Source organism: Jaculus jaculus, chromosome 7 (genome assembly GCF_020740685.1).
Source record: "Jaculus jaculus isolate mJacJac1 chromosome 7, mJacJac1.mat.Y.cur, whole genome shotgun sequence".
NCBI lineage: Eukaryota > Metazoa > Chordata > Mammalia > Rodentia > Dipodidae > Jaculus > Jaculus jaculus.
In genome coordinates, this window is record NC_059108.1 from 50112867 (window position 1) to 50401224 (window position 288358).

At 42.3% G+C, this 288358-nt stretch overlaps 1 pseudogene; it reads right to left on the reverse strand.

Moving 5' to 3' along the window:
* Nucleotides 1–45519: 45519 nt before the first annotated feature.
* On the reverse strand, nucleotides 45520–160207 carry LOC101601139 (annotated as a pseudogene).
* Nucleotides 160208–288358: the final 128151 nt, after the last annotated feature.

Here is a 288358-nt window from a genome sequence, read left to right on the forward strand (position 1 = left end):
CACCAAATGTTAGTGGTAAGACCCTACTGTTGAAGACACCATATACTGATGGTTTAGAATATGGAGTGACCTGGCTGGAACCTCGAAGAGAGTCAGTCCCAAGACAGTTAGCTCATCTAGTGCCAGAAGGTGCTACATGAGTGACTGGGGGAAAATGACAAACATCTGTCCAAGCAGCTCATGGTCTAAGCTACTCAGCAGCAACAACCTGATGTGATGCTCATACAATTGCAGTAGTGGCACACAGCCATAGTGGGATACCAACTGTTCTTGATTTGGCTAACTGATCTGCTCAGTGGAATGGAATCCATAGCTGGAGCTGGGAAACAAGTCAGAACCATATCAAAGAAATGAGCTCACTCTCCATTATCAATTCTCTCTAAAAAAAATGGTTATCCCATTTATCTGACACTACCTTTACTCTCTGCTGGGGAATTTGCTTCTCCTTTTCAGATACACACAGATCCTAAGGAAAGAACCAGCCCATCACACCTCAAAAGGGGCCCAGCTGAAACTAAGAGTAATTGGGGAAATAAGCAAGAGTTCTGCTTTCTTGGTGAACCTGGTACCAGCACAAGGGTAAAGGAGATAGACACAGAGAACACTCAAGTCCTACCAAACCAGATATCCAGAGACACAGAGACTTCAAAGACCTTATCACTGCAGTAGACCTAAAATGAACCCAACATGGCTAAGGGAAATCTGTGGAAGAGGGGGTGGAAAGAAATGATAAGAGCCACATGTTGGTTCATTATGCACAGAGACGTTGTCCCTTCCCCATAACTGATAACTCCACAATGCATGACCCATATTCCCCAACCAGGAGTGTCCCTGCGGAAGGGAGGGCAGGGAGGAGGCTAACATTGGTACCAACATAACTGTATACACTTTGTACATAACAAATAAAAAAGTGATGAAAAATAATCATTAAAACATTGACACATATATCTATATATGTCTGTGAATACGTAAGTATGTATTATTGCTACTGAGTGCCACTCCTGTAGTATATATGTTCACTTTGAGGTCTGATGAATACTGTTAAAGCAGCCACTGTCCAGGCACACATTTGGCACCCTGTGATCAGTGTTGCATGCTCAGTACTGCAGTTCTTGTCCATTTTGGAAGTCATCAGTCTCTTAAAATATGGCCAATCTGAGCATTAAAAAATGCTCCTTTATTATTATATGAGTTTTGGTTTCTGTGGTCACTGATAGTGTGCTTGTTTGTATCACCTCATTTCATGCCTTTAGCTTTAACTCATCACTGATACTTTGTCTTCATTAATTTGCTACTTGGGGACATAGCTTGTCTCTTTTGTCATCTGTGTGGCTCATATCCTCCTTAAAGTTTCATGCTGTTTGCTTTTTTGCTTTTCACAACTTTTCCTCAGCTAGCATTTCACTGATGATCAAGGACTTTGTCTTCCTCTTCAGAGGTGTGCCTAATGTTATTTTTTATTTTTATTTATTTATTTTGAGAGAGGTGGGGGGGAGGGAGAGAATGGGAGCACCAGGGCCACCAGCCACTGCAAATGAACTCCAGATGCATGCTCCCCCTTGTGCATCTGGATAACATGGGTCCTGGGGAAATGAGCCTCAAACTGGGGTCCTTAGCCTTCACAGGCAAGCACTTAACCACTAAGCCTCCTTTCCAGCCCAGGTTATTTTTATATTTTCTTAACAAGTGACAACTTGGCTAGGTATATAATTTTAGTAATTTTGTTTTTGTCAAGTCTACCCTTTTTGGTTTAGTGTATGGAGGGGACATCTGATCTCAGACTGACTTTATTTCTCCTTTGTAGGAATTCCCCCATGTGTGGGATTTCTCCTCCTCCTTCTTAGGTAAACTTAGAAGTATTAAAAATTACAAAGAGCCGGGCGTGGTGGCGCATGCCTTTAATCCCAGCACTTGGGAGGCAGAGGTAGGAGGATCGCTGAGAGTTCGAGCCCACCCTGAGACTACAGAGTGAATTTCAGGTCAGCCTGAGCCAGAGTGAGACCCTACCTTGAAAAACCAAAAAAAAAAAAAAAAAAATTACAAAGAATAAAGAAGATTTTACTAGTTGCAGTACTTAAAATGCACACACATTTTGTCATACTTGCATCAATTTTTTCTTCCCTCCTTCTTTCTTTTCCTAACGAACATTCCAAGTATGGTTAAAGTGCTCTTAACCAGAGCTCACTTCCCATTTCACTTATGTGTCCTCTCTATGGCCACTCAAGATCAACCATTAAGAATTTGAAATTTGGGGGCTGGAGAGATGGCTTAGCGGTTAAGCACTTGCCTGTGAAGCCTAAGGATCCCAGTTCGAGGCTTGATTCCCCAGGACGCACATTAGCCAGATGCACAAGGGGGCACACACATCTGGAGTTTATTTGTGGCTGGAAGCCCTGGTGTGCCAATTCTCTCTCTGTCTCTCTCAAATAAATAAATAAAATCAAACAAAAATATTTTAGAAAAAAGAATTTGAAATTTGATTTTTAGACTGTTTGTTTATAATTTTACATATATTTATAATCCATGAATAATGTATAGTAGCATTTTGAATATGTACGTGCTTTCTTTTGTATTTAAGTGCTGCCATACTAGAGATATTATTCTGTATGTTCCTTTTTTAACATTTTCATTTTCCTTAATCCCTTAACAATTAAGTATGATGTATTGAGATACCATCTTTTTTATTTGTTTCGGGTAGTATATTTTGATCCCTTTAAATGTGTCATTCAGGTTTTTAAAAATATATTTTGTTTATTTATTTGAGACAACACACACACACACAGAGAGAGAGAGAGAGAGAGAGAGAGAGAGAGAGAGAGAGGGAGAATGGGCACATCAGCGCCTGTAGCCACTGCAAACAAACTCCAGATGCATGCGCCCCCTTGTGCATCTGGCTTGCATAGGTCCCAGGGAATCAAACTGGGGTCCTCAGGCTTCATAGGCAAATGACTTAACTGCTAAGCCATTTCCCCAGCCCTCTTTCAGGTTTTTTTTAAAATATATTTTTAGCTCTACTTTGCTTTTTGAAAAAATATTTTATTTATTTGTTTGCAAGCAGAGAGAGAAAAAGAAAAGACAGAATGGGTGCAACAGAGCCTCCAGCCACTGCAAATGAGCTCCAGACTCATGAGCCTCTTTGTGCATTTTGTTTCACATGGTTACTGGGGAATTGAACCTGGGTTGTTAGGCTTTGTAGGCAGGTGCCTTAACCTCTGAACCATTTCTCCAGCCCAGTTCAATCTTTTTTTTTTTTTTTCTTTTTTAAGTTATGTTTGTGTTTGTTGCTTCTAATAAAATTGTTTTGGCCTTCTCTTAGGTATACCTGTATTTTGTAGGGTTTATTTAATTTGTGACCATTTGATTGTTGTTTTATGTCCTTATACACATTTTAGTGAGGGGGTAGAGATTAATCTAGATTCAGTGTTTATTGACAGACAGCCTGGATTTCTGCTATTCAATGTGCACTGTTAACACTAGTGTTAGGATCACAAACACAGGGAAGTCTTATATGTTCCACTTTTAGTCTAATTTGGTTTCTATACATTTTCATCTTGGACAATCCCATGGACTCCAGAGGGACCATTTTTATTCTCCAGATTCACACTCCTGGCTGTACTGAAGAGAGGGAGTTAATGAACCAACAAATGTCTAAAACCCCCAATGTCAACTGACCCATGAGTCTACCTCTAGCATAGCCCATCACATTTTCTTACATGGAAGAAAAAAAAAAAAACACAAACAAACCTCCTATCTAATTTACATGTATGGAATAGACTCCTAAATTGGTCTGTAGGACTAGGAGAATCAACACTTCTGTTTCTTTCCAGTTCCCGTCTGGTTACTAGGTATTATTATCTTGGGATGGAAAGAAGATATATGAGAGGAATAGGTTAACATCTAAAACTCTAGGCTTGGGACTTCCAGCCAAGATGGTGACCACCTAGCTGTGCCGCACATCCCCGGGAAAGAAAGGCAAGACATTAAGGGTTCACTGGGTCTTCTAGGAGAGAGCAATCTGCAATAGATTGCCAGTGGGAGGGCACAAAGGGGGAAAAACAGGGAATTGCTGATTCCCTCACAGGTGGGTAGCCCACTTCTCCCCCTAAGCAGCCGCTGTACCCATAGACCCAGTTTCAGGAAACTCCTGCACTTATTGTAGGAAAAGTGTCCCAGGCCAACACAGTTCCACTTGCCTCACTGCACAGGGGAGATCGCCCTGCTACCCCTGCCTACAAGTGACCTTGGCCAGACTTCACCTGCTGGCCAATTGGAGCTCAGTCTCCTTTGATTAGTTTGCCTGCCAAATGGTATGGTGGTGGGTATCGATCCTTGTGTGTGGAAGCTTAGACTGCTCCGCCCACTTGCTCACTTACTGCTCTGGCTGTCACACCTTCACATGAGCTCAGGCCCATAGCAACTGACATGCAAGCTCAGACTGTGTCTGTCACTTGTGCCAGCTCAGGTGCCAACCCTTACTGTCTGTCATGCTGGCTGTCCGCCATTGTCCTGTTGCAAGGGAGTGCAGACTGCTTCCAGGTCCCAGTGTTCCCCCACCACAGTTTGGGCTGTTTCAGTGCTTGGTGCCTCAGTGTCCCTCATAGTGCGAGCACAGGCAGCTTTGGCACAGTACCATATGAGAGCTCAGGCAACTTTGGGGCCCCAGCAGGAGCTCAGGTGGCTTTGGCCAGTGAGATACAAAGCCCAGGCTGCATGGCAAAGACCTCAGGCTGCCTCAGATTCCCATTGTGCTTGAGTCCAGGCTGATCCACCCACCTACATGCCCATACACTGTGATGGGCAGACCACAGCGCAAAAGAAATAACATGGAAAATCAAATGCAAGAAAATCCAGTTAGATCACCCAGTCCTACAATGAACATCTCTAATCAACACATAGAAGAGTCATTAGGATCAGAACACCAAAATGAAGCTATGAGGACTGGAGAGATGGCTTAGTGGTTAAGGAGTTGCCTGTGAAGCCTAAGGACACTGGTTCAAGGCTTATTTCCCCAGGACCCATGTTAGCCAGATGCACAAGGGGGCACACATGTCTGGAGTTCATTTGCAGTGGCTGGAGGCCCTGGCTTGCCCATTATTCCTCTCTCTCTCTCTCTCTCTCTCTGCTTCTTTCTCTCTGTCTGTCACTCTCAAATAAGTAAAAATAAACAAAAATTTAAAAAAATGAAGCTATGAGCAGTGCAACCCTGACCAAGCTCCTGGTAGAATTTGCAGAAAAGCAACAAAGCACTGATAATCGTGTGGATGCTGCCATCACTAGAATAGAACTAATAGATAAGAAAATGGAAGGAGTTTAAAGACAGTTAAGAGATTTGAAGGAGAATGAAAAAAAAGAAGACCTCAAAAATCAGCTGTCCATGCTAAATGAAGACATAAAGAAATGCAAGGCTGAATTCCAAGAAGCATTAAGAAAATCAGAAAATGATGTGAAGAAGGAGCTTGACAGAGGGATGGAAATTATACATAGAAAAGTAGTAGAAATTGCAAACCTAATTGAACAAGTTCATAACTCTCTAGAATCTCTCAAGAATAGAGTCAGCCATGTGGAGTATAGAAACTCTGATCTGAAAGACAAGATGGAAGAAACAGATCGAGTACTCAAAAATTTCAGTAAGTTCAAAAGTTTCTGTGAACAGAAAATGAGGGAATTGTGGGATACACTTAAACGTCCTAATATCAGGATCATTGGAATACCAGAAGGAGAAGAAATTCAGACCAAAGGCATGGAGTACCTATTTAACAAAATAATTGAAGAAAACTTCCCCAGTCTCTTAAAAGAAAGGCCCATCAAGATACAAGAAGCCAACAGAACTCCAAACAGATTGGACCAAAGGAGAAACTGTCTGACACATTGTCATTAAGACTCTAAACATCGACACCAAAGAGAAAATCCTAAAAGCAGCTAGGGAAAAGCAGCACCCCACTTTTAAAGGTAACCCCATCAGAATTACCCCAGCATTCTCAATGGAAACACTGAAAGCTAGAAGGGCCTGGAATGAAACACTTCAAAGTCTAAGAACCTATGGTGTCCAACACAAACTACTCTACCCAGCAAAAGTATCCTTCATAATAGATGGTGAAAGAAAAACTTTCCATGACAAAACTCAGCTTTACAATTATATGAACACAAAACCAAACCTACAGAGAGTATTTCAGGAAATTCTCCACAGAGAAGAAACAAATAATCAAACTCAAATGCCTACAAGAAGCAGATCACAATAACCAAAATCAGAGTAGGCACAAAAAACTTCAAAGTCCCTGAAAACACCAACCCACATATACCATCACAATATGGCAGGGATCAAATAAAATCTCACAATTATTACCCTAAATATTAATGGCTTTAATTCACTCATCAAGAGATACAAGCTAACAGGATGGAACAAAAAGTTAGACCCCTCAATCTATTGTCTTCAAGAAACCCACCTCACCACTAAAGACAAACACTTCCTCAGGGTGAAAGGGTAGAAAACAATATTCCATGAAAACATGAGTAAGAAACAAGTAGGCATAGCTATATTAATATCTGATAAAACAGACTTCAATTCAAAAATAATAAAAAAAGACAAAGAAGGCCACTTCCTACTTATCAAGGGAACGATCCATCAAGAGGATATTACAATCATAAATCTGTATGCACTAAACACAGGGGCACTAAAGTTCATAAATCAAAACCTACTTGACAATAAAACAGAAATAACTGCCAACACCATCATAGCTGGGGACTTCAATACACCATTATCAGTAATAGACAGATCATCCAAACAGAAACTCAACAAGGAAGTAAGAGAGCTAAACAAAACCATAGATCACTTAGACCTAAGGACATCTACAGAACTTTCCATCCCAAATCCACAGACTACACATTCTTCTCAGCAGCCCATGGAACATCTCTAAAATAGACCATATAGTGGGTCACAAAGACTGCCTCCACATATATCCCAGCATGATATCAGATCACAGCACTATATTGCTAGAAATCAACAACAAAAGACCCACCAAGAATCCCAACGGCACCTGGAAACTGAACAGCACACTATTAAACAATAAATGGATAGTGGATGAAATTGCTCAATTTCTAGAATTGAATGACAATGAGAACACATCATACCAAAACTTATGGGACACAATGAAGGTGGTCCTCAGGGGAAATTCATAGCACTCAATGCCTTCATAAAAAGGACAGAGAGATCCCAAATCAATAACCTAACCATCCACATAAAGGCACTGGACAAAAGCTCCAGAAGGAAAAAAGCTCCAGAAAAAAAGCTCCCTAAAAGCTCCAGAAGGAAAGAAACAATTAAAATCTGAGCAGAAATTAATGAATTGGAAACTAAGAAACAATTAAGACAATTGACAAAACAAAGAGCTGGTTTTTTGTAAAAATAATCAAGATTGACAAACCTCTGGCCAATTTGATCAAGCAAAAAAAGAGAGATTCTTCAAATTAACAAAATTCAAAATGAAAAAGGAGAGATCACAACAGACATAAGTGAAATTGGGAGAATCATCAGGACTTATTTACAAAACCTGTACTTCACAAAACTGGATAATGTAGAGGAGATGGATAAATTCCTGGACACATACCATCTATCAAAGCTAAACTCAGAGCAGATTAATCTCCTCAATGAACCTATCACGCTTGTGGAGATGGAAAAAATAATAAAAGAAAAAATCCCCAAAAAGAAGAGTCCAGGACCTGATGCTTCTCAGCTGAATACTATGCTTATCAAACTGCCCAGTAAGCTCTTCTGTTAATGTTCACACCCTTTATTAATGCTACTCTAACATTTGGTTGAGAATCTTCTCTTTTCAGATGGCAGTGACCTTTGGACAACTCAGGAGGTATCATGGTGATGGAAAGAAATGACCGCAGTGCTCAGTACTGCAATATCTGTATCACACCTTCCAAGGCTCAGGGTATAATGCAGAAGTGGTGGCAGAAAGAATGTAAGAGCTAAAGGAAGGGCAGGACTCCATACAACATACTCCCTCTAGAAACAAAATGGCCTGGATATTCACGGCCTCACAGTATCTGATACTACCTGCATAAGACCATCATAAGAGAAGGAAAAATCAGGACATAAAAAGTAAAAGAGGGACTGATTGAGATGGGGAGGGGGTATGATGGAGAGTAGAGTTTCAAAGGGGTAAGTGGGGGGAGAGATGGTATCACCATGGGGTATTTTTATAATCATGGAAGTTGTTAATAAAAAAATTTAAAAATTAAAAAAAAGAAGAGTCCAGGACCAGATGTCTTCTCAGCTGATTTCTATCAAACCTTCATGGAAGAACTCAAACAATATTCCTCAAACTGTGCCACACAATTGGAGAATAGGGAAAGCTATCCAACTACTTTTATGAAGCTAGTATCACCCTACTTCCTAAACCAGGCAGAGATGCCACAAGAAAAGAAAACTACTGGCCTATTTCCCTGATAAACTTAGATGCAAAGATCTTGAACAAAATCTTCACAAACTGAATCCAACAACACATCAAAAGCATTATCCACCTTGACCAAGTGGGATTCATCCCAGGAACACAGGGGTGGTTCAACATATGGAAATCTGTCAATGTAATACAACACATAAACAAGGTTAAACACAAAAATCACATGATCATTTCAATAGATGCAGAAAAGGTCTTTGACAAGACACAATATCACTTCATGATCAAAGCATTGGAGAGAATTGGCATGGTTGGTTCATATCTTAACATAATAAAGGCAATATACAAAGCTCCTAAGGCCCAGATAATACCTAATGGAGAGAGACTGGAGAAATTCCCATTAAGATCAGGAACAAGACAGGGTTGTCCACTCTCACCTCTGCTTTTCAATATAGTACTGGAAGTCCTAGCTCAAGCAATAAGACAGGAGAAGGAAATAAAAGGGATACAATTTGGAAAGGAAGAAGTTAAGTTAGCTCTATTCACTGATGATATGATTGTATATGTAAGAGACCCGAGAGACTCCATTCCAAACTCCTGAAGGTGATTAACTCCTACAGCAAAGTAGCAGGATACAAAATCAATGCAAAAAAATCAATGGCCTTTTTATATGCAAATGACAAAGATACAGAGAGAAATAGGGGACATGGTCCCATTTTCAATAGCAACAAAGAAACTGAAATACCTTGGAATAACATTAATCAAGTAAGTGAAAGATCTATACAATGAAAACATAAAAACACTCAAAAAAGAAATTGAGGAGGACTTGAGAAAATGGGAAGACCTCCCATGCTCCTGGATAGGCAGAATTAACATTGTGAAGATGGCAATCCTACAAAAGGCAATATACAGATTTAATGGAATTCCAATTAAAATCCTTACAGTGTTCTTCATAGAGATAGAAAAAATGATTTGAAATTTCATAAAGAAAGGCAGAAGGCTTTGCATTTCCAAACATATCCTCAGCAAAAGAAATACCACTGGAGGCCTTACCATACCTGATCTAAACTATATTACCAAGCCATAGTAATAAAAACAGCATGGTACTGACATAAAACAGGAGTATAGAGCAATGGAATAGACTTGAGGACCCAAACTTTGGGCCAAACAAGTATAGATACTTGATGTTTGACAAAGGCCCTAACAATATAGGCTGGAAAACAGATAGCATGTTCAACAAATGATGCTGGACAAATTAGATAACCATATACAGGAAATTGAAACTTGATCCACACATTTCACCATGCATGACACTCAAGTCCTACTGGATCTAGGAACTCAATATAAGACGAGAAAGTTGACTACTACTGGAAGAAAATATAGGAAGTACTTTTCATGATGTAGGAATGGAAAAAGACTTCCTGAACAAAACCCCGGTAGTTTACGATCTTAAACAGGCACTCAACCCATGGGATCATATGAAGCTGAAGAGTTCCTTTACAGACAAGCATATAGTAAGCAAAGCCAAAAGATTTCCCACAGAATGGGAGAAAATATTTGCTGGTTATCCAATGAAAGAGGCCTAATCTCTAGAATCTACAAACAACTCAAAAATCTAACAGTAAAAAGCCAAATACCACACTTACAAAATGGTGCAAAGAGCTGAACAGGCAGTTCACAGAGGAAGAAATACAAATGACAAACATACACTTAAGAAAATGTTCATCATCCCTAATCATCAGAGAAATTCAAATTAAAACAACTATGAGATTCCACCTTACCCCAATAAGAACAGCAAACATCAAAAAGTCAAATGAAAATAAATACTGGTGAGGATGTGGAGAAGTAGGAACACTCGTCCACTGTTGGTGGGTTTGTAAGATGGTACAACCACTTTGGAAAGCAGTATGGAGACTCCTGTAAAAGCTGACTACAGAGATACTAAGAGACCCAGTTATTCCCTTACTGGGCATCTCCCCTAAAACCTTTAAACCACAGGCCAGATAGTTTTGCTCAACCATGTTTGTAGTGGCTCAATTTGTAATAGCTAAGAGCTGGAAACAACCCAGATGTCCATCACTAGAAGAATGGATAACTAAGTTATGGTATATCTACACAATGGAATTCTATACAGCAGTAAGAAAAAATGACACAATGAAATTTGAGGATAAATGGTGAACCTGGAACCGATAATTCTCAGTGGACTTACCCAATCACAGAAAAAAAATTGCCACATAGTCTCACTCATCTACAGTACCTAACCTGAATCTATCCAAGATGCCTTACATACCCAGCAAGCATCTCATGGACTAGACAATAGGATGGGTGGGAGGGAGGGGAGGGCAATAGAGGGGGTGGGAAACACAAATCTAGACCCAAACGGCAATGGTACCATCAAATTCTACATCCTAAAAGGCAGACCAAATGGTTGAACCTTCATCAGGCCCTTAGAGGGGACACCTGAGCCATAAGACACTGGAGAGGGTATGATGAACACAGACCTTAATCTTCTACAGCTTCCCTCTCTCTTTCTCCTCTATAACTCTTTTATATTAGTTATCTTTTTTCCCCTTTTCTTAGTGGGCACTCACCTGTAACTCCAAGTACAAGCATGTGGCTATCATCCACAATGAGCTTTTTATCAGAGAGACCTACAAGGTTTTTTAAAAGAAAGACAGATTTCTGTCCGAGTACTTGATGACCCACCAAAGTTAGTGGTAAGACCCTACTGCTGAGGACACCTTATGTGGTTGACACATAAAATGGACAGCATGGCTGGAAGCTGGAAGAGAATCAGTCCCCAGACAGTCAGCGTGTCTAGTGCCAGAAGGTGCTACATGGGCGACTGGGGGAAATGACCAATATCTGTCCAGCAACTCGTGGTCTAACCTATTTAGCAGCAAATAACCTGTTGTGATGCCCACACAAGTGCAATAGTGGTACACAGCTATGGTGGGGAACCAACTGCTCTTGATTCAGTTAACTGATCCCCTCAGTGGTATGGGACCTATAGCTGGAGCTGTGAACCAAGTTAGAACCATATCCAAACATAAGCCCACTCCCCAGTATTAAGCTACCATCAATCATGGGCTACAAGAGGGCCTACACCTATTAAATGCTCTATAAAAAAAGTAAGGATTATCTCATTTGTCCTGGTGCTAACCTACTTTCCATTGGAGAATCTGCTTCTCTTTATCAGATAGATGTAGATTCTAAGGAGAGAGCCACCCCATCATACCTCAAAAGGGCCCTGGCTGAAACTATGAAAAATTGGCGAAACAAGCAAGGATGTTGTTTTCTTAGTGAAATGGGTACCAGCACAAGGGTGAAGGAGATCGACACAGAGAAAAATCAACTCCTACCAAATCAGAGAGCCAGAGACCCAGAGGCCCCCAACACCTCATCACTGAAGCAGACCAAAAATGAACCCAACATGGCTCAAGGAAATTTTGCAGAAGAGGGGGTGGAAAGAGCCACATGTTGGGTCATGATATGTAGAGACATTTATCCTACCTATAACTGTGGGCTATCTCCACAATGCATGACCCATATATCTCAACAAGGAGGAGCCAAGGGGAGGGGTAGGTCATGAATAAGCCTAATAATGGTACTTAATAATGACTGTACTTGCTGAGTACAAAACTAATTAATAAAAAATAAAAGATTTATTAAACAAAACAAACAAAACTCTAGGTTTCTCTGTGCCCCGCAAAGAGGGGCAGCTTCTTATGTTTGAAAGGTATTACGCATTCTCTCTTCCTCTCCCTGAATCCTTCCTACCTGCTTTATTCTCTCTGCATATTCTCTTCTTTCATCCCTGCTCTCTTCTTCTTCTTTCTCTTTATTTATTTACTTTCAAAGAGAGAGGGAACTGGAGGCCTGCTCCATGGGAGGTAATACATCTCTGATACTGAAAACTTAAAACAGGGGTAGTCATGAGCCCTAGAGGGATAATATCTGTAGATGTCTGGATAAATGTATATACTAATCAAACTGCCCAGTAAGCACTTCTTTTAATATTCATACCCTTATATTAATGCTACTCTCACTTTTGGTAGATAATCTTCTCTTTTCAGATGGCAGTGACCTTGGGATGACTCAGAAGGTATCATGGTGCTGGAAAGAAGTGACTGGAGTACTGAGTAATATCTCAATCACACCTTCCAAGGCTCAGGGTCTAATGTGGAAGAGGTGGCAGAAAGAATGTAAGAGCCAAAGGAAGGGTAGGACTCCTTACAATGTGCTCCCTCTAGACATAAAATGGTCTGGATATCCATGATCTCATAGTGCCTGACACTACCTACATAAGACCATCATAAGAGGAGGAAAAGATCATGGCATCAAAATAAAAGAGAGACTGATTGAGATGGTGAGGGGATATGATGGAGAATGGAATTTCAAAGGGGAAAGTGGGGGGAGGGAGGGTATTATCATGGGATATTTTTTATAATCATGGAAGATGTTAATAAAATTTGAAAAAAAAAGGAGAGGGGAAAAAAGAGAGAGAGAGAGAGAGAGAGAGAGAGAGAGAGAGAGAGAGAGAGAGAGAGAAATGGATGTACCAGGGCCTCTTGTCCCTGCAAACAGACTCCAAACACATGCACCTGTTTATGTGGTTTTAAGTGGGTACTGGGTAATCAAACTCAGGCCATCAGTTTTCAAGCAAACACCTTTAATGGCTGAGCCATCTCTCCAGCCCCTTCTTTATTTTTGTGGTAAAGACTGATTGTCTCACATCAGCACAACTTTCAGTGTGACCAGACTCTTGGGGTTGGCTGTATACTCTTGAGTCTCTAAATTTCTCCTACTTCTCAGTTTACAGCATCCTTGAACTAGGTACTTAAAGGATCAGTTCCTTGGTAGGTAAGGGCAAAATAGTGGTACCAAAGCCACTACTTGTGATGTGGCAATCTAGGAAGAGGAAAAGACATTGCAGTGAGAAGAAAGAGCATAGTTTATGTGAGAAGTGAAGAATTGTTTATGAGATTTAAGAATCTGGGGTTCATTATTGAATTAGCTCCATTAATTACTTTTCTGTGTGAACTTTTACAAGCCACTTAATCACTCCTTTGTTTTTCCATCTGTTTTTTTGGGGACAATAAGAGTAACTCATATGATTGTGGACAATATTAAAAGATATAATGCATGCATGCGAAATGCTTAGCAAAGCATTAGGTTTTATTACTGTTATTATCACTCATGTTTAATTTTTACCCAAAATATAGTTGGAGCTGTAAATGTTGCTAGAGGATGGAGTCCCACATATGTAGATGGAGGATTTGGGACATGAACTCCCCCCCCCCAGAAAGAGTGCAGAGGGTGATATGGTCAAATTTGTATTAAAATGCCTGTTGTCTTTTGGAGAGCATCTTGAGTGTGGGGCTAGTTTTGTCTGGAGGCATATCACATGGGTACATTGCTTCCAAACAGGTTGCTGGATTTTTAGGAATTTTCTGAAGAGGTTGTTACATACAGCCATTATTAAATATCATATCATTTTAGAACCAAGAAAGAAATAAGTTTTTTAGTTCCCAGTTATCTTACTACATTTTAGCATTGTTCATGTTTCTGAGGATTATACATTTTTTTTTTTAGTTTGGTTTTTCAAGGTAGGATCTTGCTCTAGCCCAGGCTGACATGGAATTAACTGTGTAGTCTCAGGTTGGCCTTGAACTCAACAACAATCCTCCTACCTCAGTATCCCAAGTTCTTGGATTAAAGACATGTGTCACCATGCTGGGGGAGGGGTGGGGAGAGAGAGAATGGGCATATCAGGTCCTCCAGCCACTGCTAATAAACTGCAGATACATGCACCACTGTGCATCTAGCTTTATGTGGGTACTAGGGAATCGAACCGGTTGTTAGGCTTTACAGGCTGTTGGGCCTTGAGAGGCCCTGACGAGAGGCCTAGTGGAACTTCCTGAGCCTAGCTAAAGTTTGTCGACCTGTCTCTGGCCAGCTAGGACTCAGCAGGATGCATAATGGCCTCTGGCCTGCTACTTCCTGTAGGAGTTGGAGTTCCCATGCACGTTTAGAGCCAATCATTTCAAAAGTCACGGTTTGCTATTGGCCCTTACACCTTATCCCCTCCTGAGATCCCTGCCTTCGTTCTCAACACTATATAAACACCTGCTTGTTATAATAAAGTGAGTTCCTGCTTTGACAAGACTCCCGGCTCCGTGGTGTGTTCCTGGCCATCGACACTCATCCTCCTCCTCAACCCCTTGGGAGGAACCAGTGGGCCTGGTCCTTCCTCAGCACTACCTGCCAGGGGAGACCAACAACAGGCAATTACATTAACCATGGAGCCATCTCTCCAGCCCTGAGGATTCTATTTTTACCCATTCTTTTCTGTGTGGTGGAATCACAAGGTAATGGTGAGTAACTATGGTTAGTGGGTCAGTGGTTGCTTGAAATGAGTCAGGATTGGGCTTTTACACTGTGAAAATCAGCAAATTCTACAAGTCAGGTCTTTCTCCACATCTTGGCATACTACAAGGGCAGAGAGACCCCCTTAAAGAGTGACTGCAACCATATGTAGACTGAGTCTTAGCATTGGAGAGGAGAGGAGGTAGATTTGAGTGGCACCATGGTGTTGGGATTATGACTGACTGAATGCGAAGAGAAAGAAAGTGAATACTGAATCAGAGAAGAAGAAATGTGGCTTCTCAGCTCTCCTTTGCTGCTCAAATGATACAGACTGCTATATTGTGAGCTTCCCATGGCAAAGCCCACTGGGTCAGGAACTGAAGGTGACTTCTGCTGCCAGCCAGCAAAAGAACAGACCCCTAGTGCAAAAAGCCTGTGAGTGTGTGAAGCCTTCCTCAGCTCTGTGAGGTTTCAGAAGATGTGTCCTCAACTCAGCCTTGCTACAAGGCTCTAGCCATGGCTGACAGTGGATTGCCTCTTCAGTGACCTTGAACTACAGGATCCAGTTAAGTTAGGCCAGTAAGTTATGATCCTTCAAAACCATGAAGTAATCAAGGTAATATGTTGTTTGAAGCCATGAGGCTTGCATAATTTGTTCTGAAGTAATAGAGAAAAGGTCTAAGTATTTTTAATTACTTAGCTCTGGGAACTACGTTTCTGTTTTGTGTCTGAGTTGGCAAAAGTCTGTCCATCAATTCTACTGAGCAGACTTCTGCAGTGAAGCTGTAGGTGGGTCTTTTCATTTTGACAGGACAGTGAGCTCAGGGCATCTCATGCTCTGCTTTGCTTCTCTGGTGAACACTGAGTGAAGCTGTCAGGTTTTTAGAAAGTGGTCAGTGGTGCTTGTTGGGAAAACCTGGGTGAGAGTGGTGGCTGATATGGGTGAAGCTGTAGCAGGTTTTCTGTGCTAAAGGGAGGCTACAATCATATGTGTACCTCTGCTGTCTCCTTTAAAGTTAGGCTGTTTGAAGCCTTTTCAGTATGGAAGGTATGAAGCAAGTGACATACTCAGAAATATCAGTGGGAGGCAATGCTCCCTGACGAATGCATTTGTAGAAATTTATAGCAGGGCATTAGAAAAAAAGCCTGCTTTATCTGAATTATTTCCAAAGCAAATGCCATCTGAGGTTGGGATAGAGGGAAGGGGAAGAAGTACAAGAATGGAGCAGGAGAAGGGAGCAGAATGTAGTAACATATTAAGGACAAGGCAAGCCAAAAAACCCTTCCTTTGTTTATTTTGCTTAATTTGAGTAGAGAAAGTATAACATGGAGAATTAATAATGTTCAGTCGATACTACAATAATGGGATATTAGCTAATATATGAAAAGCATTAAAGATTCAGGAATAGCAGGTATGAAGGGCAGCTCACTATCCTCCCCTAACTTCCTCTGGAAGCCATTGCCCACCTTCCCCAGCCCCAGGCCTGATATCCAGACCTTGTTGGAGAGGGCATGGCTGTGACTCAGTGGGTGGAAGAGGAGTTGCTACTGTGGGGGATCCCTACAGGGAGGAGGCACAGTACCTCCAGTCTCTCTGTGGAGCTCCTGAGGGGAACCAGGGATCTGCAGGAGCTGAGCACTGCAGAAGCCTCTGTGTGTGTGTGCACTACCCCCTCTCCTGTTTTATGTTTACAAGGAGAGAACAGTAGGAATGAACTCAGTGGTTTGTAGATCTCAATTTCTCCCTTCTTAAATAATCAAGCAGCTACGTTTTGCCAGGTGAGTTTTGAGTCTGTGGGAAAAGGGCAAAAACCGTCACAAACTGTTTTCTAATGTTCTCATCTGTAGGATGCTTCTCTAGGTTGGAGGTTTTGTACTCTGTTAAAATGCAAATACCCTCCAGAAGAAATGACATTTTAAAGCTGTTATCAATCATTTATACCTTGGTGTCATGAAGGTACTCTTTCCTATAAGCGTATGATGTAATGGTTGAGGGAAGGAGGGGGAGGAGAGGACTGTGTGCAGTGAAGGTCTTTAGAAAGGGGCACTCCTAACCTGACTAGACAGTGGGGGATGCAAATCTGGGGTAGCAGCCAGGGCCCAACCTTCTGCACAGGGTGAGGAGCTGGTCCTGACTGAGTTCTGTCAAAATATCAAATGCAAAATCTACTTTCTTTGTAGGACATTTCCCTTCTGTTTCTTCTCTTTTCTTACTTGCTTCAGGGAGGTTTATGGTTTGAAAAATTAAAGTGTGGATCTATTTTCATTACCAAAAGATTTGCAAAACAGCGCTGGGCCTGCCTGAGCTCACATTTGCATTTGCCATCCCTTAAGCTGATTTTCAGTGCCGAGCAGCTATTTCAAATGTTTTGAAGAGCCTCCTTTTTAACTCTTCCTTACTTGTGTTATCTATTTCTGCACTTAAAAAAAAATTCTACTATTTCCTGGTGGAAAATCCCAGTGCCAGATAGATACCTACTGCCATCCTGGGTCAGACTACTTGCTCTGGGAATGCTGGGCAGTTCTGTCAACATCCAAGGGGTGGCCTGTTTCCACAGGCTGAGTGGAAGGGGAGGGGTGGTAGCAGATCCTCAGCCGCTGAGAGTTTAGATGATTCTGAGTTCTCCTTATGACTAGAGCAATGGTTAGTTCACAGTTGGTATTTGAAAATTATTTGTTCAGTAATGCTAGGTGACTGGCTAATTAGCTTCCCATTTTGTACAGAGTAGAATGTAAAGTTCTTTGCTTAGACTGACTTCATAATCTGGCACCTGCTTACCAGACCCCTTCCTGTTCCCTTCCCACTGTGCATTGATCAGAACTGCTGCTTCCAGAAGGGTTTTCCTGACTCCTCCCAAGAATAGCTATTCTGGACATCTGAGTAGAACGTGTACATACCCCACTGCTGAAATGTTTATTTTTTTAAAAACTGTAATTTAATTGTTTGCTTGTCTGTCTTCCTACTAGGCTAAAATGCGTTGCCTGTAGCACTGTGTATTTAGTTGTGAAGCCTTCATTGTTTGAGTCAGAATTGGGTCTGTAGGTTGGATCCTAGGTCAGTTGGTGGTGAACTTTTGAGTTGAATGGGGAACAGCACGTAGCAGGAGGCCAAGCCAATGCTTATCCTGGGATCGGTCGTTAACTTCTCAGTTTGTGTGCATCAAGGTTGACTTTGTATAATTACCTTTTACCCTTTACTTCTATAAGTTCTCTCCTTTTCTTTTTATTTGTTTATTTGCAAGGAGAGAGAGAGAGTGAGTGAGCATCAGGGCCTCCAGCCAATGCAATGAACTGCAGAAGCATGTGCTGCTCTGTGCATCTGGCTTTACGTGGGTACTGGGGGATTGCACTGGCACCTTTAGGCCTTGCAAGCAAGCACCTTAACCACTGATTAATCTGTCTAGCTCACTTTTCTCCTTTCCAAATATGTTTTTGAATTTTGCCTAACAGGGAACTTTACTCATTTTTTTTAATTTTTATTTTATTTATTTATTTTTTTATTTTACATTTCTAATTGATTTTTTTTAAATTTTTATTAACATTTTCTATGATTGTACTTGAGAACCCAACCTACAAAAAAGAGGCAAGATGAGGAGTGTGGTCAGAACAGGGACAGAGGATGTGAAGTCCTCAAAATGGTGCCTTTTCACTTCCTGGGGTTGTAGATCTCAGATTCTGAGGAGTACAGTTTGAAAGCCACTGATTTGGATTAAAGAATTACGTGAATATGTGGGAATCAGTCTTTTCCTAATATATTAAAGAGCAGTGCTATGGGAACCAGGTTACATATTTACCAAGCTTTCCATAGCACTCTGTAGCACCAAATAAGCTTTTACAGCTTCAAAATTAGTATTGAAATAGTTGCTCCAGTTTAATTTTAGAAAACTTGGGTCAATCAATATGTATGACTTTTAAGTTTAATCCTTCCTTTGGGGATCCCAGATGCTCTTTTTGGCTGTAATGCTCTTTGATTTTCTGATTGTGAAGGGCAAGGTGGGAAAGAAATCAACAAGGTGACTAGGTTTCAAGGGCTAGGTTTCTTGGTGTGAATGAGTAATTGGGAGCCAGCATAATCAAAGTAATTTCATCCATCTAGTACAGAAAGGGAAATAGAATTCAGGTTATTAAGGTTGCATGAAACTGCTTTTATAAAAAATTATTTATGAGAGTGACAGACAGACAGAGTGAAAAAGAGGCAGAGAGAAGGAGAGAGAATGGGTGCTCTAGGGCTTCCAGCCACTGCAAACGAACTCCAGATGCATGTGCCACCTTGTGTATCTGGATTATGAGGGTACTGGGGAATTGAGCCTTGGACTGGGGTCCTTAGGCTTCACAAGCAAGTGCTTAACCATTAAGCAATCTCTCCAGACCTGTGAAACTGCTTTTTCAATGTATGTACATATTTCTTCCTAGGGGCTAGATAATGTTTTTATTTCTAAAAGGAGTTATGGAAAAAAGACAACTGAAAATAAAACAGGCGCTAAGGCCTCAAAGTAAAACTGGAATAATTTATTATAGGAAAGAAAAGGGTTTAAGGCAAGCACCTTAACAGCAAAGCCATCTCGTGTGCTTTTCTCAGCCCCTCAAGTGCACCCAGGCCATGCATTAGCAGAGCACTGCAGTTTCTTTTGAGAGCAAGGCTGGGTTCCACCAGGTGAAAGAAAAGCTTAGTTCTTAGCTCTCAGACCCATGGTCTGGCTTGACTTACTTTTGGGTTTTACTGTTGCCTTTTGGAGTGTGGGGAAACAAACAAAATGTAGGGAGAAGTTGAGGAAGGCCAGCTCAAGAGCTAGGGAGGAATTGGCTTGGCAAAAGAAGGCATGAAAGGGAAACCATGGAGAATAGCTCTGCATCTACATTTGATTATAGATGGGTGAGTTTCCCTTGTGGGACAGATTTTTAAAAAATTAGGGCTGATGAGATAGCTTTGCTGTTAAGGTGCTTGCCTGAAAAGCCAAAGGACCTAGGTTTGAGTCCCCAGCACCCATGTAAAAGCCGTATGTACAAGGTGGTACATATTGTCTGGAGTTTATTTGCAGTTACTAGAGGCCCTGGTGTGCCAATTCTGTCTGTCTCTTTCTCTCTCTCTCTCTCTTTAAACTAATTAAGTAAATAAATAACAATAGACTGTAATGCTGAAGACACCATATACTGCCAGCATGGAACATGGACAAACAGGCCTGGCTGGAATCTGGAAGAGAGCTAGGCCCCAGACCCCAGACAGTTAGCCCATCTCTTGCTAGAAATTGCTGCATGAGCTACTGGGGGAAAGTGGCCAACAACTGTCTAAGCAACCCCGGGGTCTAAGCTACTCAGAAGCAAACAAGCTGACGTGATGCTCACATAAGTGCAATAGTGGCACATAGCCTTGGTGGGTAACCAAAAGCTTTCTGATTGACTAAGAGAACAACTCAGTGGAACAGAACCCATACCTAAAATTTGTAAACAAGTCAGAATCCTACACAGACAATGCTTTTGCTCTCTAATGTCAAGTTTCCACTAATCCTGAGCTAAAAGAGGGACTACATCCATTGAATTCTCTCTACATTAATAACACTTATCCTATTTAACCTGTCCTGGTTTCACTCTCCATTGGAGAATCTGCTTTTCTTTTTCAGTTGGGAGTGAGACCTGAGGAGATAAGCTACCTGACACACTTCAGCCAACTCCCAGCTGAAACCACAGAGGACTTGGGGAGATGAGCAAGAGTGCTGATTCCATGACGAACCTGGTGATCAGCACCAGGGTGAAGGAGACTGACACTGAGGCCACTCAACACCTATCACAGCAGAGATCCAGAGGCTCTTAAGAGCCCATCACTGAAGTAGACTTAAAACACAACCACCATGACTCAGAGATTTTGCAGAAGAGGGGGCAGAAAGATTGTTAGAGCCACAAGTTGAGATATCATGCTTAGAGGCACTGCCTCTCCTAATAGCTGACTGCTGTACCCATATTGCATAGCCCATAACCCCACAGGGAAAACCTGCATTGAGGAGGACCACCAGCAGAATGGGGTCAGGGACAAGGGAAAGGATGGTGCTAACACATGATGTATCCATACTAAGTATGTCTGTAATTAATAAAAACTATTTTTAAAAAAAGAAGTATCAAATATACCTGGAGATTGATTCCTGGGGTCAAACCATTGTTTGTCTTAAAATAAAAATGTTGTTTAAAGTAAAAAAAAAAAATCTAGGTTGCTCTTCACTAACTCATGGGAAATTGGAACCAATGTATATTTAAGGATTTCATCATCTCATTCTTTTTTTAAATCTAAACTGGAGAATGTTCTTTGCATTGGAGTAAAATCTCTGTAGGAACTTTGTCTCTTTTGTTCATAACTGTATCCTTAGCAACTAAAGCAGTTGTAGGTGCTCAATAAACAGTTTCTGAATAGACAAATGAATGAATGAATCAGTAACTGAATGAATACAATGACTTTTATGGCTTGCAGATTTTTTTCTTTATTTTTCTCCTACTTATTTTTAATTTGTTGGGAGAATTGAAGATTGTCTAGGAAATAATTCCTCCTATAATAATGACCATGGACAAAGGTGCTCCTCTTTTACTAGTCAATAAAGGTAAGAGGCAGGGGAAAGGCCCTGCAGGTCATTTATACACATGGAATTCCAAGTCTTAATGCCAAGCCCTTCCCTTATGTAGACACTGGAGTTTAGTTTGGTTCCATCCTTCAAAGCTCAAGTGATAGAACCCACGAAGATTTTTCTCATTGATTCTCTTGTTATTTCTTCTTCTTTTCTTTCTTTATTTTTTAATTTTATTTATTTATTTATTATTATTTTGTTTTGTTTTGTTTTTCAAGGTAGGGATTCATTCTAGCCCAGGCTGACCTGGAATTCACTATGGAGTCTCAGGGTGGCCTTGAACTCACCATGATCCTCCTACCTCTGCATCCAGAGTGCTGGGATTAAAGGCTTGTGCCACCACACCCAGCTCATGTTATTTCTTTTAATCCTTTTATTAAAAAGAATTTTATCAGAGAGAGAGAGAGAGGAAGAATTGGCTGCCAGGGTCTCCAGCCACTGCAATAGAACTGTGCATCTTGTGAGCATGTGCGACCTTGAGCACTTGTGTCACCTTGTGCGTCTGGCTTATGTGGGACCTGGAGAGTCGAACATGAGCCTTCAGGCTTCATTTGCAAGTGCCTTAACTTCTAAGCCATCTCTCCAGCCCCCATGCTATTTTTTCTATTAGTTATGGACATATTTGGTATGTAAACAGTACATGTTGGTACCATCCTTATTCTCATCCCTTCCCCTCTCCAGTGGACCCTCTTCATCGAGGATGCTGGTTATCCCAGTGGAGACTGTGGGTCATGCATTGTGGGGAAGCAGTCAGTTATGGAGGAGAGGCAGTATCTCTGTGCATAATTTCCCTAACTTGTGGCTCTAACAATCTTCTTGCCCCCTTTTCTGTGAAATTCCCTGAGCCATGTTGGATTTGTTTTAAGTCTACTTCAGTGATGGGCTTGAGCCTCTGGGTCTCTGCTTTGGTAGGTGTTGAGTGTCCTCAGTGTCTATCTCTTTCACCCTTGGGCTGATACCAGGTTCACGGAGAAAACAGCACTCTTGCTCATTTCTCCAATTCCTCTGTGGTTTCAGCTGGGGCTGTGGTGAAGTGTGATTGGTCCTTTCTCTCCTCAGGTCCTGTTTCTGTCTGAAAAAGAAAAGTGGTTTTTCCAGTGGAGAGTGAAGTCAGCACACGTTAAGTGGGATCACAATTATTAGTTTAGAGAGAATTTAGTGGGTGTGGGCCCTCTTGTAGCCCAAGAAATATTTTTTATTTATGAGAGATAGGAAAAGAGAAACATCAGGACTTCTTGCTGCTGCTGCAAATGAACTACAGATTCATGTGCCATGTTGTGCATCTGACTATATATGGGTATGGGGAATTCAAACTCAGGTTGGCAGGCTTTACAAGCAAACACCTTGACCTGCTGAGCCATCTCCCCATCCTCAATTCTCATTTTAATTTTCCGTCTATGAACAACTATGACATTAATCAATTAACCTGAATCATGACTTGATGTTTGTGATTCCTTTTCCCCAGCTAGATTTTAGTTTCGTTGATGACAAGAGCCACACTTCCGTCATGTTAGAATGCCCTCCTCTTGCAGCTCCTTACACAGTGCTCTGTGTGCAGGGGTACTTGGCCTGCCCTTTTGTTTCTTATGCCAAATGCCTAGGGGAATCTTGCACAGAGTTGATGTTAGGTAGGAAAAAGATAATACATACAAATTTCTTTGGCCTGCTGAAGACTAATATGTCATATGGGGTCATCATAATTTTCTGGGTCTTTAAGGCCCTGATGAGGAAGGAGCATTCATGTGGAACCATCTGGCCTTCTAGCTTGGAAATCAACATTTGACACTGACTCAGGTAACTCTCCCTTCACTAAGAGTAAAGTGAATCAACAACAACAACAACAACAACAACAACAACACACACACACACACACAAAACCACCACTTTGGGATCTAAGAAGTCTGATTATTGTGATTTAGCTATTGTTATTAATAGCTAAGTATTTCTCTCTGTTCCCTAGGAGCTGAAATAAACATTAGACATCTCAGTTATGTATCATATCACTTTTTCTAATACATTCATTACACACAGTCTCTATATCCCACTTAATGAGAGTATTTCTGACTTTCATATTTTTCTTCTTTCATCCTTATATTACACTATATTTGCATTTACAAAAGTAGAAACTTAATGAGAGAGAAGAGGGAGAGACATCATCATTTCCAAGTTTGACAAGCTTTATTTGATATCACAACAAAAGTTTCAGGTTCCCTGTAACTTTATTACTGTTACTCCAAAGTTTCATTCATGCTGACATAAAGATTATGTAGCCAAAATATAATTATGTTTGAAATATTTTCAGTCTAGTCTCTCATTTCTAATCTGTAGATCTCAAAGTTATGAAAGAAATCACAAAGTTAATTTCTATTGTTAATAATAATTGTCCTCATTAATTATGAGATTTAATTTTGACATGTATAATGTAGAGTTTTCACTGTGTTTGGACAGTAGTAGTTATGGAGAAATTCTTTTATTTATTTAGCATTTGATACATTCTACACAAGAATTTCAGAGCTGTAAGGGTTCTGCTTTCAGGTCAGCATCACCTGGAGAGGTTTTCAAAACTGGAGACCTGAGACCCCTCCTAGAGAATCTATCCCAGGAGGGAGCAGCAGAGCCCAAACTCTGGGATTTCCTTACAACCTGCCAACCTACAGATTGGACCCACTAGTTTAAATTTTATTTTGTAGGATTTCATATGGATAGTACAAGATTTTGGCTAGAAAGAGTCAGTAACTGCTACTACCACTGCCCTAAAATGTTACCTCTTTTAGCTTCAACACTGTTGGGGTTCACTTTAATGACTTGAGACAAATATGTACTCCCAAGTGAACAAATGCCCTCCCATCTGACTAGTGAAAACAAACATTGCAGTTATTGAAGATTTATTTTTGTTTTATATACAAGCAAAAGGTGGGTGGCCATCATACTGGGAGAATCATATTCATATTTTCTTCTTCTTTTTTTTTTTTTTTTTTTTGCTTTTCAACAAAAGCAGTTATATATTCTCAAAGAAATAGATCTGATTCTGCTGAGGGAAGTGTGCATCATTTTGGTTTTCTAAGCACCTTGATATTTTAATAAATTTTCTCTTGAAGAGCTATGGAAAGAACAGTTTGCAGAGAGATTTTTCTCTCACCTGCTGGACAGCCCACAAAGTAGAGGGTTACTCAAGACACATGCTACTATGTTCTTGCTTCTTCATGTTTTCTTGCTTGGTCCTGGCACATGGCTGCTCCACAAGAAGTATCTGGTAAGGAAGAAATGGATTAAGCTACACATCTCACTTTACTGCCATTGTGTTTTATTATTGTCTCTGCCTTTTTAGAATAAGCCAAATGTAATTTAACTTTCTTTTCTATGATGGCCTAGGCCATCACAGTGAGCTCTAGTGCCCTCAGGACATGTTGTAGGATGTAGAATGTTTTGTTCTGCACTAAATGATTCTAAGCTGTGGACACTTTTATTTCTTTTGTTTCCTGCTATAGTTATTCTAACTTTCTACCCTCTTAAGCTATCAGTAAGCCTGTTATTGGACCTGGTGGGCATCTTCTGGTCCTTTCTCCTCTCCCTTTTCCCTGGGCTGTTTATTTGTAAACTGTATCACCAGGCCTGTTAGAATCTCTGAGGAGAAAAGCCAGGCAGAAAGGAAAAGCCAGGAAATGTTATTCCATCAAGCTCATTAACAAGGGCAGGCTCTGTGCTGTAGATGTGGGCCACTCAGAGGTCTCTTTTGTTTGTTTCTTGGTTTGCAACTGTTTCACAGTAAAGCAAGTGCCAAATAAACAAGTGCCAGTGTGTCTTGAGAGAAAAATGAGGTTCTCTTTCCCTGCCTTCCAATATCTCATCCTTCTTGGTAATTAAGAATTTACGGCAAGCATTTAGTCTCCTAGTTGCTCCTCTTAGAAAGGAATTAGAGGGAGTCCTAGGAAATCTGTTTAGCTCTGGTAGGTTTGGTCTTCCTATGCCCATGAAGATGAGAAGGGTTTGTTCCCATCTATTGGAACAGTTGTGAGACAAGGTAGCGAGAAGAGGAAAGAATTCCCAATCACAGAGCAGAGCAAGGCTGCCATTTAACATTCACTTATTACTGTCATGTTATAGGTGAAGAAAGTAAAGCATTTGTTCTAATGTGGCCACTGGGACTTAGCTTCCAACTTTTGCTGAAATTAAATTCCACTACTTTAATAATCCCAGGACATTCTCAGTCCTGCTTTCATGGGATTATACTCCAGACATATGAGCATGTTGCCTGAAAATGCCCTATTTCATGAGTTTTACAGCTACATTTGCCTGTCCTCATATACCCTGTTCTTTCTTGGCCTCTTCTGAGTCTCAAGGCATTTTTCTCCTCTCTCCTCTCACTTGGGCATTGTAGCAAACAGCTTCAGGTTTGCTGAGATAAACTTCCAGGTCAAGCACAGTTATGGAGGAAGGGATTTATTGAATCTTACAGAGCCAGGGGAAGTCCCATAATGGCAGAAGAAGCTGGCCTGCATTCACAGGTCCAAACACAGAGAGAGAAGCACAAATCCAAAGCCAGAAACTGCATAGGACAGCACACTTTCCATATCTTTAGATTGAAATCCCAAACCCCACACCACACATTAAGATCCACCCAGTGAAACTGCCTCCAGCCAGATGGCTGCAGATGCAAACCTCAAACTAAAAAAATACTGAATATACTGGGGGTCATCTATTCAAACCACCCCATTCTTCCCCTGACTTCTAATAGATTTATAGCCATCACACATTGTAAATTGTACTCAGCTCAATTTCAAAGGTCCCCACAGTTTTGACCAATTTAAGATAGCTAAATTCCTACAACATATAAAGGCACAGAGTAAACATTTTCAACTGGTATAATGCATAGCAAGGAGAGTCTAAAACAATGCAAACTCAAGCACCATCAAACAAACATCAAACTTCTACAGTTCAAGTTCAATACAACCAGAGACTGATAGTCTCCAGATTTTCCAATTCGCCCCTCCAGCTGGGCAGAGCAGCCAGGGAACACTTCCATCCTAAGCCAATATTGCGCTGTATAGTAGCCCTTGCATAGTCCTGGTATATACAAAACATCTTCAGGTCTTCATGCAAACCATGGTCCATCTTCCAAAGGCTCTTTCAGCTTATCAGGGCATCAGGCCTTGCCCCATGCTGCATCTCAGCAACGGCTCCTGGAACTATGTACATTTCATGACCACCCCTTGCATTTTTCGTGCTTCTGAAACCAATACCAGGTGTGAAGGATACAGCCATATTCTTAATTCAGGGATGAAATAAATCATAACATTGAAAAGTAGGTTCCTTCTCTAGTCAACTCCTTCCCAAAGAGTTTGCATTTCTATGATAGTCTTTCCTCAGGCCTTCTTTCCATTGTTTTAATGTAAAGGAGTTGGGCCATCTTCTTTAAGATTGCTGATGTGTTTGACTATAACAGGTTCGATAACCTATGATGACTCTCAGTGCCTGTGATTTTAACTTGCTTGAGATTTTCCAGCTTAAAATTTTAAATCTCTCAGTCCAATATCTTTAGCCAAGCACATCAGTCCATTACAAATTTAACCTTGATCAAACTCTCTGGGCCTGGGTAGCAGGATGCAGCCAGCCCTTATGCTAGTGGCCTAGTTCCAACAAAGTCCTCTTCAGTCTTTCCTTTCCCTTAGAAAGCTTATAATCCAAGCCTCAAAGTTCAATACTGTCTGAACTCAGTATTCTTAAACTCATCAAAATAGTTCATAAAACTTGGCTTACCACTGCAGAAGGCATCTTCAGTTGCAAGCACCAAGTCCATGCCCATTTCTCCAAAACAAAAGTTTCAAACAATCAACATCCACATGGTCAGGTTCATCTTAGCCCATTGTCGGTACTAACTTCTGTAGCAGACAGCTTCAGGTTCACTGAGATAAATTTCCAGGTCAGGCACAGTTATGGAGGAAGGGATTTATTGAATCTTACAGAGCCAGGGGAAGTCCCATAATGGCATAAGAAGCTGGCCTGCATTCACAGGTCCAAACGGAGTGAGAAAATCACAATGCCAAAGCCAGAAGCCACACAGCACACCACACTTTGCATATCTTTAGATTTAAATCTCAAACCCCACACCACACCTTAAGATCCACCCAGTGAAACTGCCTCCAGCCAGGTGGGTGCAGATGCAAACTACAAACTAAAAAAAAAAACAAAAAAACAAAAAAACAAAAAACAAAAAAAAAACCAAACAACCCTGAATATATTGGGGGCCATCTATTCAAACCACCAAAGGCATGGATGTGTCTTTGAGCTTCAACCTTGCCCTTCTTTCCTCTGCCTTGTAATTTCTTGGGAGATCACATTCTAACTGTGGACCTATTGGTTTGATTTTCTTCTTATAAACAATACCTGAGAATAGAAGACCCTTAGGAGAGTTACACTGGATCCTGGATAAAGGGACCAAACTGATGCCATGACAGGCTTTAGTAAGGTGTTGCCCTAACTAGGCTTAAGTTTCAGTTTCCTGGAGAGGTAGGCAAGATTTCTGGGAAAAACCACGAGCAAAGAGTGGGCTGTTAATCAACGGTGACCCTGACATGTGGCCAGGGATGATAGCCTCCATTTTGTACCCTGTGGGCTGAGGCCAGGGAAGCCAACATTTTGTGCTCTGGGGGCTGAGTCAGTTCCTGGAGATGCCCAAACATGTCCCTTTTGTGTGCTTTTTCCCCAACCAATCAGAGATGTATAACTGTAACTGCTGCTTACCTAGCCAATTACATCAGAAGATTACCTAGCCCTCCTGGAATTCCCCTAGTTGTGCTTAAAAGGAGCCTGCAAGCTCCTCTTGGGGTCGCCATTTTGTATGAATGGTTGACCCCACATGCTGGCTAATTCAGCAGAATAAATGCAGTTTGTTTTTATATACTATTTGAGTCTGGGGTCTTTGTTCAGTGAACTTTGGACCCTCACATTTGGGGGCTCATTTGGGATCACTGGGGATCCCCCCAGACTCAGTGGAGCATTTCTAGGGGAACAATTGGTTCTCTGCTGATTAGTGAGTTGGGGTATTCCTCTGTTTTGTGTGTCTCTGTTCTACTCTGTCCATTATTTCTCTGGTAGATCTGATATCCAGACACAATCTGGAGACCCACAAAGGTTGGATGGATGCACCAATTAACACCTCTGGGCCAGGGGCTTCTGAGGACACTCTGGACCCCCATCTGTTGGAGTCTGAGAGCTCTAGTCTGACTCTGGTTTTGATAAATACTGATGGATCACACCCATCTGGAGGAGTCAGTTCATGGGATAGGCCACCATTAGCATCATTTTGGTTTCTTTTTCACTTCCCAGGAAATTTGTTTCTGTGTCTGTGTATTTGTGTCTTGCTCGTCCTTTTTTTCTTTCCTGTGGGACACCATGGGACAGACAGTGTGTTCCACCCCACTGGACCTAGTCCAGTCACACTTCAAGGATTTCTGATTCCTGGTGGACAATATGGGTTTAACAGTATGGTCAGGAAAACTAACCATCTTTTGCAGGAATGAATGGCTGACTTTCAGTGTGGGATGGCCAGAGGGAGGTAATTTCCACCTCCCCACCACTTATAAAGTTAAAGGTATTGTGTATTGTGAGTTCTGGGCATCCTGACTAGGTTCCATATATCACAGCCTGGCCATATCTAGTGGAAAGCACCCCTTCTTGGTTAAGCTCCTTTTTACCACCAGCCCCAGCAATCTTGTCAGTCAAGGAGTCAAGACCACTGAAGGACTGCAACCCAGTGGTCCTACCTCCTTCTGTCCCTTAGGAGCTCTCTACCCACCTCCCTATGTACCTGCCCCTGCACCAGAACCCATACCACAAGTGGTAGCTGCCAATCTGGGTCCAGGGGAAGGAAGAGAAAACATGACGAGTCCTCCCCATACATGGGCCTGGGCCATGAGACAGGCAGACTCCACAACAATTGGGCTACCTCTACAGGCATCTGCCCGCCCCCCATCAGGATGGCCAACAGTTCGTGACTCATAGCCCCTTTTCTATCAGTGATGTATATAATTGGAAGATGCAGAATCCAAAGTTTTCTGACAAGCCCTTAGGCCTCCTAGACTTGTTAGATTCCATAATGATAACCCATCAGCCCACTTGGGATGATTGTCAGCAGCTCTTACAGTTTTTTTTTTTTAAACAGGTTCTTTTTACTTCAGAGAAAAGGGAGCAAATTCTAGCCACTGCCTGCAAGCTTGTTCCTGGACCTAATGGTCAGCCCACAACTGTGCAGGCTGACATGGATGCAGCTTTTCCCTTAACCCACTCAGATTGGGATCCTAACAGCCCTGCAGCTAAGGAGGGACTGAGAGTCTACTGCCAGATACTGATGGGGGGGTCTCTGAGAGGCTGAAAGGAAGCCCAAAATTTTATCTAAGGTAGGATAGGTTATACAAGGTAAGTAGGAAAGCCCAGGGGCCTTTTTAGAGAAGCATACTGGACCTATACACCCCTGGACCCAGAAGCAAGAGAAAACCAGTCTGCTGTAAACATGGATTTTGTCAACCAGGTGGCACCAGACATCCACAGAAAACTCAAATGACTGGACGGTTTTGTGCATAAGCAGATGTCAGAACTTGTGGCAATAGCAGAAAAAGTCTACAATATAGAGAGACTCCAAAAGCTAAACAGACTTGAGGATTAGTCAAAATACTACTGGCCACAGTGGGAAAATCTGACCCAAGGGAATTAAAAAACGGCTTGTGGGAAAGACAGGAACAAACCAGCCCTACGATTGGGAGGGGAAGGATAATACTGACCCTGTCTCCAGAAGGATCAATGTGCTTATTGCAAAGAAATGGGACATTGCACACATGAATCTCCCAAAAGACAAAGGGACAAACATTCCAAAATCCTGGAAATAGGTGGAAGGGAAGCCAGTAGAATTTCTAGTCAACATAGAGGCACAACACTCTATCCTAAAACAACCTATGGGGCCCTTGTCTAACAAGAAAACATGGGTTCAAGGGGCAATTGGAACTAACCAATATTCATGGACTACCTGAAAAGAAGTGAACTTAGGAATGGGATGGGTAACCCATTTGTTCATGGTCATCCCTGGGTGCCCATACTCACTCCTAGGGGAGACCTCTTGACTAAAATGGGGGCAAAAATCCATTTAAGCCCCAAGTGACAGTCCCATACATGACTGCTTGGAGATCTTGAGCAGTTTACAAGGGACCTGACCAGATCTCAAGGATGTTCTCCTTGAAGAGGCAGAGCTGACCTGGTATACAGATGGTAGCAGCTTACTTAAAGATGGTGTCTGGTATGCAGGAGCTGCAGTGACAACTGAAGAAACAACTGTATGGTAAAGCCCTCCCTCCAGGGATGTCTGCCCAGAAAGCTGAATTGATAGCCCAAACCATGGCTTTATAACTTGGCCAAGGAAAGAGACTTAATATCTATACTGATAGCCAATATGCCCTTGCAACAGTACATGTTCTTGGGGCCATTTATAAAGAGAGGGACTATTGACAGCAAAAGGAAAAACCATTAAAAATAAACAGGAGATTTTTGAACTCCTCAAGCCATATGGCTGCCTAAGGAGGTATCAATCATGCATTGCCCTGGGCATAGAGAGGAGGTGAGCCAACCTCAAAGAGAAACAACAAGGCTGACAAGGCCAGCATGAGAGGCAGCCCTCCTGGTTGCTATTACCCTGATGGCAAAATTGCCTCCAATGGTGATGCCAACCTTGCCAAAGACACCAAGTTATACTGATTCAGAACTATGGAGGATTAATACCTGCACAGTAGTCTATAAGGAACAAGTATGGTACAAAACCCCTGACAGAAGGATCATCCTCCCATCAGACTTTGCTAGCCAACTCATTCAACAAATATACCACAGTCCTCATCTAGACCAACAGAAGACTGAGGACTTACTTAGGCAGGCCCACCTTAAAGTTTTTGACTTGAGGCAAAAGGCTGTGGAAGCCATAACCCAATGCCATGCCTGCTGCCTGGTAAATGCAAAAAGTGGAGCTTCTCGGTCAGAAATCAGGGAAAGAGGAACATGACCAGGAGTATCACAGAGATAAAACCTGGTTTATATGGATACAAGTATTTACTGGTATTTATAGACACCTTTTCAGGATGGACTGAGGCTTTTCCAATGAAGAATGAGACTGTGACAACTGTGGCTAAGAAACTATTGGATGACATCATTCCAAGGTATGGTTCACCTGTTCTTTTGACCTCAGACAGCGGACCAGCCTTCATCACACAGGTAACCCAGGCCATAGTTAAAATTGTGGGGACAAATTGGAAACTCCATTGTGTGTCTTGTCCCCAGAGTTCAGGACAGTTAGAAAGAATGAATCAGACCCTAAAGGAGACCCTAACTAAATTAACCCTTGAAACTGGTGGTGACTGAGTGTCTCTTCTTCCCTTTGCCCTTTTCTGAGTTTGAAACTCCCCCTATACCATGGGGCTGACTTCCTTTGAAATCATGTATGCAAGACCACACCCTTGTTGCCCAATATAAAAACAGAAATGTTAACTGAATTTGATGATGAGAGATTTCTCTCCTCCTTACAAAGCTTTATTTCGGGTGCAAAAATATCTCTGGCCCCAACTGTAGGCCATTTATGAAAAGACACCACCCCCTACACCCCATGAGTTCAGACCGGGAGACCTAGTACATGTCAAAAGACATTGGAAGGAGACTCTTGAACCTGGTTATATGCATCAGGAGGTGATGGGGGTTCCTCTTTCAGATCCAGAAACAGACTATCCTGGCAGCCCCCCCCCCCCCCGCCATAGCTATAGGGCCAGCAGCTCTGGCTTTGCCCATTCCAGAACCTGTGGCACCAGTCTTAGTTTCAGGCACCTTCTCTCCCATGGACCCAGTCACCCCCTGGTTAATCATGCTCCCCCTGCGGGGCCCTGATTTGGCCATTTTATTTGGATTACTCAATTTCACCTTTAATTTCCTCAATTCTACTACTAGCCTCACCAGAGAAGACTGCTGGCTCTGCTTAGACCTCAGGCCCCCATAGTATACTGGCTGGGCTACCACAGGAAATCTGTCTGTCTACTCCTTCAGAAAGCCCACCAAGATGCTCTTGGAGAAGGTCCCTGGTCCTTACCCTTCAAGCTGTAACTGGAAAAGGGCTATGTGTGATAGGAACAGGGGGAAAACTAGATGGCTTCTCTCACCTTAAGCATCTCTGTAAACATACTATCACCACAAATGCTAGTATGCCCTACCTTGTGCTCCCTAATGAAACCTGGTTTGCATGCACCACCGGCTTAACTCCTTGCATGCATCCACTGTATCAATGGTGGACCCCCACATGCTGGCTGATTTTGCAGAATAAACACTCTTTGTTTGTACATACTATTTGAGTCTGGGGTTTTTCTTCAGTGATCTTTGGACCGTTACACTGGAGTCCCTGTGAGACCTTCAGGTGACTTCCTCAGCGTGCTTTTTGCTGGCTGCTTCCCTCCTCCATATCCACTGGCCACCGTGTGTGCTTGCTCTGTCTGTTATGGCTCCACATTTAGGCCTTACTCTATGTCTTGCCCTTCAGATCTGGATACCAGGGTCTCCCAGTTCACCTTGGCTTGGACCATGGTTTTCCTTACAGCCAAGGCCTTATAGACATGTACACCTGAATGCTGTTCAGCTATAGCCAATATAGCATGTCCAAACTAAAACTGTTGATCTATCAACCCAAGCCACTTACCCCAGAGACATCCTTTTCTAAACTGAAACTGTACTTACTGTCAGTTTTCTCTCCTGAATATACTACTCATTTCCTCCTATTATCTATAAGTGTAGCTCTGTTAGCATGGGATGTTTCTTCAATGTGAGCAGGAGAATTTCTCTGCTGCTTCTAATCTCTGAGGTCTAGCTACTCTCTTATGAGTTTATCTAGTTCAGTTAGATTAATCCAGAACTACTTTAAAAAATTATTTATTTATTTGAAAGGGGGGGGAAGAGAGAGAGAGAGAGAGAGAGAGAGAGAGAGAGAGAGAGAGAGAGAGAGAGAATGGGCATGCCAGGGCCTCTAGACACTGCAAATGAACTCCAGATGTATGTGCCACATTGTGCATCTGGCTTATGTGGGTGCTGGGGAATCAAACTGTGGACTTTTGGCTTTGCAGGCAAGTGCCTTAGCCACTAAGTTATTTCTCCAGCCCTAATTTTGCTTTCAAGGATATATTTTACATACTTATTTGAGAGAGAGAAAGATAAAGAGAGAAAAAGAGTGAATATGGGTGCTCCAGGGCCTCCTGACTCTGCAAATGAACTCCAGATGCATGTGCTACTTTATGAATCTGGTTTTGTGGGCACTAGGGAACAGAACTCAGGCTGTCAGTCTTTTCAAATGAGTGCCGTTAACCATTGAACCATCTCTCCAGCCTCCAGTTTTGCTGTTGATGAACCCAAAACTTGGGGACTTCAATTATATCTGTAAAATTTCTTCACCATTGCCATATCATAAATGTGACATCTATCACGTTTATTGCCCCTACCTTCCAACATATAGTATAGGGGGATTATATAGAATATGGGCACTGGCAGCTGGAGTTTTGGAGCCACCTCATAATTCTGCTTTCTAAGTCCCTCCATTACCATCTCTTCATTCTTCCTTCCTCCACCAGCCTCATCTATCTAACTATAAATCCATTATCATTACATAGTGACCTTCTCAAGGGATGAATGTATTCAGAAAACAATCCAGTTCTTTAAAGGCCTGTCTTAAAAAATGATAAAACAAATCTTTTGTGTGCTATAAAAGCATTACATGTCGAAAGACCCCTGTTGTTTTCCATTTTGCTTCTCCTCTACCCAAGCCAGTTGTTAACTACACACTTGCCAAACAAAAAATATTTTTATGGGTGTGTATCTATGTGTGTGGTGCGTGGATTAAATTCAGAGCCTTGCACATGCTAGGCAAGTTCTCTACCACTGAGACATATTTCCATCCTTTAGTTTTATGAGACAAAGGCTCTCTGTGTAGTTCAGGTTGGCCTTGAACTCAGGATCCTCCTGCCTCAGCCTCCTGAATGCAAGGACTATAGAGGGTGCTATCATGCTCTGGCCCAAAATTTTAAAAATGGTTCTAGTACTTTGAACATACATGTTGGCTATCTGACTGCTAAGCCTCAGAGATGTTTTACAGACTCTGTATTCAGTGGGCTTCTGGCTGCACTCTTTTCTCAGCTCCAGCAGTGCTGGACTTGAGTGTGGATGAGAAAGTCACATGCACCACACAAGCTTCTGATAGGATGGTAGAGAGACTCACCCCACCAATGTGTGGGCACTGACCACCAATGTCTGGGCACTGAAGCTGAGAAGCCTCCTGGAAAAGAAGTCAAGTTATGTTTTCTTTCAGATTCTGGCAGAGTTGGGGATCCTGCATGTCTGGCAGAGTGAATGGGCTCAAGGACCTTCTAAGGAGGTCTAGGAGTCCCATGGGAGACTTGAGTATATCTCCCAGCCACACTCACAGAGCTTCATTCCTATGGGTCTGAAGTGTTTGGCTGGATAAGGAAGAATGCACGTGTTACTTCCCTAAACCCTGTCAAACCTCCTCAGGCCCCCAGATGCAGTATCCTCCTACTATGACCCTCCTGCAAGACTACAGGATGGCCTTAGTGCCAAGAAGACATTGGACCAGGGAGGATTGGGGAGTGGAGGCAACAGAGGTAAGGAGGAAAGCACGGGTTGACATGACCATGGAAGCAGCTCCCGCAGAGCCATAGGCAAAACTCTGGGTCCCAGATCAGAGGTGATTGTGGTCTGATGGAAGAGGAGATGCCAGGAGCCACCATGAAGTACAGAAAGTCCTTAGTGTGGGGAGCATTTGGAATGAAGTTCGCTGACAGGATAGCTTCTGTTACATACATACCAATTCCCATGTTGAACTCTCATGGCTGTTGCCCTGTTTTCCTGGGTACCCAATATGCTTTTAGAGGCCACGTACTGAGGTCCCTCCATTGCCATATCTGAAAATTAACAACTATTAGGAGAGAGAAATGAATGGAAGTCAACTCTCACCCATGGAAACAGTATACACATGGAACTCTGAGCACACATTGATATGACTACACTGTTAATCTTAGGTACAGGCCATTGGGAGGTTTACAGGGCAGGATTAGAAATGGTCATACAAAAGAGTGTACTCATTGGTTCTGGGTATGGAACAATAATTTACATTTGTCTGAGCATCGTCTGACATGATTGTCTTACAACTCATGAAGTTTTCCTTCCCTGCCATTCCCATAGTGCATGACTGACCACTAGAGGGAGAGGTTGGGCCACATGGGGAATAGTTCCAAAGTGGTTCATAATTTGAAAATGACTGGCACAGATAATCTCTAGGGCCTCCTGACTGCTTCATGTGTCCTCACACCTGTGTCAAATTGATCCTATTTGACCATGGAACGTGATGCACATGGACTCACCAGCTTCCTCCCCAGAGGGTACAGAGGGCTTTGCTTTATTGCTGTAAAGTTTGGCAAGTGACAGATATAAGTTCAGCTTCGGACTGGATGTATAGAGATACTGGTCAGCAAATTCACATATGATTAAGTTCCACTGTAATTCCATTTGCCTCATTTTTTTTTTCAGAAACAATTAGAAAATTCAAATGCTCTCTTAATAAATTGCATTTGGGACCTAATGGTGGTACTTTCTCCTCAATTGAAATGCCTCTGTGAGTTGCTATGTTATTCCAATTTATTTTTCCTTCATGCTTTAACCTAATTCACATGTGAGTCAGAATGAGAACACTTTGTACAATCTTTTAACTGTCAATATTGTCATCCAAGGAAGCCTTGAGATCCCAATGGAATGCCAGTCTTCTGACTCCTGATTGTAAAAAAAAGAAAGAAAGAGCTGAATTACAGAATTTGGAAAAATAGCTAAGACTTGAAAGTTGATATTTTGTTTTGTTTTTATTAAGTGCACATATTTCAACCCATCTTGTTCTATTCATGCCTGACCTTGAGTGGAATCTTTCTGTGGCTGTCATGAGGCAAATAGCCCTGATTTTTGTATGTTTATATTAAAGTCATATCACTTTCTAAGTCATAAGAATTAGGGAAAAAGACACTGGAGTACTGATTTATAAAATGGAAGATGTAACTGGACATTTAAATGCAGAGTCACTTGTCCCTTATTGTTTGTTGTATAGTCAACAAATAAAGTGGCTTTGTTTTTACAGTCAGGTTATCATAACCTTTGTGTGTTGAGATTATGTGATTTGTTATATTTCTTTGTCAGAAGGTATGGATTTAGCTGCAGTTAGCTGTGGCAATGCAGTGGGTTTTATTGGATACTTGGGGACTTCATTTCTGAAGTAGATGATGATATAACTCTTACCACACCTGGACTTGTTCCCTGACTCCCATTTAGCAAACCAGGCACACTTTCCAAAATGTAGGTCCACCTTGAGTAAACATGTGAAATAATCCAAATGAAAGTAGCAGGAAAAGCTGCTATGATCACTTGCCAATTATGTACCTATGAAAGGATATTCCAGTCCATAAGTATTCACTGAAATTCACACATCAGGAATTGAGGATATACCTAGTCGTTTCCATCAGGAATCCAGAATGTGCTGAAATTTGCCTTCATTTTTGTAAATTATTTGCTTGATATGAGTACTCTCTCTTTATGTCCTGTCCTCCACCCCACACATACATACCTGCCTGCATATGTCAATGGCAAGAAAATGGTTCTTGAACTAAACAAGTACAGGTTTGAATCCTGACTTATCTATTTATTACATGCACCCTTTAAATCATTTCATTCGCATGAAACTCTCATTGTCTCATTTGAATCATATAATGAGGACAGTAATTACCCTGTTTTGGTAAAGCATAGAGATCATGTACATAAAGTGCCTTCTATCCATATAGAATCCAAGGTGTATGCAGTTTAACAATCCATATTGGAACCTGATTTTAACATGTACATGTACTTCAAGTGGGGTCTCAGTGTTTTAAGAAGTTGTGAATAGAGCTCTCCACTGTTCATGAGATCACTGATACAGTAAAAGCCCTTGTTTCAATGGTGCACCATAAGGAAAACTTTTAGCAACCTCATTTTTACACAAGCCACTCCACCCCAGCATGCAGTGCAAATCCTCCTTTGTAGCATTCTCCAAAGAAAGACAAGAAGACTGGGAAAGACAAGTAGCTGTGGCTTCTTGAGGTGCTAAGCATTAATTTATATGTTTTCTCTGAAAATTTGTTCTCAGGAACCAGAAATCTCTGCACAACAGCCCTTGACCAGGAGGAAGCAGTGTGGTTGTTTCCTGGGAAGACCCACTGGCTGGCTCTCACTAAAGGCATCTTCCTGAGGAAGGACATTTCCCCAATCCCTTTTGTCAACACAGGGGGAGGTATCTGAATTTCATTTGGGTTATTAACTGTGAGTTTGGTTTCTCTCTGTTAGAGTAGTTGCTCTTATTGGATTAAAACCATGGTTGTAGGGAAACACTTATGAATCTGTAGGCATTTCTCCATCAACTGAGAGGGTCAGAGTTTTGTTTTTATTCTTTTCTAGTAAACCCACTCATCAAAGAGACCTGTTTTCGGGGCTGGAGAGATGGCTTAGCGGTTAAGTGCTTGCCTGTGAAGCTGAAGGACCCCAGTTCGAGGCTCAATTCCCCAGGACCCACGTTAGCCAGATGCACAAGGGGGCGCAGGCATCTGGAGTTTGTTTGCAGTGGCTGGAGGCCCTGGTGCGCCCGTTCTCTCTCTCTCTCTCTGTCTCTCTCAAATAAATAAACAACAACAAAAAAAAATTAAAAAAAAAAAAGAGACCTGTTTTCCAATAACTGTATCACTTAGCTGGAGACCAAGGAGAAGAATTTCTTATTACCGAAGTGCTGGACCAGTCAGTGTGGAGGCTATCCAAAACTTGATTTTGCTTGGAGATACTGAGCTCAGTTGTAGAGGAGAATTTCATGAACAACGAACTCCAGGTAAACCACACATGCTTATGTTTCTTGAAGGGCCATCTTATGAGCACAACTCACTTTCAGGTGCTCCTGTGGTCTAGATTCACTGTCGAGTTTTATTTTTGGACAGCCTTTGGCATCTGTGGGATTGACCAGGGTGTCACTTTCCTTTGGCTGAGAGTTGAAGGCTACCAGTGAACTTCAGAGCCAGCTTAGGTTTGGAAGAGTGGAACATACATGCTGAAATCCATGAGCTCTTTGGCTCAAGAAACTAAAAGCTAAGTCTTGATTCAAACTCCTTCTTCTTGTGCTCAACTAATATATCTTGCCAGTAAAGGAAAATGTCTTTGAGTGCCTTGAAAATTTGGCATCTGCATCGCCTTGGCTCCTGCTGCTTTAGATAACCTTCCCAAGTTTCTGCTGGATTTGGGTGAGCCAGGGATGGCATATTTTCTGTCTCTCCGACCCCACACCCAACTTTGGGAGCCTCATTTACATGCACATCGGATGCAGTCTGACTTCCTCTGCCTCGGACTGTACCTAAGCAGCTCCAACGGGAGCTGCACATGCATGAAAATGAAGCTCCCTCTGCCAGAGCCCTGCTCCACTGAGGCCGCCAGCAGGCTTTCCTGCAACTTGTTACTGCCACAGTCTCAAACCCAACGCCACAATAAGGATTTTATTTTTCCTTGCTAATGTGTATGCCATGTCACTTGGTTTTCTAGATGGAGATAATTTATTTAAACATGGATTATTTGGAGAATGGGAAGGGATAAAGGCTTGATTTTAATCCCTGCTAACACAGACAAAAGAAAGCTTGTGTCACAACTCAGTGAGTGTACAAATTAAAAAGGCTGAGACTATTGTTTGATAACAGGCAAAATAATTAAAATTATTATGGAATAATCACATATCACACAACAACCTCCACTTTTATGAGCAACAATCCAAAACAGCTCCTCCAAAGCGGGCCCAAGGGCAGAGGTTCTGTATATCATTCAAAGACCATCTGTCGAGCAATTCCTGTAGCACTTGCACTGTTCCGAGGGCGGCTGATCGCAGGCCTGGCAGCGCACTTCCATTTGCTAACAAACAGCAGCGATGGCAGATAAACGTGGTAAACAATGGGCGATTGTAATGAACTGGAAAGGGATGAGGAGCATTGGATCCAGTACTGAAATAAGAAGTTTTGGGTCCTGTGCTGGGCTCCTGAGACCTCCAGGGCCAGTCCCTGCCATGTGGCAGCTCACACAGACATCTGCAGGCCCAGAGCTGCTGTGATCTCAGCCAACCTGCTACAGGCCTGATTTAAGTAAAGTTCTTTTTTTTTCTTAAAAAAAATTAATAATCACAGAGACTCAAAGCTAAGCTTTTCTTGTTGCAGGAAACTCATACATTCAAAACAGTTCCAAAAGCTTGCCTCAAAAAACAAAACAAAACAAAACTGTAACCTTTCCTTTAATTTGGTGGCAGCGTCTTCTATCCCCAAAGCTACCCTCACCCATGTTTCTTATACACTACCTCATTTCCTGGCTCCACAGAGCCAGCTGAAGCCTGTTTCTGATAAAGTGATGTGAAATGGTGCTCATTGTCTTGTTTAAAGGAATATAGATGTGACTTAATCGTGTGATATTAAATTAGGGAGACCAAAATATTGTTACATCAACCTTAAATAATTCCAGTTTTAATTCACAACTATTCTAGATTAAAAATACATTGTAATCTAAAATTCACATCCTCTTTCAAAATCATTTTTTGATCAATTTGCTGTGATCTGTATCTGCATACACACACTCACAGGCCCCTGTAGCCAGCTCTGAGTATTCTGCTTACTCCCTCCAACTCCCAGTTCCTCTGTCTCCTCACTGTCCTCCCACTCAGCCCACCTCCCAAAGCTGCTGATTAGAAGTAGCTTCCCGAAGAGTCCAGGTCAGGTTCAGGACTGGACTACATAATAAACAGAGAATAGTATACATTTGTCTACACCCAGAAACAAGCTGTTCATAATTATGATATCTAGTTGAAGTGCAAAAATATTTTTAAAAAATTTTTCTTGCAAAATTAATACTTCACACCAAGGAGAACACTCGTCTGCATGTATAAGACCACTATACATGTGCTATATGGACTCTGGGGAGGGGTGATATTTGAGCATGTGGCCATTAACAGTGACTACAGTGGGATTGATATGAAGTTCAGAAACAGATTCACTCTTCCATTAGTGGAATTATAAGAAGGCATGGAATTATGCTGGAAGGATTGTTCAGAGGTTAAAGGTGCTTACTTGCAATGCCTGATGGCCCAGGTTTGATTCCCTGGTATGCAGATAAAATGGTTTATGCATCTGGGGTTCATTTGTGCTGGCATACCCATACTCTCTCTCTCTGTCTTTGTCATAAATAAATAAATAAATAAATAAATAAATAAATAAATAAATAAATAAATAAAATGTCTTAAATAGGCATGGAGTTGATAGATGGGGATTTTCTGAACCCCAGACCCTTACTTCTCACTGCCAGGGTAGTTGCAAGTCAGGTTCAGAAAGGCAGCTCTAATAACACTTGTGTTGTCACTCAAGCAGGTTTTTATTGCCAGCAGGACCTTGGCAAGAGCAGAATTTAAACTCAAAAAAGCTGAGGTGAGTTGTTACAAATTCCATTTAGAATTTTAGAGGTAGAAGGAAATTTAGGATTACTTATAGATAAGACAAAGGAAGGCAGGGGAGTGGCATGGCAGAAGAACTAGCACTGTATTTTTGCCTTCCCCATATCGGGTCAGTGTTGGGCTCATTTGTGACTGCACACTGTCCCATCAGATGTTGCTGGGATAGCTCATGGAATCATACTGTGTTGGTAACTTAAAATGCTGTACCCAGCTGTAGAGTCATGGAATCAGAAGTAGGAAAGTCCTGTTATTAGACCTCCAGATGGCAACATCACAGTGCGCACATTGGAGACTTCTCTTTTGTCTATGTGAAATAATGACTCAAACCTTATTATCAGTTCATTTGTCTCACATGTTGACATTTACTTATTTATCTTGTTTTGTTGGTAAGTATAATTCTTTTTATCTGGCTTCTAGAATATATTCCCCTAAACTACTACATATTTTCCTCCTACTGCATGGGGAATATCCTACCAATATAGGATAATTTGGCTACATGTGATTTCTTTCCTAACCAATGTTGGGTGAGAGTGAGTGCCAGCATCTAGCCATTCATGAGAGCCATTTGGAGGGGGTCAGGAAATTTGAAATTCATTGTTAAAATGTCAGAAGCTTTAAACTGGCTATGGTAGAGTATTTGCACCAAATAAATTGATAAATTATAGAAATCATGGCACTTTCTCCTCAAAACATCAGTTCCTCAGCATTTATCAGAGCACCAGTGTTTCCAACCTTATTTTCCCAATACAAAGAGGTGAATCCGAAGGTAGGTTAGGGGCTGTCATTTCTGCTGGGGACTTCCTGTGGTGACAAAGACAACCAACTTTGTAGTACAGCTATGCTAATCAAACAGTAGTCTAACAATATAATTGTTTTTTATTAGTCTTATAGGCAGCGGTGATTGAACTGCAGATGTGTAGAAATACTTACTTTTAGATCTTTCTAGAACTATAATATTTATATTATAGACAATATTTTATAATACCTATATTATATATAATACCTGTACAGAGATAATATTTATATTATGTAAATAAAAATACTTATATATAATATTTATAATATCTATATAACTACAATATTTACACATGCTGCCAGGAAGCAGTTTATTCCAAATTTTGTGGATTATTGCTATTTTTCTACTTTTGGATTGGTATACCTTTGTTTTTAGGGAAAGAAATGCCTAACTGCAGTATATCATTATAATTTAACAATTTAAGATATACTTACTATGTCTAAGGTACAAGACTTGTATAGCTGGCCAGAATAATACAATATTCTCACACCTCCTTTTCTTGCTTTTCAGATTTGTGCACATGCATTTACCCTGAATTAGGTCTGAGCATGCTGGCTATCACGAGCTCTCAGTTCCAAAGAGGACCTTCGAATCTGCACAGCATATGAGAGAAGATTCCATTCTCTCAAGCCAGTGGAGAGAGGATTAAACAGCAGTGAGTGGCAGCTGGTCAGCATACCAGACAGTTCTAATGTGGAGATGCTCCTAAAAAGAGTGGAGTTTCCCTCCTGTCCTGGGAGCTGGCCCCTGCTTTCTGGGCAAGTACAGCACAGTCTGCCAGGCACAAGGAAACTTGGAATGCTTGCTGAAAGCAGATGCTGTTGGAAGTCACCTGGGAATGCGATGCCCTAGACTCTCCTGCATAGGGAAGTCAAGATGCCAGAGAGCTTGAAAATCATGCCAGGTGAACTCCTAAGTCACCAAGCCAGGTTAGCAAATTTCTGGCCCTTGACAGCCTGTGTTTGTTTTACTGGGCAGTATTGTATCTCCAGATGCCTCCTTTTCCGTTCTTTCCTAGTGCAATGGAGAAGTGCACTTTCTGGCCACTACTTTTCCTTAAAAAGAATGAAAATCAGATCTTTTTCTCTGTCACAAATAGTGAAAATACTTTCTCTTAGACTGGAAGTCTCTTATCTAACTACTGGCAATTTTGTGTCTGGAAAATGTCCATTTATAATGCCCAAATGAAATGTGGTATTGTTCTATTATTGACAAAACTGCTCATGGCACTAGATAAATGAGAGCACCATTAGAGCAGCAGTTCGCCCTCTTCTAAATAAGATTCAAACTAGAGAACCTAGGCATTCCTTAGTACAACCATTCAGTGTCCCCTCGTTTCTCACCTCCTACATTTGCTCCACATAATAAATTTATTTTTGCTTCTCTGAAATAAAACTTAGTGTTATAAATGAAGGTCCCTTGGTTTATAGCTATGATTCTTAAAAAGTGGTCCCCAGACAAGCACAACCAGCTTCACAGCCATGGTTAGGATGTGGTTTATCCCCCGCAAGGAAGGGCTCATTTGCTAGAAACTTGGTCCTCTGTGCTAGTGTTGAGGTGGTAGAATCCTTAGGAGATGAAAACATGTGGGACAAGCTTAGGTCAGTGGGGGCTCTGCCATCAGAGGGGATTAAAGTCATTATTGGGGGTCCTTATTTTTTTGAGATTATATTATACAGCAAGGATGACTCCCACCCCATTCCTTCTTTCTGGCTTCTTATCAGATGATTTCTTCACTTATGAATTCTTTGACCATGAGCCATCAACCATGTGATATGTCTAAGACAATCCTCACCAGAGCTGAGCAGATGCTTGTGCCATGTCATACTCTTAAACCTCCAAACCTGTGTACTTTTTCTTTACAAAGCTCTAAGCAGCAGCTATTACATTAGAGCACTGGAACAGGAGCTTGTTAAAATGTAATTATCAGACCTGATCCTGTAGAGTTGGAATCAGAAACTTCCTAGGGGGTACCCAGCAATCTCTGTTTTCTAGGCAATTCTAGTGAACTGTTTTTGAGACACTTTTAGGTCATGGGGGAAGTATCTATTTCAAAAATCTCATAAGCTGTCAAGGTCAAAGTTCTTTTTCCCAAGTGCCTTCGGCCTTTCGGGTAGTGTCCCAAGAGCACGCCAGGCGTCAGTGACGAGAGCGAAGAGTCCTAGTAGCGGCAGTTCTCCTGACGCTTTGGATTCCCCCATATTTTCTCATTTCTGCCTTGGACCTACCTAACCTGTCGTGAGAGCCTGTGATGTTTTGCAATGTGGCTTAGCAATTTAAAGACTGATCTTCATTTGAGGAGAGATGTGATCCCCGCTCCCTGGCACATTTCCTGGAGTTTTGACTCACAGTCACAAATGCCACATATTTTGCCACTCTCTCAGAATGAGGTCAGTTATTTTTTCTGGGGAAGTCTGTATCAAGCAGACCTATAATTGCCCATTTTAACAAATGACAGACACCACAAGGGAAATAAGTTTCACATTTCAATCACCTGACTCCAGACCAAACAAGTCACAAGTGAGGATGGAAAGAGGCTTGCTTCTGCAGCTCATGGGTGAGAGAAGCCTGCTGACTGGGAAATACTCATGCTGAAAGTCTGAAGGGGGGCCACCTGTGGCCCTCAGTGCTGTGATTGGCAGGTCACACTCCCTGTTTTTTTTTTTTTTTGAATTTGAAAATTTGCATGTTTATTTAGAGCTTACATTACCCTGACAGAGTAGCCCCAATGCTATGTTCTTTTCTCAGCCATGAAGTTCTACAAAAATAAATCCAAGCTTTTACAGTGTGACTTCAATACAGAACTAAAGTCTTTTACAGCTATTTGAAGGGAATTTAGTTATCAAGGTGCTTATTTTCCACAAAAATGCCCTTTCAATCAGAGGATGCATGCTTATACTTAAAGTCAGACCCATCTTTACTCATGCAACAAATTTATATTCCTGCCCTCCCTCCATCACCTCTAAAATAAACACAGAACTATTTACAATTGAGGAAATACGGTCAAGTGACCACCCCCCGAAAAAAAAAAGACTGGCTCATTTCCAAGTGGATGAGAACCCTTGTGTTCAGTCAAACACTGAGTGCTCTGGGCTGGAGGCTGACAGGGACAGGAGAGAGGGTCAGGGGCAGGCTACCTGGCCATGGAGCTGAAGCCTTGCTGATTATGTAACCCAGGCTCCATATGACCTGACAACATTCAGGGCACTGTTCATGACTTTACCCACTGTCAGCCCTCCCCCCCAAAGTCACTGGTTCCTTACATAACATGATCCATGGGACACCCACCCCACATACCTCAGACCCACCCTTAGTAGTAGGAAGCCAGGCCAGACAGGCTAAAGAATGATGCATTTGGCCACCACATGTGCCAAATAAGCTTTGGTTCCATTTTAAAAGTCACAGCTGTCTTATAAAAAACAAGAAAAAGAAAAACAGTTATGAAGTAAGGATAGAGCCTTCCTTAAACCTTTTTGCTAAATACCAAGAACCTAAGACTTAGGCTGTGTGCAACCAAGGAAATGTAGGTCAAGACACCTCCAAGAGACTAACTACAAATGCTTTCCCAAAACAAGTGGTTCTAACTTAGACCATGTCCAAGCTCAGTTACGTCCAAAACATAAGTAGCAGTGTGGGAAATTTTCCAGATTTGGTAAACAGGACCCATGTCTCCTGTGAGTGTGGCATTCCTATGTCATCACTGCAGAGCATCACCTCTGCTGCTTCGGTAGGAGCCTAGGATGTATGTACCCTTACACACGACCAGTTCCAGCTCGGTGGGATGTCGGGTTGCGGCCGGTTGTCCCATTGCCCCTGCCTCCTCGGAATCCACCACGGGAACTATGGCCACGAAGAACCCTCCCTGATACCCCAAAGGTCTCCGTGTTAAGCTTCCTCTCTGCAGCCCATGCTGTCCGTTTGGAACTGGTTTTGAGTTCAGAAGAGATGTTGTCAAAGAAGGACTTGGATTTGTCTTAGTAGCAGTTGGGCCCCGGAAGATCTTCCTCAGCAGGAGTCTCATCATTCTGGGTCATTATAGTGGAGTCCTTTTCTTCCCCTATCCCAGCTTTGTCATCTTTAAAATACAGTTTCTTCTTAAATTATTTATCAAGCTCCTCTCGGTCGAATTGGGCATTTGCACTCTCAAAGTCAACGTCTCCTTCAAACTTAATTGTGTTTTCCTTAACATTCGTGGGACGGCTTTGCCCTCTGGATTGATTCCTTGTCTGCGGGTTCCCGCTGGCAGCCTTGCTGCTTGGGTGGGCCTGGCGACCGTTTAGCTGCGTTCCGGAAGTGCCCTTGCTGGGTAACTACTCGTTGGCATTCAAGTTAGCAACAGAACCAATCTGGACAGCCTGCTCCACCATGGGGCTCTTGCCGACTGGGGTAGATGGAAAGCCAGCTCCTAGACCTAAGGAGGCGGCTCCCTGGTCTTTTGACTAAGACTTGTCACAGTTGAGAAGACACTAGCGAGATGGTTTTCACTTCACTGAGGCTACGCCGCAGGTCGCCCAGCGCTGCCATCCTCAGTGAGATGCTGCGGCGTGTCTTGGTGAAGCACCGTGCTGAGGCTTGTTTTGCGACTGTGTGTCACTGCTGCATGAAACGGTTACCAAATGGATAAATGGAAAGAAGAGAAAGATTGTAACACACGCATATGCGTGGGAGCTGGCAAGACAATGTGTTGTGTATGAAAGTGTTTACATGGCAGTTAGAATCACAGCTTAGTAAGTCTAAGAAAAAGTGTGCCCAAAATAGTTTGTATGGGATAGGAATCAATAAACAAAGAAGAAAAATGCCTCATTAGCATCGTGAACCAGTAGAAAACTCATGAGGGATATACAGAATGTCAGGAGTGGGGAGTTGATCTGATAGTATAAAATCACTTGGCTACAATCCTCTAGAGTTTCTTTGGCTTATACAAATCACACATCAGTATATATTTATTAATGAAAATACATATTTAATTATCTTTTTTTAAATTAAATTTATTTATTTATTTATTTATTTGAGAGCGACAAACACAGAGAGAAAGACAGGTAGAGGGAGAGAGAGAGAATGGGCGCGCCAGGGCTTCCAGCTTCTGCAAACGAACTCCAGATGTGTGCGCCCCCTTGTGCATCTGGCTAACGTGGGACCTGGGGAACCGAGCCTCAAACCAGGGTCCTTAGGCTTCACAGGCAAGAGCTTAACCACTAAGCCATCTCTCCAACCCATATTTAATTATCTTTAAAATAAAGTTATATATCATTTGGAAACAAATAAATGTGTAGCCTTTGGGATGTTTGTGTGTGTGTGTGTGTGTGGGCAGGGGAGGGACCGGGTCAGAGAGAGGGAGAGGGCAGTCTTGTTCACAGAGGTGGTGGTCTTGCAGTACAGGAGAATGTGGTCTGTTTGGGCACATCTTTCAATTTCAATAACTGATAGAAGGTGGAGTGGAAGAATGGGAGGAAGCCTGGTTTCTGCCTACATTTTCCCCAAGAAACACCTCCTTCTTTCTTTTTGTTTCCTTTGTCTGTATTAAAAAGAAAGAAGGAAAGAAGAAAGAAAGAAAGAAAGAAAGAGAGAAAGAAAGAGGGCTGACACGGTGGCTTAGTGGTTAAGCACTTGCCTGTGAAGGCTAAGGATCTTGAGTGGAGGCTGGATTCCCCAGTACCCACGTAAGCCAGATGTTGCATGTGCCACCTTGTGTATGTACACATGCTGGCGCATGCATCTGGAGTTCATTTACAGTGGCTGAAGGCCCTGGAATACCCATTCTCTCTCTACCTATCTGCCTCTTTCTCTCTCTTTCACTCTCAAATAAGTAAATACATAAAAAGAGGTAAGTTAAAAAAAAAAAAGAAACTTGAATTGGCATTCAAATTCAATACAAGACACAATTAGAACAACAGGAAATAGTGTCAAATCTGATAACATTAGAGAAACATTCCTTTGAAGGGATTAAAAAATCTAAAGGCACATAAGTGTAAGTATCTAGCTTTAAAATCTTGATCTTGCCCTGTTTCAGAGGGTGCACTGATTTCCAAGTATTGCCCTTGATGCATCTGTCGAGATCAGGAGATAAGGCCTGGTGTGCTCATCATGGGAGGGAGGTGCACGGATGCTTAAATAGCAAATTGTTCCAAGACAAGTGTCTATTCTGTCACAGAGAAATAATTCTATGGAATTGTTATGTCTCCTCTTGCCTTATCTTTGTTTGGTTCTTCTTTTATATTCTTTTTCTTTTTTTCAAGTCTATCTTTTACTTTTCTTCTTTACTGGCAGAAAAATATTAAGTACTGATTCTGATTTTTTATTTTCTAGATGAGTTGATTATATATGTTATAATTAAAGACCAAATCCTGGCTAATATCCACCAGGTAAAAATGATTAGTAAATTAATTAAACAGAGTGCCTTTTATTCTAGATAATCAAAGCTAGCTAGTTGTCTCTACTTTTATTATGTCAGTGAAAATGATAATTAATTTGAATTTCCATAAGCAGCTTTAAGTCTAATACCTATTTGAGTTCACAATAGGGACACAGGCTCTTCTTTTCTAATTATTATTCCGTTTTTTACTTAAAAGTAACAAATTGATCATCTTCAGTATTAAAAGTTTAAGCAAAATTCACAATTAGTGAATGGTGGTTTTCTGACAAGGATGCTACTTAGTACTCTGAGATTTTATAGACATATGTTTGTCTCTATCTGCTGGTTTCAGGAGTTTATCACCATCTAAAATCCACAGTACCCTCTTTCCTTCTTATCCAGCTGGGTGACCTTTGCTTTGAATATCCTCTGTGTGCTCTGTGCACATCTGGCCTATGATTGCTCATTTTCCTGGTGCTCATTCTAAGCTACACTTTCTGGAGCATTTTGCTCTTGACTGTGTACACAAGAGGCCAAATGACAAAGGTTAGGATCCTACCACTTAAATAAGCAAATACCCTTGCTGGCTTATGGAACAAATTTATTTTCTTTATAAAGTAGTTGTTCACACCTGACAGTCAGAGAAAAGATGTGTCCGTACTTAAGAGACAGCTCACCTTTACCTTGAGTTCAAGGACCACCCAAGCCGTCATGAGCTCTTTTCTTTCCCCATGAAAGCATCTGTTCTCCAGAAAGGACAGACTAGAGGAGGCAGGGAGTTCTTCATCGGCCCTTCAGGTTTGCACTCAGTTGGCACCAGAGTTGAAGGTGCATTTCTACTGAGGAGCTCATAGGCAAGATTAGACACTCATTTTGGAAGGTCTTAGTGAGTTGTACTCAAAGCTGTACTGTCTTCACACTCCTTAGACAGGATGGTTCTGCATTTTTAATCAAAACTTTTGTTTTGAATAACTAGCAATAAACCCAGAATACATGCTAGTCAAGCACATTAACCACTGAACTATATTTTTAGCCAAATTCTGGACTCCTAAGTAACTAGGATAAGTTTTATACCTTTACCTAGTGGTGAATATTAAGTGAAATTGTTAGCAATCCCTGCTAACATTGATTTCAAATGTCATGTTCCCTTTACTTCCTGGTTATACTTAACCATTCTGTCTTTTTTTTTAATATTTTAATTTTATTTATTTATTTATTTGAGAGCAACAGACACAGAGAGAAAGACAGATAGAGGGAGAGAGAGAGAATGGGCGCGCCAGGGCCTCCAGCCTCTGCAAACGAACTCCAGACACGTGCGCCCCCTTGTGTATCTGGCTAACGTGGGACCTGGGGAACCGAGCCTCGAACCGGGGTCCTTAGGCTTCACAGGCAAGCGCTCAACCGCTAAGCCATCTCTCCAGCCCCATTCTGTCTTTTTTGTTTGTTTCAAGGTAGGGTCTCATTCTAGCAGAGGCTGACCTGGAATTCACTCTGTAGGCCTTGAACTCTCTGCCTCCAGAATGCTGGCATTAAAGGCGTGCACTACCACATCTGGCCCTTCTCTCTTTTGTGTGAGTAGTGCATCTGCCTGATAATTGTATCTTTTATTTCAACCAAAGTTTTTTTTGTTTTCTGGATAGCATTTATATATCTTAGAATATTTTCTTACTACAAATTAAAGTTTATTGGCAGAGACTATGCTCAAAATACATTTTATACATGTATGGAAATTGTCAAGAAAAAAGCAAAAGAAAACAATCAAAGAAGCCAAAAAATACCTTTAATTTCACCTTCTACAGATAAGCACTCTCAATATTTAAAAAAAAAACTATTTCCAGACATTTTTCCTATGCATATAAAAAGTTAATGTTATTTTCTTATAGGGGTTTAATGGTTTAAAAGGAAAAGAGAGGATTATTTCACTTCTTGCTTATATTTTCAGTTTCCTCAAGGTCCCCTCTTTAACAGACTGTCTCACAAGTGATTCAGGATGCTGAAGCATTTGACCACTGAATAAACTTTCCCTGACTCTGAAAACATTACAGTATTATGCAGTGCACAAAGTATGGGTTGCAGCTGAGCTGCTCTGTGGCCAGAAATGATATCTGGATAAAGAAATTGCTTGGAATTACCCAAGGGAGTTTGTATATCAGTAGTGAAATAGTGAGTGCAGGAATGGAACTGAGTGACTTGCTCAAGACTTTGGCCATATAAACACTAAGCAAGGGCTGGTGTGGAGTGCATGACAAAAGAAATCCCAATATTGTCTGGTTCAAGGAGGAGAAGGACATTTTATAAATGGCATTCAGAGAGCCCCAGAAATGGGCCATTTTAAATGTATCACCTAACTGCTGGCAGGATGGAATGTTCTGGAAGCCCCATTTCTCTTGGAGCCACCCTAAACAAGAAAGCCATGTAGCATGAGGTAATGTCTACTGCAGTTTCCTAGCTTCAGACGTTGGCCTGTCCTCTGTGTGTGGGTCTTGGAATATGGGAGATGGGGGAGTATTTGTTAAAGATACATTCTCCTATAGGTCTATTTCCATAGTCTTTCAGCAGCGAGCATTTCATTTTCATGCTTATATTTAAAGGGCTATTTTGATGTGATTTCTGACCATTGGAATGATTTTTGAAATATGTCTCTCCAAACTGTGAACTAGTTAGTTACTCAATTTTGAATTTGTGTGTGTGTGTGTGTGTGTGTGTGTGTTGAAACTGGTGCTGGCACATATTGGGTTCCCTATGTAATTTAGAAACAGAAAGAAAATTGGTGAAGGTATATAGTTAGCATTGATATAAGGCTATATTGACATAAGGGAAGGGTGTAGCATATCCAATAGAAAGTACTTTTCTGTGTCATTTTGACTTCATGCAGGAAAAAACAGTCAACCTGAACAGTATGATATAGGCCACCAGGGTTTCAGAATGCCAGTCTCAAGTCAGTAACATACATTTTTCCAGGGGTACAAGGTGGGCGATGGATAGCATGCATGGTTCACATAATTAAAAGATATTCTTACTGGAAAGGCCTTTGGATGGCATATTTATTGCCTCATATGTAAACTTACATTATCCTATTCAGAAGCTTTCTTGTTAATCTGTGAAGGTATTTGAACTTGAGACCCTTGGGTGGTACAAAGCCTCTTTATATCCCAGATCTTCTAGGTCTGACTGTTGGAGGGAGGCATGGATTTATTATTTCAAAAACATCTTCAGATGATCAGGTATAAGTGGCCTGTGGGCAGGCATTTGGGAACCAGTGGTACAGAGGAAAAAGCAATGTGTCTTTTTCCATTGTTCTAGAACTTACATGAATCTTTTAGTCTTAATGTCCCATCACTATGCAGCTTCATAAAAATCACCACATGCATGTTGTTACATGTGTGTCCAATTAACTTTATTATAGATTGTACCTGAGACAGCAGGAAGAGCTTCTACCTCAATTCTCTGTCTTTGGAGATTTTATGAGCAGAAGATTATAAACATTAGGAGAGAACAATTTACACCTACATTTCAGTATTGCAGCTTTTAAAGTTTTCACATGTATATCTAGGTAGAAAGTTAACCTGTGAATAATTTTTCATCATTTGAAAAATTATAGCTCCAGTCTAGTAGATAGTTGCTGTTATTTCCTTAGGATACTTGGCTTTCACTTTTTTCTGATAAGCTTGCAGAAAGGAAAGGATAATCAGTGTGAAAGTCCGCTGCAGAAGGAACATTCTTTTGTAATGGCTGTCCTCCCTGTCTGAGGATGTTGTGGATTTAGTACTAGAACGTACCAGGTACCATCCCCTGTCTCATGAATACTAGGTTTGGCCAAGAAAACTTGAACTAGAATATAATTACAAGATCCACGCCATGGACACAAGAATATTTTATTTAGGATAGACTCTGCTAATGACCAGAGGTGGCTCCTTTTTTACCTGAGACCTGTGCTATAAGGAGTTTCTAGGATCTTGTGTGGTTTCATTCAGATTTATCCCCATAAATGTTACGTGTTCTGAATGCTAGGTCCTCAGCTGGTGGCACTTTGGGAATTGGTGCCTCTTGGAGGTAAGGTATTGTTGAGGGTGGCTTATGGGTATTATAGCCAGCTTCCCCTTGCCAGTGTTTAGCATGCTCTCCTGCTGCTGTTGTACACCTGATGTTGGCCAGGAGGTGATGTCCAGCCTCTGCTCATGCCATCATGGAGCTTCCCTTCAAATCTCTAAACCAAAATAAACCCTTTCCTTCCCTAAGTTGCTCTCAGTCTGGTGTGTTTTGCCAGCAATGCAAAGCCTACTGAAACAGCAACTCATGTACCACAGGTGACCCTTCCAATGTGGTCTGCAGGTCAGTTTTAGTAAATCACCACCATTTTGTGCTATTCCAGAAAAAATAATAATAAAAGGGCATGTCAAAAGGATGGCCTGGAGAAAATTAGTATCCTATGGAGTAAACTTGGAAAGAGGACTGTTGAAGATGGTGGATGAATATGGACGGCCCTGGATGAATGTATGGGGGATAGGACGGCAGCCTGGCCCTTCTGTTTAGTTCTCAACTTACCAGGCTTCCCTTGAGTTCCACAGTCACTCTGCTGTCAGTAGGAATCTCCTGAATTTCTCAACCCCTGCCAAGTTTAGTGAAGAGCTGACTACTGACCACAAGAAACATGTCCTGCTTGTGCTTCATTTCTACCTGGAGTTGTCCCTCAGGGAGGCGATGATACTTGTTTGAGTGCTGGCTTGAGCAGTTCAGGCCCATGTGACTTTGCTAAGTTTCTGGTATGACCTTGGGCATATTGTGTAAATGTTTAGTGCCTTTGTTTCTGTGGGATGCTCCCATTGAGTGTTGTGTTGAGGATTACCTTTATGTTTATATAATGACCTGTCATATAGCCAGATAACACTAAATGGTGGCTGTTTCCTCTTGCTAGGTCCTGTGGAGCTGGCTTACAGTTGTCCTGAGGGAGATGATCCAGTGAGTCCATTTTTATGCAAAGGGACCAGTAAGGCTTTCCATGGGAGGCACTGCTCTGTAAGTCACTCCCCTTTTTTTTTGGCTGGGGGGCATTGGGCAGTTCTCTATTACTAGGGGATGTTTTCATTGAAGACTAAATCCTTCAAGGTCAGTGCTCACTAAAGGGTACGTACCACAGAGGCTTGATGCAAACTGGCGCTGAAAATATATTGCTTTCTTGGATATCCACAGTGGGAAGAAGGGTTATGAATGCCAGGAACCCCTGGAGTTCAGGATTGAGATGACTTTTGGTTCATTAGAGAACTCTATCTGTTTCCAATAATAATAATGTCAGGAGAAAGCAGAATGTGTTCCGCTACTACTGTAGTAATGTTGTCTATCTACTGCCTGCTTTCTGTGGTCTTTTCCTATCTCTCTCTTACCATTTACCTGATCCTGATCCAGCATGATCTTTTGCAAGAGGCATTTTGTGGTGCCTGCTATCCGTATTCCACCTTGCTCTTTGATGGATCCTGTAACACTTTGCCTTACTGATGCTTTGGTGAGGTTCCTTTTATTGTCTGCCAACCACTAACATATTTATTTCCTGTCTCATCTAAGAGAATATGAGCTTATGGAAGTCTGGGGAGGAATCTTCCTTGTTTTTCTTTTTTGGTCATCTTCTCTCCTAGTCTGAGGAATGTATATTTTGGTGCAAATGTTTCAAAAATCCTCATTGAATGAACCTGAATTAAAAAGTGCTCATGTTTCTAAATAGCCATGGAATATAGTCAATGAATTCTTATTATAAAGAAATGTTGGTAGGACTATAATTCAGTGGGAAGGGGATGTATGCACTGAAAAATTTCTTGGTCACATTAATTTAATGCAGAACATTGAGCATGTTGAATTAAGGAAGGGTGCCTGGAATGGAATACTGGAGTCACATAGATTAAAGTTAAGCCTGTTATTTATTTACTAATCTAAGAAGAGCTGTAACTTTGTAGCCAAATCCCTTCATTTCTCCCCTCTCTCTACCTCTCTCTCTCTCTCTCTCTCTCTCTCTCTCTCTTTCTCTCTCTGCCTGGCTTTCCTCTTCAGTTAAATGGGGTCATTAGAATAAATAGCCTCTAAATTTCTGATATTTCTAAAACTTTAATCTTTCAAATGCTCTAAGATCTAGAGCATGCCTCTGAATGCTCATTATTATATAGTCATCTTTGGAAGGTGTATAAATTGAATTTGTCACTTTTTTCACAATTGTAGCTGCAATTAACAATTTTTATGATTCTTGTTTTGAGTAAACCTTTAGAAATATATGGTAAAGTAAAATATTTGGAATAATTGAAGATTTTCATCAAAATTGAATATTAAGAAAAATAGTAATATCATAATTTTTCAAGATAGTAAAGGATACCACCTTAATAACCTTTATGCAAATATAACATTTTTTATTATGTTTTAAAATGTTGTCTTAAATTAAAAAGTCTCAGTGTTACACAGCTATAAAAGATAGAAATATTAAGAAAGAAAGTGATGCCTAGAATAAATATAGTTCTTCCCGGTAAAATTATAGATAGCATTATGAGTGTTCTGCCTGATTAACTTCTGATTATAACATTCTAATTAGAAAAGTCCTTCAGGTAAAACAGGATAATCTATGTTGTAATAGACTGAGAAGCACAGTTCTACATACATAGTCAGGCACCAAGTATTTAAGAGTACTCCTTGGGGGTAGAGTTCTGGGTTGGGGACTTATAGAGGAGCAGTAAAAGTTTAGCGTCTTCTGTCCCCCAAGCAGTTGCATTCTGGTGAAGGATCTGTAGTCAGGATAATGCTATAATATCCCTATCTCTATACATCTAGGGTATATATAGAATCAACAACTACCCCACCCCCAGATAAACCAGTAGCATTTCAAGTTCTTTTCTAAAATAATTTTCCAATTCCACTTACCCTGAAAATTTCACATTGGCTATCTGTGCCTTAAATTCAGTAATTGACATTCTAGCTTTTAGCCTGCTGACATTTCTTTTTTTTTCCTTAGCTGAAAACAATATAGTGCTTGCCTGAAGATACCTTAGAGTTACCTTGTGAATACAGATTCTGTTAAAAACAACTTAAAATACTGGAGAGATGCTCATTCAATAAGTGCTTGCTTGCTTTGTGAGCATGAGACCTGAGTTTGATCCCCAGGCCCCATATTTAAATTTTTTTTAAAAAACCTGAGCCTGGTCACAGGCTAGTAATCCCATTGCATATGACAGCCTGCCTAGTCTACTGGGTGAGCGCCAGGCCAGTGAGGGACCTTGTCTCAAAAAATGTGGATGGTGTTTTACGAACGACATCAGAAGTTGTCCTCTGGCCTTTATGTACATTGGCACACACACAAACAAGCATACACACACACACACACACACACACACACACACACACACACACACAACTGAGGAAAACATGTAGAAAGACACAAATAAAAATAAGTACTTATGGCCTGGGGAGATGGCTCAGCAGTTAAGAGCACTTGCCACTTAAGCATGAGGGCCTGGGAGAGCCTGAGACCAGAGTTTGACTCCCCCAAGCCCTTGTATAAAGCTGTGTGCTGGCTGAAATGGGCATTTTGGGGTTGAGAGAGATACCTTGCTTCAAGAAGGTACCCAACTGGACATGGTGGTATACATCTTGAATCCCTGCACTTGGGAGGCAGAGTTAGGAGGATCATTGTGAGTTCAAAGCCAGCCTGAAACTACATAGTGAATTCCAGATCAGCCTTTGCTTCAGCAAGACCCTACCTCAAAATAACAACAGCAACAACAAACAAACAAACCACCTAGATGAACATAGAGAAATGTACCCAAAGTTTGGCTTTGGCATGCACACAGTGTATGTTTATCTGTACACACACATGCATGTACCACATGTCTGCCCCCAACACATTCAAATTGTATTTATTTATGTATCTGTATCGTCATGGGAATTTGAAGCCAGAAGGCCAGGCATTGCAAGCTAGCACTTTTAACCACTGAACCCTCTCCCCAGCCCTCATTTTACTTCTTAAATTGAACTAATTTGAAGAAATCAACCAGATAGTATAAAAAGTGGATCCTATGTTGAAAATGTGGCAAGTAACAAGCTATCACTGACAACTATCACTGAGAAGTTAGAGGGATGCTGAAAAGCCCTAGGAAGCTAGATTACCACTCCCATTGATCCTTCTACTATCAGATTTCATTAAAGGCCACTTCTGGATCTTATGTGGACAGGCATTTTAACTGGGATAAGACATTATTTGGGAGAGATGCCAAATAAACTAATCTGTGTTAATGTGCTATATATCTGATTAATTCATGGTTTGTAAACACACTGTCTCAGAGGCCAGGCCATTGGCTTGTAGAAAGACTGCTAAGGACAGGAGGGTGAGCCCTATCGGGATTAGGGTCCAGATACCTGGTATAATTTTTATTAAAGATTAGTATGCTGAACATGGTGGTGCATGCCTTTAATTGCAACACTCAAGAGGCAGAGGTAGGAGGATTGCCATGAGCTTAAGGCTACCCTGAGACTCAATAATGTATTTCAGGGCAACCTGGGATAGAAGGAGACCTTACTTCAAACTCCCACCCCCCCAAAAAAAAAGAAAAAATAGAAAAGGAAATAATTTCTCTGAGAAAAGTAGTATGTGTGAATAGGAAAGTAAGGAGTGAGGATGGAGAATGAGAGGAAGAAAAATCCTGGGATGATAAAAAGGACTGACTATATATAAGACATGGAAAATAAAATTTAAGTTTAAATATATTTTAAGTTTTCTTCCACCAGTTTGTGTGGTATTTCTTGTACCATCTTTCTATGTATCTAGAGTGATAACTATACCAAGTTCCTTTTCACATTTTTCACACACTATCTATCCTTCTGCGAACAGTCTGGTCAGCTTATGCAGCAGCAGCCACCCCAACTTTTATTTTTATTTATTTGATTAAAAAAATTTATTGACAACTTCTATACTTATAGACAACAAAACATGGTATTTCCCTCCCCTCGCCCACTTTCCCTTTCATAACTCTGTTCTCCATCATATCTCCTCCCTCTTTCCATTAGTCTCTCTTTTAATTTGATGTCATCATCTTTTTCTCCTATTATGAGGGTCTTGTGTAAGTATTGCTAGGCAGTGCGAGGTCTTGGATATTGAGGCCAAGTTCTGTCTGGACAGTTGTATGGAAGGAGTGGTACCCTTCCTTTGGCTCTTACATTCTTTCTGCCACCTATTCTGCAATGGACCCTGAGCCTTAGAGAGTGTGAGATGTTTCAGTGCTGGAAACTCCTCCATCCCTTCTTCTCAGCACTATGTGGCCTTTTGGGTCATCCCAGTGGTCATCACCATATGAAAAGAGAGGCTTCTCTAACCAGAAGTGACAATAGCATTAATGTATGAGTATGAACATTAACTGTAGTGCTTTCAGGACAATTTGGTGAGACTGATATATGCAGTTATCCAGACAAGAGCAGGCTTTATACCCCTAAGGTTCATGACCTCCCCGGCCATAGGCTTTTGATTAGGTTTTCAGTACCAGACATGTATTCCCTCCCACAGAGTGTGCCTTCAGTCCAATTAGAGGGCAGTTGGTTTTCTCCAGAGCAGAAATGCCACTACTGTACTCATTCAGTCATTTGGTCTGTCTGGCCAAACTTGAATCTTCCAGTGTCCATTCTGTTGGACAGATGATTTCTGTCTCCCATAAAGCTGCACACAGTACAGTTTTTTTTTTTTCCAGGTTTCAGTTGGCTGGGCTATAGGAAGAAGGTTCTCTGCTCAGCACCAGCTTGATTTCTCAGTGACTCTTCTGCTCAGGTATGTGAAGTCTTCAGTAATAGGGTCTTACCATCTCTTTCTCATGGGAAACCAAGGGCATTGCCTGTAATGTTTTGGAGGCAACAGGGACCTCCCTGGCCAACAACTCACTGGAAGGTGTCCCATCCCTGACACTGAAAATTTTCTAGTAACAATCTATGGCTTCTGGTGTGCCATTATTCAAGGAAGTATATTTTCATATGTCTTGTGCAGAATATCTTGAATTTTGATTGACCCTCCTCTTCCCTTTCCCCCTCCCTGCCCTTCTTTTATACAATCTCTTCCCCTGGCCTCGCTTAGGCCTTTCCCTTCCTTGTAATCTGTTCTTCTACTTACATCTATACAATACCATCCCCTTAAGACCTTCCCTCTCCTACCTCCCTTATAGCCTTTTTCTAGCTTATGGGCCTCTGCTATTGATTTTTGGTTCCTGCTCACATACAAGTATATACATTTGTAGCTAGGATCCACATATGAGAGAGAACATGTAATGTTTGGCTTGCTGGACCTGGGTTACCTCACTTAGTATAATCCTTTCCAGATCCATCCATTTTCCTGAAAATTTCATAATTTCATTTTTCTTTACCACTGAATAGAACTCCACCGTGCCACATCTTTATTATCCATTCATCTGTGGATGGACATCTAGGCTGGTTCTATTTCCTAGCTATTGTGAATAGAGCAGTAATAAATATGGTTATGCAAGTATCTCTAAGGTAGAGAGAAGAGTCATTAGGATATATGCCTAGGAGTGCTATAGCTGGATCATATGGCAAATCTATTTTTAGCTGTCTCAAGAACCACCACACTAATTTCCACAATGCTTGTACCAGATTACCTTCCCACCAACAGTGTAGAAGAATTCCCCTTTTACCACATCTTCACCAGCATTTATTGTCATTTGTTTTCTTTTATTAAAATATTATTTATTTATTTATTTCAGAGAGAGAAAGAGGGGGGAAAGAGAGAAAGAGAAAGAGACAATGGGTGCATGGCCTCCAGCTACTGCAAAAGAACAGATGCATGCTCCCCCTTGTGCATCTGACTTATGTGGGTCCTGGGGAATTGAACCGGGATCCTTTGGCTTTGTAGGCAAATGCCTTAACCACTAAGCCATCTCTCCAGCCCCCAATTTTTTTTTTTTCTAGGTAGGGATTCACTCTATCCCAGGCTGACCTTGGAAGCAGCTGATGGCAGCATAAATCTGGCCAGACAGGAAAGGTGCTATGGAACTGGAGTACCCTCTGTATGCCTGATTATCACAGAGCACTTGGGAATAAAATAGGCATTCTGACCATGCAGGGAGATGTTGGCCTGTTTGTATTTTAGAGAGGTATAATCCAAGTGTGGCTTTGGCCTCAACAAGGACAATGTTAGGACTGTGGCAGTGTTCCTTAGGATGTGATTTGGGAATCTGACCTGTGGCCTCAGTACTAATTACTGCATCATAGAAGGACAATGATTTGTTTTTATTTTTCAATGTTGTTCTTTGTGTACTAAAGTCTCAGAACTACTGCCTTAGAGATCTAGACCTCTATCCTGAAAGGTAGCATGAACAGGGGGTGGGAGTGACATTGCCATTCCCTGATCTTTCAACTGCATTTTCATAGGATTCTCCAGTAAGGCTTATGAAGACATAGAGCACAGAGAGGTTAAACAAATTGTTCAAGGCCACATAGCTTGAATTCTCCTTAACTTGATCAAAAATTAGCATTCTTTTCACTAAATCATGAAAGAGAAAATTTTAATTTCCTTGTCAAAGAGTCCCCAGACATCACTTATTTATAACCAGGCATGAAAAGAGTTTATTTTCCATGTCTTAACATTTGTTAAAGCTCCTCTTTAACTCCTGAGGGGGAGCCCTCTTGCCTGCTAGATGTGGAACCAGTGCAGGCTGCCCCGTAACACTGCACATAGCCACCCTTCTTCAGCGGCACTCTGCAGCTTGGGGCGAGGAAAGTGTCATGTCCCAATGCTCTACATGTAGATTCCATGCCTAGACTTTGATTGTTTTAACCCTATCATGTTCTATTCATGTTAGAAATAAAAATCGTGTCTCATCTTATTTCAGACAACTCCAAAATTTGGCAGTATTCATTATTTTTAGACAGCTCTAGTCTATTGAGACAAGCCCTCACAGCACTCTTCTCGTGATGCCTTCTTACAGTTGAGAACATGGCCTCTAGGTCTTGGCACTGATTTTTAAAAATATTTTAATTTTATTTATTTATTAGAGAGAGAGAGAAAGAGAGAGAAAGAGAGAGGCAGCTAGAGATAGAAAGAATGGGAGAATGGGCACACCAGCCACTGCAAATGAATTGCAGATGCATGTGACACCATGTGCATCTAGCTTATGTGGGTCCTAGGGAAATGAACCGTGGTCCTTTGACTTTATAGGCGAGCGTCTTAACTGCTAAACCATTTCTCCAGCCCTTGGCACTGATTTTAAAGCACCTCCAAGTGGCTTCCTCGTGAAATCTCACCTGCAACCTTCCCTCTCAGATCAGTCAGAATCACACAGCTCAGCAAAGATTCTGAGCTCTGGGCTGCCATAGACAAAACAAGTGCCTGAACTGTTCAGTGGGAGGAGCACTGTTTCCTTAGACATTTAATGGGGATAATAAACCATCCTTCTGGGGGGCTATGGTGATTAAATGAGATACAGAGTTGTAGCACCAAGCTTAGCATCTGGTACAAAGAAAATCAAATATGGGTTTGTCCCTTGTTTCTGGAAGGAGGGAGACAGAAGCCCTCCCCATGGGGCAGGAGGCTGCAGCAAGCAGGTGCTGTAAGCAAGAGTCAGAACAGGGAAGGGGGCAGCAGACCGAGGCTGCAATGTTTCACCTTTACAAGAAGTGAGTTGAGATCATATTGGCCTCTTGGGAACCAGGCCACCCAGCTGTAGAACGACCGTCTTTAGAGTGCTTTGTATGTGGACAGCTCTGTGGAAATGTCAGGTGACTGCTCCAGGTTGCGGCTCACCCATCACTTACTATTGTGTGTGTTGGTACAAATTATTCTCTTATTATCTTTCTCTGTATAATACAAACAATAATGATACCCACTTTTACAGGTTGTGGTAAGGATTAAAACTGAAGTATTTGCACAGTGCCTGACATCCAGTAAGTGCTCAATAAATGCTATTTTGTAGCTTCCCACGATACAAAGTATCTTCTTGTTTTTCACTTTGTGGGATTGGAAAGGCTACCTTGAGAAACTGAAGTGCCTTTTCTATTCCCAGTCCTGCAAAATCAAGGAAGGCAAAAAGCACCACTCAAGTCCAGAGGAGGAAAAGAGTGAGGAAGAATGTGCCACAGCCCCAGGCTGAATAACAGACTACATGCATTTAGGTCTGCTGAGAGGTCTCGTTCTCTTCTATGTCTGTAAGACCACATCCTTCTCCTCTCTGACTCTTTCCAAAGATCTCACCAGCTAGATCCAAGTTGTTTTCTGGATGTGTTTTACGTCCTCCTTTGCTCACAGCCAGGACTAGACAGTGTCAAGAGCCTGAGAAGAGGGAGAGTTCAGGGAGGTAAAATGACATCGAAGGTCACACATTTGCTTGCTGAAAAGTGGCAGTTTTTTCTAGAGGCTAGCATCCATGTTTTCATGTTTAACTGGCCAGACAGTATGACATTTTGTTTTCTCCATACTGGATCCAGTCTAGAGTTATGCGTGACTAAGTGGTCATATTCTTAGTCTCTTTTAACTAAGAACATTTTCACTACCTTGTTATTTTTGGACATTGGCATTTTTAAAGAATATTAACTCATCTTGTTTTTCTTATTTTGGCTTTTCAAGGTAGGTCTTTCTCTACACCAGGGTGACCTGGAATTCATAATGTAGTCTCAGAGTGGCCTTGAACTCATGGCAATCTTTATACCTCTGCCTCCTGAGTTTTAATGGAATATTCTTCATCTTGTCAGATGCTCATGGTTAGATTCTGGTAAACTTGGGCACTTTTTTTTTTTTTTTTGCCAGAACATTCCACAGCTGATCTTGTAGCACAGAGGCAAACAATGGGCGTCACTCCTCACAGGTGATGCTAATTTTGATCACTTGGTCAAGATGTTGCCTGAATTGCCCTTTATACAATTACTGTTTTCCCTTATAACTAAAGTTTATTGGAGTGCTTTAAGGCTACACAAACACCTTACTCTGTATCATTATTAGCAGCCACTGAGGATACTTATCCAGTCTTCACTATATTTGGTGTTGGGCAGGAATTTAAATAGTGAGCATTAGGAGCTGGAGAGATGGCTTAGTGGTTAAGCACTGGCCTGTGAAACTTAAGGACCCCAGTCAGAGGCTTGACTCCCCAGGACCCACGTTAGCCAGATGCACAAGGGGGCGCACACATCTGGAATTCGTTTGCAGTGGCTGGAGGCCCTGGCGTGCCCATTCTCTCTCTCTCTATCTGCCTCTTTCCCTGTCTGTCGCTCTCAAATAAATAAATAAAAATAACAAAAAATACCAACAAAAATTTAAGTAGTGAGCATTAGGAAGTCATAAAGTAATAGGCTTTAGAATGTATGTAGTTAGTAGCTGGCATTCACTTGGAAAGGGTAAAATCCTTTTCCTGTTTCTTTGAAACCAGGGACACCAGAGCCTGTTGAGGTCAAGTCCTCACTCTTCATAGCTAGTGAACCCATTATGAGATATGACAAGCTGTCACCATACCCCATTGTACATGACCTATCTTTAGCTGTCTGGCTTTGGTACTAGGTAAGGGTGGCTTGGATTGTGACTCACTGGGGCTCAAAAATCAGTTTATTCTGTGGTTTTCTTCTTCTTGTCCCATCACAATGGATTGAATGATCCATAGTTGGAGTTCTCAGGATTTTCTTTACTGAACTTGTTAAATGGTTTTTCTTCTCTTGATTCCTGACCCTTGGGATAGGAAGGAAGAAACACCTACCTCTCCAATATTGACAAAACAGTGTGTATACAGAATAAATAAATAAAAGAAGGTAGGCAGCCAACTTGGAGGAGCTTGCAGCCCTGCCCCCTGCAGGATCTTGCACGTTGGGGTCCACAATTCACACATTACAACAGAAAAGCAGGGAGATCACGATGCTGTGCCTCTCTGATGGGGGGGGCGGGGGTGTTGCTTTTCCTGTGGCAGCAACTATCTGTGCTCCCCAGTAAGTCCAGGAACAATCTCCACTTATTACACCAGCTCAAAACCAAGGACTGTTTACAGCCTCATGTGGACAAGACACTAACTCTCACTCATTACTGTCTCGGTGGGGATTTATCTGCTCCACACTCTCCTTGCATGGGGCCCACATTTTCATCCAGTAAAATCACATGTTGTTAACTCAATATATACAGTGAAAACAGCATGAATAATGGAACCTTTAATCCTTATTTCTAAAAATTAGATTTCCACTTTATCCTTCTCCCCTTTCCTCTCTTAAAAAAAAAAAAAATCTTCTCAGAGCCAAGCAGAATAGATGTTGTCAAGACCTTAGTTGTAAGCAGAGTCTGTGGTATTTCCATTCCATTACCAAATACCTTTGCAAGTTCTGGATGGATTGATTACATTTCTTCCCCTGGTCACTTCTCATGTGACACACAAGAAATTAACATCACCCTTGTCATAGAGAAAGAGATGGCCCATTGACATGATATGTTTTAGAAAATGGAATGAAATTTTATGTCTGACTAAACTCACACTTACAATATCTGAACACAAAGACGCACACACATCCTTGTGTCTCTTTCTTAGTCTTTATCTATAAAGAGATTTATTGAGTTGAAATTATTTTGAGTATTAAATTAGTAACCAGGCATACTAAATCAAACTTCGAGGATGAAATTTGACCAACATTGTTGGGAGGTATTAAGACCCTTTTATTAACATGTATAGAAGTACATAGTGATAATATGCAGACAAATACATCTAAGGGCTTTACTAAGGATATTCATCTTATTAAATTTTCACTATTTCAGATACAGGCCAGCAAAGCCAAATGCACCAGATATTCATTGGCTGTTAAGGGAATCTAGATGCATAGATTAACTTTCTTTTAAAGGCTTAGAAATAAATAGTCGCCCACTATTCTTAAGTACCAAAGCTCTCTCTGTGTGTTTGGGGACACACATATGCATAGGTTTGCACATTGTTTATATATACAGTATCTTTGTGAGCCAAGACTAGATCCTGTGAGTTGCATGAAGTAATGTCTCAGGGGTTAAGAGTATAGACTTTAACGTTCACTGAATAACAGTGATAATCCTAAAATCTGTAAACTGGAAATAGACACGAACCTTCTGGCAAGGCTATCATGAGCACATACCAAGTGTTCAGGAGGTGTAACTGTCATTCAAGAGGTAGTTTAGAATGGAATAACCAAAGTGGACTGTGGCTCATATGATCCTTTTGGAAACCATGGTCTTACAGAAGTATGCAAAGTCAGTAAGATTAATCTACATTGATCATGAAGGTGGCCTAGCTGACAGATTGGTTAGAAGTGACCTATTCATTCCATGGATTTAAGCGCATCTTAGGAATTTCTGTCATAATGTTTTATAATTTTATATCTTCTTATCACTGTCACCTAAAGTAGTTTTCTCTTGCATGTTTCTTCCTTTGGATGGCTCATTATTTAGTGAATACAAGCCTTTGCTAGTGTGCTTGAAGAGATGTAAAGTCTTCATCATTAGAAACCATCATAGGAAATCACATGCAGCTCACTACTGTTTTTACCTCATAATTCTGGGCTTTGAGAAGCCCGACAAGAAAGCTCTGTTCATGCAGTAAGGTGGCCCCCGAGAAGAACTGTGGCCTTCTTTCTTTCTTCAATTTTTATTTATTTATTTTTTAAATTTATTTTTATTTTCATTTGAGAGCAACAGACAGGCAGAGAAAGAGAGAGAGAGAGAGAGAATGGGCACGCCAGGGCCTCCAGCTACTGCAAACAAACTCCAGATGCATGTGCCACCTTGTGCATCTGGCATATGTGGGTCCTGGGGAATCGAGTCTTGAACTGGGTCCTTAAGCTTCACAGGCAAGCGCTTAACTGCTAAGCCATCTCTCCAGCCCTCTTTTTTCAATTTGTTTTATTTATTTTTGAGAGATATAGAAGGAGGAAGATGGAGAGAGAGAGAGAGAGAGAGAGAGAGAGAGAGAGAGAGGAAGAAAGAACAGGCATGCCAGGGCCTTTAGCCACTACAAACAAGTTCCAGACGCATGTGCCACACTGTGCATCTGGCTTATGTGGGTCAGGGTAATCGAACCTGGGTCCTTTGGCTTTGCAGGCAAATGCCCTAACCACTAGGCAATCTCTCCATCCCTATGGCCTTATTTCTGTTGGTGATCAGCATTTGCTCATTTTAGAGAAGTTGAAGGGGATGGGATTGTATCTGGTGCTAAGGTCCAGACAATATCTGAGCGCACTTCTCGTTACTGGAAGAGCACAGCCAGCCTTGTCCAGGTTGTTTCTGCCCTCGGCACCCCACTGCAACAACATGCAACACTTCACACCATTGAAGCATTTGTTTCAGGCATTATTAGTAAAACATCTGTCAGGTAAACAGACGTTTCTGTGTTCACTTCATATAGTGAGAGGTAAAGGTGAACAAAGGAAGCCATTCTCCTATATTCCTCAAGTATGCCTGCACTGGTATTGGTGAAGAAGCCAAACTGTCCATAGTGATAGGCTCCTGAAATGTGAACATGAAAGAATGAACGCGCAGCTAGGAAACAGAAAGGCCCTGGTCCTTTTTACAGGTACCTAATTTTTCTTCCCTCTTTGTCCAGCAGGGGGTAGTCTGACATCAGAGTTGTTCATAGAAGGCACGAAAAGTCAGCAGTAATGCATGAGGAAGAGCAGGTCTTGTTACCCTGATAATCAGAACTGCCACTCAAACATAAGCGCTAAATGGTATCAGCACAAAGGCCGCTTTAAACTGCATCTTAACTACAGTTAAAAGAAATAAAAGAAAGCAATTAGTTTCTTCCAGGAGCACCTCATGCTTTGACACACGCATCTTTGTTTCTACTGTTGGGTATGCATAGGTACATAGCTTTATTTCCCCTCTTGGGAGTCTGTTCCTTAAAACTGCCATGTTGGTTCTGAGCCTCCACCGCTAAACCATTGCCTTGATGACAGATACTACCATCAATGGAAAGACTTCCCACTTCTGCTCCCTTCTTGGCAGGCCAAACTATGGATAAGAGTCCTCCTGTTGTACAGGTAAGATCATTCCTAGCATGTGAAACTGTAGATGTTAGAAGCTTACAAAAGTAAGGATCTACTGATATCAAGAAAATAAATTATTTAATTATAAACTTAAGGCATTGTCTATTATAAAGTCATTAGCCATACATAATTTTTAAAATTTTGAATTTATTAAATAAAATGCTTGATCCTTCAGTCATTGGAGACTCACTTCAGTGTTTCAAAGCCACATGTGAGAGCAGCTACTGTGTGGGATGCTGTAGACACCAAGCCTTCTATGATGTGAGAAAGTTCTGGAGGACATCACTGGTAAGTTCTTAATTCTGGGTGTGAAGCAAAACTTTCCAAAATAGCCTCCTCCATGCTGCTGTTTCCATTAGACTTCTCATCATGATGAGTGGCAAGGGGACTCTTTGTTGGGTAAGGCCATTGTCCGCCTGTCTCTTTATGGATATAAACATTTGGCAGCACTGGTATGCTGTGTCTATAGGCAGGAACATTCCCCAATACCACTTTTTTTTTTTTTTTACTTCATCAATTTTACTGTTTGCTTGCTTTTTTTCTACTCCACCATGTCCACACATTTATTTCCTCCCTTCTGTTTAGTTTTGGGTAATGACTTATTTATTATATATATATGTGTGTTTATTATATATATATATATATGTGTGTGTGTGTGTGTGTGTGTGTGTGTGTGTGTGTATTTTTATTGACAACTTCTATACTTACAGACAACAAACCATGGTATTTCCCTCCCCTCCCCCACTTTCCCCTTCATAGCTCTGCTCTCTGTCATATCCCCTCCCTCTCTCAATTAGTCTCTCTCTTAATTTGACATCATCATCTTTTTCTCCTATTATGAGGGTCTTTTATGGGTATTGTTGGCAATGTGAGATTTTAGTTATTGAGGCCATTCTGTCCAGACAGTTATATGTAAGGAGTGGTACCTTTCCTTTGGCTTTTACATTCTTTCTGCCACCTCTTCTGCCATGGACTCTGAGCCTTGGAGGGTGTGAGATGTTTCAGTGCTGGACACTCCTCCATCCCTTCTTCTCAGCACTATGTTGCCTTTTGGGTCATCCCAGTGGTCATCACCATCTGAAAAGAGAAGCTTCTGTAACCAGAAGTGAGAGTAGCATCAATATATGAGTATGAGCATTAAGTATAGTGCTTTCAGGGAAATTTGGTGAAAGTAATATATACATTTATCCAGACAAGAGAAGGCTTTATACCCCTAAGGCTCATGACCTCCCCTGCCATAGGCTTTTGATTAGGCATGTGTTCCCTCACATAGAATAGGCCTTCAGAGCAGACATGCCACTATTGCACTCATTCAGTCATTTGGCCTATCTGGCCAAACTTGAGGTTTCCAGTGTCTACTGTTTCATTGCTGATGACTTCTGTCTCCCATAAGACTGCATACAGTGCAGCAACTTTTTCCAGCTTTCAGTTGGCTGGGCTACAGTTGGATGGGAGAAGGTTTTATGCTCAGCACCACCTTGATTTCTCAGTGACTTTGCCGAATGTGAAGTCTTCAGCAATAGGGTGTTACCATTTCTTTCTCATGGGGAACCAAGAGCCTTGGCAATAGTCTATAATGTTTTGGAGGCATCAGGAACCTCCCTGGCCAACAACTCACAGGAAAATATCCCATTCTAGATACTGAAAATTTTCTAGTAACAATCTATGGCTTCTGGACGTGCCATTATTTAAGAAAGTAGATTTTTATATGTCTTATTCGGAATATCCTGGATTTTGATTGATCCTCCCCCACCTTTCTTTTATACAATCTCTTCCCCTGACCTCACTTAGGCCTTTTCCCTCCCTGTAATCTGTTCTTCTTCTTACATATGTACAATACCACCCTCTTAAGACCTTCCCTCTCTTCTCTCCCTTATAGCCTTTCTCTAGTTTATGGGCCTCTGCTACTGATTTTTAGTTCCAGATTACACATAAGTCTATACATTTGTTGCTAGGGTCCACATATAAGAGAGAACATATGACATTTGGCTTTCTGTGCCTGGGTTACCTCACTTAGTATAATCCTTTCCAGATCCATCCATTTCCCTGCAAATTTCATAATTATATTTTTCTGTAGCACTGAATATAACTCCATTGTGTAGATGTACCACACCTTTCTTATCCATTTATCTGTGGATGGGCATCTAGGCTGGTTCCATTTTCTAGCTATTGTGAATAGAGCAGCAATAAACATGGTTGTGCAAGTATCTCTAAGGTAGTGAGAAGAGTCATTAGGATATATGCCTAGGAGTGCTATAGCTGGATCATATGGTATATCTATTTTTAGCTGTCTAAAGAACCTCCAAACTGATTTCCACAATGGTTGTACCAGATTACATTCCCACTAACAGTGCAGAAGGGTTCCCCTTTTACTACATCCTTACCAACATTTATTGTCATTTGTTTTCTTGATGGCAGCCATTCTAAAGGGAGAGAAATGGAATCTCAAGGTAGTTTTAATTTGAATTTCCCTAATGGCTAAGGATGTAGAACACTTTTTTATATGTTTATATGCCATCTGCATTTCTTCTGGTAAGAGATCTCTATTTAGTTCCATAGTCCATTTTCTTTTATTGGGTTGTTTGAATTCTTATTGTTCTGTTTTTTCGAGTTCTTTGTATATTCTGGATATTAATCCTTTGTCAGATGTGTAGCTGGCAAAGCTTTTATCCCATTCTGTAGGTTGTCTATTTGCTCTACTCACAGTGACAGTGTCCTTTGCTATACAAAAGCTTTGTAATTTCATGAGAACCCAGTAGTTGATCAGTGGTTTTATTTTCTGAGCAATTGGGGTTATTATATTCAGAAGGTCATTACCTATGCTAATAGGTTGAAGGGTTTCCCCTACCTTTTCCTCTACCAATTTCAGAGTTTCAGGTCTGATACTAAGGTCCCTGATCCACTTGGATTTGATTCTTGTGCATGGGGAAAGACAAGGATCTATTTTCATCTTTCTACATATAGATATTGAGTTTTTCCAGCAATCACTTGTTGAAGAGGCTGTCTTTTCTCCAATGAATATTTTGGGCATTTTTGTCAAAATTCAGATGGCTGTAGCTGCCTGGATTAATATCTGCATCTTCTATTCTGTTCCATTGATCTACATGTCTGTCTTTGTGCCAGTACCATTCTGTTTTTTTACTATGACTTTGTAAGATAGCTTAAAATTAGGTATGGTGATGCCACCAGCCTTATCTTTGCTACTCAAAATAATTGTGGCTATTTGAGTTTTTTTTTTTGTGCTTCCAAATGAATTTTAGGATTGTTTTTCTCTATCCCTGAGAAGAATGCCATTGGAATTTTAACGTGGATTGCATTAAATGTGTAGATTGTTTTTGGTAAGATTGACATTTTCACAATATTGATTCTTCCAGTCCAAGAACATGGAATGTCTTTCCATTTCCTTGTGTCTTCTGCAATTTCTCTTGTTTTGTTCCTGAATTTAGTGGAAAAGCTTTGGGTTTTTGCCATTTAGTATTATGTTGGTTGTAGGTTTGTCATAAATAGCTTTTATTATGTTGAGATATGTTCCTTCTAGTCCCAGTTTCTGTAATACTTTTACTATCAAAGGATGTTTGATTTTGTCAAATGCCTTTTCTGCATCTATTGGAAATGATCATGTGATTTTTGTCCTTAAGACCATTTATATGATATATTACATTTATTGATTTGTGTATGTTGAACCATCCCTGCATCCCTGGGACAAAGCCAACTTGGTCAGGGTAAATAATCTTTTTGATATGTTCTTGTATTCTGTTTGTCAATATTCTGTTCAGAATTTTTGCATCTATGTTCATGAGGGATATTGGTCTGTAATTTTCTATTTTTTTGTTCTGTCTTTGTCTGGTTTTGGTATGAGGGTGATATGGGCTTCATAGAAGGATTTCAGTAAAATTCCTTCCTTTTCTATTTTATGGAAAAGTTTGAGAAGTATTGGTGTTACTCCTTCTATGAAGCTCTGGTAAAATTTACCAGTGAATCCATCTGGGCCTGGGCTTTTTTTAGTTGGGAGATTTTTGATAAGTGCTTGGATCTCTGTGCTTGTTATAGGTCTATTTAAATGGTTTATCTCAGCTTGATTTAGTTTTGGTAGGTCATATGAATCAAGGAAATAATCCATTTCTTTCAGATTTTCAAATTTAGAGGCATATATATTCTTAAAGTATGTTGTTATAATTGTCTGAATTTCTTTGGTATCTGTTGTAATGGTGCCTTTTTCATCTCTAATTTTATTAATTTTGTCTCTTCTTTCTTTCTTCTGGTCAAATTTGTTAAGGGTTTATCAATTTTGTTTATCCTTTCAAAGAACCAACTCTTTGTTTTGTTGATTCTTGGGATTGTTATTTTGGCTTCTATTTTATTAATTTCTGCCCTAATATTTATGATTTCTTCTCATCTACTGCTTTTTGGTTTGCCTTGTTCTTCTTTTTACAAGGCCTTAAGGAGGAGCATTAAATTGTTTATTTGTGAATGCTCTAATTTCTTAACATAGGCACTTAGAGCTATAAATTTCCTTCTTAGGACTGCCTTCATTGTGTCCCAAAGGTTTTGGTATGTTGTATTATCATCATCATTTGTTTCTATGAATTTATTGATTTCCTTTTTGGTTTCTTCAGTGATCCATTGATCATTCAATAGTGTACTGTTTAGTCTCCATGAATTTCTGTATGCTCTGTAGCTTTCTTGTTGCTGATTTGCAGTTTAATCCCATTGTGGTCAGATAGAGTACAAGGGATTATTTCAACTTTCCTATGTTTGTAGAGATTTGCTCTGTCCCCTAGTATATGGTCTATTTTAGAGAATGTTCCATGTACTGCTGAGAAAAATGTATATTCTGCAGCATATGGATGGAATATTCTGAGATATCTGTTAGGTCCATTTGTTCCATGACATCGTTTAATCCAGATGTCTCTTTGTATTTTTTGCCGGGATGACCTGTCAATTGATGAGAGTGGGGTATTGAAGTCTCCCACTACAATTGTGTTTGAAGTTATCTGTGACCTTATGTCTAATAGTGTTTGTTTGAGCCCCCATGTTAGGTGCATATATGTTTAGGCTTGTACTGTCCTCCTGCGGGTGTGTTCCTTTAATCAGTATAAAATGACCTTCTTTATCTTTCCTCACTAATGTTGATTTGAAATCTATCCTGTCAGATATTAGGATAGCAAGCCCTGCTTGTTTCCTAGGCCCACTTGGTTGAACTACTGTTTTCGTTTCTTTCACCTTAAGGTGGTGTCTATCTTTTATTGAGAGATGAATTTCCTGGAGGCAACAAATGGCAGGATCCTGCCTGTTAATCCAGTCTGCAAACCTGTGTCTTTTGGATGGTGCATTGAGGCCATTGATATTATGAGTTATTATTGAAAGGTATGCATTTATTCTCACCATTCTCATTTTGTAGTGTTTCCTGTTTTCCCTTTACTCATTTTTATTTTAACTGTTATTTGAGTATGGTTTAATTTTTCCTATTTCCTCCTGTGTGTGTTTTGTTTTCTCTTTGGCATTAAGAACTCCTTCAAATATTTTCTGTAGAGCTGGTTTAATTGTCATAAATTCCTTTAGCCTGTTTTTGTTGTAGAATGTCCTTATTTCTCAATCAGGGTAAAGTAATCTTGGTTGACAGTTGTTATCTTTCAGAACTTGGAATATCATTCCAAGCCCTTCTGGATTTTAAAGTTTGTCTTGAGTAATCTGAAGTTATTCTTTTTTTTTTTTTTTTTTAAAGCAACAGGTTTCTTTATTGCAAGCCTAGGCCTGGGCTCCGTCCCCACAGTCCGGCACTGCCGTAGTGAGGGAGAGAGCCAATCTGAAGTTATTCTGATGGGCTTTGTTTTGTAGATGACTTGCTTTTTCTCTCTAACTTCTTTCAATATATATTTTTTGGTTTGTGTGTTCAGTAGTTTAATTATAACATGATGAGGAGAGCTTCTTTCCAGATTTTTCTGTTTGGTGTTCTAAGAGCTTCTTGTATCTGCATTGGCATTTCTTTCACAATTTGGGGAAAAATTTCTTCTATGATTTTGTTGAAAATGCCTACTAAGCCTCTGGATTGAAATTCTTCTCCTGTTATACCCTGAATTCTTATGTTTGATCTTTTCATAGTGTCCCAGATATCTTGAAATTTCCATTCATACCTTGCTATTAGCTTGTCTTTGTCTTTGTTGGACTGTATTAGATTTGCTACCTGGTCTTCTAGTTTAGATATTCTGTTCTCTCCTTCATCCATTCTACTGGTGAGCCTTTCCACAGAGTTTTTCATTTTATTTACTGTATTCTTCAGAGCCAGATTTCAGCCTGTTTTTTCTTCAGTATTTCTATTTCCTTACTCATGTCTTATAATGACCTCTTTATTTCATTAAGTTGGTTTCTTGCATTCTCTTTCAGAAATTTGTTTTCTTCTTTAATTTCTTTGTTTTCTTCTTTGATTCCCTTCCTTTCTTCTCTGATTTCTTTTTTTTTTTTAATTTAATTTATTAGTTTTCTTTTCAGTAAATACAGGCAGTTTGGTACCATTATTTAGGCTCATCTGTGATCTACCCCCTCCCATTAGACCCTCCTTGTTATTGAAAATGGGTCGTGCATTGTGGAGTTAGCCCCCAGTTATTAGTATGATAAATGTCTCTGAAAATCATGACCCAACATGTAACTCTGACATTCTTTCCGCCCCCTCTTCCGCAAGATTTCCCTGAGCCATGTTGGGTTCATTTTTGGTCTGCTTCAGTGCTGAGGTGTTGGGGGCCTCTGAGGCTCTGGCTCTCTGATTTGGTAGGAGTTGATTTTTCTCTGCATTGATCTCCTTCCCCTTTGTGCTGGTATCCAGTTCACAGGAAAACATCACCCTTGCTTATTTCGCCAGTTGTCCTTAGTTTCAGTTGGGCCCCTTCTGAGGTATGTTGGGGCAGCTCTCTTCTTAGGATCTGCATCTATCTGGAAAAGAGAAGCAGATTCTCCAACGGAGAGTAAGTTAGCACCCAGAAAATTGAGATAACACTTACTTTTTTGATAGACAGTTTGATAGGTGTAGGCCCTCTTATACCCCGTGATTGATGGTAGCTTGTAGAGTATGTATTGTAGAGTGGGCTTGTGTTTGGGTATGGTTCTGACTTGTTTCCCAGCTCCAGCTAAGGGTCTAGTACCACTGAGTGGATCAGTTAGCCAAATCAAGAGCAATTGATTCCTCACCATGGCTGTGTACCACTATTGCACTTGTGTGGGTATCACATCCGGTTAATTGTTGCTACTTAGGTTAAACAATGTGTTGCTTGGACAGATCTTGGTCACTTCCCCCAGTCGCCTATGTAGCGCCTTCTGGCACTAGACACGCTGACTGTCTGGGGACTGACTCTCTCCTGGCTTCCAGCCATGTCATTCCATTTTGCGTGTGTCAGCTGCGTATGGAGTCTTCAGCAATAGGGTCTTACCACTGGCCTTTGGTGGGTCATCAATTACTCTGACAGAAGTCTGTCATTGTTTTGGGAAACCTTGTAGGTTTCTCTGATCAAAAGCTCATTGTGGATTGTAGGCCCAAGCTGGAAGTGGGGGTTACAGGTCAGTGTCCACTAAGAAATTGAGGAAAAAGATAACTAATATACAAGAGTTAGAGAGGAGAGAGATAGAGGGGAGAGGGGGAGAGGGAGGGAAGGAAGATGTAGGAGATTTAGGTCAGTCTTGATCCTACCCTCTCCAGTGTCTTGTGGTTCAGGTGTTTCCTGTAAGGGACTAGTGAAGGTTCAGTCATTTGGTCTGTCTTTTAGGAAGTAGAATTTTATGGTACCATTGCCGTTTGGGTCCGGATTACTGTTTTCCACCCTTTGATTCCCTCCCCGCCCTCCCATCCATCTTATTGTCTAGTTCATGAGGTACTTGCTGGGTATGTAAGGCATCTTGGGCAAATTCAGGTTAGGTGTTGCAGATGAGTGAGACTATGTGTCGATTTTTTTTCTGTGATTGGGTAAGTTCGCTGAGAATGATCTGTTCCAGGTTCAACCATTTTTCCTCAAATTTCTTTATGTCGTTTTTTCTTACTGCTGTATAGAATTCCATTGTGTAGATATACCACATCTTTGTTACCCATTCTTCTAATGATGGACATCTGGGTTGATTCCAGCTTTTAGCTATTACGAATTGAGCTGCTACAAACATGGTTGAGCAAATCTCTCTGGCTTTTGGTTTGAAGGTTTTAGGGTACATGCCCAGTAATGGTATAACTGGGTCTGTTGGTATTTCTATAGTCAGCTTCTTCAGGAGTCTCCATATTGCTTTCCAAAGTGGTTGTACCATCCTGCATTCCCACCAACAGTGAATGAGTGTCCCTGCTTCTCCACATCCTCGCCAGCATTTATTTTCATTTGACCTTTTGAAGTTGGCTATCCTTATTGGGGTAAGGTGGAATCTCATAGTTGTTTTAATTTGCATTTCTCTGATGATTAGGGATGATGAACATTTTCTTAGGTGTGTGTTTGCCATTTGTATCTCTTCCTCTGTGAATTGCCTGTTTAACTCTGTGCCCCATTTTGTGAGTGGGGTATTTGTCTTCTTATTGTTTAGACTTTTGAGTTCTTTGTAAATTCTAGAGATAAGGCCTCTATCAGTTGGATAACCTGCAAATATTTTCTCCCACTCTGTGGGTATTCTATTGGCTTTGTTTATTATATGCTTATCTGTAAAGAAACTCTTCAGCTTCATATGATCCCAATGGTTGAGTGACTGTTTAAGAACTTGAGCCACTGGGGTTTTATTCAGGAAGTCTTTTTCCATTCCTATATCATGGAAAGTACTTCCTAAATTTTCTTCCAGTAGTTTTCGAGTTTCTGGTCTTATGTTGAGGTCTTTGATCCATTTGGATTTGAGTGTTGTGCATGGTGAAATGTGTGGATCAACTTTTAGTTTCCTGCATGTGGTTATCCAGTTTGTCCAGCACCATTTGTTGAAGATGCTATCTTTTTTCCAGTCTATATTGTTTGGGCCTTTGTCAAATATCAAGTAGCTATAGTTGCTTGGCCCAAAATCCGGGTCCTCACGTCTATTCCATTGGTCTATACTCCTGTTTTTATGCCAGTACCATGCTGTTTTTATTACTATGGCTTTGTAGTATAACTTTATATCGGGTATGGTGATGCCACCAGAGGTATTTCTTTTGCTGAGGATGTGTTTGGATATGCGAGGCCTTCTGCCTTTCCATATGAAATTTGAGATCATTTTTTCTATGTCTGTGAAGAACATTGTAGGGATTTTAATTGGAATTGCGTTAAATCTATATATTGCCTTTGGTAGGATTGTCATCTTCACAATGTTAATTCTGCCTATCCAGGAGCACGGGAGGTCTTTCCATCATTTCAAGTCCTCCTCAATTTCTTTTTTGAGAGTTTTTATATTTTCGTTGTATAGATCTTTTACTTCCTTGGTTAACGTTATTCCAAGGTATTTTATTTTATTTTTTGCTATTGAAAATGGGACTATGTCCTTAATTTCTTTTTCTGTGTCTTTGTCATTTGCATACAGAAATGCTTCTGATTTTTGTGCATTGATTTTGTATCTTGCTACTTTGCTATAGGAGTTAATCACCTTCAGGAGTTTTGGGATGGAGTCTCTCGGGTCTCTTACATATACAATCATGTCATCAGCGAATAGAGCTAACTTAACTTCTTCCTTTCCAAATTGTATCCCTTTTATTTCCTTCTCCTGCCTTATTGCTTGGGCTAGGACTTCCAGAACTATATTGAAAAGCAGAGGTGAGAGAGGACATCCCTGTCTTGTTCCTGATCTCAATGGGAATTCCTCCAGTCTCTCTCCATTAAGAATTATTTGGGCCTTTGGAGCTTTGTATATTGCCTTTATTATATTAAGATGTGAACCAGCCATGCCGATTCTCTCCAATGTTTTGATCATGAAGTGATGTTGTATCTTGTCAAAGGCCTTTTCTGCATCTATCGAAATGATCATGTGATTTTTATGTTTAAGCTTGTTTATGTGGTGTATTACATTGACAGATTTTCGTATGTTGAACCACCCTTGTGTTCCTGGGATAAATCCCACTTGGTCAAGGTGGATAATGCTTTTGATGTGTTGTTGGATTCGGTTTGCGAGAATTTTGTTGAGAATCTTTGCGTCTATGTTCATTAGGGAAATAGGCCGATAGTTTTCTTTTCTTGTGGCGTCTCTGCCTGGTTTTGGGATTAGGGTGATACTAGCTTCATAGAAGGAGTTGGGTAGTTTTCCCTGTTCTTCAATTGTGTGGCACAGTTTTAGGAAGATTGGTTTGAGTTCTTCCATGAAGGTTTGATAAAATTCGGCTGGGAATCCATCTGGTCCTGGACTCTTCTTTTTTGGGAGGTTTTTTATTACTTTTTCAATCTCCATGAGCATGATGGGTTCATTGAGGTGGTTGATCTGCTCTGAGTTTAGCTTTGGTAGATGATATGCATCCAGGAATTTATCCATCTCCTCCACATTTTCCAGTTTTGTGGAGTAGAGGTTTTTGAAATAAGTCCTGATGATTCTGCCGATTTCACTGATGTCTGTTGTAATCTCTCCTTTTTCATTTTGAATTTTGTTAATTTGGAGTCTCTCCTTTTTTTGCTTGATCAAATTGGCCAGAGGTTTGTCAATCTTGTTTATTTTTTCAAAGAACCAGCTCTTTGTTTTGTCAATTGCCTTAATTGTTTCCTTGGTTTCCAATTGATTAATTTCTGCTCTGATTTTAATTATTTCCTTCCTTCTGGAGCTCTTTGGGTTGGATTTTTCTTGTTTTTCCAATGTCTTTAGGTGGAAGGTTAAGGTATTGATTTGGGATTTTTCTGTCTTTTTTATGAAGGCATTGAGTGCTATGAATTTTCCCCTGAGGACTGCCTTCATTGTGTCCCACAAGTTTTGGTATGATGTGTTCTCATTGTCATTCAATTCCAGGAATTTTGCAATTTCATTTTTTATTTCATCCACTATCCATTTATTGTTTAAGAGTGTGCTATTCAGTTTCCAGTTGCCGTTGGGGTTCTTGTTCGTTTTTTTGTTGTTGATTTCTAGGAATATAGCATTATGATCTGATATCATGCAGGGAATTATGTCGATTTTCCTAAATATGTGGAGGCTATCTTTGTGACCCAGTATATGGTCTATTTTAGAGAATGTTCCATGGGCTGCTGAGAAGAATGTGTAGTCTGTGGATTTGGGGTGGAAAGTTCTGTAGATGTCTGTTAGGTCTAAGTGCTCTATGGTTTTGTTGAGCTCTCTTACTTCCCTGTTGAGCTTCTGTTTGGATGATCTGTCTATTACTGATAATGGTGTGTTAAAGTCCCCAGCTATGATGGTGTTGGCAGTTATTTCTGTTTTATTGTCAAGTAGGTTTTGATTTATGAACTTTATTGCACCTGCTTGTTTCTTATTCCCATTTGCTTGGAATATTGTTTTCCACCCTTTCACCCTGAGGAGGTTTCTGTCTTTAGTGGTAAGGTGGGTTTCTTGAAGGCAGCATATTGAGGGGTCTAATTTTTTGATCCACCCTGTTAGCCTGTGTCTCTTGATGGGTGAATTAAGGCCATTAATGTTTAGGGTGATGACTGTGAGATTTGATTTGATCCCTGTCATTTTGTGGTGGTAGAGGTGTGTTGGCATTTCCATGGAATTTTTTTTTTTTTTGTATCTATTCTGGGTTTGATTGCTGTGATCTTCTTCTTGTAGGCATTTGTGTTTGGTTATTTGTTTCTTCTCTGTGGAGAATTTCCTGGAGTACTTTCTGTAGGTTTGGTTTTGTGTTCATATAATTGTAAAGCTGAGTTTTATCATGGAAAGTTTTCCTTTCACCATCTATTATAAGGGAGACTTTTGCTGGGTAGAGTAGTTTAGGTTGAAAGCCATAGTTTCTTAGAGTTTGAAGAGTATCATTCCAGGCCCTTCTAGCTTTCAGGGTTTCCATTGAGAAGTCTGAAGTAATTCTGATGGGGTTTCCTTTGAAAGTGGTGTGCTGTTTTTCCCTAGCTGCTTTTAGGATTTTTTCCTTGGTGTCAATGTTTAGAGTCTTAATGATAATATGCCTTGGGGAGTTTCTCCTTTGGTCTAGTCGGTTAGGAGTTCTGTTTGCTTCTTGAATCTTGATGGGCCTTTCTTTTAAGAGACGGGGGAAGTTTTCTTCAATTATTGTGTTAAATAAGTTCTCCATGCCTTTGGTCTGAAATTCTTCTCCTTTTGGTATTCCAATGATTCTGATATTAGGACGTTTAAGTGTATCCCACAATTCTCTCATGTTCTGTTCACAGGAACTTTTGAACTTACTGAAATTTTTGGACTCTCGAACTGTTTCTTCCATCCTGTCTTCCAGATCAGAATTTCTATCTTCCACTTCGCTGACTCTATTCTTGAGAGCCTCTAGTGAGTTTTGGACTTGTTCAATTAAGTTTGCATTTTCTACTACTTTCCTATGTATCACTTCCATCGCTTTGTCCAGCTCCCTTTTTGTCTCATTTTCTGATTTTCTTGATGATTCTTGGAAATCATCCTTGCATTTCTTTATGTTTTCATTTAGTGTGGCCAGCTGATTTTTAAGGTCCTCTTTTTTTTCATTCTCCGTCAACTCTCTTAGCTCTCTTTGAATTCCTTCCAGTGTCTTATCATATTGCTCTAGCTTAGTGATGGTAGCATCCATACGATTATCTATCCTTTGTAGCTTTCCTGTCAGATCTAGCAGTAGTTTGGTCAGGGTTGCATTGTTCATTGCTTCCACTTGATGTTCTGATCCTAAACACTCTTCTATGTTTTGGTTTGTTGTGATCCTTGTTGGACTGGGTGATCTGTCTGGATTTTCTTCCATTTTATTTTTCGTGTTATTTCTTTTGCGCTGTGGTCTACCCATGTCAGTGTATGGGCAGGTAGGTGGGTGGAGCAGCCTGGGATCTAGCTTTATGCAAATCCAAGGCAGCCTGGGGCAGTTGTAAGCAGCCTGGGTTTTTGCTCACTCTTGCCAAAGCCGCCTACCTATAGCCTGACAGGGGCACCCAAGTTGCCTGAATTCTCACCCAGTAATGCACCTAAGCTGCCTGCCTTTGAGCTTGAAAAGGGACTGAGGTAGCAAGCCTTGAAGGTGCCTAGATTCTGGCTGGGTACACTGGGGTCTGTAAACAGTCTGTGCTCTTCCGCCTCAGGGGAGTGGGGGATGGGTGGCGATGTACAGGTAGGGGATGGCACCTGCGCTGGCGCTAGTGACTCAGTGTGGACTTATGTGGCTCTTGCTGTGGGACTGGGCCCACTGCACGTGCAATTGTAGTGCAGAGGCAGATGATGTGGGTACGGAATCAGGACACAGCAGAAACTGACCGGCGGCAAGTGATGTGAGAACAGCAGGGCGTGAGGGGAGGGGGGGCAGCTAGGAGCGTGGGGCGCTGTGGGATACTGTGGGGTGCTCTGGACTCGCAGGGGGGGAGGGGGCGGATCGCGCGGGGGAGGGGGGTGAGGGGGTCCAGGGGGTCACGGGTAGCGCAGGGGGCGTGGAGCACGCTGAGGTAAGATGGAGTGCTGGATGCTGCGGGACGCTGCGGGGCAGTCTGGACGCCTGGCGGGGGTGGGGTGCACGGGGGGGGGCTCGAGGAGCGTGGGGGTGGGGCGCGGGGAGTCTCGGGGCACGCGGGGGGCGCGGGGCACACCTGGGCGCCCGGGTGCTGGACGCTGCAGGGTGCTTTGAGCACCCCTGTCGCGTGTGGGTAGGGAGCGTTGGGCGCGCTGGGGGGGGAGGCGGGGGCGGGGCGTGCGGGGGGGCTCGAGGTGCGTGGGGGTGGGGCGTGGGGGTCTCAGGGCGCGCGGGGGGCGCGGGGGTGCGGGGCACGCCTGGGCGCCCAAGGCGCGGGGCGCTTGCGGTGTGCCTGCTGTGTGTGGATAGAGAGCACGGAATGCGCGGGGGGTGGGGCGCGCGGGAGGGTGAGGTGGGCGTGGGGTGGTCTCGAGGCACGCGGGGGTGGGGCGCAGGGCAGGCCTGGGTGCCTGGGGCGCGGGAAGCCTTGGTTGGCTTGGGCCGCGTCTGCCGTGTGTGGATAGGGAGCGTGGGGTGCGCTGGGGGGGAGGGGTGCGCTGGGGGGTGCGGGGGGTGCGGCGGGTGTGGGGCACGGGGGTTGTGGGGTGCGCTGGGCCGCCGGGGCGCGTGGGGCTTGGTGTGCACGGGGCTCCCGGCCGCTGGGCGCGGGGCCGCGCCCGATGCAGTTATTTGCGGCGGGCGGGGTGGCGGGGCGTGGGTCGCGGGGGTGTGTGCTTCCCTCTTTTATCCCAATCTGTGCCCTCCCTCTTCAAAAAGTTCCTAATTTCCCTTGAATACTTGCCTTTTTTTTCCCCTCGTTGTTTGTAGTGCAGCTAGGCGGTCGCCATCTTGACCGGAAGCTAAAATGGAGATTTTTCTTTTCTCTGATTTCTTTGAGCATAGATCCCATCGTTTTCTTGAAATCTTTGCAGGCATTTCATCTAAAACAGTCTCATTGGTGATCATTTCTGATGGATTTATAGTTTTTGGTGGGACTGCAGTGTCTTGATTCTTTGAGTTTCTTGTATTATATTGAAGTGATTTTTGCATCCTGAATTGATTTGATGCTTGGGTTTTCTACTTATCTGCAGTGTTTCCAGATGTGGCAGTCCACCTCTATATACTCTCAGAATATGAGTTCAAGGTGCCAGGTATAGCTCTTGTCCCCCAGTCAAGCCACAGAAGAAATCCTAGCTGTTGAGTTTCCTTGCTGATCAAGTGTTCTAGTGGACTGGGTAGAATAATTTACCGACAAATTCTAAACTTCAACCGAGTAACATACACAATCAATAAAAACCATCACAAAGTATGCAATTGTGGGATTAAAACAAACAGTCATATAAAGTCAAAATCCCTAAGGGTGTGTGTTTTTCTACATCCTTAATCTTGTCGGCTGGGAGGTAGAAATTTCTGTTCTGAATTGGGTTCCAGGTCAACCTGGATCTGGATCAGACCCTGCCCCCAATGATGACAGAAGCAAAAAACAAAGGCCCTATGTATATGAAAGCACCAGAGGTTTTAATAAAATTCAACCCCCCAATACAGGTTATTTGAAAATGGTAAATCCAACCAAGAATATAGACCTCATAACATGCCCTGACAAGCAAAGAGATTAGCTCTTGCAGGCCTGTTTTTTTTTTTTGTCATTCAGCCTCATTACCTGTGGGGCAGCTTCCAATCTCACCAACACTGAGTGCCTTCCTGTGCAGCTGTACCTCTGATCCAGTCTGCTGGCTGTGCTGCCACTGGGGGCTGAATGCTGGAGGTTCGGGGTTCTGATGGTCGTGGATGGGAGAGTTCAGACTTCTGGAGTTGCTCCCACTTTCAGTATCTCTTTAGTTGATCTCAGCTGTCTTTCCTTCAGATTTCTTAACTTTGCAAGAAGGCGGATGGAGCTGAAAAATCTGCTGCTTGGTCTCTGCTGCTGCTGCTGCCTGGCGGGACTGCGCAGGGCGGGCATGCAGCTGCGAGCACCTCAGTGGCATTCTGGCCATTTTCCTCCTTTCTGGAGGATCTTGGTGTCTCCGGCTTCTCTGCTGTGTCTAAGAATAACCTATACTCCTTCACTCTTCAGAAGAAGAGTGTATTTTGCTGGGGTCTGGCTTAAATCCCTCCCTAGGCTGCTTTGGTGTGGCTCCTATGCCACCATCTTACCTGGAAGTCTCAATCCAATACCACTTTTTAAATGACTGATTTAGTCAACTTGTCTAAAAACAGACGACAGGGCTGGAGAGATGGCTTCGTGGTTAAGGCACTTACCTGCAAAGCCAAAGGACCCAGGTTCAATTTCCCAGGATTCACAGAGCCAGATGTATAAGGTGGCACCTGAGTCTGGAGTTTGTTTACAGTGACTGGAAACCTTGGTGTGCTCATTGGTCTCTCTCTCTCTCTCTCTCTCTGTCTGTCTCTTTCTCTAAAATAAATAAATGAAAATAAAGCATTTAAAAAACAGACAACAGAGAACAATGACTTAAAGAACTGGAAGTGATGTAAAAATCAGATTTTAAATTAGCCTGTGTAATCTAGTCCCAGGTGACATTATCTTCCAACTACAGTATCTGAAAAGAAGACTGATCTTCAGTGAGGAAAAAAAATGAGGAAAAAAACAAAACAAAACAAAACTGTGAACCAGGTTTACATTTCAGTTATGTTTTCTTCTTCACATTTACTTTTTTATTTTTCTCCCTGTTCCTTCTGCAAAATGTGAAGGTTTTGTAGCACATGGACAGTGGTGAAATAAGAACACTCATTCAAAAGATGGAAAACATTGCTTCATAACTGCAAGGAAATAAAAGAGGTATAATGAGTATAATTATTAGTTATGCCTCCTTTTCTCTCCTAAATGTACAAGTTTAGGTAATAAATTATATGGTCATTACATAACTTATATAATAAGCCCTAAATGTTTGCAAGTTGTCAAAATGCAGGAATGGCTTCCTTGTTAATATTTCAGTTATTTTCCCACACAATGCCATGAACCTCCTTTTAAAAATCTCTGACTTGCTCCTCTCCATGCTAATAAAGAAATTATTAATTCTGAAGCTGGGCATGGTGGTTCATGCCTTTAATCCCAGCACTTGGGAGGCAGAGGTAGGAGGATTGCTATAGTTCAATGCCACCCTGAGACTACATAGTGAATTCCAGGTCAACCTGAGCTAGAGTGAGGCCCTACCTCAAAAAAATAAAAAAAAAAAAAAAAAAAAAAGAAAAAAAAAGAAAAAAAAAGAAGTTATTAATCCTGGATGTCCCCTGTCTTCTTTTAGACTCCATGACTATTTCTATTTCTTCTGGGGAGTCATCTTAAAATTAGAGAGATGATTCCATGATTACATTTGGATTTTTACACTTGAAAGAATACCAGTCTTATAAGACTGCCATTTTGTGTTTTAGTTTAGTTTAGAACTTTGCCCAATTTAGAACTGATTTAGTTTAGTTTAGAACTTTGCCCAATTCTGTGCTTTTGTGTCTCAGTTGTTCTTATTTATTAAGCAGGGCTACCCATGCTTGAAAACTTCCTGGTGGGAATAGGATGTGGGGTAGAAATGTAATTGGGTTTTGAAAGCACTTTGAAGTTTCTAGATGAAAGATATAGCCATAATTCAAAGCATTAAGAAAGAAACATACCCAATACTTTTGCTTATGTATGTGCTTAATATCCTTAGATGGGTAGCACAATGCCCCTGTGAAAAGTTAACTCCCTATGCCTTCCTACTGAACCCCATACCCATGACTTAGGGAAATGTCCATGGGTCCTAGGCCTGAGGGAAGAACCAGGGGTGCTGAGTCTGAGTGCAGGACTTCCTCTTTCTTTCCACACACCTGCAAACTGAGGAAGGGGGACATATTCTCTCAGGGCGCAGTGAGGTAGCAGCCTCTGACAGAAAGACAGCTGTGAGAGCCCTGCCTGGGATGCACACAATTTCATTTGCATTTTGATTTCTGTGATTTAACTGAAGGCATAGGTTGTCTCTGTCAAATATCCCTGGCCTACCGAGGGATCCAAGGTAGAAGTGCCCAGAGCAGCCTGACTTATGAGGACACCGCAGCAGCCCCACCACTGCATCCCCAAACATTTAGTAATAAAAAATATGTTGTTCTCTGGCCGCCAGGATTTAACAAGTCTAATCCCTAGGAGAGGCGATAAAAATTCATTAATCTAATTAAATACTTCTTATTGCCAAAGTGACTTTGTAGAGTAGCTTTGCTGAAGGATAAGTGCAAAGTAAAATGGGGTCCCAGCAGAGAAACAAATGCTAGACTTGAGCAAGCTGGTGCATGCTTCATTAAACTCATAATTATCCTTTGGTTCTAAGTAGCTGATAATATTTAATGAGTATCCAAGATAAGTTAAAGAAAATATTTATTAATGAGGTACAAAAGTGCCATAGATCATGGATACCTTGGGTGCCATAACTGTGTATCTTCCTGCTGTATCTTGTTCGTTGCTATTGGCAGAGAGACTGCAGGCATTGTCACAGACGTTTGAGCCAGTGGAATAAAGTTGACGGTTGAAACACATTGCTAGAAGCCAAATGTGTAGAAGGTTCTATGAGGCAGAGAGAATGCTAAGGAAATTATTATCAGACTAGGGGGTTACAAAAACAGAAGCACTGAGAAAAGACCAAATGCCCTGCTATGTGAAAAATAGCTGAATAGCTTGGATGTTTGAAATATTTGTGGCTCTAATCCCTATAAAATGTAAATTTGTTCTCACTGTTGTAAAAACCCAAAATGTTGACCCATAGGTAGAAGGTTCTGGGAGATAGATATGTTTTGATGCAAGAGAGAATGTCCTAATACTTGGTATTGGCTGATGGAAAGTAGAATCAGCTTCCTTGATGGGTAGTGAAGTCCTGAGCATTCTAGGGTGACCAAAGGGGGCATTGAAGAGAGAATTATTGGAAGTTTGCTCAGTGTTCTATTCCCCTCGCTGGAGAATTTAAACATGTTCTGAACTCAGAAATGACCATATGATTTGTTTTGGTCAGCAAGATATAAGCAGAAGTGACACGTGCCACATGCAAGCAGGAGGTTTAAACTGCTCTGCTGTGTCTTTTCCCTTCACCTCAGCAAGTGTCAATGTGTGTCCTCAAGTGACTTAAATGTAACATGGGCAGAAACAAACCTTGGATGTTTTCTGAACCATTGGGATTTGGAAGTTACATTTGTGCCATAGCACAAGAGAACCCATCTTCACTGATTAAGACTAGCCTGGATTTAGTTAACCTTTAAAACCACTTTCTGGAGCTAAGATTTAAAAAATATGTTGATAAGACTCATTTCAGGCTGTGATACCATCTTCAGCATTTTCACTTCCAGCTATTTAGTTCCCTTATTTTTCCTCATGCTTGAGTTGTAGTTGTCTGGGGGTATAAAGTCCTTGAAAAGTCACGAGTTGCTGAGATGTAACTCAGTAATAGAATGATTAGCTAGTATTCCTGAAGCCTGCGTAAGATCCTGGCATGGCCAGAAGCATCATGAATTGTCAGTTACCCTTGGGAATAATGAAAACCACCTACATAACCACAGACACTGAGGAGTCTGTGTGCTCTCTGTGTACATTTACAGCACACAGCTGGTGGCTTGCTCTTAAGGATCACACTATATGCAGTACCTTTCTACAATTACACATGGAGAAGCATGATGCCCATGTTTGGAAAGGCACCAAGAAAGTGAAGTCAGACTCACAGAGGAAATGTAAACTAGTAGGTCCTGTTTTATATGAGCTGGGGCTATGCTGCCGTGTGGAACGGCAGTGGACATCTCATGATTTCAGTGTCCTCTGATGTTATGTGAACTGCTGTGGTCTGGGTATACCAACCTTTTCTTCCTCTCTGTAGTACGAGTGTTGGAAACCAAGGCTGCATGCAGAACCAGAATTTCAGGCAGCCACAAGGTTGGGGAGACTATTAAATTTGAACAATATCCTTTTGTGTTTGTTTCTTGGCAGGGATTGTGTCACTATATCCAATGTCTGGCAATCTTCCCAGAGACTGGCAGAGCATTGAGTTAAGACAAATAGACAATGACATTCTCTTAGCCTAGTTCATTTATCAATAAAAGTGGAAAATAAGCAAAGATGAAACAGACTGTGACATCCAGTGAAGGTTTTTGGTGTTAAAGACAGTCAGCCTAAAATTGAGCCAGGCTTCATTTTCTTGCCTTAAGTGGAGACAAGTAAGAACAAGGACAAAGCATTTCACAGTCTCCTTCTGATGATCAGTGGGAATGTCACTGTACTAGACAAGGGACAGTAAGTGGAGAGCGGACAGAGGTCATTTGTCAGATTAAAGGAAAGATCAGGCAAGGCCACACTCATCCAAGTCTTCAAGCACTGTACAGCACTGATGAGAGGGAAATATTGAGTAAATCAGCATCCTCTGTCAGTCAGCAATTGCAGCAGTACATGATTGCTAACACTTCAAAACCTGGCAGCTACTCAAGGTGTAGGGTTTTGGCTCTCATGGTAGGCTAAACAGTAGATACTTCAAGATGCCAAGTTCTACTCCCTAGAACTTGTCAGTGATACCTTATTGGGAAAAACAGTCTCCACAGACATAATTATTATGAATTCTGAGATGAGAAGACCATTTGGGTTGTGGATTATGTGGGTGAGCCTTCAATGTCTTGTAAGAGAGTGGTAAAAGGAGAGAGCAATGGTGGAGGATGGCCCACAGGCAGAGTTTGGAGTGCATATGCTCCCCCAGGCCCTGACAGAAAGTGTGTGGACTTCTGTCCTCTGAACTGTGAGAGAATAAAGTTCTGTTGCTTTAAGCCATCAGGTTATATATTTCTAATAAAGATGTAAGAGAATTCTTGGCTCATTGTGTTGCATACTGGACATCCACCTTGCTGGAACATGACAGGCATTCTAATGAAGGGTTCTGTCCAATCTCTGGTTTTACCTGTGGGGCCCTGGTTTCAGTGAAAGAAAAGTCCCTGCAAAGAGTCTGGGTCCACTGATGTGATGAGCAGAATTTGGACAGAACCTCACGCTTCCAGGCTGCTGAGTAGTAAGATGCCCAGGGAGGGGAGGAGAAGGTCAGGAAGGAGAAAGTTGTGCTGTTTAACACCTTCAGACGTCCTCTTCTACAGAAATGAGTGTTTCTGGTTAAACTCTATATGCATGCAAAGTTCAGTCTTTTCCAACACAATGTGATATCTGTTGCCTAATAGATGGGAATTAGGGGGTCTATAAGCTGTAATAGTTTGACTTTTGTTGCTTCATGAGAGGTGGGATTCTTGCTAATAAAAGGAGGCCAGCAATGCGTCTGGATGGTATTTTCAGAAGACAACATACAAGTAGAACTCATCAACGGGGATTGGGTAAGTTGACTTTTTAGCAGTATTCACAAGGCTCCCAACTAGGGGGTGGTTTTAATGCAGGAAGAGTGTAATTTTAACAGCTGTCTTTTGCTTCTGAGCACAGTTCTGCAGCTGTGTTACCTATTGTGTAGTACAAAAGGTGCCAGCAGAGTAAGCAGTCTTCAGCGGAGCATGGAAGCTGTCTGTTCACATCCTGGAAATATGAGGCCATGATAACGGCCTGAATACTTCACCCTGTAGACACCATGAGATTCATAAAACTGTCTTTTAGCCATTTTAGAGTTGAATCTTTCTCACCCTCCAAGGCACTCCTTCAAAACCCAGCTGGCATTTTACATTGAGCAGAGAAGCCGATACTTTTAAATCTGCTTTAAAGGGCACAGTGGATGGAAATAGCTATCTTCACATGAGACCAGCTGTGAATGCAGTCACTATTTAACATAAATGAAACAATTCCTGGTTAGCTTTATTCTTTAATACTTATTTTTATTATATTTTCCAGAATCTTATGGATGCTACAGAAATATTCCATTTTACATTCCCAGTGTTAAGTTATGGAGAATGATTGTTTAAAGTGATTGGAAAGTTGGCCATTCTCAGTTCATCCTTGATTTGCTTACCACCCACAATCCCCACAGTGACCAGTAAATAACTTTTCCCAGACTCATCCTTATAACATGAAATAGAAATTTGAGGCAATTTTCTGGGTAATTGGAAATGCAAAACATCATTCTACCTTGGAAATAGTTTGGGTTAATTATCCAGATACTTTAGGTTTGTGCTTTCCCAGTTAAGGCCATTTGAACTCTTTATTCCCCCTCTCTCTCTCTCTCTCTCTCTCTCTCTCTCTCTCTCTCTCTCTCTCTTTTCGAAGTAGGGTCTAGCCCAGGCTGACCTGGAATTCACTATGTAGTCTCGGGGAGGCCTCTAACTCACGGTGATCCTCGTACCTCTGCCTCCTGAGTGCTGGGATGAAAGGCGTGTGACACCATGCCCAGCTTAACTCTTTATTCTTGATCCCCCGTCTCCCTTCTATCTTATAAATGTAGACCTGTGGCTATACCAGGCCTTGTTTGCCACCTTCCAAATAACATCTTTTTTGTTACTTTTTTTCTTAAAAGAAATATTGAGTTTTTTGCAGTCCACTTTTTAAGTTTAGGAAGAAAAAGACTTTTCTTCTGAGATTTAATTCTTTTTGGGGTTCTTCCCACATTTGAAGAAATTGTGCTATAAATATATATCCTTATAGTTACTAAAAATCATGGGCAATGTAGAGTTTTTAAAAAATTAGAAGGGCTAGAGAGATGGATTAGGGGTTAATGCCTTTGCCTGTCAAGCCAAAAGATCTTCATTTGATTCACTAGGACCCAAGTAAACCAGATGCACAAGGTGGCACATATGTCTGGAGATTGTTTGCAGTGACTGGAGGCCCTGGCGTTCCCATTCTCTTCCTTTCTCTTTCTCAAATAAATTAAAAAAAATTAGAAGACTAGTTTGGAGCTGTTCAGGGCTTTATATATAATGTATTTCTCAAGAAACATATGTTGCCTTGGAGATGCACCTGAAAGAAAAATGTTTTAATCCCAGCCAAAGATGGTGCCTTCCTCAGAAGCTGTGTGTGTGTGTGTGTGTGTGTGTGTGTGTGTGTGTGTGAGAGAGAGAGAGAGAGAGAGAGAGAGAGAGAGAAGAGAGAGAAGGAGGTAAGCTTTTCTCCTCACATTTAGTGAGAAAGTAAAATAATCCAAGCTGAAGAGTAAGATAAGGATAACATTTCAGCACATGTGGGTGCAGAGAGCAACTCAAAGTACTTTTAATCAGAAAGAGACCAGAGTACCTGTAACAGGAGAAGAGCATATGTAAATTTTCTCAGAACAGACTATGATTTCTTAGTATGAATCTACTGCTCTTTTCCCCATACACAGAGTGATTCTGCATTACTTCTTCTTCACATGTCTTTCGAGAGTCATTTGATTTCCCTCAAACCCTGTTGCAGCTCCTTTCTGTACCATCTGCATGTATGAAATGCAACTCTCATGCCATGCCATATTGTGCTTCTGGATTTAGACTATCTTGGTGAATTTTTATACTTTCATAATCCTCAGTTGCCTGAGTACTATACAGCTTGACCCTATGGGTAGAACTTAGAGGCATCTATTGAAGCTCAGAAAGCTCATTTAGAAAATCTGACCAATTTGGGATTAGCACTCTCTCCTGTTGCTATTGTCCACCTTGTGTTGGCCAGGGGGTGATGTCCACCCTCTGCTCATGCCATTGTTTTCTCCTGCCATTGTGGAGCTTCCCCCTTGAACCTGTAAGCCAAAATATACTTTTTTTTTTTTTCCTCATAAGCTGCTCCTGGTTGGGTGATTTCTATCAGCAATGTGACAACCCTGGCTGCAACAGTGAAGTGGTACCAGGAGTGGGGTTGCTGCTAGACACCAACTGTATGGCTTTGGCCTTTTGGAGCTGATTTTCAAAAGGAATGTAGAAGGATTTGAAACCTTGGCCTAAGATATGCCTTGCAGCGCTGTAAGTACAGCTTGATGGACTTATTCTGGTCAAACTCAGACCTGAATGCAGTAAGAACTATGGACTGTGATGTTTGACTTATGAGGGTGAAAAAGAGCTTTGCTTGGACTGAGCTAGCAGTTTGTGTGAGAAGCTTGCTCTTATGCCTTTGTCCTGAGAGGTTGTGCAGGGTTGCTTTGCATAAAAATGAACTGGTGTGAGCAGAGGGCTATGGCACAGGAAAAATTAAATCTTTGGGCCAAAACTGCTGCTTCTTCACCTGCAAATTGTTTGAAAGATTACAACCTTTGAGATTGGGCGAGCTGACCTGAACTGGGGCAACAGGAAGAATGTAGACTCTTTTGAAGGGGCCTGAGTGCTCAAGGAGTGTCCTGTTCTTCAAAGTCTGCTTTATCCCCCCAGCCCATTAGTAAACTGGCACCCTACCTGGCATTATAAAGTATAAGAAATGCAAGAAAGAGAGGGTCACTGAATTTTCAAGGTGGTTTTGCGGTTTGGAAACAGCCATGGGCAGTGTGAAGCAGGGTTTCTGGATGCCTGTATGGAAACCCCATGGAACTGTGAAGATAAACTGTGGATTGCAGTGGAGACCCAGTGGAGATGCTGGGACCATGAGATGGCTGCCAAGAAGAGTTGCCGGGCCTGGATGAAGTTTTCCAGGACTGTGGGTAGCCTAGCTGGAGGGGCGGAATTGGAACTCCAGAGACTTGGTTAGAATTATAAGACTTGGATAATTGTCACTAACTAGAGTTATTGGACTTGGAGCTACAGAGCTTGGTGTTTGCTCTGTTTAAAATCATGTATTGCTTGAGTATTTCTTTGCTGTGCCCAGTGCCATCTTTGGCAGTGTGAATGTTTACTCGGTACCATTATGGGTTTGGGGGGATTTTTTTTGTATTATGGCTCAGTTAAAAGACCTTGGATTACGGGGATGTGTGAACATCATTAGGATTGATAAAAACTATGGGGACTTTTAAAGTTGGATGAATACATTGCATTTTAAATCATGTATAGTTATTAGTTTATGGGGGCCAGGCACGGTATGTGGTAGTTTGATTCAGGTGTCTCCCATAAACTTAGGTGTTCTGAATGCTAGGTTCCCAGCTGGTGAAGATTTGGGAATTAACAACTCCAGGAGGCAGTGTATTGTTGGGGGTGGGCTTATGGGTATTATAACCAGTTTCCCCCTTGCTAGTGTTTGGCACACTCTCCTGTTGCTATTGTCCACCTTGTGTTGGCCAGGAGGTGACATCCACCCTCTGCTCATGCCATCGTTTTCCCCTGCCATTGTGGAGCTTCCCTCTTGAGCCTGTTAGCCAAAATAAACCTCTTTTTTCCCATAGGCAAAAAAAAAAAAAAAGAAAATCTGACCAATTTGTATTCATAATTTCTTGCATGTAGCCTATCCATAGCACAGCTTTTGGTAATTATTTTAATATCTTGAGTTCATGATAGTTCAGAAAATTACTAGAAATCCACTAACGGTTCCTTTGGTTAAAACTATCTGAGTGAAGCCACATGTAACAGAGAGAAATCCAGGGGACATGAGATTTCAGTCCATTTAGCCACTGACTTATTTGAGGAGCTGCTGCTAAAGCTATGGACTCTTTTCCTGTTGACATACCTTATGCAGACAAACAACGTTGTGTGTTCAAGCACTTTAGATTCCATCTATGAACTTCCCTCAGTAATCTAGGCATTAGATATTGTATTGTGAAACGTAAAGTGAAGTGACAACCCATAGCCAATATACAATGGCTCAGAAAACTGTGAACAGAGAATGATTTAGTACCTATGAGTTCTGGCTACCTTAGTTTAATGGACTGAGGGGCATTTTTGGATCTGGCCAAGTGTTATTGACTTTTTGTTTCATTCAATTACAGCAAATGAAATGGACATGGTACATTTGGTGGATATACTATCAAATATAATATTCTATCCAAAATAATTAGACATCTTGCTGAATAATTGTTTCTCTTGTTTTAGAAGGATATTAATGATAATTACTATTTTCATTGCTGTGGCTGATATTTTTATTTAATGCTAGATGCCTTGGGTATTTATGTCATAGAACATGGAGGCTTGGAAGAACAATTTGGGACAATGCTTGCAGACATTTAGGATTTATTATTCCAATTATTTATTAACTCACCAAGTATTTACTAAGGATATGTAGTTCTAGGCCCTGCTGTTGCTGGGAATATAGTAATGAAGGAGATGGATATGATCTTGGATAAACTTTGTTCATCTTTTTTCTCCAAAAAGGAACAGTTTCTACATATCAATGAAAAGTTGACTTGGAGGAGCAGGTACATATTTTCATTTTTTTTCTTTCAAAATGCAAGTAGTCAGTTTCTTGATTAGAGGCTGTGCACTCTGAAAGAACATGTGAGGAAACTGGAAGAATGGGGCAGGCATTATAGATTTTATGTGAAAAGTTCCAGTGGGGCTGGGGAGATTTCTCAGTGGTTAAGACCATAGAAGGACCTGAGTTTGATCTCCAGCACTCATGTAAAAAGCTAAGCATGGTGAGCATGTGTCTGTAACCCCAGTGCTGAGGGAGATGGAGGCAAGAGGACTGCTGGGCCTCGCTGGTCAGCCAGTCTAACTGAAAAACAGCAAGCTCGGGGTTCAGTGAGATACCCCGTTTCAAGGAAATAAGACAGAAGAGCAATAGGAGAGTACCCAGTATCCTGCTAGGCTTCTACATGTGTTCCATGAGCACCTGCTCATGTGCATGTATGTACCACATATGCATACCAAAAAATAAGATGTAATGGCAGACAGCAGGAATGGTGGTCCCTTCATGCAGGGAACATTGAGAGAAGCTTGTATTAAGTGAGAGAAAAGAACCTTCATGACGCCTGGAAAATTATCCTGCTACTCAAATTGCATGAGATGCTTTCCATTGTAATAAGATATAGGACAAGGCACTTTTTTAAAAACCTGAGGAAAATTGAGTGAGTCAATTATCCCCACAGCATTAAAGGAGCCTCCTCCTCTGTAGACAAAGATGAGAACAGCAATAAAGGTAGGCAAGCAGCAGACCCATCAGCTGCCAATAATATACCTGCCTGGCTCCGTAAAAGGCTGCCTGCAGGTGATAAAGCTGTTAAGGTGTAAAGGACTGGCAAAGAGGGCACATGGAGTTTCAGGACCCCTATTGCCTCATTTTTCCTTTAAGAATAAAAGGGAAAGGAAAATCCAAAACTGCAAGAACAAAATGTTATCAGTAGGTTTTCTATGTGTAGTAAAATAATAGCTAAGAAGACTTCTGATATTATCATTGCTGTGACTTTATTTTATTTGGGGAGGGGTCAAGCGGTCACATTGCATTCAAATGACTGGACCCATTATCCTTCTGCCTCAATATGTTGAGTCCTGGGATCATAGGTGTGTGCCACTATGCTTGATATGTTGTTGTTAAGCGTAAATTTATTTTACCAGATTTCCTTTTCTCCTTAGTTTGGTGTGCAGGTAAACCTGTTTTATGGAAGAGGTGAAAATAACGAATTACAAGTAAAAGGCAATGATAAAATTAGGTTTAAACACATACCATTATATTTCAGCAAAGGCTTATATGATAGGTAAGAGTCCTGGGCAGATTTTAAATACTGAATTACATCAGATAAAACATTTTCTCACACTTTGGTTGTTAAATATGTATGTTACTATTGTGAAACATTACATTACTATACCACTCAGTTTGGCCGGTTTGGCAGAGCAGTAAGGTTACACACCAGTTTTATAGAGGAAGAAATCCAGGTTGGGAGATGCGGGCTTCTGACATGCATGGTTACCCAGCCTCACTCCATTTCTAAATATGCACACTCTCCTGTACAGTGAGAATTGCTTTCTGAAGACAAAGCCAAATAGCTACATTTCTCAGAATTTCTTTCAGTTTGGAAGCAGATAGGTAACATGGACTCTCAGATCCTCTGCATGCTCTTTGACTCTATAGCTGCTGATTAAGACTTTGAAGCTTGAATGAGCCCAAGCAGATTCTATTCTTTGCAACCAAGAACACTGTCTTAGTCTATTTTCTTTGCCATATTAGAACTTCCAACACTATAAAGTCTATAAAGAGGTTTATTTTGGCTTATGAGTCTAGGGTCTGCAAAGGTAATAATATCTTCTTGACTTCTGGTAAAGGCCATGTGTTTTGTCATATCCTGTCAGAGAAGTAGACACTGGGAGCAGGTGTGAGCAGAAGAGCAGGTGAGGAAGAGAATGAGAGATGCCAGCCTCACTGAAGCTGCTCTCAGTGTAGCAGAACCAGTCTGAAAGGACAGATTGGTCCTTTAATGAGAGTGGGCTCCTATGTCCTAATTACTCTTAAATGTGCTCACACCTCTCCATACTGTTACATTATCAATTAAACTTCAACATGAGTTTTAGAAGGAATGAGGCATGTTTAAATCCCAGGAAACACCAACCAATATAAGAGGTTAAGCAATTGGTTTGAAATTACCTAGCAAACTTGAGAAAGTGGCAGAGTTATAGGTAAATGGTTTCATTTCCTAGTTCAGTCATAGATAGAATCAGTCTAACTTAATATCCCAGGTGAGTGCCCTTGTCCTTATGACTTAGCTGAGATGCAACCTTAGCTTCTCCTCTTCCATTTTTCCCTTCCTCTTCCTGTTATTCCACTTCCAGGAATCAGAAAACCAACTTGGAACCATAGTCTGTTCCTGTAAATAAAATTTTATTGGGATGTTGACATTTGTTTATGTTTTACCTGTGATTGCTCTCAGACTGTAAGAGCATAGTTACCATAGAGATCATAAAGTAGTACCATGTTACCTTTTATAGTAAACGTTTTCTGACCACTGATTGTTGCGTGGTCATTGCTGATCCATGAGATGTAGTGGGTGAAATAGAACCTCTTGGCTTTTCTGGTCTACCGTGTTCCACTGGCCAGCCATTGCAGCTTTTATTAGCAGAATTGGCATTCAGTATGGGCTCTGACTCAGAGGTGAGTGGAAATGTGGATTGTGCAGCTAAAAAATGGAAATCTGTACATATTTTAGACAGTAAATACTCTTATTTTTCTCCTGATTGACTTTTTATTAATATGACAAATTAAAAATTGTTTTTTTCACTGTATATTGTTATACTGATAGATTTTAACTAAGATAAGGAAAGGATAAGAAATTTGATTAAAGCTGTTTCATTTCTAAGCTACCATTCAGTATATGTCTTTATTCAAACTGGACATTGGTCACCCTTAGAAATGACTGGCTCAAGTCAAGGATATAATGAACATTTGTATGTCATATATATATTTGAGGTCGGGTCTCACTCTGGTCAAGGCTGACCTGGAACTCACTCTGTATTCTTGAACTCACAGTGACCCTCCTACCTCTACCTCCTGAGTGTTGGGATTAAAGGAAATTTAAAACTATAAAATAGCATTAAAAACTTGTCAAATATATCAATTATGATTTATTATAAAATTATGACCTTTAAGCATGTCATCTTAATAATGTTAGCTAATTTTAAATCTAAGTAAAATATCAGTAGCTAGGAAACAGAGGTAGTTATTTATCTTTTTTGTGTACATATTCGTGTGGTGTGTGTGCTTGTGTATATGCATGTTTGTATGTGTGCAAATGCACATGTATGTACTGATGCACGTACAGTTGTGCATGTGTGTGTGTGTATAAGCCAAAGGTTGATATCAGGTATCTTCTTCAATCACTTTCCACTGTATTCTATGAGATAGGGTCTCTTGCTGAAGCTAGACCTTACCAGTTTGGCTAGACAAGCTATGCAACAAGCCCTAGGGAAGTGCCCATGCTGAGATTATAGCCAGTGGCATCATGTCTGGCACTTTATGTGGGTACTGGTGGTCCCACTTCAGGTCCTCATGCTCATGTGGAAAGCGCTTTACTGACTGTGCTATCTCTCTAGTCCTACCTTTCATCTACCTGTATGAAATTATACAGTGATGAAATATTGAGATGGGTAGGGCCTATATTTGGTATTGGAAGCTTGGCTTCACCCTGGTGTTCTCTCTAGGATGTGTTCTTATATTCACTTGCTTTCAATAAGTACCATCTTCACCAACAAGTTCTCTGCATCGTACAGAAGGAACACAAATAGAAAGATTTCCAGAAGTAAAAAGAAAAAATCCTTGTCCCATAGATGCAGGGAAGACATTTGCTCCATGCTCTATCAAAAGAATCATGTTGAGGCATTTCCAGACACCAAGTATGAGAAGGGATTAGTTAGTCATGCGTTACATTTCAAGTTCATGTGAAATGATGGATGACAGCATTTTTCTTTGGATGTTTTCTGCATCATCACTTCCACTGCTTGATGGCACCAAACTATGGTGCTTGATTTGAGCATTTGCATGATTCTCAAATTTCATAGCATCAGTAGAGGCTGTCCCTGTTGTCATTCACCAGATGAGAAAACTAAAGCTTGAATGGATTAAGTACTTCCTCAGATTTAGACAGTGTCTGACCATGTAGCATGGAGTGAAGGATGAATGGAATAGCAAGTTTCCAACAGCCCACAGACTTGATGGAGCCAGGACATTTCTCTTTCTGCTTCCCAGCCTCCTAAAATCCACCTGCCCCTTTCCTATGTTTGTTTCCATGGATTGCCTGGCAATTGACTCAACTCACCACTGAGACATTACATTGCTCAGAATGGAGAGGTAGAGAGTTGGGCACTGTAGACTAGTCTGTACTGGCACTCTTGCAGTTTATACTTCACAATCAGAATATCTGTGAAGAAGTTGGCCACTCTTCATTTCCCAGCACTGGACTTGTGCTATGTGTCTAGCAAGGAAGTCCTTCAGCTGTGGTATCTACTATAGTAAATGCCATACTTATTATTTATTACTATGGTATTTCACCAGGTCTTTTTGTCTTTGTTAGAGTGATGTTAAAAGTAGTTCTGGGGGTTGGAGAGATGGCTTAGCAGTTAAGGTGCTTGCCTATGAAGCCAAAGGACCCAGGTTCAATTCCCTAGGAACCACATAAGCCAGATGCACAAGAGGCACAAATGTCTGGAGTTCATTTTCAGTGGCTAGAGGCCCTAGAATATCAATATTCTCTCTCTCTCTATCTATTTGCTCCTCTCTCTCTAATAAGTAAAATATTTAAAATAAAAATAAAAAAGTAGCTGTGGGGGATTTATTTTCCATGAGGACATGTGAACCTATTGCTCTGTGGACACCATTCATTTCTTCACTTAAAAAGAAAACAGCACTAAGTACCAGGCACTAACAATACAGTGGCAAAGAGGAGTGAGTTTCCTTTGTTATTGGGAAGAAAGAGAGAGAGGGAGAGAGGGAGAATGAATAAACCAGTTCACATTGAATTGATATTTAACCAAAGAATAGCGGCTCCAGACTTGGACAAGCAGCACACAGGCTGTGGGGATAGGGGAGTGCTCAGAGGTATGGAGTGTCTACCTGATTTGAGGGACTAGAAAAGGACTAGAGTAGCTGGAGCAAAATGATTGATGGATATGGTGAACATAGGCAGGTTCAAGTCCTGTCAAGCTTGTGTGCAGCAAAAACTCTGTTAGAGGGCACTTACGGTGGCACCAGCTGTTTATGGTGCACATCTAATTGTTCAATGCCTTATACAACTATTTCTTTTTTTCATCCTGATTATAGGTCCTAGCATGAAAAATTGTCCTGTAAAAGCATATGTTTCATATCTTCTCAGAGAGTTGCTTTAGGTGAATTGCTAAGACCTGAGAAGCTTGGCCCCAGACACTGACCATTCAGCCTGAGAACCTGAGCTAGAGCAAATGTCAGTTGTCTGGGTTCTTGTTCTGACCTTCCTGCTTATCCAGAATCATTCTGAGATACTTGCATTTCCTTTAGCAGCCCACACGGCACTTAACCTCCACCATGCGAATTAGTATCAATCTATCAAGAATTCTAGTCCAGCCTGTTTTTGTCCCATTAACTTCTGGCTAACTTTCTCCAATAAAAAGAGCTCCATTTCCTAATCAATGGTCACTCCTCAGTGGAAATCATAATTATGGCTATGTAGCATTTGGTCAGCATACAGTTTTATGAGTGTGATGGAGAAAAGTGAGGCAATAGGATAGGGTGGGTTGTACTGCCAGACTCTCTGGCAGGTAGTGCTGTAGGAGAGCTGATCCCACCAGTCTCTCCTTGGGGCTGAGTGGGATGATGAGTGTCGATGACCCAGACCCCCTCCTAGTCACCAGAGAGAAACACACTGAGTCGGGAGACTTGTCGAAGCAGGATCTCACTTTATTGTAACAGGCAGGTGCATATATAGCATTGAGAATGAAGGTGGGGATCTCAGGATGGGGTGAGGTGTAAGGGCCAATAGCATCCCGTGACTTTTAAAATGATTGGTTGTAAGCATGTGCATGGGAACTCTAACTTCCTACGTGGAAGTAGCAGGCCAGAGGCAATTTGTTGCCCTGCTGAGTCACAGCTGGCCAGAGACAGGTTGCCAAACTTTAGCTAGGCTCAGGAAGTTCTACTAGGCCTTATGTCCAGGCCTCTCAAGGCCCAACATTGTACACCCAGTTGTTATCTTATCTTAAAGGGTACATAGGACACCCATAACGTTATTGTTCAATAAGACCACTTTTGACAGTGAAGGAAGCTCTATTAATGATTATGGTAGGAAAACTGACGTGAACCAGGCTGGTTCATCACCTTATGTTCTTAGTGTTTGATATCACAAATAGTTGTTATGCTTTCTAGGCTTTGCCATATAATGATAAGTAATATTCACTTTCTTGTTCTGTGTATTATGGTCAAATCTTTCTATATACAGATCTAAACAAACATAAAATCATAAAGTGAACTTCTCAACAGGCTGTCTTTTCTTGTGTTTATGCCAAGTTTATGGAGTTAAGTCAAAACTTATATCCCCAGTATTTCCCAGGGGCTCTAGCTGGTTAGGAAGGTGACAGAGATGTCTTACATCTGTTTGCTTTTCCTGCTTCATCTTCATCCTTCTGCCCGAGGAAGGCATTTGCCTGATGAGTTGACAATGAAGGTAGAAAAGAAGTTCTCAGGACAGCAAATTATTTGCCACAGTGTAAACTTATCACAGGTTCTAATAGGGAATGGACTGTCTTGAGGGAGTAGAAAGAATAAGGTGAACCCAAATTATTGCTATTGACATTATTGGAAAGAAATATAACCCTGAGCACTCTCAGTTGTCAAGAATGATTCTTTAAAAGGGTGTTTTTTAAAAGTTATTTTTATTTATTTGTTTTAGAGAGAGAAAGAGACAAAGTGAGGAGAGAGAGAGAGAGAGAGAGAGAGAGAGAGAGAGAGAGAGAGAGAGAATGGGCATGCCAGGGCTTCCAGCCTCTGCAAATGAACTCCAGACGCATGTACCCCCTTGTGTATCTGGCTTATATGGGTATTGGGGAATTGAACTGAGGTCCTTTGACTTTGCAGGCAAGCGCCTTAATCACTAAGCCATCTCTCCAGCCCAAGAATAATTCTGGAGAGATGGCTTAGTGGGTATTTACCTGCAAAGCCAAAAGACCCTGGTTTGTTTCCCCAGGACTCACATAAGCCAGATGCACAAGGGGGCACATGCGTCTGGAGTTTGTTTGCAATGGCTGGAAGCCATGAAATGCTCATTCTGTCTCTCTCTCTCTCTGCCTCCTTTTCTCTCTATCTCTTAAATAAATTGTATATATGTAATTACAATGATTGTAATGGGGAGGCAATATGATGGAGAATGGAATTTTAAATGGGAAAGTGTAGGGGTAGGGAGGGAGGGAATTACCATGGGACATATTTTGTAATCATGGAAAATGTTAATAAAAATTAAAAATATATTTAAAGCAAATAAATAAATTAATAAAATATGTATTTTAAAAAGAATAATTCTTTTTAGATGTGCATATTTGCTTGAAGAGTACAATATCAGTGCATAAATTTAACATTGTATCCTATTGTCCTATACTAATCTATATTTAAGCCAATTTTTATCAGTCAAGTCAAAGATCCCCTTCAGGGATGGGGCTGTAGCTCAGACACTCCTAGCATGTCTGAGGCCTTGGGCTTTGGGATCAATCCCCAGAACCACAAAAAAAAAAAAAAAGAAAGAAAGAAAAAAAAACTCTAGATACTGAATCACAGTGAATCTGTCAATAAGAAACATTTTATTATTAAGGAATTTCAAAGGGGAAAGTGTGGGGGGGGGGAGGGAGGGAATTACCATGGGATATTTTTTATAATCATGGAAAATGCTAATAAAAATTAAAAAAAAATAAAGAAAAGACACTTTTTATTATGATGGATGTCATTAGGGATTCAAATAATTCCTAACAGGAATGGATGGTACATCTTTTCTGAAGACAATTTTTAAAAAATATTATTTATTTATTTATTATTTATTTGAGAGAGAGAGGGAGAGAGAGAGAGAGAGAGAGAGAGAGAGAGAATGGCCACACCAGGGCCTCCAGCCATTGCAAGCAAACTCCAGATTCATGTGCCACCTTGTGCACCTAGCTTACATGGGCCTTGGGGAATTGAGCCTTGAACTAGGGTCCTTGGGCTTCACAGGCAAGTGCTTAACCACTAAGCCATCTCTCCAGCCCTTATTTGTTTATTTATTTGAGATAGATATGGACAGATAGAGAGAGAGAGAATGGACAAGACAGGGCCTGTAGCCATTGCAAGCAAATTCCAGATACCACCCTGTGCATCTGGCTTTATGTGGATACTGTGGACTAGAACCTGGGTCCTTTGGCTTTGCAAGAAAGCACCTTAACTGCTGGGTCATGTCTCTAGTTCCATTTTTCTTTTTCAATGTGGGGAACTGACTGAAAGCATTTGGTGAGACTAGTTAGATGCTCATCTATTAGTTTAAGAAATGGGATGAAAGACCTGGGCTGACAGGTGATTTGAGGGAGGTAATGACAAGATGTGGTGCATAAGAAGGGGTCTAGTGTTTATTTAACCTCGGACTTGTGCAGTGGGGTTCCAGAGAGGGCCAAAGCCATCCTGAAACCACTCCAGAATTTGAAAGGTAGAGTCAATGTAGCCAAATGAGCCCCTTTCCTGCCCCTTCTTAGTCCTTTCTTCCAACCCTCAGCTCCTTTTCCAGACTACTATTTTGTCAGCAAGATCACCATTCTTCTCACCATGTATGCTCAAACCTAGAGTGACCTTTGTTCCCCCTCTTCTATGTCTGTTGCACTCAGCTCCACTTTGCTGGGACAAACATCTAACCAGGCACAGCTTGTAGGAGGAAAGGGGTTTATTTCAGCCTTACAGAGTCCAGGGGAATACCAACAATGGTGAAGAAGCAGCATACTTCTATATATCCAAGCAGAGAGAAACAATCGTAGCAAGCAAACACCAATTCCAGTAAGCATGAACAGCCTGACTTCAAATTGCTCTCAACACATCTAATAGGACTGGACTCAGATCCACTTCCAAACACATCTCAGGGCTGGACTCCAAGATCTGCCTGCTAGGGGCTTAATTTGCAAGCTCAGTTATGAATAAACATTTGTATCTATGGAACCATGTGTTCAAACTACCACAGTGTACCATCTCTTGAGCAACCGTGTAGTCTATTTCCACATACTCGCTTTGCCTGCCTGTCATGCACATTCTTTATCAACCAGTAGCTCTGATTTATGCCTTCTAGCCAGGCTCTTACAATGTCACCCTAGTGGGTCATCTTATTTCCAGCCTTTATGTGTTCATGTCACTGATATGCCATTTTTCAAAATAGCTTCATGACCATCTTCCCTCCTCCTGACCTTCCATGTCTACTTACTGGCAATAATAATGGCCAGCTGCTTCCTGGGTGTTCAGAGTCCTCCATGATATAACTGTAGGAGATGCTTTAAGACTCATCTCCTATCCTGTGTTCTTGATTGTGGGGCACTGTGCTGGTTCCCAAGAGTGCAGCTCTAATGCATGAGAGACCATGAGGGAAAGGATCTTAGGAAGACATTGCAAAGAGCTTTAACTTGATGCAAGGTTCTGAGGAAGCACAGCCCTAAGGAATTCGAAAAATCCCAAGACATTGAAATAATGTGATTTGTGTATGTGAGTAGATGACTTACAGAGAAATGGGTAACTCAGAATGGTGGCATAAGGAAAACTATCTTAGGAATATAATGGGACTTAAGTCTAAGAGCCATGAACAACTGTAAAAGAGTTTTAACAGGGGTGTGATGGGTGCACATGTTTGTGTGGGGGTTTCATAAGCGTGTGTGTGTATGTGTATGTATGTGTGTGTGTGTGTGTGTGTGTGTGTGTGTGTGTGTTGGCCCGAGGTTGACATCATGTATCATCAGTTGATCTCCACCTTATTCTTTGAGACAGGGTATCTCACTGAACTTAAAGCTCATCTATTAGGCTAGACTAGCTAGTCAGTGAGCCCCAAGGATTCCATGTCTCCACTTCTCTAGTGCTGAGATTACAGAAGTATATCACCATTCCTGGCATCTTACACACATGCTGGGGATCCAATCCCAGTTCTTTATGTTTATGCAGAAATCACTTTGCTCACGGAATCATCTTCCCAGCCCTAGATTTACCTTCTGAAAAGGTAGTGATTTTAACTTATATTACCTGTTGGTCATCTCTTTTTTCCTCCAAGACTTTCTCACACTGAAAATTTTAACCCCATGGAACTTTTGTCTCCATGTCATTTAGGAGCTCCAATGATTATTTTTAAAAGGATGTTTTATACAGCATCTCTCTTTCATACTGGAACACTTTGGGAAATGCCAATTCAAATAATTTCCTCTGCTGGGGACAATTCCTTGCCTATTTCCCATTAAAATTCCCACCTGGGGCTAGGAAGATGGCTCAGTTGTTAAAAGTGCTTGCTGGGCACGGATGATGAGTTCAGATCCCCAGAACCCATGTAAAACTGGACACAAGCAATGCATATTTCTTCACCCAAATGTGCCTACAGCAATGGGAGGCAGAGTCAGGAGAATTCTGAAGTTTGCAAGCCAGGTAGTTTGACATTCATAGCAATAAACAATAAGAGAGAACTTATCTTAAACAGGGTGGAAAGTAAAAAATAACATCATAAGATTGTCCTCTGACCTCTGCAGGTGTGCTGAGGCAGGTGTGCTCTATTGTGCATCCCTACCCTCTCACACATGTGCATTCATTTTGCCAGGCCCAGATCTAATCCCTGCTTTCAGTCTTGGCTCCTTTCAGATCTTAAGGAGGCTGGGCTATTAAAGACCTCTGTATGTTTTAAGCCCCAATACTGCCTGGATATTACAAGTAGCCATTCAGTGGTCCACCTGGTATTAAATCATGATGTCTATGTGTCTTCATTCCACCCTTAAGGCAGAGTCTGTAGGCAATTGGCTTTTGTAACTTCTCCATACTCCCTCTATGTTAGAAAGTGTCTTGCTCAGAGGAGGAGCTTGATTAGTATTTAATTAATTCTTACCCTCTGAGAACAACCCTCTGCTATTCTGGCTCAGGCATAAATACAGCTACATTGTCTCTTGGTAGAACTGTCATCCTCCCAGCGTCATCTGGTATCAGAGCATCCTGTGCAGGCATGCTGGAGGAAAGACAAAGCATCAAGGGATAGGTCTCTGGTTAAGGTACTGGGGTCCTAAGAGCTCTGGAAAATTCCTCCACCCACCCTATCTTCTCTCCCAGAAAGAAGATCTAGAACATTCTCCAGACATCCTGCAAGAACATCTGGGAAGCATAGACTGAGGACAGATCTAGGGTGGGCTCATCCCTCTCTCAAGTGCTCTATGTTCTGGTGTGAGCCAGGGCAGGGAAAGACTATTTCCAGCAGATCTGTGGCTATTTTTTCAGCCCACACATCATTTCTTTGGTTCAAAAGATATCAATGCTGCAATGCCCATTTTGTGATAACGTGTGTGTGGTGAAGGCAAGCAGAGAGTAATGGCTTTTGTCAAGGCGTCTGTCCTCTCCAAAGGAGGTGTCAGCTCCCCTCACAGGGGCTTGTTCCCTTCACTCCTTGTGGGAAGGACTGTCAAAGGCTGTCAGGATTAATTCTCTGCTCCTACTTGTACCTTTTCTCTTTCTCCCGCCTGCCTCTTTTATAAGTCTGTCTTGATGTCATCTCTTCAAAGTATACTACCTGTAACATTGATTCACAGCAGGTTGCGTCTGCCAGGATCAGACTTCTCTTCTGGCAGCAGTAATAAACCACCACAGACACTGCAGAGCTGGTGCCAGCTTCCTCACCACCTGACACACATAGCCGTGTCTGTCTTTTGCCAGACTCTACATAATAAAACAGCATTGAGAGACATTTCAGAAGTAGGGAGACCAAGCAACAATCACTCGGGACATAAAAGAGCCAGGGGTGCCTGCAAACTGTGAGTGTAACAGCTCACCATAAGCAGCAGATAATCTGAAGCCTCCTGGTTTCCTGAGGGCATCTAGAGAAATAGCAACAGGAAACAAAACCATCCAGTTCCCTGCCAACAGAAGTCACCCGTGGTCCTCTGTCTGATGTCCTTGCCCCTCTGCCCATCATCTTGAGCCGGCTTATCAGATGGCTCCTTAATAACTTAAGGAGTTTGCTGAGCATAGCAAACGATGACATGAATTTTGTTTATGTGCGAATAAGAAAATCTCAAAGGCAGCGTGGGAGGGTGGTACAAAACCTGGACAAGGATCCTCAACCTGAGTTGATGCCTGGCTCTGCCAACTTACCATCTGTGTGGTTTGGGCCAAGTTACTGCAAGGCCTTATGTCTGTTTCCTTGTTGGTTTAATGGAATTATAGCTGTAAGGCATTTACACGACTGTCTGGCACATGCCACTAATGACATGTTTTCAAATATGATTTTACAATTTTGCTGATGTGAAATCAAAAGTCCCAATTAATGGAAACAATTCCTTTTCCCTTGGGGGAAACCTGTTACTCACTTTCCTACAAGTTCCCTGTGGGCAGATAGACTTGAGGAACACCCAAAGGAGCTGAGTGTTCTCCTCTCACCTTGTCACTGTATGTTGTTCAAAGGTGTTCCTGTCTCTGAAAGAAGACTCTCATCAGAAGGCCAGTGGCAGTGGGAAGAGTCTGTGGATCGTCAGGGTGTGTCTGTCATTGTCAGGCCGGGTTGGGGAGGAAATAATTAAAAGGAGAGGTGGCCATCCCAAGTCAGTAAATCCATCAGGAGAGATGACAGCTGTGGGTTTGCATTCTTGTTTCACTATGACTTTGAGCAAGTTGGTGAGGTGGCTGTGGAGCAGCCTCCCCCTGTGAAGAGTTATGATTTCCTACTGTATTGAGCTATTGAAGACACCCTACTATTTAGCACCCTCTGGGATCTTTACTTCTGCAGCACATGGAAATTTACCCCTTGTGACCAACTGTTAAGCCTCCTTTGAAGCCTCTTTTAATTGAGGTTTGGTTCAGCTCATGATGGCTTCAGAGTCAGTGGGGAAAACGTTTATGATATAACTAACTAGCAACCTGTACTTTTTTATGTACTGTTGAGAAATCATGGGTCTTTTATACTTGTGTTCTTTTGCTTTTGTTGGGGAGATGTCTCTTGAGACCCCTCAGCTCCTTGCTTTATATTCTTTCTCACCTTCAAGTCTTAAAGCCTCTCACATTGTAGCAAGCAGACTTCTCTTTGACCAGGCAAGCACAAGAAAGTTTCATCTGGAGTCTGCCAGTCAGTGGTCTGTGGTGGAAAGTGAGATGGAGGAGTCAAGTGAAGCATCCATCTTTCTGGGGGGCTTCATCTGTTCAAAATGAGGCTGGTTTCTATTCTCTTATTGAGAGACCAAGGAGAAGTAACATGCTGCATCTGGCTTCTGTGACCTCACTTAGTGGCTGGACAGTGGTGCTGCCATTTTAAATCAGACAGCCATTTTGACTCTGATGAGGAACTAGCTGACTAATGTGCTATTTTTGCTTCTGTATCCGTGCTTGCTTAGCTATAGCCCCCCTGCCCCCTTGATTCCTGGGAAGCCTCCACTTCAAGGACATTCCAGAGATACCTGGCCACGGAGGCTCCAGACTCTTGCAAAAGATAAGTTCTACAAACAGCTCTTGCAATAGGTTCTGCAAACAAGTTACTACCTAAGATAAGTAGGCTGGAGTTCCTACGTGCACCCTCTCTGAAATTCCCGTGTGTGCCCTCTTAGAACCAATCATTTTAAAAGTCGCAATATGATGTAACCTTTCCTTTATAAATCCCTTTCCTCTCAGGGTTGGGGCTCTCTCCCTCACTACCGCTGTGCCAGACTGTGGGGACGGAGCCCAGGCCTAGGCTTGCAATAAAGAAACCTGATGCTTTTACATTCCAGTGTCTCAGCTTCTGTGGCAGTTCTCTGGATGACTCCTGGGTGACCAGGGGACTTGGCTCCTGGTCAGGGGTCTTGGCACAACACTTATAAGCCTTGAAGGGCACTATGATCTAATGGGCTTCATGTGGCCCCATGTGCCTAACCTCTCACTTTGGCATGCTGTGTAGAATGCACTGTTCTTTATACAGAATTAACTGAAAGGAGGAAGGATTTATTTTGGGTCACAGTTTAAGAAGGGGTACAGTCAAATGTAGCAGATAGGATTGTGGGATGGCTTGTTACATTTAATCTGCAGTTAAAAAAGCAGGTAGAATACAGGAATTAGGACCTAACTGTAAAACCTCAAGTCTCAAGTCCTACCCCAATAAATCATTTCTACCAAGGATACTCCATAACATTCTGCAACCTCCCAAAACACCACCACCAGCAGAGGACCAGGTTCCCAAACACGTGAGCATGTGGGACACTTCAGACCCAGATCCCAGCATGATGTTAGTAATTAAGTATGCCTTAATCACAGTGTCTGTGTTCCTTTTCATATGGACATAGAGGACTTGACAAAGGGGGAATGTTTGGTAGTATGATTGAAATACAGTAGGTAAGAGAGGAAGGGAGAAAGGAATGGGGGACAGGGAGATACAGAGAAAGAGACAGAAAGGAAGGGTTTGGGAAATAGCAGCAGTGTTAGGGAATGAAGTGCTAAGGGCATAAATTCAAGGAATCACTCACTGTTAACCATGTGTGTGCACAACTTTGAGACTGTGCTCTCCTTAAAAGCTGTGCCTCAGCATATGATTCACCTTACCCTATCCCCATCCTGACTCACAGATAAACTAGTGGGGAAAGCATACCCTGGAGGTTCACAGAGCAACCTGTGACTGCTCAGAGATTCTGGCTGAGTTTGAGCACCTGGTAGTAACTTCTTAATGAGAATGGCAGGGAAATCAGCTCCAATGTCAAGGTAAGTTCCTGCTGAGCAAATGACACCAAAGAAGAAAACCCTCTCTTTTGGTATTTGCTTGAATAATAATGAAATAAAAAAGACCTATAATTAGATTTTCTTAAAAATTCAGAGAAATAATATCTTTATCACTTTTCAGATTGAAAGGTAGCCTTTTTGAATTCTATTAACTTCTCAGCCTACTTTTTTTTTTTTTTTAAAGAAAGTAAGATTATATAGCTTCTGAAGGGAATCAGGAATAATGAAGAGAACAATATTTCTATTCACAAGTTATTCTGTGGCAGGTTGTCAACTTTTGTAGAAATATCACAATATTTCAAAAGAACCACATTGAAGTTAAGAAATTATACTTAATCATTTTTTGTTAATAAAAATGTCAGTTTGAAGGCTCACTTTGACAATCAAAGATCCCATTGCCCTTTAGTATGGTGCTGCCCACTTCAGGTAGCCACTCTGCACCCAAGAGCACCATCCCCCTCTCACTTTCAACTCAGGGAGAACAATAGCCCACATTCACACCCTGCCTCTAATAGCTCTAACAGTCTCTAAAGCATCATTTTCAGCAGAAGAATGAGAACTTAGTTTTCCAGGAGATTGTCCTAGCCAGACATACGTCTAAAGAAATGGCTGCTAGTACCAACTAGAGAATCTAATGGGTAGACCAGAACACTGGATTTTGTAGTCTCCAATCTTAGTAAAACATCAAACATATGAGAAAGAGTTGGTTATACTTGGTCACAATTAAGAAATAAGACTTCTGAAAACATGCTTTTCATTAATATAGAAATTCAAGAAAGCAAGATTAGTAGAATGAGACTTCATTTTTTAAAAAAATTGCACATTTTCAAATCATATGAGAAATGATTATTTTCATATTTATATCACTAAACAGAGTGATATCATAGTCAAGGCTGATAATCAATTATAAGTGTAAGTACTATGTTGTGTGCATGACTTATAGGATACGATAAAAGCTATGTCTGCTTCTAGAACTCCTTTAAAAATAAGATCAGGCAAGGAATAATTCCCCGCCCCTGTCTGGAAGATCCTATAACTTTCTCACTTTGTGTGTGTGTGTGTGTGTGTGTGTGTGTGTGGCAACGTATGTATGTGTCATGCACTTCCAGGCACAGGTTGGAGCCTTCAGGAGATGGGCCTGAGCTGCCAGGCATGGATAAGGACCCCCTGGGGTACAGGAGACCACTACCTCTCCAAGCCCAGCACACCTGGAGCCCTGTGATTTTGGCCAATTGCCTAGGAAACTCCTTATCAGCCAGCAGCCTTCACACAGCCCATCCCCCTGAAACCCTCTTCCCACCACCATGTTGATCACCTGACTCTTCCTACATGCTGGAATGAATGTCCCTAAGCATTGGCTAGCAACCTTTGAACCCCCAAATCCCCTTAGGACTCTCTTCCCACTCTCAACTGCTTATAAACCCATTTCCCCACCATAAATGGAAGTACTCTCTGAAGTCATTTCCTGGGTGTGTAACATCCCTTTGCACTTATGTCTGCTCAGACCCTGCTCTCCACTGTTGCCTGGATGGCTTCAGGGAACCATGGCTCCAAAGATCCAGGGACCACAGCTCGCACCTGAACAGGGACCCTCAGAGATGTAGGTGAGTGCTCTCCCAGAGGGACTGGATGATATCGGCCCATGTGGCCTTGCCTCCACTTTTTAAGGGCTGGCAGATTTCTCTTTTTTTTCCCTTTATTTTCGGTTTGCACCATCATGAGGCACTGGACATGAGAAACTGGAAACTGATGTCCCTTGGCTGAGGCCACTCTTTGGCACTGACTAAAGGCCAGCTGTCCTCTGCCTGGACCCTGACAGCCCTTTGGGTGTTGGCAAAGACCTTTATCTATTTCTCTCCAACACAAAAAGCTGGTAACACATCTACATCTTAAAAGCTGTAGGGCAGGTCACCAGTCTCTTAAACTTGTGGATAGGCTTGCATCCAGACCATTGTGGAATACCCCATGGTGATATTCAGTCCTTGAGAGTATTGCCCTCTGGTCTTAGCATTTCCACTCTTTTTCTATTATGAGCACTACTGTCTCCCACCAAAAGGAATCATAGATTCATAGATTTATGGCTCTCCTGAAAGTTAGGGGAATTCTGCTATCCCAAAGGGAGGCCAGCTCCTTTTGGGAGGAAGTCCTCCAGGTTGCCCCCTGGATGATTTCTGGGGATCCATGTAACCCAGACATGTGGACCTGCATAACTTATCTGGCTAGGAAATGAAAAGTTCAAAAAGGAAATTTCCCCTCACTTCATTTTCATCTTTCAAGTTTCTCTGCTAGGGCAGTGGCAAAACTGCAAGCTGGCTGTACAAGTGCTCCAAAGTGGTTCAGGTTCAGTGGCAGGCTCAAGCAAACTGAGACAGTGGCATCTCAGCCCGTGCAGGCACAATGTCTCCACTTCCCTCCCCAGAGACCCCAGCGGTCCTGGCTTCCTGGGGCCCCCCATCCCTCTCCCCTTTGCAAAGCTGGCTCTGGGGCATACTTTCCCTGTGAGGCTGGCCTCGGGAGGCTCCCTTTCTGGGCCTGCAAGAAGTTCGATGACTCCCGCCATTGCCTCCATCCCTACCAGACCTGGCACTGGGTGAGAGCCCAGGAGCAAAGTGGGGCTTATTTGAAGGTGTATGAGAGCTACCACTCTGCTCAATTGCTGCCTGCCTTGCTGGCACCATGAAGCAGTAGGGAAAAAAAGGTCATATTTAACTAAAACCTATGGTGAGCTAAAATTTTATGTAAACAATGCCATATGTTACATGATATAAATATAATTACTGAGTTTATGTTCTAGGCAAACTTCAACTTACATAGCGGATTATTGAAAACAACAAAATTCTCTCTGAGGTGGTGACTTATAAGTTGCCAGGTATTTAAAAAAGATTCTAATGTCCTTCTAGGCCAGCCTGCCTCAAGACAGAAACAAAATTTTCCTTACTCCTAATAAAATAATTTCCACCTGGGCATAGTGGTGCATGCCTTTTATCCCGGCACTTTGGAGGCAGAGGTAGGAGGATCACTGTGAGTTCAAGGCCACCCTGAGACTATGCAGTGAATTCCAGGACAGCCTGGACTAGAGTGAGACACTACCTTGAAAAAAAATTCCCAAGTGTGTTAGAGGTATTAATGACATAAAAAATTGTCTTTAGTCTAGACTACTTGCTTGTCAGTGAATAATAGGATTGATCAATTTGGTGTAGTTTCTCTTAATAGTCTTATAAGAAGCATGGTTAATTATGGAGTGAGATGAGTTGATTAAAGGAACTGGAAAGGAATTTTTCAATGTTGGACATAGAATGTTCGTTGTTTGGGGGGGGGGGGAAGGGATATGATGGAGAGTGGAGTTTCAAAGGGGAAAGTGCAGGGAGGGAGGGAATTACCATGGGACATTGTTTAAAATTATGGAAGTTGTCAATAAAAAATAAAAATAAAAATAAAAAAATAAATAAATAATGCTTTTTGAGTGGTATTTAGATCAAAATGTTAAAGTACGTGGATAAAGAAGTGCATGTGTAGGAAAGAATTTTCAGGCTAAACCTAAAAACCATGCCTAAAGTTAAAGATTTTTCAACTCTTACAAACTTTTAAGGAACAAAAAGGCAATTTTCAGGCTAAATATTTTGGGATAACTTGCTTAAACTTTATAAAATTTAAGCCGCGGGTAAAACATAAAATTGTTTTATGTTAATAAGAATTTTAATGGTACATAAAATCAATAGTTCCCCTCTCTGGGAGAGACTTTCTAACTGCCACAACTTTGTGCCCCCTTCAGCAGGAAATAGTAAATGAATACATCATCATCCCTTGTCCCCTAATAGCAGTTAGAGTGTCTTCTCATGAGAGGAAGAAATAAAGGGGAGTAGAGTTAGGGTGACTGGACCTCTGAAGGTAATAGGGGCAGCAAAGTTTTTCTCATCTCTTGCCAACTTCCAAGGAACTGTTTTTTCATGTGTGTGCCATGTCCTTGGTTGTACAAAGGACAGGCCTCACCCTTTTTGATTCTGGTCAAGTTACGCCTCTCTGTCTCTCCAACTGTCCAAAACTGAATGCCTGCTCAATATTTCTATAGCCAGCACTACTTGTGTCAAGACACCAGGTCTCTTTTGGTGCAAAGGGGCAACCTCCCCATGCACAAATGCTTCCTCTCCCACTTTTTGTTCCCCAGTCTTGATTGCTTCACAGATGTATCTCTATGAGGAAGAAGAAGCATCTTACAAATTCCATTCATGCCAACCTAGAGAGATTTGTATCCCTCTGCTGGTGGGCTTTGTGCCTCCGGTGACTAATGGCCTTGAGTCTCTCCAGGGACAATTGAACTCTCTTGTGGGTGTGGTACTGCAAAACTGTCTGCCTTATACCTCATTACTCCTGAACATGGGGGGACATGTGTGGTCTTGGGCAAAGAATGTTGTTTTTATGTTAATGAATTAAATATTGTTGAACAAAACGTTAAAACTCTCAAAAACCCAGCAGGGATCTGCATGACTGCTACAAGCCTGAATACCCTGCTGCTTGGTTCTCTAACCCTTTAGTCATTTGACTTCTTTCCCTCCTTAGCCCCCTCCTTGCTATAGGAACCCTATTACTTGTAACCCCCTTCCTCATCAAATTTCTCAGACAACAAATAACTACTATTTCTAAGGTTGCTACTAATCAGGTCCTCATGCACCACCTAGCTCCATCTGGACCTAGGGTAAATTACTAAAAACTCAGTCAGGATGATACTGCCCCATTATAAAAACAAAGAGGGAGTTGTCAGGCATTGCCAGGCACAGGCTGAAGCTGTCAAGAGATGGACCTGAGATGCTAGGCACAGCTAAGGAAACCCCAGGGTACAGGAGGCCACTCCCTTTCCAAGCCTGGCATACCTGGAGCCCTGTGACATTTGGTCAGTTGCCTAGGAAGCTCCTTATCAGCCAACAGCCTTCACACAGCTCATCCCTCTGCTACCCTCTTCTTCTACTATGTAGGTCACCTGACTCTCCCTATGTGCTGAAATGAACATACCTAGGCATTGGCTAGCAACCCTTGAATCCACCAATCCCTCTTCCCACTCTGAACTGCTTATAAACCCATTTCCCCACTAAATAAATGGAACTACTCTGTGAAGTCATCTGCTGGGTGTGTAACATCCCTTTGTGCTCACAGCTGCTCAAGTCCCTGCTCTCCACAGCTGCCTGGATGCCTTTGGGGAACTGCAGCTCTGAGGATCCAGGGACCCTCATGCTTGTATGCATGTTTGCATGTATGTGTGCAGATGCATGTGTATGTGCATGCACATGGAGGCCAGAGGTTGATGTCATGTATCACACTCAGTCATTCTCCACCCTATTTATTGAGTCACAGTCTCTCACTTTGAAGCCAGTACTTGCCAAGTTGTCTCGTCTGCTAGCCATTTTATCCCATGGATCTTCTGCCTTTGCCTCTCAAGTACTGGGATTATAAGCAGGTCATGCCCATCTGGCATTTATATGGGTACTGGGAACCTCAACTCAGGTCCTCATGCTGGCACAGCAAGTGCTTTGTCTATTGAACCAACTCCTTGCTTACACTTAGGTCACAGATTGGTATGGAGCTGAGGGCAAGTTTAAGGGTTTGAATAGTTATTCAGTGTCATCTTAAGACAATTATTTCATCACATTAATTTTAAAAAGTAAATTCAAATTTTATAATTTTTATGTCAATACAAACATAATAAATCAAATTAGATGGATAAACTTTGAAAAAAAATCATACTGAATAAGGTTACACTAACTCAAAAGGAGAAATGCCACATTTTCTTCCTCATATGCAGTTCCTAACTTGGAACAGCTTGAGCCAGTTGTGAGTGGTAGTAAGTATCAGGAGTACTGGCATGGAACGAGAATGAAACTAGAAGAATGTAGAAATAGGGAAGAAAGAATCAAAGGATATATGTAATAGGGAGGTCAAGGAACATAATACTAAGGGTGGAAAGGTATTCAGAGGATGGGACAAAGTAGGGGAAGAAATACAAAAAACTAATGATAGCATGAATCAGTACCATAGAAAACTTCCTCCTTGATGGCAAGCTGAAAAAAATGTAACCCTTAACAAGAGATGGAGGGCAGAGGGAGGAGGGAGATCACCTAGGCAGAAGTGTGGAGAAAGCTTAATCCTGAAACCATGGGCACAGGCAGGTAGATCGTAGTGCCAGAAAATTGGGTTACCTCCAAAGTGAGCTGTTGGTCAGGGAGACCCATAAGATCCCCAAAACAATGCAGACCATTAATAAAGCACTTCACTCAGTCAGAACTAAATGGTAAGGCCCTATTACTGAACACACCACAGGCTGTTGACACAGGACATCAAGAGATCACATTAGAACTTACAAGGACGACAATTCCCTGTGGGATAGCCCTCATAGTGCTAGAAAATGCTATGTGTATCAACCAGCCAGACAAAATGTATACACCTGTGTAATAGTGGCACAAAATGTTATGGGGTAATCAACTGCTCTCTGGGTATGAGGTCTCATCATTGGGAGATAACTCATACCTGGTACTGAGAAACAAGACAGAATCCTATAGATAAGAAGGTTGTAGATTCCAGAAAGGCATTCATACTAGTTATTTATTTGTTTATTTTTGGTTTTTCAAGGTAGGGTTTCACTCTAGTTCAGGATGACCTGAAATTTACTATCTAATCTCAGGGTAGTCTCAAACTCATGACAATCCTCCTACTTCTGCCTTCCAAATACTGGGATTAAAGTCATGCACCATGGTCTTTTTTTTTTTTTTTTTTTTTGAGGTAGGGTCTCACTCTAACCCAGGCTGACCTGGAATTCACAGTGTAATCTCAGGGTTGCCTCAAACTCATGCAATCCTCTTACCACTGCCTCCTGGGTGCTGGGGCTAAAGGTGTGTACCACCATGCTCAGCTCACTAGTAGTTTTTGGCTAAGAAGAGTGGCTATACCCATCAAAAAGTCTCACTCTTGGTTGGAGAATCTGTTTTTGTTGTTTGTTTTACAGATGGCAGTGAAATCTGGGGAGAACCAAGATCCATCAATACAGCAAGAAAAGTTATCCAATGCCTATCATGAGAACAACCACCATTATTACATCTGTAAGGACCCCAAAGACAGTACAGAGGAAGTGGCAATTTAAACATGAATACTGCTCCCACTCCTAGCCTGACAATTATCTCCAGGGAGATGGTGATAGACACTGAGGACACTCAAAACTCATCAAAGTAGAAATTCAGAGGGTGCAGAGAGCTTAACACTAAAGGACTCTTATAACACACCTGCCATCACTCAGGAAACATTGCAGAAGAAGGGTTGGAAAGATTATAAGATTATAAGAACCCCAGGGCAGTAAGGAGTATCCTGATACACTGTCCCTCCCTCTCTCCACAGAGACTGCACTAACCTCCCTGAGGAGGACCTACAGTGGAATGGACATGAGGGAGGGGGGACATAAGAGTAGATCTGGATAGGAATATCACTAACGTGATATGTTCATACAGTAAAGTTCATAATTAATAAAAAATAAAAATTATAAAACAAAAAAATTACAAATGATTTTAACTTATTGTCCAAATGATACATTGTTTTAGCCCTCCTTTAAAGGTAAGGTTTCTTCTATGAGTTCTCACTTTCATACTGAGGCCTATGGTCAACTTACTCCCTCCTTACATGCTGGCTGCTTTTAATCCACACCACAGTCAACACAAAGTGAGGGAGAAGAGGTGAGGGTTTAGGGTATTTTCCTTGTTCTCTAGACTCATCATTGGGGCTTCTGCCCTGAGATTCTCTAACCTGGGCTCTGGCCCTTCTGTATACTGTGTATACCCACCAGTCTCACACTCACGTTGGGGTCTGTTATACAAGTGCTACAGTTAAAACTGAGGGTAGGGGCCAGGGAGATGGCTTAGTAGGAAAGAGCACTTTCTTGACAAGCACTGGGACCTGTGTTAATCCTTGTTACCCATGTAAAATACTAAGTGCGGCTGTGCATGTCTGTAACACCAGGCCCAGGCAAGGGCAGAGACAACAGAATTACTGGGGTTCTCTGGTCAGCCAGTCTCAGTCTAACTGAAAAATGGTGAGCTCTAGGTTCAGTGAGGGACTCAAAACAAAACAAAACAAAAAACAAGGTAGAAGAGCAATAGAGTAGGACAACTATACATTCTTCTCTGGCCTCCACACATGTGTGTGTTCCTGCACATACATATGCATCTGCATACCCAAATGCATACACCACACATAATATACCACACTCATACCAAATAAACAAACAAATAAATGAAGGTTGGAGGAGCTTCATGTTGGCACTGGAATCCCCAAGGGATTGCATGTGATGCAAATATAATTTGATAAATGTCTAATGATTTTATGTGTCCACTTGAACTGAGTCATTTGGTGCAAACCCTTCCCTGAAGACTTCTCTGTACTCTCTGTGACACAGTGCAGTTTGCCATACTCAGCTACATGATCTGAAGTATGTCAGTCTTCACCATTGCGCTTTCCCCGAGACAGGCACAGAGCCCTGCAGCCTTTTGTATTAGTTACTTTTTACATTGGTGAACAATTACTAGAAACAACTTGAGAGAGGAAGGACTTACTTTCCTTTATTGTTTGAAGGTCTATTATGGTGAGGCAGGCATGGAAGGGGGCAGGTAGCTCACAGCTGTGGTGGTGGGAGCTTTCTCATATCTGGTTTGATGGTCCAAAGGGAGGGAAGGAGGGAGGGAGGGAAAGAGAGAGAGAGAGAGACAGAGAGAGAGAGAGAGAGAGAGAAAGAGAGAGAGAGAGAGAGAGAGACATTTGACTTACTCCTTTCCCCAAGCACATACTTCAAGTTTGGCCTTTATTCTTCAGTTAATCCTCTCTGCCTTTACAGACATGCCCAATGGGGTGCCTCACTAATGGCCTAGGCATTAGTAAATTAATACATATTAACCCAAATAGGTTGATAATCAAAATTAACCACCAAAAATCCATCCCTTATCAAGTTAATGCCATAAAACATAACATTTTAACCATAATATTACACTCTTGACATATTCATCTTGTAATTAAAAATGTAGTCACTTCTAAAGTTGCTTAAGTGAGAGTCTCCATAAAGGAAAAAACAAGTTGTATATAACAACAGATTAAACATTCATATTCCAAAAGGGTGAAATTGGTGCATAGCAAAGAAAAAAATGGAACCAAAGTGTGACTGAAATTCAGCAAGGCAAATACCAAACCTTGTCTATGACTGGCATCTGGGGATTGTGATGGTATCACCTGCTCTGCAGGGGCTTGGGTAGCCCCACCTCTCCAGCTTTGTTGCCTGCAATATACATGTCAAGTCTCTTGGACTGGGTCAACTCAGTGCCTATAGCATTCTTCAGTATATGTTCTGTGCTTCTGACATCTCTGGCATCCCAGAATCTCTACTGAGACTCGGGCTTAACTTTCACAGCTTCATGAACAGCCCATTCAGGAATTCCATGTAGGTAATCTGACTCTGGTACACATTGCCTGGCCTCAGTGGCTTTCAGGAACCATGGTGCAAGCCTCCATTACCCACTCATTTCTGCATCTTGAATGCCACTGAAACTCCACCATGAGGATACTGACAAGTTCTGGTGCTAGTCTGAGGTACAGCCTGTGCCCCTTGGTCCATAGCTGCAGCCACCTCTGTGACACAGCATGAAAAAACACTTCCTAAGGTAGCTGTTCTTGAGCAGGGGACCCTGAAGGCTGTATATTTTCCTTACTCTTTTCAAATGAAGTTTCATTGTTATACCAGGAGCTCTCCATGAATGGGGTCTTTTCCTCAAGTCACCTTTCCTATTGTCCTAATGCAAAGCCAAAGTCTTCTCCTCACTGGTGCTGATCTCATGAACAATTACAGCCACTTTGTCTGAATCCTAGCCTGTCCTCAAATATAATGGGACTAAGGCTCCTTTCCTTATCAAATGGACACCTCCTGCTTTCCTTTCACCTAGTAGCCATAAAAATATGAGTTTTGAGACTTCCAGCTAAAATGGTGGAATACTAGCCACATCAAAGCAGCCTAGAGAGAAAGAAATAAACAGCAACACAGCAAAATACACTCTTCTACTAAAAAGTGAATTGTATAAGTTATTATCAACCACAGCAGAGAATCAGGAGGATGAAACCAGCGAGAATCCTGTTGAGGTGCCAGCAGCCCAGATCCATGAGCCAGCCAGGCTGGTGGCATAGAGCATCAGGAGCAGAAACACTGTGAGGGAATTTTCCATTCACAACAGCATCCTTGCAAAGTTAAGAAACCTGAAAGGGAAGACATCAGAGACTAGCTGAGCAGCTACTGAAGTAGAATAAAAACAGGACCAGCCTAGAAGCTCCGGTACAACTCTAGGCACCCTGCAAAGTCTTCCATCTCCCAACCATCAGGGCTGTGCATGTCTAGAGAACTCATTCACTGCTGGCCACCCAGCATCAGCACCAAGAGAGATCAAGGTGGGCACTCAGCACTGGTGAGATTGGAAGCCATTCCCAAAGGTAACAGGGCCTATTTATACAAAGCCAGATACACAGCCCTGCACTGTGGTCTCTTTCTTGGTTTTTTGGTCAGATTTGTTAAGGGTTCATAAAACTTGTTTATCCTTTCTAAAAACAAACTGTTTCATTGATTCTTTGGATTTTTTTTGTTTCTATTTCATAAATTTCTGTCCTAATATTTATTATTTCTTCCCATCATTGATTTTTTTGTTTTCCTTGTTCTTCTATTTCCAAGGCCTTAAGATGAAACATTGAGTTGTTTACTTATGACCTTTCTAATTTCTTAATATAGGCACTTAAAGCTGTAAATTTCCCTCTTAGGATGACCTTCATTGTGTCTCACAGGTTTTGGTATGTTATGTTCTCACTATCATTTGATTTTATGAATTTAAAACAATATATATTAAAATTTTTTTTTGTTGTTTATTCTTATTTATTTGAGTGCAACAGAGAGAGAAAGAGGCCAATAGATAGATAGATAGATAGATAGATAGATGGAGAGAATGGGTGCGCCAGGGCATCCAGCTACTGCAAATGAACTCCAGATGCATGCACCCCCTTGTGCATCTGGCTAACGTGGGTCCTGGGGAATGGAGCCTCGAACTGGGGTCCTTAGGCTTCACAGGTAAGCACTTAACCACTAAGCCATATCTCCAGCCCTTAAAAAATATTTTTTAAAAGATTTATTTATTAGAGAGGAAGAGGAAGAGAGAGAGAGAGAGAGAGAGAGAGAGAGACAGAGAGACAGAGAGAAAAGAGCAGGTAGTGAGAAAGAGAGAGAGAGAGAGAGAGAGAGAGAGAGAGAGAGAGAGAGAGAGAGAGAATGCCAGGGCCTCCAACCACTGCAAACAAACTCCAGACACTTGCATCACCATGTGCATCTGGCTTATGTGGGACCTGGAGAATCAAACCTGGGTCCTTAGGCTTCACAGGCATGTACCTTAACCACTAAGCCTTCTCTCTAGCCATGATTCTATGAGCTTTTTGATGTCCTTCTTAATTTCTTCATTGACATATTCATCATTTAGTAGTGTATTGTTTAGTTTCCATGATTTTGTGTATGATCTATAGCTTTTCTTGCTATTGATTTGAAGTTCAATCCCATTGTGATCAGATATAGTACAAGGAATTATTTTAGTTTTCCTGTATTTGCTAAGATTTGCTTTGCTTTGTGTCCTAATATATGGTCTATTTTAGAAAATGTTCCATGTGTATTATGCAATATTTGGGTGAAACCTTCTGTAGATATTTGTTAGGTCCATTTGTTCTATGACCTCATTTAATCCAGATCCATCTCTGTTTAGTTTTTGCTAGGATGACCTGTCAATTGATGACAGTGGGGTGTTGAAGTCACCCACTACAATTGTGTTTGCTGTTATCCATGACCTTAGTTCTAGTGTTTGTTTGATGAAATTGGAAGCCCCCATGTTAGGTGCATTGTAATGTAAAATTAGAGATGAAAAAGGCACCATTACAAGAGAGACCAGAAAATTTAAAAAAAATCATAGGGACATACTATAAGAACATATACTCCACTAAGTTTGAAAATCTGAAAGAAGTGGATGAATTCCTTGATTTATGTGACCTACTAAATTAAATCAAGATGAGATTAATCACTTAAACAGACCTATAACAAGTATGGAGATCCAAGCACTTATCAAAAATCTCCCAACTAAAAATAGTCCAGGCCCAGATGGATTCATTGGTGAATTTTACCAGACCTTCATGGAAGAATTAATACTAATGCCTCTCAAACTTTTCCATGAAATAGAAAAGGAAGGAATCCTACCAAACTCTTTCTACAAAGCCAGCATCACCCTGAAACCAAAACTAGACAAAGATAGAACAAGAAAATTACAGACCAATCTCCCTCATGAACATAAATGCAAAAATTCTCAACAAAATATTGGCAAACACGGGCATAGTGGTGCATGCCTTTAATCCCAGCACCTGGGAGGCAGAGGTAGGAGGATCACCATGAGTTTGAGGCCACTCTGAGACTCCATAGTGAATTCCAGGTCAGCCTAAGCTAGAGTGAGACCCTACCTCAAAAAAAAGTTGGCAAACAGAATGCAAGAATATATCAGAAAAATATTTCACCCTGACAAAGTAGGCTTTATCCCAGAGATGCAGGGATGGTTCAACATATGCAAATTGATAAATGTAATATAATATATAAATGGACTGAAGGAAAAAATCACATAATCATCTTATTAGATGCAGGAAAAACATTTGATAAAATCCAACATCGCTTCATGATAAAAGTCCTACAGAAACTGGGAATAGAAGGAACATATGTGAACATAATAAAGGGTATTTATGACAAGCCTATAGCCAACATAATACTAAATAGAGAAAAATTGAAGCTTTTCTACTAAAATCAGGAACAAGACAAGGGTGTTCACCATTCCCACTTTTATTTAAAATAGTACTGGAAATTTTAGCCATAGCAATAAGGCAAGAGACACTCATAAAAGGGATACAGATTGGAAAGGAAGAGATCACATTATCATTATTTGCAGATGATATGATTTTATACATAAAAACCCTAACGACTCTTCCAGAAAACTATTAGAGCTGATAAACATTTATAGCAATGTAGCAGGATACAAAATAAACACACAGAAATCAGCAGCCTTCCTATATGATAATAATAAACACACAGAGGATAAAATCAGAGAATCACTACCATACACAATTGCATCAAGAAAATAAAGTACCTTGGAATAAACGTAACCAAGAAAGTGAGGGAACTCTACAATTAAAACATTCAAGCAAGAAATTGCAGAAAACAATAGGAAATGAAAAGACATTCCTTGTTCTTGGATCAGGAGAACCAGTATTGAAAACGTGAAAATAGTGAAAATGACAATTTTGAGCAACTAAAATAAGGCTGGTGGTATCACCACACCTGATTTTAACCTATATTATAGGGCCATAATAACACAAACAGCATGGTACTGGCTCAAAAATAGACATATAGATTAATGAAATAGAGGACCCATATATAAGTCTGGGTAGCTACAGCCAAATGATCTTTGCCAAAAATGCCAAAAATACTCATCAGAAAAAGACAGCTGCTTCAATAAGTGGCGCTGGGAAAACTGGATATGTATCTATCAGAGGATGAAAATAGATCCTTATCTCTCTACATGCATAAGAATTAAGTCTAAATGGATCAAAGACTTACAGACTGGAAACTCTCAAACTGTTAGAGGAAAAAGTAGGGGAAACCCTTCAACATATTAGTATTGGCAAAGACTTTCTGAATATAACCCCAGTTACTCAGGAAATAAAACCACTGATCAACTACTGGGACCTCATGAAATTATAAAGGTTTTGTACAGCAAAGGGCACTGCAAATACAACAAAGAGGCAACCTGCAGAATAGGAGAAAATGTTTGCCAGCTATTAATCTGACAGAGGATTAATATCCAGGATATACAAAGAACTAAAAAAACCTAAATAATAAGAAATCAAACTACCTAATTTAAAAATGGGCTATAGAATTAAATAGAGAGATCTCAAAAGAATAAAATAGAAATGGAACCTAAATATCTAAAAATATGTTCAGTATCTGTAGCAGTTAAGGAAATGCAAATTAAAACTACTTTGAGATTCCATCTCACTTCTGTCAGATTGGCTGCCATCATGAAAACCAATGACAATAAATGCTGGTGAGGATGCAGAGAAAGAGGAATCCTTCTACACTGTTGGTGTGAATGCAATCTGATCCAGTCATTGTGAAAATCAGTGTGGATGTTTTTGAGACAGTTAAAAATAGATTTATCATATGACCCAGCTATAGCACTCCTAGGCATATACCCTAAGGACTCGTCTCACTACCTTGGAGATACTTGTTCAATCATGTTTGTTGCCACTCTATTCACAATATCTAGGAAATGGAACCAGCCTAGATTTCCCTCAACTGATGAGTGGATAAAGATGTGGCACATTTACACAATGGAGTTCTACTCAGCAGTTAAAAAAAAAAAAAGGAATTATGAAATTTTCAGGAAAATGGATGGATATGGGAAGTATTATACTTAGAGTGGTAACTCAGGCCAAGGAAGCCAAATGTCACATGTTCTCTTTCATATGTGGATCCTCACTACAATGATTGGACTTCTATGTGAATTGGAATAAAACTCAGTAGTACAGGCAGTAAGCTAAAAGGGGATATAAAGAAAATAGAAAGGGAGGGAAGGGGGACTTAGTAGGATGGTATTGTATATATGTAAGTAGAAGAATAGATTAATGGGGGTGGAAAGGTCTAAATGAGGTCTGGGGAAGAGATTGAGTAAAGAAAAGGTGGTGGAAGGGCTAATCAAAATCTCAGAGGGTATGAATAAATCATATGGAAATTTATTTTTCTGGACAATGGAACAACCAGAAGCTATAGATTTTTATTAGAAAATTTTCAGTAACAGGGATGAGACACCTTCCAGTGAGTTGTTGATTAGGGAGGTACCCAATACCCCCCCCCCCCATAAAACATTATAGGTTTATGCCAATTCTCTTGTTTTCCCACCAGGAATAGACATGCTGATGACTCCACATACTTGGGCTGCAAGATCACTGACAAATCCTGCTGGAGCTGAGCTGAAAACCTCCTCCATGTAGACCAGCTGACAGAAAGCTGGAAAAACCTATGCTGCATGCAATTCAATGGGAGAAAGAAAAATCACCAGTGGAGATACACAACAGTAGACACTGCAAGCCTTAAATTTGGCCATCCAAGTCAAATGAGTAAACAGGTACAATAGTGACATGTCTGTTATGGGGGAAACCAACCACCCTCTTATGGGAATAGAGGCCTGCTCCATGGGAATGAATACATACTTGCTACTGAAAACCTATGACAGGGTCAGTCATGAGTCCTAAGGTTGTAACATCTGTTGTCTGGCTAAATGTATATACTATGCTCACCAAACTGGCTGGTAAGCACTTCTCTTAATATTCATACCCATATATTAATATTACTCTCACTTTTGGTTATAGAAGCTTCTCTTTTCAGATGGATGTGACCTTGGGATGACTCAGAAGGCACCATACTGCTGAGAAGAAGTGACAGAGGAGTGCTCATCACTGACACATCTCTATCATACCTTCCAAGGCTAAGGGTCCATTGCAGAAGAGGAGGCAGAAAGAATTTAAGAGCCAAAGGAAGGGTAGGACTCCTTACAATGCACCCCTCCAGACACAAAATGGCTTGGATTTCCATGACCTCACAGGGCCTGACACCACCTATCCCAGACCATCATAGTAGGAGGAAAAGATGATAACATCAAAATAAAAGACTTATTGACAGGATAAATATATGATGGAGAGTGGAGTTGCAAAGGAGGAAGTGGGGGAAGGGAGGGAATTACCATGGGTCATTGCCCATAATTATGGAAGTTGTCAATAAAAAAGTTAAAATAAAAAACTGTGAGTTTTATATTTTGTGATGAGAAAACAAGACATTCTTTTTACAATTATTTAATTTTTATTAATTAAAAACTTTGTTGTATGGACAAATCATGTGTTGGTTCCATTCCCCTCATATTATTTTACTATATACCTTCCTCCCCACCCTCATTCTACTGAAGGCTCTCTTCAGTGAGGTTTTTGGGGGTCTGGTTTATGAATGCAGCAGTCAGCCATTGTGGTGGTTGGGGTTGGGGGGTAATGCCTCTGTATGCTCCTTCCTACCTTGTTGCTCTTACAATCTTTCTGCCATCTCCTCCAAAATGTTCCCTGAGCCTTGGCAGGTGCTGCAGTCAGGTTCGCATTGCTGGCAGAAAACCCCAAACCAAGACCAGCTTGTGTTTGTGTGTGTGGGTGTGTGGTGGGGGTGTAGTTTGACTTAGAGTCTTGAAGGGGAGCTCCTTGATGGCATGAGCAGAGGGTGGATATCACCTCCTGACCAACATCAGATGGATAACAGCAACAGGAGGGTTTGCCAAGGGGAAGACTGGCAAGAGGAAGCTGGCTATAACACCCATAAGTCCACCCCGAACAATACACTGCCTTCAAAGGAAGCATTAATTCCAAAATCACCATCAGCTGGGAACCTAGCATTTAGAATATCTAAGTTTATGGGGGATAGCTGAATCAGACCACCACAGTGGGTGTGTTATAAATCTACTTTAGTGTTGAGCTCTCAGCAACTTCTGGCTTTTTGCTTGGATACATTTTGAGTGTCCTCGGTGTCTATCACCATGTCCCTGATGCAAGTTGCCAAGCTCGCTGTGAGAGCAGCGCTCAGGCTTAACTTGCTGTTTCCTCTGTGGTGTCAGCTGAACCTTGGCAAGAGGCGGCTCATCCCCTGATAGGCAGTCTTTTGTCATCTTGATGTGTTCAGCTCTTCCAAGTTTTGCTGCCTTCCATAAAAAAAGGAAAACAGATTCTTCAACCAAGAGTGAAAGCGAGGGAAGACATTTTGGTGGGGTTGGAAGAGTTAGCAAATTCCTTTATGCAGGAATATTATAGCCCACCAGACCACCACCCCTCTGTTTCTCGAAAGAGGAACCTACCTGACTGGCAATCACAGAACAAAAAAGTTCACTTCCCTTCCTGTTCCCCACCCCTGACAGCACCTAACCCCAGCCCAGCCTTGTTCACTTCCCATCGCTTGCTCATCCTCCCCTCCTCTTCCCCTCTGCTTGGACATAAAACTCCTGGCCCAATGCTAGGGTGGCACCTTGCGCTTCCAGAGTCCTGGCTGCTGAGGAGTGGAGTGTCTCTCTACGGCTGCTTGCCAAAAAAGCTTCTCCCACCATAAAGTTCTCACCTGCTTCTGACTTTTTCTAACATATGTGTGTTGACACTCAACAAATTAGGGATCTGTGGATAGCGGCTGCTTGTCCCAGGCTGAGGCTTGAATCCTGTGGGGAGTTTCTGAGAGCTGCCCTATTTTTTTTTTCTCTGTTCCTTCCTTTCGCTCTCTCTGCCTCCCTGCTATCACTCCTTTCACAGTTGTGAGAGACACTCTGCCCTCCAAGGATTGAGGGGTAATCTCGCCCCCCTCCCCTTCTTTCCTCTCTATCTCTTAGGGCCTCCAGCTGCCAGTACTGAACAACACCCATCTGGCTGAAAATATGACTCTTCTCCCCCAAACAAGGAGTTTTTACATAAGGCATCTTTCAATCAACCCATTTCCTAGAGCATGACTAGGACTTCAATTTCATTTCATAGACCCTGGGGGTCCACATACCATTACTGCAATTTCACCATCTCCTGACTGTGGGAGACTCACATCTTCTGGTACTGTACAGAAGACACACCCAATCAACTGATTTCCTAGAGCACGGCTAGGACTTTGATCTCATTTCAGACTCCAGGAGTCCTCATTTCACTACTTCAATTCCACAGACCCTGGGGGTCCTCAAGTCGCCCCCTGACTTTGGAAAATTCACATCTCCTGGTGTGGACCAGAAGACACATTCACTTCTCCAAACAGCTTTAAGCCAATAGGGGGTGTTTTCAGGAAAAATGCCCAGAAAGCATTTCAGACAACTTTTGCCTGGGAGACAAAGGTAGACTCAGCCTATATCTAAAACTCCAAAATGGGTAATAATCACTCCATTCCAAAAGATAGGCCATTGACCTGCCTCAAAAATATCTAAAAATATTGGTCTTAAAGTCAGATATTAAAACTTCCCACCTAATATGACTTTCCACACAGAGCCGGCCTCACTATGTTCTGAACATTCAAAACCATTGGCGAGAGTCTGGGATATTTGACCCCACAATCTTGTAAAATCTTTAAAGTTTTCTCCAGAACTGTGGCAAGTAGTCAGCAATTCCATACCTCCAAGTCTTTCTCTGAACCTGTTCCTTTCTATACTCTTCAATTTCTGCTTATAAGCTCCTTTTAGCTCGAGTCCCACTATCAAGCTCCCCAGTCCTCAGAACCAGACCTGCCTGAGGAACCCTCCCCCCACCATACTCTCTCAGCGTTGTCCCCTTCCTCCTACCCCACCACCACCTTTGAGCTCCCACAGCCAGACCCACAAGTTCTCTCTTCCCCTCCATCTTCTCCCTCTGCCGCTTCTGTCCCAACTCCCACAATAAGTCCAAACCCTGCTGCTCTCACCCCAGCCTCAGCTTCAGCTCCTTTACAAAAGGTTTTCTCTCATACGTTGAGCCCTATTACCTGCCTTTGCCTCCTTACTGCACCCCATCTCCACTGCCTTCCCTCTTTCATTTGCTCTCACAGCTCACTCCCACCTTGGCCTCCTAATGACATGGAGAAAAATGCCCACAGTCAAGTCAGTTATGATAAAATATGGGAAAATCACACAAGAACCTAATGAGAATCGCTCTCTTTTTATGACTTCTTACAGAGGCGATTATTAAATACACCCACTGGACCCCACCTCTCCTGAAGGACAGCTTTTTTTTTCATGTACAATTTTTTCTCAGTCAACCCTAGATATCTGCAAAAATCTCCAAAATCTTGAACTAGGATCACAAACATCCCAACAGGAACTTGTCAAACTGGCCTTCAAGGTCTTTAGTAACCGGGAGAAGGAATCCATAGGGAGACAGAAAAACATTTAAAACTTAAATACTAGCTCCTGGCCTCCATAAGTCCTCAGCCCACAAGAGGTCAGTCACTGAGATCAGGCCGACAGTCCCAGAAACCCCCTAGCAACAGTTTCCTGCGGAATAGCAGAACACTTTGGCTAGTGAGTGCACAAACCCCAGACCTTCCCCCAGGCCTTGTCCAACTATGGACAATAGGGACATTAGAAAGTGGACTCTCCTCAGGGGAGACACCCCTCTGAAAGGAGTTCATTGAACCACAAAGTCCCCTTACTCTGATACCAATGATGAAATGTGAAGGTCTAGGCTTAATAATCCCTGCCACCATGGGTGAGTCCCACGATCCCAGTGTAATTGGGACAGTGTCCTGCATGAAGATCTCATTTCTAACTGCCACTGGGGCTTCACTTTCATTACTCCCTGAATATTGGGAACCCTCCAGGTCCTTACTTTCTCTTATGGGTATAGAGGAAAGTACAAAAATGCTACAAATGATCCTGTCTTTATACTGTATTTTGGAAACCTTACCCTAATTCATTCCTTCATAGTACTCCCCTTCTGGGAAGAGACTTATTTAAAAAGTTAAGACTTCACTGTTCCTTCCACCTTTAAATTGGCATGTGATTTTTACTCTCTAGGACTGTCCACTTCTTGAGGAGACTCACTCAACACTCTTCCTTTGCCCCATATAAATCTATACTATGGGATACAGACAACCCATCAATTGCCAACCACCACCCACCTATAGTTATCACTATAAAAGACCCCTCTCTTCTATTTCTATCCCACAATACCCACTGTCCCCAGAGGGATCAAAAGGGTTAGGCAGAGGCAAGAGGATAGATGTGAGTTTGAGGCCAAACTGAGACTACATAGTGAATTCTAGGTCAGCATGGGCTAGAGCAAGACCATACTTTGAAAAACAAAACAAACAAAGAAAAAAACACACCAAAACCAACAACAACAAAAACAACACAAATAATGTAATCACCAATTAATTTTTTTTTACAGACAACAAACCGTATTTCCTTCCCCTCCTCCATTTTCCCCTTCATATCTCCGCTCTCCACCATATCCCTGCCCTCTTTCCATTAGTCTCTCTTTTATTTTGATGTCATTGTCCTTTTCTCTTTCATTAAAGGTATTGTACTAGGCACTGTGAGGTCATGGTTATCAAGGCCAATTTCTGTCTGGACAGTTGCATTGTAAGGAGTGGTACCCTTCCTTTGGCTCTTACATTTTTTTCTGCCACCTCTTCTGCAATGGACCCTAAACCTTGGAGGGAGAGATAGAAATGTTTCAGGGCTGAGCACTCCTCTGTCACTTCTTCTCAGCACTATGTTGCCTTTTGGGTCACCCAAGTGGTCACTGCCATTTGAAAAGAGAAGCTTCACTAACCAAAAGTGAGAGTAGCATTGACATATGAATATGAACATTAAGTGTAGTGCTTTCAGGGCAGTTTGGTGAGAATATATGCATTCAGCCAGACAAGAGCAGGCTTTATACCCCCAAGGCACATGACCTCCCCTGCCATAGGCTTTTGATTAGCTTTTCAGTACCAGGCATGTATTTCCTCCCTTAGAGCAGGCCTTCAGTCCAATTAGAGAGCAGCTGGTTTCCCCCAGAGCAGACATGTCACTATTATACTTTTTGGTCTTTTGGCCCATCTAGCTAAATTGAGGCTTCCAGTGTCCACTGCTTTCACTGCTGATGACTTTTGTCTCCCATAGGGCTGCATGCACTGTAGCTTCTTCCAGTTTATAGTTGGCTGGTATATAGGAAGAAGGTTTTCAGCTCAGCACAACCTTGATTTTTCAGTGATCTTGCTGTCCATGCATGTGAAGTCTTCAGCAATAGGGTCTTACCATCTGTTACTCATAATCACCATTTGTTTTTTGAGGTAGGATCTAACTGTGGCCCAGGCTGACCTGGAATTCACTATGTAGTCTCAGGGTGGCCTTAAACTCATGGCAATCCTCCTATCTCTGCCTCTTGGGTGCTGGGATTAAATGCCTGGTTCATAATCATCAATTTTTAAGCTAAAGCCTCAACATCATTACTGGGGGAAGAGAAGGAAGCCTGGCATATAGCAAAATATTAGTAGTACCTGTACTTGGCTAGAAATTGTAAATTGGTTTGCTTCTACATCAAACTTTTCCACAAATTGAAATCCATACAAAAGACACATTTTTTTAGAGGGTCTGTAGAGTTTTCTGGTCAAGAACACAGGGTGCTCTGGTTGATGGTAGTGTCCCTTAGGGAAGATAGTAGGGCCCATGGTCATCTTCAATAACATCTCTCTTATTGCATAGAACACTGCAAACACAGTTTCTACATACTCCTACACCAAATAGCAACTAAGTTTGATTTCAAATCAAAGAGAATCTTTACAAGGACCTGGAACACAGAATACATTCATCCCTTTTCTGAGAGGATGCAAGGACTCTGTGACACAGTTTTAAAACTAAGGCAAAGATAGACTCATAGAAAAATCTCCTTTTATTGCTATGACAAAGACTTTTCAGGCTCAATGTAGGGAATCTAGCCAAGGGTCCCCATGACGACTTTTCAACACTCTGGGCAGATGTTGCTTATGCATAGTTGAGACAAATGTACTGAAGCAAATACTCATATGAAAATGCCAGGCACACTGGATTCTAATGCCACAGTTACATTTGCAAAACCTTTGCTAGTGCGGACATGCCTTTTGCACCGTCTGCCTAGCACTCCACATGGTTTCCATTCATCTCATCATTTTTCATCATTCATTACCACTTCAGTAGAAGATAGTAAGGGCTTGTTACTGTCCTCATTTTACTCGTGGAAACTGTGGTGGCTTGAATCAGATGTCTCCCATAAAGTTATGTGTTTTAAATGCTTGGTCCCTAACTGGTAGCAATTTGGGAGGAGAAACCTTGCTGGAGGAGGTGTGTTATTGCAGGTGGGTGTTAGAATGTTACAGCCTAGCACCCCCCTCACCAGAGCTCAGCTTAATCTCTTGCTACTATCTTCCCCCTGCTGTGGCAATTAGTGATGTCCAGCCTTTGCTCTAACATCCTTTTCCTGCCATCATGAAGTTCCCCCCTTGAGACTGTATGTCAAATAAGCTTTTTCTCTCAAGAGCTGCTTTTGGTTGGGTGTTCTGCCTGAGCAATGTGGAGGTAACCACAACAGGAATGGTGAAGGATACAGAAGATAATGTATCTTAATTGAAAATCATCAAAGATGGGATTCATACTTGGCAAAAACAAAAAGGTCTTCAGGACCTGACTCTAATATTCTTTCATTTCCATAGAGCTCCACCATGCAACTGACCTTTGCTTTGAACATTATTTACATAATGAGATTGCAGAGTTATTCCCTTACTTGATGTGAATAATTTTGAGCTAATGTGAAAAACCATCCTAATAATCTCAAAGTTTAAAAAAAAAAACTTCTAAGAAAACTGTTTTATAGCTGCAGCTCAATAAATCATAGATTTGTAGTGCATTTAAGTAGAATTAAGCTCCACAGTCATTTGTGGCTTAATATCATTAAAATACGATACATTTAAAGCCAGGTGTCGTGGCTCATGCCTTTAATCCCAGCAGTTGGGAGGAAGAGGCAGGAAGATTGCCATGAGTTCAAGGCCACCCTGAGACTACATAGTGAGTTCCAGGTCAGCCTGGGCTAAAGCAAGACCCTACTTCAAAAAATCTAAGGAAAAAAAAAGATACAACTAACTGTATAGCCATACTCACAGGAGAATAGAATTATGTGATGCTAAAATAAACCTTTCTCTCTGATTATGGGTGTTCTATTTCTAATTAGTTACATAGTTCAGAAGTTTCTGGTTTTTTTTTTTTTTTTTTTTTTTTTTTTTTATGAGCCAATGAGTGAGAGAGGGAAAGACAGAGGGGATTGGCGTGCCAGGGCTTCTAGCCATTGCAAGTGAACTCTAGACATGCGTGCCACCTTGTGCATCTGGCTTATGTGGGTCCTGGGGAGTTGAACTTGGGTCCTCAGGCTTCGCAGGCAAGCACTTTAACCACTAAGCCATCTCTCCAGCCCAGAAGTTTCTATGTTTATTGACAGACTACTTATACTACTGATCACGTGAGCTGGAAGCAGGAAAGTCCTTTACCTGTGTAGAGCTGTGAGCACTGTCCCAGCACTCCATTTCATATGACAAGTTTGGCATTCAGTTAGAACATGAAATGACTGTGCCCCATTCCAGTTCAAGTTCTCTTGGGTCCACAGCAGGAATGTTGTAGTTTTGAGCACATATGCTGTATAGTGTCTTGAGGCCTTGTAGTATGTTTTATTAACATGAAACTATCTCTCAAATTAATGAAACCAATTAGATCTGTGGACACTGGTCTCCCAGAGTCTCTTGGCTAGGTTATATTCCAAGATTACAACCTCCCTTTGTCTGGCCTATTAATTTAATTTAATAGGATTTGGTAAATGTAGTCAATCATAAACCAGGCGTGGTGGCGCACGCCTTTAATCCCAGCACTCGGGAGGCAGGGGTAGGAGGATCGCTGTGAGTTCAAGGCCACCCTGAGACTCCATAGTGAATTCCAGGTCAGCCTGGGCTAGAGTGAGACCCTACCTCAAAAAACAAAACAAAACAAAACAAAATGTAGTCAATCATATATGAGACTTCTCTTATAATTAATTTTAGGGTGCTTTGCATTTGTATTGTATTCTCTATTTCTCAAATCATTCACTGAGTCATCACAATATGCTGGTGATGTACATGAGAAGATACTATACCCATTTTAGAGAATAGGATGGAAAAGGTAAGAGCTGTGGTACTGTATGGAATGAGCAGTTTAGCCAATCCATGTGGACACATCTTCTTTCAATAGCCACATTACACTTTCAGGTAAGTATAGCCATCCCTCCATACCTGCAGGGGCTGCTTCCAGGACCCCTACATACCATAATTCCAGAATGCTCAGATCTATTATATAATGGTGTAATACTTGCACAGAACCTATCAATGCAAATCATATCTAATATTAAATCAACTCTAGGCTATATAACAATACCTAATTTAACAGTTATGTCATGTAAATAACTTATATTCTCTACTATTTAGTGAATAATGATTTTAAAAAGTTTATACCTGTTTGTGTGTGTGCGATGTTGAGTAGATGTTTTATGGTTGGTTGAATCTATGAACATGGGACCACTGTGCCACAGGTACTTCCAATGACCAGCCAGGAAAGGGGTGGGGTGGGAGGCACTGCCACCCCTTCCAGAGCAGAGCAGCACAGGACTGGTAGGCTGCAGGTGGCTCTGCTAGCCCTCTGCACTGCACTCACTTCACTCTGCCATCTAGAGTGCAGATGGCTCTTCCAAACCCAGCTGCTAGTGTGTGCTGTGGAGCCAGCAAAACAAACTTGAAGCATGACTGCCAGCACGTAGTACAGACTCAGCCACAGATCACCGTGCTCCCATCTCGAGAAAGTAAACTACTCCCAGAATTCACTAATGGACTGTAGGCTATACCCCCACTCACTGCAGTCGCCACAAGAAGCAGACAGGGACACGATGTCGGGTTTTGTGGTAATGCTTATCAAGAGTGGGAAATCAGGCAATCAAAACCACAAGGGCTTTAGTTACTGGCATTAACTTTGAGCACAGTGATGGAAAGGTCCAGGTGAGAGAAGTCTGAAAGGGCCAATCTTACCCTCCTTGTAGGAGGTCCAGTATTACAATCTTCATCAAGTTTGAGGGAAGGAGATGAAGAGAGAATGTGGAACACTCCAATTTATAGAAACTCTGCCCAATTGTCAGTACAGAGGTATGAGAAACAAATTCTTTAGAACCAAGTGTGCATTAAGTAAAATATGACCAAGAACTACTAGAATAATATATTTCTGGTGCAGTAGGATGTTTTTTTTTTTTCTGTCTCGTTCTTTTTAACTTGGTGCAGACATGAGGACAGTTAACTTGAAATCATGAATTTGTACTATTTCCATGAGTCAATCAGCAAGAAGCCTTTCTACTTTAATTACATATTTAATCTCCCAGGATTATGATAGCAATTGCAAAGCCAGGGGTAGGCACACACATCTGTTTAACTTAGGGCTTATTTTCTCCATTCTCCTTAGTGTTGAGAGTACCAGAGATGACAGTAATAGCATTATCTGATTTGATTTGAGTGGCAATCTCTTCAACTTAATAACTCTGATGTCAGCTCCCTTGACATGTTGCCAAGTTTAATTCCCACTTCTACTATAATTAATACTCTAATGAAGACTGACTGAGTTGCATTCAGGTTTGCATTGTTGGCAGAAATCATTCAACCCAGAGCAGCTTGTGGGAAAAAGGGTTTATTTCACTTACAGACTCAAGGGGATGACGGCAGGGGAAAACAATGGCATGGGCAGAGGGTGGACATCACAGAGAGAGAGAGAGAGAGAGAGAGAGAGGGAGAGAGAGAGAGAGAGAGAGAGAGAGAGAGAGAGAGAGAGAGAGAGAGAGAGAGAGAAAGAGAATAGTCACGCCAGGGTCTCCAAACACTGCAAACGAACTCCAGATGTATGCATCCCCTTGTGCATCTGGCTTATGTGGGTGCTGGAGAATTGAACTGGGATCCTTTGGTTTTGCAGGCAAACACCTTAACCATTTAGCCACCTCTCTAGCCTTTCCTGCATTGTTTATACTCCATAATACCAGGTAGGGTGCCAATTTGTTAATCCAGGAGGAATACAACAGACTTTGAAGAATAGGACACCTCTTCAGCATTCAGGCCCCTCAAGAAAACTACACTCTTTCTGTTGTCCCAGTGCAGGTCATTTGGCCCAGTCTCAATGGTTGTAATGTCTCATGCAATTGCAGCTGAACAGGCAGCAGTTTTGGCCCAAAGATTTCGTTTATGTGCCATATCCCTCTGCTCACATCAGTCTTTTTCTATGCAAAGTAACCCTGAACAAGTTCTCAGGGCATGGGCATAATAGCAAGCCTCTCACACAAACTGCCCAGTCCAGGCAAAGTTCTTTCTCACCCTCATAAACCAAACGTCACAGTCCATAGTTCTTACTGCATTCAGGTCTTTCAGTTCTGACCAGAATAGTCCATCAAGCTGTACTTACAGCACTGCAAGTGTCTTCTAGGCCAAGGTTTCAAATCCTTCCACATTCCTTTTGAAAATCAGCTCCTAACAGCCAAAGCCACACATTCAGGCATCTGGCAGCAATACCACTCTTCTGGTACCAACTTTACTGTTGCAGTTAGGTTTGCATTGCTGGTAGAAATCACCCAACCAAGATCAGCTTTTGGGGAAAAGGGTTTATTTTGCCCTACAGGCTCAAGGGGAATCTCCATAATGGCAGGAGAAAACAATGCCATGGACAGAGGGTGGACATCACCTCCTGGCCAACATCAAGTGGACAAAAGCAACAGGAGAGTGTGCCAATCACTGGCAAGTGGAAACTGGCTATAATACCCGTAAGTCCACCACCAACAATACACTGCCTCCAAGAAATATTAATCCCCAAGCCTCTATCAGTTGGCAACTTAGTATTCAGAACACCTAAGTTTATGGGGGACACCTGAATCAAACCTCCACAGTCTGACTTTAGCGTTAGTGCATACTTGCAAGACTCTGCTCTTCTCAGCTGGAGTTTGTGTACTGAGCATACAGTGGTAGACTAACCCAACCAGAAGCACCTAACACTTATGAGATTAAAACCTCTGGGTATTTCCACATCACTCTAAAGCCATACTTTTTATAAAATACTTTTGAAAATTATATAATCCCCTCCCATTACCTTCCTTTGTTCCCAATTCCCCACCTCCTCTACTGAGCCCTTACTTTTTCTCTACTCTTCCCTCTTCTCTAAGCTTTTACTATATCACATAACATTTTAATTTCTTTTTATTTTTTATGAGTGTTCCTCAGCTGCTCCACAAAGGCCAACGTCTGGTTCCTCAGTAAGACCTCAGGAGCACATATGGTTTGTGCAAAATCAGGGTTATCCATTGCCTAAGTGCAGAATCAACCTCAAAGAGAAGCTGTTGGTTTCCTAGTCAGCTGCTCAAACCAGAAAGGTATAGTGCACTTACCTGCTTTGTGAATGTTGACCTAAGCTGGGCTAACATGAATTAATCATGTGCCATTTGTCAAAGTATTTTCCATGACTTGCTCATTTTCTATCTACATACAAAACAAAGAAGAGCAATTTATTTATTTCAAAGGTTAAAATCATCTAGAGGAATATATTCAGTAGAAAATGAAAGCTTGAATAGCTAGAACATTCCATTGCAGCTCAGGAAAGTCCATAACATATCTTAGCTACTAAAGTTTATAACATCAATGGGAAATGGTGCACAAATCCCCAAATTTCTAACATAACAAGGTAAAAAACAGGCACTTCTACCCCTCTGTGCTAAGAATTCAAGGATAAAGGATACAGGGAGCAAATGGCCCAAGTGTATATCTCTGGCTACTACTGGCTTCCATTCCTCTCAGGACTCCCACCATGACTGTGGGAGTCCATCTCACTTCACCCCATTAAAAGCACCAATCAATCTCACCTTATGTTCTAGACTTGTCTGTGAGCTGTTTTTCCCTCACAGTCTTGAAGTCATGGTGATTATTTTTACTGGTAAAAATTTATCCTCTTGAATTTTCCAAGAGTGACCTTTTTTCTCTAAGACAAAAATATCTGACATTAAAAAAAACCAAAAAACCTTAGTGGAAGGAAAGATCTACTTCTCCTCCCATTTTCAGAGGTCTCAGTCCATCATTGTAGGCAACTTGTGCAATAGCTGAACAGTTCATATCATGGCAGCCAGGAAACAAACAAGAGATGGAAAATACTTTGACAAATGGCACATGATCAGCCCAAAATCACCATGCCTCCAGTTACCTACTTCCTCCAACTTGGTCTCACACCACCTTACTTATTACTATCTCCCAATAATGCCATCATTTTGTGAACCTATCAAGGGCTGAATCCATTCATTAGGTCAGAGCCCTTAGGGTCCAAACACTTCTCCAAAAGCCACTCAGTAAAAGCTGTCCACCAAGCCCCAGTATGTGTGGCTATGGGGAATTTTCATATTCATGCCCTAGCATACTCTAAGTCTGGCCTTTGCTGGTCTGCTTGTCCTTAATTCCTGAGTCCCCTCTCTCTAGAGGACACATATACCCTGCAGTGTGGTCATCCAAAACAGTCTTATTCTAGAACCATGGTTCTATTTACTATGGGCACATCACTATTCACTCCCAGGATAAAGTATCATTCTTTCAATATGGATAAGACCTGGTCCTGCCTATTTGAACTACAGGCTCAGCTCTAGCATACTGAGATCCCTGGGGGTTCTATGTAGACTGGAGCTTCTGACCACCAGCTTAGTGCTTCAGGAATGGTAGGGCCCTGAACAAGGGGCTGACTCAGAGATGGTAAGGTGGAAACCCATCAGCAACAACCTTGCTGAGTTCCTTCCACATCTTCAGTGACAAGAACCTTTACATACTTTTTTTTGATTCAGCAATATAGAATTGGGTTTCTGTCTTGTGTAGCTGTAGGATCATGGCTGATATAGTTGCACACATCTCTCACATAAAATTCTTCTTCTTTATTCTTTTTATTTGCTTTTGTTTTGAGGTAGGGTCTCATTTGAGCCCAGGCTGACCTGGAATTCACTAGGTAATCTCAGGGTGGCATTGAACTCATGGCGATCCTCCTACCTCTGCCTCTGGAGTGCTGGCATTAAAGGCATGCGTCACCATGCCTAGCTCACATGAAATTCTTTTTATTTATTTATTTGTTAGACACAGAGAGAGGGAGACAGAGAGATAGAGAGAGAGAAAGTGAGAATGGGTGCATCAGGGCCTCTAGCCACTGCAAACGAACTCCAGACACTTGTGTCACCATATGCATCTGGCTTACATGGGACCTGAAGAATCAAACCTGGGTCCTTAGGCTTTGCAGACAAGTGCCTTAGCTGCTAAGACATCTCTCCAGCCTTCACATGAAATTCTTATTGAAGAAGTTTTCAAAGGTGTTGTCTTGCTCAAAATGCTAGCAGGATGTCATGCAAAATTCAAAGTAGTCCATTCTTCCTTCCCTCTGTCCTTACAGTTTAATCCTCTGATGTCCAGACCAGCCAGATTTGGTTTGACTCTTCAGGGTCTGGGCTTAGTTTGTTTCCTCAAACTTCTTTTTCATCACCTGTTTTAAGTAACAAAAGTCCTTCTGCATCTTCCAATGCCATTCTCAAAACACATTTTAATTGTTCATTATAAATCCTGTCAGCATGTGCTCATTTCTTGCACTGATGACAGATTAATAGAAGTACTGTTCTCTAGCTAAATTAGGAATTTCTGAAGAAAAGGACCATACGTTAGGAAATAAGTGTTCTCAACCCTTTTGAAATCTATGATTTTTAGTAACTGCAACTTTTTAATAACTATACCTCAGTGGATAAAGTACTTGTCATAAAGCATGAGGGCCTGAATTTAGATTCCCAGAAGCAATGTAAATAAATGCCCAGCTTGGTGATATAACATCTATAATCCCATAATCCCAGCTCTGGGAAGGTAGAGACAGGGAATCCCTGGGGCTCAGTGGCTAGGTAGTCTAGCCCAATCAGTGAGTTCAAGATTTAGCGAGAGACCCTGTCTGAAAAAATACAGTGGAGAGCGCAGCTGAGGCAGACCCTCAGCATTGACCTCTGGCTTCCACATGCACACACACGTGCACTTGCATACACATGACACCCCACACACATGTGAACATGCATACACATAAGCACATGCATACAAAAAATGTTGTTTTGAGGTAAAAATCAAGAACAGCATCTCTGGCTCCGAGAGACTATGTGAAGTTACAATCTGAGGCAGCTGCTCAAAGTTCTGAATGGGAACGCTATAGACACACAGAAGAGGTTACCATCCCAGACCTACTCTGACATAGGGTGGCCTTGATTGGGCTGGTGGTATACTTCAAAGACACTCACCTAGCATACATGAAACCATGGGATTGATCCCCAACACTACAAAGGTAAACAAATAAAATAAATGCTTATATGTTTTAACATGTAGCAGGAGGCAGTAACAGGATTTACCTTACTGATAATGGGTAAAGAAAACTACTTCTCACACATTCAGCACATTATAAATTCAATATAGTCTCACTGTGATTACTGGCACTGCTATTATTGCTGTTAGCAAAAGGAAGTCAATGCTGAGGCAGGAGCAGTCCCACGTCTTCTGATTCCCAATCTAGGTTTTTGATTGTTTGCTTGTTTTTGTTTTTGTTTTGTTTCGTTTTAGCTCAGCCACAATGGCCCTTATGTGGACATATCTTTTATCATAGTAGCAGAGTCAAGTCCAATATCTTTTCTCATATGTTACTCTGGTCCTGTATTATTACCTTTGAAATGTCTTTTTCAACTGTAAGAAGTTTTTCTTATATCATAGAATGTACCTACTCTTACTTTGATAAGTAAGCATATCAATATATGTGACATTGTCTACCCATTTTTAGTCCAATTTGCTTTGTTGAAGTGTCAGCTGCAACTTCAGGAGCTTTCTAACTTGTACAGGCAGAAGCATGGGGAATATGTGTGGGAATGGATTTTAAGGGTGTGGAATGATGATGGAAGGAATATAAGATTAGATCAGGCTGAATTTATTGAAGTGGGCCCACTGGGATTTTAGATTTAACACTGCAGCTCATGCAGTTGGAAGAGATGCCAAGAGTTCATTTGATTGGTTGGCTGAAATATGGATCCAAAGATGACCTACTGTGAATGAGCTCAAGCTGCCTGATATCCCTTGGCTTAATGTTGATGAAGGGATTAAAAGGCTCAGAGAACTTGGAATGCTGGAGTGGATTTGCCATCTAAGCTCATCCTTGCCCCACAATGGGAGAGTCCAGAAGATATGCTATGACTAAGAAACTATGACTAAGAAACAGAGTTGTGAGGGGAATACTAGCATACTTAAAGGTCCTAATCATTGGTCTTTTATGTAAAGAAGACATCACAGTGGGAGCCACAGTTGCTGCATTAGGTGACTTAGATGCAACAGGTCTAACTGTATCTCATAGTAACAAGGGCCAAGTATCAGCACTGAATCTCCAAAGGGAAGGTGAGTGTGTTTACCATAATGGACAGTGGAGGCAAAACAATGCTCATAACAGTACAACTCATGTAGACCTTTGGTACTGGGTGATGAATCATAGTGTTCCCAGAAGTGAAATAGATAAAAGCCTACTAAGTTCTTGTAGAAAAGTTCTAGAGCAAGGGAACAAAAGGCCACTTTGAATTATAGAAACAGAGAAGCAAGGCCTTTTAACCAGTTTCCAGACTTGTGCCAGTTTACAGATCCTAAACTCCTTTATTGAAGGTGTGGCTGGGTCCCCTTGAGGAAGGACCCTCCTACAACCCCACAAAAGTTTCAATATTAAGCTTACACCTATCCTTCCTCAGAGAGATCTGTGGCTTTTGCTAGGCTAACTGTACCCTGGGGAAAAGGAAGTAATCAGACCTTTCAGGGTCTACTGTACAATGGCTCTGAACTGACATTGATTCCAGGAGACCCCAACAGCACTGTGGCCCTCCAGTTAAAGTAGGTGCTGAGGGAGGTCAAGTGATCAATAGAGTTTTGGCAAATGTTAGACTGACAGTAGGTCCAGTGGGCCCCAGAACTCCCCGTGGTTATTTCCCCAGTCCCAGAATGCATAATTGGGATAGATATACTTAGAAGTTGGATGAACCCCTATATTGGTTCCCTGACTTGTGGAGTGAGGGATATTATAGTTGGAAAGGACAAATGGAAGCTGTTAGAGCTTCCTCCACCAGGGAAAATAGTGAACTAAAAACAGTATCACATCCCTGGAGGTATTGCAGAAATTAATGCCATAGAAAGGACTTCAAGGAATTGGGGTAGTGGTTTCCACCAAGTCCCCCTTTTACTCTTCTATTTGGCCTGTTGAAAAGACAAATTGATCCTGGAGAATGACAGTGGATTATCAGAAACTCCAATTGCAGCTGCTCTACAAGAGGTGGTTTCTTTACTTGAGTAGATTAACACATCTGCTTGTGACTGGTATGCAGCTATTGATCTTGAGAATGCCTTATTCTCCATACCTGTCCATAAGGACCACCAGAAGCAATTTGCCTTCAGCTCTGGCAAGGTCAGCAGTACACCTTTACTATTTTACCTCAATGTTATATTAACTCTCCAGCTCCGTGTCAGAGCTTAGTTAGCAGGGATCTTGATTGCCTGTTCCTTCCACAAGGTGTCACATTGGTCCTTTATATCGATGACATTATGCTGACTGGATCAAATGGGCAGGAAGTAGCAGACATATGGTACAACATATGTGCATCAGGGAATAGGAAATAAATCCATCCAAAATTCAAGAGCTTTCCACCTCAGTGAAATCTCTAGTAGTTCAGTGGTGCGGGGTATGCAGGGACATTCCTTCTAAGGTGAAGGATAAGTTGTTGCACCTGGCCCCTCCTACCACTAGGAAAGAAGCACAATGTTTAGTGGGCCTATTTGGATTTTTGAGACAGCACATTCCTCACTTGAGTGTGTTACTCCATCCCACATACCAAGTGACTCAGTAAGATACTAGTTTTCAGAGGTTCCAAGAATGAGAGAAGGTTCTTCAACAGGTCCGGCTGCTGTGCAGGCTGCTGTGATACTTGGGCCATATGATCCAGCAGATTGAATAGTACTTGAGGTGTCAGTGGTGTATAGGGCTTCTGTTTGGAGCCTTTGGCAGCGCCCCACAGATGAATCACAGCAGAAGCCCTTGGAATTCTGGAGCAAGGCCCTGCATCATCTGCAGACAATTATTCTACCTTTGAGAGACAGTTCTTGGCCTGCTACTGGGCCTTAGTAGAAACACTTGACAATGGATGATCAAGTTACTATGTGACCTGAGCTGCCCATTATGAGCTGGGTATTGTTTGATCTACCAGGACATAAAGTTGGATGTGCACAGCAGCAGTCCATCATCAAGTGGAAGTGGTATATATGTGGTATATACGCGATTGGGCTCGATCAGGCCCTGAAGGTACAAGTAAGTTACATGAGGAAGTTGCCCAAATGCCTATGGTTGCTACTCCTGTTCCAATGCTTTCTGTCCTGAAGCAAGCACCTATGGTATCATGGATTGTGCCCTATGATCAACTGACTGAAGATGAGAAGACTAGGGCATGGTTTACAGATGGTTCAGCATGTTTTGTGGGCATCTCCCAGAAGTGGACAGCTGCAGCATTACAGCCCCTTTTTGGGACAACTCTGAAGGACTGTGGTGAAGGGAAGTCTTCACAATGGGAAGAACTATGCAAAGTACACATGGTTGTGCATTTTGCTTGAAAGGAAAAATGGCCAGATGTGCAGCTATACATTGATTCATGGGCTGTGGCCAGTGGTTTGGCCAGATGGTCCAGAACTTGGAAGGAGCACAGTTGGAAAATTGGTGAGAAGGGCATTTGGGGAAAGTGTATGTGGATAGAGCTCTCTGAGTGGCCAAAGGATACTTGTATCCCATGTTAATGCTCATCAGAAGGTGACCTCATCAGAGGATGACTTAATAATCAATTAGATAAGCTGACCCATTCTGTGGATAGTGGTCAACCTCTTTCCTCAGCCACCCCTGTCATTGATGAACAAAGTGGCCATGGTGGCAGGGGTTGAGGTTATGCATGGGCTCAAGAACATGTACTTCCACTAACTAAGACTGACCTGGCTACAACTGCTGCTGAGTGCCAAATCTGCCAGCAGCAGAGACCAATACTAAGCCCCTAATATAGTAGCATTCATTCAGAGTGACCAGTCAGCAACTTAGTGGTAAGTTGACTACATTGGACCTCTTCCATCATGGAAAGGGAAGCATTTCATCCTTATTGGAATAGGCACTTATTTTGGGTATGCATTTGCTTTTCCTGCATACAAGGCTTCTGCCAAAATGACCATCTGTGGGTTACAGAATGCCTTATCCACGATCATGGTATTCCACACAGCATTGCTTCTGACCAAAGAACTCACTTCACAACCAAGAAATAATGGCAGTGGGCTCATGATCATTGAATTCACTGGTCTTACCATGTGCCCCACCATCCTGAAGCAGTTGCCTTGATAGAACAATGGAATTGCCTTTTGAAGAAACAGCTATAGTGCCAACTAGGTGGAAATAGCTTGGAGGGCTGGGGGAGTGTCCTCCAGCAGGTTGTATATGCTCTGAATCTGTGTCCTATATATGGTGCTGTTTCTCCTATAGCCCAGGTTCATGGGTCCAGGAATTAAAGGGTGGAAATGGGAAAGGTCCCGCTTACCATCACCCCAAGTGACCCGTTAGGTAAATTTTTGACCCTGTTCTCACAACCCTACCCTCTGCTGGCCTAGAGTTCTTGGTTCCAGAGGGGGGAGTGCTTTTGCCAGGAGATACAAAGACCATTCCATTGAACTGGAAGCTAAGGCTTTCCACTGGCCACTTTGGGATCCTGATGCCCTTGAGTGAACAGGCTGAGAAAGGAGTTATAGTGGTAGCAGGGGTGATTGATCCAGACTACCAGGAGGAAATTGTATTGCTCTGCCACAATGTAGGTAATGCAGAGTATGTCTGGAGTGCAGGAGATCCTTTAGGGCATCTCTTGGTATTACCATGCCCTGTTATCAAAGTTAATGGACAACTGCAACAATCCAATTAAGGCAGTGTGATAAATGACACAGATCCTTCAGGAATGAAAGTATGGGTCACCCCTCCAGGTAAAGAACCAAGACCTTCTGAGGTGCTTGCTGAAGGTGGAGAAAATAGAGAATGGGTAGTAGAAGAGGGCAATTACAAATACCAGCTAAGGCTATGTGACCAGTTACAAAAACAAGGATTGTAATTGCCATGAGTGTTTCTGTATTACTTTGTTAAGAGTGTTTGTAAATATCTATAACAATATTAAGATGCTTTCATTCTACATATATTTCTGTATAGGTAATACTGATTAAAATCATATTACTAGTTAGACACTGTTGAATTTATATTTGACTTATTATATTAGCAACTGAGCATTTCTCATGGCTTGCTATGTATGGGAGGGGGAACTGTGCATTTCTGGTTGTACAAGGCATAGTTATATCATGTTAGGCAGAATTATGAACTTGCTACTGTCTTCATTTGGAAATTAAGTATGACGTAAGGAGATATGGTTTGGTGTCAAGTTGACATGGAGTGGACTTGTGATATTTAAATTTGTGTCAACTTATCTGTTTAGGAATCCACAGACATCCCTCATAAGTGGGTCTCTGAGGCTGCTTCCAGGAAGGATTAACTAAAGGAGGAATCCTTCCCCCAGGGTAAGCCCTTCCCCCTGAGTGGGCAGCCCCTCGTGGGGGGCGCTTATCTAAAAAAGTTCTGGGATGAAAAGTATCCTCCTCCCCTTCCACGGGGCTGCTGGTACTGCTTGCTGCTTTCCAGTGTGGATTGAAGACCAGTGTGGACTTTAGACCAACGTGGACTGAAGAGCAGCATCTCTTCAGGACACCTCCAGAACTTCAGTGCCAAATTGGGATTGCTGAGGCATCCAGCTTCATGGACTGAGTAGGTTCCTTGACTCTCAGGCCTGTAATCTGCTATTGGACTACCATAAACTAACCTAATAAACTCCCTTTTTAAATATAATTCATTATATTGGTTCTGTTCCTTTAGTGAACCCTGACTAATATGGAAAAAAAAACTTGTTTTATTTCAGATGAACAAAACAGTGAATCATTATCTCAAATATTTATAGTTATATCCTACGAGATCTTCAATCTTACCTCTTTTTGAATTTTATTTTATTTTATTTATTTATTTTTTTAAATTAATTACTTATTTATTTGAGAGCGACAGACACAGAGAGAAAGACAGATAGAGGGAGAGAGAGAGAATGGGCGCGCCAGGGCTTCCAGCCTCTGCAAACGAACTCCAGACACATGTGCCCCCTTGTGCATCTGGCTAACGTGGGACCTGGGGAACCGAGCCTCGAACCGGGGTCCTTAGGCTTCACAGGCAAGCGCTTAACCGCTAAGCCATCTCTCCAGCCCTTGAATTTTATTTTTATTTATATTTATTTGAGAGAGACAGACAGAGAGAGAAAGAGGCAGATAGATAGATAGATAGATAGAGAGAGAGAGAGAGAGAGAGAGAGAGAGAATGCCAGGGCCTCCAGCCATTGCAAATGAACTCCAGATGCACATGCCACCTTGTGCATCTGGCTTACATGGGTCCAGGGGAATTGAGCCTCACACTGGGATCATTAGGTTTCATAGGCAAGGGCTTAAGTGCTAAGCCATCTCTCCAGCCCTCAGCCTTCCATCTTTTTAAATATTAGCTTGGCTTTGTATCTTAGAACTTGTACTATAAGTATTTTGTTGTCATATTCGCTTACAAGGATGGCCATAACAAGGTATCTCACACTAAGTGGTTTAAAGAACAGAAATTATTTTCTTACAATGCTAGAGCCTAAATGTCAAAAATCAAAGGGTTGGATGTATCAGTTTCTTCTATGCCTTTCTTGGTGGCCTACAGAGGGTCACATCTTTCTCCCTTCCAAAAGCCTCCTCTTATAATCTATGTCCTAATCTCCACTTCTTTTAAGCGCATGGGCCACATTAGAATAGACATTTCTTTTTATCCCAAACAACTCTTTAAAAATACTTTTTCCACATATAGCCACATTTTGAGATATTGGACTTTAGGTCTTCAACATATGAGTTTGGAAGAAAATTTAGTCCATAATACCCATTATTTCCTAATGTTAATATAATATTTAAGACATACTTAGGCATAACCATATCTCTTTATGTCTTTACCCACTATTAGCTATATAAAACAAATAACAAGTTCCTACCAAATGTACACAGCCTCCATCAAAGAATTAGAAATGAAATTAGTTAATAATATCAGTGAGTTAATTAAAATAGCTGTAGCTAACATGTTTAGCCACTGTTATTAACTAGAAAAAAATTAAAGAATTTATATTTTCCTTAAAGCTCAATCTTCCTTCCTGGACCTTACATTTCACATTGATTTGCACAGACATGAGTTTTACTCCTCAACTTTCTCTTCTGGGCACTGGTGCAAATTAAAGAGAGAAAGGAAGAGAGGATCTGAAACCAATCCAGCAGGAAATATGAAGCTAAACAAGTGGATTAAAATCAACCATGTGATGATATCAGTGTTGAAACATCCTAGGAATCACTGCTATTTCCACACAATACATGGCAGGCTCTTGGCAGAATGCAGCTGGCAGCAGAATTCCAGTAGAATTCAGAATATGATTGATGTCAGTCCTCTGTCAAGCCATGCACTGAGGGTTTACTGTGTGCAAGGACTAGGGCAAAATCCTAGAGGAGATTCAGAAAGAAACTATAAGGTTCAGGAGTGAACGAGGACCATGGAGATCACTCTGAGGCAAAGATGGAAGTTTTATGTGAGAAAAACACAAGCTGCCAGGACTGAATCTCAAGAGTGGAGCAGTCAGTTTGGGGTTACAGATAATTGGGCTTTATAGGCTTTTCAATTGGGTGAAGGTGAGAAAGGGAAGGCATTTCTTTGTTGGGGCAGTAAATCTCTGTTCTTTACATTAGCCATGTGGTGAGACCAGAAGTGACCCAGTGAGAGATAAGGGGCAGTAAATCTCTGTTCTTGGGGCATCATTAATGTTTGGGTAATTTCTTGAGGAATTTGGATGACCTATTTCCTTATATCTCCTTGTCCCATCCTGTTTTCTTTTGGTTTCCCTTTTGGGAAGCCCATTTCTACTTAATATTCTAGCCTTTTGTTAATGACAAGGAGCTGTGGTCTTTTCTTCTGTAGTGTCTTCATGCTGACCATAAGGGGTGACAAGCTCTCATGGGAGAGGCTGGGTGATATGGTCCCCTCAGGGTAGATGACAAGGAGTTGGCTTTTAGGTAGCTAGAGGCTGGTAGCAGATAGAGGAGGGACAGGTCAGTAAAAGTTGGTTGAATCTTAGGTGGGTGAATTGGTTCACCTGATTTTGGATGTATCTCAGAAGGCAGGGGGTCAGGGCAAGTAGTAAGAGTAGTGTAGACATAGGCCCTAAGAGTGGCACAAGCCAGGGCCAAACTGTAGCAAAGATGTTCCATGGCTCAGCGGAAATTAGTGTTCATACCTGAAGCTGGTCAGCCAGATGTTTTAGTTTTTTATTCATTTATTATTTATTTATTTATTTTTATTTTTATTGATTTATTTGAGAGTGACATACAGAGAAAGAAATAGGCAGATACAGAGATACAGAGAAAGACAGAATGGGCATGCCAGGACCTCCAGCCACTGCAAACGAACTCCAGATGCATGTGCCCCCTTGTGCATCTGGTTAATGTGTATCCTGGTGAATAGAGCTTCAAACCAGGGTCCTTAGGCTTCACAGACAAGCTCTTAACCACTAAGGAATCTCTCCAGCCCTTTTAGTTTTTTAATTTCGACCTCTACCTTGCCTGATCAATTGACATAGTAACAGCATTCCACATTCAGAAAAAGGCAGGTCCCTCCTTTGTCTGCTGTCAAAAGGTCTAGGGCTTGGCTGTTTTGTAGCACAAAAAAGGAGACCAGAGAAGTAAGTTGTTCTTGCAGCAGTCATAGGGCCTCAGTGGATCCTTGGACTGCAATGCTCAGTTTTGTACAAAGTCTTTCATAGATTAAGCTATGGCTCAGGCCTCTGTATCCAGTCCTGTGGCAGCTATAGAGGCTGCCAGGTTTACCTCTACCATTACAGGTAAGTGAGCAGATCTTTTGTAATGATGAGCCCATTTAGGAAGAAGGACTGCCAGTTCTCCCTCTGTATACATGGTGAGGCTAGGTAACAAACTGACTGGGGTGCAAGGGCCTGAGTGTGTTCTCAGAAAGATGCAAGTATACAATATGGAGTCCCACCAAAAATAAATTCCCTTAGGTAAAGTGTGTTTTTTAACAATACAGTTATTCCTGAAAGCTTCTGACAGCTTTGAGAGATGTCCTTATGCCAGGAATCAAGGTGGTTTGGAAGAGAGAGTGGGATAGGGAGCTTGGAGAGAGGACACCAGAAGCAGGGAGTGTCTGAAGCAGAGGTGACATTGTGCAGGGGGACTGCAGTAATGAGGGGGCACGTGAGGGAAGTGCACAGGAAGCAGGCAGTGTGACTGGTAAGACTGAGTAGATTCAGGAGGGAGAGAGAAGAATAAAGAATTGATATCCAGGGGTTGGTGGCGAAGCTTAGGTCACGCAATGTTCCTGGAGCTTGCCATAAGCCTGTTTGATGCCCATAACTGACTGGATATGGGCATTATGGGAAGTCTTAGGAACATTTTGAATGGTTCTAAATATTTTTATTCTGCCCCCTCAGCGAGATCCCATGGAGTATTGGGTTGCCACCCCTATCATCCCATCTGCTCCCATTTGGTTCCATGGATTTGTGACAGAAAAAATTGTGAGTGCCCCCTGAGACTTGAGCTGTGGTGGTTGGGTGCTATAGGACTTGGTTGGGTGAAAGTAGTGGTACTGGCAGAGTGGGGAGATTGATAGTGAGCACCCTCCAACAGAACGAGCATAGCATGCTGGTACACTTGGTCTTTAGCGAAGCAAGACTTCTCTCATACAATCAGTGTATTGAACTGGCTTTAGGGCAGTTGTTGGCAATATCTATTATAGAGAAGGTGAAGGAGATGGGCTCCACATACCCTGTGAGAGGACAGAAGGAAGAAATAAGGAGCTTGTTATTTTTGTCAATGGCTGTGACATCAAAACCCCAGGTACAAGGGGGAGATGGGCACTCAGAGGTGAGGGATGGAGAGCTTGGGGCAAGAAAGAGAAGGAAGAGGGGCATTAATGTCAAGGGGAACATTCTGGGATTGGAGGGAAGAATGGGAACACAAGAGAGTTTTAGTTTAAGAGGGCCTGTTGTGGTGGCTGTATACTTATTCCCGAATGAATTAGGGTAGAATGGAGGTGGCTTGACTCTCTTTAGTTGAGATGAATGGATCCAGCTGGGGATGCCCTGAAGATTTGTGGCTGTGGGGATTGTGAGGAGCACTAGGTGAGATCCAGTCCAAAGCTGCTCAAGACCCTGTGGACAAGACTGTTTGAGGTAGACTTGATCTCCAGTTTTAAGCGAGATAGTTGTGGCTCTCTCTGGTGGCTGGGGAAGGAGGCAGTCAGCATGTTTCCGGAGAAGATTTCGGATAAAGGTGAAAGCTGGTAAGTAGTCATGGAGAGGGGTTTCTGGTAGTAGGGCAAGGTTGTTCAACAGGAAGTGGTGTCCATACATGAGCTCAAAAGAACTAAGGAAGGAGGGGGCTTGAGGAGTAGCTCTGATTCAGGCTAAGGCAAGTGGGAGGAGCTTGGTCCAGGACAGGTGAAGTTCAGAAGTCAGTTTAGACAGGTGGGTTTTGAGAATGGCATTTGCTCTTTCCACTTTGCCTGAGAACTGAGGCCTACATGGAATATGAAGTTTCCAATCTATTCCCAGGATAGATACCCTGGATACTTCCTGGCTTAACTTGGAAATGAAGGCTGGTTCATTGTCTGATTGAGTGGTAAGGGGAAGGCCAAAATGAGGCAGAATAGATTCAAGAATGTGAGAGGTGACTATGGTTGCAGTTTCTCCTGTCATAGGAAAAGCTTCAACCCACCCTGAGAAAGTATCCACCATAGTGAGAAGGTATTTAGTTTTTTTGTGAGGAGGCATGTGAGCGAAATCTATCTGCCAGTCCACCCTGGGAAGTGATCCCCTGTGTTGGTGGGGTTTGAAAGAGGGAGGGGGACAGACTCCCCCTGTGGAGAAGCCTTGGCACAGAGTAAGCAAGCCTGAGTCACAGAGGAGATTAGAGAGGAGAAGTAAGGATGGAAGAGGAGTGGGGTCAGGAATCTTTGTAGAGGGTGGACTCCCCCATGAAATAGACTATGTAGGTGGATCAGAATGGTAGTAGCTTGGAGACCAGGCGAGCAGTAGAGATCCCCCAGGATTAGCCAGGCTTGTGGTCTCAGGATGGTGCCAAGTTTTGTTAGCGTTTGGTACTGTTCTGGGGGTATGAAGGAGTGAAGGAGGTAGGGGTAAGGAAGAAGGCTGAAGTTGAGTGCATGCTGTGGAGGCTGGATTCCCTGGAAGTTCTGTTCATGAAGGAGTTTATCTTGGCCACAGGTGAGGTTGGAGCCTGGTTTCCCCTACAATGAATGACAGCCACCTTTGTAGGAAGATAGGAGGCACGTAGCAGTTTAAGAACAAGGGGTCTGTAATTAATAGGCATTCCTTTAGCAGAGAGGAAGCTTCTCTCCTGCCAGATAGCAACATGGCGACGTAGAATATGGAAAGCATATTTAGAGTCAGTATAGATATTAACTGTTTTGCCTTGTGCCAAGGTTAGGGCTCTAGTGAGAGTTACCAGCTTAGCCTTTTGGGATGCACCCCCTTAGGCAATGGGCCAGTCTCTATTATCTAGTCATCTGAGACAATAACATATCCTGCTATTCAGAGCCCTGTGAGTTAGTGGAGGAGCTGCCATCTATATACCAGGTATGAACAGGGTTGGAGAGAGGAGATAGAGAGATTCTAGGATTTTGATAGGTGAGTTTCTCTAGGGTTTCTAGACAGGAATGTGTAAGTTGTTTGGGTAGGGGCAGGAGGGTAGTGGGGTTATGTGTGGGGGGGCAAGAGTCAAGCGTGATGTCAGGGTTATTATACAAAGTGACGTGGAAGAGTTGAATTTTAGATGGGGTCAGAATAGACAGGCAAGAATTGGAGGGTAGATCTTTAAGTCTGTGTGGGGGGAGGGAAGGACAGTAAGTTGTCCAAAAGTGAATTTCTGTGCCTATTGGGCTAGAAGAGCAACTACAGCAAGAGCACACAGGCATGGTTGCTAGCCCCTGACAGAGGTTTTTAGTTATTTAGAGAGATAGACCACAGAGGTGAAGGATGGGCCCTTTATTTAACCTAGAATTCCCATTGTCATACCCTCTTTTTCTGTGGAATACAGAAGAAAAGGCTGTTGGAGGTCTGGAAGTGTGAGGGCTCACATCGCACAGGCGAGAGAAGGCAGAATCTGTCTCTGACTTAGGGATGAGGGGCTCATGAGGATTTCCCTTTGCCCTGTCATAAAGGGGCTTTGCCAGGAGGGCAAAGTTTGGAATCCATATTGTAAGGAACCCAGCAAAGCTGAGAAAAGAGAGAATTTCTTCCTTAGAAGTATGTGGGGAGACAGAGTGAAGATGTTCTTTGCAGTGTAGGGTGAGTTGTCATGAGGTGGGGGTGAGGAGAAAACCCAGGTATTTGACTTGGGTTAAGAAAAGTTGAGCCTTTTGGGGGGAAACCTAATATCGCCTGGATCCAACAAAGTTAAGAAGTTTGTTGGTATGTAGTTCAGATAGAGAAGGAGAGGGTGACCAGAACAAAAAATCATTTACATATTGTAATAGTGTGCTGGGCAACAGTTCCAGGGGCCAAAGGTCGGTGGAGAGAGCTTGACCAAATAGGTGAGGGCTGTCTCTAAGATCCAGGGAAAGGATAGTCCAGGTGAGTTGAGAAGCAGTATGAGTATCAGGGTCCTCCCAGGTGAAAGTGAAGAGATCATCAGAATTGGGGTGGAGGGGGATGGAGAAGAAGGCATCTTTGAGGTCAAGAATGGCAAAATGAGTAGTGGAAGAGGAGATGTGAAAAGAGGAGAGTATAAGGGTTAGGGACTACTGGATGAATGGACATAACAGCAGTATTGACTAGGTATAAGTCTTGGGCTAAGCGGTAGGTCCCGTCAGGTTTAATAACAGGTAGGATCAGAATATTTCAAGGGGAGTGAGTGGGGCAAAGGAGTCCAGCTTGGAGCAGGCGAGAAATAATAAGTTTGAGAGCTTGGTAATGTTTAAGTGAGATTGGGTGTTGAGGGCAGCAAGGAGAGGATGTGAGGTCTTTAAGTCTGATGAGGAGAGGCAGGTTATGAGAGTCTAGTGCTGATGAGGAAGTGTCCCACAGCCTGGGATTAATATCAGAGGCAGGGAGGGGAAAGTCTGGATCTTTTGTAAGGGGGGTGTTTGGGGTGAGGTGGAAGGCAGAGTGTGGGTGGTAAGGCAGAGAGAAGGAGAGTTGTTTTTATTTTTTATTTTTAGTTTGGTTGTTTTGTTTTTAACCACTGCAGACAAATTCCAGACACATGCATCACTTTGTGTATCTGGCTTTATGTGGATACTGAGAAATCAAACCTAGGCCAGTAGCCTTTGCAAGTAAGCATTTTTAACTACTGGGCAATCTCTCCAGCCCCTGTATCCATCTTTTCTTTTCTTTTTTTATTTTTTTATTAGGTTTGTATTCAGCAAATACAAGCAGTTTGGCACCATTATTAGGCTCATCTGTGACCTACCCCCTCCCCTTGGTCCCTCCTTGTTGAGGTATATGGATCGTGCATTGTGGAGTTAGCCCACAGTTATTGGTACGATAAATGTCTCTGCATATCATGATACAACATGTGGCTGTGACATTCTTTCTGCCCCCTCTTCCGCAAAATTTCCCTGGATTTTTGGTCTGCTTCAGTGGTGAGGTGTTGGGGGCCTCTGAGGCTCTGGCTCTCTGATTTGGTAGGAGTTGATTTTTCTCTTCATTGGTCTCCTTTCCCCTTGTGCTGGTATGTGGTTCATCAGGAAAACAGCACCCTTGCTTGTTTCACCAATTTTCCTTAGTTTCAGCCGGGGCCCTTTTGAGGTATGATGGGGTGGCTCTTTCCTTAGGGTCTGCATCTATCTGAAAAAGAGAAGCAGATTCTCCAATGGAGAGTAAGTTAGCACCAGGATAAATGAGATAACCCTTACTTTTTTTATAGAGAGTTTAATAGGTGTAGGCCCTCTTGTAGCCCATGATTGATGGTAGCTTGATATTGTAGAGTGGGCTTATGTTTGGATATGGTTCTGACTTGTTTCCTTGTTCCAGCTATGGGTCCCGTACCACTGAGGGGATCAGTTAGCCAAATCAAGAGCAGTTGGTTCCGCATCATGGCTGTGTGCCACTATTGCACTTGTGTGGGCATCACAGCAGGTTCTTTGATGCTAAGTAGGTTAGACCATGAGTTGCTTGGACAGATATTGGTCATTTCCTCCAGTCGCCCATGTAGCACCTTCTGGCACTAGACATGCTGCATCTTCTCTCCCTCCCTCTCCCTCTCTCTCTTGTCTCTCTAACTCTTGCATATTAGTTATCTTTCTCCTCATTTTCTTAGTGAGCACTGTAATTCCCAGTACCAGCATGGGGCTATTATCCACAATGAGCTTTTGATCAGAGAAACCTACAAGGTTTCCTAAAAGAATGACAGACTTCTGTCAGAGTACTTGATTACCCACCAGAGGTTAGTGGTAAGACCCTATTACTGAAGACACCATATGCAGCTGACACATAAAATGGAATGGCATGCCTGGAAGCCATGAAAGAGTCAGTCCTCAGACAGTCAGTGTGTCCAGTGCCAGAAGGTGCTACATGGGCAACTGGGAGAAGGAGAGATTTTGCATAAGATCCTGACCTAGGAGAGGGACAGGACAAGAGGGTATTATGAGAAATGAATGGGAGAGGGGAGTGCCCCAGATTACACAGGGTAAGTGGGGAGTGATGTGTGGGGAGTGGGATAGACCATCAATATCCAACAGGGAGATCTTCAAGGGAAAGGTTTTACCAAAATAGAATTGTAGGATTGACCATGTGGCCCCCATATCGACCAGCAGCAAGACAGGTGGGCCTTCCAGCTGGATTGTGGCCCTGGGCTCCTCCATTGTTATGTGGAGAGTATTGGTGGGAACTGAGGCCCCAAGGCACTATCAATCTTTGGCCGCCAGGCCCAGAATATCAGCAGTTGGCTCTTGTGTGGCATGAGGGGAAGAGGCTGACCTACCTTGTTGATAAGAAGAAGGACAGTCCACCTTCCAGTGTCCAGCAAGACCACAGTGAGGGCAGGGCCCTGGTGGCGGGTGTGGGTTGCAGCATGCCTTTGCCCAGTGGCTGGTGTGGCCACTCTTGAAGCAGGATGTTGGTGGTAAGCATTTTTGCCCCCTCATCTTCTTTGGAGAAGGCCTCGGGGCCACAGCCAAGAGCTGGAATTGCTGCCTGTCTCTGGCACTCTCTCAATCTGTTCCTGGGCCTCTCTGTTAAAAACTTCAAATGCTAGGTAAATCAGATCTCCCTGGGGGGTCTGAGGGCCGTTTTCTAAGTGTTTAAGTTTATTTTTTCTGATGTCAGGGGCAGATTGGGCCAGGAAATGGGCATTGCGAACTATCATGCCCTCTTGGGAAGCAGGGTTGAGGCGAGTGTATTGGGTGAGTACCTCAGTTAAGCATTTCAGGATCTCAGCTGGATTTTCATTAGGTTTTTGGGTAAGCGTCTGGAGTTTGTCAAAATTGACAAACTTATGGGATGCCTTTTGGAGCCCAGCCAAGAGGCAGAGAATCATTCTACCATGGGCCACCCTTCCTGGGGTTAGCCAGAGCATGGTATTCCCAGTCAGGGTCCTCTCTGGGGGCAGTAACTGTTCCCCTGGGAAAGTGTTATCAGTTAAATGAGCCTCATCCGCATGAGCCTGAGTGGCCACCCAGACATGCTCTCGTTCATCAGGAGTGAGAGTGGAAGAAAAGAGGACATGCCAGGTGAGGTCATAGGCTTGGGTAAGGTAGCAAAATTCCTTGGTGTGGTGAGTTGGATCAGTGGAGAAAGACCCTTGGTGCTTTTCAATCTGGGATAAATCAGACAAGGAAAAAGGAACATGAATGTGAGCAATTCCACCTGTAAACTCATGCAAAGGGTATGCGCCATCCCTGTGAGAGTGAGTACAGTGGGTGGGAGGGGAAAGGGAAGGAGAGGATATTGGAGACAGTGGTGGTGGGAGGCATGCAGAGGGAGCAGGAGGTGGATGAAGGGAGGGAGGGAAGGTGTGCGCATCAGGTAGGGTGTCAGGAGGGATTGAGGGAGCTGGAGGAGCCAGAGGGGCTGTTGGAGGCAGATCATCTATGACAACTGGGTTGGAAGCATAGGGTGAGGATGAGTATGGGGGAGGAGTTGAATTAGAGGGCATTTCTGAGATTTTGGCCAAAAGGACCTGGTGAGAAGAACAAGCAGAACAGAGAGAAGGCTATGTATGCAGAGTTAAAAATGCTTAGATATAGGGTATTTCAGACCATTTGCCTGTATGTTGGCAGAAGTTTTCTAAATCAGTGAGAATCTGAAATCGAAAGTACCATTCTCAGGCCATTTGGACCCCTTGTTCAGCATATATTGTGGGCAGGCAGAGTTGCAGAGAGATTAGATGATGAGGTTTGATGTCATCCAAGTGTCGTAGAGGTTTTAAGTTTTTAAGAAGATAGGCTAGGGAGGTAGTAGAAAGTGGTTTGGAGGTTTTATTCCCCATGGAGGTGTGATAGTATAATGAAAGTGCTAGTGAAAGGAGACAGAAAAAGAACAAGACAAAGGTAGTTAAAGAAACCAGATCTTAAGCTGGGTTTACAAAGGGTATCAATATGACCCCTTGGCCCATTAAGGTGAATGGGGCTTGCACCTCCCATGTGGTCAGAGGCCATTGAGGTCACAACTGTCAGCTTTTTAGCCTGTTTAGTGGGCAAGGAGGCCAACTGTGCTCCTGATGGAGAAAGCTGCTGGCAGTGAAAGAGGAGATCTCAGGAGTGAGAGGAAGGAAGGAGGGAGAAGAAGGAGGGAGACGGAGTGAAAGGAAGGAGCTAGGGCTTAAGCTGGGTTTACACAGGATACCTATATGACCCGCTGGCCTATTAGGGTGAATGGGGCTGGACCTCCCACATGGGCAGAGGCTACACAGGTGGCAACTGTTGGCTTTTTAGCCTGTTAGTGGGCAAGGAGGGCACCTGTGCTCCCGATGGAGAAAGCTGCTGGTAGTGAAAGAGGACATTTCAGGAGTGAGAGGAAGGAAGGAGAAGGAGAAGAGGGAGGCAGATGGAGTGTCCCAAGATGGTGCAACTGAACCAAAAGGAGCCCCTTAGGGTGCGGTAGACCAGTGAACAATAGACCCAAGGTTTTGAGAGTGTGTCTTTCTCAAAACCTGGGGTGGGGCCTCATGGCTGAGGGGTGTAGCCTGGCATGGCTGGCACAGCTTCCACGAGGACTGGTGAAACCCGAGGCAGGCTAACCCGAGAGAGAGGGACACTTACTGAGAAGGGAGGAGATGAGGAAGGGAAGAACAGTGTGGCTGAATCATGGTGGGTGTGAGAGCCTATATCAGACAGAGATGGTCCGAGGCCTTGAGAGGGTTGAATGGCAGCTCAGTGGTCTGGTCAGGGGAAAGGAGGTCTGGCAGTCCAAGAGGGCAGCCAGAAGCCTTCCTGTCCAAGTCATGGCACCAGATGTAAGGTTCAGTCATGACCAAGGACCACAGAGAACACTCTGAGGACAGATAAAAGTTTTATTCAGGAAAAACACGACCTGCCAGGACTGACTCTCAAGAGTGGAGCAGTCCGTTTGGGGTGATAGATAGTGGGCTTTATAGGCTCTTCAGTTGAAGAAGGTGAGAAAGGGAAGGATTTTTTCTTGTTGGGGTAGTAAATCTCTATTCTTTACATTAGCCATATGGTGAGACCAGAAGTGATCCAGTGAGAGATAAGGGGGGAGGCAGTAAATCTCTGTTCTCAGGGCATCATTAATAGTTGGGTCATTTCTTGAGGATTGTGGATGACCCATTTCCTTCTATCACCCTGTCGCCATCCTGTTTTCTTTTGGTGACTCCCTTTTGGGAAGCCCATTTCAACCAAACAGAAACCACTGAAAGAAATGAGAATTTTTTTTATGTGTTGGATGAAACCCTTTCTTGGTGACAGAAGAACCATCTGTGTTGTGTTTGGAATATGAGAAGTCCCCCTTATGCTCATGTATTTGGACACTTGGTCCTCAGCTGTTGGTCTTGTTTGGGAAGGTTGTGGAGCCTTTCTGGAAGAAGTAGGCAGACCTTAAAGTTTTATAGGTTGGTCTCACTTCCTGCTAGTTTTCTCTTCCTGACACTGGATACAATGTGACCAGCTCTGCCTCATGCTCTTGTGGCCATACCTTCTCTAACATCATTGAATGTGTCCCTCAAAATTTTAAGTGGCTTTCTGTTATGTATTTGGTCACAGAAATGAGTGAAGTAGCTTAGAAACCTGCAGGACTTCCAGGCAGGAGCATGTGGCTGAAAACTGTTTACCTCATCATATCCTGGAAGAAATGCAAGAGGAAGGAGCCAGGGTCCCAATAGTTCCTCCAAGGGCACAGCCTCAGTGACCTAATATCCTTACACTGGGCCTCACTTGCTAAAGAATCAAGGGCTGTGGCACTCATCTTTGAAACCTGAGCTTTTAGTGGATATTGAAGACCCAAATGATGGCAGTGACCTTTTGCAGTACCTTCCTTACAACAGCAGTCTCCAGGGCATACTTGATGATGTGCAGTATTCAGCCCTATGATCACCTGTGAGAAAGGCCTCAAGCACCAGGGAGCAGCAGAAGGGTCGCTGAAGGAAGATAGTAAACATTTGTCTGAGTTAAGTTTCATCTGATTTTATACTCTGCTGAGCATTAGAAACCAAAACCCAGCCAGACCAGGACAATGAGTCACAGAGAGAAATAGTTCACACAAAGTCATTTGTTTCATTTCTTTTTATTTTAGTTTTTGCTTGTCTCCCTTAAATTAATAAGGACCTCCATTGTTCAGAAGCTTCATCAACAGGACTCTATCATCCTGTCAGTCCCATAAGTAGGGAGTTCAAGGATGCAAGCTGGGGCTGTGGAACAGTGGGTGGCACAGGAAGGAAGGAGGTGGAATAGGGTGAGAGAGAAGGGACAGTGTGGAAAAATAATGTGAGATCTTACATATTTATCTGAAGCTGAGGCAGCTGACAACACAAGAAATGATAGTTCTCATAGTGAGTTCCAAACAGCTGCAGTTTGTACCTGCTTGTGTGGTATCACCAATGATAGTCATAATAATGACAAAAGTTTCTTGAGCCTTTTGCACATTGAAAATTATTGCACATATATTATTTATGCATGAAGTGAACAGTCCTAACTGCATGGTATAAAACAGAAAACTTAGCTCTGAGAGATTATACAGGGTGCAACAGGTACTCAGCGAGGTTAGAAAGATCCAGACTCCCTACTTGGTCTTACTACAAGTTAAGACCTTTCCTCCCTTCCTCCATCCTTCTCTCCCTTTCTTTCATTGTTCTCCTTCCACTGCTTCCCTTCCCTTTATCTGCATTAGTTTTGAACAATTTTATGGGGGTATGATTGGCAAACAAGAAGCCAAACATCTGTGAAATATTTGGTAGTTTTGCACATAGACAGCAGCAAAAGAATTACAGTTAAGACAACAAACATACCCATGAGCCAAAGTGTCCTCATGATCTGTCCCCTCCATTCCAGACCTTTCCCACTGCAGCCAACTATTCATCTGCTTCTTTCACTTATTAGTTTGAATTTTCAAGAATTTTATGTCAATGGAATAAGACACAGTTTTTTTTAATGTAATCTACCTTCTTTACTCAGCATAATTGCAGGTATAGTTATTTTTACATATGTGTATATTCTGATTTGTTTACTTTTGAGTTCACTGTCTTTTAACTACTTTTAATTTCAGTATCTGTCTTTTACTCTCTGGAAAACTGTGGCAAAACTTTCTTCTATTTATATAACATGAATGTGTTTTCTTTAGAAATACCAAGATAATGATCCAAGGAGGGATTTTATAACCAAGATAGGGCTGAAGAGATGGGTTAGTGGTTAAGGTGCTTGCCTGTGAAACCTAAGGACCCAAGTTCGATTCCTCAGTACCCATGTAAGCCAGACGCACAAGGGGGTGCATATGTCTGGAGTTCATTTGCAGTGGCTAGAGGCCCTGGTGTACCTATTTTATCTCTCTTTCTATTGGCCCCTCTCTCTCAAATAAATGAATAAAGAAAAAAACCCAAGATAGTAAAAGGTATAAACTAAACATCACTGAAGCAACAGTTCACAGGGTACCTGAAGCAGAATAGTCTGTAAGGCAGGATCTCACAGTGCTCAGTGAAAATCCTGAGGAAGCCTGTAGCCCACTCAGCTTTCCTTCAGCAGGTGGTCACTGATTGCTGTGCTCAAGAGAGCAATGAGGGCTAACCCAAGGAACACATGGCATTCTGGAGTCCTCTAAAATCACAGCACATCAACATAGATAAAAAAAAAAAAAAAGAGCTAAAGGACAGCAAGATTGTTAGAGCCACAAGTTGGGACACTATGCACAGAGAAATTGCCTCTTCTCCATAACTGATGGCAACCCCCACAATGCACGACCCATAATCCCCAAGGAGGGTCCCTTCAGAGCGGGGGAGAACAGGGATGAGTCTAACTATGGTATCAACATGGCTGTTTACACACTGAGTATGTACATAACTAATAAAGGGAAAAATGAGTTAAAGACAGCATCACCCATCAAAGGCAGGGTTAATACTGACAAATCAGACATGCTGAACAGGTCTGCTTATCCAAGTAGCAGTCTTCCATTTTCTTCATCTCTTCTCCCCAATGATAAATCCACTTTTAAGGAAACAGAGTGGTCCATCAAGAACTGTCATATTTTCCTGGAGTGAGGTAGGTGGAGATAACTGCTGAGAGTGCTGCTCCCTGGAAAGGGAAAGTCCGAACCAGTGTCCAGCTGCTGCTGAAAGCTTTCACTTCAAGCACTCAAGATGGGGCTCATGTGTGTGGGGGAAACCACTGTTTTCATAGCTCTGAGATCAAACCCTACATTCTTTAAGAGCTTAGAATACATCTTTCCAGAAAAAAAGAACACATACAAACACACACACACACGCACACACACACACACACACACACACCCTGGGATGGGGATGCGGTCAAGTTTGACAGACAAGGAACCCTAGACTGAATGAGAAATAACTGCCAATGATTCTGAGTTGGCCTGACCTCAGACCTCATGTCCTGAACCATTACATGCACTGCCCTGTCACACGACTGTGTGCCCATGCTGATTCTTTTCAGGCACAGTATGCATTTATGCATTTACCCATGTCCTGTAATGCCAGGGGCCTTCTAATTGCCTCCATGATGGCCTGAAGTGTCTTCCCTCCAAGGCCCAGGTGCTTGTCTTACAGCTGCAAACTAAAGGTATATACAGTGCCAGGGATTACACCCTGAGCCATGCAATTAACATGAACAGTGTTAATTTTTTAATTTATTGATTTTTTTTAAGTAAAAAGGTTACATGCATAGAACCCCCTCTCCCATGCCCTAATTCTGCTGAGGGTCTTTGAAGGGAGTTACTTGTATTCATTGTGGGAACCAAGAGGCCTCAGTCAGTCTCTGCAGGAATGGGGGAAATTTAGTGTCTCAGGCTATTTCCACCCACCCTGAGGCTCTTACAATTTTTCTGCCCCCTCTTGTGAGATGCTCCCTGAGACTAGGTGGGCAACATAGAGACCTGAGTTAGTGTTGCTTACTCTGTAGACTCTGGATCACTGTTTAAGTGGCCACAGTGCCTGTCACCTTTTCTTTGGAACTGGTTTTCAGACTTGCAATGAGAGCAGTACTCATGTCGCCATTTCTCCTGTAAGAACTTCTGGGTCCAGGCAGATGAGGTGGAGGTGACTCATCTCTTGGTAGATAGTTGGCACTCTCTTTTTGGTGCATTGATGTGTCCTTGTTCTCACTTGCATTTTCCTCAATCTGTAAAATAGCTTCTCCTGAAAAAAATGAGAACAGTTTGAATAAAAGGGGATAAACTGCTGGGTGTGGTGGCATATACCTTTAATCCCAGCACTTGGGAGGCAAAGGTAGGTGGATCACCATGAGTTTGAGGCCACCCTGAGACTCACAGTGAGTTCCAGGCAGCCTGGACTAGAGTGAGACCCTACTTCAAAAAAAAAAAAAAAAAAAAAAAAAACTAAACAAAACAAAAAAAAAAAAAGGATAAACCTTGCCATTAGAAAGATATATTGATGTGTATTTTATATACTGATGTGTATTTTATCCATTATTACTAAGGGAGCAGTGGAGGTTCTCTCTGAAGCCTATTGGTTTCCTGTTCCAGGAAATCTGGCTTGAGTTCACCCCCGCCAAGTATGTCTCATGTCCAATCCATAAGCAGTTGGTTACCTGCATTGGCTGTGTGCCACTATTGCACAAGTGTCTACTTCTTGTTCAGCTGGTTGACTTTGTAACTGGCAGAAAGTCCTGCTTAATCAACCAGTTGGCAACTGTTATTCTTCTGCTGTGATCATGGCACTTTCCAGCATTATGAGGGCTAGCCGGGAGGGAAATGGATTCCCTCTCAGTTCTAGCATGTTTCCTTGATGTAGATGCAGGTTATGGTGTCTTGAGCTCTTGTAGGTAAGGCAATATTTTGGAAATAGCCTGTATTAATCTGGCGATCTCATGTCCCCTAAGAGATGGCTCACTGTGAAGGGAAACCCAATTCTGGCCCTGGGAATTACTAACCAGTGCCCATTGTCTTAATTCTTAATAATAGCTTATTATGCTTAAAACATTAATTCTAAAAAACAACAAAACAAAACCAAAAATGATCAAAAAGCAAGAGCAATTATTTTTCTCTTGGGAGAGGAAGCTTGGAGCAGCCTGAGATCTCTAAATATCCACATCTGGAAGAGGTAAGCACAGTAATACCCCAGTGATGTAATTTCAAATAGAAATACCTGATAACCAGATGGAAAATCTGCAGTAATAGCAGCAGGCAGTTCTGTGCTGTCTACCATGGGAAGAGGCTATTCCAGTCCCACAACAGTGGGAAGAGGGGCTAACTTGTTTGTCCCTGAGGTGCATGACCCCTAGAACACAGTGGTTGCCTCAGATGTTTTCATGGTGACAGGTGCTGGTTTGGCTGCTGCTATCACAGGTGGCCCTGTATTCATAGGATGGATGCATGGGCATTTTTTTTTGGCAAGTCTCCCATGGGCACAACTAGAGAAGCTGGCCCTACCTGCAGAGCTTCAGGAGCTCCTATTGTGTCATTCTGTGCCTGCAGCTCAGAACTTCCTGTGCTCTAGGAGCCCAATCCTAAGGAGAGAAAAGGATTCATTATTGGTGGCAGAAGCTCTATGTCAAGGTGGGCTGTTAGTTGTAGGATGAATGATTTTATTAATCCCTTTCCAAAGACACAAAGGACCCCTTTTCTGCTAGAGAATCCAGAGTTCCTGTCTCCCCAACAGGACACTTCACAAGCCTGGAGTCCACCTCTGGTTCTAGGGTTAACACTAGTATCTGGAGCCTATGTGGTGGCACCAACACTGAAACCTCCTCTCACATCCTCATGCATCTGTTATAGGCCTTTTCCCCCTTGGTAGTGTCAGTCTTACCTTCATCTTCTCCAGCATTGACATGAGCTGCTGGACACAGTCAGCCGGGTTGAAAGAAGGCGTGTTGCAGCTCAAGCAGTCCTTCAGCAGTCTCAGCATGGCCAGAGAGTCCAGAGCCTCATAAAAATCTTGAGGCATTCTCTCCTTCCATTTTCTAAAAATATGGTTATGGACTTGGGGGATGGTTGTTGTGGAGCAGAGTCAGAAGCCTGTCCTCTCCTTGTCTAATACTTCCCAGGATCCTGCACACAGAGGACTCCCAGTGCATGTGCAGCCAGGCATGGTGAGCAGAGGCATGGGACCATGTCTCTAGGGGGCCTGCACACCTTTATCCAAGCCCTGATGGAGGATAGTGCTGGGCAAACCATGCTGGGATGGGCTGTGGTAGGCATGCATGTTTACAGGGTTCTGCTTTTATCTGCATTCTCTCCTATGCTCCCCAGGTACCGAGGATTCCACCCACAGATGTTTTCCTCTACCTGCAGGGGAAGCCCAGGTATCAGTCCTCTGGTGGAAACTACCAGAAGATGGTGATGGGCATTGCTCAGCCCTCCAGTGATAGCTCCACAAATCTACACATTGCAGAAGGTAGCTGACCTCCTTCTGCACCCAAAGCCCACTCGCCTCCTAGCTTTCTGGTCCTTCTTACAATCTGGCTGGAAGGATAGAGGAAGTTAGGTGGGTGTCTGTCTTTAACTCCTGTGCCCTCCCCCCACAGCTAGGATTTCTGTAGGACCTGGCTGACTTTGGGATGTGAATAGCAGCCCAGCTGGAGGGTCTGAAAATTTTGTGTGTTGGCTGTCCTATGAGTTACCTGCTAAATATCTTGAAAACTTTCTGTAGTCATAGGGGCTATGTGTATGTTTATACAATAAGCAAACCCATGTGGCACTTTCCTGGATATCTCCATGGTGGCAGATAAAAACAACAAAACAAGGCTCAGGGTGGCAGATATTCTTGGTATGACCTTTGTGGGGTCATCAATCATGTGCCTTTTATGCTAAATGACATCTAGATATTTCTTTTTTATTTTTATTTTTTAAATTTTTTATTCATTTATTTGAGAGTGACAGACACAGAGAGAAAGACAGATAGAGGGAGAGAGAGAGAATGGGCGTGCCAGGGCTTCCTGCCTCTGCAAACAAACTCCAGAGTGCGCCCCCTTGTGCATCTGGCTAACGTGGGACCTGGGGAACTGAGCCTCGAACCGGGGCTGTTAGTTGTAGGATGAATGATTTTATTAATCCCTTTCCAAAGACACAAAGGACCCCTTTTCTGCTAGAGAATCCAGAGTTCCTAGGGGTTGACAGGCAAGTGCTTAACCGCTAAGCCATCTCTCCAGCCCTCCTACCAGTTTTTGAAACAGAGTCTCACCCTGAACCTAGCCCTCAATAATTCAACTCATCTAGACAGCTAGCAAGCTCTAGGGAATCCTCCTGTCATTGTCTCTCCAGTGCTGGTATTACAGAGGTGTCATGCCTTACTTTTACATGGGTGCTGGGGGTGTGTCTTACAGCAAATAATTTTGGACAAGCTACATGAATTTTGATATACACAAGTTAAAACAAAGTTCCGAGATGTATCCTTGAATGATGACTGGGGCCAGAAGAGAGACGGAGAACAGTTATCAGGAAGGAATGGCTGTCCAGGGCTGGGGCATTGGATACTTAATAAATTTCCTTCAATGACTTTTTTCTTTATTATTATTTATTAATTTTTGGTTAGCATACAAAGTAACAGTCTATATCATTGAAGGATATTATTTTCTAGGGGGAAAAAAGCTGATATGGTACAAGCCCTTCAAACTATTGTAGGTTTGTTTCATCTCAAGTGCAGATTGTGATTAAGACCAAGGCTGGTGGTTTCATGGATTTTAAAAAAATGCATCCAAACTTCTATCTAGATATTTCTTTACAAATGAAAGAAGGGCTTTGTCACAAGGCTAAGAAAGGTTGGTGCTGGAAGAGTGCTTGTTTAGGGCAGGGTGAGTAAATGTCACTCACTGGGGTCTCCAAGCCCTTTCAGACCCAAACCCTACACTAGCAGGCTGCAAACTCATTTAGCCCTGACCCCACCCTGGGAGAACAAACAGCTTCGGAGACAGCCAAGCTAATCTCAAGGCAAAAGGGATGAGCACACCTTGGCTTGAATATGGGCTCACCTTTCCATTACCAGGCTCAGCACCTCCCCATAGTGGCTAACTTTTTGTGGAAGACCAAGAAAGAGGAAATAAAGAGGTATTCCTCCTCCTTCTCCACTGCAGTTGGAAGGTAGGCCACCACAAACTCTATATATTTGCAACCAGTTTGAAGAGGGACAGGGAAGGATGATTCCAATGTGGGAGCATTAACAGACTGCTGAATTACTTGTCATACACTGAAGTAGGAGGTATGCGGGAAGAATGTTCCTTCATGTATACAACACACACATACACACAAACTTCCAGGGGTGTCATGGCCTGGGCATGACTGCTATAGGCTATCAAGTATCACCTGTGTGTCTCCTCAGGAAGGCAATCTGACACATTGGGTACAATGGCACACCCAGAGTCTCCAGAAGTTTCAAGGGCCCCTATGCAAGGCATTCCTGGGCATGAACCTACAGTATTTTAGAAGCAGCAAGAGAACATCATACTCCATCCACTGTCCTCAGACAAGTGGGTCTGTTATTGTTGCCTCTGGACTGTGATTGCCTGGTCACCTGGGTTCCAAATTCTTTTGGACACTGTCATGGAAATGAAGTCACTGCTTGAGTCCATTATAACAGAATTTCTTACTCAGACAAGACCTTTCCAATGCACCCTAGAGTTCCTCTTTCTTTGCCCCAGGAACAACTGGATACAGTGATAGCAACACACTCCACCCCATCCCACTGCCTGGGAAGTCTGGTTTCCTCCAGCTCTCCAGCTTTGAAGATTTATAGCTGGGTCCCTATCTACACCCTCCTTCATGTGAGAAGTGTCACCCCAGACTAGTCCTTGTCCCTATCAGAGCTGCTTCCTGCTCCCCAGGGATCATTCTAGCTTCTAATTCCTAGCATGCTATCAGCTATATATGACTATACATACCTGTATTATACAAGCCCAGGGCTGGTATCACCTGACACCCCCAGGCCAACAATGGACATGTACTTCTATGTACATGCTCACACAGGCACACAGACTATCCATCCACAGGTCCCCATGAGCCAGGAAACAAAAGGGTTCTTTCCCATTACAGTTGGTCAGATGTTGGTTAGGGCTGGAGTGTCAAGTGTCAGCACACAGTATGATTCCTTTTTGTCTTCCCTTTCTCTTAGAGGAGTGACATGGCTTTGTCCACACTGTTCTGTGCATTCCAGTGTTTTTTCCTCTTGGATTACACATCCATGGTAGAATGACTGTCACATCGTCCTAGGAGAACTGCAGTGTGTGCTTTGACTGTAACATGTGTATGTTACAGCATTTATGACAAATGCCTTCACTACCCCTAGGAAAAGTATTGATTAGTTTAGACCTTGATAAATTTTAATTCATCAAGAAATTTCAGGGCTGGGGAGATTGCTAAATGGGTAAGGCACTTGCCTTCAAAGCCTAATTACCTGGGTTTGATTCCTGAGTACCCACATAAATCGAGAAGCACAAAGTGGCATGTACATCATGAGGTGATTGACAATGGCGAGAGGCTCTCTCAGGTCCTTTATCTCTATGACTCTCCTCTCTCTAGTGAGGTCAGGGGAAGAGATTGAGTAAAGGCAAGGTGGAGGGAGGACTAATCAAAATCTAAGAGGATATAAATAAATCATATGGAAATCTACTTTTTGGACAATGGAACACTCATGAGCCATATATTGTTGCTAGAAAATTTTCAGTGCCAGGAATGGGATACCTGCCAGTGAGCTGTTGGCCAGGGAGGTCTCTGATGCCCCCAAAACATTATAGGCCATTGCCAAGGCCCTTGGTTTCCCACCAGGAATAGATGGTAAGATCCTATTGCTGAAGACTCCACATACTTTGGCTGCAAGGTCACTGAGAAATCCTGCTGGAACTGGGCTGATAACCTCCTCCATGTAGACCAGCTGACAGAAAGCTGAAAGAGGCTATTCTGCATGCAGTTCAATGGGTGAAAGAGAAATCATCAGTGAAGATACTCAACAGTGGACACTGCAAGCCTTATATTTGGCCAGCCATGTCAAATGAGCCAACAGATATACTTGTGGCACGTCTGTCATGGTGGAAACCAGCTGCCCTCTAATTGGACTGGAGGCCCACTCCATGGGAGGGAATACATCCCTGATACTGAAAACTTAAAGCAGGGCTGTTCATTAGCCCTAGAGGCATAACGTCTGCTGCTTATCAAACCACCCAGTAAGCACTTTTCTTAATGTTCATACCCTTATATTAATGCTACTCTCATTTTTGGTAGAGAATCTTCTCTTTTCAGGTGGCAGTGGCCTTGGGATGACTCAGAAGGCATCATGGTGCTGGAAAGAAGTGATAGGAGTGCTCAGCACTGCAATAACTCTATCACACCTTCCAAGGCTCAGGGTCTATTGTGGAAGAGGTGGAGGAAAGAATGTAAGAGCCAAAGGAAGGGTAGGACTCCTTACAAAGTGCTCCCCCCAGACACAAAATGGCCTGGATATCCATGACCTTACAGTGTCTGACACTACCTACACAAGACCATCATAATAGGAGGAACAGATCATGACATCAAGATAAAAGATAGACTGATTGAGAGGGGGAGGGGATATGATAGAGAATGGAGTTTCAAAGGGGAAAGTGGGGGGGGAAGAGGGCATTACCATGGGATATTTTTATAATCATGAAAGTTGTTAATAAAAAAAATTGAAAAGAAAAAATATTTTTAAAAAGAAATTTGTTGAAGGAAAAATTAGATAGCACATGAATATGGAATTAATGACAAATGATAAGATTGGCATTTTGGTATGTGAAACAAATACTGTGAGAACTGTTGAAGTGAAATGATATTGTCCAAATGCTTGTTTGATTCAGGGTGCCCCATATAAACGTGTGTTCTGAGAGCTAGGTACCCAGCTGGTGACAATTTGGCAACTGGAGTCTTCTAGACACAGTGCATTGTTGGAGGCCAGCTTAAGGGTGTTATATCCAGGTTCCCTTTGCCAGTGTTTGCCCACTTTTCTGCTGCTCCTGACTATGTGAGGTTGTCCAGGAGGTGAAGTCCACCAGCTTCTCAGGTAATCATGCCATCCTGCCTCCATAGAGTACCCACCTGAGTCTGAAAGCTAAAACTAAACAGTGCTGGTACTCCCAGCTATTTTCAGCCATCTATCAAAAGCTTCTCAAATCAAGGAGCAGCATGGGCCAAATCAGTTGTCCAGGCCTGGAGTCAGAACACTCAAGATAGAGGCAAGGAGATCGTGGGATTGAACAAGATATAATGTCCAGGTCTGTAGTCACATCATTTAGGAGCAGGTTTGAAGAAGATGTGATGCCCAGGCCTTGAATGACAGCACTCAGGAGACAGAGTTAGAGTGACCACAGGTTTGAATCAGGTGTGATGTCTGGGCTTGGGTTAATAGCCATCAGGAGACAGAGGCAGGGGGAGCACAGGTTTGAACTAGTTGTGATGCTCAGGCCTGGAGTCACAGCACTCAGGAGACAGAGACTGAGGGATCATGGGCTCGAATCAGTTGTGCTTCTTTTTAGACATTTTTCTCTGCTACATGTGAATTTCTTTTAAAAATTGTATCATATCATAAGCTATTATGTATCTTCATTTTTATTACACATTTCCATGTCACTGCTATATCTTAAAAGGAAAACAATATACTCATAATGGAATTATTTGCTGTTTTGTCTTGGAAATCAATTCACCAAATATTTTCATGAAAGTCTGGCTTCCCAATATTTTTTCTATTATCATAACATATTCTTTCCCTTTCCATACAAGATTTCCACTTCCTCTCTCTTCACAGATGCTCCTCTGGCATTTATGAAGCCGGGCTAACTTCATCCTTCTTGTGAAATCTCTTGTATCATCACTGTAGTGTATTTTTGTTCAAGCTTGTTTTCCAATATGACTGTAAACCCCTTGAGCACAGCCTGCCCCTCACTGATTGATGTGGGTTCATTGATTGACCAGTTTGTTGGTTGGGTTCCTATTTTCTGAAAATTAAGACTCAATGCAGTAATTTCTGTGGAAATTACTTTTCTCCTACTTACCCTTTGAAGGGTACTGGTTTGTGACATTTCCACAGAAGAACTAAATTGGATGGTTGTGTCCTTTGTGTTTCCCTGACTTCCCCACTCTGTATGCCTTGACAGCAGGATGGTTCCATTATGTTACATCCTATTGTGTTTTTATAATGGATTAATTACTGTGTGTGGGCTTCTGCCTGAGAACTGGAGAGATGGTAAATTCTATAAATAAAATGTAATATCAGTGACATTAATATGCTGCTACATTTAGTTGTGTCTACATTGCACAGGTGCATGTTAAAATTCAGTGTTGTCAAATATGTTATCAGGTAAGAATCTATTTTAACTTCTCTACAGAGTGAATTAAGCTTTAGTCAAACCATTCTCTGAAAAGAGTAACTGGCTTCCTGAGGTGTCACATGGGTGTCCACCCCGGCTTGTCTCCCATGGTCTAGAAGACCACAGTGGCAAAGCTTAGAATATCAGAAGGCACTGATCTCCAAGATGACTAATCTCAAAAAAACAAAATGTGAGATGTTCCTTACCAAACCAAAGTTGTCACGTTTTAAACTGCACACAAAACTTTTCCATCATTAGGGTGTGCGCAGTGCATGGCTGTCAATGGCTAACTGGCTAACCTCAAATTACTTTCAGTGTTTAAGTGAATGATGGAAGGAAGGAAGTGGAAAAGGAAGCAAAAAAAAATCCAAAGAGTGAGAAGGAGGTGGAGGACAAAGCTCATATATCCACATATCTACAATGTCAGGGAAATCTACTATTTCATTAGCTTCTCTTTCATAGCTTATCTCACTCTGATTTTGAGGGGTTACATCAGTAACCATTATAACAAACAAAAACAGAGAACCTATATTGGCAGAGTCAGGGCATTTGTACGTTGCTGCTGTGATGCGATTATTTCACTAAAAGAATAATTTATGTTAAAAGTTAGTTTTTGTCTTTTGGAAATAAGTGGAAAAACATAACTTTGCTCTTTCTAATTTTTCACACTGTCTCCTACCTGACCTTTGAAATTCAATCTAGCATCCTCACACAGGGGCTGGGGGGTTCGTGAAGGGATAAGTAAAACCTAAATTATTAGTTTTAAATAATTTTTATATTGACCAGACCATTCAGATTCATTTTCATTAAGGTTATCCTTTTGTGAAAATCACAGGGGAGACCATTTCTGGACACCTAGGAGGAACAGGAACATTGCAATAATGCCTCTAGCAACTCCTGGAAAGAAGAACATATCACTTCATACCTCTCTCCCTGTCATATGAGAGACCGGTGGCACTCTGGTCTATCCAGCTGGCCACCTTGGTCCTTTATTTCATGCTACAGGTGCTGATGTCAATTTGATGAACTGGTGTTTTCAGGGCACAGGGGAACAATGATGGATCCCAGCAGGGAGGAAAGGAAAACAGTGAGGTGATGTGAAACAAGATGACAGTGGCTTAGCAAGGGCCAGGCCAGGCTGGTGTTGGCACACTTTCTCCCTAAATAAACAAGAGCCAAGACAGGAACGCACCCTGAAGGAAACTGGATGATATGATTCAGGAGGTGCCAGGGAGGCATAGGCAAGTAGTACCAAGTTTAAGTGAATACCTAAACTCAGAAAGCAGAACACTTTTTAATTTTTAATATTTTTATTTTATTTTAGGGAGAGCAAAAGAGAGACAGAGACAGAGGGAGAGAGAATTGGCATGCCAGGGTATCAGCCACCATAATCAAACTCCAGACTCTTGCGCCACCTTGTGGGCATGTGCGACCTTGTGCTTACCTCACCTTTGTGCATCTGTCTTAGGTGGGATCTGGAGAGTTGAACATGGGTCTTCAGGCTTCGCAGACAAGTGCCTTAACTGCTAAGCCATCTCTCCAGCTGAAGACTTATCTTAATTTGGCCAATAACTATAAATAGTGAAGGAAGACTTCAGTGCCAAAAACATACATGGTTAACACTATTTAGCGTTCTCCTCACTCTTGTAGTATATGAATCTTGTTTTAGGCTCAGCCTACCTTACTAGGTACTCAGATAGTTTAATAAATAATTATATATAAGACACTATGATTGACAGTCATGTTGTGGAAAGGTAGTAGTAAACAGGAAAGAACAAATAAGAGAACATAAGTACAAGTGGAAATGGGGTTGGTAGAAGTTGGGTTGTATTATCATCAAAGTTAATGATAATATGCACTGGAAAGATGGTTGAGCAGTTAGTAGTGCTTGTTTTTAAAGCTTGCCAGCTAAGTCACCCATCCACAAAAGCCAGACACAAAGAGTAGCCCAGCATCTGGTGTTTGCTTACTGCAGCAAGAGGCTTTACCATACACACACACACACACACACACACACACACAACATGTGCAAATAAACAAATGAAAAATGGACAAAGAAAAACCCCATAACTTAGTAGACCTGTAGTAAAAACTTGCAATTCCTGCTCCTTGAGAGGATGAGAAAGGAGAAATGCAAATTTAAGAACTGCCTACACTACAATGTGAGTTCAAAGGTATCCTGGGGAATTTAGTGAGTCTCTATCAGAGTCACATGTTGGGTCATGATATGCAGAGACATTTATCATACCAATAACTGGGGGCTAACTCCACAATGCACGACCCATTTTCATTAACAAGGAGGATCTAATGGGAGGGGGTAAATCACAGATGAGCCTAAATAATGGTACCAAACTGCCTGTATTTACTGAAAAGAAAACTAATAAATTAAAATTTAAAAAACAAAAACAAAAAAAATAAAAAGGAAAAAGAGAGAGCTAGAGAGATGGCTTCACAGATTAGGTGATTGTCTGTAAAGCCAAAGTATCCAAGTTTGACTCCTCAGTACCCACATAAAGCCAGATGCACAGGAGGCACAAGTGTCTGAATTTTGTTTGCAGTGGCTAGAAGCCCTGGTGCACCAGTATTCTCACTCTCTTTCTCTTTTTCTCTCACCCACATAATTTTTTTTTTTTTTTTAAAGGGCTGGGAACATAGCTTAACAATACAGCACTTTGCTCGCACACACAAGGTCCTGTGTCCAATCCTTAGTGCTACAAATAATAAGAACTTGAGAATTAGGTAAATGGTAGTATGCTGCCTGACTTTACAGTAAATTAATACATAATCAATCTAAATCAATTCTACTTACAATTAACCTTACAAAGCAAACAGTGGGCTGGAGATATGGCTCAGTGTTTAAAGACACTTAAGTGCAAAGCCTGAAGACCTGGGTTCAATTGTTTGAGTTCCCAGTATCCATGTAAGCCAGATTCACAAAATGGCTCATGCATCTAGAGTGATTTGCAGTGGCAAGGGCACCCCCTTTCTCTCTCTCCTTGCAACTAAATAAACAAAAATATTTATTTTAAAAAGCAAGCAGTTATGTTAATCCAGCAATATTACTGCAGCGCTATAGTATTTGGAAGGAAAGAAAGAGCTGAGCTTAAGCTGGACTCTGGAAAAGACAATTCCATTGGAGAGAATGTTGATGCTTTAGTAACCAGGTAGGAAAGACTTGTGGATCTAAAGAAGAGTTGGAACAAGTAAGATCAAATTACATTATGTACTTCTACAAAAATGTCTCTATGACATCAATTACTATAAAACAAATTACTCTATGCCATTTATAAAAGAAAAAATATTTATTTAAATGCCAGTTTCCTTAGGGTTACATAGCTAAATGTGGAAATTGTGAAAAATTTGTTGAATAAGAGGTTTCTGAACATGCAACGACCACAGATTAATTCAAAATTAAACGTGTAATTAGTCAATGCAATGAGTTTCTGGCAGTGCTCACCCATGTGTCAATGAGTGACTTTACTCCTTGATTCTAACACATGCATGCTGTCATGCCATATAACACTGACGAATGCTGCTTGACACGCCTCAGCTCATAGCCAAGACTATCTTGTGTCATGATTTGTAATGCTTTCACTATCCATACAAAATGTTGTGCCTTTTCATAATAGCTTAATTACAGAAAACAAAGTCTCTTAATACTTTCTTACCATCATTCCTTAGCATGTAAGTATTAATAGTATGGCTTTGTATTGCATTGGGCTAGGATGCTTAATTTCTTAAAGTTTTATTTATTTATTTATTTTTATTCATTTATTTATTTGAGAATGAGAGAGAGAAAGAGAGAGAGAGAGAGAGAGAGAGAGAGAGAGAGAGAGAGAGAGAGAGAGGGAGGGACAGACAGACAGAAAATTGGCTTACCAGGGCCTCTAGCCATTGCAAACAAACTCCAGATAAATGTGTCACCTTGTGTATCTGGCTTATGTGGGTACTGGGGAATCGAGCCTCAAACTGGGGTTCTTAGGTTTCACAGGCAAGCACTTAACCACAAAGCCATTTCTCCAACCCAGGATACTTAATTTTTAAAACTAGTATTTGAGTTATTGATCCAAGTTTCATAAAAAATTGTTAAATGGATTTTTGGCTTGGGATTAAGAAAGAATCTCTGTCATGGTCCCAAATATGTATCAGCCATTTTGTGCTATGTGTTTATGTGAAGAGTGTTTTTTAGCATTGATAATTATATCAAAATATCAATCAACTCTGAAAAATGTTACCAATGCTAGTTATCCTATAGTGTCAAACATTTAGCCAAGATTTAATTCTTTATGTAAAAATAAGTATATTCATCTTATTAGTGAGAAAATTTGCTTTCAACATTGATAAGTGATAAAAATTATATGCATACTCAATTGGAGAATTTGCTTCTCTTTTTCAGATAGATGCAGATCCTAAGGAGAGAGCTGCCCCAACATACCTCAAAAGGGGCCCTGCTGAAACTAAGGACAATTGGCAAAACAAGCAAGGGTGATGTTTTCCTGATGAACCGGATACCAGCAGAAAGGGGAAGGAGACCAACACAGAGAAAAATCAACTCCTACTAAATCAGAGAGCTAGAGCCTCAGAGGCCCCCAACATCGCAGCACTGAAGCAGACCAAAAATGAACCCAACATGGCTCAGGGAAATTTTGCAGAAGAGGGGACGGAAAGAATGTCAGAGTCACATGTTGGGTCATGATATGTAGAGACACTTATCATACCAATAACTGTGGGCTAACTCCACAATGCATGACCCATTTACATCAACAAGGAGGGTCCAATGGGAGGGGGTAGATCATAGATGAACCTAAACAATGGCACCAAACTGCCTGTATTTGCTGAAAAGAAAACTAATAAATTAAATTTAAAAAATTATATGCATATAAAGAATTGTTCTTGAGATAAATTTATGTTTTATTATCAGTACATGTTTGATTTCTTTACCTATTTATATACCTGTGCACATAGGGTTGAATAAAAATTCATAAGTGAAAAAGGAGTCACGAGTAGAAAACATTTAAGAAGCTCTGCTTTAGGTGATGTGATTGCAGGTAACTTTTGTTTCAAATCTTAGATTCTACTTTATAGTAATACTATTTTTTTGCAAAAGGAAATTACAAACATGTCAAGAATAAGGACTAGTGAGCATTGTTGTCTCAGGCAAGGAGGACAGCAAAGGCCAACTTGGGTCCCATCAATGGGAACCATTTCTGTTCACATCACAATGACTGTGAAATAAATTAACGTTAATGTAAGGCTTAAACAGACATCCGTTTTTTCATGTCTGTGGGTTTTGTTTCAAGGAGTGGGGACTAGACACTCAGCTTGCCTCTGCTCCTTGGTGACTAAGATCTTAGGTGGGAAGGGTTGAGGGTTGGGCTGATTCAATAGCTGGGGCTGGGGTCATCTATCTGGAAGCTTCTTTACTCATGTGCCTGCACTGGGACTAACTTGCACACAGCCTCTGTACGTGACATGGCATCTTCACTGTGGCCTCCAAGTGGACAAATTTCTTTCTTTCTTTTTTTTTTAATGTATAAAGAATAGAAATTTATTTTTCACAGTTATAGAAAATAGGAATTCCAAGACTGATCAAGGGATTGACATTTATTGAGATTTCCTGCTATATCATAACATGGCAAATGGCATGACATAGGAGGAAGGAAGAGAGGGAGGCCAAACTCTTTTATCAGGAATTCATTTCTATAACATAATAATTATATCCATCTATTGACAAGGGAAGAACTTTCATTATTTGAACACTTCTTAAAGAAAGTAAGTGTGCGTGTGTGCACATGCACACATACGTGTGTGTTCCATACAGAAGACAGAGGAGAACATCAGTGTCTTCATCTTCATTCACTCACCTATTTCCTTGAAACGGAGTCTCTCACTGAACTCAGAACCGTCATTTTTTGGTCTCACTGCCTGATCAGTGAGCCCCAGAAATTCACAGATCTCCACTCCTATGAGAGTAGGGTGCATGACCATGCCCACTTGTTTATGTAGGTGCTTGGAAATCAAACTCAAGGTGAATCAGACTCTTTCTGACCCTCAAGCTTGCATGGAAAACTCTCTTACCCACTGAGTCATCTCCCTAGACCCTAATAGATACTCTTAAAATAAATTATTAAAGTTATTTCTTTTCATACGAGTATATAGTGTGGGTTGAGTTATACCCCCACACTCTCTACCCTCCTTTTTCTTGGTGGACAAATTTCTTTCACTGCAACTCAGTTTTCCCTGAACCAGGACAAAGGCTATGCCATCTTTTATCACTGAGCCTACAAAGCTATGTGGTCTGGTCTCTTCCAACAGAGTACTGGCCAAACTGATCATAAGGTTGGCCAGATTTCTAGGTAAAGAATTAGGCTCCATGTCTTGATGAGGGAGTGCCAAGGTTGCCCCAGGAAGAATGTTTGGGAAAGAAGGCTTCTCACTGCCATCTGTGGAAAATGCAACTGGACACAGTGGTCACATTTAAGTACATAATTTACCTGTTCAAGTGGCAGGTGATGCCCATGTGTCAATATGTGTGCCTCACTCTACCAGGGACATGCATCATTTATTGTAAGAATCATCAGCCAGTGCTCTTTCTTCTGACTCACAGGTGTTTTGGCTTTTCTTACACTTTGCCTATGACAAGTGAAGAGCACCTGTAAGAGACAGAGAACAGACTGATTCGGCTTTATACTTCAGAAAATCAATTTCATTTTAAGCATCATTCTTTCTAGAGGGAGGTCAGTGTGAGTTACTCTGACACCCCTGCTAGTCCCTGCAGTCACATCCACTCTGAGGTGACCAGTTTCATGCTAACTCTTGCCCCATAGCTTCCTCCACAAATGGATTGTTTTCTTGTGTGGCTTGCTGGGGTGCCAGCCAACATCCCCAACCATAAACCTGGACACCATGAGTGCTGGTTTCTTTTCTAAAATCAAGAATAGGTGGAGGGACTATGTCAGAGCAGAGGAGGGAAACCCATGACACAAGATGAAGAACTAAAAGGGAGAGGAAGGCAGCATTGACAGGGAGTCAAAAAGCTACCAAACAGCAAAGGAGAGACTGCATAAAACATCACAGGGATGGACAGGTCAAAGCAGGTCACATCAAACTACTTCTATCCCCAGAGTCCAAGTGTCCCCCAGCCCCATCAGTGGCAATCAGTTGAGTTGAGGAATATAGTCATTTCCAGAGGCTACCAGCCTCCTGACTTAACCACAAATGCCCAGCAAGACAGGAACCCTTAGGATTGAGTCTGCTGTACATGCCATCAAACACACTCCAGGGCACAGCTACTGAAGAATCTGAGGGTCTCAGGCTAACAGGTTTGCCCTGTAGCAACTCTAGCTTCCTCCACAAATGGATGATGACTGGTTTATCTGACAAGCACACAGGCCTTACTGTGTATGTGTGCTTGGCAAATATTAGCTCACTTAATCCTCCACAGGATGGTGCTGTTACCATCTGGATTTTATAGATGAGGAGAGTGCACCAGCAAATAAGGGGTTAAGGATAGTATCTAAACTCAATTAGGCTGGCTTTAGAAACACTGTATGTAGCCATTTGGCTGTGTGTGACTGTCTGGGGAGGCCAATGGCCAGGATAAGAGGAACAGAGGGAAAGGTGAGAGGTACAGAACTCTAGCACACCTGGTCAAGTGTCAGTCCAGACTCCATCCCCAGGCTTCTGAGGGCATCCAGTCATAATCTTTACCAAGGCCTAATGTCTTGATGACCATTGGTGGGGGCTCCCTTCCTCATCAAACAGTCAAAATGGGTTGCCCTTGTTCCTGAGGGTGCCTTGCTAACACTTACCACCCCCCTACATGGCAAACAACATTGTAAGTACTCAGGATGAGAGTTTCAGTGACTGGTTTGTGTGGTTTTGGGTGAAGCAGGGACTCTCTCTAACCCAGACTGAATGGGATTTGTTTATGTAGAATAGGATGGCCTAGAACTCATGGCGATCCTCCAGCCTCAACCTCAGAGTGCTGGGATTTTAGGTGTGAGCCAGCACACCTGGCTGCAATGATCCACTTTTGATGGAGATCTCTGGCCTTGTTTGTGGGGTTTGCAAGGTGAAGAAGTGAGATTGCATGCAGGCCAGTCCCACATACAAACATTTCAATGGGCTTAGAAATCCTTTAAGAAAATGATTATTGGAACTGGGCTTGGTGCACATGCCTTTGTTCCTAGCACTTAGGAGACAGAAGCAGAAGGATCTCCATGAGTTTGAGGCCAGTGTGGGCCTCCAAAGTGAACGCCAGGTCAGCCTGGGCTAGAGGAAGACCCTGCCTCATATCCCCAATGGGATAAAATCTGTGCTCAAACAATCCCTCTCTGCCTTCAAATTCCATATGACTTTTATATGTATAAAGAGCATACTGCATGTGTAAACACAGCTTTGAGCTCAGGATTCACAGAGAACTCCACATACCATTACGTTTAAGTTCACTTCATCTTACCCTGGGTAGGGGTGCTGTCAAGCTTGACAGACAATGAACCCTAGTCTGAATGAGAAATGACTGTCAATGATTCTCAGTGGGACTGATCTCAGACCTCATGTTCTGAAACATCACATGCACTGCCCTGTCACAGGATGTGAGTGCATGCTGATGCCATCTTATTCCTTGCAGGCACAATATGCATTTATGAATATACCCATGTCCTGTAATGCCAGAGTCCTTCTCCTAATTGCCTTCATGATGGCCTGAAGTGTCTTCCCTCCACAACCCAGGTGCTTGTCTTGCAGCTGCAGTCTAAAGGTAGACAGTGCCAGGGGTCATACCCTGAGCCATGCAATTAACATGAACAATGAAACTTTATTACATTTTAATTTTTTAAATTTATTGATATTTGTATAAAAAGGTTACACACATAGACACCCCCCACCCTGAGATGTTTACAATCTCTCTGCCCCCTCTTCTGCTATGTTCCATGAGCCCTGGTGGGCAGGATAGATATCTGCGTTAGTGTTGCTTACTCTGTAGACTCTGGACCACTGTTTAAGTGACTACAGTGTCTGTCAACTTTTTCTGGAACCGGTATTCAGACTCGCAGTAAGAGCAGCACTCGTGTCACCATTTCTCCTTTAATGACTTCTGGGCCCAGGAAGATGAGGTGGAGAGACCCATCACTTGGTAGACAGTTGGTGCTCTCTTTTTTATATTAATGTTTCCTTGTTCTCACCCATATTTCTCCCCCTATAAAATAGATTTCCCAGCAAAAAAGTGAGAACAGTTTGAATAAAAGGGGATAAATCTTATGATTGAAAATATATATTTTGGAAGTTCTCTCTGTAGCTCACTGGTTTTCTGTTCTAGGGAATATGGCTTGGGCTCACCCCCACCAAGCGGGTCTCATGTCCAATCTATGAGCAGGTGGTTACCTACATTGGCTCTGTACCACTATTGTACAAATGTATACTTCTTGCTTAGCTGGTTGATTTTGTAACTGGCAGGAAGTCCTGGTTAATCAGTCAGTTGGCAACTATTATTCTCCAGTTGCACTTATAGCACTTTCCAGCACTATGAGGGCTAGGCAGGAGGGAACTAGATTCCCTCTCAGTTCCAGCATGATCCCTTGATATGGATGCAGGTTATGGTGTCTTCAGTAATAGAGACTTACCATTTAGCTGTTGTAGGTAATAAAACGTTTTGGAAATAGCCTGTATTATTCTGGGGACCTCATGTCCCCTAAGAGATAGCTCACTGTGAAGAGAAACCCAATTCTGGCCTGGGGAATAACCAGCCTGTGCCCATGGTCTTAAGTCTTTTTTTAAATTTTTAAAAATTTTTATTAGCATTTTCCATGAAAAAATATCCCATGGTAATGCCCTCCCTCCCCCAACACTTTCCCCTTTGAAATTCCATTCTTCATCATATTACCTCCCCATCTCAATCATTGTACTTACATATATACAATATCAGCCTATTAAGTACCCTCCTCCCTTCCTTTCTCTTCCCTTTATGTGTACTTTTAAACTTACTGGCCTCTGCTACTAAGTATTTTCATTCTCTCGCAGAAGCCCAATCATCTGTAGGTAGGATCCACATATGAGAGAGAACATTTGGCACTTGGCTTTCTGGGCCTGGGTTACCTCACTTAGTATAATCCTTTCCAGGTCCATCCATTTTTCTGCAAATTTCATAACTTCATTTTTCTTTACCACTGAGTAGAACTCCATTGTATAAATGTGCCACATCTTCATTATCCACTCATCAGTTGAGGGATATCTAGGCTGGTTCCATTTCCCAGCTATTATAAATTGAGCAGCAATAAACATGGTTGAGCACATACTTCTAAGGAAATAAGATGATTCCTTCAGATATATGCCTAGGAGTGCTATAGCTGGGTCATATGGTAGATCAATCTTTAGCTGTTTTAGGAAACTCCACACTGATTACCACAATGGCTGGACCATATTGCATTCCCACCAGCAGTGTAGAAGGGTTCCTCTTTTTCCACATCCCCACCAACATTTATGATCATTTGTTTTCATGATGGTGGCCAATCTGACAGGAGTGAGATGGAATCTCAATGTAGTTTTAATCTGCATTTCCCTGATGACTAGTGACGTAGAACATTTTTGTAGATGCTTATATGCCATTTGTATTTCTTCCTTTGAGAATGCTCTATTTAGCTCCATAGCCCATTTTTTGATTGGCTTGTTTGATTCCTTATTATTTAATTTTTTGAGTTCTTTGCATATCCTAGATATTAATCCTCTATCAGATATATAGCTGGTGAAAAATTTTTCCAATTCTGTAGGTTGCCTCTTTGCTTTTTTCACTGTGTTCTTTGCAGTGCAAAATCATTGTAATTTCATGAGGTCCCAGTGATTAATCTGTGGTTTTATTGCCTGAGAAATTGGGGTTGTACTCAGAAAGTCTTTGGCAAGACCAGTATGTTGAAGGGTTTCCCCTGCTATTTCCTCTAGCAGTTTCAGAGTCTCAGGTCTGATGTTAAGGTCTTTAATCCATTTGGACTTAATTCTTGTGCATGGCAAGAGAGAAGAATCTATTTTCATCTTTCTGCAGATATATATCCAATTTTCCCAACACCATTTGCTGAAGAGGCTGTCTTTTCTCCAATGAGTATTTTTGGCATTTTTATCGAATATCAGGTGGCTATAGCTACCTGGGCTTACATCTGGGTCCTCTATTCTGTTCCACTGATCTACATGTCTGTTTTTGTGCCAGTACCACACTGCTTTTGTTACTATGGCTCTTTAGTATAAGGTAAAATCAGGTATGGTGATACCATCAGCCTTATTTTTGTTGCTCAGCATTATTTTAGATATTCGAGACTTTTTGTGATTCCAACTGAATTTTTGGATTATTTTTTTCTATTTCCATGAAGAATGCTTTTGGAATTTTGATAGGGATTGTATTAAATGTGTAGATTGCTTTTGGTAAGATTGCCATTTTCACAATATTGATTCTTCCAATCCAGGAACAGGGGATGTTTCTCCACTTTCTAGTGTCTTCTGCAGTTTCTCGCTTGAGTATTTTAAAGTTCTCATTGTAGAGATTCTTTACTTCCTTGGTTAGGTTTATTCCAAGGTACTTTATTTATTTATTTATTTTGATGCAATTGTGAATGGGAGTGATTCTCTGATTTCATCCTCTATGTGTTTGTTGTTAGCATATATGAAGGCTACTGATTTCTGTGTATTTATTTTGTATCCTGCTACATGGCTGTAGGCTTTGATCAGCTCTAACAATTTGCTAGTAGAGTCTTTAGGGTCCTTTATGTATAGAATCATGTCATCTGCAAATAATGATAACTTGATCTCGTTATTTCCAATTTGTATCCCTTTTATGTGTGTCTCTTGCCTTATTGCTATGGCTAAGACTTCCAAAATTATATTAAATAAAAGTGGGGACAGTGGACACCCTTGTCTTGTTCCTGATTTTAGTGGAAAAGCTTCCAGTTTTTCCCCATTTAGTAATATGTTGGCTGTAGGCTTGTCATATTCCCAGTCTCTGTAGGACTTTTATCATGAAGGGATGTTGGATTTTGTCAAATGCTTTCTCTGCATCCAGTGAGATAATCATGTGATTTTTGTCCTTCAACCTGTTTATATAATGTATTACATTTATAGATTTGCATATATTGAATCATCCCTGAATCTCTGGGATGAAGCCTACTTGGTCAGGGTTAATCATCTTTTTGATATACTCTTGTATTGTTTGCCAATATTTAGTTGAGAATTTTTCCATCTATGTTTGAGGGAGATTGGTCTGTAATTTTCTTTTTTTGTTCTATCTTTGCCTGGTTTTGGTATCAGGGTGATGCTGGCCTCATAGAAGGAGTTTGGTAGAATTCCTACTTTTTCTATTTCCTGGAAAAGCTTAAGAAGCAATGATGTTAGCTCTTCCTTAAAGGTCTGGTAAAATTCAGCAGTGAATTCACCTGGGCCTGGGCTTTTTTTTAGTTGGGAGATTATTGATAACTGTTCAGATCTCCATGTTTGTTATAGGTCTACTTAAGTGATTAATCTCATTTTGATTCAATTTAGGTAGATCATATAAATGAAGGAAATCATCCATTTCTTTCAGATTTTCGTACTTTGTGGAGTATATGCTTTTATAGTATGTCCCTATGATTTTTTGAATTTCTGTGGAATCTGTTGTGATGTTATCTTTTTCATCTCTGATTTTATTAATTTGTGTCTCTTCTCTCTTTCTTTTGGTCAGATTTGCTAAGGGTTTATCAATCTTGTTTATCCTTTCAAAGAACCAACTCCTTGTTTCATTAATTCTTTGGATTTTTTTTTGTTTCCATTTCATTAATTTCTGCCCTAATCTTTATTATTTCTTCCCATCTGCTGATTTTTGGTTTGCCTTGTTCTTCTTTTTCCAAGGCCTTAAAGTGAAGCATTAGTTCATTTACTTGTGACCTTTCTAATTTCTTAATATAGGCACTTAAGGCTATAAATTTACCTTTTAGAACTGCCTTCATTGTGTCCCAGAGATTTTGATATGTTGTGTTCTCATAATTGTTTGACTCTAAATTTTTTGATTTCCTTCTTGATTTTTTTGTTGACCCATTCATCATTTAGTAGTATATTGTTGTTTCCATGATTTTGTGTATGCTCTATAGCCTTTCTTGCTACTGATTTGTAGTTTAATTAAATTGTGGTCACATAGAATGCAAGGAATTATTTCAATTTTTCCGAATTTGTTAAGATTTGCTTTGTGTCCTAATAAATGGTCTATTTTAGAGAATGTTCCATGTGCTGCTGAAAAGAATGTATATTCTGCAGCCTTTGGATGAAATGTCCTGTATATATCAGTCAGGTCCATTCCTTCTATGACCTCATTTATTCCAGATGCCTCTCTGTTTATTTTTCCCTGGGATGACCTGTCAATTAATGAGAGTGGGGCGTTAAAGTCACCCACAACCACTCTGCTTGGTGTTATCTGTGACCTTAGTTCTAATAGTGTTTGTTTGATGAATTTGGGGGCCCCCATGTTAGGTGCATATATGTTTAGGATTGTAATGTCCTCCTGTTGGACTGTACCCTTAATCAATATAAAGTGACCTTCCTTATCTTTTTTGACTAACATTGGACTAAAGTCTATCTTGTCAGATACTAGGATAGCAACCTCTGCTTGTTTTCTAGGCCCATTTGGTTGAAACATCATTTTCCAACCTTTCACCCTAAGATAATGTCTATCCTTTGTAGAAAGGTGAGTTTCTTGGAGCCAACAAATTGTAGGATCCTGCTTTTTAACCCAGTCTGCAAACCTATGTCTTTTGGTTGGGGCATTGAGGCCATTGATATTAAGAGATATTATTGAAAGGTGTGTATTTATGTTTGCCATTTTTTTTTGTGTTTCCATTTCTACCTGTGCTCTCTTGTGTTAACTAGTATTTGAGTATTGCTTGTTTTTTCCAGGTTTCTTATATGTGTGCTTTTCCTTTTCTTCAGCATGGAGGATTCTATCAAGTATCTCCGTCTATTTGAATGGATAGCTTTGCAGGATAAAGTAACCTTGGTTGACAGTTGTTATCTTTCAGAACTTGGAATATATCACTCCAAGCCCTTTTGGCTTTTAAAGTTTGTGTTGAATAATCTGCTGTAATCCTGATGGGCTTGCTTTTGTAGGTTTCTTGATTTTTCTCTCTAACTGGTTTCAATATTTTTTCTTTGGTTTGTGTGTTTGGTAGTTTGATTATAATATGGCGAGGAGAGGTTATTTCCAGGTTTTGTCTGGCTGGGGTTTTAAATGCTTCCTGTATCTGCATTGGCACCTCTTTCCCAATTTGGGGGAAGTTTTCTTCTATGATTTTGTTGAAGATGCCTACTATGCCTTTGTAGTGGAATTCTTCTCCTTCTACTATGCCCTGAATTCTTATATTTGATCTTTTCATAGTGTCCCAAATATCTTGAAATTCCCACTCTTACTTTTCTATAAGTTTGTCTTTCTCTTTGTTGGACTGCATTACATCTGCCACCTGGTCTTCTAGCTTAGATATTCTGTGCTCTCCTTCATCCATTCTGCTGGTGAGATTTTTACAGAGCTTTTTATTTCATTAACTGTGTTCTTCATTGCTTGTAATTCTGACTGGTTTTTCTTTATTATTTCTTATTTATTTTCTTATTATGTCCTTATTTATGTCTTGTATTGCCTTCTTTATTTCATGAAATTGGTGTCCTGTGTCTTCTTTGATTCCTTTGATTTCCTCTTTGAGTTCCTCTTTGACTCCTTTGATTTGTTCTCTGGCTTCTTTGAACATATTTACAATCATTCATTTGAAATCTTTCTCAGGCATTTCCTCTAACTCGTTCTTACTGGAGATCATTTCTGATGCATTAATACTTTTAGGTGGATTTATATCGTCTTGCTTTTTAGTGTTTCTTGTGTTATAATGTATATATGTTTGCATCTTGGATTAAGTTAATGCTTGGATTTTCTAGCTAGCTAGGTATTCTTAGCTGTATCAATTGATTTGATGTTATATATTTTCAGGGTAGGAGCTTAAGGTGTTAGGTGTGGCTCTTAAGACTCTCAGAGTATCTACAAAGGTGCTCCTAGGGGTTGAGTTTCCCTGCTATGGGAGTATTCAAGTAGGCTGAGTGGAATAAAATACAGGTAGATTCTAAAAGTTAACTAAGCACTGTACACATTCAATCAAAAACAGCTTAAGTATGTATGAAACAATAGTTTTTATAACAACCAGATCCTCTATCAACAAAGAGGCTAAGATTTCTGGTCTGTTGAGGGATCCAAGTCAGCTTGTGACCAAGTGAGACCCTTCCCTGGTGCAATCCCAGTTACCTTGGATGATTTTGGTCTCAGTCAAGTTGCTGCCTGGGTTGTCGGGCTGCTGTTCTGGATTTCTGGAGCTGGCCACTGGCTTTTCCTGTGGGGCAAACCGAGCCTGGCAACTGTGGCCCCACAGATCAGCACACCCGCTGCTGGATCTGCTGCTGCTAAAGCTGCCTCTGCTGGGTCTGTCGCTGCTGCTGCTGAAGCTGCTGCTTCTGGGTCTGCCGCTGCTGCTGCTCCTGGGTCTGCTGCTGGTGGGTCTGCTGCTGCTGCCACTACTGGATCTGCTGCTGCTGGGGTCACTGTTACTGGTGCCAGAGCCGCTGATGTTGCTGCCGGACTCTGCTCCTGCTTGGGTCCCGCTGTTGGCTCAAGTTGGCGTGGCTGGGTCCCAGGACTGCTGCTCTGTTCTCTGAAGGTGGTCTCAGGCAGTGGGGGAGGGGAAGGAGCCTCAGCTGCTCTAGTTCTCTCACTGTTCCACATGTTCTTCTACCTTGTGGTCTGCTCCTACATTGCTCACTGCCGCTCTCCCTTCACATTCCTTGAGTTGCGGAGAGCTCCTGTGTGAGTGGAAGCTCCCTGCACCTGGCTTTTCCTGCAGCTGGAGCCGAGCCTGGCGGCTTTCTGGTACCCTGCCACCACCGCTGCAGTTGGCGGAGCTTCCGGGGCCGCTTTTGTCTTTTTGGCTCTGGATGCTCTGGATCTCTTCTACTTCTCCGCTGCTGTTTCAATTTCCTATACACCTCACTTTTTAGCAAAAGTGTGCATTTTGCTGAGGTTTTTTGGGTCTTTTTCCCCCCTAGGCTGCTTTGGCATGGTACCTATGCCGCCATCTTAACTGGAAGTCCCTTAAGTCTTAATAATAATTAATTTATTATGCTTAAACCATTAATTCTAAATAACAATGAGACAAAAACAAAAATGAACAACAAAAGTAAAACCATTATTTTCCCAGGTGAAGCTTGGATGAAATGCCAAAACAGTGACTCTGAGTGGCCTGGGGTCCCTAAATATCCACACTTGGAAGAGGGTAAGTACAGTAAGACTCCAGTGATGTAATTTCAAATAGGAGTATCTGATAACCAGATGGAGAGTCTGCAGTAATAGCAGGAGGTCACTCTGTGCTCTCTCCCATGTGCCAAGGCTTCTCCAGTCCAACAATGGTGGGAAGAGGTCCTGACTCATTTGTCCCTGAGGTGCATTACCCTTGGAACACAGTGGCTGTCTCAGGTGTATCTATGGTGAAATTCCAGGCCCTTATGGAGGACAATTCTAGGCAAACCATCCTGGGATTGGCTGTAGTAGGCATGCATATTTATAGGGTTCTGTTTTTATCTGCATTCTCCCCTATGCTCCCAGGTACCAAGGACTCCACCCACAGATGTTTTTATTCTTCTGCAGAGGAAGCCCAGGTATTAGTCCTCTAGTGGAACAACCAGATCAGGATGATGGGCATTGTTCAGCCCTCCAACAATACCTACCTAAATAGCCACACTTCAGAGGTGAAGTGACCTCTCTTTGTACTCAAATCCCACTCACTTCTTGGCTTTCTGCTCCTTCTTACAATCAGGCTGAAAATATGGGTACCTCCAAGAAATTAGGAGGGTGTCAGTCCTTAACTACTTTGTCCCCAACACCTAGGACTTTTGGAGGGCCTGGCTGATTTGGGGATGGGAATAGCAAGCCATTGGAGGGGCTGCAAAATTTGTGTGTTGGCTGTTCTGTGATTTACCTGCTAATTGCCTGGAAAACTTTTTGTAGTCCCAGGCACTTTGTATGTGGTTAAACAATGAACAAACCCAAGTGGCACTTTCCCAGATATCTCCATAGGCAGAGAGCTTCTTGGTGTGCCCCTGGTGGGGTCATCAATCATGTGCCATTTGTCATAGATATGCTAGATGTCATCTGTATACATCTTTACAATGAATGAGGGGCTTTGTCCCAGGGCTAACAAAGGTTGGTTCAGGGTACAGGATGTCACCCACTGGGGTCCCCAAGTTCTTTCAGACACAAACCCCAAATTGCCAGACCCCAATCTCATTTAGTGGTGACCACAATCTAGGAGAATCAATCGCTTCAGAGACAGCCAAGCAACTCCCAAGAGTGAAGCAAGGGGTGAGCTCCCCTTGGCTTGAATATGGGCTCACCTTTTCATTATCAGGCACAGCACCTCCCAGGTAGTGGCACTATGTTGACAGAATGCCAACAAGGATGAAATGAAATCTCAATTCTTCTTCTGTGCTGCAGTTGAGAGATAGTCCACCAAGAACTCCATGTAGCGCCAGCTGCAGTCATCATCCTGGCAGACAGGGAAGGATGGTTCAAGCATGGGAATATTAACAAACTGCTAAATTATTCATAATACACTGAAGTAGAAGGTGTGCTGGAAGAATTTTTCCCTGTGTGTGTACACACACACACACACACACACACAGGGAGAGAGAGAGAGAGAGAGAGGGAAAAACTGGGGTATTTTAGCAATATTATGTCCTGGATATAATTTCTATAGGCTATCAAGTATAATCGGTGTGTCTCTGCAGTAAGGTGGCCTGACAAATTGGAGACAACATCATACCCTGTGTCTCCAGAGGTGGCAAGTGCCCCTATACAAGGCATTCCTGAAGGCTTATCCTACAGTATTTGAGAAACAGCAAGAGAAGGTCATACTCTGTGATGTATCTTCAGACAAGTGAGTCCATTGAGATTACCTCTGGACTATGGTTGCCTGGTCAACAGGGTTCCAAGTTCTGTTCTCTGTAGTCCAGGAAATGAGGTCACTTCTTGGGGCCCTCTAACCAGGGTTTTTTCCTCAGACAAGACCTTCCCAATGGAACCTCAGCTCTACTGCTTTGCCTTAGAGACAACTGGGCTCAGTGATAGCAACATGATTCACCCTACCCTACTGCATGGTAAGTCTGGCTTCTGCCACCTTCTCAGCTTTGAAGAGTCAGAGCTTGTCTGGATCCATAACATGCTCCATATCAGAAGTATCACCCCAGACTAGTCCTTATCCCTCTCAGAGATACTTCAGTTGTCCACCTGTTCCCAAGGATAATTCTAGGTTTTACATACTAGTATGCTATCAGCTATATATGTACACTGCACCACCTGCAGGAGGTTGAATCACACAGTTTCAAGAACGATGCACCACCTGCAGGAAGTTCCATTACATAGTATGAAGTGCACTGTACCACCTACATGAGGCTTCAGCACACAGAGTCAAACACACTGCAACACCTGCAGGAGGTTCCACAACAGAGTCTCAAGCAACCTTCACCACCTGCAAGACCTCCATCACATAGTCTCAAGCATGCTGCACCACTTGGAGGAGGTTCCATCACACAGTCTCAAGCACACTGCACTTCCTGCATGAGGCCCCATGACACAGTCTCAAGCACACGGCACCACCTACAGAGAGGCTCCATCACACAGTCAAGCATGCTACAGCACCACCTGTAAGAAGCTCCATCACACAGTCTCAAGCACACTGCACCTCCGGTAGGAGGCCCCATCATATAGTCCCAAGCCAGGTGATTCACCTGCAGAAGCTCCAACACACAGCCTCAAGCATACTGCACAGCCTGCAGAAGGTTCCATCACACAATCTTGAGCACACTGCAGCACTTACAGAAGTCTCAAGTACATTTCACCACCTTCAGGAGGCTCCATTACTCTGTCTCAAGCACACATCCTCATAATCAGAGGCTCCATCACACAGTCCCAAGCACACTGCACCACTTGCAGGAGGTTCCATTACACAGTCTAAAACACGCTGAACACTGGCAGGAGGTTCCAAAACAAAGTATCAAGCACAATGCACAACCTGCAGGAGGATCCATCACTCCGTCTCAAGCACACTGCACCATCTGCAGGAGGTTCCATTACACAGTCTCAAGCACATTGATTCACCTGCAGGAGGCACCATTACCCAGTCTCAAGCACACTGCCTCACAAGCAGAAGCTCCATCACACAGTCATGAGCACATTGCCCCACCTGCAGGAGGTTTCATCACAGAGTCTCAAGCGCATTGCGCCATCTGTAGGATGTTCAATTACACAGTCTCATACACACTGTACCACTTGTAGGAGGATCCATCACACAGTCTCAAGAAATTTCCACCACATTCAGTCTCCATCACTCAGTTTCAAAAAGACTACACCACCTGCAGGAGGCTCTGTCACTCACTCCCAAGCACACTGCTCCACCTCCAGGAGACTCCATCACATAGTCTCAACCACATCACAGTCTCAAGCACACTGCACCAGGTACAGAAGGCTCCATCACACAGTCTCAAGAACACTGCACCATTTTCAGGAGTCTCCACCAGTCACAAGAACAGTGCACTACCTGAAGGAGGTTCCATCACACAATCTCAAGAACAGTGCATCACCTGCAGGAGGCTCCATCACACAGTCTCAAGCACTCTGCCCCACCTGCAGAAGGCTCCATCAAACAGACTCAAGCACCCTGCACCACTTTCAAGAGGCTCAATCACACAGTCTCAAGTACACTGCACCACTTATAGGAGGTTACATCACATAGTCTCAAGCACACATCAGCCTATGCAGAGGTTCCATCATACAGTTTCAAGCTCACTGCACCACCTCCAGCAGACTCCATCACTCAGTTTAAACTGCCCCACCTCCAGGAAGATCCATCACTCAGTCTCAAGAAGACTGCACCACCAGTCTCAAGCATGCTGCAACACCTGCAAGAAGTTTCATGACTCAGTTTCAAGCACACTTCACCTCTAGGAGGCTTCATCACTCAGTCTCATTCACACTAAGTACCTGCAGAAGGATCCATCACAGAGTCTCAAGCACACTGCACCACCTGCAGGAGGTTCCACCACACAGTCTCAAAAACAGTGCATCACCTGCAGGAGGATCTATTATACAACCTCAAGCACTCTGCCCCACCTACAGGAGGCTCCATCAAACAGACTCAAGCATGCTGCACCACTTGCAAGAGGCTCCATCACACAGTCCCAAGTACAGTGCACCACTTGCATGAGGCTCCATCCAACCACCTCAAGCACACTACACCACCTTCAGGATGCTCCAGAACTCAGTCTCATGCACACTGACCACCTGGAGAAGGCTTCATTACAGAGTCTCAAGCACACTGTACCACCTGCAGGAGGCTCCATTAAACAGTGTCAAGCACAGTGCACTACTTGCAGGAGGTTCCACCACACAGTCTCAAACACACTGTACCACCTGCAGGAGGCTCCATCAAGCACACTCAAGAACACTGAACCACTTGCAAGAGGATCCATCCAACAGTCTCAAGTACACTGCATTACTTATTGGAGGCTCCATTACACAGTCTCGAGCACAGAGCACCTACTGCAGGAGGTTCCATCTCACAGCCTCAAGCACACTGCACCACTTGCAGAAAGCTCATCACAAAGTTGTTGCAAGCACACAGCATGACCTGTAGGAGGCTCAATAAAACAGTCTCAAGCACACTGAAGCACTTGCAAGAGGCTCCATCACACAGTTTCAAGCACAGGCCACCTACTGCAGGAGGTTCCATCTCACAGACTCAAGCACACTACACCGCTTGCAGGAAGTTCCATCAAACAGTATCGAGTGTAAGACCCTCAGGATGAGGACCCCACGCTCCACCCGGAAATGGTGACACCCCAAATCGCTCACAAGAAATGGTCTTGATGTAAACAGCAAGAGGATTTTTATTCCAAGCATGCTGGGGCCCACCATTGTACACCACGCAGGGGTAGAGGACTGCAGAGCCCCAGATACAGACATGGTACAGCTTTTATATGGTTTCTAACAAAGCCTATGCATTAAAACCAATCATTTTTTAGCATCAGGATCCCGCGCAGTGTGGGCCAGTCGGTTTATGCCACTCCATAGTTTCTAAGCCAATCATTTTAAATTACTCAAGCCCATGCTCCGTGGACCAATCAATTTCCTATAACCTCAGCAGTCAGCATTTGCAGGCTCTTGGGTGGGGGTGATAAAGTGTAGTTAAGACAGGGTACTAGGGCTTATGATGTGAGCAGTTTACAGGCCCATCCTCAAGGGCCTGTCTTATGCCCTTTTACCTACTTTTATATTGAGAGCGGGCTCTGACACAATGAGAAGAGTGACTTTTTACTTACTTTCCGGCAGAGAGTAGGGCCGGGAATTTGAGGTATGCAGGGCCCTGCTAAAGCTCCTTTTGGAGCGTGATAGTATTTCTAGGCTCCTGACTTCTTGGGCCTTTCATGAGCATATATCACCTTTGCAGTAGGTACCATCATACAGTCTTAAGTACAGTGCACCACAAGCAGCAGGCTCCATGACAAAGTCTCAAGCACACTGCACCACCTCCAGGAGGCTTCATCACTCAGTCTCATGCACACTGACCACCTACAGGAGGCTCCATCACAGAGTCTCAATCACACAGTACCACCTGCAGGAGGCTTCATTAAACAGTGACAAGCACACTGCACTACGTGTAGGAGGTTCCAACACAGTCTCAAGCATACTGCACCACCTGAAGGAGGTTCCATCACACAATCTCAAAAACAGTGCATCACCTGCAGGAAGATCCATCACACAATCTCAAGCACTCTGCCCCACCTGTAGGAGGCTCCTTCAAACAGACTCAAGAACCCTTCACCACTTGCAGGAGGCTCCATCAAACAGTCTTATGTACACTGCACCACTTGCAGGAGGTTCAATGGCACAGTCTAAAGCATAGTGCACCACTTGCAAGAATATCCTCACACAGTCTCAAGCACAGGCCACCTTCTTGAGGAGGTTCCATCACACAGTCTCAAGCATACTGCACCACTTGCAGGAGGCTCATCACACAGTGTCAAGTGCACTGCAGCACTTGCATTAGACTCCATCCAATTGTCTGAAGCACACTGCACCACCTTCAGGAGGCTCCACCACTCAGTCTCATGTGCACTGAGCACCTGCAGGAGGCTTTCATCACAGAGTCTCAATCACAGTGCACCACCTGCAGGATGCTCCATTACACAGTGTCAAGAGCACTGCAATACTTGCAGTAGGTTTCATCACATAGTCTCAAGCATAGTGCACCACCTTCAGAGGCTCCATCACAAAATCTAAAGCACTCAGCTCCACCTGTGTGAGGCTCCTTTAGTCTCAAGCACACAGCACCACTTTCAGGATGCTCACACACAGTCTCAAGCACACTGCACCACCTTCAGGAGGCTCAATCACATAGTCTCAAGCACACTGCACCACTTGCAAGAGGCTCCATCACAGAGTCTCAAGCACAGGCCACCTACTGCAGGAGGTTCCATCTCACAGTCTCAAGCACACTGCACCACTTGCAGAAGGCTCATCATACAGTCTCAAGTACACTGAACCACCTGAAGGAGGTTCCATGACATAGTCTCAAGCACATGTCCCCTATGCAGGAGGTTCCATCATACAGTCTCAAACACAGTGCACCACATGCAGGACACTCCAGTGACAAAATACCAAGCACACGGCCACACCTGTGGGAGGTTCCATCACTCAGTCTCAAGTATACTTCACCATATGCAGGAGGCTCCATCATTCAGTCTCAGACACCCTGACCACCTGCATGAGGCTCCATCACAGTATCAATCACACTGCACCACTTGCAGGAGGCTCCATCCAACAGTCTCAAGCACACTGCACCACTTTCAGGAAGCTTAATCACAGAGTCTTAAGCACACTGCAGCACTTGCAAGAGGCTCCATCACAGAGTCTCAAGCACAGGCCACCTACTGGAGGATATTCCACCTCACAGTCTCAAGCATACTGCACCACTCAAAGAAGTATTGAGCACATGTCACCCTATGCAGGAGGTTCCATTATACCATCTCAAGCACAATGCATCACATGCAGGAGGCTCCATGACAAAGTCTCAAGCACATTGCATTACTGGCAGGAGGCTCCATCAATCATTCTCAAGCACACTCCACCACCTCCAGGAGCCTCCATCACTCAGTCTCAGGCACACTGACGACTTGCAGGAGGCTCCTTCACAGAGCCTTAATCACACTGCCCCACCTTCTGGAGGCTCCATTAAACAGTGACAAGCACACTGCACTACATGTAGGATGTTCCAACACACAGTCTCAAGCACACTGTACCACCTGAAGGAGGTTCCATCACACAATCTCAAAAACAGTGCATCACCTGCAGGAGGCCAATCACACAATGTCAACCACACTGCACCTCTTGCAGGAGGTTCCATCATACAGTCTCAAGCACACTACACCACTTGCAAGAGGCTCCAGCACACAGTTTCAAGCACAGTGAACGACATTCAGGAGGTTCTGTCAGTCTCAATCACAGTGCACCGTCTGCAGGAATTTCAAGCACACAGTGTGAAACATACCACACAACCTCCAGGAAGTTCCATCACAAAGTCTCAACACAGTAAACACCCAGCAAGAGGCTCCATCATACAATGTCAAGCACTTTGCCTCACATGCAGGAGGCTCCATCAAACAGACTGAAGCACCCTGCATCACTTGCAAGAGGCTCCATCACAAAGTCTCAAGTACACTGCATCACTTATAGGAGGCTGCATTATACAATCTCAAGCACACTGCACCACATGCAGGAGGCTCCATCACACAGTCTTAAGCACAGGGTACCTACTGCAGGGGGTTCCACCACATGTTTCAAGTACAATGCCCCACTTGCAGGAGGCTACATCTCAGTCTGAAGCACACTTCACCTCCTGGAGAGGATAACTCACACAGTCTCAAGCACACTCACAACCTGTAGTAGGCTCCATCACACAGTATCAAGTACACTACAACACCTGAAGGAGGCTCCATCAAATAGTCACAAGCATATTGCAACAGTTGCAGGAGGCTACACCACACAGTATGAAGCACATTGCAACACCTGCAGGAGGCTCCATCACAAAGTCTCAAGAACACTGCACCACATGATGGAGGCTCCATCTCACAGTCTCAAGCACAATGCATGATTTACAGGAGGCTCATCACACAGTCTCAATCACACTGAACCACCTGCAGGAGGTTCCATCATATAGTCTCAAGCAAATGTCACCCTATTCAGGACATTCCATCATACAGTCTTAGGCACACTTATCACCTGCAGGAGGCTCCATCACAGAGTCTCAATAACACTGCACCACATGCAGGAGGCTCTATTAAATAGTTTCAAGCACACTGCACTACTTGCAGGAGGTTCCATCACACAATCTGAAGCACATTGCACCTCATGTAAGGAGGCTCCATCACACAGTCCCCAGAATACTGCACCACCTGCAGGAGGCTCCATCACAAGTCTCCAGCACACTGCACCATCTGCAGGAGGCTCTATCACAGAGCATCAAGCACACTTCACCACATGAAGGAGCCTGCAACACACAATATCACACACACTGCAACACCTGCAGGAGGCTCCATCACAAAGTCTCAAGCACCCTGTACCACCTCTAGGAAGCTCCATCACTCAGTCTCAAGAACCATGCACCACCTCCAGGAGGGCATCACAAAATCTCAAGCACATTGCACCTCCTGCAGGAGGCCATATCACAGTCTACATGACACTGCACCACCTCCAGAAGGCTCCATCACTCAGTCTCAAGCACACTTCATCACATGCAGGAGGCTCCATCTCTCAGTCTCATGAACTCATCAACACCTGCAGAAGGCTCCATCAAACAGTATCAAGCACACAGAACTATCTGTAGGAGGTTCTATCACACAGTCTCAAGCACACTGCCCCACCTGCAGGAGGCTCCATCATACAATCTCAAGCACACTTCCCCACTTGCAGTAGGCTCCACTAAACAGACCCAAGAACACTGCCCCATTTACACAGGCTCCATAACACAGTCTCAATGACACTTCTACACTTACAAGAGGTTCCATCACACAGTCTCAAGCACACTTCACCACTTGCAGGAGGTTCTATCACACAGTATCAATCACAATGTGCCATCTGCAGGAGGCTCCATCACACAGGATCAAGCACACTGCATCTCCTGAAGGAGGTTCCATAACACAGTCTCAATGACAGTGCACCACCTGGAGGAGGCTGCATCACACAGTCTCAAGCACACTGCTCCACATGCACGAGGCTCCATCACACAATCTCAAGCACACTGCCCACTTGCAAGAGGAACCATTACACAGACCCAAGCACACTGCAGCACTTGTACGAGGATCTCTCATACAGTTTAGAGCACCCAGCACCACCTGCAGTAGGTTCCAACACACATTATAAAGTATACTGCCCCACCTGCAGGAGGGTCCATAACACACTCTCAAGCACACTGCACCTCTTTCAGAAAATGACATCACAGTCTCAAGCACACTGCACCACCTGGAGGAGGCCCTATCACACAGTCTCAAGCACATTGCAACACTTGCAGGAGGTTCCATCACACAGTCTCAAGAACACTGCACCTACTACAAGAAATTACATTACAGTCTCAAACACACTGCATCAACTGAAGGAGGCACCATCACACAGTCTCAAGTACACTGTAATTCATGCAGGAGGTTCCATACCACAGTCACAAGCACATTGCCTCACATGTAGAGGCTCAATCACTCAGTCTCAAGCACACTTCCCTTCCTGTAGGAGGCTCCATCACACAGTCTCTAGCACACTGCACCACCTGAAGGAGGCCCTATCACAAGTCTCAAGAACACTGCACCTCCTGCAGGAAATTACATCATACAGTCTCAAGTACACTGCCTCACATGTTGGGCTCAATCACTTAGTCTCAAGCACACTGCACTACCTGCATGAGGCTCCATCACACAGTCTCAAGCACAGTGCACCATCAGAAGGAGGTTTCATCACAGTTTCAAGCACACTGCACCACATGTAGGAGGATCCATCACACAGTGTCAAGAAATTTCCACCACAGTCAGTTGGCTCCATCACTCAGTCTCAAAAAGACTACACCACCTGTATGAGGCTCCATTACACAGTCTGAAGAAAATTGGACCATCTGCAGGAGGCTGTGTCACACATTTGCAAGCATACTTCCCACCCCCACGAGGCTCCATCACACAGTCTTAAGCACACTACAACACTGATAGGGGGCTCCATCACTGAGTCTGAAGTACACTTCACCTCCTGAGGCTCCCACACAGTGTCAAGCACACTGGCTCCACGACACAGTATCAAATGCACTGCCCAGCTACAGGAGGCTGCATCACACAGTCTCAAGTACACTGCCCCACATGCATGAGGCTCCATAACACAATCTCAAGAACACTGCCCACTTGCAAGAGGAACCATTACACAGATCCAAGCACACTACAGCACTAGTATGAGGGTCGCTCACACTGTCTCAAGCACACTGCCCCACCTGCAGTAGGCCTCAACATGCAGTATAAAGTATACTGCCCTACCTACAGGAGGCTCCATTACACTCACAAGCACACTGCACCTCTTGCAGGAAATTACATCACAGTCTCAAGCACACTGCATCACCTGAATGAGGCCCTATCACACAGTTTTAAGAGCACTGCACCTCCTGCAGGAAATTACATTACACAGTCTCAAGCACACTGCATCACCTGAAGAAGGCTCCATCACAGTCTCAATTACACTGTTTCATTTGTAGGGGCTCAATCACTCAGTCTCAAGCACACTGCATCACCTGAAGAAGGCTCCATCATAGTCTCAATTACACTGCTTCATTTGTAGGGGCTCAATCACTCAGTCTCAAGCACACTGCACTACCTGCAGGATGCTCCATCACACAGTCTCCAGCACACTGCACCACCTACAGAAGTCTATCACAGAGTCTCAAGCACACTGCACCACATGATGGAGGCTCCATCCCACAGTCTCACTGACAGTGCACCATCTTCAGGAGGCTCCATCACTCAGTCGCAAGAACACTGCACCCCTCCAGGATGTTCAATCACTCAGTCTCATGAACTCAGCACCACTGGCAGGAGGCTCTATCAAACAGTCTCAAGCACACAGCACTACCTGATGGAGGTTCCATCACACGGTCTTAGACAAACTGCACCCCTTCAGGAGGCTCCATCACATAAGCTCAAGCACACAGCCCCACTTTCAGGAGGCTCCATTACACAGACCCAAGCACACTTCAATTGCATGAGGCTCCATCACACAGTCTCAACACACTTACAAAATATTCCATCACGCAGTGTCAAGCACACTGCACTACTTGCAGGACGTTCCATCATACAGTATCATTCACAATGCACTATCTGGAGGCAGATCCATCAGTGTCAAGCACACTGTACCATGTTCAGAAGGTTACATCACACAGTATCAATCACACTACACCATCCACAGGAAGTCCCATCATACAGTCTCAAGCACACTGCCCCACGTGCATGAGGTTCCATCACACAATCTCAAGCATACTGTCCCACTTTCAGGAGGAACCATTAGAGACCCAAGAATACTGCACCACTTGTATGAGGCTCCATCACACAGTCTCAGGCATATTGCAATACCTGTAGGGAGCTCTATCACAGAGTCTGAAGCACACGTCAACTTCTGCAGAGGTTCCCTTGCAGTCTCAAGCTCATTGCACCACCTATATTAGGCTCCATAACACAGTGTAAAGTACACTGATTCACCTTCAGGAGGCTCCATTACACACTATCAAGCATACTGAACCTCTTGCATGAAATTACATCACAGTCTCAAGCACACTGCACCATGTGCAGGAGGCTCCATCACACAGTCTCAAGGACACTGCACCTCCTGCAGGAGGTTCATCACACAGTATCAAGCACACTGCAACACCTTCAGGAGGTTCCATCAAACCATCATAAACACATGGAAAGAATTGAAGGAGGCTCCACCACACAGTCTCAAGCACAGTGAACCACCTGCAGAAAGTTTCATCAGTTTCAAGCACACTTCACCATCTTCAGGAAGTTGCAAAACATAGTCTCAAACACACTGCACAACCAGTATAAGGCTCCCTGAAAAAGTCTCAAGCACACTGTGCCACCTGCAGGAGGCTCCATCACACAGACTCCAGCACACTGCACCACCTGGAGGAGGCTCCATCACATAGTATCAAGCACACTGCATCACCTGCAGGAGGTTCCATTACACATTCTTAAGCACACTGCCTCACAAGCAGATGCTCCATCATACAGTCTCAAGCACACTGCACCACCTGCAGGAGGATCCATCACAGATTCTCAAGCACAGTGCATCTCCTGGAGCAGTTCCCATCACAGAGTCTCAATGACACTTTACCACCTGCAGGAGGCTACATCACACAGTCTGAAGCACACTGTACCATCTGCAGAGGTTCATTCGAGAGTCTCCTCAAACACACTGCACCACCTGCAGGAGGCTCCTTCACACAGTGTCAAGCACACTGCACCACCTCCAGGAGGCACCATCACAGAGTCTCAAGCACAGTGTTCCTCCTACAGGAGGTCCAATCACAGAGTCTCAAGCACACTGCACCACCAACAGGAGGCCATATTTCACAGTCTCAAGTACACTGCACAACCTGCAGGAGGCTCCACCACACAGTCTCAATGACACTGCACCACCTGCAGGAGGCTCCACCACACAGTCTCAATGACACTGCACCACCTGCAGGAGGCTTCATTCACACAGTCTCAATGACACTGCACCACCTGCAGGAGGCTCCACCACACAGTCTCAATGACACTGCACCACCTGCAGGAGGCTCCACCACACAGTCTCAATGACACTGCACCACCTGCAGGAGGCTCCATCACACAGTCTCAATGACACTGCACCACCTGCAGGAGGCTCCATCACACAGTCTCAAGCACACTGCACCACCTGCAGGAAGACCCATCATACAGTCTCAAGCACACTGCATCTCCTGCAGGAGGTCCATCCCATCACATAGTCTCAACGACATGGCACCACCTGCATCAGGCTCCATCACACAGGCAAGCACACAGTACTACCTGCAGGAGGCTCCATCACACAGTATCAGGCATACTCCACCACCTGAAAAATGCACCATCACTCATTTCAAGCACAGTGCACCACCTGCAAGAGGATTCGGCACACAGTCTCAAGCACATGGCAACACCTACAGGAGTGTCCATCACACACTCTCAATTACACTGCACCTCCTGCAGGAACCTACATCACACAGTCTCAAGCACACTGCCTCACATGCAGAGGCTCCATCACACAGTCTCCAGCACACTGCACCAGCTTCAAGAGGTGAAATTACACAGTCTCAAGCACACTCACCACCATCATTAGGTGACATCGCACAGTCTCAGGCATACTGCACCACCTGCAGAAGGCTCCATCAAACATTCACAAGCAAACTCCACCACTTGCAGGAGGCTCCACCACACAGTCTCTAGCACACTGAACCACCTGGAGAAGGTTGCATCAGTCTCAAGAACACTTCACCATTTGCAGGAATTTCAATTTACACAGTCACAAGCACACTTCACAACCTGCAGAAAGCACCATCACACAGTCTCCAGCACACTGCACCAGCTTCAAGAGGTGAAATTACACAGTCTCAAGCACACTCACCACCTTCATTAGGTGACATCACACAGTCTCAGGCACACTGCATCCCCTGCAGTAGTCTTTGTCCACATTCACAAGCACACTGCCCCACCTGTAGTATTCTCTATCACACAGTCTCAAGGACACTGCACCACCTGCAAGAGTATCCATCAGGGTCTCAAGCACACTGCATATCCTGCAGGAGGGCCCATCACAGAGTCTCAACAACACTGCACCACCTGCAGGACACATCACACAGTCTCAAGCACACTGCATCTCCTGCACGAATCCCTATCACACAGTCTAAACACACTTCACCTGCAGGTAGCTCCATCACATAGTCATGGGCACACTGAAACACCTGCTGGAGGCTCCATCACACAGTCTCAAACACACTGCAACTCCTGAAGGAGGCTCCATCACAGATATAGAACAGGAGGGCCAGGGCCTCTAGCTGCTGCAAACAAAATCTACAGGCATGTGCCACTTTTTGCATCTGGCTTTACATAGGAAGTGGAAAATTGAACTTGCTGAGCCATATCTCCAGCCCCTGAAACATGTATCTTTGGACTGTGGATTTAAGTCCACTGATGTTCAGAGTTATCATTGAGAGGTGTTAATTTACTCCCAGTCAAGTTGAAAATATTGTGAAATTTGGGGTTTTCTTGATCTTCATTTGCTTTAACATCGATTCTTCTTTTGAGTGTTGCTTTTTTCCCCTCCTTTAGCCTCTTGAATATGTTTATTCTTTTCTTCAGTGTGAAGTATTCCATCTAGCAGTCTCTGTATTAGTGCTATATATATTTGTAAAGCTGGCTTCTATCATTTAAAGTGTTTCTGTCACTTTCTATTATAAAAGATAATTTTGCTGGATATAGTAAGTTTGTGTAGGCAGCTGTGATCTTTAAAAATTTGCAATACTTTATTCTAAGCCTTTCTAACTTTTACAATTTCCAGTGAAAAATCAGATGTAATTCTGATTGGGCTTATCTTTGTAACTAACAAACCATCTTTTCTCTTGCAACATTTAGTACTCCACCTGTTTTCTGTGTTTAGTATTTTGACTCTAATATGACCTGTGTGATTTATACTCTGGACCAGTCTTTTTAGTGTTCTGTGTTCCTCCTACACCTGTATTGGCTTCTTTTTTTGGAAGATTCAGAAAATTATCTTTCATAATTTCATTGAATATATTTTCTATGCCTTTTTTTCCTGTAGATCTTTCCCTTCTTTTATGCCCATGATTTGAATATTTGGTCTTTTAAAATTGTCCCAAATTTCTTTCATGTTACATTTGGTTTTTGAACTTGTTATTGATTTTGCCTGATACATTTCTTCTGTCTCTTCCTCAAACCCTGATATAGTTTGTCCACATTATCTATTCTGCCAGTGAATTCTTCTTAGGAGCCTTTCAAATGAGTTATTTCATTTTGTTTTCACTTAGGTTTGCCTTCAGAATCTCTACCTCTTTATGGAATTCCACATTAATTTCTTGGTTTGATTTTCTTGAAATTTATTCCTTTACCTGATCATGTTCTCTTTGAATTCAGTCCACTGTCCAATGTGTTTTGTTGGTGGTGGTTCTCATTCATTTCATTCATCTTGTCTATTCTTTTTTCTTCTCTTCCATTTTATTCTGGTGTTTGTTCACAGCCTAATTAAGTTTGTTGAATACACTTAACATAATTGCATTTTGGAATTCTATGTCTTGAGTTTTCTCTAAGGAGTTTTCTTTGGAGTCTTCCATTATAGGCACTCTTAGTGGGGCTATTTTGTCTTGGCTTCTTGTGTTACTTGTTTTGCATTGGGCAATTCCCATCTGGAGATAGTCCCTTTGTCTTGCTGAGAGTTCAGTGACAGTGTCTCTTGTGGAGCCTGTGTTTAGTGGTCTTGTCAGCCTTGATCCAGCTGGGTGTGGAAGAGAGGTATAACTGCAGGTCTAGACAGGGCACATTTGAAGATAAGCAGGCTCCTTCTTGTTCCTGTGGTCTTCTCCTGGGTCTGGGCTGAGGAGATTGTCCAGCTAGGACATTCCTACTCAAGTGGTCCAAGTGTGCAGGCCAGTGAGTGAGATCAGCACCAAATAGGCCTGATCCCCAACCCAAACATGTGGGCTGGGGTTGAACATATTGGACCGAATGGCAGGGGAGCACTCACCTGGATTGTGGGCTGCCTACTCAGTGCTTGGGACTGGGGAGTGTGGTCAAGTCAGCTGTCCCTATACAGGGCAATGGAGGATTTCAGGCCAGGTAGGGAGGAAAGGCCCAAATGGGTCTGCTCCTCAGGCCAGGTTAGGTTGTCTCAGTGGTACTATATTGGCATGGCTTGTATGTTGGGGTGAACTGGATCCTGGGAGGCATACTAAGTGCCTGAAACTGGGGAATGCAATCAGCTCAGGAGTCTCTACTCAGGCTAGTATAGGAGGGCAGCCTGGGCAGTGAGGTCAGTGCCAAATGGGTCTGATTTCCAATCCAAGCATTAGGTGTGAAGTTGTATCCATTAGACTAAATTTGGGGTGTGGAGTGCTCAACTGTCTCTGGGAGCCTACTCACTGCCCAGAGCTGGAGAGTATGACTAGATTGGCTATCCCTACACATGGAGGTACAGACTTGCAGGCAGGGGAGAGAAGTTAGTAGTGAATGGCCAATTAAAAAAAAATGTATTCATTTATTTATTTGCCAGAAGAGAGAGAAAAAGAGAAGACAGAAGATAGAGCATGGGTGTGCCAGGACCTCCAGCTTCAGCAAATGAACTCCAGATGTTTGTGCTTCTTTGTGCATCTGGCTTATGTGGGTACTAGATATTCTAATTTGGGTAGTTGGTCTCAGGCTGGCCTTGAACTCTTAGCAATCCTCCTACCTCAACCTCCCAAGTCCTGAGATTAAAGACATGTGCTACCAGACCCAGAATGATCTTTTGATTTCCCATTCTTTTTAAAAGCCATTTTATTTATTTGAGAAAGAGAGAGAAAGAGGCATATAGAGAGGGAGAGAGAACGGGCCCACCAGGGCCTTCAGCTGCTGCAAACCAACTCCAGACACATGTGCCACCTTGTACATCTGGCTTACATGAGTCCTGGGTAATCAAACCTGGGTCCTTTGGCTTTACAGGAAAGCTCCTTAATTGCTAAACCATATATCAAGACCCCATTCTTTGTTTTAGAGACAAAGAAAGAGACGGAGGCTGGGGGGGCAGGGGGAATTGGTGGGCCAGACCCTCAGCCACTGCAATCAAACTCCACATGATGTACCACCAAGTGGGCATTTTTGGCCTTATACTTGCCTCACCTTTGTGTACCTGGATTACATGGGATCTGCAGAGTTGATAATGGGTCCTTAGGCTTCACAGGCAGGTACCTTAACCACTAAGCCATCTCTTCTTTTTAAAATATGTTAAAAAATATTTTATTTATTTGAGAGAGAAAAAAGAACAGATGCATGTGCCTTCTTGTGCATCTAGCAATACATGAGTCAGTGAAGGAAAAAGTTTCCATGAAAAATGTCAACTCTATGATTATATGAACACAAAGCCAAATCTACAGAGAATACTTGAGGGAATACTCCACACAGAACAGTCAAATAGCCAATCTCAAGCGCCAACAAAAGAAGATCACAGTAACCAAAATAGACTAGGCTCAAAATAGTACAAAACACAAGATAGCACCAAACCCCATAAAACACTTCATCATTTCAGGGATTAATTCAAACCTTCAGTAATAACCTTAAATATTAATGGTCTTAACTCACCCATCAAAAGACACAGGTTATCAGGATGGATCAAAAGATTGGACACTTCTATCTGCTGTCTTCAAGAAACCCACCTCTCCACTTCCTCAGGGTGAAAGGTTGGAAAACAATATTCTAAGCAAATGGAAATAAACAAGCAGGTGTTGCTATATTAATATTTGATAAAATAGACATCAAACCAAAAGTAATTAAAAAGGACAAAGAAGGTCACTTCTTACTCATCATAGGAATGATCCAATGTGAGCACATCACAATTATAAGTATATATGCACTGCACATAGGGGCACCACAGTTTATGAAACAAAATCTACTTGACAATAAAACAGAAATGAACACTAACACCATCATAGACAGACACTTCAATACTCCACTATCATCACTAGACAGATCATCCAAGCAGAAAATCAACAGGGAAATAATAGAGCTCAACAACATCATACAGAACTTTCCATTCCAACTCTACAGAATACACATTCTTCTCAACAGCCCATAGAACCTTCTCCAAAATTGACCATATATTAGGCCAAAAGTGTGCCTTCATAAAGTCAGGAAAACTGAAAGAACTTCCAGCATCAAGTCAGATCACAATGCTTTAAAGCTAGAAATTAACAAGAGACACATCAAGAACTCCAATAGCTTCTGGACATTAAACAAAGCACTTTTAAACAATGAATGGGTCATGGAAGAAATAAACACAGAAATCTAAAATTCCTAGAATTAAGTGATAATGGAAAAACAGCCTATCAAAACTTATGGGACACAAATGAAGGCAGTCATAAGGGGAAATTCATAGCCCTAAATGCCTTCATTACAAAGACAGAGAGATCCCAAATGAGTAACCTGATAGTCCACCTAAAGGCACTGGAAAAACAATAAGAAACCAACCCAAAGAGCTACAGATGGAAATAAATAAGATTAGAGCAGAAATTAATGAACTTGAAACTAAAAAAACAATTTTTTTTAAAAAATCAATGAAACAAAGAGCTATTTCTTTGAAAAAGTAAACAAGATTGACAAATCCCTAGCCAAATTGTTCAAACAAAAAAGAGAAGCCTTAAATTAACAGAATCATAAATGAAAAAGTAGAGATCACAACAGACATCAATGAAATTGGAAGAATCATTACCACAAACTTCCAAAACCTCTACTCCACAAAATTAAATAATCTGGAAGAAATGAATGAATTCCTAGACACATACCACCTACCAAAACTACACACAGAACAGACTAATTTCCTAAACAAACCATCACATCCATGGAGATTGCAAAGGTAATCAAAAACCTCCCCCAAAAGAAAAGCCTAGGTATGGACGGCTTCTCAGCTGAATTCTATTAAACCCTCAATGAAGAGCTGAAACCAAATTTTCTCAAACTGTGCCACATAATCAGAGACCAGGGAATCCTCCCCGACTCCTTTTATGAAGCTAGCATCACCCTAATACCAAAACCAGACACAGGTTCAACAAGGAAATAAAACTATAGGCCTACATCCCTAATCAACTTAGATGCATAGATCATGAACTAAATCCTTGAAAACTGAATTCATTAACACATCAAAGCATTATCCACCTTGATCAAGTAGACTTAATCCCAGGGATGCAGGGATGTCAGAAATCAGTCAATGTAATACACCACATAAATAAACTTAACCATAAGAACCACATGATCCTCTAAGTTGATGCAGAGAAGGCCTTTGACAAAACACAACATCACTTCATGATCAAAACACTGGAAAGAATAGACATGGAGGGTTTATATCTCAACACAATAAAGGCTATATGTAAAGGCCCTAAAGCCCAAATAATACTTAATGGGGGAAAACTCAAGCAGTACCCATTGAGATAAGGAACAAGACGGGGTGCCCACTCTCACCACTGCTCTTCAACATAGTACTAGAGGTTCTAGCCCAAGCAAAAAGACAAGAGAATAAAATAAAAGGGATTCAAATTGGAAAGGAAGAAGTCAAGTTATCCGTGTTTGCAGATGACATGATCCTATATATATATGTGATCCAAAAGTCTCCATCTCAAAACTTCTAAAGGTGATAAATTCCTTCAGCAAAGTGGCAGAATACAAAAATCAAGGCACAAAAATCAGTACATTTTCTATATGCAAAGAACAAATGTACAGAGAAAGAAATCAGTGAGGCTGTCCCATTTTCAATAGCAACAACAACAAAATAAATACCTTGGAATAACATTGACCAGGATGTGAAAGACCTATGTTAAGAAAACATAAAAACACTCAAGGAAGAAATAGAGGAGGACCTGAAAAGATGGAAATACCTCCCATTCTCCTGGAGAGGTAGAATTAATATTGTGAAAATGGCAATTCTACCAAGCAACATACAGGTTTAACACAATACCAATAAAAATATCAGCATCATTCTTCACAGAGATTAAAAAAATGATCTCAAAATTCATAAGAAATGGCAGAAAGCTTCAGATATCCAAACATATCTTCAGCAAAAAAAAGCAAAACAAAGAAATAAACAAACACAAAACCTCTGGCAGTATCACCATACCCAATCTAAAGCTATATTACAATGCTATAGTGAAACATAGACCAGTGGAACAGAACTGAAGACCCAGACCTTAGGTCAAATATCTATAGCTGCTTGATCTTTGAAAAGGTACCAATAATGTAGACTGGAGAAAAGGCAGCATCTTCAACAAATGTTGGACAAATTGGATGACCATTATTTTGCCACATACAAAAATAAAGTCAAATGGATGAAAGACCTCAACATAAGACCTGAAGCTCTTCAACTACTGGAAGCAACAATAAGAGGCACTCTCCATGACATAGGACTGGGAAAAGAATTTCTGAACAAAATCCTAGTATCCCAGGAAGTTAAATAATCACTCAATCCATGAAATCTCATGAAGCTAATAAACTTTTCAACAGTCAAGCATACCATTCGCAGAACCAATAGATTACACACTCAAAGGGAGAAAATCTTTGCCAGCTATACAACTAACAGAAGCCTAATGTCCAGAATCTACAAAGAACTAAAAAAACAAACAAAACAAAAAAACCCCAGTAGAACAATAAAAAACAACTCACTCCAAAAGTGGGGCAGAGAGCTAAATAGGGAGTTCTAAGAAGAAGAATTACAAGTGGCTAACACACACTTAGGAAAATGTTCAACATCCCTAACCATTAGACAAATGCAAATTAAAACAACTATGAGATTCCACCTTGCCCCAGTAAGGACAGAAACCATTAAAAAATCAAATGAAAGCAAATGGTGGCAAGGATGTGGAGAAATAAGAACACTTATTCACTGTTGGTGGGAATACATGCTGATACAGCCAGTATGGTGAGTAACCAATTGCTCTTGGATTGGCTAATAGATCTGCTCACTGGAAAGGAAACCACATCTGGAACTGGAAAATGAGTCATAGTCATATCCTGATAATGATTCTGCTTTCCACTGTCAAGCTCCCACTAATTTTGTCATATAAGAGGGTGTACACCCTTAAAATTCTCTCTAAATAATGGTTATCCCATTTAACCAGTGCTGACTTCACTCTACTTTTGAGAATCTGCTTCTACTTTTCAGATGGGAGCTGAACCTGATGAGATAAACGACCCAGTGCACTGCACCCAGGCCCCAGCTGAAGCCACAGAGGTACTGGGGAAATGAGCAACAGTGCTGCTTTCTTAGTGAATCTGATATTAGCACAAGGGCAATGGAGATAGACACTGAGGACTCTCAACACCTACCAAACCAGAGATCCAGAGGCTCCTAAGTGCCCATCACTGAAGTAGATTTAAAATGCTCCCAGCATGGCTCAGGGAATTTTGTGGAAGAGGGGTGGAAGGATTGTTAGAGCCCCAAGTTGGGACATTTTTGCACAGAGACATTGTCTCTCCCCTGTTCCCATAATGAATGACCCACAACCCCCATAGGGTTGACCAGCTTTCCCAACAGGAAAGGTCTCTTCAGAAAAGGGGCAAGGAGGAGGGAACAGATGGTACCAGCATGTGTTGTTTACATATTAAATAAGTCCATATATAATAAAAATTAAAAACATTTATTAAATGATTGCTTTGTACACAATTAAGTGTAGTAATCAAGGAAATTTTATAAAGAAAACAAAACAGAAGGTAGGGTTGGAGAGATTGCTTAGTGGTTACAACTCTTGCCTGCGAAGCCTAAGGTCCCACATAAGCCAGATGCACAAGGTAGAGTATGTGTCTGGAGTTTGTTTGCAGTAGCTGAAGGCCCTGGCATGACCATATTCTCTCTCTAATCTCTAATAATAATTTTAAAAACCCTTAAAACAATTAGAAGGCGGAGCTGAAGTAACAAATGTTTACTGTTGAAGTACCTCCATCTGTGGTATTTTGTGTGGCTGCTCCAGCAAGTCTACACACTCAGAGTTCATTCTCAGTGTGTAAAAAGGGAGAAGACAGGGGAGACATCTTTGCCTTGCTCAGAAGAGGAAGGCAGTCAGCTGTTTCCTTTCAGATATAATGTTAAGTGCCCAAGGCCTTCCAGCGCTTTCCCTGCACACAGCACCTGCACCTTCTGATCTCTTGTGGTACAGACCTTCTCAACTGTGACATATATACAATCAGCTGGAAGCACTGGGAGCTGCCCATGCAATGATGTTTGTTTATGCACAGGGCCCAGGGGAAAATACTGCAACAGACTCTGGCTTCTTGTGAATCAGGACAAATGAACCAAAGACAGAAATGTGCCCGTGTGTGTGTGTGTGTGTGTGTGTGTGTGTGTGTGTGTGTGCGTGTGATCATTTTGTCCTTGAAGAATACCAGAATTCTAAGGTAGAATTATGAGAAGCAATTTTTAAAAGTTTTATTTCTTTTTTTTTTTAATTTTTTTGTTCATTTTTTATTTATTTATTTGAGAGCGACAGACACAGAGAGAAAGACAGATAGAGGGAGAGAGAGAGAATGGGCGCGCCAGGGCCTCCAGCCTCTGCAAACGAACTCCAGATGCGTGCGCCCCCTTGTGCATCTGGCTAACGTGGGACCTGGGGAACCGAGCCTCGAACCGGGGTCCTTAGGCTTCACAGGCAAGCGTTCAACCCCTAGGCCATCTCCCCAGCCCAAGTTTTATTTCTTTTGAGGGTGGGGAGAGAGAATGAGAATGGACACACCAGGACTTCTTTTCATTTCAAAGGAACTCCAGATGCATGTACCACTTTGTACATCTGGCTTCTGAGTAGTACTGAAGAATTTGAACACAGGCCATCAGGCTTTGCAGCAAGCACCTTCAACTGCTGGCCCACCTCACCAGTGCTCTTCTCCTTTAAGTGAAGTAAGCTTTTATCCCAGATGGGATTGGGTTGCGGGATATGAATGTGAATTGGGTTTTATTCCAGTGGTGAAAGCAGAAAACAGAAACAGATTTTTTTTTTTTTTTTGGTGTGGCGGGGGTGGGGGGTGGAGAGTCTATTTGGACTGGGCATGGTGATGCATGCCTTTAATCCCAGTACTGAAGAGGCAGAGGTAGGAGAATTACTGTGAGTTCAAGGCTACCCTGAGACTACACAGATCCCATCTGGTTTTGAATTCCAGCTGATCCTCTTGTCTCTGCTGTCCAAGTGTCTATGGGAATAATAGGCTTGTGGCACCAGAAAGTGCCTGTTGGTCAGGCAGTGTCTCAGTCTAGCCCAGGCTGACCTTGATCTCACTCTGTAGCCCCAACTGTCCTCAAACTCATGGATTCTCCTATTTTATCCTTTTGAGTGCTGGTATTATAGGTATTAGCCTCTATACCTGGCTTTGGAAAGAGGTTTTTAAAAACTGATGCAGAAGCTAGATGTGGTGGTACATGACTTTAATCTCAGCCCTGAGGAGGCAGAGGTAGGTGGACAGCTGTGAGTTTGAGGCCACTCTGAGACTACATGGCAGATTTCAGGTTAGCCTGGGCCAGACAGCAAGACCTTACCTCAAAAAACAAAGCAAAAACAAAAACAAAAACAAAAAACAAAAAAAAACCAAAAAAAAAAAACCCAAAAACTGATGCAGAATACTTTTCTAGAATTAAAATATGTGTGACAGTGCATGCACATGTGTGTGCAGATGCAGATACAAGCACCCTGTGCAAATGTGGAAGCCAGAGGAGAATAATGGGTATCCTCTATCACTCTTGCTTTGTTTCCTTCTAAGAGAATCTCTCACTCAACCTGCAACTGCTGTTGTGGTTTTGGTCAGACTGGTTGACCAGTGAGCCTCAGCGAAGGATTCTCAGATCTGTGTCCCATTTCACCAACACAATTGAGAACGCACACCTAGCTTTTTATATGGGCCCTAGGGGGTCTCAGGTCCTCTAAGGCCAACATTATTGCACGTCAAGTGTTGATACTGGCTGGGATGTTCCCCCAGCCCCCCAAATTGTTAAAAAATAATAAGGGAGAGGGATAGTGGGAGGTGGGTGGGTAGAGATAGCACTTGCTATGCAAGTAAGAGGACCTGAATTTAGATCCCCAGACCCTATGTAAAAGTTGGATGCTGTGAGACCTGGAATTCACTGTGTAATCTCAGGGTGACCTCAAATTCACAGTGATCCTTTTACTTCTGCCTCCCAAGTGCTGAGATAAAATGTATGTGCCATCATGCCCAACACTTTTACCAATTTTAATTGAGAGGAAACAAATTTGACTATCATATTGAGAATATAAGGTCAACAGAAGGATCATAATGAGCATCAAGAGGAGCCAGCACATGGGAGCCAGGATCTTTTCCGTGTGCCTGATTATCTCTGACTTGTAGACCTTAACAAGGCATAAGCTGGTATAAGAAGCAGATAAATTCTTTTTAAAAAATATTATATTTGCGAGAGAAAGTGGAAGGGAGAAAGAAGGGTTGCACAAGAGCCTTTGTCACAGCAAACAAACTCCAAATGCATGCACCACTTTGTGCATCTGGCTCTATGTGGGTCCTGGGGAATCAAACCTTAGTCATTAGACTTTGCAGGAAAGTGTTTTAACTGCTGAGCCAATTCTCCAGCTCAAGAAGCAGATAATTTCTTTAACCAGGCATAGCAAACACATGAGGAACATGGTCAGAGATATCTTTTTAGTCCTAGTGGGACTGGAGAACATCTTGTACATTTTGCCCAGTATCACAGGTCACATTTCTTGGGCTTCTGCCATATGTTTGAGGGCTGCAAGTGGAGCAGGGCTGCAGACTCCTCAAACTTCTCCTGTGAGTATACTCACCAGCCTTGGGAATAACTAGAGCAGGGCTGAATTCTCTTTCTCAGTTCTCAGCAGGGGCCGGTGTCCTCTGGAGCTTGACCCCAAGGGGACTCTCTGGGTCCCTGGTAACTTTTCAACTGTCAAAATTGGCTGAGGACCTTGTCCTTTTTAAAAAAAAAAATTATTTATTTATTTGAGAGCAACAGAGAGAGAGGGAGAGGGAGAAAGAGGCAGGGGGGGGGGGGAGGAAGAATGGACGCGCCAGGGCCTCCAGCCACTGAAGAGGAACTCCAGACGTGTGTGCCCCCTTGTGCATCTGGCTAACGTGGGACCTGGGAATCGAGCCTTGACCCGGGGTCCTTAGGCTTTACAGGCAAGTGCTTAACCACTAAGCAATCTCTCCAGCCTAACCTTGTCCTCTTGATTCTGGTGTGATTAATCTGTGTCATATCTCTTGTCTGATGGGGATGGGCCTAATTCCCTAGGAACATGGAGGTCCCCTTGGGTGGGCTTGGTCAAACAAATTATCTACATATTGAAGCAGGGTACAGTTGTCCTCTGGAAAGGCTGTCAGGTCTGTAGCTAATGTCTCCCTGAACACTGTGGGTGACTTTTTTAATACTCCACCCCCCCTCATTTTTTAGTAACTAGATCTTTTTATTTAGTCAGTCATTGTTATCAGGGACAGGCAAAGGCAGAAGAAGGCATATGAAATGTAGAAGCTTAGTACTGTAAGCCAGCATCTGACAGGGGAGGCTATTTGTGTGAATCATTTATATATTATGATATTTTGTGGTCATATTCTCTTACTATGTATTTAAGACCATGTAGGCACCCAAAATTTAAAAGTACATATTTTTGAGATCAGTAATGGCTCTGTAGGACAGACTTTTAGGGACCTGTGAGGAGCTCTATGACTCAGCCTTGTGTCAGCCATCTCCTAGGATATAGGTCAAGGCTGTGTTGACCATGTGGCTTCCTTGGAAGTATTTGTTGTGACTCTCCTTTTGCAGAGACACTGACTTATTTAGAGTTCATCTCTGAGTTCCTGTGTCCTCCCTGATCAAAAAGATGGGTAAATATGATGGAGAGTGGAGTTGCAAAGGGGAAAGTGAGGAAGTGGGGAGGAAAATACCATGATTATTATCTATAATTATGGAAATTGTCAATAAAAAAAGACAGGTAAATTACCAGAGGCTAGCAGCTAGAAGAGTCCTGTTGTCTCCTGTGGCCTTTTGATCTGGGAGCAGGAACCAAAATATTGGTTATCCTTTTTAACTCTGTGTATCTGATTTGCTTTGGCTTCTATACATGGTTATTCATCACATGGAGAGACTATACAGATCTGATTATCAAACATATCTAATTAAAGCAGTACAGAACATATCTGGTTAACATTTAAGCTTAGTTGTCAGGTGAGAATGTAAGCTATATCTGGAACATAGAAAATAGACACATTTTATCCTTTAAGTATCTGTAATTTATTATTACAGGCAGAACATGCTAGCAACCCTGAAAATATTTTACCAACAACTTTAAATCAACTGGTTTGATCTAGAAATTGTATGTAAAGAAAAAATAAGACAGCCTAAAACCTTGGCATGTGTGTTTGAAAATACCTCTGATTAGTCTGCATGTGTGGGTACCAACTACCCTGAGAAGACTGGAAGCAGAACGCCAAGAACTCAAGATCATTTGAACATGAGGCTCTATACTGGAGCAGAGAACATGTTCTAAGAGTCAATTTATCTATAAGCAATGAATTTGAGATACCAGAATTGAGAAAATTACTTAAGGAAAACATTTAATAAAACTGTTTGATTACATGCAACTTGAGAACAGAGCAAAACCTGGTCACTGTTGAACTAAACCAACCCAATTTTAACAAACATTAGACACATTTTGACAGACATAGCTAATTTTGTAAGTAAGTACCTTTAACCACTGAACCACTTTTATATAACATAAAGCAATATTAATGACTGTTTGAATATATAAAGCTTTCACAAATGGTACCAACATTATTTGTATATAGCAAGTTTCCCTAGGACATGGAGAGTTTGCTCAGTTCCATTAAGAACAAAGTCACATTGACTAAATCACTTTTTTAAGACTTAGATGAAAACCTCAGTAATAATCATCCAGCAGAACCAACATGAACATGACAGGAACCACCTCAAAGTGACAGTGGTTTTAGACATAATAACCTTATAACAGAAAATTCAAATACAATTGATTAAACCTTAAGGCTCAGTTTTCCCAGTAGTTAAAGGAGTGACATACAGAGGAACATAGCTAACTTGGTCACGCACTGTACTCAATCCTTTACAACCATTATCATGAACAGGTAAACATCAGCGAGTTAAAGTTTTAATTTAACGTTAATATTTTAAGACATGTTGACACTCATTTACAACCGGTATATTCCATGACATTCTGCAAATAGCCAGGATCATCTTTTGTTAGTCTTACATAAGCCCTAGGCAAGTCTAATAGCCACTGATATACTCTAAGGAGTCTGTAGTCTGATCCAGCATTTTAATACTCAGTTTATCTATTTTGTCCTTTTGTCTAGTAAAGATCTTATTTTTCACAGATGTCTTCAGGCAACAAAAGGCAGAAGAGAAAATACATACATAAGAAATCTTTAGACAGTGTTTCTTGTTAATAATTTTCATAGAACCATAGAAAGATAGAGTAAACTTTAAAACAGTTATAGCAAATTTCTTATAATAAGATTCCATTTGTCCACAGCACCTCAGGAACCACCCATCATCATTGTGGGGACGGGAACCTGAGATTTCCCTCTCCCGAAGCCTCCCCCTGGCTCCACAAGGTACCAAGGAAGCAGAGCAATCAGGGATTTGGCTGGAGGCAGCACAAACTCCAGAGAAGCCTGTGCCTTGGTGTTCCTGACCAACAATGTCTGTGTGAGGCTATTCCTGCAACTGTCAGGGCTGCCTGGTCATTGTGCAACCCAAGCACTTCAGGGAAAAGCACCAGTGATACATTGAAGGTACCTGTTCATATGTTGTCCCCACCCCAAAGTTTCTAGCATCTGTCTGGGATTGACCCCAGACCTCAACAGTTCCTAATTGACTGCCAACCACTGTGGAACATAGTGTGACAGAACAACTCTCCTCCCCCCGTGAAATCTGCACTATAGCCTGTCATCTTCACCCATATTCCACTGTCAGTTTAAAGAAAGCCAGGGAGATGAAACAAACTTTGATATAGAGAAAATATTTCTCTCAGAGTCAAAAACCATGGAAAAACAAAGGCTAGCACTCCTGGCATTAGCATAGAGCCAGAAGCAATTTCAGTATGAGAACCACCTCATGTCTTGCCTAAGCACGTCGTTCACGGCAAGCTCAGAGGGCTTGACATAAACCTGCAGCAAGACATTCACCTTGGTTTGTCTCAGTCCATCATTGACATCCATCCCCCATGTCAGTAGCCAAAGAGTAGTGTCACACTCCCCTTTCCAAAAGTGTTGAGCCTAGCCACTTGCCAGTCAGCCCTTCATCCTCCCCTTTTGGGTGGGCAGTAGTTCCATGTAGGAACAATGGCAGTACTGGAGAAGGACAGCTAGGCTTCTCAATCTTTCTGATAGCCCACCTTCCCTCCCTTTCCCTGGGTCCTTAGGCTTTCACATCAATCTTTTGAAAGGTACATTCCTAAAATATGTGTTGGAATCTCTGAATGTGTATAATCAGATGAACAAAGCAGCTTTAGGTTTTCTCCTCTGCCTTCCCCAGGCCTTAGGCTTTTACATCAATCTTTTGAAGGGTACATTCTCATATACATTTGGGAATCTCTGAATGTGCACACACTGGAGCAGCTTTAGGTATTCTCTACTCTAACTAAGCCTCACTCAGACCTATTTCTCCATGGAAGAACAAAGTCTGGCAACCGTGGCCTTAGCTTAGAGCCAGAAGCAATTTCAGTATGAGAACCGCCTCATGTCTAGCCTAAGCACGTCATCCATGGTAGGCTCACAGGGTTTGGCATAAACCTGCAGCAAGACATTCACCTTGTTTGTCTCAGTCCATCATTTATACCCATACCCAGTGTCAGTCACCAAACAGCAGCATCACTCCTCCCCTTTCCAAAAGTGTTGAGCTTAGCCACTTGCCAATACAGCCTGCCAGCCATTCATCTCCCCTTTTGTTTGGAAAGTTTCTCCATGCAGGGACCATGGCGGTGCTGAGGAAGGACAGCCAGGCTTCTGAACCTCTGATAACCCACCTCTGCCTCTCCCCCAGGGTATTATGTCATTACTTCATACTTTGGAAGGCTACAATCCCAAAATGTTTGGGAACCACTGAATGTGCACATACTGAAGACACCTGAGGAATTCTCCACTCTAAACAAGCCTTCTTCAGACCTACTCCTCAATATAAATCAGCTCCTGGAGCACTTGGAGCACTGGGATCATGGGAAGACACAACACAAATGCTTAGAGCCCTTTTGAGGTGCCCGAAAATGTGAAGAGGAGGTTGCTTTCACTGGTGGGTACTTCCAGATTGGCTCCATAAGCTGGCATTTGGCCTTGAACCAGAGTAGGACCCATGTCTGGTGAAGTGTACCATTGTGGGGCGATGCGCAGAGGATTCCCTAGCAGGAAGGGGGTCATGTGCGCCTCTCAATAATTGTGAGCTTAGTCATCCTGACGAATTTGGCTCATCCTCATAGTCCCGTAACACCCAAGTTCTAGAGCTGCCTCCTCAAATAGTGAGTCTCATTCTCTTCTTAGGTTTGTCCAACCCAGGGACAAGAGTTCTTATGAGCTAGGTTCTGGACGAGCAATCCTGGTACAGCTAGGAAGAAATCCTTCAGCAGTGCCCCAGGAGGAAGCTGCTACCACAAAAGATCCTGTGCCATCTGTGATTGTCTAACCTAGTGTGCCACCACCAGTCCAGCAAGGCCCTGGAACGTGGAGCTCAGTGTGTCAGCTAGCACAGAGCCAGCAATGGAGATTACAGAGCCAACTTGTGTGCCACACCAGAGATGACAGATCCAGGTGTCTCAGCCAAGCCCGCATCTGTGGTCACAGACAGGTGTGACCACAGCTGCTGAGCCCAACCTTTCCCCACTGATGTGCAGGTTGTGCAGCCTCTGCCCTTATTAAACCCCACACTTTTCCTCTGCCTGAGGCAGATTTATTGAGGTCTGGCTTGTGTTTGAGAGTCACAGCTCTGGTATCTGAAGTGAGTTACCTTCTCCAGAGAAAATTCCCTGTTGATTTTTCAGTTTGTTTTTGTTTCATTCTATTGTGTTTAAAAATTGAAATTAATAATAATGAATCAACATCAACTGCTTGTGTCAGGGACATGAAATGCACACCACTCTGATAAAATCTTTATCATGGTCTACCTTAATCCTGCAGCTTTAAGGCAAATACTTATCATGGAGGGAGGACCCTTTAGGCAGTAAGGAGACAGCCCCTGGTGTTACAGGAAATGGGTCAATACAAAAATGCATCCTGTGCCTGCAAGAAAAGCACATGCCATCAACATGGGCACACTGACCTGTACATAATGGGCAGTGTACATGGTTAGGAACATGAGCCCTGAGGCAGGCTGGCTGGGGGTCCTTGACAGAGTCTCCTTTGTAGTCTAGAGATTGGGACTATCAACATGGACAGTGGCCCCTACTAGAGTGGGATCAAATCTGATTAATTTTAATGGTATGCTGATTTCTGTGCAAATTCTGTGCCCAAAGTTGTGCTCACGGATCCTTTACACCTTGGGCATGTGCATGTGGAATGTGAAGGGAAAGGAGTATTGTTTCACCAGGGATTTTACTCTGTTGGGGGTGTTAAACCAGTGATCATCTTCTTAAAGGATTTCTAGGCTATTCTAACAGTATAGGGGGGAGCAGCAAATGATGATGCCAGGGTTATGGGAATGTTCTATGTACAAGTATTTCTGGGAATACTTGGCAGCCACAATGCCAGGGACTGTCATCAAAAATGGATCAGAGCATCCTAGTGCAGTGATTCATGCCTAGGAACACAGTAGCCAGGAGGCTGTGGTAGGAGGATCCCCAAGAGTTCAAGGTTATCCTTTACTTACACAGGGGTTTTTTGGTCAGTCTGGGTTAGAGAGAGACCCTGCCTCATAAGGTATAAACTACATAAACTGATCATGGCAACTCTCATGCTATGCACCAGCTATACTGTCCATGCCTAGCTGCACATGGCCTGGGGAGCCTCTCCATGTGGGTCCCATGGCAGTGCTGGGGAAGGACAGCCAGGATTCTGAGCCTCTCTGATAACCTACCTCCCTTTGCCTTCCCCAGGCCTTAGGCTTTTACATCAATCTTTTGAAGGGTACATTCTCATATACATTTGGGAATCTCTGAATGTGCACACACTGGAGCAGCTTTAGGTATTCTCTACTCTAACTAAGCCTCACTCAGACCTATTTCTCCATGGAAGAACAAAGTCTGGCAACCGTGGCCTTAGCTTAGAGCCAGAAGCAATTTCAGTATGAGAACCGCCTCATGTCTAGCCTAAGCATGTCATCCATGGTAGGCTCACACGGCTTACCATAAACCTGCAGCAAGACATTCACCTTGGCGTGTCTCAGTCCATCATTCATACCATACCCAGTGTCAGTCACCAAACAGGAGCATCACTCCTCCCCTTTCTAAAAGTGTTAAGCCTAGCCACTTGCCAATACAGCCTGCCAGCCATTCATCTCCCCTTTTGTTTGGAAAGTTTCTCCATGCAGGGACCATGGCGGTGCTGAGGAAGGACAGCCAGGCTTCTGAACCTCTGATAACCCACCTCTGCCTCTCCCCCAGGGTATTATGTCATTACTTCATACTTTGGAAGGCTACATTCCCAAAATGTTTGGGAACCACTGAATGTGCACATACTGAAGACACCTGAGGAATTCTCCACTCTAAACAAGCCTTCTTCAGACCTACTCCTCAATATAAATCAGCTCCTGGAGCACTTGGAGCACTGAGATCATGGGAAGACAACACAAATGCTTAGAGCCCTTTTGAGGTGCCCGAAAATGTGAAGAAGAGGTTGCTTTCACTGGTGGGTACTTCCAGATTGGCTCCATAAGCTGGCATTTGGCCTTGAACCAGAGTAGGACCCATGTCTGGTGAAGTGTACCATTGTGGGGCGATGCGCAGAGGATTCCCTAGCAGGAAGGGGGTCATGTGCGCCTCTCAATAATTGTGAGCTTAGTCATCCTGACGAATTTGGCTCATCCTCATAGTCCCGTAACACCCAAGTTCTAGAGCTGCCTCCTCAAATAGTGAGTCTCATTCTCTTCTTAGGTTTGTCCAACCCAGGGACAAGAGTTCTTATGAGCTAGGTTCTGGACGAGCAATCCTGGTACAGCTAGGAAGAAATCCTTCAGCAGTGCCCCAGGAGGAAGCTGCTACCACAAAAGATCCTGTGCCATCTGTGATCGTCTAACCTAGTGTGCCACCACCAGTCCAGCAAGGCCCTGGAACGTGGAGCTCAGTGTGTCAGCTAGCACAGAGCCAGCAATGGAGATTACAGAGCTAACTTGTGTGCCACACCAGAGATGACAGATCCAGGTGTCTCAGCCAAGCCCGCATCTGTGGTCACAGACAGGTGTGACCACAGCTGCTGAGCCCAACCTTTCCCCACTGATGTGCAGGTTGTGCAGCCTCTGCCCTTATTAGACCCCATACAACATGCTCTATCTGATGCTGCAGACCCTGTCAGAACTGGCAGAGAAATCAAGATGGAAGTGAATTATCAAAACAAAACTTTATCTAACCTCTGCCTGATGTGGATAGTTAATGAGATGAGGTCTGGCCTGTGTGTGAGAGTCACAGCTCTGGTATCTGAAGTGAGTTACCTTCTCCAGAGAAAATTCCCTGTTGATTTTTCAGTTTGTTTTTGTTTCATTCTATCGAGCTTAAACCTTGAAAGTAAAAAAAATTGAATGTTAACATCAACTACTTGTGTCAGGGACATGAAATGCACCTCTCTGATATAATCATTAATACAGTCTACCTTTATCTGCAGCTTTAAGACAAATACTTGTCATGGATGGAGGACCCTTGAGGCATTAAGGAGACAGTCCCTGGTGTTACAGGAAATGGGTCAATACAAGAATGTATCCTGTGCCTGCAAGAAAAGCACATGCCATCAACATGGGCACACTGACCTGTACATAATGGGCAGTGTACATGGTTAGGAACATGAGCCCTGAGGCAGGCTGGCTGGGGGTCCTTGACAGAGTCTCCCTTGTAGTCTAGAGATTGGGACTATCAACATGGACAGTGGCCCCTACTAGAGTGGGATCAAATCTGATTAATTTTAATGGTATGCTGATTTCTGTGCAAATTCTGTGCCCAAAGTTGTGCTCACGGATCCTTTACACCTTGGGCATGTGCATGTGGAATGTGAAGGGAAAGGAGTATTGTTTCACCAGGGATTTTACTCTGTTGGGGGTGTTAAACCAGTGATCATCTTCTTAAAGGATTTCTAGGCTATTCTAACAGTATAGGGGGGAGCAGCAAATGATGATGCCAGGGTTATGGGAATGTTCTATGTACAAGTATTTCTGGGAATACTTGGCAGCCACAATGCCAGGGACTGTCATCAAAAATGGATCAGAGCATCCTAGTGCAGTGATTCATGCCTAGGAACACAGTAGCCAGGAGGCTGTGGTAGGAGGATCCCCAAGAGTTCAAGGTTATCCTTTACTTACACAGGGGTTTTTTGGTCAGTCTGGGTTAGAGAGAGACCCTGCCTCATAAGGTATAAACTACATAAACTGATCATGGCAACTCTCATGCTATGCACCAGCTATACTGTCCATGCCTAGCTGCACATGGCCTGGGGAGCCTCTCCATGTGGGTCCCATGGCAGTGCTGGGGAAGGACAGCCAGGATTCTGAGCCTCTCTGATAACCTACCTCCCTTTGCCTTCCCCAGGCCTTAGGCTTTTACATTAATCTTTTGAAGGGTACATTCTCATATACATTTGGGAATCTCTGAATGTGCACACACTGGAGCAGCTTTAGGTATTCTCTACTCTAACTAAGCCTCACTCAGACCTATTTCTCCATGGAAGAACAAAGTCTGGCAACCGTGGCCTTAGCTTAGAGCCAGAAGCAATTTCAGTATGAGAACCGCCTCATGTCTAGCCTAAGCACGTCATCCATGGTAGGCTCACAGGGCTTGGCATAAACCTGCAGCAAGACATTCACCTTGTTTGTCTCAGTCCATCATTCATACCCATACCCAGTGTCAGTCGCCAAACAGCAGTGTCACCCCTCCCCTTTCCAAAAGTGTTGAGCCTAGCCACTTGCCAATACAGCTTGTCAGCGCCTCATCTTCCCCTTTTGTTTGGGGAGTCCTTCCATGAGGGACCATGGCAGTGCTGAGGAAGGACAGCCAGGCTTCTGAATATCTGATAGCACACCTCCACCTCTCCCCCAGGGTATTATGTTATTATTTCATAGTTTGGAAGGGTATATTCACAAATTGTTTGGGAACCTCTGAATGTGCACACACTGAAGACACTTGAGGAATCCCCCACTCTAAACAGGCCTTCTTCAGACCTACTCCTCCATCTAAACCAGCCTGGCACATTTGGAGCACTGGGATCATATGTCAGGACATGCCAAGTGCTCTGAACTCCTTTGAGGCCCCTGAGAACATGAAGAGGAGGTAGCTTTCACTAGTGTGTACTACCAGGTGAGCCCCATAAGCTTGAAATTACCTATGAACTATAGTTGGGCCCCAATCTGGTGAGTTGTCCCATTGTGGTGACAGGCACTGGGAATTCTCTACTCAGAAGAGGGTCATGTGTTTCTCTGGATAATTATAAACTATGACTATGTCATCTTGATGAACTTAGCTCATCTTGAAAGTCCAATCTCATCTGACTTCTAGTGCTGTCTCCTCCAATAATAACTCTCATTCTCTTCTTAGGTTTGTCCAACCCAGTGATGAGAGTTTTTATGATCCAGGTTCAGGATGAGCAATTATGGCTGCAGCTAGAACGAGTTCCTTCAGCAGTGCCTCGGGGAATCTGCTACCACAATAGATCTTGTGCCATTTGTGATCTTCCAACATAATGTGGATCCTAGTGAAATGGACATTTAATGATGTCAAGTCTGTTTTGAGAGTCACAGCTGCGTCATCTGGAGCTGCCCTCTCCAGAGAAAATATCTCTTTAAATTTCTGTAGTTTACTTTTGTTTCATTCTGTTCAGTTTAAATATTCAGATTATTAAATTTTAATTGTTCATGTTAATCGCATGGCTGTAGGACAAGATGTCTACTCCTATGTTACAACCCTTAGCACTGTTTACATTTTCTTGCAGCTCCAAGACAAGCTCTGAGGTCATGGAGGTAGGACTCTTGAAGCCATGATACAGGCTATAAGGAGAAGGCCACTGGCATTACAAAAATGGGTGAATAAAAGAATGTATCCTGTGCCTACAAGGAATGCAGATGCCAACAGCATGAGCTTGCTGCCCTGTGCTAGGGCAGTGCCCATAGTGGTTTAGGATATGGCCCCTGAGGTCAGGCTCACAGGAGATCATTGGTAAAGCTCTTCTTTTTAGTCTAGGGCTCCTGGTCTGTCAAAATGGACAGTGGACCCTACACAGGGTGGGAGGAGGTCTGATTAATTATAATGATGTATGGATTTCTCTTTGAAGCCTGAGCTCAAAACTGTGTGCACACACTCAGTACACCTTGTGCACATATGTCATAAGGAATGTGACTTGTTTCAGCAGGGATTTTATACTACTGGGGATGATGAAATCAGTGATGATTGTCTTAATGTACTGTTAGGCTTTTTGACACTCTGGGAATGAATGGCAAATGATGATACCAGAGTTCCAGAAATGTTTTATGTGGGTCAGTTTGTGGGAATGACCTGATAGCAACAATGCCAGGGATTGCCTCCAAAATGGATCATTGCATCCAGGTGTAGTGGCTCATGCCTATAAACCCAGCACTAAGAGGCTGAGGTAGGAGGATCACCATGAGTTAAGAGTCTAGCCTTTCTTTCACAGGGAATTTCTGGTCATTCTGGGTTAAAGAGAGACCCTGTCTCATAAAAACCAATCATTAAAACTCTCATGCTAGACACATGTGGTGCTATTTTCCGTCTAGTGGGAAATAATTTGGGCTAGGGTGCTCTCAGGGATGTAGTGCAGCTCATTTGGACTGTCTGGAGGGGACCAGAGTCCCAACCACTAGTCAATAAGACATTTGGCCTGGGTAAATACTTTGTATGTCTTTGTACCCTAGAAACAATGGTCCGTGTTGCAGCACATGCAGATCTGCCACACATCACATCCAGTCCTAGATGTAGGTGGTCTAGTGGATGTGATGGCTGGAGTGTCAGGCATGCACAGGCCCAGAGGAAGGAAACCACACCCAGACTTGGAGGTGCACACAGGCTTCCTGTGGATAGTGCAGACACAGGAGTCCGGTCTGCCCAGTAGAGGCAAGAGAGTGAACACTGCCCATAGGTGGTGGCAGCAGTGACTTTGCAGTGGGTGAAATCAGCAGAAAATGAAAGAAACTGAAGGGTCCATGTGCAAATGAATCCACCAACTATCCATTCATATGACACAGATGACTAGTTAGCATCTGTAGAAAATCTTAGTGAATCCATACAATATTCTTCTGTCAGTACACACTCACCAACGTCACGAAGAAAATACCAAAACAAATATCCATCATATCTCTATATAGTAAGAATGAGCATTCTGAAATATGAAATTAAGAAAATCAACTTGAGGGCTGGGGTTATGACTCAGTGGTTAAAGGCACTTGCTTGCAAAGCCTGATGGCATGGTTCAATTCCCCAGTACCCACATAAAGCCAGATGCTCAATGTGGAGTATGCATCAGGAGTTCGTTTGGAGTGACAGGAGGCTTTAGCACACCCCATATTCACTCTTCTTTTCTGTCTGCCTCTTTCTCTCCAGCAAATAAATGAAAATATTATTAAAACATCAACCTGAAATATACATAACAATTTGAAACAGAGCATTCTGCCACAGAACTTAGCATGATAAGTCCACACAGTGGCCACTCCTCACACCCTCTGCTTAGACCCTCAAGGAGCTCCTTGGGCAAGTTGGGTACTATGGCTGAAGCCTGGATAGACATTGGCAGAGGTTGTGGCGAGAGGTGAAGTTGGCTCCTCCTCCTCTTCCTGGGCCTGAGCCTGAACCTGGTGTCCAGATGATGTGGACTCTATGGAGCCTGTTCACATGTTCTCTGTAAATAAATATGAATAGCAGCCAGGGAAAAGAGAAGAACATCCACAAGTGCTATGCATGCAATAGGAAGAAATCATGTGACTTGCTCCAGTCTGTGTTTGTTCAGTTACCTTGACAAGGAACACAGATCTTCCTCAACAGCACTGTTGAGAAATCCAGCATGCTCTTGATCCAACTCTTATTCTTTTGTGTCATCTTGATTTTGCAAATACATGCACAAGACTGGGAAGAACAAGGGAAGAGTTGGCTTGAAGTGTCTGGAAGAGCTGGTTTTGTCATTGAAGCCTTAGCACAGTGCCATACCTGTGTGAAGGTGACATGTACAGTGACTACTATGTTCTGGATGATGCCATCTTTGGTCTCAGACCAATATAAACATGTGGAGGCTGAAGTCTTTATAGAGTTTTCACTTGGAACTGATATTCTGGAAGAGGGCTGTGAAGGGACTAGGGGACCTCTGGAGACAGGCAGTCTCAATATCATGTAGAAACTTAATAAGCCAAAATACTGACTTTCTTTATAGTCTGTAAAAAAAAACAAAAAACAAACAAACAAAAAAACCAAAAAAAAAAAAAAAACCCCAACTCTTGTGTATTTTTATCAACTCAAAGTCATCCTCCAATGAGGTCATTTTCCAGCTATGATGGGAAATATTTTTATACTTAATTATGGGAGGGACTAATTCCCAGACAAAACAACAGTTATGATGTTAAGGAACCAGTAAGTGGATTGTTTCTAATAAGTGAAGACTGGCAATAAAGCTGTCCATTCAGTTCCAAATCATGGCTGTGAGACAGAGTCACTGATGTGTATACTGTTTAGAAACCTGTTCTGTTGTTGCTCAAGAAAATGTACTGAATCATGCTAATAGTCATGGTTTGGACATTGAAAAAAAAGGGAAAACATAGGAAATGATAAATTAAAACAGGAAGGTGTTTCTTCCACATGGTCTTGCCCACTAATCTCCATGTAGTGTACTAAATAAAATTCTTTTGTCTGTAAAAACATTTTCAAATAAGTGAACAGTGGGCAAGACTTATACAATGAAAATGCCAACAGATTTCTGAAAGAAAGGAAGGAAAGTCTCAGTAAATGCAAAGTACTGCCTACTTCATGGATTGAACAGCAATATTCTTTAAACTGGATATATTATGTAATTCATTATACAATTTTCATTTGATTTTTATGGACAGAGACAGTAATGCTTATGTGATTAATCATGTGGGAGTGCAAAGTTCCCTGAAAAGCTAAGATGGTTCCCATGTTTATATCCCACAATAATGTAAAGATTAAAGCAGAATGCCTGACTGAGGACAACCAGAAAGATCAATGGAACTGAAAGGAGAGCACAGCCAAAAATCTCTACTGTCAAGTGATTTGGGGGTGGGTCTCACCATATAGTCCTGACTGGCTTAGATTCACCCTGTGGTCCCAAGCAGGCTGTGATCCCTTTGTGCTCCTCTTCAGTCCAGAGTGCTGGGATTACAGGTTTGTATCACCACACAGAGCAGAAATAATTTTCTTGTTGGCACAATGTTCTCTCCATCATGAGAGCTGCTGTGGCTGGCAGATAACATGACCCTGCAAAAAGCTGTAGAATTCTGGGTTTAAAAGGTAGGGAGAGGCTGTAGCTCTGCATAACAAGAGAGGAGCACAGGTTTAGGAAGAAGAAAGGGTTCATGAAGAGAGGATGGGACCAAAGAATAGACCTGGAAGAATAGCTTTCAGTGAAAATCAGTGTCTCAGGGACATGTAAATGAGCTGGTGGCTGGGATGTATGTGAGGTCCTTCTTGTCAATCCTCCTGGTGACTTCTTTGATTTCCCAGTACCCATGCAAATCCAGATACACAAAGGGGTGCATATGTCTGGAGTTCATTTGCAGAGGCAAGAGGCTCTGGTATGTCCATACACTCCCTCCTTCTCTCTGCCTCCCTCGATCTCAAGTAAGTAAATGTTTTTTAAAAAACCCATGGGACCTGCAATGCAAAGAAATGAACCCCAGTGTCAATAATGACTTGTGTCAATCATAATGTACTAATAATGGGTCCAAGGCTGTAACAAACATTTCACATGCATTTTCAAGATACTATCAAATGTGGAATTGTGGAGGTGGAGACAGCATACACAGATATTTTCCACTTACTCTCTAATATTTTGGTAACCCTAACAGTGCTGTAACTAAAATCTACTAATTAAAAAACACGTAGCAGCCAGGCAGGGTGATGCTCGCCTTTACCCCAGCACTCAGGAAGTAGAGGTACAAGGATGGCCTTAAGTTTGAGGTTAGCCTGAGACTACATAGTGAGTTCCAGGTCAACTTGGGTTAGAGCAAGACCCTACCTCAACAAAACCAAACAAAACAAAACAAAATCAAACAAAACAAAAACAAACAAGAAAAAAGCAAGAAACTTTTTTTTGTGAAAGGATATAGGCTCACCAAGCTGTTCTTTTCCTACACCTCAACCATGAGAGGTTCACCATGGTGAAGTTGGTGTATTCATAAAGAAGAGACAAAGCTATCTTGTCCATAGTGTCTTCAGGACAAGCCTTTACTATAGAAGTTGACAGGTCACTGCTGGAGTGAACAGTGGGGCTGGGTGACTTTGGGTGATAGCAGAGGCTGGATTTGAATGCAGCTCTTCCTGTGTGGGATCTTTCCATCATGCCCCACTCTGGACCCTCATGCTGCTTTGATGGGGAGGCCCTCTCAGTCAGGGAGACATTCCAACCCAGATACTGTAAGAGGACCTGCAAGTCCTATGTCTTCACATATTAGTGTGTTACATGAGCAGGAAGAAGGATGCCTTCCATAGTTGAGAGAAGAACCAGAAGGAGCTCATGTTCCTGACTCAAATGAAGATAAACAGCACAAGTCTACAAAGTTGGATCAACTACCTCCCAGGCATCTCAATACTGTGTTGAAAGAGACAGGAAACTGAGTCAGAAACAGTTCCCTCCATCAGTCTAAGAGGCTGGCCATGTAGGCTACTCACTCCTTCCAGCCTGCCAACTCAGGATGGCACCAACGGTGAAGGTGCCACTGTTTAACAGTAATTTATACTATCAAGAGCAGCCATGGCTGTCTATTTGAGGGCTGGAGAGATGGTTTAGCAGTTAAGGCACTTGTCTGCAAAGCCAAAGGTTCCCAGTTTGGTTCTCCAGGACACACCTAAGCCAGATGCACAAGAGGGTGCATACATCTGGAGTTCATTTGCAGTGGCTGGAGGCCCTGGTGTGCCCATTCTCTCTCTCTTTGCATCTTTCTCCCTCAAATAAATAAATGAAATATATTTAAAAGTCTCTTTGAGGGCTGAAGAGAAGGCTCAGCAGTTAAAAGTGCTTGCTTGTAAAGCCTAATGACACAGGTTTGATTCACCAGTGCCCATGTAGGCCAGATTCACACAGTGGTGCATGTGTCTGGAGTTCATTTATGGTGGCAAGAGAACCTGGCATGCCCATATTCTCTCTGCTTGCAGATAAATTCATTTAAACAAAAAGTCTCCTTCACACAGTTTCAGAAAGCATCCATCAGGGAAAGAGCAATAAGCCAGCTTAGACTGCGGCCTGCAGTTCTGTCTGGCTCCTGCCAGCAGTAGCCACATCCTTCCTGCATGCTGAATTCTGCCTGTGACATCTGTCTGATCTTCCTCCCAGTGCAGCATGAGAAGAACAAGGCAGCTGTTATATGCTATGTTCTCTGTCTTCACGGAACTGAAGAGTCCCTGCTCTCATTCTCAGATCTGATCCACTTCATGTTAATGTTTTGGAAAACTTTGGGAAACATTTTTTCTTTTTGAGGTAGGGTCTTGCTATAGCCCAGGCTGACCTGGAATTCGCTATACAGTCTCAGGCTATCCTCAAAATGACAATGATCCTCCTACTTCTGCCTCCAGAGTGCTATGATTAAAGGCATGCACATTCACACCCAGCTAGTTTACTCTATTTTTAATGTTTATCATGAAAGATCAGGGTGGGGGGGGGTCAAAGAGGTGAGTAGCGGGAAGAACACAAGGAAGAGGAAGAGTGAGAGGGGAAGCACAAGCCAGGAATCAGGGCTAACAGGTATTTTCTGAGGTTCAGAGGGATGAAGTTTGTCAAATACAGATTTCCAAACAGTTTGAATTAACCTACAAATGTCTGGGACTTACCCCATGCCAAGTGACAACCAAAGACCCTGGGTGTGTGCTCTGGCTGTGGCAGCTCCTTCCCAAGTTGCCTTCACATACAGCTCATGACTCACTTGGAGAGGTTGACCTGAGCCACCAGACCCAGGCTGGCCTGACTTCTCTTTCGCTGGTCAAGGAAATAAATGGGATCTTAGTGTGGCATCCCCACAGTAAGACAACGTTCCTCCTCCAGTGCTCCACCAGCCAGATTCACAGATTCCTGTTGTATAATAATCCCAGCTCTCCAAATTTCCACTCACAGGCCCCAGTAACCCACCTGAGGGCTGCTCACATGACACATGGACACAGAGTCCCTCACGGGTGCTACCAGATTTGTTAGAGTCAGAGCATGGTCAAACTGATCTAACCACCCAGGTTCAGCCTCCCATTCTTCATAGGCCAATGAATCTGGCAAGGAAAAATGAAGAGCAGAAAAAGGAAATTGAAGCTGGCCTGGTGGCACACACCTTTAACCTCAGCACTTGGGAGGCAGAGGTAGGAGGACGGTTGAGAGTACAAAGCCACCCTGAGACTACATGATAAATCCCATGTTAGCCTGAGCTACAACAGTGAGAGCCTTCCTCAAAATATAAAAATTAAAAGAATAAAGAAAAAAAAAAAGGAAATTGATGCAATGTGGCCACACTGAAAACCACTAGTACAGAAGTCAAGTGACATCCCCAAATCCATCTATCTGCAGAGTGTGACATGGGTCACACATAGCTAAGAAGTCCTGGTCAAGGTAAATCTCACTACTTACATATCATTGTCTCTGCTCCAGTCTCTCCTGCAAGGTGGTCTGACAAGCTGTCAGAACTGTGGGAGATCTCTTTATGGAAGATAAGTTCCTTCTGTGGCTAGCACCAGGTTTCAGCCTTTTCTTTCTTCCCGCACGAGATTCCTGTGGAAATTCACATTTCTTAGGGTGCCTGCTTTACTAGCCTGATAGGAAAAGGGGGGCATAAGTGTGCTTTTTAGAAGATCTTCATTTCTGTAAGGACAGTAATAATTCTCCACTCTTGGTTTTTAATGCCTCACCTTGAGGTGGAATATGCCGGTGTAAATATAACAGACTACAAGAAGGAGCCATGATCAGAAGACACTCAGACACATCCTATGCATAAGAACTATTTCTCCAAAACCCCCTGACTTTGGTTTCTTTAAGAAGGGCTGGCATAAGTGACTCCATTTTTGCTGCTGGCCTGGAACAGAGTCTTGCTTCTATGAAGCCCACACTGGCCTCAATCTCATGAGACTCCCAATTCAGATTCCCAAGTTCCGGGATCACAACATGATGAATTTTAGCCAGTCTCCAAACCCTATCTTTTCACTATTAAATGCTGTTTATAAATCATTTTCCTAGGGAATTTTCACTGTATGTTAAACAAATGTTAACATACTCATTACTGCCCTTTATACTTTACATGCTCACCACTATGAAAAGCACTATGGAAAAACAGACATATTACATAATTATGAACCTTTTTTCTTTTCTTTTTTTTTTTAAATTTATTTATTTGAGAGCGACAGATATAGAAAGACAGATAGAGGGGGAGAGAGAGAATAGGCGCACCAGGGCTTCCAGCCTCTGCAAACGAACTCCAGACGCGTGCGCCCCCTTGTGCATCTGGCTAACGTGGGACCTGGGGAACCGAGCCTCGAACCGGGGTCCTTAGGCTTCACAGGCAAGCGCTTAACCGCTAAGCCATCTCTCCAGCCCGAACCTTTTTTCACTATAGCCAACCTCACAAGCTATACAAGTCATTCTATTCATCTTATCTCTGAACCCTGAATTCATCACAGTTCCAATACTATATGTAGAGTTTAAGAAAACATGAAATTGTGAATCTCATTATAACAGTCATTGCTGATTTACCAAGAAAGTACACATGAATGTCTAACCCATGCAACTACACATCTTTATCCATCTTCATTCATAATAGATCTCTTGTTATAAACAGAGAAGCAGGCATTTTGTAAACATTAAAAGCAGGATCATATTTAATAAAGCTTGAACTTTGACCCTTAAAATTTAGAGACATTTAATAATATATGCATGTTATAGTTTGATTATTTCTTAATCTTGTTTGTTTGCTTGCTTTTGTTTTTTCGAGGTAGGGTTTTCCCAATAGTACAGACTGACCTGAAATTCGCTAAGTAGTCTCAGGGTGGCCATGAACTCACGGCGATCCTCCTACCTCTGCCTCCCTAGTGCTGGACCAAAGGCCTGTACCACTACACCAGGCTTACACTTACACTTTAAAGGTTTATATTTCTCTTGTCGTTCATTCATCAATATGACACACTAATTGGCACCCAATCCCCACAGAATTTGATTAAATATGTTTTAAACCACAACTCCCATGTCAGAGTTAATCCTAAAAGCCAGGAAACCCTTACTTTCCACACTGGACTCACCCTGCAGCCTGGACTCCTCACTGGAGAGCAGAGCCAGAGACCTTCGTTGTACCAACGTCTCCCTAGGGTCTGCCCAGAAGCCCCTCGAGCTCACGAGCAGCCTTCCTCGCGCAGGGGTTGCTGAGCGGCTGCACGTGCGACCCCGACTTGGCCCGACCACGCGGACCTTGGGCAGCTCAGTGGGCCAGGTCTGGGGCTGTGCACAGCACTCCCACACAGGGTGCCATCTGAGGCAGGTACTCACCTGTGAGGAGGTGGGGGTGAGGGACCCAGGCCTAGTGTCTGTCCCCAAGGGGTCTCCAGAGAGAGGCCTCCATCTCCAGCCGGGCCACGTGATCATGGGGGTCCTCCAGACTCCAGTCCTGCCACAGACGATGACTCCTGCCTCACAATGCCTGGAAATCCAGGCGCTTGTGAAACTCTCCTAGGCCTCAAAGTCTTCTTGGGTGTGAACTACCCAGGGAGCCTTACTGGTTAATAGAGATCTATGCACATAGCTGTCCGCCCCCTCCAATCAGCTCCTGGCATGAAAGCCACGCCCACTCCCACCCTTGGCATGTGCAGAAGGTCTACTTCATAGGCAGACATTCTGGGGATCAGAGCTTGAGAAATATGGAGTCTCCAATGGGTCAAGCCAAGTGTGGAAAAGGCAGAGGGTCAGTAAGCCATCACTAACAGTGACGCAAAGGCCGACCAAGCTACATCTGATGAGAGCCACCTGTAAATCTTGGCACATTTGTTTCAAATTAGTATGTTTTATTATTCCATATATGAAAAGCACCCTCCTCCCCAATTTACTGCACTTGTACTGCGAACCATCAAAAGCAAAGCTCTACAAAATTTTCACCACTGGGGCTGGAGAGATGGCTTAGCAGTTAAGGTGCTTGCCTACAAAGCCGAAGGACTCAGGTTCAGTTCCCCGGTACCCACATGCAGCCACGTGCCCAAGGTAGCTCATGCATCTGGAGTTAATCTGCATTGGCTACAGGCCCTTGGTTGCCCATTCTCTCTCTCAAATAAATAAATAAATAAAACTTTTCTCTCATGGAAGGATGGCATCAGAATATTTGAACAGATTAGCATTTTCTCATAAGAACTTGAGAATACCGAGGCACAGCATTTTGGTAAAATCTACTAAATAGTCAGGGGTCCACTGGCCTTTGAAGTATTCAATTTGTTCAAGATTTATTCAAGACATAAACCTGAGGGCTGGAAAGATGGCTTAGTGCTTAAGGCAAAGCGAAAGGAACCAGGTTTGACTCCCCAGGACCCACGTAAGCCAGATGAACAGGGTGGCCCTGCATCTGGGGTTTGTATGCAGTGGCTGGAGACCCTGGAGTGCCCATTCTCTCTCTCCCTCTTCAAATAAATAAATAAGATATTAAAAAAAGAAATAAGAAATAAACCAGAGTTTTGCTAAAAATTTCCATTCATGGACCTTAGTCACATAGGAAATTTAAACTCACGGAATGATGGTAAGAGTAGAAATGATGGTAAACTTACTATAAACACCCTAGGAAACATAGGCTCGGGCTCAGGCTTTGAAAATATTTCCTTGAGTCCATGTCAACACAAATAAATCTTCCAGTTCTTCCTCTGCCTCAGTTACCTGTTTTGTGCATGGCTCCTCCTGTAACATTTTGGATACCTGACTGATAACCATCTCCCCACCCCACCCATGCACCTCTGGATAAGACTGACCCCTTCAGCTACCTTCCCTGCTGGTCTTGCCTGTTGCTGAGTGCAGCCTGAGGACAAGTGAAAGGCACCACCTGGCCATTGTTTGGGATCCAAACTCCACAGAATATGGCCTGTGTCATCAGACTACATTTGGCCTGGAAGAGCTGACAGAGAGAGTTAACCAATTGTCTAGGACTTTATGTATCTACTTACTATCTATCTATCTATCTATCTATCTATCTATCTATCTATCATCTATCTATCTATCTATCTATCTATCTATCTATCTATCTATCTATTGTTTACAAGTACACAGAGAATGGGTGCACCAAGGCCTCCACCAATGCAAACAAATTCCAGATGCGTGCATCATTTTGTGCATCTGTCTTTACTTGGGTACTGGGGAATTGAACTTAGGTTGTTAGACTTTGCAGACAAGTGCCTCAACCACTGAGAAATCTCTTCAGACCCTGTCTTCTTTGTTTTGTTTTCCATTTTTTCGAGGTAGGATCTTGCTCTAGCCCAGGCTGACATGCAATTCACCACATAGTCTCAGGGTGGCCTTGAACTCACAGCCATCCTTCTACCTCTGCCTGAGTGGTGGGATTAAAGATGTGAGCCACCACCCCGATCCTGGACTTCTTTTGTTTATAACTGCCTTTGTTTAGGCCTCATAGTGAGGTATCTGTTTGGAATATCTATGGAAGTCAATGCAGTTGGTGAGAATGTGTGCATGGCTATACCTACACCATCCTGAGGCTATAGAATCTTAGTTAGCTCCACCCTGCAATTTCCAGGTGTTTCCATGGCATAAAGGTAATAGGAGGCTTGGCCTGGCCCAGGCTTTATATGGGTGCATTTTCACCAAGGAACACCTAAATCCCCATGAGGGGAGCAGCCAGGTAGGCAAAGCTATCTCTGCCTGCCCAAGAGGACTTCGTCTTGTTTCTGTTCTGTAACACCAGCACAGTGGGAGATTCATCATAAGATGGTACTCTCCTAAGCCCATGGTCCTGACTGCATGATCAAAAACTTCAACAATGTATATGCAGGAGATTATGGGACTAAGTAGACAGGACGGAGGTTAAAGATCTTCTGTGAATTAAAATGGCCAACTTTCAATGTTGAGTGGCCCCAGAAGGAACTTTACATGTGACCAGGTTTGAGGCAGTGCATCATCATGTGATAGCTGGAGAACTGGGGCATCCAGAACGATTTCCACATATAGATTCTGAGCTGTAAGTGGCTCTGATTCAGCCCGGCTGGATGCAGTTCTGCATTCGTAGGCAGAGACAATGTAATATTATTAAGTCAAAAACCCAGCATCATTAAGGAAGCCAAGGCTACCCAAGACTGCATCGATCTTCAAGGGGGCCAAAGATAGGCATATTTGTAGAGAACCCTTTTACTGAGATATGCTTGATCATGCAATTTACCCATCTAAAGCAGAATAATGTCTGGATTCACAATTGTAGAAATAATTCTGTAATCAATTCTAAAATATTGAATATTGTAGTTTAAAAAATACTACAATGACACTGGAGATATGACTTAGTGGTTACAATTTACTGCATTGGTACTGTGAACCATCAAAAGCAAATCTCTACAAAATTTCTACTGCTGGGGATGGAGAAATGGCTTAGCTGTTAAGGAGCTTGCCTGCAAAGCCTAAGGACCAAGGTTCAAGTCTCCAGTGCCCACTTAACATAGTTGCACAAGGTAGTGCATGTGTCTGGAGTTTGTTTCCAGTGGCTAGAGGCCCTGGCACACCCATTCTCTCTCTCTTTCTCTATCTGCCTCTTTCTCTCTCAAATAAATAAATAAATAAACAAATACATACAATAAAGCACTTAAAAATACTAGAATGGGCCAGGTGTGGTGGCACACACCTTTAATACCAGTACTTGGGAGGCAGAGGTAGGAGAATCACTATGAGTTCAGGGCCAACCTGAGACTATATAGTGAATTCCAGGTCAGCCGGGGCTAGAGTGAGACCCTTCCTTGAAAAATTTTAAAAAAGTTAGTATGGAATCTGATACTCTTAAAATGTTTCATTTTCGATGGCATTCTACTTCCATGAATTTGAAGGCTGTATAAACACCGGAGTGAGAAGCCCCACAAGTGTACATTTTGCTGAGTTTTAAATTTTTGAGGTGTATATTCTGAAGGGCTTCACCTTTCTGAACCAGTACTTGTGATGTGTAAGCCCCAAAGCTAGGTGCTTCTAGTATTGCCAGTAAAGAAAGCTATGTGTATAGCGCAGAGGTAAAATTTTTTTCTAGCTTGCTAGAGGTTTTGGGTTCAATTCCTAACATCACAAACAGAAGAGATACACAGAAAATCTAGACATTTTAACTGGATTGCTATCTTCTGGGACAGAACACTCTATATCAAGTTATTATGAGGATTTCAAATTGATTTTCTTAATTTCATTTTCAGATCACTCAATCCTAGTTATAATATACTTTAATGATGACTGGGTTTTAAAAATATATTTTTAAAATTTATTTGAGAGGGAGAGAAACAAAGAGGCAGAGGGATTGAAAGAATGGGCACACCATGGCCTCAAGCCATTGGAAACCAACTCTAGATGCATGGGCCACCTGGTGTAGCCAGCCTATGTAGGTACTGGAGAATTGAAACTGGGTTCTTAAGTTTCACAGGTAAGTGCTTTCACCACTAAGCCTGCTCTCCAGCCCTGTGATTAGTGTTTTGCTTTGGTATTTTCTTTGTGATTTTGGTGAATGCTTACTAACAGCAATAATATATGAAGTCCCCGAGATTTTCTACATATGCTGACACATCATCTGTGCCATATGAATGAATAGCTGTGTTTGCTTCTGTATATGGATCTTTAATTTCCTGCTGAGACACACATAAAAGGGATAGAAATTGGAAAGGAAGAGATCAAGTTATCATTATTTACAGATGATATGATTCTATATAAAAGGCCCTAAAATTAACTATATTAAATAAAAGTGGGTACAGTGGAACCCTTGTCTTGTTCCTGATTTTAGTGGAAAAGCTTCAAGTTTTTTCCATTTAGTATTATGTTGACTGTAGGGTTTGTCGTAAATAGACTTTATTATGTTGATATGTTCCTTCTAATCCCAGTTTTGTAGGACTTTTATCATGAGGAGATGTTGGATTTTGTCAAATGCGCTTTTTGCATCTAATGAGATGATCATGTGATTTTTGTCCTTCAGTTCATTTATATAATGTATTACATTTATCAATTTGCATATGTTGAACCATCCCTTCATCTCTGGGATAAAGCCTACTTAGTTGGGGTGAATGATCCTTATGATATATTCTTGTATTCTGTTTGCCAATATTTTGTTGATTTTTTTAAACATTTTTTTAAAGATTTTTATTTATTTACTTGATTATTTGAAAGTGACAGAGAGAGAAAGAGGCAGATAGAGAGTGAGAGAGAGAATGGGTGCGCCAGGGCTTCCAGCCACTGCAAACGAACTCCAGACGCGAGCGCCCCCTTGTGCATCTGGCTAACGTGGGACCTGAGGAACCGAGCCTCGAACCGGGGTCCATAGGCTTCACAGGCAAATGCTTAACTGCTATGCCATCTCTCCAGCCCTTGTTGATTTTTTTGCATCTGTGTTCTTGAGGGAGATTTTGGTCTGTAATTTTTTTTGTTCTATCTTTGTCTGGTTTTGGTATCAAAGTGATGCTGGCTTCATAGAAAAAGTTTGGTAGGATTCCTTCCTTTTTTATCTTATGGAAAATTTTGAGAAGCAGTGGTATTAGTTCTTTCATGAAGGTCTGTTAAAATCCACCAGTGAATCCATCTGGGCCTGTAATTTTCTTAGTTGGGAGATTTTTTTTTTTTTTTAATAACTGCTTGGATCTCCATACTTGTTATAGCTCTATTTAAGTGGTTAATCTTCTCTTGATTTAATTTTGGAAGGTCATATAAACCAAAGAAATCATCCATATCTCTCAGATTTTCAAACTTAGTGGAATGTTTGTTCTTATAGTATGTCCCCATGATTAAAAAAAAATTATTAATTAGTTTTGTACTCAGTGAATAAAGTCAATTTGGTACCATTGTTAGGCTCATCCACGTCCTAAACCTCACTCTCACCCCTCCTTGTTGAGGTATATGGGTCATGCATTCTGGAGTTAGCCCACAGTTATGGGTAGGATAAATGTCTCTGCATATCATGACCCAACATGTGGCTCTGACATTCTTTCTGCCCACTCTTCCCCAAAACTTCCCTGAGCCAAGTTGGGTTCATTTTTCTTTTGCTTTAGTGATGAGGTGTTGGGGGCCTCTGGGTCTCTGGCTCTCTGATTTGGTAGGAGTAGATTTTTATCTGTGTTGATCTCCTTCACCCTTGTGCTGGTACCCGGTTCACCAAGAAAACAGCACCCTTGCTTGTTTCACCAATTGTTGTGAGTTTCATCCAGGGCCCTTTTGAGGTATGATGGGGTGGCTCTCTCCTTAGGATTTACATCTATCTGAAAAATAGAAGCAGATTCTCCAGTGGAGAGTAAGTTAGTAAGTTAGCACCTGACAAATGAGATAAACCTTACTTTTTTTGATAGAGAATTTAATAGGTCTAGGTCCTCTTGTATCCCATGATTGGTGGTAGCTTGATAATGGAGAGCGGGCTTATGTTTGGATATGGTTCTGACTTGTTTCCCAGCTCCAGCTATGGGTCTCTTACCACTGAGGGGATCAGTTAGCCAAATCAAGAGCAGCTGGGTTCCCACCATGGCTGTGCACCACTATTGCACTTGTGTGAACATCACAACAGGTTATCTGCTGCTAAGTAGGTTAGACCATGAGTTACTTGTACAGTTATTGGTCATTTTCTCCAAGTCCCCCATATAACAACTTTTGGCACTAGACCTGCTGATGTCAGGGGGCTGACGATCTTCCAGCTTCCAGCCATGCCATTCCATTTTATGTGTCAACCACATAAGATGTCTTCAGCAGTAGGGTCTACCACTAACCTTTTGTGGGTCATCAAGTACTCTGACAGAAATCTGTCTTTCTTTTAGTAGGTCTCTCTTATCAAAAGCTCACTGCAGATGATAGCCACATGCTGGTACTGGGAGTTACAGGTCAGTGCCCACTAAGAAAGGAAGAAAAAGATAACTAATATAAAAGAGATAGATAGAAGAGAGATAGAGAGAGAGAGTGTGTGTGAGAGAAAGGAAGGGAAGCTGTAGAAGATTAAGGTCAGTCTTCATCATACCCTCTCCAGTGTCTTGTGGCTCAGGTAGTCCCTGTAAGGGCCTTGTGAAGGTTCAGCCATTTGGTCTCCCTTTTAGGATGTAGAATTTTATGGTACTATTGTTGTTTGGGTCTAGATTTGTGTTTCCACCCCCTCTGTTGCTGTCCCCTCACTAACCACCCATCCTATTGTCTAGTCCATGAGATGCTTTCTGGGTATGTAAGGCATCTTGGGTAGATTCAGGTTAGGTGCTGTAGATGAGTGAGACTATGTGGTGATTTATTTTCTGTGATTGGGTAAGTTCACTGAGAATGATCTGTTCCAGGTTCAACCATTTTTCCTCAAATTTCATTGTGTCATTTTTTCTTACTGTTGTATAGAATTCTATTCTGTAGATATACCACATCTTAGTTATCCATTCTTCTAGTGATGGACATCTGGGTTGATTCCAGCTCTTAGCTATTATGAATTAAGCCACTACAAACCTGGTTGAGCAAATTCTTCTGGCCTGTGGTTTGAAGGCTTTAGGGGAGATGCCTGGTAAGGGAATAACTGGCTATGTTGATATATCCATAGTCAGCTTTTTCAGGAGTCTCCATGTTGCTTTCCAAAGTAGTTGTAACATCTTCCATTCCCACCAACAGTGGAAGAGTGTTCATACTTCTACATATCCTTGCCTGCATTTGTTTTCATTTGATTTTTTGATGTTTGCTATCCTTATTGGAGTAAGGTGGAATCTCATAGTTGTTTTAATTTGCATTTTGCTGTTGATTAGGGATGATGAACATTTTCTTAAGTGTGTGTTTTCCATTTACATTTCTTCCTCTGTGAACTGCCTGTTCAGCAATTTGCCCCATTTTGTGAGTGGTGTGTTTGACTTTTTACTGTTTAGATTTTTGAGTTCTTTGTAGTTTCTAGATATTAGGCCTCTGAGTGTTGGATAACCAGAAAATATTTTCTCCTATTCTGTGGGTAATCTATTGGCTTTGCTTATTGTATGCTTGTCTGTAAAGAAACTCTTCAGCTTCATGTGATCTCATTGGATGAGTGTCTGTTTAAGATCTTGAGCTACTGGGGTTTTGTTCAGGAAGTCTTTCTCCATTCCTATATCATGCAAAGTAATTCCTAAATTTTCTTCCAGTAGTAGTCAAGTTTCTGGTCTTATATTGAGGTCTTTGATACATTTGGACTTGAGTGTAGTGCATGGTGAAATGTTTATCAAGTTTCAGTGTCTTGCATATGGTTATCCAGTTTGTCCAGCACCATTTGTTGAAGATGCTGTCTTTTATCCAGCTTATATTGTTAGGGCCTTTGTCAAATACCAAGTAGTTATAGTTGCTTGACCCAAAGTCTGGGTCCTCAAGTCTATTCCATTGGTCTATACTCCTGTTTTTGTGCCAGTACCATGCTGTTTTTATTACTATGGCTTTGTAATATAACTTTAGATCAAGTATGGTGATGTCTCCAGATGTATTTTTTTTTGCTGAGGATATATTTGGATATGTGAGGCCTTCTGCCTTTCCATATGAAATTTGAGATCATTTTTTTCTATCTCTGTGATGATGTTTAATTGGAATTGCATTAAACATGTATATTGCCTTTGGTAAGATTGCCATCTTCACAATGTTAATTCTGCCTATACAGGATCATGGGAGGTCTTTCCATTTTCTCAAGTCCTCCTCAATTTCTTTTTTGAATGTATTTAGTGGTGAGGTGGGTTTCTTGAAGACAATACATTGAGGGGTCTAATTTTTTGATCTATTCTGTTAGCTTGTGTCTCTTGAAGGGTGAATTTAGGCCACTAATATTTATGGTAATGACTGTGAGATTTGATCTGATCCCTGCCATATTGTAATGGTATATGTGGTTTGGTGTTTTCATGGGATTTGAAGTTTTTGTGCCTTCTCTGAGTTTAGTTATTGTGATCTGCTTCCTGTAGGCATTTGAGGTTGATTATTTGATTCTTCTCTGTGGAGAATTTCCTGAAATACTCTCTGTAGGTTTGGTTTTGTGCTCATATAATTGTAAAGCTGAGTTTTGTCATGGAAAGTTTTTCTCTCACCATCTATTATGAGGGATACTTTTGCTGGGAATAGTAGTTTGGGTTGGAAGCCATAGGTTCTTAGACTTTGCAGTGTTTCATTCCAGGTCCTTCTAGCTTTCAGGGTTTCCATTGAGAAGTATGGAGTAATTCTGATGGTGTTACATTTAAAAGTGGTTTGCTGTTTTCCCTAGTTGTTTTACCATTTTGTCTTTGGTGTCAATGTTTAGAGTCTTAATGACAATATGTTTTGGAGAGTTTCTTCTTTGGTCCAGTCTGTTTTGAGTTCTGTTAGCTTCTTGTATCTTGATGGGCCTTTCTTTTAAGAGATTGGGGAAGTTTTCTTCAATTATTTTGTTTTATAATTTCTCCATTCCTTTGGTTGGAATTTCTTTTCCTTCTGGTATTCCAATGATCCTGATATTAGGATGTTTAAGGGTATCCCACAATTCCCTCATGTTCTGTTCACAGAAACTTTTGAACTTACTGAAATTTTTGAACTCTCGAACTGTTTCTTCCATCTTGTCTTCCAGATCAGTTTCTATCCTCCTCATGGCTGACTCTATTCTTGAGAGCTTCTAGAGAGTTTTGGACTTGTTCAATTAGGTTTGTATTTTCTACTACTTTTCTATGTATAGTTTCCATCCCTTTGTCAAGCTCCCTTTTCACATTTTTCTGATTTTCTTGATACTTCTTGGAATTCATCCTTACATTTCTTTATGTCTTCATTTAGCACTGCCAGCTGATTTTTTTACATCCTCTTTTGTCCCAGTCTCCTTTATATCTCTTAAATGTCTTTGAATGCCTTCCATTTTCTTATCAATTAGGTCTAGTGTAGTAATGGCAGCATCCAAACGATTATCAGTCCTTTGTTGCTTTTCTGCAAGTTCTACCAGTAGCTTGGTCAGGGTTGCATTGCTCATAGCTTCAGTTTGGTGTTCTCATCCTAATGACTCTCCTGTGTTTTGATTAGAGATGTCCATTGTAGGACTGGGTGATATAACTGGATTTTCTTGCATTTGATTTTTCATGTTATTTATTTTGTACTTTGGTCTGCCCATCACAGTGTATGGGCATGTAGGTGGGTGGATCAGCCTGAGATCAAGCACAGTGGGAAGCTGAAGCAGCCTGAGGCAGTTGCTTGGCAGTCTGTGCTTTGGCTCTCCCTTGCCAAAGCTGCCTGATCTCCTGCCTGGCAGAAGCCCCCAAATTGTCTGATCTTTCAAGTGGTAATGCACCAAAGCTGCCTGTGCTTGTACTATGAGGGACATGGAAGCACCAAACACTGAAGCAGGCCAAAGTCTGGCGTGGTGGAACACAGGGACCTGGAAGCAGTCTGAGCTCCCCCACAACAGGACTATGGTGGTCGGCTGGCATGGCAGACAGGGAGGGGCTGGCACCTGACCTGGCGCAAGTGACAGAGACAGCCTGAACTCATGTGGCAGTTGCAATGGGCCTGGGCTTGTGTGTGAATGTGCCGTGGCCAGAGCAGTAAGTGAGCAAATGGGCTGAGCAGGCTAAAATTGCACGAGCAAGGATTGGCGTGGTTGCAAGTGTTTGGCGGGCAAATTGATGAAAGAATCCTGAGCTCCAATGGGCCAGCAGGCGCAGCCTGGCCAAGTTCACTCATGGGCAGGGTTAGCAGGGCAATAACACCTGTGTATTGAGTCAAGTGGAACTATGTTGGCCTGGGCCCCTTTTCCTATAGTAAGTGCCGGAGTTTCCTGAAGCTGAGACTGGGTTACTGAGGTTGCTTGAGGAGAGTGGTGGGCTACCTGCACTTGAGGGAATCAGTGATTCTGTGTTTTTTCCCTTCTGTCCCCTCCCACTGTCAATATATTGGAGATTTATCTCCCCTAAAAGACCCAGTGAACCCTTAATATCTTGCCTTTCTTTCCTGGGTGTGTAAGGTGCATTTAGGTGGTCGCCATCTTGGCTCAAAGTCCCCTATGACTTTTTGAATTTCTCTGTTATCTGTTGTGAAGTTGACTTTTTTTTAATCTCTAATTTTATTACTTTGTGTCTCTTCTCTTTCTCTTGGTCAGATTTGCTAAGGGTTTATCAATCTTGTTTATTCTTTCAAAGAACCAACTCTTTGTTTCATTGATTCTTTGGATTTGTTTTTTTTTTTGTTTCTATTTCATTAATTTCCACTCTAATCTTTATAATTGCTTCCCACCTACTGATTTTTGGATTGCCTTGTTCTTCTTTTTAAAATTTTTTTGCAAGGCCTTAAGGTGAAGCATTAGGCTGTTTACTAGCAACCTTTCTAATTTCTTAATATAGGTATGAATTTTTTCAGTTTTTGAAAATTATTTTGCAAGGAGATGGGAGAGTGAGAGAGAATGAATATAGGTGCACCAAGACTTCCAGCCACTGCAAACTAACTACAGATGCATATGCCACTTTGTGCATCTGGCTTTACATGGATAGTGGGGAATTAAACCTTGGTCATTAAGCTTTTCAGGCAAGCACCTTAACCATCTCTCCCCCCGTAGATACATTCTTGTATTCACCCATTTCCTGTAATGCCTGCAGCCTTCCCTTTACTGCCACCATGTCCCCAGTGCTTGTATTGGAGCTGCATTTCACTTGTCGACAGTGCTAAGAGTTATACCACAGGAGTAGACTTCATGGCCCCAAGACATGCAATTAATGTGAAAAATTAAATTTTTAAAATTTATTTATTTATGACAGAGAGAGAGAGAGAGAGAGAGAGAGAGAGAGAGAGAGAGAGAGGAGAGAATGGGCATGCCAGGGCCTCCAGCCACTGAGAAAGAACTCTAGATGCATGCACCCCCTTGAGAATCTGGCTTATGTGGGTCTTGGGGAATCGAATTGAGGTCCTTTTGTTTGTACGAAAATCCTTTAACCACAAGCCATCTCTCTAGCCCCAGTGAACAATTAAATTTTATTAATTTTAGAAAAAAAAGACAAAAGAAGAAAAAAAGAAAAAGAGAGAAAAACAAAAAATAAATTTTGTTAATTTCAATGTTTAAACTCAACACAATTAATGAAAAATAATGAAAGGTGATATTTCCTCTAGAGAGAGCAGCTCACTTCAGATAACAGAACTGTGGGGAGAGGTGTGGGCTCAGCAGCTGCTGCCATATTTCTCTGTGACCACAGAGGTGGTCTTAGAGGGGACACCTGGATCTGTCTTCTCTGGTTGTGGCCTTAGTGGTTGGTTCCAGAGTCTCTGGTACTGATCATCTCACCAACACTGTATGTAAGAGTCCTTCACTATTTAACTTTCTCTAGTCTGTTATTTGAAGGGGCTTCTATGTCCAGTCTTTCACATGGTGTGTGTGTATGCATCTTTGTAACTGCTCCAGCTTTTTTCTAGATATAAATTTCCCTTAAATAAACCTTATGAGTTATTATTTCTTCTTAAATAAACTCAGTAAGTCATAATTTATCTTTCTTGAGTCCATTTTGTCAATTCTTTGTTAAAATAGGATGAGGACCCAAAATTGTGGTTCACACATTTGCAAAGTCCCCTGAATCCCCAAATCCTGCATCATATTCAGGACTTTCTGGGTCATGGACACAAAGGTATACTTTAGTATTCTCAAGAGGGATCAAGGAAGGATGGTTCAAATATGAAAACAGTAGCAGACTGCTAAATGACTCATTGCCATACATTGATGAGGAAAGTGTCCATGTTCCTACTGAAACAAACACATGCACACACAGCACAGTACTGTGGTGGCCCAGGTAATCCCAGAGATTTTGTGGTATGTGTGTCCCAGTATCACCTTTCTGCCATGGCTCAGATTTCTTGCAAAGCATTGAGCACAATGACCCACTCATCTCCATGCTCTTCCAGGACCCCTATTACAGGCATCCTTGAGTATTTGGCCCATAGAACCTGAGAAATGGTAAGGCATCTTACAGTGTCCAGCGTCTTTGGATAAAGGAGTCAGATTAGGTTGCTTCTCCTTTAGTCTCCATGGCTCCAAGTTCTCTTGGCCTCTGTCAAGGTAGTGAGGCCACTTTGTGCCTTGTTCTGACCTGATGATCTCTTGCTCAGACAAGACTTACTCAGTCCCCTCTCCTTTTTCTTGGGGAAAACTGGACACAGTTACAGCATATTGCTGGAATACTCTGTTCCACCTCACCCCACCCTACATTTCTGGGAAGCCTGGCTACTGTCCACTTCTCAACTTCAAAGAGGTAGAGCTGCATTGATCCTCCTTCACAGCAGGAGTGTCACCAGACAAGTCATCTGGCTTCTCTAATCCATGCTGGAGGAAGAGAGAGATGACCAAATTCTGAGATCTGTTGTGTTACTCTCTCAAGTAAGTAAGTATATGTAAATATACATATATTTATTTATTTGATAGAGAAATTAGAGAGAGAGATAACAGGTGCACCAGGAGCTCTAGCCCCTTTAAACAAATCCCAACACATGTTCTCCCTTGTGTATCTGTCTTACGTGGGTACTAGGGAATCAAACTCTGGCTTTTAGGGTTTGCAGGCAAGCACCTTTACCACTAAGCAATCTCTCTAACTTGGTGCCTTTTTTAAAAATAAGGATACAAATATAAATCCCTTAATAAGATCCTCACCCTCATGACATTATGGAAACTATCACTTCTCAAAGAGCTCAGTCAACACTTTATTTATTTTATTTATGTGAAAGAGAGACAGAGAAAGACTGCACATGCCAAGGCCTCTAGCCTGTGGAAATGAAATCCAGATGCATGAGTCAGCTTGTGTATCTGACTTATGTGGGTATGACCAATACTACCAAACCCTTTATATGCTTTTTAAAAAAATCAGTTTTATTTTTTTGAGAGAGAGAGAGAGAGAGTGAGTGAGTGAGTGAGAATGGGCATACCAGGGCCTTCAGCTGCTGCAAACAAACTCCAGGCATATGTGCCACCATGTGCATCTGGCTTACATGGTTCCTGGGGAATTGAACCTGGGTCCTTTGGTTTTGTAGGCAAGCACCTTAACTGCTAAGCAATCTTTCCAGCCCCCTTTATATGCTTTTGTTTCCTATACAAATGTACAAGGGATAATGTTCAAGAGTCAAGTTCATTTGCAGTGGCAGAAAACCTTGGCATGCCCATACTCAGTACTTCTATGACTGCCTCTCTCTCTCTTTCTTTCTCTCTTTCTCTCTCAAATAAGTTTTTTTTTTTTTTTAAAAGAAAGCTATGTTCCAATTAAAAAGGGGCAAGTTTGCTGGGCGTGGTAGCTCACACCTTTAATCCCAGCACTTGGGAGGCAGAGGTAGGAGGATCACCGTGAGTTCGAGGCCACCCTGAGACTACATTATTAATTCCAGGTCAGCCTCAGCTAGAGTGAGACCCTACCTCAAAAAACAAAAAAAAGAAAGAAAAAAGAAAAAAGGACAAGTTTATAAAGTGGGACATACATCTATGATCCCATATTTGGGACATGGAGATAGGAGGATCAGAAATTTCTGTGTTACAAGAGATTGTCTCAAAAACAAACTGGGGCATGGTGGTGCACACCTTTAATCCAAACCCTTAGGAGGCAGAACTGGGAGGATCTCTGAGTTCGAGGCCAGCCTGGGACTACAGAGTGAATTCCAGGTAAGCCTGGGCTAGAGTTAGACCCTACCTCAAAAAAACAAAACCAAACATACAAAAAAAAAAAAAAAAAAAAGAGCTTGGGAGATGGCTCAGCAATTAAAGGCACTTGCTTACAAAGCCTGCTGACCCAGGTTCAATTCTCCAGTACCCACATAAAGCCAAATACATAAAGTGGTGCATGCATCTGGAATTCCTTTGCACTGACAAGAGATCATGGTGTACCTATACATACAGACACGAAAATAAATAGGTAAGTAAACAATATAAACAACAAACAAATGGGATGTGGCTCAGTTGGTGGAATACTTGGCTAGCATATTCAAAGTCCTGGGTTCTGTCCCCAGCACCACATTAAAGTGGAGGTGGTAGTCTGTAATTCCAGCATGCCTTAGTTGGAGGCAAGGAGAATCAGAAATTCAAGGTCATTTGACACTAGCCTGGTATAGATAAAGCCAGGCTCAAACAAAACAAAAGGTCTCACTACACGAAAAACTTTACAGTAATCTAGAGAAATCTTAAGGTATATTAGTGATAATAATCCATTCTAACAATAAATAATCTTGCCCCACATTCCCTCCTGCAGAGTACCAAAATATTACTAATCATGGTCAGGTAGGTTTGTTTATAAAGTAAGGTAGATGTGTTAGTTCATGTAAATGTGAGTGGGATCTATATTGCCATACATCTATGTGTCAAATTTTGTAGTAGAGTGGAGAATGGAGATGCATCAGTGACAAAACGAAAAGTCCTACTAACGTTTCCTGCTCATTATAGTCTATTTTTTTTTTCTTGTTTGTTTGCTTACTTTTTTCAACATGGGTCTGGCTCAGCCTCCCAAGTGCTGGGATTAAAGGTATGTGCCACCACACCCGGTGGGATGGATAGATAGATAGATAGATAGATAGATAGATAGATAGATAGATAGATATTTCACTGTGGACAAGGTATACTTTATTGCAGTAGGGCTGTGCTCTGCTTAGAAGCATTCTAGAGGAATGGAGCCACTTAAAAGTGGGTCAACCTGGATTGGACCAGAGGCTATGGGCTGGGGGGAAGGGAGAGGTCATGGCTGTGTTGTTCTTTGATGATGTGGTTATCCTGTGGTCTTCTTTTGTCACAGAGCTCTCCAGTCTCTGAGGATCCTGCGGTATGCTGAAGTGAATGAAGACCAAGTACATATTTTTAACAACACAACATGTTTGAAAGCCCAAAATTTGATGTGTACAATACCAAGCTGGGTATGGAAGACTCTAGGATTCAAATGTTAATGTTTAAAGCAAATTTATCTGAAGAATAAAGCATAGAGAACAGTATTCAAGTTAACTTACTGCAAGAGATTACATTTGCCACACAGCAAACATGGCCCAGGAAAGGAAGAAAAGAAAGAAAGCACAGGATCAGTGTATGCATGTGACAGAAAGCAAGAACCATCAGCAGGATCAGCGTGGCTGGTCCAAACTTGATGGGTGGTTGTGAAGGTTCAACATGCACAGGCATCTGGTTAAAAACAAGCTCTAATGGGAAACGTATCTACCACTGAAGGAAACTGGATTTCGAATCTTTTGGGTCTTATGTTAGTTGGTTTAGATTTTCCTCCAGTCAGTCTCAGAGACTAGAAGTCAAAATGTTTACTGTTAAAAGACTTTAGTGCATGAGTGCGAGCAGCATATGAAGCCGAAACTGTGAGGACAGTGGAAGCATCTGAAGAACCCCTCCGCCAAGCGCACTACCGCTTCAAAGAAATGAAAGGGCATCTCTAACATGGATTTCCCTTAGTTGGACTGGAATCTCTAAAAATATAGATTTCTCTTCACTGGATTGCCTTCTGAATTGAGGCCATTTATTTATTTATTTTATTTTTTTAAGGTAGGGTCTTGCTGTAGTCCAGGCTGATCTGGAATTCTGTGTTGTCTCAGGCTGGCAATGAACTCATCTTCCTACCTCCAGCCTCCTTAGTGCTGGGATTAAAGGTATGTGCCCCCACGCCTTGCTCTAATTGAGGCCCCTTTTATAGAACTGCTAGGTTTATAATTTCAAAGAAGTAACCATTTACTTTCAAACAAGCATGATGTATGACAAGTAATTATCTTATCTTACTTTTATAACCATTTTTCTCATCTAAAACTAACTTATTTTAAGATAACATGAATGTATAAACTGGGCCATGTTCAACATTTGTTACCACTTTTTAATTTCATTGGTGATATTGTAACTATGGAGGTGTTTTAGGGAAAATTTGGTAGGTGGAAAGGGATACCACAACTCTATAATTTTTTTTAATTGGCATAAGCCAGGCCTTGTGGCACATGTCTGTATACCAACAGCTTGAGAGACTGAGGCAGAGGATTGACCAATCTGGGCTAATCATGAGACCCTGTCTCAACCCCTACCCCAAAACATTTTGATTGTTTCTAATTATGGGTCACTATAACTTTAAATTTTAAAAATATTTACCAGCATTAGGGAGGTAGAGGTAGGAGGATTGCTGTGAGTTTAACGCCAGCCTGTAACCAGAGTGAGTTCCAGGTCATTTACCTAGTAATCAACGGCAACAACAAAAATTTACATATCTATCTTCCTTAGTTTCTAATCCTTGACAACAAAGCTTACTTTAAAACTCTTTCAAAAAGATCAGGGTTATCAGTTTAATATAATGCATTTTAACATAAAGTGCAGTGCAAATAAAACTGTTAGGTTATTAGTATCTACACACGTTACTGAGGTTGCTAACAAGCCTCACTTGTGTCCTACTCTTTTTCCCCTTCACCTCTTGCTACTGTCACATGGGAGTAGCACATGACTCACATATTTAGTAAGGTGCATTTTTTTTGGGGGGGGGGTCAAATTAGAGTTTCATTCTAGCCCAGGCTGCCCTATAATTACTACTCTGTACTCTCAGAGTGGCCTTGAACTCACAGTGATCTTCCTACCTCTGCCTCCTAAGTGCTGGCATGCACCACTACAACTGGTTTTACTGAGGTCATTTTTTTAAAATATAAATCCTGTCCATTACTATCTCTCAAAGCTTTGATGAACCAGATACCAGCACAAGGGGGAAGGAGACCAACACAGAGAAAAATCAACTCCTACCAAATCAGAGAGCCAGAGCCCCAGAGGCCCCCAACACCTCATCACTGAAGCAGACCAAAAATGAACCCAACATGGCTCAGGGAAATTTTGCAGAAGAGGAGGCAGAAAGAATGTCAGAGCCACATGTAGGGTCATGATATACAGAGATATTTATTGTACCCATAACTGTGGGCCAACTGTACATTGCATGACCCATATACCTCAACAAGAAGGGGCTAATGGGGAGGCGGTAGGTCATGGATGAGCCTAATAATGGTACCAAACTGCCTGTACTTGCAGAATAGAAAACCAATAAAAAAAAATCTCAAATATTTGAAAAATAAATACCTTTAAGACTGGGATATGTATTATATGCCTGGAGGTATTTACTATTTTCAGGAAAACTTTGGATCTGTGAGTTTCTGTGTTCAAACCTTAGGTGCTGATATGTAATGTGATACCAAATGGGCACACTGGGCTAGTCTAATTTCTCTACATACACAGAGTGTTAATCTTCTGTACAAGAACTTTGGAAAACACTGATTAGGATTAGAATGTGCATTAGCAAGTGAAATCTTCCACTGTGGAATTGTCCTCGACAGTGTTGAAGAATGACACAAGTGCTCAGTGAGTGATCTGGTCTTGCGTGGGGAAAGCAGCCAATATTGAACCATTCTTTCTAAATGAAATATTATGTAAGGGGCGCATTAAATCACTCACTTCACTAAAGTTAGATGAAACTTCCCAACTCTGGCTTGGCCCTAGGGAATGTCACTGGATTCTCCCCACTCAGCTCTCAGGGCACGAAAACTTGTTTTGTGAGTGGTGGCCAACTTTAATAAGCATCAAGCCCTCAGTGTCCTTCCTAAATTTAGGTAGGGTTAGTTCAAACTTCCTTGGTATTTGTTATCTCAGAATCCTTTGCAAGATCATACTGGAATTTCATTTGTAATTAGCGTTACAAAAAGTGAAAATGCCTTTTAAAGGGGCTGTTCAAGCCAAAGTGCTAATACTTCCTCCTATGCTCATGTGTTTTTGTTTATTTATTTGTAAGCAGAGAATCAGACAGAGAAACAGAGGGAGAGAAAGAGAGAGAGAGAGGGAAGTAGAGCAAGGGAGAGAGAATGTGTGTGAATAGGCACACCAGGGCCTCGAGCTGCTGCAAATGAACTTTTGTCCATCTGTCTTTATGTAGTACTAGGGAATTGAACTTGGATCAGCAGGCTTTGTAAGTAAGTACTTTAACTGCTGAGCCATCTCTCCAGCCCCTATGTCCAGTTCTTAAAACTAACATCTTTAGAAGTTTTTTTACATTTATCTGTATTCAGGTGATTTAAGGCTGTTCTGGCCATGTTGTGGGCATGTCATTATTTTATCTGGTCACAAGAATTTTCCTTAAAACCTCCTGGCATACTTTTATAAAATCAGATATGGAGATGTTTGCTTTCTAAACATGAGGGAAAGGACCAAGAGGCCAAGATGTTAAGAACTGGTCATAAACAACTAAGGAGTAAGCAGTTTGAAAGCCCAGAACAAAGCTAAACACGTTGGTGCATACCTGGAATTCCAGCACTCTCAGGATACTGCTGGAAGATTCTGAGCCCAATTTGAGCCTTAAATTTGTGATTCTCCTGCATCTGTTTCCTGGGTTATGGAATGCATAACTATGCCCAGTTCACACCTTTCATCATGTTGGACCTCGGAAAGTCACTGGAGTGAAATGGAGATTCCAGGAGGAGGTAACCTGGACCACAGTGCAAGGTAGCTGCATTTCATTTCCTAGGTGGGTAGAGGCGCCACACACTCACTTGTTAATACCATTTGAGGTCTGCACAATGACAACTGACTTCTTATTTTTTTTTTCCAGGCCTTGCCCATGTGACACAAGAGCTTCACTACTGAGCTACATCTCTAGCTGACAGCTATCATATTTTGTTTGTTGGAATATTTTTTTAACATTTTATTGATTTATTTATTTGACAGAAAGAAAGAGGCAGAGACAGAATGGGAGAGAATGGGTGCACCAGGGCCTCCAGCTTCTGAAAACGAACTCCAGATTCATGCACCACCTTGTGCATCTGGCCTACGTGGGTACTGGGGAATTGAATCTGGATCCTTTGGCTTTGCAGGCAAGCACCTTAACTGCTAAGCCATCCTTCCAGCCCTGCTGGAATACTTTTTAAATATTTTATTCATTTGTTTGAGAGAAAGAGAAAAAGAAAGAGAGAGAGAGAATGGGCTCACCAGGGCCTCTAACCACTCAAATGAAATCCAAACATATGTGCCAGCTAGAGAATCTGACTTATGTAGGTCCTGGGGAATAGAACCTGGGTTCTTAGGCTTAACAGACAAGTGCCTTTACTGATAAATCATCTCTCCAGCCCTGGATGTTTTTTGATCCTAGTTGGTGAGTTTCTTTCCAAAGTTGGAAAGCTATCCTTAAAGGCAATAATACAGATAATACACTCTGAGGTGTTTACTGTTTTCAAGAAAACTGTACATAAACATTAGCAACCATGTCTTTAGACAGTATAGGAAAGATTATTGCTTTTGGAGAGAAGACTGATTGGCTATATCTGAAGGATGAGTTCATGGATTTCAAGGGAGCTGGAAAAATGTCTTGTATAAAAACAGAGGTGACAGGTATCTCATTCACAAATCATACACGGATAGGAAATATAACTAAGAGGAGCTAATGTTCAGAAAGACCACAGGAGTGGGAAAGATGACCTGAAAATGCTGAGTGTGCTAGCACTAAATATAAGTTGCTGTACTTGAATTCAAAGAGTTAAATGTTTAGTATTCAGAATTATCTTTGCTTTTGTCATGTTTATTTTTTATGAGAGAGAGAGAGAGAGCGAGAGAGCGAGAAAGCGAGAGAGCGAGAGAGCGAGAGAGCGAGAGAGAGAGAGAGAGAGAGACAGAAAATTGGTATTATAGGGTCTCCAGCCACTGCAATTGAAGTGCAGACACATGTACCATCTTGTGTGCATGTGTGACCTTGTGTTCTGTATCTGGCTTATGTGGGATCTCGAGAGTCAAACATAGGTCCTTAGGCTTTGCAGGCAAGCATCTTAACTGCTAAGATATCTCTCCAGCCATGATTTTTTCTTTTCTTTTCTTTTTCTTTTTCTGAAGCAGAGTTTCATTCCAGGCCACGCTGACCTGGAACTCACCCCGCAGCCCAGGCTGGCCTCAACCTTACAGTAATACTCTTATCATAGCTTCCCAAGTCCTGGAACAAAAGGTGTGAGCCATCATGGTTGGATAGAATTTACTTTTACAAAATTATTTCTTTATTTATTCTCTTATGTGCAGAAAGGTGGGAAGGGTAGGCACCAGGACCTCTTGCCACTGCAAATAAACATTAGGCACTGCTTCCATCACTTTTTGCATCTGTTTTACATTGGTGATTTAAGAATTGAACCCAAGTTGGCAGGCTTTGCAAGCAAGTGCCTTTAACAGCTGAGCTATCCTCCCAGCTCCTAGAATTAACTTTTGAATGATGACTATGTCAATTAAAATCCCATATAATTGGCTGGAAAGATGATACAGATGTTAAGGCACTTGCCTGCAAAACCTAATAACCCAGGTTTGATTCCCCAGTTCCCACATAAAGCCAGATGCATAAAGTGGCAATCTGGGTATTTTGCAGCAGCTAGAGGCCCTGGCATGCCTATTCTTTCTTTATCTCTCTCTCTCTCTCACGCTCTCTCTACTTGCAAACCAATAAAAATATTTTTAAATCCCTTAAGACAAATGAAATGAAAACATTTTAGCTCTCTTGGGGCCACTTCTACAGAAATGTGAAGATGAACCATGTTGACCTGTCTGGAGAAGCCACATCTGTCAAGACACTTTGCTCTCTGACCTACATCTATGCTCACTTCAAAATCACTTTGGTAGGAGTAGCCACTCCAGGATGGAGGGGGGTCAGAGGAAATCTAAATCTTTAATTAGAAGTGCTGGTTGCAAGTTGTGGAAATATTTTTCTCTCTTGGTAGGTGTAGGCTGGGAAAACACTGTGTGCACACAAGCAGAAATGGTTATGTTAGATATAAGTCAAATACCTTGTTTTCTGCCCTATTCTAGAAAAATTATTACTATAACCACAAAGAAGCTTAAGCATTTACTGTCATATTTATCTTTTAAAACATCTCCAAAATATACTTCGGGGCTGGAGGGATGGCTTAGCATGTAAGGCACTTGCCTGCAAAGCCAAAGGACTCAGGTTTGATTCCCAGGACCCATATAAGCCAGATGCACAAGGTGGCACATGTATCTGGACTTTTTTTTCAGTGGCTGGAGGCTCTGGCATGCCCATTCTCTCCCTCCCTCCCTCCCTCCCTCTCTCTCTCTCTCATTTTCTTTCTTTAAATAGATAAAAATAAAATATTAACAATTAGAGCCAGGCATGGTGGCACATGCCTTAATCCCAGCACTCAGTAGGCAGAGGTAGGTGGATAACCATGAGTTTGAGGCTACCCTGAGACTACATAGTAAATTCCAGGTCAGCCTGGGTTAGAGCAAGACCCAACTTGGAAAAACAATATATGCATGCATGCATGCATACATACATACCTGCATACATACATACATACATATATTTCAGAAAGATTAGAGACACTTTTCTCAGAAACATGATTTGTTTTGTTCTGAACAAACACTGGGAGTACATCTCCAGTAGATCCTGTGGTGGTGGTAAGTTCAGCCAACAGGTGATTGTGTATTACACAGAGATTTTCCCATACACAACTAATGGTACTCCTGTCCATTTTTTTGTTTTGTTTTGTTGTTGTTTTTGAGGTAGGGTTTCACTCTAGCTCAGGCTGACCTAGAATTCACTATGGAGTCTCAGGGTGGCCTCGAACTCCCAGTGATCCTCCTACCTCTGCTTCCTGAGTGCTGGGATTAAAGGCATGCACCACCAACCCAGCTTCTCCTGTCCATTTTTTTAAAGTACAAGGCTCTCTCTATCTTTCACTCCTCATTTTTAAAACTTAACTATGAAGAACTAGTTTCTTCTTAAAAGAAAAATAAAATAACAGTAGTGTAAGCATTGTGATGGTTGGGACCTGGCCCTTGCTTTTTGTGTCACCAACACAAAGGACAGCTAGGATGGTGGATGGTCCATAAAGACATCTAATATGTAGCCCCAAATAACTGGTGACACTTGGGGAGTAAGGCTCCATGTCTGTAGGCTCATATCTAGAGACACCAGATATCTGATGTTTTTTGTTTTATTTTGTTTATTTTGCCTCACCCTATCCCATGGTGACCTGGGATTCACTATTTCAGGGTGGCCTCAAACTCATGGTGATCCTCCTACCTCTGTCTCTAGAGTGCTGGGATTAAAGGCGTGTGCTACCATGCCTGGCTCAGAAATCTGATATTAAATGCATATATGTGTATGTATATATTTGTGTGTGTGTATGTGTAAGGATTTAAATGCTAAAATGTTGTGTATGTGTAGTAAACATATCTATGAATTGCTTTTAGCTCTGAGGCCACCAGTACTTAGCATTTCTTCATTAGTTTGATACCTACTACTTCATGTTTAAGTTAAAGAGAACTTGGACCATATTCAACTCTTAGCAGTCTTCCCTCATGCTGCCTGTTAAAAAAATGAATAGAAACCAGCCCCTGGCAAAGACCAGACAAGACTGAATTGGACATGGGGGTAAGAAGACTTGAAGATGTCTGTCTGGACACTGTCACTATCTCTGGCACACTGGTGTCTCTAACTATTGAAGAATTTACTTAGCTTGGTTGAGTCAGGCAAAATATTAACCCTTTTGTGCACACTCTTCTGAAATAGTATACACATATGTAGTGACTCTAAGTTCACTTACAGTTTGTATCTAGCCCCAGATAAGCAAGTGATAAATTCGCTTATCATTGCTTCTCTGCCTTTTGGCTAAGGTCAACTATAAATCTATTTATGCCTCTTCTACCTATCCCACTAAAAAGGGTACCCAGAGTAAGTGCCCACTTTCAAGTTACTCCAGAGAACCTCCTGCTTAAAAAGGACAGATGGAGGGCTGAAGAGATGGCTTAGTGGTTAAGATACTTGCCTGCAAAGCCTAAGTATCCATGTTCACCTCTCCAGATCCCATGTTAGCCAGATGCACAAAGGTGAGGCAAGCACAAGGTTGCACATGTCCACTAGGTGGCACAAGCATGTGGAGTTCAATTGCAGTGGCTGAGGCCCTGGTGTGCTAATTCTTTCTCTCTCTCTCTCTAAAATAAAAATAAATAAATAAAAGGAAAGATGGAGAGATTCCTTTGAAGGTCATGTTTATTGAATTTTTCCTTGGGATAGAAGCCAAATGGTAGCTTTCATCAGCAAAATACCTTCAACAATTCTGGATATTGGACTTCAAATCTCAGTATTAAATGGAGCAACAACAACCATTCCTCCCCAGGATCCCCTTAAGTGCGTAGTTTTCCCTTAGTTTTCTCTCATAGCCTGTTTTTGGCTGGGTCTAAGGATGGCTGGTGATGGGAGCCATGGTGTCCTCATTCCTGTGCTCCCCACAGTGCCTAGCAGCCCTCAAGCTCAGGCGTGCTTCAGTCAAGTCTGGTGGAATGAAAAGAGTATGCTGTTTGAGACACTATGTGGAATAGTGACTGGTCTGACTATTTCTAGGGTGTATGAAGAAATTCAAACAGGGAATTTAACTAGATATCTAGATGACTTAAATGAATATATATATATTTGTAGATAGATAGATAGATAGCTGTAAAAAATAAAATGAGATTGTATTGCACAGTGCTTGAGTACTTGAGCAACATTACTTTCTTCTTTCCCCCATTTTAAATTCTTTTATTTCTTTTTTATATTAGAAACAGAGAGAGGGAGAGAATGGGCACACCAGGGTCTTGAGCCACTACAAATGACTCCAGACACATGTGCCATCTTGTGCATGTGGCTTATGTGGGACCTGGAGAATTGAAACTGGGCCCTTAAACTTCATAGACAAGTGTCTTAACCACTAAGAAATCTCTCCAGTCTCCCCTTTAAATTCTTAGACTTTTGCTGTCAGAGTTGTCACCTAGAATTGAGTGAAGATGGACTCTATTCTCTTAACCTCTGGGTTTGCTCTATTCTTTTAACCCCATAGGATTAGTAAAGATACAAGAGAAGAGATGAAGAGAAGCAAGCACTTCAAAACACAGCATGTGCCATATAACAATGGTTCAGTCATCATATATTTGATGATGGTCCCCCTAACAGTACATTGTATAGTGATTGGAGAGCCTTCTTGGGTTGTGTAAGTAAACTGACCATGCTCCCACAATGATGAAGTGGCCTAACTAATTCTCAGAACACATCTATTATTGACACTTTAAAGAAAGATAGAAATGGTTGAAGAGGAAATTAATATAAAGAATAAGTGAAAACCAAGAATGATGGGGGAAACAAAGGGAGCAATTAACCATAGGAAAACAATAGAAATGAAGAAGTACAATAGGCAAGCCTCTTAAAATTAGAATATTTGTAGAATAGGATAATTTAGTTGGACTTTTCCTTTATCTGTAGGGTTAGCCAGGGAGCTCTAGAGGAACCAATTGGTGATTTGATTTTAACCTTTTTTCCCCTAAAAAATTTGAAATGTAGTAATGCACTTTCCTGATTGGTTTTTTGAGGTAGGGTCTCACTGTAACCCAGGGTAATCCGGCATTCACTATCAGGTTGGCCTTGAACTCATAGTGATCCTCCTACACCGGCGTTTTGAGTGCTGGAATTAAAGGTGGGTAACACTTTAATTTGCCTGATTGAGTTTGAATTTTTTAAATAAATTATCTATTTATTTGAGAGAAAGAGGCAGATAGACAGAGAGAAAGAGAAAGAGAAGGAGAAAGAGACAGAGAGAGAGAGAGAGAGAGAGAGAGAGAGAGAGAGAAAGAGAGAGCAAGTGCCCCAGGGCCTCTACCACTGTACCTACAGAAACATGCATTGCTTTATGCATCTGGCTTTACGCGGGTACAGGGGAATCAGACCTGGATCCTTTGGCTTTGCTGGCAAGTGCCTTAACTGCTAAGCCATCTCTCCAGCCCTTGATTAAGCTTTAAATATATATATATATATATATATATATATATATATATATATATATATATATATGAAGCATAATAGAATTTGATGATTGAAGAGGATAAACGTTTCCATAACTATTTATTTTTACCTATTACTAGACAACACTAAAATAGCATGAATTTTGAGAGAGCCACATACAAGATGCTCAGGACTGTAGAGATGGCTCAGTGGTTAAGATGCTTGCATGCAAAGCCTAAGGACCACAATACCACATAAAACCAGATGCACAAAGTGGCACATACATCTGGAGTTTATTTACATGGCTAGAGGCCCTGACACACCCATTCTCTCTGTCTGTCTTCCTTATATCTCTCTGCTTCTGAATAAATAAAAACCTTTTTTTTAAAATTTAATTTATTAGTTTTCTTTTCAGTACAGGCAGTTTGGTACCATTATTTAGGCTCATCTGTGATCTACCCCCTCCCATTAGACCCTCCTTGTTAATGAAAATGGGTCGTGCATTGTGGAGTTAGCCCCCGGTTATTGGTATGATAAATGTCTCTGCAAATCATGACCCAACATGTGACTCTGACATTATTTCCGCCCCCTCTTCCGCAAAATTTCCCTGAGCCATGTTGGGTTCATTTTTGGTTTGCTTCAGTGCTGAGGTGTTGGGGGCCTCTGAGGCTCTGGCTCTCTGATTTGGTAGGAGTTGATTTTTCTCTGCATTGATCTCCTTCCCCTTTGTGCTGGTATCTGGTTCACAGGAAAACATCACCCTTGCTTATTTCGCCAGTTTGGCTAACTGATCCACTCAGTGGTACTAGACCCATAGCTGGAGCTGGGAAACAAGTCAGAACCATACCCAAACATAAGCCCACTCTACAATATCAAGCTACCATCAATCACGGGGTATAAGAGGGTCTAAACCTACCATACTGTCTATCAAAAAAGTAAGTGTTATCTCAATTTTCCGGGTGCTAACTTACTCTCCGTTGGAGAATCTGCTTCTCTTTTCCAGATAGATGCAGACCCTAAGAAGAGAGCTGCCCCAACATACCTCAAAAGGGGCCCAACTGAAACTAAGGACAACTGCGAAATAAGCAAGGGTGAATAAATAAAAACATTCTTTTTTAAAGATGGGGCTGGAGCGATTGCTTAGTGGTTAAAGCACTTGCCTGCAAAGCCAAAGGACCCAGGTTCAATTCCCCAGAACCCATGTAAAGCCAGATGCACAAGATAGAACATGTTTCTAGAGATCATTTGCAGTGGCTGGAGGCCCTGGCATCCCTATTGTCTCTTTCTCTTTTTTTCTCCCTCTATGCTCTTTGTCTCTCATAAATAAATATTAAAAAATGAACAAAGACGCGCCACGCCGCTAGCCCAGGCCCCAGAGAGTCCGATTCCGGGGGAGGCCGACTCCGCCCTGGCTCGGAGGAAACTGCGGCCCTGCCCCGCGGTTGACGATCCATCTCAGGCTAAGCAATGGCCATTTCAGAAGGTGGTGAAGGGGACTGTTCTTGTGGGAGGAGGAGCTCTCCCGACTGTCCTGGGCCTCTCTCAGTTTGCTCATTATAGAAGGAAGCAAGTAAACCTGGCCTATGTTGAAGCAGCCGAGTACCTTGCAGAACCTGTTAACAGGGAGCCTCCTTCCAGAGAAGCTCAGCTCCTGACTTTGCAGAACACATCAGAATTTGATATTCTTGTCATTGGAGGAGGAGCAACAGGCAGTGGCTGTGCACTGGATGCTGTCACCAGAGGTCTAGGACCAACAGAAACGGTTTCATTGTTTCCTACCCATGTGTCCAGTGACTGGGAAGAGCAACACTCCTGAGGGTCAGTTGTGGGCATCCTGCTTCCAAGAAAGTAGGAGTAAAAGGAGAAGCTGACTAACATTCTCATGTTCAGGAGTGTAGGGTGTTTTCTATACTATGGTTCTTGTAAAACTACTTTAGGGCTGGAGAGATGGCTTAGCGGTTAATCGCTTGCCTGTGAAGCCTAAGGACCCCAGTTGGGGGCTTGGTTCCCCGGGTCCCACGTTAGCCAGATGCACAAGGGGCGCACGCATCTAGAGTTCGTTTGCAGAGGCTGGAAGCCCTTGCGCGCCCATTCTCTCTCTCCCTCTCTCTGTCTGTTGCTCTCAAATAAATAAATAAATAAATAAAAATTATAAAAAACAAACAAGCTATACTTTAAATATTTTTATTTATTTGAGAGAATGAGTGCACCAGGGCCTCCAGACACTTCATATGAACTCCAGAGGCGTGTCCTACTTTGTGCATTGGCTTCACATGGGTCCTGTGAAATTGAGCCCAGACCTTCAGGCTTTGCAAGCAAGCACTTTTAACTGTTGTGTCATCTTTCCAGCCTTTATTTTCTTTTTGGTTTTTTGAGGTAGGGTATGACCCTCTAGCCCAGGCTAACTTGAAATTCACTATGTAGTCTCAGGATGGCCTTGAACTCACAGCGATCCAGTCCACCTACCCCTGCATTCTGAGTGCTGAGTTTAAGGCGTGTACCACCATGCCCAGTTCTCCAGCCCTTCTTTAGTTAGTTCTTTATATTCCTTTTATGTGATGTTACCTGTGTGTGTCTGGGATCCCTGAGGACCTTTTTGGTTTAAAATCTACCATAAAACTGAACTTCATAGGTTCTGCTTAAATTGGAAAAAAGACTACTGCTTCTAGAAGAAAGTATTAGTTGCAGTTCTTTTGCTTAAGAATATGTATGTTGAGACCAGAGTGGTGACCCAGGTCTCTAATACCAGAACTCAGGAGGTGGAAACAGGAGGATCAGGAGTTCAAGGTCATCCTTCACTGTATAGTGAGTTCATAGCTAGCCTTGGCTATATGAGACCTTGTCTTAGAAAACTAGAGCTAAAACAAAATAAAATGCACATGTACTTCTAGTTTACAAGTGTCTTGAATGTCATCATGATTCTTCCAAGTCTGGCCAGTATAGCATAGTAATAGAGGACATAGGTTTGGGGCATACAATGAACCAGGGTCATAGATGGGCCCCATCACTTAGTGCTTTCCTCAAATGTATACAGGTTGTGTGCTTTCATAAGAACAACTAGTTTGTGGTAATGCATATGAGACATTTTCAACAATAACCTTGATTCCCATTAGAAGCAAAAAAAAAAAAAAAATACAAAGAAGCATAGCAAGAAAATCAGCAATGCATTATTTTCTATTTTCTTCTTCAATTGTTTGAGAATCTCCTTTGGGCATTGATTATTATTTTACATTAGCAAAGTGAAAAGAGTTTTAAAATTATTTATTTATTTATATTTGCAAGGAGAGAGAAGAAGAAGAAGAGGAGGAGGAGGAGGAAGCTGCAGCAGCAGCAGCAGCAGCAGCAAAAGCACCAGGGCCTCTTGCTGCTGCAAACTCCAGATGCATGTACCACTTATGCATCTGGCTTTATGTTGGTATGGGGAATGGAACCTGGGCCATTAGGTTTTGCAAACAAGTGCCTTTAACCACGAAGCCATCTCCCCAGTTGTGACATATATATATATATATATAATGCATTTTTGTAATGGCTCTTACTCTGTATCCCAGGCTGGTCTCAAACTCCTGGTGCTGGACTCAGGCTGGGATTGTGGGATTGTGGGATTGTGGGATTGTGGGATTGTGGGCCTGAGCCACCGAGCCTCATCTCCACCAAAGTGGAAAGAGAAAACAATAGCAGCAGTTCTCATTCTCTGAAAAGGTATTTTTACAATTTTAACAATATATGCCAGGTAGAGCGTTGGCTCCTGACTGTGGGGATTAGCAAGTTAGGATTTCTGTGCAATTTAACACAGGTGTTACTTTTTTTTGAGTAATTGATCATTCATGTAGAATGTTCAGACTTGGGTTAGTCCCTTTTCTCTTTTCTTCTTTCTCTTCTTTTCTTTCTTTTATTTTCCTTTCCTTTCTTCTCTCTTTCTTTCTTTCCTGTTTTTGTTTTTTTGAGCTCAGACCTGGAGTTCACTTTGTAGTCTCAGGGTGGCCTTGAACTCGTGGCAATCTTCCTACCTCTAGCTCCCAAGTGCTTAGATTAGAGGTGGCAGTAGCTCTCTGAAATCTAAAGTTTAGTTCTGAAAGCTTTTCTAGAGCAAGATGATCTGACCTTTGTTTGAACTATCAAGTGATAGTGCATGGAGCATAGGGACCCAATTCCCCAGTTTATGGTGCCCCCGTCTGCTGTGTTCTGACCTTGGTTCCATTGGGGGTTATTTCCGAGTGACTGTTTCTACCTTTCTGTTGAGCAATACTTTAATAGTGATCTCCCTGAAATTTTATTCTAATGAAATAAAGATTCAGGAGTTTAAATGAGAAAAAAATCTTGCTGTAAAATTTGTAATAGTGAAAAAAAGAAAATCAGCCATGGGTTTAGGAAGAATGGCATGCATCTCATTGTAAACATTTAATATAATACTATTCCTGCTTTAAAATGATATTATTTAAACTATTGATATGGAAAGTGTTTACAATAAATAATGTTTAATGAAAAAAGCTAAGTATTTCATATGATCATATTTTGTAAAAATGTACATGTGATTAAATACATGCATAGAAAATATGAATGTTTAAATACCCAAATGTCAACTGTGCTTATCTCTAAGTGCTGTTATTACAGGAGAGTTTTATTTTATCCTATTTGCTCCTCTGCATTTATTATATTGAGCATGTTTTCATGCATAAGATAATCAGTAAAAGGTATTAAACTATAAAAAAATGAACAAAGAAAAGTCAGGTACAGTGGTACCTACTTATAAAGCTAGCACCAGGGAGGCAAAGACAGGGGGATTATAGATTTTTAAGGACAGCCTGAGCTATAAAGTAATGCCATATTTTAAAAAAGAGAGACAGCTGGGTGTGGTGGTGCATGCCTTTAATCACAGACAGCATTTGGGAGGCAGAGGTAGGAGGATCATTGGGAGTTTGAGGCCACTCTGAGATTACATAGTCAATTCCAGGTCAGCCTGAGCTAGAGTGAGACCCTACCTCAACAAAAACAAACAAACAACAACAAAAACAATAATAAAATTCATAGAGAGAGAAAGAACAATGGAAGTAGCCATATCTACTTTCCAAATTCCTGGAAGTACAGTTCAAAAATCAGGCTTAGTAAAGAAGCTGGCCCTGGGGCCCTTTGGCAGTCCCTGGTCCCCTGTTCCCATGGAGTAATCCCAGTGACTGAACCTCTGCAGAGCTAGTGGGAAGCCAGCTGAGATAAATGCATAACACATAGCATGCATCAAAGCATGTGGGCTATAAGTATAAGAGAGAGACACACATGACTAACAATACTCACCTTGTCAGCTGTGTGCTGAGGAGGGCAATGGGTACTGAACTTGCAAGCCTCTAAGGAAAGAGCTAGAATCTCAGCTTTTAACAGAAGTCTATATTAGGAACACAAAGATGTTCAACTTTGCCTTTGTAGGACTTGACTTCAAGGATGAAGCAAAGAGGTTAACTTTTAGCCTAACCAGATAGAAATAAGGCTGAATCTAGATATAATAACAGTTTACTACTACTAGGAGTAGTACTAGTACTAATACTAGTACTACTACTAACTACTATTACTACTACTATTAGGCGAGGGAGAGCGGCAGAGCAAAGGGAATGGGATGCAGAGCAGAAGGGAACATGGTTGTTCATGGGCTCTGCATGCTGGGTGTAAGTCACAGTGGATGAAGCACCTGTGGAGTTTGCATCACCTGGGAGCTGTGGAGGATCAGCACATGTAGCCTCTTTGAGGCCTACCACATCTTCCCAGGAGCTACCTTATTGCTGGGGTCCAACCCTAATTTGAAGGAGGGTCTCCAAAGAGAGGTGTGAAGGGAGCAGTGCAATAATGACTCAAAGTCAAGTTCTGAGGCAACCTGGCAGGCTAATGCTGAAGGCAGCTGAGTTTCTCTGTCTCTCTCTCTGCTGCCACAGCTCTTAACCTCAGTCTTTATTTTCTGATCATGTCATGCAAGAGCAAACTTCAAGGAAGGTACAATTCCACAGAATTCCTAGAAACTTTTTGCTATTTCTTAACATCAAACAATTCCATAATTATTTACCTCAAGCACAGCCATCAGGCCCCATAACAATTAACTATTTTTACACTTTCCCCATGTATGGGTGGCGAAATACTTGTGGGTTCATGAGCTCCTACTTTCAGTTGCTATATTTAAAGGTGAGACACAGAACAACCACAAAATGGGGGTTCCCACCATTGACCATCGATCCAATAAACCCACTTATCCCCCAGCCATTTCTTTTGAATTCCCCTTTGCATGTCCCTCCAATACTTAGATTTGGTTCCCCCAATTAAACTCTTTCTGACCTTGGTTGTTCTTCCTGTAAGGGTTCTTTGTAAAGAGCCATAGTTTGTTGCAATTGCCACCATTCAGAGAAACTAGTCATGGAACAATTCTTACATTGTTCCAGGAGGTCCATTACTTTCTCCTCAGTGTACTGTACTCCATGCCTGACCTTCTTTAAGGCCTTAAGGGAAACAATTATTTCTGATCCATTTTCTTGTTTTCCCAATTCTATTCCAGAGCTTCTTTCAGATACATTGACCAATACTTCACTAACATCCATTTTTGCTGGAAAAAAATCTTAGAGATTGGTGCAAATGAAAGACAGAAAAAGACACACTATACAGAAAACCATAGATATCTGTATCACAGAGAGCCAAAGATGTTTTCTATAGAGGGGCCACATTGGACTCCAAGGAAGAGACAGCTGGGCTGGAACTGTGTCATGCAGCTCTTCAGTGCTTGATTCCTCGTGATCCTTAAATGGCATGCTTGCTGTCTCTGGCATCTCCCCCTTTTTGTTTTAATTGAATGGCTCCAATGTCCACAGTTAATGTTGAGAGTGAGTGGCAGAGTTGTCGAAAGATGACTGGGAGAAGAAAAAGAAGAATAAGAATAAGACCAGCAATGATACAGATGTTAAATTAAAAAAAAATGTGCCAGGAAGTGTTGGAAATGAAATCAGTAACTGCAGAAGCAAAGGCTATAGAAACGTCCTCTAGTGAGGTAGATCCTACATGAGAATTACTAATATTAGAGATCTTTACATGCAAAAAAAGTGCTATATCCATAGTCAGCTGATAATTGTTCCAAAGGCTTTGTATGTGGGATTTAACTTGTGACCAATTATGTTCTGAGTCATTATATGGCAGTGGAGTAACACATATCCATCTCAATAATGAGTGACATTGTAATGAGAATCTAATTTTTATGTTTTGAATTTTATTTTCCATAAAGAGGACTGTCTCTTTTAAAGCACTGAGTTTATTCTGCATTCCTTTCTCAATATTTTCCTGAATCATAAGTGCTAGACTGAGATTTTTTAGAACACTGATTGACATGATTAGCAGCATGTATTTCATTTACCAAGGATGTAGTTGAGAGAGCAAAATTTGAGATAATTCCAATTAAAGCTGTAATACCTAAAATCAAAGCTGCTACAAATCTTTTTGGGCATGTGATAAGAACTGTAGCTCTATGGAGAGCTTCAATTCCAGGATTAGAAAACCAAGCTCCAGTAACATTTACTGGCAGCATAACATATGGAGGTTTATGTAAAATCAAGAAAACATCCTTAGAAGTTTCAGTGATACAATTAGAGAGAATACAATTAGAACAAGAAACATGAAATATCCCATGAGAATGTTGTTGCAAATAAAAGTGTCCCTCTGTTCCAGGATGAATAATGGAGCAAGGGGCAGCCACACAAGCAGTCACGGGGGCAGAGGTTTGGATAATTGTCCCCTGGTGTCTAATTATAGTAACTTTATGGGTGGCTGCATCCAATCTAAAAAGATCCAATTGTACCAGGAAGTCCTTTTTTCCAGCGTTTGAGGATGAAATAAGCGTGCAACCCAACCCTGACCATACCAAGCACTTGCCCTAACAGTAAGCATAGTATTGTCTCCTTGTATATATTTTGCTTGTTTTGAAGTCTGTATAGTCATGATCTGGGATACTGACTGACCAATCCAACAAGGACAGAGAGAAACTAAAAAGAGTATATTTAACAGTTTTAGTAGGAAAACCACATGAAAAACATTTTGGGTACCCTGAAGGTGGAATTTTTTCCCAAACAGGATACAAATCTCTACTATTTTGACAAGCAGGTAATTTTTTAGGCAAGGCTGTAGGCTTTATCTTATAAGCAGAAGTATTATGCTTTTTTTTTTTTTTTTTTTTTTTTGAGAGCTAACTTAAGGAACCATACATCTCATTGCCTCTGTCCATTATCCCTTCAGGTATTAGTAGGAGTAGTAGGGGAGTCCGCAATCAATTGATGTTCAGCCAAAGGAACACAGCCAGACAGGAAGAGTGCCTGACATGCCAGTATCACTAAAATTGTATTCAGTCTTTTGTGTCAAATAAGAATTCCTCTCTCCTCCCAATAAGTTGGTGTTGTTAGTGGTGACCTTAATAGGTCCAGAGTCCCAAGTAGCAGGATGAAACATTGGAGGGTCTGGAAGATAGGCCCAATAGGACATATCTGCAGCAACCACAGGAAAGAGAGACACCATACCTCAGCAGCCAAAAGTGAAAGCATAGCAACAAAGTGGTGCCAAGGGCGGTAGATGAGCTGTGAGCTGCGGCCAGGAGCTAGTGCCTTAAGTTGTCCCCAAGATGGTATCACACCGCTGTGTGTTGCTGCTGATCTAGGAGTTTACAGCTGTAGAGGTGAAAGCTGAAGGCTGATGAAAGCTGCAGTCAAAGTGCTTTCTTCCATCTCCTCCATGGAAGCTGGAGCCGATGGTATGGCTTCAGTTTGATGAATTGGCTCCACAGAAAGGCACCGTAGATGGTGGCATGGTCTGCTCTTTTGTTTCAAACTCAGATGGGGAGGCCCTGAGAGGCCAAAGGAGCCTGTCAGGAATCCAAATTGGTGACTTGGCATCCTGTGGAAAAACACAAGTGTAGCCTCGCCCCAATGTCAAAAGGGAGTCTGGCCCCTTCCATGTAGAGGTTAAAAGGTCCTTCCATATGACTAATGGTTTAATATTACAATCAGAAGCTTCCCAATGCCTTTCAATAGAAGAATGACCTTTACTATCTTTATTAAGAAAATTAAGTGTAAATAAGGCATGATTTAACAAGTGATGAGGGGAGGAACAGGGGAAATCCCACAGAGTGGAGTTTTTCAATCTGACCCTTAAGCTGCTGAGTTCTCTCTATAATAGCTTGTCCTTGTGGATTGTAAGGGATTCCTGTACTATGTTTAATGGAAAACTGCAGGCAAAATGTTTTAAAAGCTTTACTAGTATAAACAGGAGCATTATCTGTTTTTAAATGTTGAGGCATCCCAGCAATAGAGAAACAGTGAAAAAGGTGCTGAACTACATCTTTATATGCTTTACCAGGCCAAGCTGTTGCCATTACAAGATGGGAAAAGGTATCTACAGTAACATGTACAAAAGCTAATTTTCCAAAAAGAGCATAGTGAGTAACATCCATCTGCCTTCTGGGATTAACTCTCATTGGAAGGGAGGGAAACAACTGAGGACAGATTTTGTAATTTTTAATAATTTGCCAGGCAGTTTCTCTAGAAATTCCAAATTTCAAATGTAGTGCTTGTGAGTTTTGATAGTGGAGGGCATGGGATTGAGTAGCCTCAGCAAAAGGATCTAATCATGCCATAACTCTCATCAGAGAGTTAGCATATGCATTTCCCTCACTGAGAGGACCCAGAAGGACAGTATGTGCTCAAATATGGCACACATAGTAAGGTTGAGTCCTGATTTGTACTAAATCCTGTATCTGGGTGAGAAAATTATTAATTTGATATGATCATCATTTATCACTGCAGTTTCAACAATAGGAAATAGTCTTGACACAAAGTGAGAATCAGTGTAAAGGTTAAAAGAAACATTCATAAGAGTTTAAAGGCCATGATAGCAGCATAAATTGAAGTGGTTTTTTTTTTTTGTGCAGGAGAAAAGGAAGTCTGTTCCATTTTTGTTTTTGTGGTAGTCACGAGTGTGGCCAACCTGTTAGAGGAACCGTCAGTAAAAATTACAATAGCTCCTTCTATAGGATCTGGAGAATAATTTGAGGGAAAGATAATTTTTTGGCTTGACAAGAATTGCAAAAGTGGGTTCTGGGGTAAATGGAAAAGGATTTGGTCAGTGTAAATGATTAATGTAATCTGTCATTCTTCAGAAGAGTTGAGTAGCCAATTGAATTTGTCATTATTATAAGGTATAATAATTTCCTCAAAATCTTTACCCAATATTTCATTTAACATTTTTTGGGTTTTATTATAACCTGAGTAATTAACAAGGAGTGATGAGATAGGATTTTCTTGGGGCTTGAGGGTAAGTGCACCCATTCTAGAGGCCCGTCCTTCCAAATTGCCCCAGTAGGCATATGTTTAGTGGCGAGAATGATCAACTGACACTTAGAGTTTATGATATATAATTTTAACTACTCCTGATTTAGAGCTTTCTGAACCAAATTCAAAGCTTTGTTAGCTTCAGCAGTTAAATCCCTAGGAGATCTGGGATTACTTTCTCCCTTCAAAATGTCAAACAGGGGCTTTAAATCAGCTATGGTTAGCCTCAAAAAGGGACACAGTCAATTTATTTCTCCTAGAATCTTTTGAAAGTCATTTAAGCTATGTAAGTGTGACAGATCTAATTTTAAGGGTTGATGGCTACAGCATCACTTCTTATAAATTTTCCCAAATAATTATAAGGAAGTGTTATTTGAATCTTTTCAGGGGCTACTTTTAAACCATAAGCAGCTATGGTAGAAATAATTTCTTGTAATAAATTTTGTAGGATTCCCCTATCTCTATCTGCTATTAAAATATCATCCATATAGTGAATAATCATAGAAGATTTATAATTTTTCCTAATGGCTTACAAGGCCATATCCACAAATTTCTGACGTAGGGTAGGTGAGTTTTTCCATCCCCTGAGGTAGTACCTTCCAATGACACCTCAAACAGGGTCTTTGTAAGTTTACTGAGGGAACACTAAATGCAAAATGCTTATAATCTTAAGGACTCAGGGGGATGGGAAAAAAGCAGTCTTGAAAATCAATTACAATAAGAATAAAATCTATAGGTATAGCAACTGGATTAGGGAGGCCTGGTTGTAAGGCCCCCATTGTCTTCATGGTAGCATGTTTTTTTAGGTCTTGTAATAATCTCCATTTTCCTGATTTCCTTTTTATAACAAAAATAGGTGTATTTCATGGGCTTGTAGATTCTTCAATATGCCCTAGTGGTGGTTGTTCCTGTAATAATTCTAGTGCTGCCTGGATTTTCTCCTCTGACAGGGGCCACTGTTCCACCCATACAGGTTGATCTGACTTCCATGCTATTGGATCTGCTGTTAAAACAGTAGCCCCTTCTAAAAAGGATGATAACCTACCCCATCCTTGTTTTTCTTTATTGAGGAACAAATGGGTCTTTTCTACCTTCTAAATGTTTTCCTAGACCCCGGGAGGGCTCAAAGCCCATCTTTAACATCTGTTTCATTACAGGATCAGAGGCAGTCAGTAACATATAAAATATCCCTTCTCCAATGTCGCGTCCGCCTCGACCAGCAAGGAAGACACAACCACCAGTTCTTCTTACAGCAGTTTATTCAGGCAACTTCAAGCTTCATCTACCCTGAGCCTCGGGTGGGGATTCCTTATAAGCGCACTCACTCGCGCACTCACTCCGCCCAATCACTCCAGGCCACGCAACCCCTCCAGATGAGCATCAGAAACCAATGAGTGGCAGAGATGGCAAACTCCTCCAAATATGGACTTAAGTTTGTCCCAAGCACTGAACTTCCATCAGGCTCCATCTTTAGGGCTTGGCCAGGGGTACTCTCCCCACAGGCCTTGGCCATGTGGGCCGAGGGGCTCCCCACACTCCAAAGCTTAAAGGGGAGTGAGGGAACAACATAGAGCTGAAAGGATCCCTCCTTCTCACCATCAGTCCACTTCAGGAAAGCAGAACTTTGAGAGGCATTTGCTGCTTATCCTACCCCATATAAGGTGGGATAGAGGATACAGTAGGCTGATTTAAGACCAATCCTTCCCTGCTATACATGAAATATCAGGCCCTGTGTTCAAGAATCCTGTAATAGGTTTCCCTTGAAACTTCAAGACCTTTAGAGGCCTAGTTCTTTTGACTTCCTCAATCCAGAAAACCATGTCACTTGACCCAAATCCTTCCTTCTGTCTAGGTTGCTCTGTTAATGGATTTCCTTTGACTATATAGGGAAGTAACAATCACTGTGCTATCCTTTGTCCATTATGAATTTGAATTTTTTTTTAGGTGCCTGAATCATAATCTTTATTTCTCCAGTATAATCAGCATCAATAACTCCTGGTGTTACATTAATCACCTGCATAGAAATTGAACTTCTTCCCGAAAGTAAACCCATTATTCCTGATGGCAAAGGGACATACACATCTGTAGGGATAAGTATGGGGGGTGAATCAGAAGTTAATATGACTGAGGTGGTGGAACTGAGGTCTAGTCCTGCACTGCCTGGAGTGGCTCTATACAGATTCAACTGTTCTAGGGTCTTGGGCAGGAATGGATTGCAGGATGCCACCATTATTTCTGTGTCCTGGAGTTGCAATGGGTTGTTCCCTGGAGGTATTAAAGGCGTCCCATTCTTATGGAATTGAGATCTACAGTCCCTTTGCGAATGGTACCCCTTTTAGCACCTGGGACAAAGGGTGGCGGGTTTAGCATTCAGGTTAACTGAAGGCACCCCTGGAGGACTTCCAGGAGCACTTACTAGGAGCTTGGGGCAATTCTTTCTCATATGACCCTGCTCACCACAAGAGAAACAAGTGGCATTGTCTTTTCTGGATCCTGGTCTTGGCCTAATGCTCACTCTATTAAATGGAAAATTCCCTTGTAATGCTACTGCAAAAGCAAGTCCTTGTTTGACTGCTGGTGTAAAGTCAGCACAAAGCCTGATAAAATCAGTGATAGTGCCTTGTCACCTATGAGCTTTGAGAATGGTTTTGCAAGTAGAATTAGCATTCTCAAAAGCCAACTGTTGCAATATTAATCCTGCTGCCTCTTCATTAGAGATTACCTTAGTGATAGCATCAGTTAAGCATGCCACAGAGTCTGCATAGGGCTTCTCACCTCCATGCCTAATATCACACAAACAGAAGTTTTTAGCTCCTTCTGCTGGCAGCTTTCTCCAAGCATTTGCATACCCCACTTATAATGAGCAAAAGTCTTTGGCATTTTTAACTGTTTCTTTGGATCCAGATAAGGCCCTGTCCCAGTCAAAATAGGATAGCCTGGTTCCTCATCATCCTCCTCTTTTGCCCTCCTGGATGACATGTCTTTTTTAACTTCATCCTCATAATTGGCCTTCCACAGGAGAAATTGCTGACAAGATAGGCAGGACCTGGCTACTGTATACCAATCACTAGAGGTAAGCCAATGTGAGGCCAACCCATCTATTAATGACAAAACATAGGGTGCTGGGCTGGAGAGATGGCTTAGCATTTAAGCGCTTGCCTGTGAAGCCTACAGACCCCAGTTCGAGGCTCGGTTCCCCAGGTCCCACGTTAGCCAGATGCACAAGGGGGCGCACGCGTCTGGAGTTCGTTTGCACAGGCTGGAAGCCCTGGCATGCCCATTCTCTCTCTCTCCCTCTATCTGTCTTTCTCTCTGGTGTCTGTCGCTCTCAAATAAATAAATAATTAATTAAAAAAAAACATAGGGTGCTGTTGGTCCATATTTACTGTGTGCCTCTTTTATTTCTTTTAATTATTTATAATGTACTGGTTCCCATTCCTCAACCTCATCTGCATCCTCAGGGAAAATCACAGGGAAACAATGGAACAACTTCTCCCCTTCATGGCAGCTTCTCAGGCTGCAGCCATTAAGCAAGAAGTTCTTCCTAAGTTTGGAGGTTTCCTCTTTGGCCTGGTTTTAGGGGACTTATTAGTAGAGCTCTTAAGAGGAGGCCAGTCAGGATTATGATACTTAGCAGCCTCATCCTCTAATTCAGCTTCTTCTTCAGAATACAATGATTCATCACCTAAGGTATCTATGTCTGATGTCTGGGCAAGCTGCACCTTGTGTTTGTTTTGAAAGGCTGGTCTGATTTTGGGAAGCAAGAGTAAAGCCTCAGTATCTGACAACTTTAGAGTTTTATAGATAGTGGAATTTGAACTTTTTCCTGACTTTATAGATGCTCAACCCAGCAAATCCACAGCTAAATAAGTTCTTAAAGCTTGCTTGATCATAACCCATGGAGTGATTGCATTCTCAGGAGCCTCATCATCATTAATCAAGAGCCATTTTTTGAGATCTTTTTCCTACTTTCTGTCAATTTTTCAGGTCCAATGTCAACTCCTCTGGCAAACAGGGGTTAACTTTTGTATAAATTTAATAAATTCTGTGAAGTTGTTTTTCTGAAATTCTATTTCTTTATTTCTCAGTATCCTAATGTACATCTGTCTTTCCTTAGGTTCTGCTTGTCCCATTTTTCTTTTATTACTCACCCCTCTCTTTTCCCTAGCCTTACTCTTTGGCCAGAGGGTCTGCAGCTCCCTATTTGGTGAGATCCGTCCCTATCCATGGCTCAACTTACCTCAATTCAGGTCTCTGGTCGGGTGCCTCTTACTGAAGGATCCAGCCCTGGCTTGAAGGAGGGTCCCTAAAGAGGTGTGAAGGGAGCAGTGCAATAATGACTCAAAGTCAAGGTTTGAGGCAAGCTGGCAGGCTAATGCTGAGTTTCTCTGTCTCTCTCTGCTGCCACAGCTCTTAACCTCAGTCTTTTATTTTCTGATCATGTCATGTAAGAGTAAACTTCAAGGAAGGTACAATTCCACAGAATTCCTAGAAACTTTTTGCTATTGCTTAACATCAAACAATCCCATAATAATTTACCTTAAGCACAGCAGTCAGGCCCCCATAATGATTAACTATTTTTACACTTTCCCCATGTACATGGGGTCAAACACTTGCAGTTTCATGAGCTCCTACTTTCAGTTGCTATATTTAAAGGTGAGACACAGAACAACCACAAAATGGGGGTTCCCACCATTGACCATCGATCCAATAAACCCACTTATCCCCCAGCCATTTCTTTTGAATTCCCCTTTCCATGTCCCTCCAATACTTAGATTTGGTTCCCCCGATTAAACTCTTTCTGACCTCGGTTGTTCTTCCTGTAAGGGTTCTTTGTAAAGAGCCATAGTTTGTTGCAGTTGCCACCATTCAGAGAAACTAGTCATGGAACAATTCTTACATTGTTCCAGGAGGTCCATTACTTTCTCCTCAGTGTACTGTACTCCATGCCTGACCTTCTTTAAGGCCTTAAGGGAAACAATTATTTCTGATCCATTTTCTTGTTTTCCCAATTCTATTCCAGAGCTTCTTTCAGATAAATTTACCAACACTCCATTGACATCCTTTTTTGCTAGAAAAAAATCTTAGAGATTTATCAACAAATGAAAGAGAGAAAAGGACAAACACTATACAGAAAACCATAAATATCTGTATCACAGAGAGCCAAAGATGTTTTCTATAGTGGAGCCACATTGGACTCCAAGGAAGAGACAGCTGGGCTGCAACTGTGTCATGTAGCTCTTCAGCACTCGATTTCTTATGATCCTGAAATGGCATGCTTGCTGTCTCAGTAACATTAATGTGCTGCCAAGTGTAGTTGTGTCTACATTGCACAGGTGCACATGAAAATTCAGTGTTGTCCAATAAATGTTATTAAGAAAGAATCTATTTTAACTTGTATACAGAGTGAATTAAGTTTCAGTAAAAACATGTTCTGGAAAGAATAACTGTCTTTCTGAGGTGTCACATGGGTGTACACCCCAGCTTGTCTCCCATGGCCAGAAGACTGTAGTGGCAAAGCTGAGAGTATCTGGAGGCACTGGTCTCCTTGATGTCTAATATGGGAAAACAAAATGTTAGATGATCTTTACCAAACCAAAGTTGTCACTATTTAAGCTGCACACAAAACTTTTACTTCATTAGCATGTGCATATTGCATGGTTATTGTGGTAGTTTGAATACATGGCCCCCATATATTCAATGCTTCATTACCTTGTAGTTTGGATCCACAGCCACCTGGCTGGAGGAAGTATCACTGGGAAGATCGTAGGTGTAGTGGTGGGTTTGAGATTTCAATCTAAAGACATATGAAGGGACTCAACTGATGCCCTGACAGGCTTCAGTAAGGTGCCACTCTAAGCAGCCCTAAGTTTCAGTTTCTCAGAGAGGCAGGCAGAACTTCTGGAAAGGTACAACCCTGTCAGGTGGCTGGGAATATAGCTGCCCAGAGGCTGAGTCAGTTCCTGGACATGCCCAGACATACACAGACATGTCTCTTTCATGCCTTCTACCCCAACCAATCAGAGATGCACAACTGTAACTGCTGCTTGCCTAGCCATTCATTTTACTGTTATGAGCATGTAAGGACCAGCATATGGTCCAGGGACAGTTTAGATAAATAAGTTTGTTTTTCTTTGTGTGTGAGAGTAAAAATGCAAAGTCAAACTTTGTAAGCAAAAAACTAAGAGTACAATGACATAGTAAGAGATTACCAGAAGGTGTGTGTGGAACCCTAGATAAGTAGTGGAAAATACAAAAACCCCAGCTGCTCAGCAGCCGTTGTCCCAGTCCTCCCGACACTATGACTGACTGAACGGCTGCTCAGCAGTCCAGACTGAGACCTCCGCGAGACGCATCACCGATCCGAATTCATCTGCCCGACACGACCGAGACTCGCCTTGAAACACTGTGAACCGAGAGAAAAGTCGGAGCACAGACCCGCACCACCAGGTTGTAAAATGTCAGAAATCTCGCAGACCGAGTCTCGCGTTGAGACCGAGTCTCTCGATACTGCCTCCCAAGTCTCGCGATATCAGGTTGTATACATGTTAGACTCGTTAGAAATATTCTTGTGTTAGTAGTGATGAATATAATTTGGATATATATTATATTAGCTATAATATTAGTTGTGATAGTTTGGACTTGCTTGTGTGTGACTTTCATCCCAGTAAACTCCTTTGCGAGTACACCAGCGTCTGAGTATTATTGACCTTTGTGGGCGGAATCCTCTCAACCAATCATCTTTGAGAGTGCTCGCGACATTTTACCAAGCCCACCTAGACCTAGCCTGCCAAAACCTTAGGACCAATCAAAAGAATACAGTGCAGTTACTGTTAAAGTTAGCCAATTATATTAGAAAAGACTAAGCCTGCCAAAATTCCTCTAGCTGTGCTTAAAAGGAGTCTGTGAGCTCCTCTCAGAGTTGCCATTTTGTATAAATGGTTGACCCCTGCATGCTGGCTGATTCTGCAGAATAAACACTCATTGTTTTTGCATACTATTTGAGTATTTCTTCAGAAATTCTCAAACCCTTACAATATGCAAATATGGAGTTCCTGAAGTGTGCTGTGCTGGGTAGCTTTTGGCTTTCAGATTTTTCTCTTTTTGCCTGGTCCTTTAAAGAGAGGCCAACTTATTCTACCATTATGGAACTTTCCCTGGATTTGTAAGCTTCAATAAATCCTTTCCTCCATAACTGTGCCTGGTATGGAAGTTCATCTCAGTGAACCTGAAGCTGTCTACTGCAGAAGTTGGTGCCAGGATTTGGGTGAGATGAACCTTACCATGTGGATGTTGGTCTTTTGGTACTTTTCTTTTGCAGGAATGGGTATGGACTTTATGATTTCAACTGAAGATGCCTTCTGGCATGGTAAGCCAAGTTTTATGGACTATTCTGATGAGAGTTTGAGAATGCTAAGTGCACACAGTATTGAACTTCAAGGCTTGGCTCGGAGGACTTTGTTGGAAATGGGCTACTGGCATAAGGGCTGGTTGCATCTTGCAGCCCAGGCCTAAAGTGTTTGATCAATGTTAAATTTATAATGTAATGATGTGCTGGACTGAGAGATTTAAGATTTTAAGTTGGAAAACCTCAAGCAAATTAAAATTACAGGCACTGAGACTGGTTTTATGTTCTGAAGCTGCTATTGTCAACACATTAGCAATCTTAAGGAAGATGGCCCAACTGCTTTATATTAAAACAATGGAAATGGAGAGGATGCACGAGGAAGAACTATCATAGAAAATGCAAACACTTTTGTAAAGAGTTGATTGGAGAAGGAACTTGCTGTTCAAGGTTACAACTTATTTCATCTATGAAATAAGATTATGATTGTGTCCTGCACACCTGGTATTAGTTTTGGAAGCATGAAAAATGCTTGGAGTGGTCATGAATTGCACACAGTTTTAGTAACTGCTGCTAAGATGTGGCATGAGGCAGGGCCTAATGCCCTGATAGATTAAAAGAGGCTTTGGAAGATGGACCGTGGTTTGTATGGAGACCTGAAGATGTTTTGGATATACTGGAACTATGCAAGGGTTACAATGGAGCACACTGATAGCCTGGGATGGAAATTTTTCCTGACTACTCTGCTCACTGCAGGGGCAGAATTGGAAAATTCAGAGACTGTCAGTCTATGGTTATATTGGATCTGAAATTGCAGAAGGTTGATTGGGCTTGAGTTTGCATTGCTTTAGTCTCACCTTGCTATGCCTTATACCAGTTGAAAATGTTTACTCTGTGCCTTTCTTTATATGTTGAAAGTATTTAACTTGTTTGATTTTACAGGGCTCACTATCACAGTCAAGACTGTGGGTACCTTTGAAATTGGACTAGGTACAATTTACAATGTGTGATTGGTTTTAAATATATTGGGGGCCAGGGTTGAAATGTGGTAGTTTGAATAAATGGCCCCCAATATATTCATTGTTTTGTTAGCTTGTAGTTTGGATCTGCAGCCACCTGGCAGGAGGCAGTGTCACTGGGCAGACCTTAAGGTGTGGTGGTAGGTTTGAGATTTCAATCTAAAGATATGCAAAGTTCACCTAGCTGTAGTTCTGGAAGTGTGCTGTGCTGTGGGGCTTTAGATATTAGCCTTTTCTCATGGTGCCTGGTCCTTTAAGAGGGGCCAACTTCTTCTACCATTATGGAACTTCCCCTTGATCTGTAAGCTTCAATAAATCTTTTCCTCCATAACTGTGCGTGGTATTGAAGTTCATCTCAGTGAACCTGAAGCTGTCTACTACTGTCAATGGCCAATTTGCTAACCTCAAATTCCTCTCAGTGTTTAAGTGAATGATGGAAGGAAGGAGGAGGAAAAGGAGCAAAGAAAAATGAAGAGTGAGAAGGAGGTGGGAGACAAAATCCATATATCCACACATCTACAATGTTAGGGAAATCTACTATTTCATTAATTTCTCTTCACAGCTTATCTCATTTGGATTTTGAGGGGTTAAATTAGCAGCCAACATAACAAGCACAAACAGAGAACCTACATTGGCAGAATCAGGGTGTGGCATTTGTACATTGCTGCTGTGATATGGCTATTTCAGTAAAAGAACAATTTATGTTAAAAAGATTAGTTTTCGTCTTTTGGAAATAAGTGGAGAAACATAACTTTGCTCTTTCTGATTCTTCACACTATCTCCAACCTGGCCTTTGAAATTCAATCCATTGCCCTCACACAGGAGCTAGGGATGGTTGCTAAGGGATAAGTAACACCCAAATGATTAGTTTTTAATGATTTTTATATTGACCAGGCAATTCTCATGTATTTGCATTAAAGTTATTATCCTTTTGTGCAAGTCACAGGGGAGACCATTTCTGGACACCTAGTAGGAACAGGAACATTGCAATAATGCCCCTGGAAATTCCTGGAATGAAGAACATATCACTTCATACCTCTCTCTCCATGTCATATGAGTGACCGGTGGCACTCTGGTCTATCCAGCTGGTTACCTTGGTCCTTTATTTCATGCTACGGGTGCTGATGTCAACTTGATGAACTGGTGTTTTCAGGGAACAGGAGAATGATGATGGATCCCAGCAGGGAGGAAATGAAAATGGTGAGGTGATCTGAAACAAGAAGACAGTGACTCAGCAATAGCCTGGCCAGGCTTATGATGGCACACTTTCTCCCTAAACAAACAAGAGCCAGGATAGAAATGCACCCTGAAAAAACTGGGTGATATGATTCAGGAGGTGACAGGAAGGCATTAGCAAATAGTACCAAGTTTAAGTGGGCACCTAAATTCAGCAGGCAAGACTTATTTTTCTAAATTTTATTTATTTATTTGTTTATTTTAGGGAGAGAAAGAGAGATAGAGACAGAGGGAGAGAAAATTGGCATGCCAGAGCCTCAGCCACTATCAAACTAATCAAACTACAGACACTTGCATCACCTAGTGGGCATGTGTAACCTTGTGCTTTCCTCACCTTTGTGCATCTGTCTTAAGTGGGATCTGGAGTCAAACATGGGTCCTCAGGTTTTGCAGGCACTTGCCTTAACCACTAAACCTTCTCTCCAGGTGAAGACTTATTTTTATTTGGTAAATAAGTATAAATAGTGGAGAAAGACTTCAGAGCCAAAAATATGCATGGTTAACTATATTTAGAGTTCTCTTGACTCTTAAAATATATGGATCTTGCCTTAGGCTCAGTCTATCTTACAAGGTACTCAGATAGTTTAATAAATTCTTATGTATAAGACACTATGATTGACAGTCATCTTGTGGAAAGGTAGTAGTAAACATAGGAACTAATACTAGAAAATCAGTACAAGTGGAAATGGGGTTTGTAGAAGTTGGGTTGTATTATTATCAAAGGTAATGACAATATGCACTGGAAAGATGGTTCAACAGTTAGTAGTGCTTGTTTGCAAAACTTGCTAGCTAAGGATCAATATTCAAGCCACCCACATAAGCCAGACAGAAAGAGTGGTGTGGGTCCCTGGATCCTCGGGGCTACAGTTCCTTGAAGGGTTCCAGGCAACCGTGGAGGGCAGGGTCTTGAGTGGCCATGAGCACAATGAAAGAACCACTTTTGGGAGGAAGTCTCAGTGAACAGCTCTTATATTTGTCAGGGAAATGGGTCTATAAGCAATTGAGGGTGGGACGAGGGTCCTAAGGGGACTGGTGGATTCAAAGGTTGATTGCTAATGCCTAAGGACATTTATCGCAGCATGTAGGGAAAGCCAGGTGCAGCACATGGAGAAAGAGTCAGGTGATTGACATAGTGGCGGGAAGAGGGTTGCAGGGGGCTGGGCTGTGTGAAGGCTGCTGGCAGATAAGGAGTTTCCTAAGTAACTGGCGAAAGGTCATAGGACTATGGGCAAAGTTTAAATTCAGGTATGCCAGGCTTGCAGAGGGAGTGGACTCCTGTAGCCCAGGGGTCCTTGGCCATACCTGGCAGCTCAGGCCCATCTCCTTCCTGTGCCTGGTAGTGCCTAACAGAGTGACACAAGCATCTGGTGTTTGTTTACAGCAAGAAAATTTGCCATGCACATGCACACACATGCACACACCACACATGATCAAATAAACAAATAAAAGTTTGAACAACAACAAAAAAAAAACCCATAACGTATTAAACCTGGTGATAGAAACTTGTAATTCCAACACCTTGAGAGGCTAAGGAGAATTGCAAATTCAAGACCTGCCCAAGCTACAGTGTGCATTTAAGGCTAGTATGGGAATTTACTGAGTCTCTGTGTCAACATAAAAAGGACAAAGAGAGAGCTGGAGAGATGGTTTAGCAGTTAAGGTGCTTGCCTATAAAGCCAAAAGACCTAGCTTTGATTCACCAGTATACACATAAGGCCAGATGCACAAGGTTGTGCAAGTGTCTGGATACTGTTTGCAGGGTTAGAGGCCCTGGTGCAACCATATTCTCACTCACTCTCCTAAATAAATAATTAATTAATTAAAAACAGGACCAGGCATATAGCTCAATAATAGAGTAATTTGCTAGCAGACACAAGGTCCTGTGTCCAATCCCCAATAAAATAAATAATAAGAACTTGAATATTACATAAATAATAGTATGCTGTCTGACTTTACACTAAATTAATATATAATCAATCTAAATCAACTCTACTTGGAATCAGCCTTACAAAGCAAACAGTGGGCTGGAGAGATGGCTCAGTGGTTAAAGACACTTGCGTGCAAAGCTTGAAGAACTGGGTTCAATTGTCTGAGTTCCCAGTATCCATGTAAGCCAGATTCACAAAGTGGCTCATCCATCTAGAGTTTGTTTGCAGCAGCAAGAGCAACCCCCCTTCCCCTCTTTCTCTCCTTCCAAGCAAATAAACAAAAATATTTATTTTGTTGGGTGTGGTGGTACATGCCTTTAATCCCAGCACTTGGGAGGCAGAGGTAGGAGGATCACCGTCAGTTCGAGGCCACCCTGAGACTACATAGTGAATTCCAAGTCAGCCTGGACCAGAGTGAGACCCTACCTTGAAAAAAAATAATAACCAAAAAAAACCTCTAAAAATATTTATTTTAAAAAAGCAAGCAGTCATCTTAGTAAAGCAATATTACTGCAGCTCCTGGAAAGAAAAAGAGCTGAGCTTCAGCTACACTCTGGAAAAGACAATTCCACTGGAAAGAATGTTGATGCTTTAGTCACCAGGTAGGACAGACTTGTGGATATAAAGTAGAGTTGGAACAAATTTACATTATTTACTTCTATGAAAATTACATTATATACTTCTATGACAATGTCTCTATTGACATTAATCATTATATACAATTACTATATGCCAATTTACAAAGGAAAATATTTGTTTAAATGCCAGTTTCTTTTGGGTCACATACTAAATGCGGAAGTTGTGAAAAATCTGTCAAGAGATTTCTGAACATGCAATGACCACAAATTAATTCAAAATTAGACGTGTAATTAGTCAACACAATGACTTTCTGGCAGTGCTCACCCATGTTGCAATGAGTGACTTTACTGACGCCTTGATTCTGAATGTACTGCACATGCATGCTGTCATGCCATATAACACTGATGAATGCTGCTTGACATGCCTCAGCTCATAACCAAGACTATCTTGTCTCATGATTTGTAATGCTTTTACTATCCATACAAAATGTTGTGCTTTCTCAAAACATAATAGTTTAATTACAGAAAACAAAGACTCTTGATACTTTCTTACCATTACTCCTTAGCATGTATTTTTCTTTTGAGGTAGGGTTTCACTCCAGCCCAGACTGACCTGGAATTCACTATGTAGTCTCAGGCTGGCCTTGAACTCAATCCTACCTCTGCCTCCCTAGTGCTGGGATTAAAGGTGTGAGCCACTACACTTGGTGCATGTATGTATTAATAGTATGGCTTTGGATTGCATTGGTTTAGGATGCTTAGTTTTTAAAACTGATATTTGAGTTAATAATCCTAGTTTCATTTCCATAAGCTACCAGCCTTCCTGACTTAACCACAAATGCCCAGCAAGACAAGAACCCTTAGGACTGAGTCTGCTGTACATGTAACCAAAGACACTCCAGGGCATAGCTACTGAAGACTCTGAGGGTCTCAGGCCAAGAAGCTTGCCCTGTAGCAACTCTACCTTTTTCCACAAATGGATGACTGGTTTATCTGACAAGCACACAGGCCTTACTGTGTATGAGTGCTTGGCAAATATTATTTCACTTAATCCTCCACAGGATGCTACTGTTAGCATCTGGATTGTATAGATGAGGAGAGTGCACCAGCCAGTAAGGGGTTAAGGGTAGGATCCAAACTCAATTAGTCTGGCTTTAGGAACACTGTATGTAGCCACTTGGCTATGTGTGACTGTCTGGGGAGGCCAATGGCCAGGATAAGATCAAGGATCAGCCAAAACTCCACTCCTAGGCTTCTGAGGTGTTTTATTCCCTGTACTTGTCTATTTCGTCTTGTGTTGCCAGCTTCCCTCACATGTACCTGTTGATAAGTTGGGGGACAGAGGATCCTGGGTCCTTGCAATTGTTTGTAACCATGTTGGGAGATAAAGATTTTACACTGCTCCTAAGTTTTGTTCATAGGGGACCCTAGCCTGTGATGTAATGCTGGTAGATTAAACAAAGAATGCCTCATGAAACTTGAATTTGATATTTACAATGATTTTTAATATGATTAGGTTCCATTACAGCAATCAAGAAATACTTAAAATTATTTGCTTAGCTGAACTTCTTACTGGGTATTCTGTTCTTTGATTTGCCTCCTGTGAGAAGCCCATCTTCACTAAGTCTGGGTGGGGTTTCTTTCAGCTGGGCATCTGCAGCCCTGAGTCTCCAGCCATCATATCATTAGAACACCTACCTCTGGGACTGGATGTGACATATGGCTCCTCAACATGCTGTGATATGGACTGTGTGGCTTTTGAATTGTTGTGCCTAGGGCATCCAGTCATAATCTTTACCAAGGCCTAATGTCTTGATAACCACTGGTGGGGTCTCCCTTCTTCACCAAACAGTCAAAATGTGTTGCCCTTGTTCCTGAGAGTGCCTTGCTCACACTTACCACCCACTACATTACAAACAGAATTGCAAGAACCCAGGATGAGAGTTTCAATGACTGGTTTGTGTAGTTTTGGGTGAAGCAGGGACTCTCCCTAACCCAGACTGAATGGGATTTGTCTACATAGGATAGGATGGCCTAGAACTCATGGCGATACTTCAACCTCAACCCCCTGAATGCTAGGATTTTAGGTGTGAGCCAGCACACCTGGCTGCAATGATCCATTTTTGATGGAGATCCCTGGCTTTGTTTGTGGGGTTTGCAAGGTAAAGAAGTGAGATCGCATGCAGGCCAGTCCCACATACAAACATTTTCACAGGCTTAGAAATCCTTTAAGAAAATGATTATTGGAACTGGGCTTGGTGCACATGCCTTTGTTCCTAGCACTTAGGAGACAGAAGCAGAAGGATCTCCATGAGTTTGAGGCCAGTGTGGGCCTACAAAGTGAACATCAGGTCAGCCTGGGCTAGAGTGAGAACCTACCACAATAAAAATACACACACACACACACACACACACACACACACACACACACACGGAGAGAGAGAGAGAGAGAGAGAGAGAGAGAGAGAGAGAGACAGAGAGAGAGAATCATTATGGGTTTAACCATCCCAATTGGAATAAAATCCATGATCAAACAATGCCTCTCTCTTTCTAATTCCATATGACATATATATGTGCACAGGGTGTACTGAGTGTGTGCACACAGCTTTGAGCTGAGGAGTCAGAGAACTCCACATACCATTACATTTAAGTGTACTTCATCTCACCCTGGATGGGGGACGCTGTCAAGTTTTACAGACCAGGAACACAAGACTGAATTAGAAATCACTGCCAGTGAATCTCCATGGGCCTGACCTCAGACCTCATGTTGCATGCACTGCTCTGTCACAGAACTGTTTGCCCATACTGATGCCATCTTATTCCTTGCAGGCACAGTATGCATTTACCCATGTCCTGTAATGCCAGGGGCCTTCTCCTAATTGCCTCCATGATGGCCTGAAGTGTCTTCCCTCCATGACCCAGGTGCTTGTCTTACAGCTGCAAACTAAAGGTAGATAGTGCCAGGGGTTATACACTGAGCCATGCAATTAACATTAACAATGAAACTTTATTAGGTTTTATGTTTTTTAATTTATTGATTTTTTTATAAAAAGGTTACACACATAGACCCGCTCTCCCCAATTCTGCTGAGGGTCTTTGGAGGGGGGAGTTACTGCTATTCCTGTGGGAGCCAAGATACCTCAGCCAGTCTCTGCAGGAATGCGGGAAATTTAGTGTCTCAGGTTATTTCCACCCACCCTGAGACTCAAAATCTTTCTGCTCCTTCTTCCATGATATTCCCTGAGCCTCGATGTGTAACATAGAGATCTGAGTTAGTGTTGCTGTAGGGTCTGGATTACTGTTTATGTGACCACAGTATCTGTCACCTTTTCCAGGAACTGGTTTTCAGATTCTTAGTGAGAACAGTATTTGTGCCACCATTTCTCTGGACCCAGGCAGATGAGGTGGAGGTGACCCATCTCTTGGTAGACAGTTGGCACTCTATTTTGCATGTATTGATGTGTCCTTGTTCTCACCTGTATTTTCTTCCCTCTTTAAAATATATTCTCCAGCCAATAGTGAGAACAGTTTGAATAAAAGGGAATAAACCTAGTCATTAGAAAGATACATTGATGTGTATTTTATCCATTCTTACTAAGGGAACAGCAGAGGTTCTGTCTGGAATTTACTGGTTTCCTTTTCCAGGGAATCTTGAGTTCACCCCTACCAAGTATGTCTCATGTCCAATCCATGAGCAGTTGGTTACCTATTTTGGCTGTGTGCACTATTGCACAAGTGTGTACTTCTTGCTCGGCTGGTTGATTTTGTAACTGGCAGGAAGTCCTGCTTAATCTATCACTTCACAACTGTTATTCTCCAGCTGTGCTCATAGCACTTTCCAGTACTAGGGAGGCTAGCTGGGAGGGAATTGATTTCCCTCTCAGTTCCAGCATAATCCCTTGATGTGGATACAGCTTTTGGTGTCTTCAGCAATACGGACTTACCTTTATATTTTGTAGGTAAGAAAATGTTTTGGTAATAGTCTGTATTATTCTGGGGACCTCATGTCCCTTGAGAGATAGCTAACTGTGAAGGGAAACCCAATTCTGGCCCTGGGAATTACTAGCCTGTGCCCATGGTCTTAATTCTTAATAATAGTTAACTTATTACTCTTAAATCATTAATTCTAAATAATAACTAAACAAAAACAAAAATGAACAACAAAAAGTAAAATCAATATTTTTCCCTGGGGGCTGGAAGCTTGGCTGAAATGCCAAACCAGTGACCCTGAGTGTCCTGAAGTCTCTCCACATCTGGAAGAGGGTAAGCACAGTAAGACAGCAGTGATGTAAAATAGAAATGACTGACTACCAGATGGAGAATATGCAGTAATAGCAGCAGGCAGCTCTGTGCTATCTCCCATGGCCAGAGGCAGCTCCAGACCCACAGTAGTGGGAAGAGGCACTGACTCATTTGTCCCTGAGGTGCATGACCCTTGGAACACAGTGGCTGCCTCAGATGTCTCCATGGTGACAGGTGCTGGTTTGTCTGCTGTTGTCACCAGTGGCTGCATGTTCACAGGATACAAGTGCACTTCTTTTGGTATCAGATCTCCCATAAGCACAGCTAGAGAAGCTGGCCTTACCTGCAGAGCTTCCGGTGTTCTTGGTGTGTCACCCTGTGACTGTAGCTCAGAACTTCCTGTGCTGGAGAAAAAGAGCTTCACTATTGGGGGAAACAGCTCTAAGTCAAGGTGGAATGTGAGTTTCCCAATCAGTCCTTTTTACTAAACCCTTTCCAAAGGCACAAAAGACCCATTTTGTGCTAGAGAATCCAAAATACCTATCTCCCCAACAGGACACTTCACCAGCCTGGGATCCAGCTTTGGATCCAGAGTGAACTCTAGTATCTGGAGTGGTACCTACCGTGTGGCACCAAACACTGAAACCTCCTCTCACATCCTCATGTACCTACCATGGGCCTCTTCCTCCTTGGTATTGTCAGTCTCACCTTCATCCTCCTCCAGCATTGACATGATCTGCTAGACATTGTTAGGCAGGTTGGAAAAAGGCATGTTGTGACTCAAGTAGTCCTCCAGTGGTCTCAGCATGGCCATAGAGTCCAGAGCATTATAAAAATCTTGGGGCATCCTCTCCATTCATTTATCTAAAAATATGGTTATGGCTTTGGGGAATGGCTGTTGTGGAGCAGAGTCAGAAGCCTGGCCTCTCTTTGTCCAACACTGCCCAGGATCCTGCACACAGAGGGTCCTCAGTGCATGTGCAGAGGGGCATGGAGAGCAGAGGCATGGGATCCATGTCTGCAGGGGATCCAAACACCTCTGTCCTGCCCTGCTGGAGGACAGTGCTGGGCAAACCATGCTGGGATGGGCTGTGGTAGGCATGCATGTTTACAGGGTTCTGCTTTTATCTGCATTCTTGCCTATGCTCCCCAGGTACCGAGGACTCCACCCACAGATGTTTTCCTTCACCTGCAGGGGAAGCCCAGGTATCAGTCCTCTAGTGGAAACCACCAGAAAAGGGTGATGGGCATTGCTCAGCCCTCCATTGATAGCTCCACAAATATCTACCCTGCATAGGAAAGCTGTCCTCCCTCTTCATCCAAAGCTCACTCACCTCCTGGCTTTCTGGTCCTTCTTATAATCTGGTGGGAAGAATGGGTACCTAGAGGAAATTAGGTGGGTGTCAGTCCTTAGCTCCTGTGCCCACCAGAAGCTAGGACTTCTGGAGGGGCTGACTGACTTCAGGATGTGTTAATTCCCAAATCTCCATTAGATGGGGACCTAGTATTCAGAACACCTAAGCTTATGGGGAATACTTGAATCAAACCACCACATTCTGCCCCTGGCCCCCATAACTGATAACCATCCAAGATGTAAAATGTAATGCATTCAGTCAAATCTTAAAAGTCCCCATAGTTTTTTCAACCCTAATAATGTTCAAACGTCCCCATAATCCAAGGTCTTTTAACTGAGCCATAATACTAAAAATAACCTCAAAAAAAAAACATAATGGCACAGAATAAACCCTCACACTGCAAAAAATGGCACTGGGTAGAGCAAAGAAATATTCGACCAGTACAAGATTTAAATAGAGCAAACATCAAACTCTGTAGCTCCAAGTCCAATAACTCTAGTCAGTGACAAGTCTCCACGTCTCATAATTCTAACCAGCAACAAGTCTCTGGAGTTCCAATTCCATAGCTGGGCTACTTACAGTCTGGAAAACTTCATCTGGGGCTGGCAGCTCTCCTTAGCGGCCATCTTGTGGTCCTGGCATCTCCATTGGGTCTTCACTGCAACCCATGGTTCATCCTCACAGCTCCATCAGGCAGACAATCCAGCAAACCTGCTATACACTGACCATGGCCATTTCCAAAGCACAAGACCATGTTGCAAATTCAGTGACCCTCCCTTTCCTGCATTTATTATACTTGATAATACCATGTAGAGTGCCAATGTTTTTAATCCAGGGTGGAATAAAGCAGTCTTTGAAGAATAGGACACTCCTCCAGCTTTCATGCCTCTTCAAAAGACTGCATTCTTTCTGTTGTCCCAGTGCACATCAGCTGGCCCAATCTCAATGGTGGTAATCCCTCAAACAATTGCAGCTAAGCCTGCAGAAGTTTCGGCCCAAAGATTTCACTTAGGTGCCATATCCCTCTGTACACACAAGTTCATTTCTATGCAAAGTAACCCTGCACAAATTCTCAGGACATGGGCATAACAGCAAGCATCTCATACAAACTTCTTCTAGCCCAGTCTATGCAAAGCTCTTTCTCACCCTCATAAGCCAAACCTCACAATGCATAGTTCTTACTGCTTTCGTGTCTTTCAACTCTGACATCAAGCTGTACTAACAGAACTGCACGGTGTCTCTCTGGCCAATATTTCAAATCCTCCCACATTTTTCTTGCAAGTCAACTCCAAAAGGCCAAAGCCACACATTGAGGTATCTAGCAGCAATGCTACTCTTAGTACCAACTTTACTGTTGCAGTCAGCTTCACATTGCTGTCAGAAGTCACCTGACCAAGAGTAGCTTGTGGTGGAAAAAAGTGTTTATTTTTGTTTACAGTCTCAAGGGGAAGGTCCATCGTGGCAGGGAAAAACTATGGCATGAGCAGAGGTGGACGTGATCCCCTGGCCAAAGTAAGGTGAACAACAGCAACAGGAGTGTGCCAAACACTGGCAAGGGGAAACTATGTATAATAACCATAATCCTGGTCCCCAACAGTACACTGCCTCCAGGAGGTGTTAATTCCCAAACTCCATCTGGGGACCTAGCATTCAGAACACCTAAGTTTATGGGGGACACCTGAATCAAACCACCACAACAGCACTAAGTATACAGAGGCAGGGAGATCACAAGTTTGAACCATATGTGATGTCCAGACTGGAATCACAGCACTCGGGTGACAGAAGCAGCAGGATCACGGGTTTGAACCAGGTGTGATGGTCCAGGCTTGGATTCCCAGGACTCAAAAGACACTGGCAGGGAGATAATAGGTTTGAATGAGGAGTGATGTCCAAGTCTGGAGTCACAGCACTCAAGAGACAGAGGCAGGGAGATCATAGGTTCAAGTCAGTTGTGATCTTCAGGCCTGGAGTCACAGCATTCAGGAAACAGAGAAAGAGGTATCACAGGTTTGAGTAAGGTGTGATATCCAGTCCTGGAATCACAGTACTCAGGAGACAGAGTCTGGAGGATCACGGGTTTGAACCAGTTGTGAAGCCCAGGCCTTGAGTCCCAGCACTCAGGAGATAGAGACAGAGAGATCACAGGTTCAAATCAGATGTGATTTCCAGGCTTAGAATCATAGTATTCAGGAGACAGAGTGATTATGGGTTCGACTCTGGTGTGTATCCCTATTCTAGAGTCATATCATTCAGTGTGATGCCCAGGCCTGAAGTCATAGCTCTCAGTAGACAGAGACAGAGAGACCAGGGATTTAAATCAGGTGGGAGACCCAGACCTGGAATTACAGCACCCAGGAGACAGAGGAAGAGGGATCACGGATTTGAACCAGGTGTGATGCCCAGTCCTGGAGTCATAGCACTCAGGAGACTGAGGTAGGGATGTCACAGTTCAAATAATGTGTGATGTCTAGGCCTGGAATCACAGCATTCAGGAGACAAATAAAGAGGGATCATCGGTTGGAATAAGGTGTAATGTCCAGTACTGGAATCATAGCACTCAGGAGACAGAGGCAGGGTGATCAAGGGTTTGAACCAGATGTGATATCCAGGCCTGGATTCACAGCACCTAGGAGACAGAGGAAGGAGTATCACATGTTCTAATCAGGGGTGATGCCCAGGCCTGAAGTCATAATCTAGGCAGACAGAGGCAGAGAGATCATGGCTTCAAATCAGGTGTGTAGTCCCAGCCTTGATTCAAAGCTCTTGTGGGATTTGGAAGTAGAGAACTCATGGGTTTGAATCAGGCCAGGCACATAAACTATTGCAGATAAAGTCAGAGATAGGGGTATGGAGATGGTTCAGCTGGTGAAGCGTTTAACATTCCTAAAAGCTGGGCATGGTGCATGTGCCTGTAACTCCAGTGCTGGCTGCATGGAAAGGAAGAAACCTGAGGCCTGCTGGCTAGGTAGTATAGCAGAATCGGTGAGCTCTGGGTTCAGTAAGACCTTGTCTCAATAAAGTAAGGTGCAGAGCATCAAGGAGGATCCTGATGTCAACCTCCTTACACTACATGTGTCACCATATGTATGTGTGTACACCTATACATATGTCTATATATGTCACAATATGTACATGTACATACATACACATGCAAAAATAATAAGAAAAGAAAAACTGGGGATATAGGTCATTGGTAGAGTGTCTTGCATGTGTGATGTGCTAAGGTCCAATTTCCAACATTAGGAAAAAAATGAAAGAATATTGGTTATAAGGAAATACTACCACTCTACCACTGTGCCCCATCATATCCCCAGCCCACACCTGTTTCTCTTAGTGCACCATTGCCAAGTAGTAACTTTAATGTTCCTCATCTTCTGCCAGTGCACATACAGCATGGCTGGCAGACTACCTGGCTCTCTTTTGAACTAGCTGGGCAAACTAAATACAACAGGCAATCTTCCCATTTTGTAGGTCAGTTTCACAGGAACCCAGCCTCCTGTCACATGGCATCTATACTGTTTGTGTGCTATAGCCTTGAGATGAGTTGTTGACAGAAACTGCATGACTCATACAGCCTCAAATATTTACAATGTGCGTTGAACCTGATGTAGAAATTGTACTAAAATGGTAATTTTTATTATTAGGATAGATCTTTGATTAATGACCACAAGATAAATTTATATGCTTAAAAAAATTAAATGGATTAGTAGTTAAGATATTTGCCTGAGAAGCCTAAGGACCCTGGTTTGATTCCCCAGGAACCATGTAAGCCAGATGTAGAAGGTGGCACATGCATTTGGCGTTCATTTCCAGTGGCTGGAGGCCCTGACGTGCCCATTTTCTCTTTCTCTCTGACTCTTCCTCTGTCTCTCTCTCTCAAAGAAAGAAAGAAAGAAAGAAAGAAAGAAAGAAAGAAAGAAAGGAAGGAAGGAAGGAAAGAAGGAAGAAAGGAAGGAAGGAAGGAAGGAAGGAAGGAAGGAAGGAAGGAAGGAAGGAGGAAAGAAAGAATTAAAAAATTAAAGACAGTCTGGAGAAACGGCTTAGTGGCAGTTGCTAGGAAAGCCAAAGGACCCAGGTTCAATTCTCCAGTACCCATGTAAAGCCAGATGCACAAGATGATGCATGCATCTGTTCACTTGAGTGATGGGTCAGTCTGGGCTACAGACTCTGCCTCCAAAAATCCCAAAAGAAATAAAGTGACCAGCAGTCTGTCACAAAGGTTCATGGATAGAACAGGACAGTTCACAGGATACAGGACTGAAGACCAGATGTGTTGTTCAAAAGGACTGTTCCTACCCTGAAACCCATAAACACAAATGCTGCTCTTCTTGGATCCATCAATCTAGAGATCTACTTGGTCACGTAGTGAGGACCCAGGATGGGGCAGCATGGAAGGCCCCAGGAGGCATCCATGACGCCTGCACCAACATGGTCTTCCTATAGAGACAAAGCCGCTGCCAGAAGCCCATCCAGGACACAGAGGTGAACAAGGCAAAAATGAACCAAACCACATTTCCTAATGCTTCCACAGCTCAATTATGACACATCTTGGGGATGAGCATTTGCTGGAATTAAGCATGTTTACCTCAAATACTCCTGCTACAGGACCTTCTTTGTTTGCCCAAATGTCCTTTTATTAGTATTTATTTATTTGATAGAAAGGGGCAGAGAGAGAGAGAGAGGGAGAGAGAGAGAGAATGAATGAGAATAGCAGGGTCTCTTGGCCACTGTACATCTGGCTTTATGTAGGTACTGAAGAATCAAACCCGGGCTGGCAAGCTTTTCAAGAAAGTGCCTTTAACTGCTGAGCCACCTCTCCAGCTCCCCAAATGTCCCTTCAAATGTAGTGTTTATAGATACAGAGTCCTCACAATCATGAGCCTTCTCACTGCTGCTTTCTGTGAACTCCATGATCCCAGCTGCATGGGGCTACCTGTCCCAAAAGCCACAGCTTCCACTGGATGACCCCCATATCCCTGCACCTCTCCCGCTATGCCCACCCACCCCTTCGGCTCTATCAATCACTTCCTTTTCTCCTCCCTTCTTACTTCTCTCTTTTCCCTCCTTTTCATCTTGCCATACTCCTTTCTCCCTTTCTTTAGCAAACATGCCTGGCGCACTTGCCTTCAACTTCTTGCTACAAACTTTGAAAAAGTATTACTTTTTTAGGTTTATTTTTTGAGGTACGGTCTCAGTCTAGTCCTGGCTGACCTGGAACTACCTCTGTAGTCACAGGCTGGCCCCTAACTCATAGTGATCCTCTTACTTCAGCCTCCTGAGTGCTAGGATTCAAGGCATGAGCCAACACACATGGCTCAGTCTCATTTTGCATAAATCTTCTCTTCTGAGACATTGCTGACTTACCTTAAGGCTATCATAGTGTTCAGCCTTCTCTTTCATTATGTCTTCATAAGTCAGGAACAAAGGTGGAAGGAGCTTTAAATCCACCTGAAAATAGGGTTATAAGATAAAAGATGGTTAATAAATTTGCTGCATCAAAACATAACCAGCTACTTTTTTTTTAAAGGCAAGGATACATTTATTTTAGGATGGTTCTTAGTAGTTTGGCAAACACAGCTCAGCAAGTATAGGCCTGAAATATTTAAATGACTCACTTTCCAATGAGCCTGGTGCATGGCCCTGTGTGGGGAGGCCTTCAGTATGGAATCTTTGAGAATAAAAATATAGGAAATACAAATTTAACTATACCCCCTCAGAAATCCTGAGCCTTACTCTAGAGGAGGCAGCATCCACCTACATGTGTATCTAAGTGTGTGTATCAACCTATGTACAAGAATATTTCTAAAACATCTAAGAGTAATTCTGCCTTTCCTGTAGATACTTCAGAGTATAGTTCCTATGAAAAAATTCATTTACTAAATGATAGTACTGTATAAAAATGAGAAAATTCATATTAATACAATACTATTTTTAACATGCAGACTATGTCCACAATTCATTTTTCCCCACTAATAACCTTTACCTGATCAGGGATCCAATCTCTAATCAGAGATCATGGATTGCACTGAACAGTCAAGTATTTTATCTATATATATATAATTTTTTTTCCAGGTAAGGTCTTGCTCTAGCCCAGGGTGACCCTGGAATTCACTATGTAGTTTCAGGAGTGATGCTCCTACCATGCCTCCTGAGTGCTAGGATTAATTGTGTGCTGCCATATCTGGCAAAAATAAATTTTCATTTATTTGAGAGAGATAGAGAGAAATAGGCAGAGAAAGGAGTATGGGCATGTCAGGGCCTCCTGCACTGGAAAAAAAAATCTACATGTATGCACTGCTGTGTGCATCTGGCTTCATATGGGTACTGGGGAATAAAACAGAAGAGGCTGTGTTTTTTAAGAGCCCTTAATTGCTGAGCCATCCCTCTAATCCTAAATCTGAAAATCTGCATATTTTATATTGAGCTGTTATTATTTGTTTTGTTTTTCAATGTAGGGTCTCACACTAGCCCAGGCTGAACTGGAAGTCACTCTGTAGTCCCAGGCTGGCCTCCAAATCACAGTGCTCCTCCTCGAATGCTGGGATTAAAGGCATGTGCTACCATGCCTGGCTTGAATTATTTTTATTTCTGGATCTTGCTGTCTTTCTTTAAAGTGTGTTGGTTTGATGGCTGGGGAGTTGGTTCAGTGAGTAAGAGTGCCTGGGCACAAGCATGAGGACCAGAGTTTGAATCTTACCACCACATAGGCAGCAAAGCATGCCTGGAACCCCAGCTCTGTTGAGGCACCCCACATGCATGTGACATGAACATCTGCAAACATACACCATAAACACACAAGTTTAAACAACAGTAACCAAAGTGTCAGAGTATGGATTGTTTGTTGACATTCACTTTCTCATAGGACAGTTTGTTTTTTCTGTTTTTGTTTTTTACCTTGGTTATTATGGGGTCCTTAATAACCTGTACTGAAAGGCTGTGATACCAAGAAAATGCCCTTCTGGGCTCTCTCTACTGATGCTACAGCATGAAACTGAGACCACTGCAATTGGGCAGAACTCAGAGTTCCCCCAGTGCTCTCAGCCCTGGATTGTGCCCCTCACCACTCCCTGCCCTTGGGTTCTGTCAGCCTCATTGGATTTCTTCCTACATGTGTGTGGATTCGAATTCCACAAGGCTCCTAGTAATCCATACAGATCTAAATAGTGCTTTATCTCCACTGCTCCCTTCTTCCTGGTATTCTTTTATTTTTTCCCTGTGTATAAGTATAAGGTGTGCATGTGCATGTTTGAGTGTGGGTGCATGCATGTTCTTCTGTGTTCACTAGGAGGTCAGAGTTTGATATTGGGTGTCTGCCTCAGTTGCCCTCCATGTTCTTCTTTGACACAGTGTCTCTTGCTGAACCTTAGATTCACACATTCAGCTAAACTAGATATCTGGAGAGCCCTAGGGATCTCCTGTCTCCATCTCCCAGCTCTGGGATTACAAACCTGCACCCCTACTGATTTTCCTCCAGCCCTCTTATTTTACACTTTAATCATCCTATCTCACATTTGCTCATTCAGTGTCAGGAACTGCCAAGCACAGGCTCGAACCTTCAATAGACAGGCCTGAGCTGTCAGGCCTGGCTAAGGACCCTGGAGCTACAGAAGCCCACACCCTCTCCAAGCCAGGCACATCTAAATTTAAGCTTTGCCCTGTGACCTCTGGCCAGTTGTCTAAGAAACTCCTTATATGGATCAGCCAGAAACCTTTGCATAGCCCATCCCCCTGTACCCTAGATCTTCCCTCTACCATTGCTTACGTGCTGAAATGTATGTCCCCATATGCAAATTAGGCATCAAGAAACAACCTTGTTTCATCCAATCCCCTTAGGACTTCAACTGCTTAGAAACCCATTTCCCTATCAATTAAAACAAGCTGTTCACAGAGATTGTGTCCTGAAAGTTATTCTTTTGCATGCTCACCACACCACTGTGGTTGTCTGGGCCCCTTTGGGGGGAACTGTAGCTGGCCAGGATGACCTAGGGACCCACAGCTGGTGCCTGAACAGGGACCCTATAATATGGGACAGGATAGGTGAGAGTTGTCTCAGCAGGACTGGAAAATATGGGTCAATGTGGCCTGGCCTCCATGTTTTTGAGGGCTGGCACGTTTTGGTTTCTCCTTCCTCCATCAGAGGAAGGCAGGCTCCTCTCTCCATCAGAGAGAGGCGTGTTTCTCTTTCCTCCATCACAGGGAAGCTATTTTTCTATTTTTCCTCCTTTGCTTTAGGTTCATGTTGTCATTTTGGCATTTCTACTCTTTTTCTATTATGAATAATATTGTCTCCCACCAAAAGGAATCACACAGATTTGTAGATTAAGGGATCTCCTGAAAGTTAGAGGAAATAAACTCTCCCAAAGAGAAACTATCTCATTAGACTTGGGAAAAGTTTTCCAGGCCTCCCCCTGGATTATTTCTAGGGATCCATGTGACCCAGACACATGGACCTATATAGCTTATCTGGATAGAAAATGAAAAGTTCAGGAAAGAAATTTCCCCTCACTCTCTTTTCATCTCCTTTCAAGTTTCTCTGCTAGGGTAGTGCCAAAACTGCAAGCCAGCTTTGCAAGCTCTCCAAATCGGCTTGGGCCAGGTAGTGGGCTTACATGCACTCAGACAA